The sequence below is a fragment of the Mustelus asterias genome, chromosome 12 (assembly GCF_964213995.1).
Source record: "Mustelus asterias chromosome 12, sMusAst1.hap1.1, whole genome shotgun sequence".
Lineage (NCBI taxonomy): Eukaryota > Metazoa > Chordata > Chondrichthyes > Carcharhiniformes > Triakidae > Mustelus > Mustelus asterias.
In genome coordinates this window covers 64,600,608-64,888,965 of record NC_135812.1, presented here as the reverse complement: position 1 = coordinate 64,888,965, position 288,358 = coordinate 64,600,608, and positions in this window count along the sequence as shown.

Below are 288,358 nucleotides of genomic sequence, written 5' to 3'. Positions count from 1 at the left end.
GGGATGTGGGCATCGCTGGCTAGGCCAGCATTTATTGCCCATCCCTCGTTGCCCTCGAGAATCACTCACTTTAAATCTACGCCCAGCTGTTCATTTTTAAAAAAACAGCACTTACACGATGAAACTGGGGTTTTAAATATTTATATTGTTGATACTGCATGCAGAGTTTAAGCTGATTTGTAAAGAAAGTGAATTTTTTGACCGTAATCTCCAGAGAACCCAAAATAAATCAACAGTGATCATTAAATACTGGAGCTCTTTTCTTCCTATTGAGCGGGTCTGTGGGAGATCAGAATCCGGCCGGCAGCCTCATATTGTGTAAATATCCAGGACTGAAGCACGAGTCAATCGATTACAAAATTGAATATCAACAGGACTTTTACACAGTGTGAGATTCTTCATCAATTCCTGGTGAAATTGTACAAATTGTCCAAACGCTGGAGACAATAGACACAACAGGGGCAATGAGCCCGCACTCTCCATACACAGGATCGGAGGAACACGCACTAAATCTGGAGAGACTCAGAAAATGCAATTCATGTCAGCGAGTTTCCGAGCTCCGATCTTCACAGCCCCATCACCGGCGGAGGGGTGTGTAACACAGTGGGACCCCAGTAAGCTTTAAACACATTAGCATGTCATTAGGTGCTCCACATCTCCTCAGATGAGGAGGATGTCCTGGAGGGTGGTGAGGGTGACCACGGAGAGGAGGTGGCAGAAGAACCCCGGGCAATTGACAGGGCTTGACGGGGCTGACAAGGTAGGGGTTGCCTCATAACGCCTCGCTTCGGGGATGGGCAGGATTAGGGAGTGAATATCTCTTCCACCATGGGGACTAACATCTCATCAGTTATGTGGTGCCAGCAGTATGCCCCCATGCTGTTGCCAGGCATCATGGACAGGGAACTGAAGCCATTGGCTGAACTCTGAGGGCGAACGAGAATGACTTGTATTGAGGACAGAGCGATGCTCCTCTCATCCTCAGCGATATGTCTGAATCCTACCTGACAGGGAGCTTCAAGCATCCTGCCATCGTATGAGCTTATCACAGGGCTCAGAAGCATGGGAGCATCAACTTCTATAGGTCCATTTACGTCAGGGGTCCTAGTGTTCACATCCATCTTGCAGCCGAGGTGGGCAGCCTGTCAGCACCTTGACAGCCCTTGGCTTCGTGATCACCAGAGAACATTGTTAGACATAAAGGGATGGGCTTTGATGGACGGGCGCGAAGGCATTCACCTAGAGCAGAGCAGAGGCTGGGAGAATCACCCCGGTATTTTTTATGATTGAAGATTAATATTATTCAATGTATAAATGATCACAGGTTTTGTTATTTGTTCTAAATCTGTGAAACTACTATTTAAATCTGCATTATATTGTTATATAACTTTACGTGTGACATGCTTATAAGTGTTTGTATGTTTTAATTTAGAATATGGAAATTGAAAATGTAATTGGGAAGAAGGGAGGTCAGGACTTCTGGGACCATGATTTGTGAACCTGCAGGAAGCTGTGCAAAGGAGAGTTCACATATTGGGCCATGGAAAATCTAAATGTGTTTGTCATTAGTATTCTTCTATCTTGCTTACTCCATGTGTAATTATCTCATATTTAACTTCTGTTTTGATGTTTCACTAAAGCATTTGTGTAACTTCATATTTAAATGCTTTGTTTTAATGTTTCAATAAAGCATTAGTAGAATCTTGTAAAGTTTAATGGAAAACATTTATTAACAAAAAACGTGATAAATACAAAAGTTTGATACCTTGTAAACATTTAACTAATCATTCTTGACTAACATTTAACAATTGGGTGGCACGGTAGCACAGTGGTTAGCACTGCTGCCTCACTGTGCCAGGGAACTGTGTTTGATTCCCGGCTTGGGTCACTATCTGTGTGGAGTTTGCACATTCTCCCCATGTCTGCGTGGGTTTCCTCCGGGTGCTCCGGTTTCCTCCCACAGTCCAAAGATGTGCGGGTTAGGTTGATTGGACATGCTAAACTAACCCTTAGTGTCCGGGATGCGATAGGTTAGGGGGATGGTTAGGGTAACTAAGCGGGGGTAGGGTCTGGGTGGGATTGTTGTCGGTGCAGACTCGATGGGCTGAATGGCCTCTTTCTGCACTGTAGGGATTCTATGATTTTACTTTAGCAGCTGCACGGCGAGATTTTGTTTCATTGCCTCATCTTCTTAAATTTCTTACAAAATATATTTTTCTCTAACACAATGATCAATTAAATATTTTTATACATTAGCACAGCAGCTCTGTTGTCTCTAAGCAAGGAGGTGAGGGAGGGATATGAGGAGGGGTAATGAGGGTAAGGAGAGGGAGTGAGAGGGAGGAAAGGGGTGGAAAGGGGGAAAAGGGGGAAGTGGGAAGGGAAAAGGGAAGAGGGAGGGAGAAAGGAAGAGGGGAGATGGGGAGGGAGGGAAGGGGATGGAGGGAGGAGAGGAGGGTTTGGACATAATAACTGTACATTTTACATGTACCCTGACTCTTCTGCGCCTACGTCGAAGCCTCAAAACGGACTTCAGTTAAGAATCTGAGCTAAAAGTGTGCTCAACCAGTGGTGGTGGAGTGTGACTCCAGATTTTCAATCCGTACTGGATTCTGCAAGAACTATCAAAGAGGTGGTTCACATCAGCTTACAAAAGACTTAAATATGTCAGCTAAAGGGATACACTTTCCTAAAATACATTCCCTCTGAAAATCGAGAGGGCGGCAGCATAATGCTGAGCGGGCCACTATGCACGTGCCAATCTCCGCTCTGACAGATTGGCGCATGCACAGTGGCCCCGTATTGCTGGCCTCCAGATCGCTGCCAGCCGCACAACCCCCCCCGATCGCTGGCCTCCCAGACCTCCCCGGGCAAACCCCGATGTCCCCCACACTGGGCCAACCCCGATCTCCACTTGCAGAGTGGCAGCGGAATCCCGCAACCCCACTGATCGTACCCAATAAACCCTGTCCTAATCGGCCCCACCCCCTCTAGCCCTGCCCTCTTGGCACTGCCTGATGCTCGATGGGTAGTGCCAAGGTGCCTCTTGTGCATTGCCAGTTTGGCCCTTGGGCTGTGTCAGTGTGGCACCCCCTTACTCCTGACATCCCGGGGGGGCCTCAATGGCCCCTCTTTCCTCCTGCAGGGTCGGCCCCCTGTTTCCCGCCAGTAGGGAGCTGTTGTAAACCCTGCTGGAGTGAAGTACTCCTGGCAGGAGGTAGGGGGGAGGAGACGCTATCGGGCCTGGAAACTTCAGCCCTGGGCTCACAATTGAAATTTAAATCCAGATTTCCATATGGTAATCAGCTCCATGCCAATTTCCAATGCGGAGCTGATAACCCCAGAAATCTTAGCTGTGGAGCCTCATGGAGGCTGTGGCGCCCAGTGGGATGTCCGCGAAATGGCCTCTGCTGATGTCTCCCTGCCCGCTGCGCTGCTCCAGCCCCCAATACATTTCACTGTATACTAATACATCTGACAATAATAAATCAAATCAACTTCTCCAGTGTTGACTTATTCCACACGGATTCTAACTGAAGTTCCACCCAGGATTCCAGGTATTTCCAAGATGCTCCTCAGACTGCTGTTCACACTGCATTCTGAGGTCAGTGTCATGTGTCTCCACAGGTACACACTCGCTCTCTCTCAAGGCTGTCCCGATCCACAGTTTCATTTTCATCCACTGCCTCACCTGAAGCTTTAATGGTAAGCTTTTTTCCTTCCTTTCAGGTGTCAAGGAATGCAGAAGAACCATGTTTGACTCGAAACGTTAACCTGTTGAGTTATTTTCAGCAAACTGATTATGCTTTGTCCCTGAGAACTCTGTCCTCCCCTTGTGACATGACCTTGCCATATTGGAGTGACAAAGCAGTGGCAAATTAGCAGCAAAAGCCTTTAATATTCTCACTGTTTGATTTGGATTCTCCACTCTTCGTTCAGGGCAGCTGCCTCCTGTGATCTTTCCAGGTAAGTGCAGCACTGCTGTCATCGATGTAGAATGTGCATCCATTCACATATTGCTCTATGACCTCAGCACCCATAGCGATTGGTAAAGTGGGGGAAGGCACTGGAAGTTGCACGACAGCATATAACAGCAGTCGAGGACCCCTAAAATAAACTGGAGAGAATACAGAATGTAGTGGTAGTCATAGCTAGGGTGTAGAGAAAGATCAACTTAGTGTGAGGTTGGTCCATTCAAAAGTCTAATGGCAGCAGGGAAGAAGCTATTCTTGAGTCGGTTGGTACGTGACCTCAGACTTTTATATCTTTTTCCCAATGGAAAAAGGTGGAAGAGAGAATGTCCAGGGTGCATGGGGTCCTTAATTATGCAGGCTGCTTTGTCGAGGCAGCGGGAAGTGTAGACATGGGACAGAATTTTTTCATCCTGCCCGCCACTGGAATTGTAGCAGGCAGGACACGGACCATGCAAAGTTCCATTGTCTTTGAGTGGGATTTCTCAGTTTTGGGGTGAGCACGGTCGGAAAATCCCACCCGTGGTGTTTGGAGCTGGCTGAGATGGTACAAAGACTCCAGCACGTTGACCCACTCACTTTTGACAAGAATGTCACCGACAATTGGAAAGAGGGTGAAGAAGGAATGGCAGGTATACAGCTATGCCCGTCTATCTGACATGTCAAAGAAAGTCCAAGCCTACATGCTGCTGAATCTGGCTGGCCCAGAAGTTGTGGAGAATTCAGAGTCCTTTGCATCCCTGAAGGAGAAAAACCAAGAGGACCTTACAGCACTGGTAAAGACATTTGAAGAAATCTGTGTCTGTAAAAAAATATCATCATGGGTAGACATGCTTTTAACACTGTTCATCAGAAACGCCTGATTAATCAATGCCGCCATATGCCTCAGAACTGAAAATTCTGGCCAAAATAGTGCGAATTCGGTGCTCACACTGATGAACTTGTGAGAGACCGTATAGAGTGTAGAAAACACAAAAACAGTGTGTGCTGCTCTGTGAAAACAATTAACGTTGGAAGCCGCCATCGATATTTGCAGGAACAGTCTGAGGGGAACACAAAAGTAGTAAGAGGGGAAGCTGAGGTATTTTCAGTACAAAACAAACCTTGCTCAAACTGCAATGGCCAGCGCTTACCAAAAACAAGCATATGCTTTGCATTTAACAAGCGGCGCATCAACTGTGGTAAATGGAATCACTTTGCCAAGTGTGGCAGGTCAAAGCCACATCAACCAACTACCATTGCAAGACAGGTTGCAGGCAGCTGCCTCCCCAAAGCTCAGCAAATAAACAAAGTGAATGAGCTGGAGATGAATCAAACACTTGAGGCTCTGAAAACGTTCTGCTGCTAAAGTGTTGACCTCATCACAGAAAAGGATGAAAAATTCATGACTCTCAACGTCGTTCATAACAATGCCAAAATTGACATAGGGGCCAAATGCAATGTTTTGTCAAAGTCAGCACTGAGTAAAATCGAGCCCTGTGCTGCAGATGATTCCACCTATAAAGAAAATCTAGCTACATATGGTGGACGGACATATGCACAGAAGGCACAGTCACCTTAGACTGCATACAGGACAAGCTTTAATTCCAATTATTCGCCCAGGATGTTAAATGACTGCTGGGTCTCCAGGACAGTATTGCCCTGGGATTAATCCACCTGGGGCCAGACAGGCACACCTTACAGCAACAAGCACCAGAGATATTAGAATGTTTGACTGCGATGTTACTGGGAAACTGCCTGCTATCTATCACATGAGGCTGGATGGCTCAGTGCCACTCATTGTCTGTGCTCCAAGAAGAATACCTCTTGCCAAGGAACAGAAGGTGACAGACAAACCAGACAGAATGACAAGACTGGGTATCATAGCCCTGGCAGATGAGGCCACAGAATGGGTCTCCACGATGGTAGCTGCAGTATAGAAAGATGGGACAGTTCACCGACTGCTGCAACATGTTCACAGCAGCTGCCATCTCCCTGGCCCTGCACTCAACCGTGGAACACGTAGATAACAAAGACATCTATGTCAGACTCCTATTTATTGACTACAGCTCAGCCTTCAACACCATTATTCCTACGAAAATCATCTCCAAACTCCGTGGCCTGGGCCTCGGTTCCTCCTTTTGCGTCTGGATCCTGAATTTGCCAACCCACAGACCGCAATCAGTAAGGATAGGCAACAGCACCTCCTCCACGATCATCTTCAACACTGGTGCCCCACAAGGCTGTGTTCTCAGCCCCCTACTATATTTATTATACACTGATGACTGTGCGGTCAAACTCCCCTCCAACTCGATTTTCAAGTTTGCTGATAACTCTCCCGTAGTGGGTCAGATCTCAAACAATGACGAGACAGAGTGCCGGAATGAGATAGAGAATCTGGTGAACTCTTTCACGGCAACAATAATCTCTCCCTCAATGTTAGCAAAATGAAGGAGATTGTCATCAACTTCAGGAAGCGTAGTGGAGAACATGCCCCTGTCTACATCAATGGGGATGAAGTAGAAATGGTCGAAAGCTTCAGGTTTCAGGTGTCCTGTCCTGGGCCAACAATCCAACACTATAGTTAAGAAAGCCCACCGACGCCTCTACTTTCTCAGAAGACAAAGGAAATTTGGCATGTCAGCTATGACTCTCAACAACTTTTACAGTTGCACCAGAAAAAGCATTCTTTCTGGTTGTATCAGAGCTTGGTATGGCTCCTGCTCTGCCCAAGACCGCAAGAAACTACAAAAGGTCATGAATGTAGCCCAATCCATCATGCAAACCAGCCTCCCATCCATTGACTCTGTCTTCCACCTTCTTCCATCGGGAAAAAGATATAAATGTCTGAGGTCATGTACCAACCGACTCAAGAACAGCTTCTTCCCTGCTGCCATCAGACTTTTGAATGGACCTACCTTGCATTAAGTTGATCTTTCTCGACACCCTAGCTATGACTATAACACTACATTCTGCACTCTCTCATTTCCTTCTCAATGAACGGTATGCTTTGTCTGTATAGCGCACAAGAAATAATACTTTTCAATTTATGTTAATACATGGGACAATAATAAATCAAATCAAATCAAGACAGTCAGAATCTGTATCGACCATCTATGATCGGACTGTTCCATCTTTCTTTACTGCAGCACAGAATCTCTGCAGTGCCGAAAGAGACCATATGGCCCATCAGATCTGCACCGACTCTCCAAAAGAGCATCTTACTCAGGCCTATCACTCACCCTCTTGCCCTATCTCCATAACCCTGACATTTACCATGGCCAATTCACCTAATCTGCACATCTTTGGACACTAAAGGCCAATTTACAATGGCCAATCCACCTAACTGTACATCTTTGGACATCACCATCCTTATAAAGCCGCTCCTCCATATTGCAGTGAATGATGGTCAAGCTCCCACAGTACAACCTCAGTGTGATTGACAAGGATGATAAGGAGCTGCGCTGAGCAGATGCCCTTTTCAGGGAATCACCTTCCTACCACTGAGCATGTTGAGTGTGAGGAGAACATCATCATTCTGACAATTCAAGTGCTGGTGTCATGCAGAACTGAAAAGGTAAGTGTGGTTCCTTCTGTTCTTGGCTATTTACAGAACAGCTAAGACAGTTAGAAATCATTTCTTCTATGCAGTGGGTAATGGCAGGCTACCAGACTAAATGATGTACACTTGCACCACATTTTGCTACTCCTCGATGAACTTGGTGAAATTTTTGAAGAATATCAAGTGGAAGTGCTCATGGTATGAATATTTTCTCATTGAAGACTGGTGAATCATCAATGACTGTAAGGTTTTGCACTATTCAAAGTACTGCCACAGTGTTGGATTAGTGGGGATATAGTCTGGTCACCCTTGTACTCGCTATTCTCAGACTTGGAGACATTCTTCATCTCATTGCTGAGCTTCTTTTATCTCCTGCAATTTCCTTGCAGTAGCTGGTAAGTGCTGAGTGATTTTCGGCATACCTGTTCTGTTCAGTCGGGAACATTCTTGACTGACATAGAGAAGTTCAAGGATTTTTCAGTCTTTATATTGTAGCTTTGCCATGATTTGGCCTCTTACTTATAAAGCTGTCCCACCAGGACCGTGTAATTTGATTGATAAGGGTTTCAATGTAATCTGTTTTATTTTAGGTAGAAAATCAAATTAGCTATCTTTGATTCTCAGTACCTTTCATCTGGGAAGTAAATGGGCAGTTTACATTACAACTGTTTATAGCCTCGAACAAATTTCTGAGATTTTGGAAGACTCATGGTGTACTCAGAAACTGCTGCCACTGTCTCCAAGCACCTTCTTGACGGGGCAACACAGTGACACAGTGGTTGGCACTGCTGCCTCTCAGCACCAGGGACCTGGGTTTGATTCCTGGCTTGGGTCACTGTCTGTGTGGAGTCTGCACCTTCTCCCCGTGTCTGCATGGGTTTCCTCCGGGTGCTCTGGTTTCCACCCACAGTCTGAAAGACGTGTTGGTTAAGTGCATTGGCCATGCTAAATTCTCCCTCAGTGTACCCAAACAGACACCAGAGTGTGGCGACTAGGGGAATTTCACAGTAACTTAATCACAGTGTTAATGTAAGTCTACTTGTGACACTCATAAATAAACTTTAAACTTTAAAACAATCTGAGCCTTCCTTTGATCTCCAACAATCAAACCACCCAGGCTTACTATCAGGCACACATCAGAACTGGTCACATTAAACCCCCCCTTCATTTACCTCAAATGTAAAGCCATATTCCCAAATTATATAATTCTTATAAATCTCATAATTGTAATTAAGAACAAAAAAAATTCAGTGCCTGGATATTTCTGTTAAATGTGACAAAGTGCATAACACTGTTTTTCCAGAATAAATTATTAATTAAAAGTGGATTAAGTGCAACCCTTGAAAGACACAGACATCAATTACCTCTGCTATTAGCTGCAGTAGCGGAACCTATTACCAATAATGAAAGCATTAATGCTAGCAGAATATATTGCAAGATTAAAGATTTGATTCAGAGCATACGCTAGATGGCCCAGGATTTCCAGTCTGACTTGTAAAGGCACAACTAATTTTTTTTTTCACTGGCTCAGGGCATTGCTTGTTTGGCCAGCATGTACTGCCCAACCCTAATTGCCCTTGTCAAGGTGGTGGTGAGTTGCCTTCTTGAACTGCCGCAATCATGTGGTGTAGGTACACTCACAGTGCTGTTAGAAAGTGAATTCCAGGGTGTTGACTCAGTGACAGTAAAGGAACGGCGATATGGTGTGTGGCATGAAGCGGAGCCGACAGGGGGCGGTGTTCCCATCCCCTTTTCGATCTCAGTGGTAGAGTCATGGGGTTTGGAAGGCGCTGTCGAAGGAGCCATGGGTGAGTTGCTGTAGTGCATCTTGTAGATGGTACACACTGCTGCCACTGTGGGTTGGCAGTGGAGGAAGTGAATGTTGGACATGGTGGAAGGGGTACCAAAGAAATGAGCTGGTTTGTCTTGGATGGTGTTGAGTTTCTTCAGATTTGTTGCACTTGTACCAATCCAGGCAAGTGGAGAGTATTCCATTACACCCCTGATTTGTGCCTTGTAGATGGTGGACAGGCTTTGCGGTGGTGAGTCTCTTGCTGCAGAATTCCCAGCCTTGGACCTGCTCCTGTACCACAGTATTTATGTGAGTGGTTCAGTTCAGGTTCAGTGATGGTGATGCCATTAAAAGTTAATGCTAAGATTCTCTCTTGTTGGCGCTGGTCATTGCCTGACGATTGTTGGAGGCTAGAGCCAAGAGAAGAATTCTCTACACCGTGAAGAAACAACTGCATTTATACCTTTACTGAATTTCAGACATCACAATGTACTTCACAGTCAATGAAATACTTTGTGAAGTGCAGTTATACTTAATACAAATATATATATTGTGGTTAGTATAGACATTGTGTGCACAGTGGTTAGCATTGCCGCCTCAGACATCAAGGACCCGAGTTTGATTCCAGTCTCTGTCTATGTGGAGTTTGCACATTCTCCTTGTGTCTATGTAGGCTTCCTTTGGGTGTTCCAGTTTCCTCACACAGTGCAAAGATGTGCAGGTTAAGTGGATTAGCCATGCTAAATTGCCCCTTAGTGTCCCAAGATGTGGAGGTTAGGTGGATTGGCCATGCTAAGTTGCCCCTTAGTGTCCCAAGATGTATAGGTTAGAGGGATTAGTGGGGTAAATACATGGGGTCACGGGGATAGGCCCTGGGTGAGATGCTCTGTTGGAGAGTGCAGACTCAATGGGCCGAATGGCCTCCTTCTGCACTGTTGGGGTTCTATGATTCTATGAATTACATCTTTCATTCTTCTAAACTCCAGTGAATACAGGCCCAGTTGACCCAATCTCTCCTCGTAGACAATCCTGCCATCTAAGCAATCTGTCTGCTGAACCTTCGCTGCACTCCCTGTGTGTCAACTATATCCTTTCTTAGATAAGGAGATCAAAACTGTGCACAGTGTTCCAGTTGTGGTCTCACCAAGGCCCTCGACAGCTCCAATAAAATATCCTTGCTCCTGTGCTCAAGGTCTCTTGAAATGAAGACCAACTTACCATTTACCTCCCCAAATGCTTGCTGCACTTGCATGCTTGCTTTCAGTGACTGGTTTATCAGGACATCCGAGTCCCTTTGTACATCAACATTTCCCAATCTATCAACAGTTAAATAAAACTCTGTCATTCTGTTTCTCCATCCAAAGTGGATGTCAGAGTCAGAGAGAGTTTAAAGTGAAACTTCGAACAATTAAAGCTCCCCAATCAATGACTTTCTCTGATGCTTTGTTAGGCTAAGTGTACCAGTGTTTATATAACCCAGAATTGAGACCAACCAATGTCCAACTACATCTAAAGTTTCAAGAATTACTGGATAAATCACATATATCATCACCCACAGTCACATTACAAATGGAAACTCCACTGTTTCATGAGAAATTATGCAGACATTTGTGTAAGAGAGCTGGCCTCAAATTAAATTACACAGCCCAAGTGTAACATAAAGTCATTGGGGACAATCTTACGAAAAACATTCGAAGTGCTGAACGAGTGCGAAAACAGCAGAGAATCGCACCCAATTTTTGAAAGAGCTCCCAAATGCAATCTTATGGCACTTAGAAAAATAAGATCCCAAATGCAATTCTCGCCAGTAGGGGGAGTGAACAGAGCCTATTCATGCCAAGAATCCGGCTGTAGACTGCTAGGAACGCTGTTGCAAATGTACCCTGATCTCCCAGTGTACTGTGTACAAATGTAATGGGAGATCTCTCACTTCCCCCTGGAAATCAACCTCACCCCCCCACCCCCCTGATTACCCCCACCCCCGAATGCTGGCCCTAATCGTCGCCCCTCCCTGGCCGATCACTGGCCTTGATCCACCTGTCTGCCTCTCCCCCCCTCCCCCCCACCCCGCTGAATACTGGCCCCATTCCTCCAATCTGGCCCTGATCCCACCCCCATGGCCAATCGCTGGCCCTGTTCCCCATGTGCAATGGTCAATTGCTGGCCCTGATTCCACCCCCGCCCCCCGGACAATCGCTGCCCCGGCCGATCCCAATGCAGAATATACCCCTCCCCACCTCCCTGTCGTGGCTCCACCCCTTCAGGCCCCACCCATTCAAGCCCCGCCCCACTACCCAGTGCCTGGGTGGCTTCAATGGCCTCCAGTCACACCGCTGAAGCCACCACATCAGGTCCCCATGTGGTGAGGACCTCACCGGTGACTTTGTTAAGGCAAGTGAGCCCAGACAGCCGGGGCTCGCTAATAAGATTTAAATGATCTAATAAATATTTAAATCAGCCTCTTTTTCAAACTTGGCCCAGTTGTCCGGACTGCTTTTGTCGTACATGAGTGGGTCAACGCGGCGAATTCCTTGTGCCATTCTGCCTATTCTTAACACCATGTAGTAGTGCTGGCTTCCAATGACTGGCAACCAAGGGTTGATAACAATAGTTTATTCAGCAGTCTGAGCAACTCTTATATGCTTCCACTCTGCCTGCGTTACGGAGGTCTCCCACGCTTCAATCACTCGGCATTTAAAGATGCCACGTCATCATGTGACCACTCCGTCTACAATCCTGAGTCACAAGTTGCACATTCTGAAATACACCCCGAGAGTTGCAAGCCACAAAACAATGCATAAAATGTGACGCTCGGGTGTAATGTCTGGCCAGGGCTTTGAGGGAGGGAACAATTCATTTCCTAATTGATTGTCAGCCGTGACTCAGTTGGTTCTGGTTCTGACTCTTGACTTTGAGTCATAGATTATGGGTTCAAAGGGAACATCAGCGGAAAAAGGGAACATTAGCAGCATTCCAGCGCAGTAGTGGGAGTGCTGATAGCGAGGATGCTGTCTTTCAAAAGAGATATTAAACCACAGCCCCATCAGTCCTCTCTGATGGATGAAGAAGATCCCGTATGGCATTATTTCAAAAAGCAGAAGTTATTCCTGGTGTCCTGGCCAGTATTTATCCTTCAATCAAAATCATAAAAACAGATTATCCGCCACGTTCGGCAGATCTGGCAGCAGCTGCAGGAAGAGAAAGCAGAGTTAACGTTTCGAGTCTTTTTGACTCTTCAGATGCCAGCATCCGCTATATTTTCATAGAATCATAGAATCCCTACAGTGCAAAAGGTGGCCATTCAGCCCATCGAATCTGTACCAACCAGGCCCTCTTTCCAAAACCCCTCATATTTACCCTGCTAATTCCCTGACACTAAGAGTCAATTTATCATGGCCAATCAACCTAACCCGCACATCTTTGGACTGTGGGAGGGAACCGGAGCACCCGGAGGAAACCCATGCAGACACGGGGAGACAGTGACCTGAGGCTGGAATTGAATCTGGGTCCCTGGCGCTGTGAGGCAGCAGTGCTAACCACTGTTCCATCGTGCTGCCCAATTTTGTTTATTTATCCATCACATTTCAGTTTGTGGGAGTTTGCTGTGTTTTTTATTATTCTTTCATGGGATGCAGGCATCACCTGCTAGGCTGGCATTGCTGCCAGTCACTAATTGCCCTGGAACTGAGCTGCTTGCTGGTCAGTTCAGAGGGCAGTTAAGGGTCAACGCCATTGCTGTGGGACTGGACTCAGATGCAGGCCCGGATGGCAGACTTCCTTCCCTGAAGGGGATTGGGAGAACAAATGGGTTTTTAATGAAGATCAATGATAGCTTCACGGACACCGTTAACTTCCAGAATTCTGAATTAATTTCAATTCCAGCAGCTACCTTTGTGGGAGTTGAACCTGTGTCCTCAGAGCACGAGGATCTGTGGGTTACTAATCCACTACACCATGGTCTCAGCCACAACTGGGCAGCTGTGCTTCCTACATTGTTCAAGAACTGAAGAATTAGAAGCAGAAGGAGGCCAACCAAGCCCTTCAAGCCTGCCCCGCCATTCAATACCATCATGGCTGATCTATGCAGGCCTCAACTCCTTTTCTGTTTCATTTCCCCATTGCCCTCTATTCATTGATCTATCAAATATTTATCCACCTCCACTTTAAATATTTCTAATGATCCAGCCTCCACCACCCTTTGTGGCAGAGAATTCCAGAGATTCACCATCCTCTGCAAGAAGAAATTTCTCTGCACCTCAGTTTTAAATGACCGGCCCTCTATCTTGTAGCTGTATCCCCTTGTTCGAGACCTCCCACTGGTGAAAACATCTTACCATCTACCCTGTCAAGCCCCTTTAGGGTCTTATATGGTTGAATAAGGTCACCCCTCAGTCTTCTAAACTCCAAGGAATACAGACCCAGACTATTTAGTCTCTCTTGATAGGACAACCCTCTCATCCCAGGAATTAGCCTGGTGAATCTCCTTTGGACTGCCTCCAATGTTACTATATCCTTCTTTAGGTCAGGGGACCAAAACTGTATGCAGTATTCCAGGTTTAGGCCTGTACAACTGCAACAAAACCTCCCTATTAAACTCCAACCCCTTTTGCAATAAAGGCCAAAATGCCGTTTGTCTTCTTAACTACTTGTTGGGCCTGCCTGTTAGCTTTTTATGATTCATGCACTGGAACATCTAGGTCCCTCTGCACTTCATTCACCTGCAGCCTCTCTCCATTTAGATAAGATGAGAGGTCACATGACACCAGGTTATAGTGCAACAGGTTTGAAATCACAGGCTTTCGGAGCGCTGCTCCTTTGTCAGGTTAAGTGGAGAGAGACGTGCAGGCACAGAATATATAGGCGGAGTGATGATAGCCTGACACTCACAGGTAATCAAGAGTGTCAATGGATAAATACAGACAGTGTAGTGCAGTGTAGGCCGGGTGAATAACAAGTCTTTACAGGTAATCACGAGTACTAATAGATAAGTGCAAGAAATTACGTATAATCTAGTGTTGACAGGCTGCGTAACAAGTGAAGGGATGACCCAAGAACTGATAATTTAAGGCAGAGACATACTTTGAATTTACTGTGGCCAGGTTATCATCCGAGGATACTTGACAAAGGGTCCTTGAATGTCAAATGTATAAACCAACAAGAAGACCAAGATCACTCACATTGCAACAAACTATGGGTAATGCAGATTCCATTTATGAGAGGAGACATTGGGCCAAGTATTCCATGGAATGGTATTCACCATTGGATTAAATCTGCTCCTCAATTCCCACCTTATTCTGGAGCTCCACATTTCCTGTCCAGACTATTAACCTGGACCGGCTGAGAAATGTGGAGTGGAGCTGCCTCTGGAGTCCTTCCTTCAGGGTGTAGGAGCATCGGGGAAGGGAATCAAAGCAACACCCAGCTGCTGTACACTAGAATGTTTAAATGTCCCAGCCACATTGGCAAGCTAGGAGAGAAGGTGAGATAAATAGGTGAGTAGATCGGGTGGGTCGGATGGTCAAGGGGGCAGGGGGGGAAGGGGTTGCGGTGGGGATGAATCAGATGGTTGGGGAGGATACAGGCAGGTGGTCAGGGAGATGGGAGGCTCTTGTGGGGCCAGGGTGGTCGGAGGTAGTCATGGGGTTGGGAGGGGAATAGTTGGGGAATGGGATGGGGGGTGTACTGTGTGGTTACACAGGAGCTGGAAGTGGTTTTGATCCTTCTAACTTTTCCTGGGTAATTGTTCTGCTACGAGAATTGAAACCATTCAAAATCTACAACTTTAAAATCAGAGTTTCAGAGAATTACACCATAAGACTAAGGTGCAGATGTAGACCATTCGGTCTATCGAGTCTGCTCTGTCTTTTAATGAGATCATGGCTTCTGATGTGATAATCCTCAACTCTACTTTTCCATGTTATCCCCATAACCCTTGATTTCCTTACTGGTTAAAAATCTGTCTGTCTCAGCTTTGACCATTTTTAGTAACCCAGCCTCTATAGCTCTCTGCGATAAAGAATTTCACAGATTCACTACGCTCTGAGAGAAGAAATTTCTCCGCATCTCTGCCTCAAATGGGTGACCTCTTACTCTGAGATTATGCCTTCTGGTGCTAGACTCTCCCACAAGGGGAAACAACCTCTCAGCATCTACTCTGTCAAACCCCCTGAGAATCCTATATGTCTCAATAAGGTCATCTATCATTCTTCTAAACTCCAACGAAAACAGGCCCAACCTAAGCGACCTTTCTCATACCCAGGATCAATGTAATGAACCTCCGCTGGACTGCCTCCAATGTGAGTATATATTTTCTTAGATAAGGGGACCAAAGCTGTTCACAGCATTCCTGTGTGTCTAACAAGTGGCTTGAATAGTTTTAGCAAGACTTTCCTACTTGTATACCCATCAAAATAAAGGCCAAATTCCATTTCTATTCTCATCAGTAAAGTGATGGAAGGGGTCATCAACGGTGCTACCAAACAGCACTTACAGCATTAACCTGCTCAAGGATGCTCAGTTTAGGTTACAGCAGGGTCATTCAAATCCTGACCTCATCAAACATGCAGAAAAGAGCTGAATGCCAGAGGTGAGGTTAGAGTGAGGACCCTTGACATCAACACAACATTTGGCTGAATATGGTATCACGGAGCCCTAGCAAAACTGGAGATAATGGGATTCAGGGGGAAAGCTCTCCACTGATTAGAGTCATACATGGCACAAAAGAAGATTGTTGTGGTAGTTGGATGTCAATCATCTCAGCTCCAGGGTATCTCTGTAGGAGTTCCTCAGGGTAGTGTCCTAGGCACAACCATCTTCAGCTGCTTCATCAATGACCTCCCTTCCTTCATAAGATCAGAAGTGGGGATATCCACAGATGATTACACGATGTTCAGCACCATTTACAACTCCTCAGACACAGAAGCAGGTCATGTCTGAATGCAACAAGACCTGGATGATATCCAGGCTTGGACTGACAAGTGGCAAGTAACATTCATGCCATACAAGTGCCATACAGTGACCATCTCCAACAAGAGGGGATCTAACCATTACCCCTTGACATTCAAAGGCATTACCATCGCTGAATTCCCCACTATCAACATCCTGGAGATTAACATTGACTCGAAACTGAACTGGACTAGCCACATAAATGCTGTGGCTACCAGGGCAAATCAAAGGCCAGGAATCCTAAGACAGGTAACTAGCTCCTGACTCCCCAAAGCCTGTCCACCATCTACAAGGCACAAGTCAGGAGTGTGATGGAATACTCTCCACTTGCCTGGATGAGTGCAACTCCAATAACATTCAAGAAGCTCCACACCATTCAAAGCAGCCGGTTTGATTGCTACCCATAGAGCCATAGAATAGAACCATAGAACTATAGAATCCCTACAGGGCAGAAAGTGGCCATTCAGCCCATCAATTCTGCACCTGCTCTCTGAAAGAGCATCACACCCAGGCCTCCTCTCTACCCTATCCCCCTAACCCTGTGCATTTACTATGGCCAATCCATCTAACCTACACATCTTTGGACTGTGGGTCGAAACTGGAGCACCCGGAGGAAACCCACGCAGATATGGGGAAAAAAGTGTAAACTCCACACAGTCACCCTAGACCAGAATTGAACCCGGGTCCCTGGCACTGTGAGGCAGCAGTGCTGACCACTGTGCCACTGTGCCACCCATACCTCTTCCACACATATCAAATCCCACCTCCACTGCTGAACAGTGGCAACCATATGTACCATCTGCAAGGTTCACTGCAGGAACTCACTAAGGTTCCTTAGGTATCACCTTCCAAACCCACGACCACTACCATCTAGAAGGACTAGAGCAGCAGATACCTAGGAATACCACCATTTGGAAGTTCCCTCCAAGTCACTCACCATTCTGACTTGGAAATATATTGCCATTCCTTCACTGTCACTGGATCCAAATACTGGGAATCCCCCCCCCCCAAAAGCACTGTGGGCATACCTACACCACTGTGGCTGCAGGGGTTCAAGAAGACTACTCACCACCACCTTCTGAAGGACAACTCGGGATGGGCAATAAATGCTGGCCTTGCCAGCGACGCCCACATCCTGTAAAACAAATAATAAAAAAATTGCCTTCCATATTACCTGCTGACCTTTCATGCTAGCTTTCTGAGATTTATGCATGAGGACCCCAAATCTCTCTCTCTGGTGCAGTCTTTTTTCATTTAGATAATTTTCAGCTCCTTTATGCTTCCGATCAAAGTGCATAACTTCACATTTTCCGACATTATATTCCATCTGTCAAGTTTTTGCCCACACACTTAGCCTGCCTATTTCCCTCTGTAGTCTCTTTGTGGCATCCTCATCACTTGCCTTCCCACCTATTTTTGCGTCATCCGCAAACTTGGCAATAGTATATTCACTTCCCTCGTCCAAGTCATTAATATAAACTGTAAATAATTGCGGCCCCCGTATTGATCCTTGTAGCAGACTGCCACCCTAAAAATGCCCCTCTGATCCCGACTGTCTGTCTTCTATCAGTTAGCCAATCCTCTATCCATGCTAATATACTACTCCCAACATCCGAGCTCTAACCCTAACCCTCATCTTATTAAGTAACCTTTTGTACGGTACCTTATCAAACGCTTTTCCAGACGCAGATAAATTGTCCAATGGAAGGTGAAACTTGCTAGGCAATTCTTGCACAGTCCTTGCATGGGGACTTCAAAGGGAGCCCCCAATGCATTTTCCAGGCTGCCTCTGGGATACGACCCTTAGGGAAATGTAAGATCTGGACCCATTTACACTCACTTGCCGGAATTTTACTGTCTCGCCCGAGTCTCGTAAGATCCCACCTGAGGCCAACGGAGAATGCTATTCTGCGAGCCTCACCCGCCCCGGCATGCCGGCAAAATTCCAACAACTGTGTTCCATTTAGTTTACACTTGTGCAGAACTGGAAAACAAATTGTATCATTGCATCTGTTGTAATGATCCGTCTGCAAAATAATTTTCACCTTTCAGCATGAAAACAAAATATCTGCCCCAAAAATCCCCATTGCTGGGGAATCACATTAGAAAATTTAAAAAGAAGAAAAGCTTGGCACAGCGAAAAGCCCACAGGTGATATGCAATTTTTGTTACCATGGAAACCAGTCCATCAGTTTAATATCCAGATTGAAAATATTACAAAAAGAAAATTACAGAAAGACTTGCCAGATATCTCTGGACTTGTTCCTTTAATGATTAAACTATTGAGGTGAGGGATAGAAAAAATACTTTCTTTTCCAAGGCATTTTTCAGAACGGCAGCAGATACCAAAACATTACCCGATTAACTAATCTGAAACAGAAACAGAAAATGCTGGAAAATCTCAGCAGGTCTGACAGCATCTGTGGAGAGGGAATAGAGTCAATAAGTGGGGATTTTCCAGCCGCACTTGCCCTGAAACTGGAAAATCCCACCCGAGGTCAACGGACCTATCCATGGTCCGCCCCTCACCCGCTCTGATTCCTGTGGCGGGCGGGACAGTAAAATTAGCCCCAATGTTTCGAGTCTAGATAACCTTCGTCAGGGTAACCTTAAAGTGCAGGCACAGTTGTCATGTAGAAAACTTGTCAGCACAACAAGTTCCCACAAGTGTAATAATGACGAGGTAATTTGTACAAGTCACTCTGACTGAGGGGTAAATATTGACTAGCGCATGAGGGAGAACTCCAAAATAAATGACAGGAATACCTGAGTCACAGTCATCCCTTCCCCATGCTTCTTTAGAATTGTACCCTGACATTGTTTCCTGTAATAAGTCAATGAGGCTAAAGAACGAAAGGCTTTATTGGCTATGAACTATACTTACAACAGGGTCAGACAGAAAAGCTATGCGACTGTACTCCTTCCTGCCTCCAACAATGATCCTCTCCTGGCACGGGATACGCATCCTCGCACTCTCTCATCTCGACATTCCATAGGGTCCGGCTCTTACGGAATGCCCCCTTAAAGGGGCGACACTGCCACATTTACATCCACCTGAGAGGGTTTAGTGTCTCTCTCAAATGTTTTCCTCATCTGGGTTTAGGCTAAGTCTCTGGAGTTGGACTTGAACCTAGAACATTCTGACCCAGAGGTCAGCATGGTAGCACCCAGCCGCGGCTGACACCAAGGGTGGGATTCTCCCCAAAAAATTCTAAGTATCGAATTCGCGTAAAAACTGGAGCTGGAGCTGTTTTTTTCAGTGGGGTTTTCAAGATGAATCTCCCACACACTGTGCACTGCAGCGTGCACTAGCATGAATCACGCTGAAAATCAGTGGGTGGGGTTTATTCCCGCTGGAGAGGCTGGCAGCATAGCGCTGAGCAGGTCACTGCGCATGCGCCGATCTGTCAGAGCAGAGATTGGCACATGTGCAGTAGCCCCGCACTGCCAGCCTCCCAATCACTGGCCAGCCCCGTGACCCCATATGGCTCGCTCACTGGCACCTCCCCGGCCCAATTGCTGGCCTTCTGGACGTGCCTGGGCCAGCCTCACGCCCATGTTTGCCTCGATCTCCCCCCCCCCCCCCCACCCCATCTGCACCCCATAGCCCCGACCTCCCCCCGGCAGGCCAACCCCCAGTCCCCCGTCCCCACCAGAATGGCCAGCCCCGATCACTGGCCTCCCTCCCTCCGATCACTGATCCTATCTGCAGAGTGGCAGCAGGACCCCCCCACCCCCACCGATCTCTCCCCCAGAGCCCCGCACACTAAGCCCACTGGGCTCCACCTCCTTGGCACTGCCCAATGCACAGTGGGCAGTGCCAAGGTGCCCCCTTGCGCATTGCCACTTTGCCCCCTGGCACTGCCAAGCTGGCAATGCCCGAGGGGCACCCCTTACCCCAGCCTTGATGGCCCCCCCCTTCACTCCAGCAGGGTGGGGCCGCAAGTTCACCGCAAGTAGGGAGCTATTGTAAACCCCACTGGAGTGATACACTCCTGGTGGAGACTTTAGCGGGCCTGGAGACTTCAGATTTTAGATGCAAATCCTAATTTAAATAAATTATACAGCTCTGCGCTGATTTCTGGCACGGAGCTGACAGCCCCGGAAATCCAGTGCCCGCAGACTCGTGGGGGCTGTGGCTCCCAGTGAGGAGGCTGCTAAAAGGCCTCTGCTTGAGTCTCCCGGTCCCTGCTAAAGCAGCACAGAGTGCTGGGAGAATCGCCCCCTTCCCCCAAGCCTTTACTGAATTGAAGTACGCCATCTCTGTCGATAGATGTGAGTACATAGCACTCCGGGTGTGACTGGTGTCTTCTGGCTGGTCCTCAGCTCACATTTAGCAGATTCTTCCTGGAAAACGTGCTGATGTCAGACCTGCTGCGTATTTCCAACATGTTCTGGTTTTCGTCCAGATTTCCCGCACTTCCAGTATTTTACTATTGTGCAATATCGAATTTGTTTTTAAAATAGGTCATGTTTAATTATAGACTTAGAATAATAGAAAATAGGTGCAGGAGTAGGCCATTCGGCCCCTTGAGCCTGCAACACCATTCAATATGATCATGGTTGATCATGCACTCTCAGTATCCCACTCCCACTTTCTCTCCATACCCCTTGATCCCTTTAGCCACAAGTGCCACATCCAGCTCCCTCTTGAACATATCTGACGAATTGGCCCCAACAGCTTTCTGTGGTAGAGAATTCCATAGGTTCACAACTCTCTGAGTGAAGAAGTTCTTCCTCATCTCAATCCTGAATGGCTTACCTCTTATTCTTAGAGTGTGACCCCTTGTTCAGGACATTCCCAACATTGGGAACATTCTTCCTGCATCTAGCCTGTCCAGTCCCATCAGGATTTTATGTGCTTCTATGAGATCCCCTCTCATTCTTCTAAATTCCAGTGAGTACACTGGAACGGTGGCACAGTGGTTAGCACTGCTGTATTAGAGCACCAGGGTTCAATTCCCGGCTTGGGTCACTATCTGTGTGGAGTTTTCACGTTCTCCCCATGTCTGCGTGGGTCTCTTCTGGGTGCTCTCACACTTCAAAGATGTGCGGGTTAGGTGGATTGGCTATGCTAAACTGTCCCTTAGTGTCAGGGGGACTAGCTAGAGTAAATGCATGGTGTTATGGAGATAGGGCCTGGGTGGGATTGTGGTCAGTGCAGTCTCGATGGGCCAAATGACCTCCTTCTGCACTGTATGATTCTATGATACAAGTCCAGTTGATCCAGTCTTTCTTCATATGTCTTCCCATTCCAGGAATCAGTCTGGTGTACCTATTAGGAACATCATGATGTACATATTAAAACCATTTATATTTTGCCACAAACTGCATTGAGCTATTTAGCTACCCATTGGCCGTGATTTTCCGGCTGCGTTGCCCCCAACGCAGAACGCATCAGAGTGGAGCCGGGCCAGAGAATTGCAGGTGAGTGGTTCAGTGCGTTCTGCATCAGCGCCAAATCTCGTCGGTACCTTCCCACCCTGCGCTCTCCGAGGTAATCTGCTTCCCGCCCTGCAAGGGCAGGAACCAGGACAACATATTTAAATGCGCATTTAATTCCGAAAATTTTGGAAAATTCCGCCATTGTTTCGTCTGCATTGGAAAAGGTTGGATGGGACTCTCCATTGTCCAAAGATGTCCAAATATCCAAAGTTGTGCAGGTTAGATGGATTGGCCATGCTAAATTGCCCCTTAGGGCCCTATTTTACCATTGCGTCGCGCACGTTTTTCGGCATGAAAACGTGGTAAATTCGGGTGAGAGACCATTAAAGCGATCCACACCCAGATCCGTGCAGATTGCCACTTTACCAAAACCCGTGAATGGCGGCGATTTGATTCGCGCCCAAAACGGGCGCAACGACGATTTAAATGTATCTGCATGCATTTAAATTGAATTAATGAACTGCCCGCACAACTTAATCAGCATTTCCCCCTTTATCACCGCGTTTGCCAATCCGGAACCGCACCGTAATGGACCTGCTAAATAAAAGTCTGAAATGGACGCTCCAGCTTCTGAAGAGCACGTTCAGTGTTTCCAACGGCTCCCTGACTCAGATCAGTGGTGGGGGGGAGGAGGGAGGCGGGTCAGATCATTCTCTGGTTTGGGGGGGGAGGAGGGGAGTGAGGCCAGCTCATTGTCTGGTTGGGGGGGGGAGGAGAAGGTGGTTGGTCAGATGATCTCTCGGGGGGGGGGGGGGTCGGTGGGTGGGGGGCGGGGGGGCAGGAGAGCCGACCGTTGTCTGGTGGTGGGGGGGAGGGCTGATCATTGTCTGGTGGAGAGGGAGGTGGAGGCGGGTCAGATGTTCCTCTGGACGGGAGGGGGAGTGAGGCCAGACCATTCTCTGGCGGGGGGGGGAGTGAAGTCTGTTCATTTTCGGCGGGGGGGGGAGGTGGGGAGTGAGGCCAGATAATTGTATGGTGGGGAGTAGGGGGGTGAGGCCAGACCATTCTCTTGGGGGGAGGGGAGTGAGGCCAGATTGTTGTCTGTGGGGGGCGGAGGGAGGCAGGTAATATGTATCTCGGGGGGCGCGGGGGGGGGGGGGAAGGCCCGATTGCTCACTGGTGGGGGGAGGCAGATGGATCTCTGGTGGGGGGGCAGATGGATCTCTGGTAGTGGGGGGCAGATGGATCTCTGGTGGTGGGGGGGCAGATGGATCTCTGGTGGTGGGGGGCAGATGGATCTCTGGTGGTGGGGGGGAGCAGATGGATCTCCAGTGGTGGGGGGGGGGGCAGATGGATCTCTGGTGGGGGGGCTGGGGGGTCTGCTGCCACTCTGCGGGCGATCAGTGGGGAGGGGAGGGGGGCAGGGGTGGTGATCAGTCTGGGTAGTGGGGGGGTGGATAAGGGGGACAGTGATGTGTGTGGGTAGTGGGGGGGTGGATAACGGGGACAGTGATGTGTGTGGGTAGTGGGGGAGTAGGTAGTGGGGGTGGTGGGTAAGGGGGACAGTGATGTGTGTGTGCACCATCGCTCACGCTTGTCGCTCCCGGGCCGCTTTCTCTGCTTTCTACGGCCCGGGAGCGATCTGACACGGGCGCGCTTTTTCAAATTTTTTTCAAACTGCGCATGCGCACTTCAGAGCTCCGTTCGTTTCGGCCGCGCTAAGCCCTGCCCACAGCGCGAATGGAACTGGAGATGGCTGAGAGCATATTGGGGCGCCTGAAAGCAGATTTCTCAGTCGGATCCGCACTACGCCCAGATTAGGCACTTAGAATGGAAATGGTAAAATCAGGCCCTTAGTGTCAGGGTGATTAGCAGGGTAAATACATGGGGTTATGGAGTTAGGGCCTGGGTGGGACTGTTGTCAGTGCAGGCTTGATGTGGCCAAATGGCCTCCTCCTGCACTCTAGGGATTCCATGATACTATGGGCCTCAGACGCTCCTGTGATTTATTAATTTTTTTTGTTTAAATGTGGTCGATCCATTGTGTGAGTTCAGTATCCTTCCAGAATAATGTCTTGCAGAATGCTCCCATTGTTCCTCGATTGGGTGTCCATTGAACAGGCGGAAATTTGCCTTGATGCTAAACTAAATTTCAATTAACTTCAAAAGCTTTGCAATCTGTCTCAATGTAAATCTGTTCGCAACAGTCAACCATCGCTGCATATGGAAATGAGGGCCTGTGAATCTTCTCATGTATCAATCATAATTAACTGGTAGCGCCTGGGCTGATCGTTCAATCTTGAACCATATAATTGCAGTTTAAGTTGGGCAGGTAATTTGTGAACTGAGAAGGTTGCTTGACGGCACGCAGTAACCCAAACTGATGCCTGCAATAGTTTTAAATAACTTGCAGTGGAAGTCTTTTGTTTATCCCCCAGGTGAAAATTCTTTGCCAGCTACACAATAACAGAATGACGCAGAACCTACAGCTTGGAAAATAGGCCATTCAGTCCAACAGGTCCATGCCAGGATTTGTATTCACTCTAAGCACCTTACTCTGGCTCAAAAATGTCCTCGTGAACCGATGCCGCATTTTCTTCAGTGTTTCCATATCTTACTGAGAACTTGGAGCTCAAACACTGGACAGATGCCAAGACTGACCTCAACAGCTTTGGCCGATGGAGGGGGAAAATCAATCATGATTTTTAATAAGACAAACACTGCCTCAGAGATACCTCCCTTCCCATCCCACCATATCACCAACAACCTGTTCTGGTTCCCCCATGCCGACACTATAGCTAAGAAAGTCCACCAACACATCTACTTTCTCAGAAGACTAAGGAGATTTGGCATGTCCGCTATAACTCTCACCAACTTTTACAGATGCACCAGAGAAAGCATTCTTTCTGGCTCTATCACAGCTTGGTATGGCTCCTGCTCTGCCCAAGACCTCAAGAAACTACAAAGGGTCGGGAACAGAGCCCAGTCCATCACTCAAACCAGCCTCCCATCCATTGACTCTGTCTATACTTCCTGCTGCCTTGGCAAAGCAGCCAGCATAATTGAGTACCCCACACACCCCAGACATTCTCTCTTCCACTTTCTTCCATTGGGAAAAAATACAAAAGTCTGAGGACACATACCAACCGACTCAAGAACAGCTTCTTCCCTGCTGCCATCAGACTTTTGAATGGGCCTACCTTGCATTAAGTTGATCTTTCTCTACACCCTAGCTATGACTGTAAAACTACATTCTGCACTCGTTCCTTTCTCGATGAACGGTCTGCTTTATCTGTATAGCGCACAAGAAACAATACTTTTCACTATATGTTAATACATGTGACAATAATAAATCAAATCAAATCAAGACAGGACGCTGTGGGTACTGGATGAGGGAAGTTCACACCCATTTTGAAATGGCCTCCATGTACTCATTAGCGAGACTCACAATACAAGGAATGGCAGGACAGGCTTTGTCCACTGATCTAAATTTGAATCCGAACTGATACCTTCAGGAGAAGAGTGAAGAAATAGAACAACATATTTTCTGATCAATATTACAAAAGGTTGTCTATGTCCAATAGCTGAGCTATCAGGGCACACCCACATTTATATCACAGGGCACAGTATATCACTTCAGTTACTGGTTGAAGACATCCAGGGGAATTCTCCCAGTGCCCTGGTCAAAATCTATCCTAAAACCAATACCTGAAACAGACTTGTGTTTTATTACCTGACATCTCTGCCAAGGTTGTTGCCCATTCATAATTGCCCTTGAACTGAGTGGTTTGCTCTGCCATTTTAGGGGCAGTTAAGGGTCAGCCGCATTGCTGTGGATCTGGAGTCTTTGGAGTCATGTAGGCCAGACCAAGTAAGGATAGCAGATTTCCTTCCCTGAAGGACATTGATGAACCAGATGGGTTTTTACAACAATCAATGATAGTTTCATAGTCACCATTACTGAGACCAGCCTTACATTCTAAATGTATTAGTTGCACCAGCGGTGGTGGTAGGATTTGTACCCATGTTCCCAGAGAATTACCTGGGTCTCTGGATAGCTCAGTTGGCTGGACAGCTGCTTTGTGATGCAGAGCGATGCCAACCGTGTGAATTCAAATCCCGGACTGGCTGAGGTCGTGCATGACTGCCCTGCCTTCTCAACCTTGCCCCTCACCTGAGGTGTGGTGATCCTTAAGTTAAAATCATGGGATGGCTGCATGGGCTGTTGAATGAGGCCCATGACATACGTTTGAATCAGAATGCCCCTTTTTGCTGTTCTCCCCTCCATTCAACAGGGTAAGGACTGCCACCCATTCGATTTTAAGTTAGGCAGTGGAATAAAGCACAGTACCAGATGTTGAATGCTGTTTTTTTAAACCTGAAGTGCATGTGTAAATTCTGGTCATCATGCCACAGTGCAGAGAGAAGCAAAAAAAAAATGGTTCCAAGAGTAATGGGGATGGAAAATGAAAGAAGGTTAGACAAAACCAATGTGGTCGAGGAGGTAAGTGGTTAAGGGAAGCACTTGCCAAGCTAGATAAATTATTACCTGGTATGGATAAACTAATCCAGAATATTGTTTCAATGTAAAAATTTAAAAAGGGTTGGATATTTTTATTTAGGGATGAACCTTTAAAGGCTTTGCAACCTTTTACATATGAATGTAGAAAATCAACAGACATGAAAGAAAATCTCCACATAGACAGGTAAAAAACCCCCCACACTGTCTATATTCAGAGTGTAGCAACATCCAGGGGCGAGTTTGCCCATTCCGCCCGCCACAGGGATCGGAAGGGGTGAGGGGCCGACCATGGAAAGGTCCGTTGACCTCGGGTGGGGTTTTCTGGTTTTGGGGCGAGTGCGGCTGGAAAGTCCCGTCCACAGTTCATCAAGGGCTCATGTTCAACTCTTGATTTTTATTAATTAAACTCAGCTTCTCTCATTCATCATTTTCAGAATGTAGTTATTTAATATTTTTTCCAATTTGAAAAGGTTATCAGATCTAAAAATATCCTTGATAATGGATATTTTAATGGATATATTTTCCAGCTGGAACTTGGGAAATGTTTAATCACAAAAGTTGAAATTCTATCAAAAACTTGATCAAAAGTCAGAATACGTTACAATTTCACCAAGCAACATTATGTCATTGGGTTATCATTGGGTTGATAATCTCCATGTTGTCTATTAGACCATCACATGATGCGCTCACAGATATTTATATCAATAAAGAAGCTACTATTTTGAGGCTGTTTTGGTCAAAAAAATGTTTATTACAGGAAGCAGAACGTTGCAATTTTTATCAGTTGTATTGCATGGATTATTAAGGTTGACAGACATTGGAGGAGAAGACTCCACAGATATCCCCGTCCTCAATGATGGGGGCATCATGCAAAAGACAAAGCTGAAGCATTTGCAACAACCTTCAGCCAGAAGTGTCGAGTGGATGATCTATCTCGGCCTCCTCTGGAGGCCCCAATATCACGGATGCCAGTCTTCAGCCAATTCAATTCACTCCATGTGATATCAAGAAATGGCTGAAGGAACTGGATAATGAAAAGGTTATGGCCCTGACAATATTCTGGCAATAGTAGTGAAGACTTATGCTCCAGAAGTTGCTGCAGCCTTAGCCAAGCTGTTCCAGTATAGCTACAACATTGGCACCAACCTGGCAAAGTAGAAAATTGCCCAGGTATGTGCTGTACACAAGAAACAAGGCAATCCAGTCTGGCCAATTGCTGCCCAATCAGTCTACTCTCGATTATCAGTAAAGTGATGGAAGGGGTCATTAGCAGTGCTGGCAAGCTACACTTACTCAGCTGATGCTCAGTTTGGGTTCCACCAAGGTCACTCAGCTCCTGCCTCAAACATGGACAAAGGAGCTGAACTCCAGAGATGGGGTAAAAGTGACTACCTTTGACATCAATGTCACAAAGGCACCAAAGAACCCAAGCAAAACTGTAGTAATTGGGAATCGAGGGAACACTCTGCTGGTTGGAGTCATAATCGGCACAACGGAAGATGGTTGTGGTTGTTGGAGGCCAATCATCTCAGTTCCATGACATCACTGCAGGAGTTCCTCAGGTTAGTATTCGACCTTCCTTCTGTATAAGGTCAGAGGTGGGGACGGTCACTGATGGTGGAACAATTTGCGATTCTTCAGATACTGAAGCAATCCATATCCAATTATAGTAAGACCTGGACGATATCTTGACTTGGGCTGACAAGTGGCAAGTGCCAGGCAATGACCACTGCCCCTCGAAATTCAATTACATGACCATGGATGAATTCCCCACTATCAACATCCTCGGGGTTACCATTGTGCAAAAACTGAACTGGACGAGCCATATAAATATCATGGTGACATGAGAGGGTCAAAGGCTAGGAATACTGCAGTGAGTAACTCACTCCTGACTCCCCAAAGCCTATCCACCATCTACAAGGCTCAAGTCAGGAGTGTGATGAAATACTCTCCACTTGCCTGGAATGGTGCAGCTCCAGCAACACTCAAGAAGCTTGACACCATCCAGGACAAAGCATCCCACTTGATTGACACCACATCTACAACCATTCACTCCCTCCACCACTGGCTCTCAGTAGCAGCAGTGTGTACGATCTACAAGATGCACTGTAGCAATTCTCCAAAGATCCTTAGGCAGCACCTTCCAAACCCACGACCACTTCCATCTATAAGGACAAGGGCAGCAGATGCCTGGGAACACCACCACTTGCAAGTTCCCAACCAAGCCACTCACCGACCTGACTTGGAAATATATCACCGTTCCTTCACAGTTGCTAGGTCAAAATCCTAGAACTCCCTCCCTAACAGCACGGTGGGTGTTCCATGGACTGCAGCGGTTCAAGAAGGCTCACCACCACCTTCTCCTGGGCAATTAAAGATGGAGAATGAATGCTGGCCTAGCCAGCAACGCCCACATCCCATGGGTGAATAAAAGCACAATTGAGCTGATTAATATTTGAAATTGGTAAAATTGAGGATAGTGGAGCAAAGCAGAAACAAAGGAAATCCACCAACATCAAAGAAATCATATTTTGAGAGGTAATTTATTAAAAAGTTGCTGAAAAATATCCAGTTGGAATTTCCAGAAAGAAAGTTGTGGAGCAACTGGAGACAAAACAGTCAATAAAAACGTACTGCATTAACATTCATAAATGAATCTGTCTGCTTTTTTAATTTTTATTGGAATTTGAGTAACAGCTTTGCTGCTCTTAAGATATTACCGACTGGATTCTGCAGCCTCATCCTGTCGCCCTGCTGAATAGGGCACCACCCAAAACCCGGGATTCCCGATGGGCATCAAGGCAATCGGGATTCATCTAACCCATCCCGCCGGCCTTGATCGGGTTTCCAAGGATAGCAGACAGCAACTTAAACATTATGCAAGGCTGCTAATGTAATACAATCAGTGGGTTTGACTGCCCATTCACCTGCCCCCTTCCATTCACCAACCTCCCCCCCCTCCACTTCCCCAGGCCCCCAACCCCAATGGGAATGGCACCAGGCTGACTTTGGTGTTGCAATTCACAAGAGGAGACATGGCGTGCTGGACCCCGAGGGTCACGGGGAGCATCACCAGCCCCTCAGAAAAGGGGGGGGCATCCTCCCCCCCACCACTCAAAACACGAGTCAAGCCCCCCCCACCTCCATGCCATGAAAATGTGAAGGTGACCCGAGCTGATCCCCGCTCAGCCCCCTCCCCCCTCACATCCTCCACTCAGGCCCCCTCCCCCTCAGACACCACCACGCAGGCCCCCTTCCCCCCTCAGGCCCCCGTTCCCTTCAAGCCTCCTGTTCAGTCCCACTTTTCCCTCAGAACTCCCACCCCCTGCACTGCTGCTAGCACCTTGGCACTAACACCCTGGCTTGGTGCCTTTGGTCCCAAGAAAGGTCAAGGAAGTAGATCCTGTGGACATTTGTCCCTCTGCCTCAACCAGGGTGCAGAGGAAGAGTCCCTCGGGGTCCCGCGTTTGGGTGTGCTTGGGCTGGGGGCAAGGAGTTGATCTTGCCACTGGGATGGGAGTCTAGTGGCTGGACTGGCCCTTCTAACCCTGGCAAATATGAAGATCACCCTGGCCTTGTGATATCAAGGAATCCCGTGATCAAGATCTGCATACCTTCCTGTGAAACCTTTGAAGTGGCCGGGTCACTTTTGTCTCCATGCCCCCTGCTCACCCAGCAGGATTTCCCTTTCTCCCTGTCAGAAGATGTAAGTGTGAGCAGATCCCTTGAAGTCCTTTTACAGAGAGGTAATGTCAATTTCACCCTCTCCATTCTATTGGAACCCTTTGATCTCTGTCAATTTCAATGTGCAGAGCTTTGAAAGAGGCCTCAATTATCAGCTTAATGGATTTCTACACATGCTCCAGTCAGCTTTACATTTCCCTTCATGCTTGAATGTATCTCAAGTACCTCCATTGATCTTAACCACAAAAAGAGTCTAAGCCTGATTGACAGCTGTGGTTTCTTCAAAAGGAATAAGTGGTGTGCAAAAGAGGAAGGTGCTGAGTAGGGGGGGGGAGGGGTCTGAGGGGGAATGTGGCAGCCACAAAAATAAGTAGCTCTATGGTTCAGCATAATAATAAAAATGAAAGGTGAATTGCACAAGATGAGATGTCTATATTCTATAGGTCCCAACCAATTAGAGTCAAAATCACCAGCTCAGGAGGTTGGGGCATGGGGGTCGGGAGAGTGGGGTGTTGCCTGATGTTTATTTGAAGATGGGAATAAGTGTGGAGCCAAGCACTTTTATAACAGAGTACCATAAATGTGCAGGTCATCATTTATAATGATGTTAAAAGGCATAAATCAGCTAGATAGTCAATATCTTTTCCCAAAGGTAGGGGAGTCTAAAACTAGAGGGCATAGGTTTAAGGTGAGAGGAGAGAGATACAAAAGTGTCCAGAGGGGCAATTTTTTCACACAGAGGGTGGTGAGTGTCTGGAACAAGCTGCCAGAGGTAGTAGTAGAAGTGGGTACAATTTTGTCTTTTAAAAAGCACTTGGATAGTTACATGGGTAAAGTGGGCATAGAGGGAAATGAGCCAAATGCAGGCAATTGGGATGAGCTTAGTGGTTAAAAGAAAAGGGGTGGCATGGACAAGTTGGGCCGAAGGACCTGTTTCCATGCTGTAAACCTCTATGACTCTAAGTTAGCAAAATGGCTGCCCGTCTTCAAGGAGTGAACTGGCATAACTTCTGGACTAATATTCTCAAATATGGCTCCCTTTCAGTGCTATTTTATTATAGATACCCGCAGGGGATTTCCTGTCAGAACTCCGACAGGAGACTTCTAACAGAAAACCCAATAACGTTTTCATCAAACATGCAAGAGCTGGATTATAATCCAGCCTTATACATGCCTGGTGATACAGTGCCACAGGGCTCTCTACAATAAGGCTTCACCTTCAGAGTTCTTAGGGCTCAGATAGTTCATAATGTTTTGGTAGAAGAAAGAAATAGAGAATAAGTTATGCAGTTAAATTACCTTGAGATCCACTGGCAATGGACTGCGGGATAATGTAAGTTTGGGCATAATATCTCATGCTCAAATTTGGTTTAATTGTGACTAGGATATTCTTGGCATAAAGGAATATCAAGTTTTGGGCATTACAAATTAGTCTGCATCGATATATCACAGTTTCAGTGCCATGATAAAAACAAACAATGTCGGAAAGGCTGAGATTTTGCATATGTGAGTTCTATAACTTCAAATTCGTATTTGCTCCAGGCAGTGAAACAAGTTATAAAAAATGTAATACCCTAAAATACAATATCCCATCATCACAATCAATCAGATCTGCCTAACGCTGTTACATTTGTTTGTATGCTCTTATCCTTAAGTAGTTTGCTTCTCAGTTGGGTTTCATGGTTGTTTTTTTATTTATGACTGCTTGTTGGTTCCATTAGTGAACAGCTAAAAGAATCAACCATCCTCAACAAAATTCCTAAGCTTCAAATTTATATTTTATTGCTTGCTGCACCAAAGTTTTAATGATTTTCTTTTTTGCTTATCCTCTTTTTCTCTGAAGGAGCAGATTCATGTCGGATCAACTAATCAAACTCTTCACAACTTCAGAATCCTATTCAACTCCAAACTACATTTCCATCGCTATGTCTCCCCCATCACCAAACTTCTTAAAGTGGTCTGCCTTCACTCCTACCGAAGCCTCTTCCACCATGCAAACAAGTGTAGTCCAAAGTCCAAAGATGCGCGGGTTAGGTGGATTGGCCATGCTAAATTGCTCCTTAGCGTCAGTGTATTAGAAGGGTAAATACGTGGGGTTATGAGGATTGGGCCTGGGTGGGATTGTGGTTGGTGCAGACACGATGGACCGAATGGTCTCCTTCTGCACTGCAGGGATTCTATGTGTACGTAAGAATGAGGGGCAGAAATCGGCCACTCGGCCCCTCGAGCCTGCTCTAGCCATTCAATAAGGTCACAGCTGATCTGATTGTAACTTCAACTCCACATCCCTGCCTACCCCAATAACATTTCACCCCTTTGTTGACCAAGAATCCATCCAGCTCTGCCTTAAAAATATTCAAAGTCTCTGCTTCCACTACCTTTTGAGGAAGAGAGTTCCAGAGACTCATAAACCTCTGAGAGAAAATATTTCTCCCCATCTTGGTCTTAAATGAGTGACCACTTATTTTTAAACAGTAACCCCCAGTTCTATGCACTCCAACAAGAGGAAACATCCTCTCCACATCCACCCTGTCAAGACCCCTTAGGATGTTAAAGATTTTGATCGAGTGGCCACTTACAAACCTAACCTCTCCAACCTTTCCTCAGAAGACAACCCATTTATTCCTGATATGACATTGGGTGGGATTTACCAGCCGCGCTTACCTCAATGCCAGAAGATCCCATCCAAGGTCAACAAACCTTTACATGGTCTATGTCCTGGTCGCTACGGTTCCCGTTGTGGACGGGATGGGAAAATTCAGCCCATTGTCTTTCACCGCTGGTCACCATCAAATTCGAGTACTTCATTCGTGGGCTATGGGCGTCACTGGCTGACCAGCATTTATTGCCCATCCTTATTGCCTTGAAGGGCAATAGTCAACCACACTGCTGTGGCTCTGGAGTCACATGTAGGCCAGACCAGGTAAGGACGGCAGATTTCCTTCCCTAAAGGGACATTAGTGAACCAGATGGGGTTTTCTGACAATCGACAATGGTTTCATGGTCAGCGGTAGATTCTTAATTCCAGATTTCTTTTATTGAATTTAAATTCCACCATCTGCCATGGTGGGATTCGAACCCAGGTCCACGGAACATGAGCTGAGTTTCTGGATTAACACTCTAGTGATAATGCCACTCAGCCATTTCCTCCCATCTTACTAGTCTCCCATCTTCCACCCTTCCATGAAATGCAGCTCATTCACACTCTGCTTGTTGTATCCCATCTTCCACCAACTCCCAAATGCCAAGCTACTCCCTTCCTTGTCCCTGATTCACCAACATCTCAAACATAACATTTTCACCCTCACCTTAATTCCTCTCCAGGATTCTCTCACCTTTTACCATTTGTCCATGAACATGATTTTGGCATGATTTATATTTAAATTGCTCCGTCAAGTGGAATTCGCCTCTCAAGAGATTAAAATAATCACAACTGCTGGATGGACAGCAGGAGGGTGTTGAAGATAGACTGACCACCACAGGCAATTTAACTCTGCGGCACAGTGGCACAGTGATTAGCACTGCTGCCTCACAGCGCCAGGGACCCAGGTTCGACTCCGGCCTCGGGTCACTGTCTGCGTGGAGTTTGCATGTTCTCCCCATATCTGTGTGGGTTTGCTCCGGGTGCTCAGGTTTCCTCCCACAGTCCAAAGATGTGCGGGTTAGGTTGATTGGCCATGCTAAATTGCCCTTAGTGTCAGGACGTTAGCAGGGTAAATATGTGGGGTTACAGGAATATGGCCTGGGTGGGATTGTGGTCAGTGCAGACTCGATGGGCCGAATGGCCTCCTTCTGCACTGTAGCAATTCTATGATACCCCCATTTTGAATGAATAAAAGATAAACTAACTGACAGATCTTTATCGTATGGCGTTAAGATGGTCCCATTTATTTTGAGAAGATGAAGATTTCCCGACATTTTGTTGGGACCTACTATCAGAATGCGTGACCAATGGCCAGCTAAATTGGCAGCAATGATGCCAATCGCTGGTTGGGGAGAAAGTCAGAGGGCAATTGCTATTTTCTGTCAGTACAGAAAGGACTGTGCAGGTTAGTTGGTTGTGAAGTTCGGTAAAGTAGATGAGGCGTGGATGGGGTTCCTTAGATAAGAAAGAACCAGTTAGAGCTAGGGTGGAATTCTCCCATTTTGAGACTGTGCTGTGGCGAGTGGGGTTCTGGCAGTGTCCATCCCGCTGGCCAGAATGGTGGATCCCGCGCCAGACTCAGAACTTGGACCCTCATTAATTATGCACAGGCAAGTTGCCCTCCGACTCTCCTGGCAGGCAAAACAGTCCAGCACACTTCCATCACTCTCTGCAGCCCACCTGTCCTCACCAAACTGTGCAAGATGTCAGCAACCCAGAGGGAAAAGGTTAGCAGAATTCAAGAAGACTTCTCAATTCAACCACACTCCACCTCCACCTCCCCCCTTCCCGCCCCCTGAGCCCATCACCTGAGAGGCACCCATGCCCCACTTGGACCTCTACCCACTCCAACTGGAGTCTTTGTGCACCCCCTTCTAGTAAACAATGTGGCATCCCTTTGACCCCTTTGTTTGTGATCTTTTCCTGCAGCACTGCTGGGGATCTGCTTCCCTCTCCTCAGTCTTCCATCCATCGTTTATCTTTCTTATCCAGTTCCTTGCCTCTCTATCTGCCATTGTGAGCCCTTGCCCATCACCTCTTCCTAGCACGGCCCTCCTTCTACATTGCCCCCCCCTGTCTTTGCAAGGCCACCCTCCCCCCATGTCCCCCACCCCAGACTTACCTCGCACTCCACCCCCGAATGAACTTCAGACTTTTGTTGGGATGGCAGCATGAATCCCATAGCACATTGCTGTTCAAATAGACACTGGTGTGCGGCACTCGGGGGAGGAGACCCCTGTACTCCCCAACCCCAGGCGCAGTGCTGATCAGTGACACAGGAGGGCCCATGGGTCCAGCAGCACTGTGCTGTCTCTGAAGACCAGCTGGGCATGGAGATGGATGGCAAGAACCGGTCTGCCCCAGCAGAGTGGTGAACAGCGCATCTGGAGCAGCGCAGTACTATGGCAGCATCGCACTTGCTTCAATGTCTCTTGCCAGCTGAGGGCAGCTTTGTACACGCCATTCGTGAGCAATCAGGTTTGATGCCAATGTGGATTCCCATTGGTGTGAGGCAGGATGGGAAAGCCTGATGGGGTATCAGCGGGCAACTGTTCTAATGAGCATTCACGAGATGCAAATGAATACAAATGGTATTCACACCACCAGCCAGCGGGTAGACTGAACCGCCATCAACCTGCCATTGGGAGAATTGCAAAGGGAGTTTCATTGGCGGGTTTCCAACTTTTTGGCTCCCGCTGGATTCTCCATTCTCACCCGCCTTCCAAACCCGCCATGTTTGGGTTGGCAGAGTTCCTGAGAGTCAGCCATAGCTACAAGGCTGGTTAGAAAGGGTTAAGTGGGCTCACCTAATAGGGATAGAATGGTGCATTTTCTTTTAATCATCTTGCTTGTTCACTGTCAGCAGTTAAATGAATGTGCAATTTTATTGTAACTGATATCCCTGAGCATTCGCTTGCTGCCTGCAAGATAAAACAGTTCAATGACTCGCACCTGGCTCATTTCATTAAATATTATCAGTCTGACTAATAAAATTGAAAGAAATGTGCGTGGAAGCAAATGGAAAAGGCACAGTTTCTGGCTTCATAAAATGAATGAGGACTAATACAAAACCCTCAGTTTACTCTGTAAGATATTGACGAATATGGGCTGAACCCTGAAAACGGGATTGCTTATGGGGGGGAAACCAGCACCAAATGAATCCAAGAGATCCAATATCTGTAGCAATTGATGGTAGCTGGTAACAGGAGTGACTGACAATAATGGGGACAGTAGGGCAGAGTTAATGTCACTGGACTAGTAATCCAGAGGTCCAGGTTAATGTTCTGTATTGACAGAAGCTAATATGACCATTGGTTTGGAAAGAAATGGTGCGATTGTTTGGAAACATATGAAAAGAAGTGAATAGAAGTGAAAACAAATCTAACAATAGTCATCGCAGAAACAAGACAGGACTTTCCACCTATAATAACTGTTCCTAGAACATGTTCAATGCCAAACCTGTGGATTTTTGTTTGTTGAATTCAATGATATTTTTAGAGGAACATCATAGATAGATACCCTGCAGTGCAGAAAGAGGCCATTTGGCCCATCGAGTCTGCACCGACCACAATCCCACCCAGGCCCTACCCCCATATCCCTATGTATTTACCCACTAATCCCTCTAACCTACACATCTCAGGACACTAAGGGGCAATTTTAGCATGGCCAATCAACCTAACCCGCACATCTTTGGAGTGTGGGAGGAAACCGGAGCACCCGGAGGAAACCCATGCAGACACGAGGAGAATGTGCAAACTCCACACAGACAGTGACCCAAGCCGGGAATCGAACCCAGGTCCCTGGAGCTGTGAAGCAGCAGTGCTAACCACTGTGCTACCGTGCTGCCCACATCATTTTATGCATTACCTATTATTTGCATAGAAAGTGCTCTTCACACTCATTTCATCTTGCTTTCTTTTCTAATTGTTTATCATCACTATACAGTCTCTTGGTCCATTGAACAACAATCATAATCTGAATTAATTTGACAGGTTGTACAGTGAGGTGTCAAATCAGGAAACAATCTAAAGAAAAGTAGAATTATTACACAGTCCACATCTGAGTTTGTTCTCGGCTAAAGACCAATATTGCTCCAAACCCCAAGGCTGAGTAACTGCACTTGGGGGATTAATTGTCCGTTCACTTCAGTAGAATTTGTTGCATTGCAAATCCTCCTTTAAATGTCTGCAGCCCCCTAACGTAATTGACTGAGGGGAGGGGGGCGACATCTTTAATGTGCCAACCTACAAAGATCTTCCGTCTGTTAACAAATACATAAAGAGTTTCCAACACATCGACGGGTACATGCACAGCTAACTTATTCTCAGCCTGGGCAACTGATGGAGTCCTGTTAGTGCTTGCATCCACATAATTTTACTGAAGGAGACATGTTTGTGTGAATTAAAGAGAATCAGAGACAAGAAATTTGCACGAGGGAGTAAGTGAATGTTTCTGTCAAATCTTATTAACAGCTCTTGAACCAATTGATACTGTTGGTTGAGTTTAGGCACCAGAGAGCTATTAGTAACTTAGAAACGTATTTCAGCATGAGTTAACACCTTCAAGCGGCAGAAATAATGGAAGAAAATCATGAGGAAATATTGATATAGAAGCAAGTAATGTTCTAAATAAATATCATGCTTGTAACATGAGACCAGATGTCCTACAATGGAGGACACTGGCCCTTTGCTCATTAATCCTCACAGCCCCTCCTATGTGAGTTTAAGTTTCATTTTCCTGGAGGCTGATTATCAGGAGAGGTAACAGGTTTATCTCATTGACAAATTCCCTCCTAAGTATTAGAGTGCCAGTGTAATGGTCCACAGGAAGCCGAATGGCATGAGTATTTGCTTAACAAGGCAATGCCCAGCGTCCTGTTAAAGTAGCTATACATCTAAATCTAATAAGCTTCCAAATTGGACAAATTCACAAAGAACAAAGAAAAGGACAGCACAGGAACAGGCCCTGCGGCCCTCTAAGCCTGTGTCGATCACAATGCCCTAACTAATCTAAACAAAAAGATCTGCCCTTATTCAGTCCCTATCCCTCTATTCCCTCCCTATTCATGTACCCATCCAGATGCCTCTTAAATGTTGTTAATGTCCCTACTTCCACCACCTCCTTTGGCAGCGCGTTCCAGACACCCACCACTCTCTGTGTGAAAAACTTCCCATGTGCATCTCCCTTAAACTTTCCCCCTCTCACCTTGACCCTGTGCCCTCTTGTAATTGACACTCCCACCCTGGGAAAAAGCCTCTGACTATCCATCCTGTCTATGCTTTTAAGGATTCTGCCATTTACAGTATAATTCACACCTAAATTTGGTCCTCCAAAAAGCATCATCCCTCATTTGTCCAGATTAAACTCCATCTGTCATTACTGTGCCCAAGGCTCCAATCTATCTATATCCTGTTGTATTCTCTTATCCAAATAAAATATAAAAGTTCTTTTCTAAAATGAATTAAAGAAACAACGGACACAAAAGTCTGGATTTCCATCCTCAGGGTGGGTGGGAGAATTGGACCACCCACCATGGGAACAAGTGCCTGCAAGAATGGGATTTTCATTGTGTGGGGGGAATGGATACGGGCTGCAGTAGGGCCTGCCAACCTGGGAAAGAGTTTGAAGGCAGCCTTAGGCACTGCCGGATGTTGAGATGCGGTGATTAATAGGATTCCTTCGTGCTGTTCAAATAAAAGCAGAAAAGCCCTCACCTCTTTCCCCCATATACTCCCCATGTCCCATCCATGTCACCTCATGCAGCCTCCCCCAACTCGTCCATGGCCACTCATGCCTCCATGGCAAGGCATGCCTCCCTAGACAACCCCATGGCCCATCATACAGTGCCAGGGAGTCGGGTTCAATTCCAGCCTCAGGTCACTGTCTGTGTGGAATTTGCACATTCTCCCCATGTCTGTATGGGTTTCCTCCGGGTGCTCCGGTTTCCTCCCACAGTCCAAAGATGTGCAGGTTAGGTGGATTGGCCATGCTAAATTGACCCTTAGTATGCAAAGATGTGTAGGTTAGGTGGACTAACCATACTAAATTGCCTTAGTGTCCAAAGATATGTAGGTTAGATGGATTAGCCATGCTAAATGCGTGGGGTTATGGGGATAGGGCCTTAGTAAGATGTTTTTTCGGGGAGTTGGTGCAGACTCGATGGGCCAAATGGTCTCCTTCTGCACTGTAGGGATTCTATGGTTCATACCTGCCGTGCCCACCAAAGCATGGTCCCCACTCAATTTCAGATCCCTGTATTCCTCCCATGCTGAGATATGTTCCCCAAACAACCCCCATTGCCCTTCATGTCCCAATACCAAGATACTCTCCTCACCCAGCCCCTCTGGCCCTTCATGACCCTATGCAAAGCTATAGTATTCCCACGTCCATTCACACACCATACACTGCAAAAGGACCAATGAAACGTATAGTGACAATAGGATGTGTAAAAAAAACTTCAAAAAACAGTAGTTCATTGATAATTTTCTACTTTCTCAGAAGAAATTCTTTTAACTACTGGGCAATAAAAATGTCAATCATCCAGACCTTTTAAAGTTTAAATAGCTGGACTGCAAACACTTGAAACCTCTTAATCTTATGTAATTAAACATCCTGTAACTGACATAATATTTGCGACAAAAAGCATCAGAACACTATTGAACAATCAAAGGTTCAGAGTTCATCTTGGACCAGCAAAAAGTACATGGAAAAGATAAGCTAATGGATTCCCCCAAGGCTCAGAACTGGCTCCAACCCGATTCAACTTGTGCACAGCTCACCCTCCATAAACCAGCTCCCGGAAATGCATATATGCTGATGACATCTGCCTCAAAACTCAAGCTCCCAACTTCGACACCTTGGGGAACTGAACCCTAAACAAGGACGTGTCAAAACTTGAACAATACGGCAACACACAGCAACTCAAACCAAGCCCAGTAAAAACTGTACCCAATTTATTCCATCTACACAATGCCAATAAAGAGCTCAACATCCAAATGCATGGCTACAAGTTGAAGCACCACCCAACTCCAACATACCTCAGAATGACCCAGGATAGGACTTTGACCTTCCAGGAACACCTTTCTACAATAGCAAGCATTCTTTCTGGTTGTATCACAGCTTGGTGTGGCTCCTGCTCTGCCCAAGATCGCAAGAAACTACAAAGGGTCATGAATGAAGCCCAATCCATCATGCAAACCAGCCTCCCATCCATTGACTCTGTCTACACTTCCCCCTGCCTTGGAAAAGCAGCCAGCATAATTAAGGACCCCACACACCCCAGACTCTCTTCCACCTTCTTCCATCGGGAAAAAGATACAAAAGTCTGAGGTCACAAACCAATCGACTCAAGAACAGCTTCTTCCCTGCTGTCATCAGACTTTTGAAAGGATCTATCTCGCATTAAGCGGATCTTTCTCTATACCCCAGCTATGACTGTAACACTACATTCAGCACTCTCTCATTTCCTTCTCTATGAATGGTATGCTTTGTCTGTATAGCAAGCAAGAAACAATACTTTTCACTGTATACTAATACATGTGATAATAATAAATCAAATCAAATCAAAATAAAAATTACTTTTTGATGCTACTTTTCCTTCATCTGAACTTTCTCCAGTTTTAAAATGCATGAGCAGTATTTATAGAATAATATAGGTTCACTGTGTCTCTGAGGAGGCAGCGGGTGGGCGTACTGAGCAAAGGAGTACTGACATGATGGGCTAGATGCAGTGCAGAGACATCATTAATTATCCACACAGGCCCAGGTGGGTATCAGCAGCCACCCTGCGTTAGCAGGTATTATAAATGGTTTCAGATCATAGAATAGAATCATAGAATCATACAGCGCAGAAGAGGCCCTTCAGCCCATTGAGTCCACATTGACACATTAGAAACACCTGAACTCCCACCCAATCCTATCTGCCAATACTTGGCCCATAGCCCTTAATATTGTGAATAAGCATGATGTGGAGATGCTGGCATTGATCTGGGGTAAGCACAGTAAGAAGTCCCACAACACCAGATTAAAGTCCAACAGATTTATTTGGAATCACAAGCTTTCGGAGCGCTGCTCCTTCATCGGTGAGTCACCTGATATGGAGCAGCATTCCAAAAGCTCATGATTCCAAATAAATCTGTTGGACTTTAACCTGGTGTTGTGAGACTTCTTATTGTGAATAGAACTCCAGTTTTTGGACAGCGAGATTTGTACTGTATTAGGGCAAGTTTTTTTCAAGGACGTTTGTAAGGAGTGTCAGAAAGAGGGCATTCGGCCCATCTTGCATGCACTGATCCCTCTGAGAAAGCGACCACCCAGTCCCTGTTCCTTCTCCGTAGCCCTGTCAATCCTTTCCTTTCAGAATTAAATTTAAAGCATTGTGATCACATTCCCACTCCGTTTTTGCCTCTCCTTTGCCGCAAAAAATAAATTGCAGCAATCTTAACACAATAAGCCTGTAATTCCCTGGTCACTGCCATCCACTGAAGGCATCATATCACGGCAAATAGACTTACAATATCATGAATGAGCGAGCACGATTGAATGTGATGGGGCCACATCTTCAAAGTTCTGAATAATTGCGAAACTCCGGCAGAAAATGGTTTCAGCTGCTAAAAAACAGAACGTGCCCATGCAGTATTGCACTGGATGTTTGAGTCAAGGTGCCGTGGACCCTTCATCAGTGCAGACAACTGACTCCTGAAAATCTTTTCATTCACTTCTGGGTGAAGTTATTAGTTACAGACTGATGTAAGTTGAATTCAAATGACTAAGAAATATCCTGGGAATTGAAACATCGGAATTCCAAATGGAGATGCTTGGTATATAGTTTGCTATTCGAGCTCCATCCCATTTCTATTAGTTCATGTTTGCAACAAAGTGTAGTTTCTACAGTCGGACAACAATCCCAAACTCTTATTAGGGGAGGTGATGACCTACTGGTATTATCACCAGACTATTAATCCAGAAACTCAGCTACTGCTCTGGGGACCCAAGTTTGAATCCCACCATGGCAGCTGGTGGAATTTGAATTCGATAAAAAATATCTGGAATTAAGAATCTACAGATGACCATGAAACCATTGTCGATTGTCAGAAAATCTGGTTCACTACTGTCCTTTAGGGAAGGAAATCTGCTGTCCTTGCCTGGTCTGGCCTACATGTGACTCCAGAGCCACAGCAAGGTGGTTAACTCTCAACTGCCCTCGGGGAACTGGGGATGGGCAATAAATGCTGGCCAGCCAGCGATGTCCATGTCCCATGAATGAATAATAAAAAAAAAATTGTGTGTTGTGAATTGAAACAACACGACAACCTATACCTTTGCTGAGGCCATTTGTACCAGGGATAGAGGGGACAATTTTCCAACCATACCATACCTGGCACAGGTTGAGCCAATCCCATAAAATTGCACATGGGCCAAAAAGTGGGTTTTGCGCCCAGCGCCAAACAGTTTGCAATCGTCCCCATCCTGTTCGATAGGTACAAACTGGATCATGCCCAGAAAGGCTGCAAGCCTGATTAGCATGAGATGGGCTGGATTTCAATCTCATCAGTGATTGATCCCACCACCGCCCCCCAACCCTTAAATGTTCCCACCTCTCTGGCGGGAAGTCACCCGGTGCAAATCACTACTTAGGGCCCAAGGTTAAGAGAGTGATGAGATTGCCATTCTAAGCTCTTGGTCCATGTGGATCTCCATGGCCCTCACTGTGGGATTTCTTGGAGGGGACTGATCGGAGATTCTGAGTACAGATAAGCTAAGAAACTCCCTGTGGGAAATGGGTCAAAGACAGGGGAGTTGCAGCTTTGCGATGCGATATTCTTTAATGCTGCTTATTTACTGTGCCAATAACCCTACCCCTAACTACAGTGTCTGCCTTCACCCATGCCCTCTTGGTGCCCTTACATCTTAATCTTACATGGGCTACCGCTAGGTGACCCCCCACAGGATGCACATCGGAGGTGGAGGTGGCATGCTGTGTTTTGTATCCCATGATCTGTCATGCCCTTGGCGGACGTCCTCTGGAGCGCCGGGAACTGGGGGGCCCCGGCTGACTTTCAGGTCATAGAGACATAGAGAAACAGGTCCTTCGGCCCAATTTGTCCATGCCGCCCTTTCTTTTTTAAAACCTCTAAGCTAATCCCAATCGCCCGCATTTGGCCCATATCCCTCTATACCTATCTTACCCATTTAACTATCTAAATGTTTTTTAAAAGACAAAATTGTATCCGCCTCTATTACAACCTCTGGCAGCTTGTTCCAGACACTCACCACCCTTTGTGTGAAAAAATTGCCCCTCTGGACACTTTTGTATCTCTCCCCTCTCACCTTAAACCGATGCCCTCTAGTTTTAGACTCCCCTACCTTTGGGATAAGATATTGACTATCTCGCAGATCTGTGCCCCTCATTATTTTATAGACCTCTATAAGATCACCCCTCAGCCGCCTACGCTCCAGAGAAAAAAGTCCCAGTCTATCCAGCCTCTCCTTATAACTCAATCCATCAAGTCCCGGTAGCATCCTAGTAAATCTTTTCTGCACTCTTTCTAGTTTAATAATATCCTTTCTATAATAGGATGCCCAGAATTGCACACAGTATTCCAAGTGTGGCCTTACCAATGTCTTGTACAACTTCAACAAGACGTCCCAACTCCTGTATTCAATGTTCTGACCGATGAAACCAAGCATGCCTAATGCCTTCTTCACCACTCTGTCCACCTGTGATTCCACTTTCAAGGAGCTATGAACATGTATCCCTAGAAATCTTTGTTCTAAAACTCTTCCCAACGCCCTACCATTAACTGAGTAAGTCCTGCCCTGGTTCAATCTACCAAAATGCATCACCTCGCATTTGTCTAAATTAAACTCCATCTGCCATTCATCAGCCCACTGGCCCAATTGATCAAGATCCCGCTGCAATTGGAGATAACTTTCTTCACTGTCCACTATGCCACCAATCTTAGTGTCATCTGCAAACTTACTAACCATGCTTCCTATATTCTCATCCAAATCATTAATATAAATGACAAATAACAGTGGACCCAGCACTGATCCCTGAGGCACACCGCTGGTCACAGGCCTCCAGTTTGAAAAATAACCGTCTACAACCACCCTCTGGCTTCTGTCAAGAAGTGGAGATGCCGGCGTTGGACTGGGGTGAACACAGTAAGAGTTTTACAAGAGTTTTACACTTGGAATACTGTGTGCAATTCTGGTCATCCTATTATAGAAAGGATATTATTAAACTAGAAAATGTGCAGCAAAGATTTACTAGGATGCTACCGGGACTTGATAGATTGAGTTATAAGGAGAGGCTGGATAGACTGGGACTTTTTTCTCTGGGGCGTAGGAGGCTGAGGGGTGATCTTATAGAGGTCTATAAACCTGGTGTTGTTAAAACTCTTATTCTGTCAAGAAGCCAATTTTGTTTCCATTTAGATACCTCATTCTGGATCCTGTGAGAGTTAACCTTATGCAACAACCTACCGTGCGGTACCTTGTCAAAGACCTTGCTAAAGTCCATGTAGACAACATCAACTGTACTGCCATCATCTACTTTCTTGGTTACCCCTTCAAAAAATTTGTGAGACATGATTTTCCACTCACAAAGCCATGCTGACTGTCCCTAATCAGTCCTTGCGTCTCTAAATGCCTGTAGATCCTGTCTCTCAAAATACCTTCCAACAGGTGTCACAGATGCAGCTGTGCCATCCAGTTCAGCCTGCGAGATGCACCCGTGTCAGGAAGGGTAGTTTCAGAAGGGCTGGTGACTGACGGAGTCTCCTGGCTGGGAGGTCCTGGGATGGCCTCCAGCACTTTCTTCTCCCTCGAGGTGTCCGGAGGCCCCTTTGACACTTTGTGGGATGGAGGGGCAGCTGGAGAGAGCTCCAGATGTCTCTGCGTCAGCTGGCTCTGCCAGTCCTGGAGGCACACCATGGTATGCGAACCCTCAGTGAGAGCCCTCTGAATCTAGTCGGGCAGCACGGTGGCTGTGGTTAGCACTGCTGCCTCACAGCGCCAGGGACCTGGGTTCAATTCCTGGCTTGGGTCACGGTCTGAGCGGAGTCAGCACGTTCTCCCCATGTCTGTGTGGGTTTCCTCCGGGTGCTTCGGTTTTCTCCCACAGTCTGAAAGACGTGCTGGTTAGGTGCATTAGCCATGCTAAATTCTCCCTCAGTGTACCCGAACAGACGCCGGAGTGTGGCGACTAAGGGATTTTCACAGCAACTTCATTGCAGTGTTAATGTAAAGCTACATGCGACGCAAATAAATAAACTAAAAATTTAAGCTCTGCAGCTCCTCTGCAATTGCCTGCTGTATCTGGAGCATGCTCCCAAGGCCCTGAGGGAATTGGCCATGTCTTGCACCCTGCCATCCATGATTACCATTTCCTGCCCCAGGCTTTCCACTGCAGTTGCCACCCTTGTAGTATTGCCCTGGGTGCCACGCAATGCCAGCACCATCTCCATGCCTGAAGGCTGTGGGACTCCTCCAAGCAGCCTTGCAGGTGTCAGAATGTCACTGACACCTCCTCCTGCAGTCCCCGGCTCTGCCTCTGCATCTCCAGCAGCTTAGGGAGAACCTTTTCCAGAGGCTCGGCATCTGGCTGGAGGCCAGCTGTTTCCTGGGATCCAGCAGAATTCCTCCTCAGACATTCCTGCCTTCACTGGATGTGCACAAGCAGTTGTGTTGTGCTCACCAGATAGTGACCCTGAAGCCTGTCTGCTAATTCCAACCAGCGTCTCTGTGCTGGTGGATGGTGCGGATGATGCCTGCGAAGGCTGGTTGGTGTTTCCCCAGAGCTTTCCACCAAGGTGCTGGCGGCGGTCATGTAGTGGGGGACGGGGGTCGTGGGGCAGGGGGCAGGCGGGCACAGGGTCCTGATGTCCCGGGTTCATCAGGTGTTGACCCTGTAAGACAAGAAAATGATTCAGTGCAAGGAAAGGACAGGTTCCCGGGCACCTTGGAGCTTGCTTGCGACTGGTGATATGGATGAATATCCTGGGAATCTTCACTTCTGTGGCACAGGCCAACTTCACAGGCACTCACAGCTCTCTCCTGTGCCTCCCCTGAGAGCTCCATCGCTCACCTCTCATAAGTGGTGAGAGGACGCAACTCAGGAATTCTCCCCTACTGCCGCAACCCCCGCATCCCAGGCTGCATTCACTTCCCTTCTCCTGAGCCCTCTGCCCTTGTGGGATACAGGGTGGACCCCCTCTCCTCCACTGCATCCAAAAGTCCTCCAAGAGCTGCCTCCATGAAGTGTTGATGTGGAGATGCCGGCGTTGGACTGGGGTAAACACAGTAAGAAGTTTAACAACACCAGGTTAAAGTCCAACAGGTTTATTTGGTAGCAAAAGCCACACAAGCTTTCGGAGCTCCAAGCCCCTTCTTCAGGTGAGTGGGAATTCTGTTCACAAACAGGGCATATAAAGACACAGACTCAATTTACATGAATAATGGTTGGAATGCGAATACTTACAGCTAATCAAGTCTTTAAGATACAAAGAACGTGAGTGGAGAGAGCATCAAGACAGGCTAAAAAGATGTGTATTGTCTCCAGACAAGACAGCCAGTGAAACTTTGCAGGTCCAGGCAAGCTGTGGGGGTTACAAATAGTGTGACATGAACCCAATATCCCGGTTGAGGCCGTCCTCGTGTGTGCGGAACTTGGCTATCAGTTTCTGCTCAGCGACTCTGTGCTGTCGTGACACACGGCATCTTTTTAGCCTGTCTTGATGCTCTCTCCACTCACGTTCTTTGTATCTTAAAGACTTGATTAGCTGTAAGTATTCGCATTCCAACCATTATTCATGTAAATTGAGTCTGTGTCTTTATATGCCCTGTTTGTGAACAGAATTCCCACTCACCTGAAGAAGGGGCTTGGAGCTCCGAAAGCTTGTGTGGCTTTTGCTACCAAATAAACCTGTTGGACTTTAACCTGGTGTTGTTAAACTTCTTTCCATGAAGTGTGGCAGTGCTCTCCACACTGCCATTCTCCTGGCGTAACTGGCTGTGAGTGCAGAGGGAGCATTTAAATGCAGTTCCCTCTTGTTAACTGCACACAGCTGTGGCCAGTTCGGGTGAGCTACATGCCTGAGAGTTCCATACTGGTGTGCTTCATGTGGGGGTTCCTTCATTGATGTGATGGCACTTAAGTTATTTTTTGGGAAAATTCCACCCATGATGTCTCAGCCAACAGCCAGAAAATCTTGTGTTATCGACGCATATTGATCAGGCTAAAACTAGATGTTGAATTTATTCACTTGACATAAAATTACACAAGAGTAAATGTTGTCCTGAAGAACAATTAGCACGTGCAATGCTTGACATTCACACTAATTTAAAATGTCTTAAAAATACCAGGAGGGCCAGTTTTATCTCCAGGTGGCGTCTTTAATGGAGCCCTGGTAGATTTTATCTTTTGGGCTGTTGTGAGGTAATTGAGATGCCTGGTATTGTCTTTAATTATAGACAATACAAAACTCACAAGGCAGATATCTCTGTATAAAGACGTAACATTTAGTTAACAAAAACACAACAAGCAGCTGCTCGGAGATCATCAAAAGGGTTAAGTAGCTCTGAAATAGAGCGTCAGAACCTCTCTGATGAATCTGACGTTTACAATCAAAAACAGATCAATTATAGTCTTTTTTATCAATTATTCTGCCTTACATTAGTTTAAAATCAATTACATTTAGTATACACACATCAATAATAATCTCTAACCTTCACCTCAGCCAAATTGCATTTTACCATCCAGTATAATGATATTTTATTTGTCCATTTAATCTGGACGCTAACTCCCACCTTGTCTAAAATCACTTCCTGGTTGCCTGGTTACCCTAGATGTTTGTTACAAGGGTCAAAGTGGACGTTCCCACCAGATCATTGCCAACCTGGATGAACACATAGTCCTGCGCCCAGGCATGCCCTTATCCTGAGTGTAGACAATGAATTGAGCCTATTCATAATGTTGCAAAATCTGTTCCCTCACCAGAAATTTCCTGAGAAGAAAGTTTATGGGTGGCATCATGGCACAGTGGTTAGCGCTGCTGCCTCACAGCACTAGAGACCTGGGTTCAATTTCCAGCTTGGGTCACTGTCTGTGCGGAGTCTGCACATTCTCCCCATGTCTGCGTGGGTTTCCTCAGGGTGGTCCGGTTTCCTCCCACAGTCCAAAGATGTGTGAGCTAGGTGGATGGACACTAAATTGCCCCTTAGTGTTAGGGGGACTAGCTAGGGTAAATGCATGGGGTCATGGGAATAGGTGGGATTGTGGTCAGTGCAGATTCGATGGGCCAAATGGCCTCCTTCTACACTGCAGGATTCTTTGAAGAATTTCGCTAACTATGGGGTTCCCAGGCCTTTGGCTCTGACCTCTTCGCCTTTGCCATCATCCCTTTCGGTAACCTGCTTTCAGCTAAAGTGACTAATGATTCATACATTTAAAATACATTTATAAATATCAATACATATGTTTTAAAATCATAAGGGTTTATTCAATTCCCTTATTGCATCCACATATGTGTAAGCTATTAGTCTCATTGGCTTACTCACTTTGTTTCAAGGATGATTTAACTCTTTATTGGTAGTTTTGTCAGTGTCTAAATTCTATTCTGTTATGTACCTTATTAACTAATTAGCAATTTCCCAGTTCATGGGGCTCTTACAGGTCAGCTACTTCCCAGTTTCAAGTGGAAAGCAGACTCTAGTTCCTGCTGAGTGGGAAGGGCCCCTTAGAAATTATTAGCACCAAGAGACGGTTGCCATCATGAAGGTATTTTGCAGGAGGGGGATGATGAGGGGCATGTTAGCGTCAAAAAGATCCGAAATCTCATTGGGCTCTCGAAGGAGCATGCATGTTCCTCCTGGCTCCATGAAGGGAGATCTGCTAATTGCATTACGGAGTTTCACTTGCATTCTGACATTTTTAACCTGATGTTTTGGGAGCTCGTTAAAATTCAAAGAACCTAGAATTGCTTTTATTAATGAAATTCTCACCAGAGTTTGGTGTGGGCCACACCCACCAGGAAAAGTGCAACATTAAATGGGGCAACACACACCGAAGCAAAATACTGCAGATGCTGGAAGTCTGAAGTAAAATCAGGACACATAGCAAAATACTTAGCAGGTCTGGCAGTATCCATGGAGATAGAAACAGGGTTAACTTTTCAGGTCGCAACCTTCCATAAGAAACCCATTAAATGGAGAATCAGTGGGAATGAAACAGGAATTGAAGCTTTTCTTTCTGAACTCCTGCCTCTGATTGGAGAAGGATTAAAATTCAGCCTAAAGGATTAAAACTTCCTTATCAGAATCTTTTAACCAAGTCTTTGACAAATTTTTGCATCAAGATCCCACTCATCCATTAGCTCTGATCTCTTTGATTTACATGGACTCCTTACAACAAAAGAAAAATATCTGGAATTAAGAATCTACTGATGACCGTGAAACCATTGTCGATTGTCAGAAAAGCCCATCTGGTTCACTAATGTCCTTTAGGGAAGGAAATCTGCCGTCCTTACCTGGTCTGGCCTACATGTGACTCCAGAGCCACAGCAATGTGGTTGACTCTCAACTGCCCTCTGAACAAGGGCAACTAGGGATTGGCAATAAATGCCGGCCAGTCAACGATGCCCATGTCCCATGAATGAATAAAAATAAAATCCTCCTGTGCATCACAAAATTGTTATTCTCTTGTTTAAGCCCATGGGGGAATTCTCCCGTCCCACCTGCCACGGGAATCGTAGCAAGGGCGGGGAGAGGGGGGCGGGGGCAGACCACACAAAGGTGGTCTGGCAGGATTCTCCTGTTTTGGGGTGAGTGCGGCCAGAGAATTCCATCCCATATCTTTGGTTCACCCTGTGTCTGAAAGCTCTTCCAGTGTAACATTCCTCTACCTCACAAGCACCACCTTGTGCTTTGGTTCACCATCAACATGGTGGCACAGTGGTTAGCACTGTTGCCTCAGAGTGCCAAGGATCCAGTTTCAATTCCAGCCTCAGGTACTGTGTGTTTGGAGTTTGCATTCTCTCCCCGTGTCTGCATGGGTTTCCTCCAGATGCTCCGGTTTCCTCCCACAGTCTAAAGATGTGCGGCTTAGGTTGATTGGCCATGCTAAATTGACCCTAGTGTCGGGATAATGAGCAGGGTAAATGTGTAGGGTTATGGGAATAGGGCCTGGGTGGGATTGTGGTCAGTGGAGACTCGATGGGCCGAATGGCCTCCTTCTGTACTGTAGAGATTCTATGATTCTATTCCTACTGATGCCTGACACTCTGCAATTCCTTTTCCAAATCCCTCCACCTCCCCTCTCTACCGAGAAAACCCATTTCTGCTGTCTGGCTTTTTGTCACCTTTCCTAATGTCACCTTCTTTCCCTCAACCCTCTGTGAAGTACCTTGGGATGGGTTCTCTGCATTAAAGGAACAATGTCAATTGGTAATAGAGGTGATTCGCCATTACTTCATGGGGGTTGATCTCAATGTTACGACATGAAAAGAAATGGTTGACATGTAAAAACATAAGAAGTAAGAGCAAGAGTTGATCACTTAGCTCTTCCAGCCTGCTAACTGATCAATAAGATCACTTCTACATGAAGAGCAAGAGAGAACAGAGAATTTGATGCTCCAGCCAAAACTCCATTCACTTCAGCGGCACCGGACAATCCCAACCACCAATGAGGATGCAGGTTTTCGGTGCACATCTTTTATGGGGGGAACCATCCCAAGGTACTTCCCAGAGGATTGAGGGAAAGATATAAACAGCTAGCTGAAGGAGGCGGCATTAGGATGGCTGACAAAAAACTGGGCAAAAGAAATGATCTTTTAGATTGTGATAAAACCCCCAAGAAAGACTTGCATTTACATAGTGCCACTTACTGAATGGTTTACTAAAAGTGCTTTACTACCAATGAAGTATTTTTGAAATGTAGTGTTGTCTGTAAAATATTTTATACAGACACTTTAACCAGTTTATTACATTTATTTCAAATGTCTTTCATTTGTGAGGCAGGCAAAGGACTGATTCAAACTTAGCTTTATGAAAACACTCATGGATTAACGAAACAACTTTCCCCAAACTCGGCTAATTACCTGAGAAATAGATACTACCCGGCCTGGTGAAATCGATTGGGCTGTTGGGCTCAATTCACTGAGCTCACGGCGACAGATGAACTCAGGGTCCTCTGAGCATGAAGGTGGATCTCACACGCCCTTTGGCATTGTCCCAGGCCACAGTAGGTTTGTTGGAGTCTTCACTGGAGTTTATGTTGAAAATAGCTGTTTTTATCCTTCTTTGAATGTCTACTGGTTTTCGACCAATGGGGTGATGAGTGGGGAATGAGGTTAGGCTAGATCATTCTAGTTGTAGCAGTGAGTTTGGCTGAAACTAGGGAATACACAACCTCCCGATGTGTTTCGGCCAAGAATGACTCTTCTATTGTAAAGTTTGAGCCCCTCTATTCAATATGTAAAAGGTCTGGGCCCTGGTTTCAGGTCATGATGTCTTCCCTATTGTTAAGGTGAAGTACCCATGTTGAACATGTGAGACTGTTCTGTTATGTGTCTCTGTTGGCTAACTTCATAGAAGCAGTTTTTAGCTGTATTAATTTAAAATGTCCAGTTTTATGTTGGGCCTAGTTCTCAGGCCTTGTTCTTTTGAATATATTAGTCATAGAATCATAGAGGCCTTTGGTCCAACTTGTCCATGGCGTCCTTTTTTTTAACCACTAAGCTAGTCCCAATTGCCTGTGTTTGGCCCACATCCCTCTATATGGCGGTATTCACAGACATCTTCAACCTCTCTTTACAACAATCTGAGGTCCCTGTCTGCTTCAAGAAGACGACCATCATCCCGGTACCTAAGAAAAACCAAGCAGCGTGCCTTAATGACTGTCAGCCGGTGGCTCTGACATCCATCTTTATGAAGTGCTTCGAAAGGTTAGTCATGGCACAAATCAATTCCAGCCTCCCGGACTACCTGGATCCACTACAGTTTGCCTACCGCCACAACAGGTCCACAGCAGACGCCATCTCCCTGGCCCTGCACTCAACCCTGGAACACTTAGATAACAAGGACACCTATGTCAGACTCCTATTTATTGACTATAGCTCAGCCTTCAACACTATTATTCCCACGAAACTGATCTCCAAACTCCGTTGCCTGGGCCTCAGCACCTCCCTCTGTGACTGGATCCTGAACTTCCTAGCTCACAGACCACAATCAGTAAGGTTAGGCAACAACACCTCCTCCATGATCATCCTCAACACCGGTGCCCCACAAGGCTGTGTTCTCAGCCTTCTACTATACTCCTTACACATCTCTGACTGTGTGGCCAAATTCCCCTTCAATTCGATTTTCAAGTTTGCTGACGACACCACCGTAGTGGGACGGATCTCAAACAATGATGAGACAGATTACAGGAATGAAATGGAGAATCTGGTGAATTGGTGCAGCAACAATAATCTCTCCCTCAATGTCACCAAAATGAAGGAGATTGTCATCGACTTCAGGAAGCATAAAGGAGAATATGCTCCTCTCTACATCAACGGGGATGAAGTAGAAAGGGTCGAGAGCTTCAAGTTTTTAGATGTCCAGATCACCAAGAATCTATCCTGGTCCCCCCATGCCTACACTATAATTAAGAAAGACCACCAACACCTCTACTTTCTCAGAAGACTAAGGAAATTTGTCATGTCAGCTACGACTCTCACCAACGTTTATAGATGCACCATAGAAAGCATTCTTCCTGGTTGTATTACAGCTTGATATGGCTCCTGCTCTGCCCAAGACTGCAAGAAACTACAAATGATCGTGAATGTAGCCCAATTCATCACGCAAACCAGCTTCCCATTCATTGACTCTGTCCACACTTCCTGCTGCCTCGGCAAAGCAGCCAGCATAATTAAGGACTCCACGCACTCCGGATATTCTCTCTTCCACCTTCTTCCTTTGGGAAAAAGATACAAAAGTCTGAAGTCATATATCAACCGACTCAAGAACAGCTTCTTCCCTGCTGCTATCAGACTTTTGAATGGACTTACCTTGCATTAAGTTGATCTTTCTCTACACCCTAGCTATGACTGTAACACTACATTCTGCACTCTCTCATTTCCTTCTTTATGATTGGTATATTTTGTCTGTATAGCCTGCAAGAAACAATACTTTTCACTGTTTGTTAATACATGTGACAATAATTAAATCAAAATCAAATCAAATACCCATCTTACCCATGTAACTGTCTAAATGCTTTTTAAAAGACAAATTGTACCCGCCTCTACTTCTACCAGCTTGCTCCAGGCACTCACCACCCTCAGTGTAAAAGATTGCCCCTCTGGACCCTTTTGTATCTCTCGCCTCTCATCTTAAACCTATACCCTCTAGTTTTAGACTCCCCTATTTGAGAAAAGATGTTGACTATCTAACTGATCTAGACATTGTGGTAATGTAGGAAGTGTGGCAGTCAATCTGCCTACAGCATCTCCCTCAGCCAGCAAGGTGAGACAGGACCAGGTATTCTGTTTTTGTGATGTTGATTGAGGATTGAACAGGTCACCAGGGATAACCCTTTTCCTCTTTAAAGTAGAGCGATGAGATCGATTACAACTACCTTTAAGAGCAGAAGGCACCCTGGCTTAACATCTGATTTGGAAGACAGTGCCTTCAGCAGGACAACAGTCCCAGTGCTGCACTCTCAGCATTGCTTTTTACCTTCAAGCCCTGGAGTGCGACTTAAACCCAGGATTTTCTGACTCAGACTGCCACAAACCGAGCCACAGCTGATAGGCATTCCATGATCCCCTTCGTATGTAGAAATCTGTGGATCCTAAAGGCACCAAAAAAAAATGCAGAAGGCAAACTCACACCGCAATTGTAGATCTCACCATTCCAGAACAAACGAGCGCTTCACTCCAGGCAATTCATTATTAATCAATGTTCCTTTTGAGGTCACAGCATGTGAATTGGAGCATTCCAACTTTGTTGTCAAATTTCATTTTGACACAGATCGCATATCAAATAGCGCGATACTTAGACTGAGGGCTTCACTTTCATCAAACATTGGAAAGCCAAGAGAGAATTCTTGATGCCATTAATAGGTAATGAGTGTAGCTCAGAAAACCAGCTGGTTTAATGGGGCTAAGCATTTGTGTGAGGTTATCTATGTATCGTCTAAACCCACTTCCCCCTTCACAAAGATAAAGAACAATTTGCTTTGGAAAGTATCTAATAGTTTCATTTTAGATTTGCAATATTTAAAACTTCATTCCAAAGGAGATAATACAAATTTTATGGTTTGCAACATGATGGGGTGTATTTCTGTTCCCATCAACATAGTACGCAAGGTTGTAAGCCATAATGTATTAAAGGAATCACTTTGCAAGAAGAATGCAATTTGGTTCCTTTAATATTCCTTGCAGGCATTCAGGTCCACCTTATTGTTCTCCCCTACATCATCGAAAGAACGGCATGGTGGCACAGTGGTTGGCACTGCTGCCTCACAGCGCCACCTGGGTTCGTTTCCCAGCTTGGGTCAATGTCTGTGTGGAGTCTGCACGTTCTCCCCGTGTCTGTGTGGGTTTCCTCCGGGTGCTCCAGTTTCCTTCCACAGTCTGAAAGACATGTTGGTTAGGCGCATTGGCCATGCTAAATTCTCCCTCAGTGTACCCGAACAGACGCCGGAGTGTGGCGACTCGGGGATTTTCACAGTAACTTCATTGCAGTGTTAATGTATCCGTGATAGCCATGGTGTAGAGATGTCGGCGTTGAATTGGGGCAGGCACAGTAAGAAGTCTCGCAAGACCAGGTTAAAGTCCAACAGGTTTACTGGAATCGTGAGCTTTTGGATCGCTGCTCCTTCATCAGGTGAGAGCAGTGCTCCGAAAGCTCGTGGTTCCAAATAAACCTGTTGGACTTTAACCTGGTGTCGTGAGACTTCTTAGTGTTAATGTAAGGCTATTGTGACACTAATAGTAAATAAACTTTAAATCTTTGGAAAGTGGAGCACCTGGAGGAAGCCCATGCAGACACAGGGAGAACGTACAAATTCCACACAGACAGTAACCCAAGGCCAGAATTGAACCCGGGTATCTGGCACTATGAGGCAGCAGTGCTAACCACTGTGCCACTGTGCCACTGTGCCATCCTTATTGGTTTTAACTCTGCTCTGCTGCTCAATGAGCTGCGGAAAATCGATAGTTAAGAAAGAAGTGGATGATTGAAAAAGTGTGAAATGAAAAGTGCTTGGATAATTGACATCAAAATAAGGGGTTATCTGTAGCAATAATGTTTATGAACTCTTCACTTGTTCTCAGGGTTGAGAAATCTGATGGAATTCAGTCACTTGAGTAGATTGGTTTTGTCTCAGTGAAGTAACGATCCACATCTATTCTCAGTAACGCACTATCTGCTTTGTTCGGAGTTTGTGTTTTTGTACGGAGTCCAAGCATCTCCCCGGCTAGATCATTGCTATGTGTGCAAGTTGTACAAATTGCTTCCCTTTTTAATCGCAAATGGCAAAGGAACTGCACGCCGAGCAAAAAATAAATAAACAAACAACGGGATTTATCCAGGACGGCACTGCTGCCTCATAGTGACAGGGTCCCAGGTTCGATTCCAGCCTTGGGTCACTGTCTGTGTGGAGTTAGCACTTTCTTCCCCTGTCTGCGTGGGTTTCCTCCCACAGTCCAAAGTTGTGTGGGTTAGGTTGTTTGGCCATGCCGAATTGACACTAGTGTCAGGGAGATTAGCAGGGTAAATGTGTGGGGTTACGGGAATAGGGCCTGGGTGGGATTGTGGTCAGTGCAGGCTCGATGGGCTGAATGGCCTTCTTCTGTACTGTAAGGATTCTATGATCCTAAGTGGAAATGACAACAATCTTCCCACTTTTGCTTCATAATTTGTAACATTTCTGCTGTAACGTCAGCCTTCTCATGTTTGATTTGATTAAATTCATAGCATTGCGTTCTTGAACACAGTGCTTTAAAAAATACATTTTTATATTGGCTGCCGCTTATTCCTTGACCTGTGACAGGGCAAGCAAGAGTTTTGTCCTCCCTCTCTTTCACAGTCTCACATATGGAACTTAATCATATTGAACCACATCTGCTGCAGCTCTGATCTCATTTCCACTGTGGCTTTCATCTCCAAACTGGTAAAATGGATCCTTCTTCATTGGGCCATTTCACTCAAATCAAATTAAGTCAAACGTCTCTGAAAAGGGACCTGACTCTGCACGATGCTTGGCACTGTCAAATTCTTTCCATTCATTCATACCACGATGCAACAGAATGTGCTGCAGGGAGGAATGTGATGTCCTTTGTGGAGCTACGGAGGTAAGACAGAAATTAGTCAATATTATGCACATATTCCCATCCTCTCCCAAATACCCTTTGACGGTATTTCCGCAGAATGTCTGCAGGCTGCACATCTTTTCATACCCACCTGAATTTCAGATTTTGTCAAATGAAAATGATGCAAATTATTTGCAAAAATGTTGCGGTATTACAAAATTTCAGTATTGCTCATTCAAATGCTTCACAAACAATCACCCTGGATTCCTTAATATCCTGCCTTGTTTCCTCTTTAATGCATTTGTAACCTCGCCGTGGTTGGAAAACACCAGTCGTACAGAAATCTCTTGGGCAGACCCAAGCAAATCATGGCGTCATTCTAGTAAGGTACCTCAGTAGTGGAAACATGGAATATAGAGCGAGATTCCCAGCTGCGGGTTTCTTGGCAATGGGAGGAAGCCTGTCGTTTGCTGGCAGCAGGATCCTCTAGTCCCGTCGCTGTCAATGGGATTTCCCATTGCTGACACCCCCACACTGCCGGGAAATCCGCGGGTGGGGGTGTTCTACCGGCAAGACCGGAGAATCCCGCCGGCATGAACGGCCAGAGAATTTTGGGCATAGTATTGTGATAAGTAAAATTGTTATTGTTTTATAATATTTTATTACTGTTTCATGGTTCGGGTAAATAAGACCACAAGACATAGTAGCAGAAGTAGGCCATTCAGCCCATCTAATCTGCTCCCCCATTCAATGAGACTGTGGCTGATCTGACATGATAATCTTCAATTCCACTTTCCCACCTTATCGCTCGATTCCCTTTGGCCATTCACACACTTTATTCTCTCTATGGACTGCCTTTTCCTCTGGTTTCTGTGGCTATGACTCATCTTTCCTTCTCTCACCCTGCAGTATATATATCTCCTACTTTCTATGCCTTTTAGCTTTGACAAAGGGTCGTCTGGACTTGAAACGTCAGCTCTTTTCTCTCCTTACAGATGCTGCCAGACCTGCTGAGATTTTCCAGCATTTTCTCTTTTGGCCCTCGATTCCCTTACTGATTAAAAATCTATCTCAGCCTTGGACATACTTAATGACCCAGCCTCCAAAGTTAATGATTCCAAAGATTCACTACCATCTGAGAGAAGAAATTCCTCCTCACCTCAGTCTTAAATGGGCGACCCCTTGTACTGAGATTATGCCCTTCGGTCATAGACTGTCCCACAAATTAAATAATTATATCTATCATGTTTTTGGTGCACACATTGAAGTTCAACTTAATGTGGACTATTTGGGAACCAATCAAAAGGGCAAAGAAGAATCAATGTGAGGACAGTTGCCAGGCCGAAGGATAAGCTGGTGATAGCCCTTATTGACATGGCGTGATTGAGGAGCGAGTCCATCAAAGAAGTCCCCCTGAAAAGTGTATCAGTCTAAATCTGTTCAGATCCAATGGAGCTGCAGTCAACGTAGACTGACTATTAATGGGGCAACTGTATGTTTTCTAAAATTGCTTAATTGTAACTCTTTAAGCTTTTTCTTGTTAATAAAATTTGTTGGATTTGCAGTGAAACTGTGTCAGTTGTAATTCTCAATCTCTTGGCCAGTTATACAACCCTCTCCACATTGGTACGATGCATTGGGAATTAACCTCTCAACATCACATGACAACTAATTGGATTTGATAACATTGTAAGTCTTAAAATTACACTTTGCAATGTCGTCCATATCCATATCCTAGTCTGGTCGTATTCTTCTAGATTAATGGCCTTTGTCCCTTTTAACTCAAGTGAAAATAAAAGGACTTTAATAACAGCACATTATTCCCTAGACTAAAATACAAAAACCAAAGGGAGAATTCAAACCTCTGAAATTGAGAATAACTTCTACTGTGGAAATAGAACACTGTGCGATTGAGATATAGTGCTTCTGCGTTATCGTAACACAGTAAGTAGGACAACGTGCCTCTTTTCTGACAATGAGGAAGATACATAATGCATTGAATGGTCCATTTTACATGTGGCAATGTCTCATCTCAACAGGGTTCCACAATGGCATGTTGCATAATGCAGAGAATGTTCATGTCTGCAAGTGATACACCACTGTTTTAAATCCTATGTTTATGGTGTATGGTTATGGGTTTAGTGTCTGTCACATACCCTCTCATTAGACAAAGAAGGGTGGGAGGAGGTTCGTGTGTAGCACAAACACTGGTATATACTGTTGGGGACGAATGACCTATTTCTGTGCTGTGATTTCTATGAAGTCTATATCTAACCTTTTTAATATATCCATGTATTCCTTTCTCCCTAATGTATTTACCACATTTTCTTTAAATAATCCATGCTATTCACCTGAGCTACTTTATGTTGCAATGGTTTTAAACATTTTAACCATTATCTGAGTAAAGACGTTTCTCCTAAATTCCTGATTAGATTTATTAATGACTATCTTATGTTTAGAAATCCTAGTTTTGGGGGGGAATTTTCCTGTCCCGCCCACCACAGGAATCGTAGCGGGCGGGGGGTGCGGAACATCCAAAGGCCCGTTGACCTCGGGCGGGATTTTCTGGTTTTGGGGCGAGCGCGGCCGAAAAATCCTGCCCTTGGTTTCCCTCGCAAGTGGAAACATCTAATATACATGGTGGCACTGCTGCCACACAGCGCCAGGAGCCTGGGTTCAATTCCCAGCTCAGGTCACTGTCTGTGCAGAGTCTGCACGTTCTCCCCATGTCTGTGTGGGTTTCCTCCGGGTGCTCCGGTTTCCTCCCACAATCTGAAAGACGTGCTGGTTAGGTGCATTGGCCATGCTAAATTCTCCCTCAATGTACCCAAACAGGCGCCAGTGTGTGGCAACTCGGGGATTTTCACAGTAACTTAATTGCAATGTTAATGTAAGCCTACTTGTGATTAATAAATAAACTTTACATCTACAATGATCTGCATTCTAATGTTGCAACATTACACTTCATTAGTTCCACGATCAATTGTCTTACTTTATACCTATGTGCAACACTGCACTAAAAATCTACCACAAAAAAAACATCGCTTCAGCAGGAATTCAGTCATCAGTGGCTCATATTCCTGTAAAATATTTGCAGTCAGCTTGTTCATCTAATGTTATGAATAGCGCCAAGGGTAGTTAACAGAAATGGAATAGTATTGAAATGGGGACACAGAACATTCTGGAAAGAACTCAGCTACGAGTGGGTTTGTCTATTGTGCAGAGAATATCACAACACTCATTCTCTCTTGCCTTTGAATTTTAATAGGATTTGAATATGCTGGTTCTGTCTCTGAACCAGCCTTCAGAATGCAGAAACCACACTTGAGGCGAGGGTCTTCAGGGAGAATGCCTTGGTAAGAATCAAGCGATGAGAAAAGTGTTCTCTGAGTTTTAAAACTCATTACCACTTTTCAAGCTCTCAATTACTTTCAGCTCCATCACTGTGCATCCACAGCGGCTGCTAATGAGTCATCTGTAGTTCACTTATGTGTAGCTTCTGTAAAAGGTGAGATGCCTGAAGCACCTATTACATACACAGTAGAAGTATTCATTTGATTCACTATGCCTTGTTTAACTGAATACAGCCTTGAGCCTGCTGAAACAGCCTCCATAGACTGTGCTTGATGTGATTCATCAGAGTGATAGGAAAGGTGACGTCTGCTGTAGGGTGCTTTTCTTCAGCTGCCTATATCGTATGTTACTCAAGGCTGTGTCCTCAGCCCCTTACTAGACTCCTTATACACCTATGATTGCGTGGCCAAATTCCCCTCCAACTCGATTCTCAGATTTGCTGATGACACCACTGTAGGGGGTCGAATCTCAAACAATGATGAGACGGAGTACAGGAAAGAGATAGAGAATCTGGTGAACTGGTGTGATGACAATAATCTCTCCCTCAATGTCAACAAAACGAAGAGATAGTTATCGACATCCAGCATAGTAGATGTAGTGGAGTTGAAGCACCAACCAGCATGGACTCGTTGACTGAATGGCTTGTATATTCAACACCATTTTACCAACACATTTTGCCAGAGAGCAACATCAAAAATGTAGGGAACAGACTTGAATTTTGACTTATTTTTTTCTCAGCCAGGTTGATTGCATCAATTCAGTTCATGCTGCCTGAATAATTTCTTGGGAACGCTCAGTCCTCTGTGAATCTGTTCTGTGCCTGTGTCACTACGCCTCAGCTTCACCAACCATCCTGGCTCTCATTATGATAGAGATGCCGGCCAAATGAACAGATCATCGGCAGAATAAAACGACACTCTCATGGAATATATAATAAAAGTAACAGAACATTGGAATATGAGCAGGCCATTCAGCCCCTTAAGCCTAAAGTGAAGACCCACCATGAGTTCCCTGGTGGCAGGGGTGCATGCAATGGGAAACCCCATTGACAGTGACAGGACTGGAAGATCCTGTCACCGGCTAAAGATGGTCCTCCTCCATCACCGTGGGGACAGAAAACCCCAACCCATATCTTTCAATAACCCTATTAAAACCCTGGCAAGAAACACTATCAATCTTAGTTCTTGTGTTTTGCTGAAAACTCAAGACATATTGAAACTATTTCTCTTGCACTCATCAAGGCACTGCTTGGGAATACTGAGATAAGGGAAAAAAACAACTTATAACATCTGAGAAGAAGGTTCTGATTGGTTGGCAAGTAGGCGCTGATTGGTAGAGGTTTTGTCATGGAGAATGCACCAGGTGACGTTTAACTGCCAATAATTTTTAAAACTTTAAACCAGTCATTTTGACTATGATTGGTCAAAGCATTGCCCTGAGGAATGAGGCAGTAAATAGCTGTCACTTAATCTGTTTAGATGAAACAGGCACAATGTGTGTACCTGTTCTTTCTGTCTGTAAAGAACAGGTTCCTGTATATTAATATATATAGCTTCCCGGACAAGCAAATGCACCACACTGCAAGTCCGACTGATAATCTTAAATTGGTTGTCAGCATATTTCTTAGCACATTGGGGATTATTTAGCAAATGTTATCCAATTGCAGGACCACATTGAATGTTAGACACTGTGGGCAGGATTTTCCTCCCCCTCTGCGATGTGTTTCGTGGCAGTGGGAAGCAATGCATTGCTCATTGGTGGCTGGATCTTATGGCCCTGCCGTTGTCAGCAGGGTTTCCTGTTGAACGCAGCCCTCACCATCGGGAAACCCGCAGTGGGTGTGCATTGTTAACGGGACTGTAAGATCCCACCGGTGTAAACGCCAGCCAGACTTTGGTGTGTGTTTTGAGTTTTGCATGCGCAGGTTGTTTAATACAGTTTGCTCTTTGTGAACAGCGGCTGGGACATGTCGTTTGATACAATCCACCAGTCACTGGGATGGGTCTACATACCTGGCATCACACTGGCACTGAAATTCAAATATCACATTGTCAATTTGTGTGATAGGCAGAATGTCCTTTCGTCTCCACAGCAGGATCCTATTAGCAGGGAACATTATCAGGCCATGTTGCTACAGCCTGACAACAGCGCGAAAGGGCTGGCTTCACCTGTTGCTTAATTTTTTAAAGAAACCTTACCCTTCCAGGATTGCCTGAGGTGGACTAGATTCCTGACACCACCCCTGACTTTTGAGTTTGAATCTGAAATGCATGCCCCTTGTCCTGGACTACGTTGTAAGAAGTTTAACAACACCAGGTTAAAGACTTTAACCTGGTGTTGTTAAACTTCTTACTGTGTTTACCCCAGTCCAACGCCGGCATCTCCACATCTGGACTACATTACCAGAGGAAATAGTTTCTCTCCAACTATCCTATCAATTCCGTTTATCATCATTAACATTCAATTAGATCACCCCTTAACCTTCTATACTGAAAGAAACTTTAGCCTATTCTATGCAACCTATCTACACTATCAGGCGGACGTGGAAGCTTTGGAGCGAGTGCAAAGAAGGTTCACCAGGATGTTGCCTGGTTTCGAGGGCGTTGGCTAAGGGGAGAGGTTGAATAAACTAGGATTGTTTTCACTGGAAAGACGGAGGATGAGGGGAGACGTGACGAGGTCTACAAAACTTTTGAGAAACATAGACAGGATGGATAGTCAGAGGTATTTTCCCAGGGTGGAAGTGTCAATTACAAGGGGGCACAGGTTCAAGGTGAGAGGGAATAAGTTTAAGGGAGATGTGCGGGAAAAGTTTTTCATGCAGAGAGTGGTGGGTGCCTGGAATGCGCTGCCAGAGGAGATGGTGGAAGGAAGCACATTAGCAACATTTAAGATGAATCTAAATGGGTACATAAATGAGGAGGGAATAGAAGGATATGGACTGAGTAAGGGCAGAGATTTTTTTAGATTAGTTAGGGCATCATGATCGGCACAGACTTGGAGGGCTGAAGGGCCTGTTCATGTGCTGTACTTTTATTTATTCTATCCTCATAATTTGGCCCTTTTAGCCCCTATGAGCTCCTACATAGAAGATTATGATGTCAGCCAGACTACTCAAGTAATTTTTGCTATTAAGATATTACATTGCCAGCATCCCTCGGCTGGCATTTGGAAATGTAAATGTATCCATTTGCCATGAAGGTTAAATCTGGATGATTTTGTTTTTTGCCTGACCAGAAATGTTTTCGCTCTGAACTTTGTTCACTCTGTCCTGCCTTCCGAGGCTCTGGAATGTTTAAGCCAAGACTTTCCATGTGTTTTTATATCTGCAGCATTCTAGCAAGAGCTGAACTCCCTTCCTGCTCAGAATGTTTTGGGTTTGTTCTTCTTTACCCCTGTCACGTTTCTCCTCATAATGACATTCCTAATGAAATCAATTATTCATCCACCCCTCTATTATAAATGTATATTTTTACTCGCAAATTCTGACGTGTTGTCTGCTGCAATTCTGGTTATGTAATGGCATCACAGGATATAGCTCAAAGGTGGAGAAATGGAGTTCAGGTACATCGAGTATCTTAACTCGTTTTTTCTAACCACATAGATAGTGAACAACAGCTAAAAAATAAAATCATATCAAATCTCAGTTTGAGCACTTTTGGCGGCACGGTGGCACAATGGTTAGCACTGCTGCCTCAGAGTGCCAGGGACCTGAGTTTGATTCCTGGCTTGGGTCACTGTCTGTGTGGAGTTTGCACATTCTCCCTGTGTTTGCGTGGGTTTCCTCCGGGTGCTCCGGTTTCCTCCCACGGTCCGAAGATGTGCGGGTTAGGTGGATTGGCCACGCTAAATTGCCCCTTAGTGTCAGGGGGACTAGCTGGGGTAAATACATGGGGTTATGGGGATAGAGCCTGGGTGGGATTGTGTTTGGTGCAGACTCAATGGGCCGAATGGCCTCCTTCTGTACTGTAGCATTCTATGATTCTATGATTCTACATTGCTGGAAATGCCAGTATTTATGGCCCACCTTGAGTTGCTCTTTACAAAGTGGTGATTAGCTACCTTCCTTACAACTATAATGCTGTTAGGTACAGCGTTCCAGGATTTTGACCCAGTGACCATGGCAGTACATGTTTAAGTCAGGATGGTGTGCAGCATGGAGGTGAATCCATTGTCCTTATCTTTCTAGGTAGTAGACATCAGGGTTTGAGACATGAGTTATGTTCTTGTTGCTATACTCTAAGGCCAGGATGAAATGACGATAAAGGCCAGAATTCTCCGGTCTCATATGTCCCTCTACTAGCGTCGGCAAGAATGGAGAACATGGCACTCAGCCAAATTCCCACTCACTGCAGTGGGACAGGAGGATTCCAGCCGCAGGCACGGTCGGAGAATTCCAGCCAAAAACTATCTGTAATACGTCCCTTCACCAAATCCCTTTATTTACAAGTCTGACAACAGCACACAAAGTGCTTTCAGTTCGCAGTCTACACTGGGAGTCCCAGAGGAACTGACACGCCTGGTTAAGGACAAAGCAAGGGGCTCCCTGATTGGCCATCAATTTGGCCCTTAATCAGGGAGATCATATTCTAACAGGCCCACCTCAATTGCCTGATTAAAGTCGTTACACTATCAGAATTGTTGGAGTTGCTACAGTGCATCTTGTAGCAGGAACAATCTGCTGCTATTGTGCACCTATGGTGGGGGCAATGAATGCTTAAGGTAATGGATGGGCTACCGGACAAGTGGCTGCTTTGCCAAAGTCGGGATTCTTGCTTGTTGCATCTGTGCTCATTCATGTTAATTGTATGTTAATTATAATATCAAGGTTAAGAGGTGAAGAGCATTGTTTGATGAAGTACCTTGAGCACAAATAAAGAGAAATTTTCCTTTGACATATTGTTAAAGCTACAGCGCACTATTCGGGGCTGGGACCCCTTCTCTTTTTTTTGCTTTTTGTTTACTTTATTGATTTTTTTCAACTAAAAATATATAAGGAGAGATTTCCGGATGGCACTATTTCCCTCTACCCCACCACCACTCACCCCCTCCCCCATGTGATTTATTTTAATTTGTTAAGCTTCTTTAGAGCTTTTTTTTGTTACAGTGCCACTTAAATGAGTGGTTCATTAGTTAGTTAGTTTGTTCAACTGTTGTACGTAAAGGAATATTAAGAGATACTTGTGGGACATGTTGGCTAGGGAGGAGGCAGGCATTTTTAATGTTGCATTCTGTAAATAAATCTAGTATTAAGTAAAAGATTGGTATCTGTTTTCTTACTTTACCATCTGGTTTCAGAATGATTGAACATGGTAGCAGATGTTGGAATCTAAGATTTTTTCTCAGACAGAAGATTGTAAATGGAGTTATTCTAGTGAAGAATGGCTGAAAGCAACAGTTGATTGTCAGTTTATGATTGCCCACTGATGTTTTCTGAACCTGAACACTACAGCCAGTGGAAAAGAGAATTGAATATCTGGTCGTGGTTTACATCGTTACCAAAGAGAAAACAAGATATGGGCTTGACATTGTCACCTCCTCAGCAAAGTAAAGTCAGACGAAAAGTATTTTGTGAGCTAGATGCATGTCAGTACAATGCTGATGAAGATTTCAATCTTCTATTAAGCTTTACAGATGAAATTTACAGATAGATGATCTATTAGATGTACAGTGTTATGATCCCAGCTGGCCGGGCTTAATAGATCCTAACTTTTTTATTATGAGAAACCATGGAGGAAAGTTACTGTACAAATTCACAAGAGTCTGCTCTTGATTTTTTGATGAACAATCAAATATTTATTAATCAAGAAAAGTTGACTGTATTACACCAGATAGGTTGGAAAGAGCTCAATATAAGCACAAGAACATGATTCAAATTCGCATTACTCCTTCACCCCAGAAATATCTTTACATGCATGTAAACAAGTGAAGAGTTACCACTAGCTTGGCACAAATGCTTCTCGCTTGGGGCTAGCGCAGGTTTTATCCCAGTGAATTCTTGAGCATGCACTGAATGCTTCTCACCCATCTCGCATCTTCCCCAAGAGACCTAAAAACCTTACTCGAAACTCACTGTTTCTTCAACTGCAAAGTTAACAAATGAGTTTCCTAAAGTTAGTCCTCCAGTGGCACCTCCACTAAACTGGTCACTTTACTCAGTTCCACAGCTGATTATTCAGTTAACTACTATCCCACCAGCCTTACAGTTTTTCTTCAAATCCCTGTCTTCTCTTTCTGGCACACACTGAACACTCCCTTTCTACAGCTATCATTTTTGTGTGTCTGTGTCACTGGACCACTGTCACTGGGTAACAATGAAGCGTTTCTATTTATTCCCCTTTCTGTTCACTGAACGTTCAATCCCTTTTAACCCATCTCTTTAGCTTCAGGGTTGTAAAACCTCATTAAAAAATAATATATACAAACAAATTCAAAAGACCTGAAACCTTTCAATCACAAGTCCATCCAGGCACCCAGGAGCCAAAATTCATAAACAAAGCCTAAATCATAGAATCCCTACAGTGCAGAAGGAGGCCATTCGGCCCATCGAGTCTGCACCGACCACAATCCCACCCAGGCCCTACCCCCACATATTTTACCCGCTAATCCCTCTAACCTATGCATCTCAGGACTCTAAGGGGCAATTTTTAACCTGGCCAATCAACCTAACCCGCACATCTTTGGACTGTGGGAGGAAACCGGAGCACCCGGAGGAAACCCACGCAGACACAAGGAGAATGTGCAAACTCCACACAGACAGTGACCCGAGCCGGGAATCGAACCCGGGACCCTGGAGCTGTGAAGCAGCAGTGCTAACCACTGTGAAACTGAAACAATTTCAGAGGCAGCACAGTGAGAGTAAAGTTTATTTATTAGTCACAGGTAGGCTTACATTAACACTGCAATGAAGTTACTGTGAAAATCCCCCAATCGCCACACTCCAGCATCTATTCGGCGACACTGAGGGAGAATTTAGCATGGCCAATGCACCTAACCAGCACGTCTTTCAGACTGTGGGAGGAAACCGGAGCACCCGGAGGAAACCCACGCAGCCACACGGAGAAGATGCAGACTCCATGCAGACAGCAACCCAATCTGAGAATTGAACCCGGATCCCTGGTGCTGTGAGACAGCAGTGCTAACCACTGTGCCACCGTGTCACCCCAGTGGCACAGTGGTTAGCACTGCTGCCTCACAGCAACAAGCACCCAAGTGTGATTCCTGACTTGGGTGACTGTTCATACTTAAATTATAGGATCTTGTTTAGGTGTTGCATATGAACAAGTTGCAGGTCATTTCTTTTGGATCGGCTAACTGCTGCTTTAAAATAAATCCTGGGAAAGCAGCCATCTCCAGCAGCCTTGATAGGGCAAATGGAACATTCTGCCGTGTCACAAAGGATGGAGGACCCTATTGATTATGGTAGTTTGAGATTGTTTGGCTGTGGGGCATAGGCATCAGTACAATGGAAGAATGCATCAGAAGGAATGGGGGATGAAGGCAATTTTCAGATGACAGGATTGGAGTGGGAATGATAGGCGAACAAAATCCAGGAATGCGCGGGCTCCAGTTAATGGATGCTTCAGATTTGGCTCAAAATATGAGCTGCCCAAAGTGGAATAGACACCCTACTCCATGTTGCTGGATAATGGATGAGACAGTAGCTGCAATCCACTGGCAGAATGGCAATGAACCCAGAGCAATATTAAGGGTTTTGTGTTATTTGAGGATCAGATCATGTTTTCAGGTGTGTCTTGATTTCTATGGGGGAGTACTGTCCGAGTTCCAACTCTCAATGTTGCATGCATAGCTCGAGGCTGCAATGCCTTGTTGCGTGGGATTCTCAGGAACAATACAATCAGGCATCTGTTTCATAGAATTCCTACAGTTCAGAAGGAGGCCTTTTGGCCCATCGAGGCTCCAGGATGGGTGTGTTGCCTCCCTGGTGCCAGGGTCAAGGAAGTCTCTGAGCGATTGCAGGACATTTTTAAGGGGGAGGGTGAGCAGCTAGAGGTTGTTGTACATATTGGTACCAACGACATAGGTGGGAAAAGGGATGAGGTCCTGAAATGTGAATATAGAGAGTTAGGCAGAAGGCTAACATGCAGGACCTCAAAGGTAGTAATTTCAGGACTACTACCGGTACCACATGCTAGTGAGAGTAGGAATAGGAGAATTAGGCAGATGAATGCCCGGCTTGAGAACTGGTGCAGGGGGCAGGGATTTAGATTTTTGGATCATTGGGATCTTTTCTGGGGAAGGGCTGATCTATAGAACATAGAACATAGAAAGCCACAGCACAAACAGGCCCTTCGGCCCACAAGTTGCGCCGATCACATCCCCACCTCTAGGCCTATCTATAGCCCTCAATCCCATTAAATCCCATGTACTCATCCAGAAGTCTCTTAAAAGACCCCAACGAGTTTGCCTCCACCACCACCGACGTCAGCCGATTCCACTCACCCACCACCCTCTGAGTGAAAAACTTACCCCTGACATCTCCTCTGTACCTACCCCCCAGCACCTTAAACCTGTGTCCTCTCGTAGCAACCATTTCAGCCCTTGGAAATAGCCTCTGGGAGTCTACCCTATCCAGACCTCTCAACATCTTGTAAACCTCTATCAGGTCACCTCTCATCCTTCGTCTCTCCAGGGAGAAGAGACCAAGCTCCCTCAACCTATCCTCATAAGGCATGCCCCCCAATCCAGGCAACATCCTTGTAAATCTCCTCTGCACCCTTTCAATGGCTTCAACATCTTTCCTGTAATGAGGTGACCAGAACTGCGCGCAGTACTCCAAGTGGGGTCTAACCAGGGTCCTATAAAGCTGCAGCATTATCTCCCGACTCCTAAACTCAATCCCTCGATTAATGAAGGCCAGTACGCCGTACGCCTTCTTGACCGCATCCTCCACTTGCGAGGCCGAAGAGGGATGTTCAAGAGGGATGGGTTACATTTGAACTGGAGGGGGACTAACATCCTGGTGGGGAGATTCGCGAGAGCCACTTGAGAGGGTTTAAACTAGTTTGGCAGGGGGGTGGGATCCAAAGCAGTAGGGAGACAGAAGAGAAGTTTGAGGACAGCACGGAAGTTAAAGAGAGCACATTAATTAGTAAAGGCAGTGTCAGTAATCCTAGTACCAGACAGATCAGACAGAAGCAAGACAGAGAGCAAGGGAAGTCCAGATTAAACTGCATTTATTTCAATGCAAGAGGCCTGACGGGCAAGGCAGATGAACTCAGGGCATTGATGCGTACGTGGGACTGGGATATTATAGCAATAACTGAAACATGGCTAAGAGAGGGACAGGACTGGCAGCTTAATGTTCCAGGTTACAGATGCTATAGGAAAGATAGAACAGGAGGTAAGAGAGGAGGGGGAGTTGCATTTTTGATTAGGGAAAGCATCACGGCCGTACTGAGAGGGGAAATATCCGAGGGTTCGGCCACTGAGTCTATATGGGTAGAACTGAGAAATAAGAAGGGGGAAACAACTTTGATAGGTATTATAAGGGATAGGATTTATAGTTATTTGGAGAGTAATGAATTGATAGGTGATAGTCAGCATGGTTTTGTGGCAGGTAGGTCGTGCCTTACTAACCTTATTGAGTTTTTTGAGAAAGTGACCAAGGAGGTGGATGGGGGCAAGGCAGTGGACGTGGTATATATGGATTTTAGTAAGGCGTTTGATAAGGTTCACCATGGTAGGCTTCTGCAGAAAATGCAGATGTATGGGATTGGGGGTGATCTAGGAAATTGGATCAGGAATTGGCTAGCGGATAGGAAACAGAGGGTGGTGGTTGATAGTAAATATTCATCATGGAGTGCGGTTACAAGTGGTGTACCTCAGGGATCTGTTTTGGGGCCACTGCTGTTTGTAATATTTATTAATGATCTGGATGAGGGTATAGTTGGGTGGATTAGCAAATTTGCTGATGACACCAAAGTCGGTGGTGTGGTAGACAGTGAGGAAGGGTGTCGTAGTTTGCAGGAAGACTTAGACAGGTTGCAAAGTTGGGCCGAGAGGTGGCGGATGGAGTTTAATGCGGAGAAGTGTGAGGTAATTCACTTTGGTAGGAATAACAGATGTGTTGAGTATAGGGCTAACGGGAGGACTTTGAATAGTGTGGAGGAGCAGAGGGATCTAGGTGTATGTGTGCATAGATCCCTGAAAGTTGGGAATCAAGTAGATAAGGTTGTTAAGAAGGCATATGGTGTCTTGGCGTTTATTGGTAGGGGGATTGAATTTAGGAGTCGTAGCGTTATGTTGCAACTGTACACAACTCTGGTGCGGCCGCACTTGGAGTACTGTGTGCAGTTCTGGTCCCCACATTACAGGAAGGATGTGGAGGCTTTGGAGAGGGTGCAGAGGAGGTTTACCAGGATGTTGCCTGGTATGGAGGGGAGATCCTATGAGGAGAGGCTGAGGGATTTGGGATTGTTTTCGCTGGAAAGGCGGCGGCTAAGAGGGGATCTTATTGAAACATATAAGATGATTAGAGGTTTAGATAGGGTGGATAGTGATAGCCTTTTTCCTCTGATGGAGAAATCCAGCACGAGGAGGCATGGCTTTAAATTGAGGGGGGGTAGTTATAGAACCGATGTCAGGGGTAGGTTCTTTACCCAGAGGGTGGTGAGGGATTGGAATGCCCTGCCAGCATCAGTAGTAAATGTGCCTAGTTTGGGGGCGTTTAAGAGATCCGTAGATAGGTTCATGGACGAAAAGAAATTGGTTTAGGTTGGAGGGTCACAGTTTTTTTTTTAACTGGTCGGTGCAACATCGTGGGCCGAAGGGCCTGTTCTGCGCTGTAATGTTCTATGTTCTATGTTCTAGGGTTGTATTATAGGCCCCCAAATAGTCAGCGGGAAATTGAGGAGCAAATATGTAAGGAGATTACTGATAGCTCCAAGAAAAATAGGGTGGTAATAGTCGGAGATTTTAATTTTCCCAACATTGACTGGGACAGCTATAGTATTAGAGGGTTGGATGGAGAGAAATTTGTTGTGTATTCAGGAGGAATTTCTCATTCAGTATGTGGATGGCCCGACTAAAGAGGGGGCAAAACTTGACCTCCTCTTGGGAAATAAGGAAGGGCAGGTGACAGAAGTGTTAGTGAGGGATCACTTTGGGACCAGTGACCATAACTCTATTAGTTTTAAGATAGCTATGGAGAATGATAGGTCTGTCCTAAAAGTTAATATTCTAAATTGGGGCAAAGCCAATTTTGATGGCATCAGGCAGGAACTTTCAAAAGTTAATTGGAGGAGTCTGTGGGAAGGAAAAGCAATGTCTGGTAAGTGGCATGCTTTCAAAAGTATGTTAACCAGGGTTCAAGGTAAACACATTCCTCTTAGAGTGAAGGGCAAGGCTGGCAGAAGTCGGGAACCCTGGATGACTCGGGATATTGAAGCCCTGGTCAGAAGAAGAAAGAGGCACATGACATGCATAGGCAGCTGGGATCAAGTTAACCTCTTGAAGAGTATAGGGGGTGTAGGAGTAGAGTTAAGAGAGAAATCAGGAGGGCAAAAAGGGGACACGAAATTGTTTTGGCAGATAAGGCAAAGGAGAATCCAAAGAGCTTCTACAAATACATAAAGGGCAAAAGAGTAACAAGGGAGAGAGTAGGGCCTCTTAAGGATCAACAAGATCATCTATGTACGGGATCCACAAGAGATGGGTGAGATCCTAAATGAATATTTCTCATCAGTATTTACTGTTGAGAAAAGCATGGATGTCAGGGAACTTGGGGAATTAAATATTGATGTCTTGAGGAGTGTCAATATTACAGCGTAGGAGGTGCTGGAAGTCTTAACGCGCATCAAGGTAGATAAATCTGCGGGACCTGATGAGGCATATCCCAGGACGTTGTGAGAGGCTAGGGAAGAAATTGCGGGTCCCCTAGCCGAGATATCTGAATCATCGATAGTCACAGGTGAGGTGCCTGAAGATTGGAGAGTGGCAAATATTGTGCCTTTGTTTAAAAAGGGCTGCAGGGAAAAGCCTGGGAACTACAGGCCAGTGAGCCTCACATCTGTGGTGGGTAAATTGTTGGAAGGTATTTTGAGAGACAGGATCTACAGGCATTTAGAGATGCAAGGACTGATTGGGCACAGTCAGCATGGCTTTGTGAGTGGAAAATCATGCCTCACAAATTTGATTGAGTTTTTTGAAGGGGTAACCAAGAAGGTAAATGAGGGCAGTGCAGTTGATGTTATCTACATGGACTTTAGCAAGGCCTTTGACAAGGTACCGCATGGTAGGTTGTTGCATAAAGTTAAATCTCACAGGATCCAGGGTGAGGTATCTAAATGGATGCAAAATTGGCTTCTTGACAGAAGCCAGAGGGTGGTTGTAGAGAGTTGTTTTTCAAACTGGAGGCCTGTGACCAGCGGTGTGCCTCAGGGATCAGTGCTGGGCCCACTGTTATATGTCATTTATATTAATGATTTGGATGAGAATATAGGGGGCATGGTTAGTAAGTTTGCAGATGACACCACGATTGGTGGCATGGTGGACAGTGAGGAAGGTTATCTCCAATTGCAGCGGGATGTTGATCAATTGGGCCAGTGGGCTGACGAATGGCACTTGGAGTTTAATTTAGACAAATGCGAGGTAATGCATTTTGGTCGATTGAACCAGGGCAGGACTTACTCAGTTAATGGTAGGGCGTTGGGGAGAGTTACAGAACAAAGAGATCTCGGGGTACATGTTCATAGCTCCTTGAAAGTGGAGTCACAGGTGGACAGAGTGGTGATGAAGGCATTCAGCATGCTTGGTTTCATCGGTCAGTACGTTGAATACAGGAGTTGGGATGTCTTGTTGAAGTTGTACAAGACATTGGTAAGGCCACACTTGGAATACTGTGTGCAATTCTGGTCACCCTATTATAGAAAGGATATTATTAAACTAGAAAGAGTGCAGAAGACATTTACTTGGATGCTACCGGGACTTGATGGATTGAGTTATAAGGAGAGGCTGAATAGACTGGGACTTTTTTCTCTGGAGCGTAGGAGACTGAGGGGTGACCTTATAGAGGTCTATAAAATATTGAGGGACATAGACAAAGTAGATAGTCAATATCTTTTCCCAAAGATAGGGGAGTCTAAAATTCGAGGGCATAGGTTTAAGGTGAGAGGGAAGAGATACAAAAGTGTCCAGAGGGGCAATTTTTTCACACAGAGGGTGGTGAGTGTCCGGACCAAGCTGCCAGGGGTAGTAGTAGAGGCGGGTACAATTTTATCTTTTAAAAAGCATTTAGATAGTTACATGAGTACGATCGGTATAGAGGGATATGGGCCAAATGCAGGCAATTGGGATTAGCTTCGGGGCTTTAAAAAAAAAGGGCGGCATGGACAAGGTGGGCCAAAGGGCTAGTTTCCATGCTGTAAACCTCTATGACTCTATGAGTCTGCACCGACACTCTGACAGAGCATCTTACCAGGCCTATCCCCATAATCCCATGCAGATATCCCTAATTTTACTAATCTGTCTACAAGGGTTCACCCTTCCTACAAAGAGCAGCATCGGTGATCGACTAAGGTGATGTGTAAATAGTTTATAAATAGTTGCAAAATGCTTATTCTGTTTTATCATTTTGGTATCATGTTACTCCCTTATTACTGCAATTTCTCTACTGGTGCTAATTACACTTCTAAAATATTCTTGGATCACAACAAGTTACAGTACGGATACAGACCTTTCCGGACTGTGGCAGTCCATTGCCCATCAATTCACACCTTCCCTTGTTCACCTTCTGATGTCTTTCATTTTCAAGTCCAGGCATTTTATCATTATAGGCTCCTATCCCAACTAATATTTTGATATTCTAAAATAACCACTTTATTGCTCAGCAAGATTGCAACTAACTTGCAAGGAAACAATCTCGGTTGACACCCAGCCTCCAGGGGTGAAATGCTCCACTGTCTCCTGCAATTTAAAATTCAATTTTTTCCTTTAAAATAAATTTATTGCTGTGTCCCCCACTTCCTTTCAATGCTATTTCTCTACCTTCCAACTTCTTGCTGTGCTATGGTTTCACAAACGCCCTATGAAACCTCATATTTCTGCTTTCTTTGATTTTGATTTTGCACACAGCTGTCATTTTGCTTCACACTTAAAAAATTCCAAGTTCATACGTGGAGCCAGACAGCGATTGTCAGATGTTTTTTCGACCGTGGAGGGATTATTACAAATTCTGAGTTTTCCTCAGAGATCCTCTCACATTCAGTTGTGCCAGTCATTTCTGTAAGTTGATACCTCAACTCTCAAACTCTCCCTACTGCTCAGTTTAGTTAAGAGATGGCATGATGGGAGAGACGGTGTAGCAATGAGACTCCTGTATTTTCTGAACTCGATATCAGCCCAAATCTTCCAGTCTCCAGACTGTCGGAACCCGGATGTAAACCATCAGGACCCTGTGAAAGTCCCAATGCATGGACCGACATGAAAATCTCCCACGAAGCTTCAATTTCTGATCAGCAATTACCCAGGAAATATTAGACAGGTTAATAGTCCAACATATTAGTAACTCCACAACTGACCCGCCAACACTCCGACTAGAACACCCCCCCCACCACCCAAACTACCCCGCCAATAACCTGACTTCCTACTCACCCACCTCACCTACCTCACTGCAATGTCCTAACTATGTGAGGGGGTTGTGGGTTTTAAACAAAAAGGAAAAGATGTGATTTGCACTCATGGATTCAAACTAAGAACGGATTTATTGTAGGAGATGTTCACAGCACAGAGTAGAAAATGAAACTAAACAGGAGCCTGTGAAACACCCCAATGATGTCACCATCAAGTCATGTGACCGATTCTTGAAGCAATCATGTAACAACTTAAATATATACCAGTCACCCACTTACCTATGCTACCCACCTATCCATTCACCCATACGCACACACCCATTCAGCCACTCGCCCATCTACTCCTCCTCACTGACATTCAGGCTAATTACTTATTTCTAGCACAGTGGCAATCCAGCCATCAATGCCACTGCTCGGAAGTTCCAGGCCATCATGTCTTTCCATATGCGTGACACGCACTTCTCCAACCTTCCAGCATCTGGCTGATTTATACCTTAAAGAAATGAGGTTGAATTCAAACTGTTGCCTTGATTTGTTTTACAGTTACCAAGTGAGCGAACAGCACAAATCTGACATATTAGCCTTGATTCTTGATCAGAGCTAAGGAATAAACCACACCACCTTCTCCAAGTTATCAGGATAAACATTGTTCCTTTCCATGGGAAAATAGATAGCTTCCTTTAACATGGAAGGGAGAATCAGGGACCTGGGGAAGAGGTTGACATCTCTAACAAGCCTGATCTAGCCTTGTACTGTATAGCTAGACATACTCACATTGCAGGATAATGATCAGGAACAGTAACGCAGACCCAGGATTGGTAGCTCACCTACCAATATCCTGCTGGGTTCTGGAAAGATAACCCCTGGGACCTTCTTTTCCTGAATAGTTGAAATAGTCATTGCCGTCAGCAAACTAACCTGAAATGTGGAGTTTAAGAAAGGAAAGAAAATCTTGTGTTAATTGAGAAGGTGGCAAGACTTCTTTTTGAAGTGTCAGGAGTTTCCCTTCTTCAATTTTGGGTCTAGCTGGGGTTTATTTACCATTTGCCTGTTCCATAATAGGTTCACGGAATCCCTATAGTGGGGAAGAGATCATTTGGCCCATTGGGTCTGCATCGACTCTCTGATAGCGTATTTTACCCCTCCCCTCCCTCATCCCTGTAACCCTACACATTTCCCATGGCTAATCCACCTAACCTACACATCTTGGGACACTAAGGGGCAATTTAGCATGGCCGATCCATTTAACCTGCACATCTTTGGACTGTGGGAGGAAACCAGAGCACCCGGAGGAAACGCACGCAGACATTGGAGCTGTGAGGCAGCAGTGCTAACCACGGTGCCTCCCACTGTTTTGTTTACCTAGGGGAAGTGTGCGTCGCTGACATTTATTGCCCATCCCTAGTTGCCCTTTGAGAGGGTGGTGGTGAGCTGCCTTCTTGAAATACTGCAGTCCATCTGATGTAGGTACACCCATAGTGCTGTTAGGGGGCAAGTTCCAGGATTTTGACCCAGTGATAGTGAAGGAACGACGATATATTTCCAAGTCAGGATGGTGCGGGTCTTGGAGGGGAAAATCCAGGTGGTGGTGTTCCCATATATCTGCTGCCCTTGTCTTTCTAGAGGATAGTGGTTGTGTGTCTGGTAGGTCCTAAGAATGGTACAGACTGTTATTCATAAAAAACATTCTTGTTTATTTACAGGTCTAAGTACATCTCAGTTCTCTACATAAGGTTGTACTTCTTCCTATCAGATCCCAGTTCCTTAGTCATCTGACCTTGCATCAATAGTTGCATCAGTATCAGGTGCCTCTGATGTTAACCCTTTATTCCACAAGGAATAAACTATCTGCTTATAAGACTATAGCCTCACTCCAATGTTCAGTTAACTCTTTGGGCGGAAATGTCCCGTCCCACCTGGCTCTGGAATCATAGCGGGTGGGGCCGGACCACACACAGGTCTGTTGACCACAGACGGAATTTTCCAGCCTTGGGGGCGAGCATGGCTGGAAAATCCCTCCCTTTAAGTTAAAAATTAGCTGATATATCTGGAGGAGCACCAGCGTCTTTCACTCTTTGTAACTCAAGACAACTAACTGTTGTCAAGAAGTCTGAACTCAGACAAAACAATTACGCAGATTAACAAGACCTTGGCCTCCTCTGGGCAAAATCTTTCTCAGCACAGCTGGAGGCTGCCATCTCAAGACAGGAAGATGCAGCAGAGCAAGTGCAGCTTTAAGAGGCATTTCATGTTGGCAGCTTTACACAATGTTACTGACCGATTCCTGCATTTATCAGGAAGCTGGGCCACTTGAACTGCAGGTGCTCATAAATCATCGGCGTAAGACATACACCATGGTCACTGGTATGGCATGGATCCAACTGTAGACAGCTACTGCATGCACACAATACATTATCAGGGACTTCATGAGTGATACATCATATCTTCTGGACTACATTCAAGTTTACAAAAAATGTCACCAATAAGATTTCTAATAGTTTGTCGTGTTCAGCCTTCATTTATTTATAAGGTCACTCTTATGTCGTTTTTGTCTTTACTGATCCAGTGTTATGATTTTATCACATAAATCTTCAAACCTTTTCTCACAAGTTTTTCATTTCTACGTGTCGTTGGCTTAGAAGGTAAAACTAATCTTACAATGAGAGAACAGCAGCCTGATGTGTCCGCTGTACCCACTCGCTGCTTTGCAAGGGTCAGGGACAAGGGCAGGCATGATGATGATGAGCTTATTGTGTCTGTCCCTGTCTGCATGCGACTCAGATGGGGAGGAGTAGGGAGCAGCAGGCAGCCGCAGCTCTCGGCACTGGCTCCGATCCAAGATGGCGCATCATTCACCTAATGAGAATTGAATCTTGGCAGGGCAGCTTCATCAGGCTTTTACAAGAATCCGCGACCTTCACGGAGAAAGAAATGAAAACTGATGCTATATTATACAAAATTGTGGCGTATAGGATTTGGTAGAAGCATTTAATATCCGAGTTAAATGGACACCTGATACAAGAACAAGATACAAGAACAAGTAAAGTGTAAAATTAAAACTTCAACAATTTTCAATTTTTCTGCACAACTTTCACTTCCGTGAAGATCTATCAAAGTAAATCGAACATTCCTCAGCATCTTATGTATTTCCTATACTGATGGAAAAATTAGCTTTCACTGTGTTTTGAACAGTATTCATTCATTCACCCCCTTGGAGCTGTTCTCCCATTCTACCATGGATAATCTGTATCTCAATTCCATCTACCCATCTCAGTTGTGTAACCCCTAATCTAGCAATCCAAATTCTGAAATGTTCGATTTGCCTATCCTTAATAACTGTTCGGGTAAAGTTGGTTGTAAAGGGCTTTGGACTGTCCAGAGGATGTGAAAGGTGCTATTTAAATGCTATAATTCAATGTTTTCTTTCATTATCCTCAATACAGATTGAAGAAATAAGAAGCCTGGAGGATTCTGATTAATAATTTCCATTTGTGGTGGCACGGTGACACAGTGGTTAACACTGCTGCCTCAGAACTCCAGGGACCCGTGTTCAATTCCGGCCTCGGGTCACTGTCTGTGTGGAGTTTGCATGTTCTCACCGTGTCTGCGTGGGTTTCCTCCGGGTGCTCCGGTTTCCTCCCACACTCCAAAGATATGCAGATTAGGTGGATTGGCCATGGGAAATGTGTGAGGTTACAGGGATAGGGCAGGGGAGAGGGCCTGTGTAAGATACTCTGTCACAGGATCAGTGCAGACTCGATGGTCCGAATGGCCACTTCTGCATTGTAGGGATTCTACGATTCTATGATTTCATAAATGCTTTCATGAATTCAGCTTTGAAAGAGTAAAATTAGACTTGACTTTAAGTTGCTATTTGTTCCCAAGGGAGTATTGGGCCATTGGAAGGTGTTGTAGGCTGGTGTGGTGGATATTGGCTTTTTGTGTTGCCTTTAAGATGGAGCTGGGCTGGGTTTTGGCTGGGACAGGGATTGTATCATATAGATATATTCTTCATAGATAACGCTTGGTCCATGCCAGCCATGTTGAAGTGTCAACCCTTACACACCTGGTAGTACCGTCATCTTTGGGTCAAAAGATTGCGGGTTCCAAAATCCACTCCAGGACTTGAGCACAAACAGCAAGGCTGATGCTTCATTGCTGTACTGAGGGAGAACTGCACTGTCAGAGTTGCCAACCTTTGAAAGAGGCATTAAATCAAGGCCTCATCTGGCTTCTCATGCGGACGCAATAGATCACAAGCCACTATTACCTTGAAGTAGAGCATGGCAGTTATCCCTGGTGTCCTGATCAATATATAACCGCAGTCAACGTCACAAAAACTAGCCAGATCATTACCGCTATTTGTGGGAGCTTCATGAGTGTAAATTAGCTGCTGTGTATCCTACAACACAACAGTGATTGCATTTCCAAAGTAACTCATTGGTTGTAAAGTGCTTTGGGACATTATAAACGACACCATGTAAATGTAATTTTTTAAAAATGTGATCTCCTGGATTAGTCTTGATCACTTCAATGGGTTGGAGAGACGTTGGGGGAGTGAGGACGTCGTAGCTGGCCCCTTTAAGGGTGTAAACCAGGAGGGTCATGTGACCTGACCACCCAATGGGGAATGAGAGAGGGCATCTTGGAGCAGACTTTTCTCTTTGTGCTCAAGTCCTGGAGTGGATTTTGGAACCCGCAACCTTTTGACCCAGAGATGACAGTACTACCAGCTGTGTAAGGGTTGAGACTTCGACATGGCTGGCATGGGCCAAGCACTGTCTATGAAGAATATATCTATATGATGCAGTCCCTGTCCCAGCCAAGACCCAGCACAGCATCTTTTGGAGCAAAGTAGATCCTAGAGTTGGAAATGTTAACATCGTAAAAGAGTCAACCACATTGCTGTAGCTCTGGAACCACATGTAGGCCAGACCAGGTAAGGATGGCAGATTTCCTTCCCTAAAGGACATCAGTGAACCAGGTGGGTTTTTCCAACAATTGACAATGGTTTCATGGTCATCATTAGATTTTTAATTCCAGATATTTTTATTGAATTCCACCAAAGTATCACGAGGCCATCACCTCCCCTACAAGGAGTGAACAGGACTATCATTCCTACCAATGCCATCAAGGATAAATGTATCCATGACAGGTAGATTGGTGACAGTGAAGTCAAATAGGTTGAACTCTTGTCTTAGTTCTCTCCCTGTCTGCTGCTCAGTGTGGCAGCTATGAAGATTGAGGATTCATCTGCTCAGTCAGCGATAGCATGACTGAGCCAGTCTTGTTGATGGACATCAAAGCCCCAAACAAGAATTTATTCTGTGTGCTCACTATTGTTAAGAGAGCTCAACATGGGGAGGCATTGATTCATCAGTTGAGGGATATAACTCCCATGTGGAACGTGTGGTATTCTCATGCAGAAGTCTGGTTGTTCAGGGTCACTGCAGAAAAAGGAGCTTCCTCTTAAACCAATCATGGGCTGATCTTCAATCATACGTTGGCTGCATTTGGATTGATCTGTGGAAGCCTTAATCAAGAATTAGGGTGGCACAGTGGTTAGCACTGCTGCCTCACAGTGCCAGGGACCCAGGTTTGAGTCTAGCTTTAGGTGCCTGTCTGTGTGGAGTTTGCACTTTCTTCCCACGTCTGTGTGGGTTTCCTCCGGGTGCTCTGGTTTCCTCCTACAGTCCAAAGATATGCAGATTAGTTGGATCGGCTATGCTAAATTGGCCCTGGGTGTCCCAAAATATGGAGGGAGGATTAGCGGGGTAAATGCATGGGATTACAGGGATAGGGTCTGGGTGGGATGCTCCATCAGAGTTGGTGTAGACTCGAAGGGCCAAGTGGCCTGCTTCTGCACTGTAGGGATTCTGTAATTTTATAATACTCCAGGCTCTTCAAAATACAGCGAGGCAGTTAATGTTATATGTTCTCTTTAGTTGCTGTCTCTTACAGGGGAAAAGATAAAACAAGTTTCTTCTGGCTCCCTCGTTTACAGTTACGAACTCCAAACTAGTTTATCTGCCAGGCTTTCCCTGTCATGGGCTGGATGCACTCTTCTCCAAAGAAGCTTGAAACTAGTCGAAGAGACGTTGCTGTCCTTGAGGCCATCTACAAGTCAGTCCAAAGCAGCTGGTACGGTGTGGTCACTGAAGCAAAGTGCTCTGAAAGTCCAAGACTAAAATGCTACCGTTTGTAAGCACTCAGCTTAGGCATTGATTGCAGCCAATGCACTGCCTGAGGGAACAAAAACAGAAAAGCGGGAAGCACTCAGCATGGAGAGGATAAATAAACTGACATTACAGGTGTGAACCACTCTGGAAACATTGGTCCATCCGTGAGTTTTCAGACACCCCTTTCCAAATGCCCACCACACACACTGAGGTAGAACCTCATTGCTGTGATATCATGGAATGGGGCAATAGCGTGTAGGCAGTCTGTTTTACATCTCTCCCAATTGTTATTCCCAGCCAAATCAATTGTGTACATATAAAGTGGTGAAGGGGTAAGCCCTGACAGGCCCCCTTTCTCCAGCAATTTATCCACCTTATATAGTGAATCAGCCAAAGGCTTTGTCATTCCTGGACCTAGTTGCAAGTTGCTCCGTGGCAATAACCAATTCTGCAAGAAAATGTTGTGAGGTATACCTTACTGAAAGCTTTAACAAACTCACAAATATATATGCATAGGGCAAGAGGACACTAGATGTTCAATTCAGTGAGATTTGAATATCCGAACATGTATACAACCAATTCTATTCCATCCTATGTCTATTCCTTCATTTTTAAAGAAGGGACACACCAGACATAGAGGAGGTGATGGCCTAGTGTTATTATCGCTAGACTAGTAATCCAGAAACTCAGCTAATGTTCTGGGGACTCGGGTTCGAATCCCACCACGGCAGATGATAGAATTTGAATTCAATAAAGAATATCTGGAATTAAGAATCTACTGATGACCATGAAACCATTGTCGGAAAAACCCATCTGATTCACTAATGTTCTTTAGGGAAGGAAATCTGCCATCCTTACTTGGTCTGGTCTACGTGGGCAATAAATGCTGGCCAGCCAGCGGCGCCCATGTCCGAATAAAAAAAACCATCTGGTAATGTTCATTGTTGGACCGAAGAATTGTTCTGATCACAGATTCAAAATAGTTACCACCAGCAATTTATTTAAAATAATACAGAGGACCAGGCATTTACATTCAGGTCACATTGTTAAGATCATAGTTGGCTCAGTAGAGCCTCCCACCAAGCCTAATCAACCACAGTTCTAAATAAAGATATGATGTGGGCACTGCAGTAGGTGGGACAATCAGATTTAGTGTCACTGTCCACAGGTCTTCAGCCTTAAAAAATTCTAAGCATAGATTCTGGTGCAGCTGAAGTTCTTGTATTTCTGCGACTATTTCTTACCGAGCTTTTTGGGCATTTTCCAAGCTTGCCTCTCTGATTTTGGGCCTCTCCAACCACGTGGGAAGTAGTGGGAAAATGGTCTTTAATTATTGTCTCCATTAAAATGAAATAAAATGGGATGGCTAACCCTAAACCCCCACTGCCCCTCATCCTCCTCCTTGCTCTAATTAACCATCCCACGTGCCCCCACTGCTAATTGGCTGGCTGTCAGAATCTCTCAGGCAGCAATAAGGCCGCCCCCTGCTGGCACTTCCTATACTGTTGTCAAGAGCTGCGGCCTAGCCGCAAAACTCAGACCTTTGCGTTTCCAAGGGTTAGATGCCTTAAGGTTTAACTGAAGGGTTAACTAAGATATTTAAAATGATCAAATGTTTCAATCGACCAGATAGAGCATTTATAGCATTTTCTTTTCTCTTTCCAGAGTTTAAAATTGATTGATTACACCAGGTAAATGGTTTTGACTCTAATTTTAAGATTATGCCCTCTTGTTCAGCACTCCCCACCAGAGCAAGTTGCTTCTCTCTCTCTACCCTTAATCATTTTAAAAGCCAAATTAAATAATCCCTGACCCTTTAAACTCAAGTAGAATATAACCCACATTCCTGCAGCACTTCCTCATCATTTGGTCTTCTTACCATTCTGGTGAGGCTGCACTGTAACCCCTCCAAAGTTCTCAGATCTTTCCTGAGGTTTAACATCCAAAATTGAATGCAATGCTTCAGATGGTGCCTGGCTAAGGCTCTGCAAAAACTGACACTTCACCTCCTCACTTGTGAATCTTATTTTAGATAAAGGCTAGCATTCCCATTAGCCTTTTAAATAAGTTTTGTACCTGTGCGCTAGCTTATAATGATTCGACAGCATCTCTAAAAAGAGAGAAGGACTTGATGCCCTGAATTTTACTAATTGGGCAGATGGCCTAATGTCAGCTGGAAACACAGTCTGGTCACACACATGGGCAGGTGGTGGACATCCCTGTGGGATTTTACCAGCAAGAGCCAATTAAGGGAGCTGGCCAATTAAAGGTGGTGAGCAGGTCCTGCTGTATATGTTATATTCAGATCAACGCAGAGATGACACTGCAAGTTATATGAGTGCAGGAAATTTATTTACAAGAGTTTTAAAACATTTCAGCAAGCAAAAAGCTCCGTGCTGAGGAAACATCCAAGGCCAGAATTGAACCCAGGACCCTGGTGCTGTGAGGCAGCAGTGCTAACCACTGTGCCATCATGTATCCATCCAATATTTAAAGTAGAATTGATCTTAATAACCCAAGCAGAAAGCTACCAAGTTTCACAAGATACTTTAATCCCAATTAAGGGGAGAACTATCACCACAACACTACAGCAGCTACCCTTATCTTGAAAGGTGCGAGAGTGAATCCAACAAATTTAAAAATCCTACTGTGTAGTTCCCATATTCATAGGCTAACAGAGCTAAATCTGCAGGAAGCCTGTTGAGCACTCATGCTGGAAAACATCCTTTGTTTTGTGGCAACGTCCTTTGAGCAAACAGGATATTGAGAGATGCAAACACTTCCTTGCAAGAACTAATTTCCAGGTTTCAGCTTGACGAATTATTTAGAGTCATCCTTAAAGTTTCCATTGTTAGATTGCTGGTGGCACAGTGGTTAGCACTGTTGCCTCACAGTGCCAGGGACCCGGGTTTGATTCCTGGCCTGGACGACTGTCTGAGTGGAGTCTGCACGTTCTCCCCGTGTCTGCGTGGGTTTTCTCCGGGTGCTCTGGTTTCCTCCCACACTGCAAAGATGTGCAAGTTAGGTTGATTGGCCATGCTAAATTGCCCCTTAGTGTCAGGAGGACTAGCAGTGCAAATATGTGGCGTTACGGGGATAGGGCCTGGATGGGATTGTTATTGGCAGTTTTGACAGGCTGAAAGGCCTCCTTCTGCGCTGCATGGATTCTATTCTTTGATTCTATGATTTATCAATGCCTTGTTGAGGTGCTGTAAAGGCCAGTTCCTGTGTTTGCTGAACTGCTTTCTGTTGAAGGACATACCACATTCTGTGCTACAGGATGCTGTTGCTGGAACACAGAATTGTGCCCAGGCATGTTTATGAACTTTGTAGTGCTTGGTCCTTGTCTAGCAGATGAACTCTGCTTTTAACTTTTTATTCATACATCACTCATTGAATCTTAGATCTCTATTTATATCTGCATTCCTTCACAGGTTGGCAAGCGAACTGTGATTGACCGAGCCTTTGCTATGGGGAAAGCACTATAGGCTCCCCAAGTTCCCAGATAATTCAAAAAAAGAGCAAGACTTGAAAATGTTCCTTTTGTTTGCAGGGAATGGATTCCTGTGAATGAATGTAGGTTGTGTCTAGCAAGTATAGATGAGCTTGAATGATTACCTTGGATCTGTTGTGAGTGTTGACATTAACACAGTCAGGATTGGATAGCACTTACTGAACAATTGAGGAATCACATCTAACATTCAAGGTTTTGCTTTGGATTTTGCAAGCGCAGACCGTTTGAGTATAAGGTCTGTATTTTGCCTGTTATGACAAACTGAAGACTATGCCATTTGATTCAATCGGTTAATTACTGGGGCGGACAGCCTTTGTAGTCGACGCCTTACTTGGCACTGAAACAAATGCACAAAGTAATTAAATTGTATGGTGGGCAGAACGTCTTTTTGCACTGATGGCAGCATCTTGTTAGTGGAAAACATCACTCGTGTCACCACTGCATAGCAGCAAGGTGGAATGACTTGCTTAACCTGTTGATCAAATGTTTGAGATACTTTGCCTTTCTGCGATAAGTTGAGAGAGACTAGGCACTTTTCAGGCCCAGGAATGGAATACTTATTTGCGAGTTTGCAAAATCCCGATCAGGACATAGACCCGGGGGATAACTTTGATAGATTTTGGCCGGAATTTTACCGGCACGCCCGTCCCCGGAATCGGGGTGGACGAGGCTCGCAGAACGGCATCCTCCATTGGCCTTGGACGGGATCTTATGAGCCTCGGGCGAGGTGGTAAAATTCCGATATTTGCTTCTGAATCAAGATTTTTGAGGTGAACAGAGGGTTAGGGCCCTATTCAGTAGATTGTTCTTAAGGCCAATCCTATAGCACGTAGAGCTTTATGAATCGCAACATGTGTACTGACCGGTGAAGGTGAGCTTACGGTAGGTAGACAGTGGTGGAATAATAGTGTGTAACAGTGCTCCCAAGGAGCTTGGGCTGCAGCAAGATAGGAAAGAGCGGAAAGGGTTACCAGGAAGCCTGGCTGTAGTATCAAAACTTACTGCAGGTAGACACATGACAAATTACAAATAACTACCTCCCAGACTGCACTAGACAGTCACAGCCCAGGTAATACCCTTTGGAGATTACAGCAACAATAAAGAATCAATACCACTTATCATGACCCCACAATGCCTAGAGAGGACGTATAAGATCCATTGTGCCTCCAGAAAACTAATCAAGTGTCGGGGAGATGGTGACAATTGACTTACACAGTTGAGATTTGCATTTTAGAAGGAAACTGCAGTGCATTGAGATTACAACAAGGTAGACAGGATATGTGCAAAAGAACGATTAAAGATGAAAACACAAAAGACAATGGAGCAGCACGATGTGATAAAAACAGAACTTTAACAAGTTTAAGGTAACAAGATGATGACCCAATCAAAATCTCACATGTAACACATTATAACGCGAAAAAGTATAAGAATGTGCAAGAACCTATGATTAGCAGAGTAGCTCAGGAACAAGCTAGAATTACAGCTCTGAGTGCTGCTCTCCCTCATGCATGTTGGATAAAGCTGTTTGTGCTGAAGCTCTATACAGCTTCGGAAGACTCAGTTCATTCACTCCCGCCAACAAGTGGATTTCATAACAACATAGGTACATAGGTCGTAAGTCCCAGCAGATCCTTGAGCTTCTGGTGGTGACACCAAGGCTACACGGTGGTCTGATTACTGAGGCAGCTGCGGCACAAACACAGGCTCCCTTATATATATATTTATAGTGGTACTCAGGTATCCAGGGGACACAGATCGCAACCATTTAGTTCACTAGAGTGAGAAATACAGCAGGCTGCCTCCACAGCAACTCCAGGTGCAAGGGGAGTACCCTGTAGAAGTGACCTTAAGTGTAGTGGGTCGAGGGTGACTCGACGTGGCTTGATCAACAATAGGCTTTATTGTCAAATAAAGAATAATATACATACAACAATGTCAGACTAGATTACAGTACGACTGTTCTACTCAACTCCCTGGCTCCAACTGCGAGTCCGTCCTCCACCCTTGGTATGTGCCCACTTGGCGATTGGTTCAGCTTCCTGCAGGATGATGCATAGCGTCCTCGTTGATAATATGGCCCTTGGGAAATGCCCTCCCCCCCATAAAAGACCACGCTGTACAGTAAGAAAACGCATAATTGCCTGGATCAGCGTTTGGAGTCTCACTCGATGATAATTTATTAATTGCAGAAGCGTCTAGAGTTTAATAACAGTTAAAGGTCTTGGCATTCAACAGTCAATGAACGATATGACATTTAGAAGTTCTGTGGAACAAAGGGACTTTGGTGTGTTTGTCCATAGATCCCTGAAAACGGTAGGAAATGTTAGTAGAGTGGTGAAAAAGGCATATGGAACACTTGCCTTTATCAACCGAGGTATAGATTACAAAACCATGGGTGTCATGTTGGAATTGTGTCGAACTTTGGTGAGTACTGTGTGCAGTTCTGGTCGCCAAATTATAGGAAGGATGTGAATGCATTGGAGGAGGTGCCGAGGAGATTCACCAGGATGCTGCCTGGGATGGAACATTTAAGTCATGAAGAGAGGTTGGATAGGCTTGGGTTGTTTTGGTTGGAGCAGAGAAGACTGAGGGGTGATCTGATCGAGGTGTACAAGATTATGAGGGGCATGGACTGCGTGCATAAGGAGCAGCTGTTCCCCTTAGTTGAAGAATGAAGATAGATGGGTGACGGTGAGAGGGGCTGGGAGGAAGCAGTCAGTACAGGGATCCCCTGTGGTCGTTCCCCTCGGCAACAAGTATATCGCTTTGGATACTGTTGAGGGGGACGGCCTACCAGTGGTAAGCCACAGTGACCGGATCTCCAGCACTGAGTCCATCCCTGTGGCTCAGAAGGGAAGGGGGCAATAGTTATTGGGGACTCAATAGTTAGAGGGACAGATAGGAGGTTCTGTGGCAGCGAAAGAGACTCACGGATGGTATGTTGCCTCCCGGGTGCCAGGGTCTGTGACGTCTCGGACCGTGTTTTCAGGATCCTTAAGTGTGAGGGGGAACAGTCACAAATCGTGGTACACATCGGTACCAACGACATAGGTAAGAGAAGGGACGGGGATTTAAAACAGGAATTTAGGGAGCTCGGGTGGAAGCTGAGAGCCAGGACAAACCATGTTGTCATCTCTGGTTTGTTGCCGGCGCCATGTGCCAGCGAGTTGAGGAACAGGGAGAGAGTGCAGATAAACACGTGGCTGCAGGGATGGTGTAGGAGGGAGGGTTTCAGTTACATGGATAATTGGAGCACATTCTGGGGAAGGTGGGACCTGTACAAACAGGACGGTTTGCACCTGAACCAGAGGGGCACCAATATCCTGGGAGGAAAATTTGCTACGGCTCTTTGGGCGGTTTTAAACTAATTTGTCAGGGGGAATGGGAAAATGAGCTGTAATCCAGAAGCCAGTGTTGAGTGTAGTGAGGTACTGAGGAGGGTATCAAGGTCGCAGGAATGTACCGGCAGACAGGAAGGTGGGTTGAAGTGTGTCTACTTCAATGCAAGGAGCATCCGAAATAAGGTAGGTGAACTTGGAGCGTGGATTGGTACTTGGGACTACGATGTTGTAGCCATTACGGAGACATGGTTAGAACAGGGACAGGAATGGTTGTTGGAAGTTCCGGGGTATAGATGTTTCAGTAAGAGTAGGGAAGGTGGTAAAAGGGGTGGAGGAGTAGCATTGTTAATCAAGGATAGTTTAACGGCTGCAGAAAGGCAGTTCGAGGGGGATCTGCCTACTGAGGTAATATGGGCTGAAGTTAGAAATAGGAAAGGAGCAGTCACATTGTTAGGAGTTTTCTATAGGCCCCCAAATAGTAATAGATATGTGGAGGAAGAAATTGCAAAGCAGATTATGGATAGGTGTGGAGATCACAGGCTAGTTGTCATGGGAAACTTTAACAGAAAGTGGAGCTTGTTCAAGGAACAAATACTGCGTGTCCTTGATAGGTATATCCCTGTCAGGCAGGGAGGAAATGGCCGAGTGAGGGAACCATGGTTCACAAAAGAGGTTGAATGTCTTGTCAAGAGGAAAAAGGAAGTGTATGTAAGGATGAGAAAACAAGGTTCAGTTGGGTCACTTGAGGGTTACAAGGTAGCAAGGAATGAGGTAAAAAAAAGGGCTTAGGAGAGCTAGGAGGGGGCATGAGAAGTCCTTGGCGGGTCAGCTCAAGGAAAACCCCAAGGCTTTTTACTCCTATGTGATAAATAAAAGAATGACCAGGGTGAGGTTAGGGCCGGTCAAGGATAGTAGTGGGAACTTGTGCATGGAGTCAGAAGAGATAGGAGAGGTGTTGAATGAATACTTTTCTTCAGTGTTCACCAAGGAGAGGGGCCATGTTTTTGAGGATGAGAGTGTGATACAGACTGATAGGCTGGAGGAGGTAGATGTTCTGAGGAAAGATGTATTATCAATTTTGAAAAACCTGAGGGTCGATAAGTCCCCTGGGCCAGATGGGATATATCCTAGGATTCTTTGGGAGGCAAGGGATGAGATTGCAGAGTCTTTGGCTTTGATCTTTGGGTCCTCACTGTCCACAGGGATAGTGCCAGAGGACTGGAGAGTGGCGAATGTTGTTCCTCTGTTCAAGAAAGGAAATAGGAATGACCTTGGTAATTATAGGCTGGTTAGTCTTACTTCGGTGGTCGGTAAGTTAATGGAAAAGGCCCTGAGGGATAGGATTTATGACCATTTGGAAAGATGCAGCTTAATCCGGGATAGTCAACACGGATTTGTGAAGGGTAAGTCTTGCCTCACAAATTTGATTGAACTCTTTGAGGAGGTAACTAAGTGTGTAGATGAAGGTAGAGCAGTTGATGTTGTATACATGGATTTTAATAAGTTGCTTGATAAGGTTCCCCATGGTCGGCTCATGAAGAAAGTAAGGAGGTGTGGGATAGAGGGAAATTTGGCCAATTGGATAAGTAACTGGCTATCTCATAGAACACAGTAAGAAGTCTAACAACACCAGGTTAAAGTCCAACAGGTTTATTTGGTAGCAAAAGCCACTAGCTTTAATCTGTTGGACTTTAACCTGGTGTTGTCAGACTTCTTACTGTGTTTACCCCAGTCCAACGCCAGCATCTCCACATCATATCTCATAGAAGACAGAGGGTGGTGGCGAATGGAAAATTTTCAGACTGGAGACCATTTACCAGCGGTGTACCACAGGGATTAGTGCTGTGTCCTCTGCTATTTGTGATTTTTATCAATGACTTGGAGGAGGGGGCTGAAGGGTGGGTCAATAAATTTGCTGATGACACCAAGATTGGTGGAGTAGTGGATGAGGTGGAGGGCTATTGTAGGCTGCAAAGAGACATTGATAGGATGCAGAGCTGGGCCGAAAAATGGCAGATGGAGTTTAACCCTGATAAGTGCGAGGTGATTCATTTTGGTAGGACAAATTTGAATGCAGATTAAAGGGTCAACAGCAGGGTTCTAAGGAATGTGGAGGAACAGAGAGATATTGGGGTTCATATCCACAGATCTCTGAAGGTTGCCACTCAAGTGGATAGAGCCGTGAAGAAGGCCTATAGTGTGTTAGCGTTTATTAACAGGGGGTTTGAGTTAAAGAGCCGTGGGGTTATGCTGCAACTGTACAGGACCTTGGTGAGACCACATTTGGAATATTGTGTGCAGTTCTGGTCACCTCACTATAAGAAGGATGTGGAAGCATTGGAGAGAGTGCAGAGGAGATTTAGCAGGATGCTGCCTGGTTTGGAGGGTGGGTCTTATGAGGAAAGGTTGAGGGAGCTAGAGCTTTTCTCTTTAGGGTGGAGGAGAGGCAACCTAATAGAGGTTTATAAAATGATGAGGGGGATAGATAGAGTGGACGTTCAGAGATTATTTCCTCGGGTGGATGTAGCTGTTACTAGGGGGCATAACTATAAGGTTCATGGTGGGAGATATAGGAGGGATGTCCGAGGTAGGTTCTTTACTCAGAGAGTGGTTGGGGTGTGGAATGGGCTGCCTGCTGTGATAGTGGAGTCGGACACTTTAGGAACTTTCAAGCGGTTATTGAATAGGCACATGGAGCACACCAGAATGATAGGGAGTGGGATAGCTTGATCTTGGTTTCGGACAAAGCTCGGCACAACATCGAGGGCCGAAGGGCCTGTACTGTGCTGTACTGTTCTACGTTCTATGTTTAAGGGTCAGCCATGAGGGGACATAAGTTCAAGATGAGGAGCAGGAGGTCTGGGGGGGATTTGCGCCGAAACCTTTATACCCAGAGGGTGGTGACGGTCTGGAATGCACTGTCTAGAGCGGCAAGTTGTCGCACAAACTTTAAAAAGTACCTGGACGAGCAATTGGCACGTCAGAACATTCAAGAGTATGGGTCAAGGCTGGTAAATGGGATTAGAGGAGAGTTCAGGTGTTTCACTTCTGTCGGTGCAGACTCAATGGGCCGAAGTCTTCTCTACAGTATGATTCTATGATATAATGATAGATGTCTTTACTTTTATGCAACAGTTGATAGTGAGCAGATGTGGAATCAAATTGATGGATGGTCTAAGTGAGGGCCTCTTGAGTACCTGTGCTGACAGACACAGATACTAAGGGTCTCTTGTGAAAAGTCAGCAAAGCTGGCTTTGGGTTGGGTGGGCTTTCATATCGCCCTCAATGGTTTGTTTATCCTCTGATCTTTGTAACTGCACTTGATTGCTTAATGCTGTAGGTGGAGCTAGACAGCTAAGAAATCTGAGAAGATTCTAGAAAAGATTTGAATTCTGGTTGAAACCATGGGCTAGATTAGTTGGGGAGGGGAAGGGCTGGTGGGTTGATGGAGGTGGGGGGTGGGAGGTAGAATTTCTTTCCCCTGAAAGGAACTTTGGCCAGCAGTCGACTCAAAGGAAAGTAGGGTCTCAACAGGTTTGTCCAATGAGATAGTTAATGAATTGGTTTTTAACTTTCCAGAACTCTCTAGATTTGGGAGAAGTCCCATTAGAATATAGCAAATGTAACTCCTTTATTCAAATTGGAATATAGCAAATGTAACTCCTTTATTCAAACAGGGACAGAGACAGAAAGCAAGAAACTACAGGCCACTTAGTTTAACATCTGTCATAAGGAAATTGTTAGATGCTACCATTGAAGAAGCTATAGTGGGGCACTTGGATAAGCTGAAAGTAATCAGGCAGAGCCCACATGGTTTTGTGAAAGGGAAATCATGTTTAATCCAATTTATTGCAGTTCTTTGAGGAACTCACATGTGCTGTGGATACACTGTACTTCGTGGATGTACTGTACTTAGATTTCCAGAAGGCATTTGATAAGGTGCCACATCAAAGATTATTGAGGAAAATAAAAGCTTATGGGCCCTGATTTTACTGGCACTCCCGCCCTGAAATTGGGGCAGGCGAGGCTTGCAGAACGGCATTCTCCATTGGCCTCGGGCAAGATCTTACGAGCCTCGGGCGGGCGTCCCGTTAAAATTCCAGCCATGGTGTAGAGGGTAACATATTGGCATGAACAGAAGATTGGCTCGCTAGCAGGAGGCAGAGGGTAGGCATAAATGAATGGTGTGCCACAGGGATCAGTGCTGGGCCCTCAACAGTTTACAATCTCTGTAAAGACTTGGATGCAGGGCTGGATGGGATGCTTGCCAAATTTGCTGATGACACAAAGACAGGTAAGAAAGTAAGTGGTGAAGAGGACACAATGAGGCTACAAAAAGATACAGATAGGTTCAGAGAGGGGGCAAAGATCTGACAAATGGAGTATAATGTGGAAAAATGTGAAATTGTCCATTTTGACATTAAGGAAAAAAAGTACATTATCTAAATGGTGAGAGATTGCAGAGCTCTGAGATGCAGAGGGACCTGGGTGTTCTAGTGCATGCATCACAGAAGGCTGGTATAGCAAATACTTTGGAAAGCGAATAGACTGTTATCATTTATTGTGAAGTGAATTGAATCCAAAAGTAGCGAGGTTATGCTTCAGTTTTATAGGACACTGGTGAGACCATATTTGCCAACTTATTTAAGGAAGAATGTAAGTGCATTGGAAGCAGTTCAGAGGTGGTTTATGAGACTAATACCTGGAACATACCTGGGTTGACCTATGAGGAAAGATTGGACAGGCTAGGTTTCTATTCACTGGAGTTTAGAAAAGTAAGGGGTGATTTAAGGATCCTGAGGACTATTGACAGAGTGGATGTGGAGAGGATGCTTCTTCTTGTGGGAGAATCTAGAATCTAGAACTAGGGGTCATTGGCTAAAAATAAGGGGTCACCCATTTAAAATGCAAATGAGGTGAATTTTTTTCACTCAGAGAGTTGTGAGACTTTGGAACTCTCTTCCTGAAAAGGTGGAGGAAGTGAAGTCTTTGAATATATTTAAGACTGAGGTGGATAGACTCTTGGTAAGCAAAGGGCTGACACTAACCCACACATCTTTGGACTGTGGGAGGAAACCAGAGCCCCTGGACTGCCGCCCAAGACTGGAATTGAACCCGGGTCCCTGGCACTGTGAGCCACTGTGCTGCCTTAAGGGAAAGCTGAACAAATTCAAGAGGGAGAAGGGAATAGGAGTAATGTTGATAGATGAAGTACTGAGATTGGGTAAGTGAAAGAAGGCTCATGTGGAGCCTCAACAGCAACACCCAGCAGTTCAATTGAAAAGCCCATTTTCATAGGTTATAATTTCAATGTAGGCTGTCAGATGATTAACTACGCAGTATTTTATAGAGAATAATGTGTAAAATGAACTTGCATTTATAACTGTTTGAAGACACTTTGGAGAACATGACAGGACTTTTGTCATTCAGAGTTGCCATGAGGTCAAATATCTGTTGCTAGTTGGAAAACACAACAGCTATTCCACCCCCCCCCCCCCCCCCCCCGCCCCCAACTCCCCGCCCCCCACTCCCCGATTCCAATTGACCAGTTAATTTGGTTTTGGTTGAGGAAGGAATGTTGGCCAAAATAACTCCCGATTCTTTAATGATTTATTTTTTTATTTGTCCATGTGAACTGGCAGATATGGTCTTAGTCTATTCCCTTTTCCAGATATTAGCACCGATGACAATGCTTCAGTGCTGGAGTGTCAACCTACTCTGTTTGGTTCCTTCCTGGAACAAGAATTTATACCCATGTTGTTCTGACTCAGAGGGAAGAGCCCTGCCACATGACACCTGAAACAGACTCAGCGAGGAAACTGCTCATTTAATTACATGTTGACTTTTCCAATCGAATGTGAGAGTGTTATTTACTGAGTCAAGTTGACACTCTCACAATGTATATATTTATATAATATAAACCACACTGTTCTATAAAGATCCAACTCTCCTGTGTGCATATTATATAATAAACCACTGTTTTTCAAAGCTATTTTGATCATTTGTACCCTCAAACATCCAGTGCCACTCGGGTAATGCTGGATAAATAGTCCAGGATTGTTGAACATCAGAAAGTGTTCTGAACATAGTGCACTGTTCAGGCTTGTCTAATCTCTGCTGCATTGATCAACAGCTGATGAAATTGGGATAATTTATTTCTTGTACAATATGAAGGAGATGTAGGCGTCGCTGGCTGGGCCAACATTTATTGCCCATCCCTATTGCCTTTGAACTGAGTGGCTTGATAGTTCATTTCAGAGGGCAGTTGAGAGTCAACCGCATTGCTGTGGCTCTGGAGTCACATGTAGGCCAGACCAGGTAAGGACAGCAAATTTCCTTCCCTCAAGGATATTAGTGAACCAGATGGGTTTTCCCGACAATCATTTCATGGTCATTAATAGACTTTTAATTCCAGATTTTTTTCATTGAATTCAAATTCTACCATCTGCTGTGGCGGAATTCGAACCCGGGTCTCCAGAATATTAGCGGAGTTTCTGGATTAATGGTCTAGCGATAATACCACGAGGCTGTCACCTCCCCCGTTAGATCAAAGAAACATAATAATGGAATCCCTACTGTGCAAAAGGAGGCCATTTGGCCCATCGAGTCTGCACCGACACAATCCCACCCAGACTCCATACCTGTTACCCTGCTAATTCCCTGATATTAAGGGGCAATTTATCATGGCCAATCCACCCAACCCGCACATCGTTGGACTGTGGAAGGAAACCGGAGCACCCGGAGGAAACCCACGCAGACACGGGGATAACGTGCAAACTCCACATGGACCTGAGGCCGGAATTGAACCCGGGTTCCTGGCGCTGTGAGGCAGCAGTGCTAACCGCTGTTCCACCGTGCTGCCCTGATGAGGCAACCATTATTCCCCTTTGCAGTAGCTTGACATTTTGTTTCTAGAAAGTTAAATTATCAGAAAGTGGGCTTTCCTGGACCCCCACCTTCTGATCTGGCATGGGCTAGTGAACATCCAAAGACTGCAGGTTGCCCTGGTTCGCTGGTGAACTTTTGGCAGTATTATAGTCAGTCATCATGAACACAATAAACATAAGAATTTGGAGTGGGAAGAGGCCATTCAGCCCTTCAATACTATCATGGTTGATCTTCTACCTCAGCTCTCTACTTTCCCCGTATCATTTTATACTCAAATATATGTTGACATCTGCCTTAAATATATCTGAGCATCCATGGCTCCTTGGGGTAGAAGATTCCAGAGATTCACAATTGTTTGAGTGAATAAATGACCCTTCATCTCAGTGCTAACTGGTCAACCGCCTATTCTGAGTCTTGCCTATCCTACATTTTATAGCCAGGGGACACATTATCTCAGCATACGCCCTGTCAGAACCCTAAAGAATTTTAAATTTCAATTAGATCACCTCTCATTCAATATAGGCCTATTCTACTCCATTTCTCGTCAAGGGATAATCCCCATATCCCAGGATATGCTCCAACAAGCAACCATGAAACAACGGTGAATAAAAACAGAAAATGCTGAATAAACTCAGCAGGTCTGGCAGCATCTGTGGAGAGAGAAACAGAATGAGAGCGGGGTTTTCCAGCCACACTTGCCCCAAAGCCGGAAATTCCCACCCGACATCAATGGACATTTGCATGGTCCGCCAAATTTTCTGTCCCCGCCCCCCCCCCTCCCCGACTAAGATTTCGCCCTTAATGTTTCAAGTCCATTGTCCTATCCACAGAACCATAACTGTAAAAGCCAGTTAACTGAGATCCAAGTAGATCACAAAATATCATGTTTACTTGCAGTGAAATGTTGCCAGAATCGAAGTAAACATCTAAACATCGGCAGTGAGTCTTGATGGAGTCACTGACAATGACCGCCAATTTTTGGCATATGGATCTAGCTATAGTGTATGCGTTTTGCGTGAAATCTTCCAATGTCCAAATCGGAAGTGTTATGTATCTGTTTCTATTGCATGTTGGGGTTTGGGGCGCAGACTACCCCTTTAAGAATGTGGGTCAGGTGATCCCTGGCCAATTAGCTCTTTCCAGCCTGGGACCCTGTTGGGCAGTCTTAAACCTGACTGTGATTCAGTGCACACCTCAATAATGTTTAGTTTAGTTTAGTTTATTTATTAGTATCACAAGTAGTTTACAATAACATTGCTATGAAGTTACTATGAAAATCCCCGAGTCACCACACTCCGGCGCTTGTTCAGGTACACTGAGGGAGAATTTAGCATGGCCAATGGAACTAACCAGCACGTCTTTTGGACTGTGGGAGGAAACTGGAGCACCTGGAGGAAACACACACAGACACGGGGAGAACATAAAGAACTCCCAGTGTTCGAGTTACCAAGCCTAAATTGTGATTCTTTATGCAACCTTAGTCCATAGGGACATACATAACATGAAGCACCACTCCTAACAGCTGAACTGAAGAACAGAAATAGTCCGCACCACCATCTTGCCCAACACCAGCCATTCTGCAGCCAGTTAGCATTGATATTCACATAACCTCTGAGTGCCAAGATTGTTCTAAATTCACTCATGTGAGACCTAGAGAGTAAACTTGTGGCATTTTGAATCAACATTCCTGACAACATCCAGCTGGGGATGATCGATTGATTGATTATTGCCACATGTATGAGTATACAGTGAAAAGTACTGTTTCTTGCTCTCTAGACAAAGCATACCATTCATAGGATACATAGAGAAGGAAAGGAGAGGGTGCAGAATGTAGTGTTACAGTAATAGCTAGGGTGGAGAGAAAGATCAACTTAATATAAGGTAGGTCCATTCAAAAGTCTGAAAACAGCAGGGAAGAAGCTGCTCTTGAGTCGGTTGGCATGTAACCTTAGACTTTTGGATCCTTTTCCTAACGGAAGAAAGTGGAAGAGAAGGTTGGGTGCGTGATTATGCTGGCTGCTTTTCCGAGGCAGCAGGAAGTGCAGGTGGAGAGAATGGGTGGGATTTTATGGCCTCGCTTGAGCGAGACTGGAAATTCTCGCCTAAGGTCAAGGACATTTCCGTGGTCCGCCTCTTGCCCGCTCCGATTCTGTGGCAGGCGAGGCAGTAGTATTCCGACAAATGGATGTGGGGCTTGGTTTGCATGATGTTTGTTGGGTAGGAGCTTATACAATCTAGAGTATTTCCAATTCACGACACTAAATTTCACCCTCCTGGATGCTTCTGTAGCTTCCATGAGTCGCGTGTAACAAAAACCTCAGTGCGTTAGTGGGCTGCAATAATTGCATTGTTAGCAACAATCGAAGGCACTGATTCAATCCTGGATTACTAACAGGTTGCTCATAAATGTCTTTCTGGGTGGATGGATGCCTCCAGCATCGTTTAAATGGAAATTATATCAGGTCACCCACAGATGTGATATTTATGCCTGCCCACATCATCTCTATGTCAAAGCTGTCAAGACGAACGCCCATTATCCTCATTAACATTAAGCCCTCTCGCTTGGTGAAGTTACAGTCAGAACCCATTTAAGGGAAGGAAATGATTGCCTCCATTTCGAAATGAGAAACAAGCACCATGCAATGCCCTGAGCATCAATCACATTCACCAACACCTCACATGTTCACTAGTCACAATGATTAGATTACATCCAGATTGGTGCCACTCCAGTCAACACACTCAGAGAGCTAAATCCAGCAAAAACCTCTTCAGCTGAGATCCAAAATCCAGCTGCTGTGACACAAGACAGCACTGATACTCATGTTCAAGAGTGGATAACAAGAATGCATATTAAAATCAAATAAAGCCTTTTAAAAATATTTTTGGTTATCCGATTTTTAGAAACATAGAAACCCTACAGTGCAGAAGGAGGCCATTCGGCCCATCGAGTCTGCACCGACCACAATCCCACCCAGGCCCTACCCCCACGTATTTTACCCACTAATCTACGCATCTCAGGATTCTAAGGGGCAATTTTTAACCTGGCCAATCAACCTAACCTGCACATCTTTGGACTGTGGGAGGAAACCGGAGGAAACCCACGCAGACACGAGGAGAATGTGCAAACTCCACACAGACAGTGACCCGAGCTGGGAATCAAACCCGGGACCCTGGAGCTGTGAAGCAGCAGTGCTAACCACTGTGCTACTGTGCCGCCCACGGTTTAATTCATTTGATTTGATTTGATTTATTATTATCACATGTATTAACATACAGTGAAAAGTATTGTTTCTTACGTGCTATGCAGACAAAGCATACCGTACATAGAGAAGGAAAGGAGGGAGTGCAGAATGTGGTGTTACAGTCAAAGCTAGGGTGTAGAGAAAAATCAATTTAATATAAGGCAGGTGATGCACCATCAATTATGCAAAGACTCGTTGTTGCAAAATAACAGGCTTTTATTTACGAAAGAATTGGAGCACACCCGAACAGATAACTAATCCGAACAGAGGCAAAAGGGGCGGAGAGCAGTCACCTTTATACCCAGAGAAGGGCGGAGTCCCGGATTGAGGCAGCAGGGGCGTGTCCAGGCATATCACACAAACAGACAATACTACAGTGGTTCACCACATTCACCCCCCTGTTCAAAAAAAAGTTCAGCGGGGACGAGGTGGTGGAACGACAGTCACAGAGTTACAAGTTCAGTCTCTCGGGGGACTTGATCTGCCGCTGCGACCGCCGCAGTGTCAGCCGTGGTGCCGGTTCAGGAGGCCGCGGTGGTGAGTCAGACGCCAGTCCGTAATCGGTGAAGCCGTCCGTAGCACCTTCAGACTGCCGGGTGTGTGGAGGCTGCTCCTGGGGCTCAGGCGTGCCGTACACAGGGGCTAGATGAGCGTGCTGCGACCCTGGTGCATTATGGGCAACGTTGGGAGCTGGGGGTGAGGGGCCGTGGGACGTAGTACCCGCGGGTGCCAGGTCGCGAATGGAGACCGTGTCCTCCCGCCCGTCGGGGTATGCCACATAGGCGTATTGAGGGTTGGCGTGGAGGAGTTGGACCATTTCGAACAGGGGGTCCGATTTATGGGTCCGCACGTGCTTCTGGAGCAAGACAGGGCCTGGGGACATCAGCCACGACGGTAGTGAGGTCCCCGAGGAGGACTTCCTGGGGAAAACAAACATTCGTTCATGAGGGGTGGCGTTGGTAGCCGTGCACAGTAGTGACCTAATTGAGTGTAGCGCATCAGGGAGGACCTCTTGCCAGCGGGAGACTGGAAGACCCTTAGACCAGAGAGCTAATAAAACGGCCTTCCAGACTGTTGCATTCTCCCTCTCCACCTGTCCGTTCCCCCTTGGGTTGTAGCTGGTGGTCCTACTCGAAGCTATACCTTTGGAGAGCAGGTACTGGCGCAGCTCATCACTCATAATAGAGGACCCCCGGTCGCTATGAATATAGCTGGGGAAACCAAACAGAGTGAAGAGACTGTGCAGGGCCCTGACGACCGTGGCCGAGATCATATCCGGGCAGGGAATAGCGAAGGGGAACCGCGAATACTCATCGATGACGTTGGGGAAGTATATGTTGCGGTCAGAAGAGGGGAGGGGGCCTTTGAAGTCAACGCTTAGGCGTTCGAAAGGGCGGGTGGCTTTGATGAGGTGCGCTCTGTCTGGCTGATAGAAGTGCAGCTTGCACTCCGCGCAGACTTGGCAGTGCCTGGTTATAGACCTGACTTCCTCGATGGAATGGGGCAGGTTCCGGGCCTTGATGAAGTGGAAGAACCTGGTCACCCCCAGGTGGCAGAGGTCGTCGTGGAGAGTCTGTAATCGGTCTAGGTTCACGCTGGCACAGGTCCCCTGGGACAGGGCGTCTGGGGGCTCAATGAGCTTCCCAGGCTGGTATAAGATGTCGTAATTGTAGGTGGAGAGCTCGATCCTCCACCTCAAAATCTTATCATTCTTGATTTTGCCCCACTGTGTGTTACTGAACATAAAGGCAACGGACCATTGGTCCATGAGCAGGGTGAACCGTTTGCCAGCTAAGTAGTGACGCCAGTGCTGTACAGCCTTCACGATGGCTTGTGCCTCTTTTTCGACAGAGGAGTGTCGAATTTTAGGGCCTTGGAGGGTGCGCGAGAAGAAGGCCACGGGTCTGCCCGCCTGGTTAAGAGTGGCGGCTAGGGCAAAGTCAGATGCATCGCTCTCTACCTGGAACGGGATGGATTTGTCTACAGCGTACATCGTGGCATTCGCGATATCAGCTTTGATGCGGTCAAAGGCCAGCCGAGCCTCCGCCGCCAGGGGAAAAGATGTGGATTTGATGAGCGGATGGGCTTTGTCTGCATAATTGGGGACCCACTGGGTGTAGTACGAGAAGAAGCCCAGGCATCGCCGCAGTGCTTTGAGGGTGGTGGGGAGGGCAAGTTCCAGGAGGGGAAGCATGCGGTCAGGATCGGGGCCGATAACCCCGTTCTCCACAACACAACCAAGGATGGCGAGGCGGCGTGTGCGGAATACGCACTTCTCCTTATTATAGGTCAGATTGAGGAGTGCCGCGGTGTGGAGGAATTTTTGGAGGTTGGCGTCGTGGTCCTGCTGATCGTGGCCGCAGATGGTGACGTTATCCAGGTACAGGAAGGTGGCCCGCAGCCCGTTCTGGTCCACCATTCGGTCCATCTCACGCTGGAAAACCGACACCCCGTTGGTGACGCCGAAGGGGACCTCAAAGGTAGTGTATTGGCGATCCTCCGGGCGGATAGGGAGCTGGTGGTATGCAGACTTCAAGTCAATGGTGGAGAACACCTGATATTGTGCAATCTGATTGACCATGTCAGAGATGCGGGGAAGGGGGTACGCGTCCAGCTGCGTGTATCGGTTAATGGTCTGACTGTAGTCGATGACCATGCGATGTTTCTCCCCAGTCTTAACAACCACCACTTGGGCTCTCCAGGGGCTGGTACTGGCCTCAATGATCCCCTCCCCAAGGAGGCTTCGCACCTCGGACTTAATAAACGCTCTGTCTCCAGCACTGTACTGTCTGCTTTTGGTGGCAATGGGCTTGCAGTCGGGGGTGAGGTGTTCAAAGAGCGAGGGAGGGGCGACTTTAAGGGTCGAGAGACCACAGGTGGTGCACGGTGGCTGGTCTAATAGCTGCGGATTGCGGACGGAGATTGGGGGAAAAGGCCCATTATACACCATAGTGACGCTCCCAAGGTGACACAGGAAATCTAGCCCCAGTAGTACGGCAGCGCAGAGCTGTGGCAGCACAAGGAGCTTGCACTTCTCGTACACCATGCCCCGTACAGTCAGAGTTGCCACACAGTAGCCGAGGACATTCACCGACTGGGACGTCGAAGCCATGGAGATTGATTGCTGCATTGGGTGGATAAAACTCTCCGTACTCCCACTGTCAAATAAACAGTTTGTAGTGTGACCATTTATCTTGATGTCCATCATAGACCAGGTGAGTTGGTGAGGCCTGGACTGGTCCAACGTGACCGAGGCCACCGTCAGATTAGGCGAGGAGCCGCACGCGGTTGACGGTTCCCAAAATGGCGGCCCGCGTGGCTCACACGCGGCTGACATCATCCAAGATGGCGGCCCCCGTGGCTTGCACGCGGCTGATGGCGTTCAAGATGGCGGCTCCTGTGGATCGCATGCAGCCGATGGCGTCGAAGACGGTGCCTCCCGCGGATCGCACGCGGCGCTGCTGGGCCTGGAGGCCGATTTTGCCCTGCAGACTTTCAAGTAATAGCCCTTCTGACCACAGCCGGAGCAGATCGCGTCTTTTGCCGGGCAGCGTCGTCGTGGGTGCGTCTCCAGGCCGCAGAAGTAGCACCTCGGGCCTCCGGAGACTGCCGCAGTGGTCAGTTCGGTGTCGGGATGGGGCGTGGCGTAGGTTTGCGGCCCTCCCGGGTACAGAGGTGGTGGCGGTCGCGGTGTCCATGGTGCACCCTCGTGGTCGGGGGTGTGGGCCTCGAGATTCTGAAAAGCCACCTCCAGTGAGCCGGCAAGTGCCACAGTCTTCTGCAGGTCCAGCCCACCTTGTTCCAGTAGATGCTGCCGGATATGGGTCGACCTGATGCCCGCGACAAAGGCATCTCTGATCAGGTCGTCGGCGTTCTGGGTGGCTGAAACGGCCTTGCAGTTGCAGGCTCTGCCGAGTGCACGCAGTTCGCGCAGGAATTGTTCAGTCGATTCCCCCGGCTGCTGTCTGCGAGTGGCCAGCAGATGTCTGGCGTAGACCTCATTCGGCTGCCGGTTGTACTGGCCTTTTCGGAGATCGATTGCCTCCTGGTAAGTTTCCGCATCTCGGATCATCGCGAAGACGTGAGCGCTGACGCGGGCGTGGAGCACGTGTAGTTTGTCGATGTCGGTTACGACGACGGCGGAGGAGGTGATGAAGGTCTTGAAGCAGCGCAGCCAGTGATCAAAACAGTTTGAGGCCCCAACAGCCTGAGGGTCCAAGTCAAGTTTATCAGGTTTTAGGAGTTGCTCCATCCCAAAACTTTCATAAATAAAATTGATGCACCATCAATTATGCAAAGACTCGTTGTTGCAAAATAACAGGCTTTTATTTACGAAAGAATTGGAGCACACCCGAACCGATAGCTAATCCGAACTGAGGCAAAAGGGGCGGAGAGCAGTCACCTTTATACCCAGAGAAGGGCGGAGTCCTGGACTGAGGCAGCAGGGGCGTGTCCAGGCATATCACACAAACAGACAATACTACAGTGGTTCACCACCGCAGGTCCATTCAAAGGTCTGACAGCAGCAGGGAAGAAGCTGTTCTTGAGTCGGTTGGTACGTGACCTCAGACTTTTGTATCTTTTTCCCGATGGAAGAAGATGGAAGAGAGAATGTCCAGGATGCGTTGGATTCTTAATTCTGCTGGCTGCTTTGCCGAGGCAGCGAGAAGTGTAGACAGAGCCAATGAGAGGGAGGCTGGTTTGCGATGGACTGGGCTTCATTCACAACTCTTTGTAGTTTTTTGTAGTCTTGAACAGAGCAAGAGCGATACCAAGCTGTGATATAACCAGAAAGAATGCTTTCTATGGTGCATCTGTAAATGTTGGTGAGAGTTGTAGCTAATGTGACAAATTTCCTCAGTTTGCTATTCTCTACAATCTGCACATACAGGTCCAGTTTGACCGCACTCTTGACTCAAAGTCCATCTGGGATTGAAGTCTTCCATATGTGAAGAATTGTGTGTACTAGATCAGTCAGTAACTTTATTGTCATTCCACGACCGACAGAATGAGTCACTTAACTCCTAGCCTGTCAGGGTTAAAATAGCAATGACCAATTAGAACTACATTTAACCGTAGTCGAGGAGAAAATCGCTTACTGTTGCAAGCTGATGGTGACACAGTGGTTAGCACTGTTGCCTCACAGCGCCAGGGACTCAGGTCAATTCCTAGCTTGGGTTACTGTCTGTACGGAGTCTGCACGTTTTCCCTGTGTGTGTGTGTGTGGGTTTCCTCCGGATGCTCCAGTTTCCTCCCACAATCTGAAAGACATGCTGGTTAGGTGCATTGGCCATGCTAAATCTCCCCCAGTGTACCCGAACAGGCAGCAGGAGTGTGGCAACTAGGGGAATTTTCACATCAACTTCATTGCGGTGTCTTTGTAAGTCTACTTGTCACTAATAAATGAAATAAACATAATGATGCAGCCAAGGACATGAACCTCCAGATGTAAAAGGACAAAATCAAAGATGGCTACTTCCTTCTCAGTTACACCGTATGCACGAGACTGGGAGTAAAAGCATCTTCCTGGAATCGCCGTCATTGCCGGTGAGAACAGAGAATTCGGCGCAAAGCCAAATCTCCATTCACAGCAGCGGGACCGGAGAATCCCAGCCGCGGTCGAGGTCTGGGAATTCCGGCCTTCGTTTTCCCCGCTCCAAGTAAACTTCCATGCCCCTTTTCGTATCACGATGTGAGGTTGTGCCTGTGAGTGACGCAAACACCAGACATCTAGGCCAAAGCTGTTCCCGATTGTGGGGGAATCAAAAATTAGGGGTCATAGTCTGAGGATAAGGGGCAAACCTTTTAGGACTGAGGTGAGGAGAGATTTCTTCACCCAGAGAGTGGTAAGTCTGTGGAATTCAATACCACAGAATGTAGTTGAGGCCAAAACGTTGTCTGATTTCAAGAAGAAACTAGATACAGCTCTTGGGGTTAAATGGATCAAGTGATATGGGGAGGAAGGCGGAATTAGGATATTAAATTTGATGATCAGCCATAATCAAAATGAAGGCAGACTCAAAGGGCCAAATGGCATCTCCTGCATCCATTTTCTATGTTTCTATTTTAACTTTCGAACTGAGGTTTATTTTGCCAACAAATGTGTTTGACTTTCCTTCTTACAATGCAGTCAGCCTACCCAGCAAATGGCAGTTAAATACTTTTGAAGAACTCACTGTTGCAATGTAAGGAAACATGGGGAACAAAATAGATAATGACCAGAGATTTTAGTGAAATGGTTGAGGGATAAACATTGATCAGGATTCCGGGGAGAACTCCCCAGCTCTTCCTGCTGTGGTAGCGTTTACATGAGAGGGCAGCTGGAACCTTTGGTTTAATGTCTTACTTGAAAGACTGCACCTCTGACAGTGCAGCACTCCCTCAGCGCTACACTGCAGTGATCCAGGATTGTGCATTCAAGTCACTGAGAAAGCTTTAATACATTAGAAGCATAGCATTAGATGTACTTAGATACTTACTATTCGTCCAATATTCATCAGTGATTATCAAATGTTCTGTGCTTGGGATTCCTCCATGCCATTTTAACCCGCAGATGTCTGTCTGAATTACCCAAAGGAAAAGGGTACCACCATCAGGAAAACCCATTCAACTAATGTTCCGCAACAAAGCAAGTGTGAAAGGAACTCACCAAGTCGGAGAATAGCACAGTACAATGGATTTCTCAGTCGTGAAATATCCTCAGCCTGAAAAGAAAGACGTTTCTTAAGTTTATTCATTAAAGTTAAAGTAAAAGTTTATTTATCAGTGTCACAAGTAAGGCTTACATTAACACTGCAATGAAGTTACTGTGAAAATCCCCTAGTTGCCATACTCGTTGCCTGTTCGGGTACACTGAGGGAGAAAGGAGACTGAAATCTAATGGCCTCCTATTCCCCAATTTGCAAAGCTATGGTTTAAGGTTTCTTTTTATTTATTCTTTTGTGGGATGTGGGCGTCTCTGGCTAGGCCAGCATTTGTTGCCCAACTCCAATTGCCCTTCAGAAGGTGATGGTGAACTGCCAAGGTGCATGTGGTGTATGTGCACCCATAGTGCTGTTAGGAAAGGAGTTGCAGGATTTTGATGAAGGAACAGCAATATAGTTCCAGGTAAGGATGGTGTGTGACCTGGAGGGGAACATACAGGTGGTGGTGTTCTGCTGCCCTTGTCAATGCTTTGCCTAATACAAAAATGCTTTGCTAAATGGAGAAGATTTAGATCTGCCTTAATGTTCCATTAAGAGGCATTATCTCTCTTGGTTAAATTATATTACATGTGACAAGGGAAAATGATTTTTTTCCTCTATCAATCTGGGTTGTATCCAGACTCTGGTGCTGAAATTACGGTACAACAAAGCCATTGCACTCCTCTCTGCCCTGTCAGGTTGATTTGCGCTGTTGTAAAAAGCATATACACTTATTGAGAATCTGTAACAACATTCTGCAGCTTTTACCTTATCAGCTCAAGAAGGCCTGACAAAGCATCCATCAGGATTTGCCAGGGAGATCTGAGGGGTAGATCTGCAGCCTCACGCTCTTAATGCTGTTTAGAATCAATGGACCGGTCAGTATTTAAAAACCCTGCGACCAGCCTGAACGAGTACACCACTACAGTAACTGACTTCATTAGTAAGTGTGTGCCAAAGAAGCAAATCCACGTGTTTCCCAACTGGAAACCATGGATGAACAGGGATATCCACTGCTTGCTGAAGTCCAGGTCTGAGGCGTTCAAGTCAGGCGACACTGACCTATACAAGAAAGCCAGATATGATCCAAGGAGATCCATCAAAAATGCCAAAAGACCGTAGCGGACCAGGCTAGAGTCCCAGGCTAGCCACATGGACCCCTGCTGACTGTGGCAAGGTTTGCAAAACATAACAGGCTACAAGAAGGCATGTAAATCGCCGGCTCCAACGCACCCCTCCCTGATGAGCTCAATGCATTCTATTCCTTGAGCAAGAGATTAGCGAGAGCACGCCCTCCACCCTGGAAGCCTCGGATGAACCTGTATCTGGGGTCACCATTGCAGATGTCAGAGCAGCTTTCTCGAAGGTCAACCCACAGAAAGCGATTAGCCGGATGGGGTACTCGGACGAGCACTTAGATCCTGCGCAGATCAGTTGACAGGGTATCTGCAGACATCTTCAACCTCTCTTTACAACAATCTGAGGTCCCTATCTGCTTCAAGAAGATGACCATCATCCCGGTACCTAAGAAAAACCAAGCAGCGTGCCTCAATGACTATCGGCTGGTGGCTCTGACATCATTCATTATGAAGTGCTTCGAAAGGTCAGTCATGGCACGAATCAATTCCAGCCTCCCCGACTGTCTGGATCCACGACAGTTCACCTATCGCTGCAACAGGTCCACAGCAGATACCATCTCCCTGGCCCTGCACTCAGCCCTAGAATATCTAGATAACAAGGACATCTATGTCAGACTCCTATTTATTGACTGCAGCTCAGCCTTCAGCACCATTATTCCTATGAAACTCATCTCCAAACTCCGTGGCCTGGGCCTCAGCACCTCCCTCTGTGACTAGATCCTGAACCTCCTAACTCACAGACTACAATCAGTAAGGATAGGCAACAACACCTCCTGCACGATCATCCTCAACACCAGTGCCCCACAAGGCTGTGTTCTCAGCCCCCTACTATACTCCTTATACATCTTTTACTGTGTGGCCAAATTCCCCTCCAACTCGATTTTCAAGTTTGCTGACGACACCACCGTAGTGGGTCGGATCTCAAACAATGATGGGACAGAGTACAGGAATGAGATAGAGAATCTGGTGAACTGGTGCGGCAACAATAATCTCTCCCTCAATGTCAACAAAACGAAGGAGATTGTCATTGAATTCAGGAAGTGTAGTGGAGAACATGCCCCTGTTACATCAACGGGGATGAAGTAGAAATGGTCGAAAGCTTCAAGTTTTTAGGTGTCCAGATCAACAACTTGTCCTGGTCCCCCCATGCCAACACTATAGTTAAGAAAGCCCACCAACGCCTCTACTTTCCCAGAAGACTAAGGAAATTTGGCATGTCTGCTATGACTCTCACCAACTTTTACAGATGCAATGTAGAAAGCATTCTTTCTGGTTGTATCACAGTTTGGTGTGGCTCCTGCTCTGCCCAAGACCATAAGAAACTACAAAAGTAGTGAATGCAGACCAATCCATCACACAATCCAGCCTCCCATTCATTGCCTCTGTCTTCACTTGCCGCTGCCTCGGTGATGCGCGATTGATTCACACGGGAGGCTAGGACGTACCCGGGAATAAAGGCTTTTATTCACAACAAGATTGGAGCACACTACTTAACAATACTATCCCAGACTAAGGGCCACTAGGAAGTAGCAGTGACCTTTATACTCCTGTAAGAAGGCGGAGCCGAACGGAGTGTACCACATAACTAATGATAACAGGTGGAACACCCCAACCCTAACCCCAACAGTAACAAGAGTAACATATGTACAAGTACCCATAGTGGTAACCATCTATGGTTCACCACATTCACCCCTCCTTTAAAAACAAAGGCCGGTGGGGTAAGGAGACAATACGAACTGTCCACATGTTCACAAGTTCAGCCGTATCGGGGGTCCGCACCGTCTCTGCGACCTCCGCAGCTCTGGCTCCAGTGCCGGTTCTGGTGACCGTGGTGACGACCCTCTCTCCGAGGTGGTGTCCACTGACTCCTCCAGTTCCTCACACGCCTGTGGACCTCGAGGTGGCGACAATCTCCTGGACTCAGGCAAGCTGTACACGGGAGTAAGAGGATTAAGTTGAGGTCCCGATGCTGCCCGCGCCGTGTCAGGAGGGGAGAGAATGGGCAAAGGAATCCTAACCAGGGGTGCTGGAGTGACGGGGGTTTCCAGGTCCTCTGCAGGTGCCAGATCTCTGATAGCGACCATGTCCTCTCGCCCGTCAGGATATGCCACATAGGCATATTGAGGGTTGGCATGGAGGAGATGGACCTGTTCAACCAAAGGGTCGGACTTGCGGGCCCTAACATGCCGACGCAGGAGGACAGGTCCTGAGTACGTCAACCAAGACGGCAGTGAGGTTCCAGAGGAAGACCTCCTAGGGAAGGTAAACATCCGCTCATGTGGGGTAGCGTTGGTTGCCGTACACAGGAGGGACCGGATTGAATGGAGCGCATCAGAAAGTACTTCTTGCCAACGGGAGACTGGAAGACCCCTAGACCTTTGCGCCAGTAAAACAGCCTTCCAGACTGTAGCGTTTTCTCTCTTGACCTGTCCGTTACCCCTGGGGTTATAACTCGTAGTCCTACTTGAGGCAATTCCCTTAGAGAGCAGGTATTGCCTCAAGTCATCGCTCATAAATGACGAAGCCCTATCACTGTGGATATAACTGGGGTAGCCGAACAGGGTAAAAAGACTCCGCAGGGCTTTGATGACCGTGGCAGCGGACATGTCAGAACAGGGGATGGCAAAGGGGAATCGGGAGTATTCATCAACCATGTTGAGGAAACACACGTTCCGATCTGTCGAAGGAAGGGGCCCCTTGAAGTCGACACTCAGTCGTTCAAAAGGGCGAGTGGCCTTAATGAGGTGTGCCCTGTCAGGCCGGTAGAAGTGCGGCTTGCACTCTGCACATACCTGGCAGCTTCGAGTTATCGACCTGACATCCTCTATGGAGTAGGGCAGATTCCAAGCCTTTACAAAATGGAAAAACCGAGTGATCCCCGGATAGCAGAGATCATTGTGGAGGGCCTGTAACCGGTCCTCCTGCACACTGGCACATGTTCCACGCAACAGGGCATCTGAGGGCTCATTGAGCTTCCCCGGACGGTACATGATATCATAGTTGTAGGTGGAGAGTTCGATTCTCCACCTCAAGATTTTATCATTCTTAATTTTTCCCTTTAACGTGTTGTTGAACATGAAGGCCACGGACCGCTGGTCCGTGAGCAGGGTAAACCGTTTGCCAGCCAAATAATGGCGCCAATGCCGTACGGCCTCCACAATGGCCTGAGCCTCTTTCTCCACAGAGGAGTGCCGAATTTCGGGGCCTTGGAGGGTGCGAGAGAAAAAGGCGACGGGCCTGCCCGCCTGGTTAAGTGTGGCGGCCAGGGCGAAATCAGATGCATCACTCTCCACTTGAAAAAGGATGGACTCATCAACAGTGTGCATCGTGGCTTTCGCGATGTCGGCTTTTACCCCTGCAGAGGCTAGGCGAGCCTCTGCTGTCAGGGGAAAAGAGGTAGATTTTATGAGCGGACGGGCTTTATCCGCGTAATTGGGGACCCACTGTGCATAGTACGAGAAGAAGCCTAAACATCTTCTCAGTGCTTTGATGCTAGTGGGTAGGGGAAGTTCAAGGAGGGGACGCATACGGTCTGGATCGGGGCCGATGACCCCGTTTTCCACCACGTATCCGAGGATTGCTAGGCGGTGCTTGCTAAATACGCACTTCTCCTTGTTACAGGTCAGGTTCAGGAGAGACGCAGTGCGTAAAAACTTCTGGAGGTTTGCGTCGTGGTCCTGCTGGTCTTGGCCGCAGATAGTGACGTTGTCCAGGTATGGGAAGGTAGCCCGTAGCCCGTTTTGGTCCACCATTCGGTCCATCTCACTCTGGGAGACCGAGACCCCATTAGTGACGCCGAAAGGGACTCTTAAAAAGTGGTAGAGACGGCCATCCGCCTCAAAGGCCGTGTATTTGCGGTCCTCTGGGCGAATGGGGAGCTGGTGGTAGGCTGACTTCAAGTCGATGGTGGAGAACACCCGGTACTGCGCAATCTGGTTGACCATGTCAGATATGCGCAGGAGAGGGTACGCGTCCAGCTGCGTGTACCTATTAATGGTCTGACTATAGTCTATGACCATCCGGGGCTTGTCTCCAGTCTTAACCACCACGACTTGTGCTCTCCATGGGCTAGTGCTAGGTTGAATGACCCCTTCCCTGAGGAGCCGCTGAACCTCAGATCGAATAAAGATCCGATCCTCAGAGCTGTAACGCCTGCTCTTAGTCGCAATGGGCTTGCAGCCTGGCACGAGATTTTTGAATAGGGAAGGCGGGGTAATTTTGAGTGTTGAGAGGCCGCATGTGGAGCGCGCTGGACAATTTGGAGGCTGCTGTTCTCCCACTGAAAGTGGAGGGAGTGGCCCATCGTACCGCAGGGTTACACTCTTCAGGTGGACCATAAAGTCTAGCCCCAGGAGTACCAGAGCGCAAAGGTGCGGTAACACGAGGAGCCTGAAGTTCTCATAGACTGTGCCCCGCACCGTTAAGGTTACCACACAGCTCCCAAGAACGAGGACAGATCAGGACCTCGACGCCATAGAGATTGTCTGCCTGACAGTTTGCACACGGAGAGCGTACCGTTTTACTGTATCCGGATGGATGAAGCTTTCCGTGCTCCCGCTGTCAAACAGGCAATGCGCCAGGCGCCCGTTTACCTCTATGTCCATCATGGACTTGTCGAGTCTGTGAGGCTTGGCCTGGTCCAGGATGATTGACGCCACTGTTGGATCCCGAGCGTAACTGCAGGCAGCTGAGATAGCCGACGATGAGGACCCCTGCTGGTCTTCTGCGGCCGGTGTCGACCAAAATGGCTGCGCCCATGAATCGCACGTGGTCGAAGATGTTGAAAACAGCGGCACCCGCAGATTGCACGTGGCTTGCGTCGTCATCATAGGAAATGGCGGCGCCCATGGATCGCACGTGGCTGAAGACATCGTCGAGGCCGGAGACGAGGAGATGGATCCTGGGGAGTCGCACGCAGCACTGCTGGGCTTGGAAGGGGGTCTTTGCTCGGCACACTTTTGCATAGTGCCCTTTCTTTCCACAGGCGGAGCAAAACACCGTCCTGGCCGGACATCTCTGGCAAGGATGCTTCGCCAATCCGCAGAAATAGCACCGTGGGCCTCCAGGAGCTGCCGCAGCCGTCAGGTCTGAAGTTGAGAGCATTATCGCGCAGTTCCGAGGAGCCGCCGAGTACAGTTGAGGCAGTGGCTGTACTTGCCACGCTGTTCCCACATGGTCGGTGGGGTAGGTTTCGAGACTTCTGGAGGCCGTTTCCATTGCATCGGCCAATTCTACCATCTTAGCCAGGTCCAAGTTACCCTGCTCTAGCAGCCGCAGGCGAATATAGGATGAGCCGATTCCCGCCACGAACGCGTCCCGAATAAGATCGTTGGTGTATTGAGTCGCCGACACCTCCTTGCAGTTGCAGGCTCTGGCTAGCTGTTGAAGTTCGCGCAGGTACTGTCCCGTAGTTTCGCCGGGCTGCCGCCGTCGAGTGGCTAATAGGTGACGAGCATGAATTTCGTTCGGCTGTTTATTATACAGCTTCTTGAGTAATTCGATAGCATCTTTGTAATTTTGGGAATCGCGAATTGTTGCATACACAGTGTCGCTCACCCTGGCGTGGAGGACCCGCAATCTGTCGGCGTCGGACTGGACTGCTGTCGAGGCCTCAACGTAATCCTCGAAGCACTTCAACCAATGGTCGAAAGTATTCGATGCCCCAGTGGCACGCGGATCCAAGGTTAGTCGATCAGGCTTTAGCATCTGCTCCATTTTTTTTCCCTCGAACAAAATTTTCAGTATTTTGTTGTGAATAAAATTGATGCGCGATTGATTCACACGGGAGGCTAGGACGTACCCGGGAATAAAGGCTTTTATTCACAACAAGATTGGAGCACACTACTTAACAGTACTATCCCAGACTAAGGGCTACTAGGAAGTAGCAGTGACCTTTATACTCCTGTAAGAAGGCGGAGCCGAACGCAGTGTACCACATAAACAATAATAACAGGTGGAACACCCAAACCCTAACCCCAACAGTAACAAGAGTAACATATGTACAAGTACCCATAGTGGTAACCATCTATGGTTCACCACACTCGGCAAAGCAGCCAGCATAATTAAGGTCCCCACGCACCCCAGACTCTCTCTCTTCCACCTTCTTCCTTCAGGAAAAAGATACAAAAGTCTGAGGTCACCTACCAAATGACTCAAGGACAGTTTCTTCCCTGCTGCCATCAGACTTTTGAATGGAGCTACCTCGCATTAAGTTGATCTTTCTCTACACCATAGCTATGACTGTAACTCTACATTCTGCACTCCCTCGTTTCCTTCTCTATGAATGGTATGCTTTGTCTGTATAGCACGCAAGAAACAATACTTTTCACTGTATGTTAATACATGTGACGATAATAAATCAAATCAAATCAAGCAGCTGTGGGACGAGAAGTCCGACACTCTGCTCCGGATGACACCTTCGTCGATGGGTAATATTCTTCCTTCTGAGTTGGTAGGTTGTGAGTTAAAGTCCCACTCCATGAAATCTCATGTTGACATTCAGTACAGTGCTGAGGGAGAGCTGCACTGCCGAAGGTGCTGTCTTTTGGATGAGACATTAAACAGCGGCCTTCAAAAGATCCCGTGCTGCTTTTCAAAGGAGAGCAAAGGAGTTGTCCCTGGTTTCCTGGCTGATCTTTATCCCACAACAGAAATTCTGAAACCAGATTACTGGCTGAGTGTATAATTGATATTTGTGGCATCTTGCTGTGAGCAGTTCGAGAGTTGCATTTTCTACATTACAACAGTAACTGCACTTTATCCTACTTCAATGGTTGTAAAACACTTGAGGGTGTCCTAATGTCCCAATGGCCTAATGGTAGCATTGCTCGAATATTAATCCAGAAACTCAACTAATGTTCTGGGTTCGAATCCCACCATGGCATATGGTGGAGTTTGATATGCAATAAAAAATATCTGGATTTAAGGATCTACTGATGACCATGAAACCATTGTCGATTGTCAGAAAAACTCATCTGGTTCACTAATGTCCTTTAGGGAAGGAAATCTGCTGTCCTTACCTGGCCTGGCCTAACGTGACTTCAGAGCCACAGCATTGTGGTTGACTCTCAACTGCCCTTGGGCAACTCACGATGGGCAATAAATGCTGACCAGCCAGCGAAACCCATGTCCCACGAATGAATAACAAAAAATGTGATGAAAGGCGCAATGTAAAGGCAATTCTTTGGAGATTTTTTTTTAATCTGCCAAAATTGCTTCTTTCGGCAGTTCTGATGAATCCCACCCAAAGTTTTATTTATTTAAAATCTGATGGGATTGTTCAAAACCATGGGCGGGGGTAGGGGGGCGGGGGGGGGTCACTTGGACAGAGTAGAAACCGTTTCTATTGCAGAAAGGATCGAAAGTGGGAGGACACAGATTTAAAGTAATTGCCAAAAGAACCAGAGGCAACAGATGGAAAAACCATTTTACACCTTACCAGTGGTTAGGGTGTGGAATGCACTGCTTGAGAGTGTGGCCGAAGTGTGGCTTTCAAAAGTGATTTGAATAACTACCTGAATAAAAGGAAAATTGAGAGGCTGATGGAAAAGGCAGGGGATGGGCTGAGTAATTCATTCATAGAGAGAGAGGGAGCACAGGACACAATGGGCTGAAAGATCTCGTTGTTCGATGACCTTATGATTCTATGGTTTTATTTGATCAGATCTTACACAAACTATTGTGCTTTTCAAGAACATTATGCTTTATTTCAAATGCTGTGGCAATCATCCTGAGAGCCAATTCTGCCCCTTGTGTAATCACGTCAATAACTGCAGAGTTACCACAAGGACATCCCTGGAAATTGGATATTACTCATGCGGGTGAAGGAGAGTGATGTGTTGGGGAGAAGGGGGGGGATCAGGATATTGAATTCAATGATCAGCCATGATAAAAATGAGCCCGTTCAAAGGGCCAAATGGCCTACTCCTGCTTCTAGTTTCTATGTTTCTATGCTGGATTGGTTTTTTAGATGGCACGGTGGCACAGTGGTCAGCACTGCTGCCTCACAGCGCCAAGGATCCGGGTTCAATTCCGGCCTTGGGTCACCGTCTGTGTGGAATTTGCACATTCTCCTTTTGTCTGTGTGGGTTTCCTCCGGGTGCTCTGGTTTCCTCCCACGTTACAAAGATGTGCGGGTTATGTTGCTTGGCCAAGGTAAGTTGACCCAAGTGTCAGGGGGATTAGCAGGGTAAATATGTGGGGTTACGGGGATAGGGTTGGGGTGAGACTGTGGTTGGTGCAGACTTGATGGGCTGAATGGCCTCCTTCTGCACTGTAGGATTCTATGACTGCAAGATGCTTCTTTATTCACTGCTGCGTAGGGTTGAAATAGAGAACAGGAGAAGAAATTGCAGGTTGTCACAGCGCTAGTAAATGTACACTGTAGAGCACTGTGTTTATTGATCAGGTATCGATAGCCTTGACAGGGTGTAATGTAATGATGATGATGAAAAATGGGTTTCTGCTATAAAGCTATCAGTGTGATGAGTGGGTAGCAGGTGGTTTGGTGATGGGACTGCGATCTTGTCGATGTTTGCTTCTATCTTTGTGGTGAAAAGGTTTGGTTTATTTTGTTTGATGATGATGCTGCTTTTGTTGCCATAAACGGAAAAAACATAAACTTCTACAATTGAACACTGTCATTCTGCAGAACATTCTGCAAACCCACTCATCAAAACATACTGGGGTTAAATTGGACAACCTCAAAACACAGGTGCAATGACAGTACATGGTTAACCCATTCCTCTTCATTGTGCCGCAGTATTAAATACTGTTCTGAACGATTGCTGCACAAGGCCAGTGCTACCCCTGCCGTTTATTAGCTACAGGGAACCCGATATCACAAGTGGCCAGCACTCCTTAAAGACACCTGCTGGGAGGCACATTGCGATTGCAAAGAGCGGTGGATGTTTTTTCTTCAAGGCAACCTGTGCAATGGAAGAAGAGAAAAGAAAGACAGGAATTTATATTGTACCTTTCATCAACTCCGGGCATCTCAAAGCGTTTCACAGTCAATGAAGTACTTTTGAAGTGTAGTCACTGTTGTGAGGCACCAGGACAGGCATTAATTCGTGCAAGCCAGCAGCTTGTGTGGCTTTTGCTACCAAATAAACCTGTTGGACTTTAACCTGGTGTTGTTAAACTTCTTACTGTGAGGGAGGAAAATGCAGCAGACAATTTGTGCACAGCAAGCTTGCACAAATAGCATTATGACAGAGACTAAATAATCTGCTCTGGTGACGTTAATGGAAAGATAAACTTTTACCAGGATACTGGGGCTCACTCTCCTGCTCCTCCGTGAAATAGTGCCACAGGGTCTTTTACACTCACCTATGAGGTCAGACAGGTCCTCAATTTAACATCTTGTCTGAAAGACAATGGGGGCGAATGTTCCCGCTCTGTCTCCCAGGGGAATCGGAGCGGACGTGGAAAAACCAATGTCCATTGATCTCGGGCGGGATTTTCCGGTTTAAGGAGAGCCCAGCTGGAAACTCCTGCTCAATGGGTGTGCCTTTCTGCGCATCCCATCGGCTAATATGCAACGACCCACCATTGTCAACAGGGTTTCCCGTTGATACACCCCTCACGTCGCTGGGAAACCTGCAGCCGGCAGGACCAGAAGATGCTGTTGGCATGAACAGTCAGAAAATTATGGCCAACACCTTTGGCAGTCGAGCACCCCATCCTTCCTACGCTGGAGTGTCAGGCTTGATTTTATGCTCAAACCCTGGAGTGTTCGTGCAAGACTATTGGCGATGGAGAATAAAGTGACTGACAGTTCCACTTGGGGGCTGGTCAGCCGGCTATGCCCTCCCACATGGCAGCCAGCCAATGAGCAATTCATCATCAAGGAGCGTGCCGAATCAGGGAATCGGCACTCCACCATCATTCCCTCATGTGGTCGAATGTCCAAGCACCATATCTTAAGGGCACCAGGGCAGGCATTCATTCGTGCAAGCCAGCAGCATCAGTTGGTCTGTCTGTCTGCTGAGTCTACCTGCAGCGAAACTTATGGATCTTACCAACCGCGCCCACACCCCCCTCCCCTCCCCCGGATATGTCTCAGAGAAGACCATAAGATATAGGAGCAGAATTAGGCCATTCGGCCCATCGAGTCTGCTCCGCCATTCAAATATGGCTGATATGATTCTCATCGTCATTCTCCTGCCTTCTCCCCGTTACCCTTGATCCCCTTATTGATCAAGAAACTATCTATCTCTGTCTTAAAGACACTCAATGACCTGGCCTCCACAGCCCTCTGTGGCAAAGAGTTCCACTGATTCACCACCTTCTGGCTGAAGAAATTCCTCCTCATCTCAGTTTTAAAGGAGCGTCCCTTCACTCTGAGGTTGTGCCCTCGAGTTCTAGTCTCTAGTCTAGAGAAGGTAAAGAGTGACGCCATGCTCCAGCGATGTCTCATTGCTGGGTCTTCTCAAGCATCTCTGAGAAAGGTGGCAAGTCCTGTTTTACAGGAATGGCAGCAGGAACCCCCACACAACCCTCTCCCCACATCTGACCAAGGTGGTCTGGATAGAGGTCTCACCAGTGGGGCCCACTCCAGAGTCTGGGTGCATTGCCAGAAGGGGATGAACAATTTCTGCCAGGGTAAGTGGCACTGTGTAGTCACTGCACAGTGGTGTTTACACATCCAGGACTAAAGCCTTGCGAACATGGGATTGTGCATAACCACCAGCTAATTCTGTTTGTTCTTCACTGGAGGTATTCGCAGCCAGTCAAAGAAGAAAAGAGGAGACAGCCTTCTCTCAGTTCCGCCTCCATCACCTTCTCAAGCACTGGTTGTAAGGCTGCCTCAGCATGGTCACAGGATGCATCCCCTGCATCCTCCAATAGCTAAGAGACATTCAACTCAAGTGGCACTCATCCTAGGTGATGTTCAGGGTCACAATCTGGTCAGCACATCACTGATACCTGTCTCTAGCTGATGGAGGGTTTAACAGCTGAGGCCTACTTGGAGGGGTAGAGGAGTGGACACTCAGAGGACTGCTGGATAACAGGCACCTTCTGAGCCCCATGTAGATGATGGAGATCTGATGGAGATATAGAGACAGGCATGGGAACATGACTAATCTTAGAATCATAGAATCCCTACAGTGCAGGAGAAGGCCATTCGGTCCATCAAGTCTGCACCAACTCACCGAAAGAGCATTTTACCCATCTTCCCCTCCCTGTAACCCCACGCTTCCACCATGGCAAATCCACCTAACCCGCATATCTTTGGAGTGTGAGAGGAAACCAGAGCACTCAGAGGAAACCCACGCAGTCATGGGGAGAACATGCAGACTCCACACAGACACAGGGAGAATGTACAAACTCCACATGGACAGTCGCCCAAGGCTGGAATTGAACCCAGGTCCCTGGCGCTGTGAGGCAGCAGTGCTAACTACTGTGCCACCATGCCAGAAGCCATGCATACTTGAATTAAGGCTGGGGGCATTCATCCATATCCTCATTACTGTCATGACTCCGGCAAGCGAGCACTTGGCTTTCTCCATGGGGCGGGTGGCAACCAGGAGGGTCTGTTCTGGAAAAGTACTCAGTGGCTCCATCATGTTAGGTATGAGTGAGGGCAGCAATGGCTAAAGGAGAGGGGGACAATACATTTCTACTTCACTGCAAGTGCCCCTTGTCCTCAAGGAGATGCCATCTCACACTGACACGGAGGAGAAACGCCAGCGGGGGCATCGTTCCTGATCCACCTTCTGCCCATCCTGCCCTGTGCCAGTCACCTCATCGCCTCCAGCAGGTCAGGCACCTGTGCAGAAGGCCCCTGGTGGGCCAGAACCCTCTAGGCCTCAAACTACCAGAGGTTGCTCGCCTAGGTCATCTCAGGAAACAGGGCACGGTCAGCAGGCTGCCTCCACCTCAACTTCAGGCACTGGGGCTGCAGTTCGACAGATTCATAGAAAAAGAGGGATGAAGACACTGCAGGGGTTCAAAGGTGGTAGGGGTGCTGTGTATATGCAACGTACTTGTTAACATATGTCTCAGAGCACTTGATTCAGGAAGGTTATATTTTATTTTGAGCAAGAGATCAGCGAGAACATGCCCTCCACCCTGGAAGCCCTGGATGAACCTGTATCTGAGGTCACCACTGCAGATGTCAGGGCAGCTTTCTCGAAGGTCAACCCACAGAAAGCGACTGGCCTGGATGGGTACCCGGACAAGCACTCAAATCCTGCGTGGATCAGCTGGCGGGTGTATTCACAAACGTCTTCAACCTCTCTTTACAACAATCTGAGGTCCCTATCTGCTTCAAAGAAGATGACCATCATCCTGGTACCTAAGAAAGGACAAGCAGCGTGCCTCAATGACTATTGTCCGGTGGCTCTGACATCCACTATTATGAAGTGCTTTGAAAGGTTAGTCATGGCACAAATCTATTACAACCGCCCGGACTACCTGGATCCACTACAGTTTGCCTACTGCCGCAACAGGTCCACAGCAGACGTCATCTTCCTGGCCCTGCACTCAAACCTGGAACACCTAGATTTCAAAGACACCTATGTCAGACTCCTATTTATTGACTACAGCTCAGCCTTCAACACCATCATTTCCACGAAACTCATCTCTAAACTCCATGGCCTGGGCTTCGACTCCTCCCTCCGTGACTGGATCCTGAACTTCCTGACTCACAGACCACAATCAGTAAGGATAGGCAACAATATCTCCTCCACCATCATCCTCAACACTGGTGCCCCACAAGGCTGTGTTCTCAGCCCCCTACTATACTCCTTATATACCCATGACTGTGTGGCCAATTTCCCCTCCAATTCGATTTTCAAGTTTGCTGATGACACCACCATAGTGGGACAGAGCTCAAACAATGACGAGACAGAGTACAAGAATGAGATAAAGAATCTGGTGAACTGGTGCGGTGATAATCACTTCCTCAATGTCAACAAAATGAAGGAGATTGTCATCGACTTCAGGAAGCGTAAAGGAGAACATGCCCCTGTCTACATCAACGGAGACAAAGTAGAAAGAGTTGAGAGCTTCAGGTTTTTAAGTGTCCAGATCACCAACAACCTGTCCTGGTCCCCCCAGGCCAACACGATAGTTAAGAAAGCCCACCAATGCCTCTATTTTCTCAGAAGACTAAGGAAATTTGTCACGACAGCTACAACCATCACCAATGTTTACAGATGCACCATAGAAAGCATTCTTTCTGATTGTATCACAGCTTGGTATGACTCTTGCTCTGCTCAAGACCACAAGAAACTACAAAGGATCATGAATGTCGCCCAATCCATCACGCAAACCAGCCTCCCATCCATCGACTCTGTCTACACTTCCCACTACCACAGAAAAGCAGCCAGCATAATTAAGGACCCCATGCACCCCAGACATTCTCTCTTCCACCTTCTTCCGTCGGGAAAAGGATACAAAAGTCTGAGGTCACGTACCAACCGACTCAAGAACAGCTTCTTCCCTGCTGCGGTCAGACTTTTGAATGGACTTACCTTGCATTAAGTTGATCTTTCTCTACACCCTAGCTATGACTCTTAACACTACATTCTGCACTCTCTCGTTTCCTTCTCTATGCATGGGATGCTTTGTCTGTATAGCTCACAAGAAATAATACTTTTCACACTTTATGCTAATACATGTGACAATAATAAATCAAATCATTATGCTGTTAATCACTGCAATAGTCATGTGCTTTGTTCCAGATCAGTCTCGAATGATAAGGGCCTATGGATGGAACACTTATTTTGCCATATCCTCAGTAGTGGCATGTCTGCATATACAGCATTGAAACTTGGACATCATTTGTGAAGTCATGTCCTTGGAGCTCATCTGGCAGCCCATTAGTTGGTCTTCACCCAGTTTCCACATCCCTGAAGCTGCTGTCTGTGCAATGTCCGCAGCCGGGGTCTCACTGATCCCCACGTGCCAGAATTCTTTGCAAGGCATTGTCCCCATTTCAGACAAGAGTTTACCCCGGCCAGATATAGAGTGGATGTGGCTTCCAATGAAGCAGACAAAAGGATTTGCTCGTGTCAAGGGCCTGCCACATTTCTCATTTCAGACGTCACAGCAATACGCAACGTTACTGAGATAGTGCCACATTCCTGCTGGCAATGAGTGTGGCTGGATTGTGGAATTGTGGAACAGAGATTTTTGTACAAGTGGGATGTGTTTTATTTAAGGTTGGCCCATACACAGGATCATAATACAAGTAGCTTTAATGTGAAAAGATGAAATTTATTGCAGAGTAATGAAATGAAACAAGAACCTTCATGTCCACTACGATTTGATTTGATTTATTATTGTCACATGTATTAGTTTACAGTGAAAAGTATTGTTTCTTGCATGCTATAAGGACAAAGCATACCGTTCATAGAGAAGGAAAGGAGAGAGGAAACTCTGGCCTCCCAGCCAACAGGGAATTAGAACCAATGGGGAATTTGAGATAAACCCAAACCTCCCTCAGCCTGGAATCTGGTGGCAGTAAGATTGTGCCAGGCTGGTAGCACCATTGCCCTGGTTTCTGTCACTGCACCCACAATGTTCACTCCCACATCAACAACATTGGCATCCCCTTCCTCCTCGCTATAGGACACTTCTGACTCCTCCATTTCTCCCTCTGTGGAATCTGCCCTTTGCCAAACAAGGTTTTGCAGGGAGCAGCAGACCACAATGATCCTCAATACTCTTCCTGGTGAGTACTCTCCTGAACACTCGCAGCCCTGTTATCCACTCTGTTGTTGCTCTTTTTGAAGCAAGGGCAACTTTGTATCTCTCGTGCCTCTTGAGTTCTTGCACGGGTGTCATCAACCAGGTCCACTGTGGGATCCCCCTCCCATCGCCAATGAGACACCCCCACGCTGGATGAGGTCGAGTAAATACTTGTGGAACCTCCAGGTTGGAGGGGATGTAGGCATTGAGAGAGCTCCCTGGGTACCTCACACAACACCTGAAGCATTGTTTTCTGTGATCACATCCCAGCTGCATACTCATAGAGCGAAACACCTTTCTGTCAATGATTGCAGTGGTCTGGTCCCAGGGAGCTCACAGTGTCACATGTGTACAGTCAAATACCCTAGGCACTTGTGGAAATCTTGCAGCAAATCCCATTGCTCTGGCTGCCTGGCTCTTGGGGTCTTTAGCAGCATCATGTGCTCTTCTGAGGAGGTCACTTGTCACTTCTCCCATAGATTTGTGCATGGCAGGCTGGGCTATTCCACACAGGTGCCCTGTGCAGCCCCAGAAACAGACACTGGTGAAGCCTTTCAAAGCTGCTGACTTTGGATTGCCTCACCATATGATTGCACACCAATGCTTGCTGTTGTACTGGTCCCTGCTTACTGGCACCTTGTGCTGCTTGAGCTTCTGCTAGCTCTCCTGGCTGTTTCCCCAGCTATTTCTCCTCTTGGCCCACTCTTTTTATCATTCATTCATAGGATGTGGGCGGCGCTGGCTGACCCAGCATTTATTGCCCATTCCGAATTGCCCTTAAAATGAGAGGCTTGCTAGACCATTTCAGAGGGAAGTTAAGAGTCAATCACATTGCTGTGGCTCTGGAATCACATGCAGGCCAGACCAGGTAAGGATGGCAGATTTCCTTCCCCAAAAGGACATTCGTGAACCAGATGGGTTTTTACAACAATTGACAATGGTTTCATGGTCATCAGTAGCCTTTTAATACAAGATTTTTATTGAATTCAAATTTCACCATCTGCCGGTTCCCCAGTGCATTACTCTGGGTCTCTGGATCACTAGTCCAGTGACAATAACATTACATCACCTTCCCATTGGCGGTTCCTTAACAGAGGCAACACCGTTATCAGAAGTTTTGGGTTGACTTATTCCATCGTTATGTCTACCAGATGTGATCTGTGTATGAATTGTAGGGATACTCACTGAGGCCCTCCATCCTGTCCTGCCCAATCCTGCCCAAAACAAAGCTTTATACATGGAATTGGACACACTCTGGTGTCCACCCACCCCGCTTTGATCAATTGCATTGTGGAGGATTAATGCTGAGATCTCTCCTTGTTGATATAGCTAGGGACATGGAGGCCAGAGCATTGACGCTCATATTGGAAGCCATGACTGTGCACCTTCCTGAGCCTCTCTCCATCACCCTCGAGCCACAGTCCAACGCCCTTGCCTTGACCACAGCTAAGCTCCACCCACCCACTTATCAGCCATAACCAGCTTTCAGGGACCCTCAATGTTCTCAATTAGCACTCTGCATCCCCCTTTACCCTCAATCTGCCATCCACCACTCTATGAATTCCTTCTAGCATCCTGAAGCTAGAATCCGAATATGTCCTTTGCTCCTCCCACAATCATTCTGGACTTGCAGACATCTGGCATCAAGATGGTCAATCTCTTTTCCTCTAAGACCCTAGAAATACAATGCAAAAACCCACCACTGCCACCAACAGGCCAAATGCTTCTCTTCCTGCCCGCTATCGCACTTTGCCATTTTCTGGGTAAATTCTGCCCACAGTTAATGATCTAGGGTGGGATTTCCCAAGACCAGAAAATCCTGCCTAACGTCAACAGACTTTGCATGGTCCGTGTCTCACCCACTCTGATTCCCGTGGCGGGCAGAAAGGGAAAATTCTCCCCCCAATAGAGAATCTGGTGAAAAAGACTTTAAAACACAATGCCACAGCTAAAATTAGTTATTGATATCCATCAAATGTCCAAAGTAATGTTTTACCTTATTTTCTTGTATAATAACTCCAGCAGTCGGCAGTGAAGGAACTGTGCTTCTATTGCAGAGATGAAAATGAACAATAACCACAAGCCTGTGGTAAATACAGCAGGCTCCAACCGGGACTAAAAGGTTTTCAAGGTGAGGGGGCAAGGTTCAACACAGATGTCAGGGTATTTTACACAGGTATTTTACACAGAGGGTGGTGGGGGCCTGGAATGCACTGCCAAGCAAGGTGATTGAGGCGGACATGTTGGGATCGTTTAAGACTTTCCTAGATAACCACATGAACAGACTGGGAATAGAGGGATACAAAAGAATGGTCTAGTGGGCACATGAGCGGCTCAGGCTTGGAGGACCGAAGGGTCTGTTCCTGTGCTGTATTGTTCTTTGTTCTTTGTTCTTTAATGGACCCTCTTAGTGTCTTGCTTTATGCTCGGTATATGAGCTTCACCTAGTTGGCTAATTACCAAGCCCCAGGGAGTTCGTATTCAACAACCCCAACTGGGAGGTAAATTAGTGATTCCCCATGCAGATCATGGGGGTTGTCACACCCCAAGTGTTTCAGTTGCTGGGCAGCAGAGCACAAAATACTGTCTAATTTAAGATATCAAACTCCTCAACAACCGGAGAATAATAGAGGATTCAAAACACATTTGAACTTTTCTACAATAGCTCTGATTTCTTAGAGAAAAACCAATACTTTTATACCCTTCTGAACTAGATTACATCATCTTCAGCAACTATGGGTGCTGCCGCTTTGACTAAATCCCTCCTTCTTAATCAGTCCTTATAATTGATTTATTATCTAATTGTGAAATATGTTCTTGTTTTATCTATACTGGAAGTCGATAGCAGCTCAATGCATGCTTATAATGTGTTCTAATATCATTCCAGAATTCTTGCTTCTATGCATGCATAAAATGATTTGAAACTTTTGATCGAGGGAAATCAGAATGTTTTAAAATGTTTCTTTCTTCTCCTGCTTACAATAGAGCTGAATTCCTGCAATATATTCCATTCTGATTCGCTGAGCTAAATTCTAGGGATGTCTTCTTAGACAATGGCAACAGTACCAGGTTCTGTCATCATTCATCTTCTTTAGAATGCCCTTACTCATGAATAAAGCAATTAAACTTACTCTTATTTCCATTCAAAGAAATGCCTGTTGGATAGTAATGTTTAGTTCTAAAGCTAATACTGTCCATTCTGTGTATAAAGGCTTCTGGGTAAAAATGCTGACCTGTTAACCTGTATCAATTTTCTCAATTCTGAAATAGAATCCAGTGCCATAGTAATATCATTGTATCCTCATAACCTGCCAATCTCCACACAGTGAAGAAGATAGGGGTTTGATTAAAAAAAAGAAATCCTAGGGGGCAAATGAAAGTACATGTGATCCATTTGTAATACAATTCTTCCCAAATGTAGATCATAGAATTATAGAATCAAATAGAGTCAGTATGGCTTCATAAAGGGGAAATCATGTCTGGCAAATTCTTTGAGCTGGTAAGAGCAGGATAGATAAAGGGGAGTCAGTGGATGTAATATATCTGTACTTCCAAAAAATTGTTTGATAAGATAGCACTCAAAAGTCTAATAGATAAGAGCCTATGGTTCCAGGGGTAGTAGATTAGCATGGATAGAGGATTGGTTAACTGATAGAAGACAGGGGGGTGGGATTTTCTGACCGCACTCGCCCCGAGGACAACGGATCTTTGCATGGTCTGTTTCCCACCCGCTACAGTTCCCGTGGTGGGTGGGACAGTAAAATTCCACCCAGAGAGTTCAGATGAGAGGAGCATTTTCAGGATGGCAGCCTGTAACTAGTGGAGTGGCACATGGATCAGTGCGGAGCCATAATTATTTACAATTTCTATTAATGATTTGGACAAAGGAAGTGAATGTACAATTGCCAAGTTTGTAGATGACACAAAAATAGGTGGGAAGGCAAGTGATGATGATGACACAAAGAGACTATAGAGGGATATAGACAGGCTAAGTGAGTGGGCAAAAAACTTGGCAGATGGAATATAATGGAGGAAAATGTGAAGTTATGCACTTTGATAAGAAGAATAAAGGAGCTGAATATTATTTAAATAGAGAAGGACTGCAGAAAGCTGCAGCACAGAGGGAGTTGGGGTCCTCATGCATGAATCACAAAAAACTAGCATGCAAGTTCAGCAGATAATAGGGAAGGCAAACTGAATGTTGGCCTTAATTTCAAAGGGAATAGAATGTAAAAATAGGAAAGTCTTGCTAAAACTATGTAAGGCACCAGCTAGCCCACACCTCGAATACTGTGAGCAGTTTTGGTCAGCTTATCTAAGGAAAGATATACTGGCATTGGAGGCAGTCCAGGGAAGGTTCACTAGGTTGATCCTGGGTATGGGGGGATTTTCTTATGAGGAGAGGTCGCTTAGGTTGGGCCTGTACTCATTGGAGTTTAGAAGAATGAGAGGCGACCTTATTGAGACATCTAGGATTCTCAAGGGCTTGTCAGTTGGATGCTGAGAGGTTGTTTTCCCTTGTGAGAGAGTCTAAGGTCAGAGGGCATAATCTCAGAGTAAGACAGAAATGAGGGGGAATTTCTTCTCTCAGAGGGGAGTGAATCTGTGAAATTCTTCATCGCAGAGAGCTGTGTTATTAAGTATGTTCAAGACTGAGATAGATGGAATGGTAAATGCAATAATTGATGACAACCAGTTAGCTAACAACGGGTTTGTTACTATTAACATTTATGTGCAGGGTGCTGCGATCAATGTGCTCATCCTCAGCTCTCAGATCAATCTGGCTGCAAAAACCTTCACTTTGCTTTGAGATCCCCACGCTCGTTCCCCAATGGCCCATCGAGTCACATGACACTTCCAATGCGCACTCCTTAAAGGGGCCAACTACTACAGACAGATTTTTAATCTGTAAGGGAATCATGGGTTATGGGGATAAGGTGGGAAAGTGGAGATGAGGAATATCACATCAGATCAGTCATGATCTCATTGAATAGCAGAGCAAACTCGATGGGCTGAATGGCCTACTTCTACTCCTGTAAATTATGGTCTTAACAGTTCTTGCTGACGTTGAGGCTTGAGAATTGCTCGCTAAAGACCCATGGTAGATATGGATTCCTGCTGACTGTTATTCTCCGCACCCACCTCCCTCCCCCACCTTCTAGCAGCTTGTCCTGCTCTGTGTGACCTCTTTTCATTCCCACAGTCAATTCCCAGAGGAAGCCCTACCAGGCCATCCAAGTCTGGAAGCAACTTGTTTCAACACAAGCTTTTAAATCAACAGTAAATCAACAGTAGGGGGTAGCATGGTAGCACAGTGGTTAGCACTGTTGCCTCACAGCTCCAGGGACCTGGGTTCGATTCCCGGCTTGGGTCACTGTCTGTGTGGAGTTTGCACATTCTCCCCGTGTCTGCATGGGTTTTCTCTGGGTGCCCCAGTTTTCTCCCACAGTCCAAAGATGTGCAGGTTAGGCGCATTGGCCTTACTAAATTGCCCCTTAGTCTCCCGGGATGAATAGGTTCGAGGGATAAGCGGGATTATGGGGATAAGGCCGAGGTAAGATTGTTGTCGATGCAGGCTCAATGGCCTATTTATGTACTGTAGGGTTTCTATGATACTACAGCTTTCGTTTTGTTTATTCCATGTGTGTCATTAAGTCAAAGTGTAGACATGAATCATGATGCTCCAAAATGGAAGCGTTGGCATCAAATCAGCTTTGGACACCATTTATTATCATAACCATCTTGCTCTGCATATTGCCAGCTCGACTGGTACACACGCACAAACACCTTCAACAAGTGGGAAGTGTGGATGGGCAGCTCAGGCCATATTTCTGAGCATGTGGAGGTGATGTAACACTTCAAACATGGGCCCTTAACATATCCCAATTTCACCCCAATGTATTAGCATTTCTTAGACTGTTATTTATAATCCACACTACAATTACGTATGACAGCTTTGGTGTACAGTGTACATTTATGCCATGTGGCTAATTATATGTGTGATTTTCCAGTGATGTGTTTTACTCTTGTGAAGGGAGGTAACATTGCTGATAAGGTTTGCCAAACATAGATGTAGTAATTAGCGATGACAATTTCACCCACAGTAGAAATCTTTGTACTGACTCAGATCTGGGATTGATGCCAAGTGACCACATTGGTAAGTTCCACATTGAATGAGTAATAAAAGCCAGGCAGTATGGTAGCTTAGTGGTTGGCATTGCTGCCTCACAGCGCCAGGGACCACGGTTCGATTCCCGGCTTGGGTCACTGTGTGGAATTTGCACATTCTCCCTGTTGTCTGCGTGGGTTTCCTCTAAGTGCTCCGGTCTCCTCCCACAGCTAAATTCTCCCTCAGTGTACCCGAACAGGCGCAGGAGTGCTGCACCTAGGGGATTTTAGCAGTTACTTCATTGCAGTGTTAATGTAAGCCTACTGTGACACTAATAAATACACTTTAAACTTAAACTCTCAGTAGGCTAAAGAGTGAAAAATATATCAATGGGGGGGAGGGGGAATAACTATAAAAAAGCATGGACGGGATTTGAAATAATTTTGCCGATATCGCCAGGACACCATCGTCACACTCAGGTCTGAGTCGAAAATCTGGAAGTAGCCACAGGGTTAGATCTTCCTGGTCACCTCTGGGAGCACTGTCCAATGAAGGACAGTGGCCGGGGTGGACTAAGAACCAGCAGGCCCAACCAGAAAAGGTGAGTATTTTGAGATTTGTGGGGAAGTGTCTCAAGATGATGGCAACCTCTGAAGAGTTAACAAAGTGTGAAAAGTAAATATTGCCATGGCTGCCATGTCATCAACGTTTAAATGATAATGTTTACTTATGAGTGTCATAAGTAGGCTTACACTTACACTGCAATCAATCCCCTAGTCGCCACACTGCAGTGCTGTTCGGGGACACTGAGGGAGAATTTAGCATGGTCAATGCTCCAAACCAGTATGTCTTTAGGACTCTGGGAGGAAACAGAGCACCTGGAGGAAACTCACGCAGACATGGGGAGAACTTTCAGACTCCACACAGACAATGACCCAAGCCGGGATTCGAATCCAGGTCCCTGATGCTGTGAGGCAGCAGTGCTAACCACTGTGCCACCATGAGGGGGAACTTCAAGAGAAAAGCCCTTGGACACATATGGTACCAGGAGGAAGGGAGTTAAAAGAGGGCAACTCCAATAGCACACAGGAACACAAGAACACCAAAGAAGTAGAAGCAGGAATAGGCCACTAGGCCCTTCAAGCCTGCCCTGCCATTCGACACCGATCTATGCCGGTCTTAACTCTTTTCCAGTGCCATTTCCCCATAGCTCTCTGTTCCTCGATCTATCAAATATTTATCCACCTCCACTTTGAATACTTGCAATGATCCAGCCTCCACCACCCTTTGGTGCAGAGATTTCCAGAGATTTGCCATGCTCTGCGAGAAAATAATTCTCCACACCACGGTTTTGAATGACCGGATCTTTATCTTGTAGCCATGGCCCCCTGGTCAAGACTCTCACACTAGTGAAAGCATCTCACATCCATCCTGTCAAGCCACGAGGTTTCAGCCTCAGAACGGGGCCCTTCGACCATCAGCAAGCTTCCAGCATCACCAATTTCATAGAATCATAGATTCCCTACAGTGAGGAGGTGGCCATTCAGCCCATCGAGTCTGCACCGATCACAATCCCACCCAGCCCCTATCCCCGTAATCCCAGGTATTTACCCTGCTATTCCCCCGACACTAAGGGGCAATTTAGCATGTCCAATGCACCTAACCTGCACACCTTTGGAATGTGGGAGGAAACCAGAGCACCCGGAGGAAACCCATGCAGACACGGGGAGAATATGCAAACTCCACACAGACAGTGACCCAAGCCGGGAATCGAACCTGGGTTCCTGACACTGTGAGGCAGCAGTGCTAACCACTGTGCCACCAGTGGGGATTTATTTGAATCTACCCATCAATGCCGGGCAGTTGATGGGTGTTGGACAGAGCCTGCCTCAAGTAAGAATGCTCAGGGGTGGGGTCATGCTGGGTGTTGCCCTGACAATAAGATTTTCCAATTCTGTACCTGGTCCCACCCTGACATTATTTGCATGGGACTGAGTAGACTCATCCCAGGGTTCGGACAAAATCAAAAAGGAAATCTCGAAGGAGAATGAGACTGGTGCAGGGATAGCCAGTCCTTAAAAAACAATCAATCAGTCATCTGACTTGCCTGTGCTGGCTCTTGGGGTTCTTTGCAGAATTCAATTCGGCTAGTTAACTCAGCTAAGATACTAATGGCCGTGGGCTCACTGCAAAAAACAGTTTCGTAGCAAAATAGAGTGATCCTGTGCTTGGTGGATGCCATGCTCACAGAATCAGGACCACGATGCATTCTGTTTAAGTTTATTTATTAGTGTCACAAGTAGGCTTACATTAACACTGCAATGAAGTTATTGTGAAAATCCCCTCGTCACCACATTCCGGCGTCTGTTCGGGTACACTGAGGGAGAATTTAGCATGACCAATGCACCTAATCAACACGTCGTTCAGACTGTGGGAGGAAACGTGGGGTGGCACGGTGGCACAGTGGTTAGCACCGCTGCCTCACAGCACCAGGAACCTGATTCGTGTTTGATTCCTGGCTTCGGTGACTGTCTGTGTGGAGTTTGCACATTCTCCCTGTGTCAGCGTGGGTTTCCTCCGGTTTCCTCCCACACTCCAGAGGTGTGCAGGTTAGGTGGATTGGCCATGCTAAATTGCCCCTTAGTGTCAGGGGGATTGGGTAGGATAAATGCATGGGGTTATGGGGATAGGGCAGACTCGATGAGCTGAATGGCCTTCTTCTGCGCTGTCGAATTCTATGATTCTATGAAACTGGAGGACCGAGAGGAAACCCACGCAGGCGCAGGGTGAACGGGCAGTGACCCAAGCCAGGAATCAAATCTGGGTCCCTGGCGCTGTGAGACAGCAGTGTAGTCACTGTGCCACCAATTATTTCCCACACACAGACTGCACAGGAGTGCAGAACCTTTATTGATTGTCTAGTTGCGAGATTGCTGTCGGATGTCTTTTAAGTGGGCATGTCCATAACCTGTATATGTCATTGGACAGGATATGATGTCATCTGTTACATCACACAGGGTTGGAATGTGTTCAGTGACCTAAGCAAGATGCACCAGCAAGAGTTCTCCACCATTGTGTATATCCTGCACTCTTCAAATACAGAACACACAATATGGTTCACCAGTCCTTCCTGAGTGATTAGTGAGTTTGTGTTTATTAAGAAACATATCAGAAATCTCACTGTATGTCTATAGGGAGCGGATTTTAAAATGTCACCCCCATGGCACTATAGTGTCTACCGGTGAAACACATTGCTGAGCCGAAACACTTTAAGACTGGAGGGGGTGCAGAGGAGATTCACTCGGTTGATTCCGGAGTTGAGAGGGTTGGCTTATGAGGAGAGACTGAGTAGACTGGGGCTATACTCATTGGAATTCAGAAGAATGAGGGGAGATCTTATGGAAACATATAAGATTATGAAGGGAATAGATAAGATAGAAACAGGGAAGTTGTTTCCACTGGCAGGTGAAACTAGAACTAGGGGGCATAGCCTCAAAATAAGGGGAAGCAGATTTAGGACTGAGTTGAGGAGGAACTTCTTCACACAAAGGGTTGTGAATCTGTGGAATTCCCTGCCCAGTGAAGCAGTTGAGGCTACCTCATCGAATGTTTTTAAGGCGAGGATAGATACATTTTTGAACATTAAAGGAATTAAGGGTTATGGTGAGCGGGCGGGTAAGTGGAGCTGAGTCCACAAAAAGATTAGCCATGATCTTATTGAATGGCGGAGCAGGCTCGAGGGGCCAGATGGCCTACTCCTGCTCCTAGTTCTTATGTTCTTATTAAGACTTAGGAGCAGAACAGGCCATTCAGCCCATCAAGTCTGCTCCACCATTCAATGAAATCATGACTGATCTGAAATGAGAATTGTTGTGAAGTTGAGTTTCTAAAGATGTAAAAGAATTGTAAAAACTGCTAGAGGGGAAATTCGTGCGTGGTCCCTTTGGTGCTGGTTTGGTGCTCAATACTGAGATGTTTAAAATGCAGAGGCACACAGGGTATAAAGATTGCAACATCTGTTGCAGAGACCAAAACATCAGGGTTGCCTTGGTAACAGACTTTGCGGGTTTTTTGCATTCTGACAGCCTACCAGTTTAAAGAAAACATTCAGCTAACAGGAACCTAACAAATTTGAATTTGCTGTTATTGTTAACCTCAGACCAACCCGGGTACAGGGAATGGATAGGTCATCAGGATTATAAACAGAAACGCAACTGCCTGTTGGAAGTTCAGTTGAGTTCAACTGAGAGCCAGCCAGAACAGAAGGATATCTCTCGAGCAGCTCTCCACTCTGCCAGCTAAAGAACTATCTCCAAAGAGAATTCTCCATCTATCTAACAAAAGGGTATCAAATCAGAAAGACCTTACAGACAGAGAAATCAACGGGAAAACTCCAAAAGCTTCTGAAAGCCATCAGTCATAGTTGCATATTTTCTCTGACAGTGACTAAAATTCTGTTATTACTGTTTTGGTAATGAATGGTCCTTGTATTTATTTGAACAGCATTACAGTCAAGCCTTGCTTTAATTAATAGGTTTCTTGTTTAGTTAAAGTTCCGTTTGGTTAAATAAAATAACTTGTTAATTCTTCACTTCAAGCGATTATTCACGGAAGGGTGGCACGGTGGCACAGTGGTTAGCACTGCTGTCTCACAGCACCAGAGACCTGGATTCAATTCCAGCCTCGGGTAATTGTGTGAAGTTTGCACATTCTCCCCGTGTCTGTGTGGGTTTCTTCTGAGTGCTCCAGTTTCCTCCCACAGTCCAAAGGTGTGCGGGTTAGGCTGGTTGGCCATGCTAAATTGACCCTAGTGTCAGGAGATTAGCAGACTAAATATGTGGGTTTATGGGAATATGGCCTGGGTGGGATTGTGGTCGGTGCAAACTCGATGGGCCAAATGGCCTCCTTCTGCACTGTAGAGATTCTATGATTCTATGAGTGTCAGGTCTTTATATTGACGAAGCTCTAAACATTAATGTAGAACAGTTAACACCTTCTCAAATACTTTTACCAGATTATGAAGTGAGGTAAAGGGGATTAGCCTCTGTGTCATAACAGAATCCTCAACTCCACATTCCCGCCTTATCCCCATTACCTTTGATTCCCTCACCATTTAAATGAGACCATGTCGTGGACATGGGATACTCAGAACTGAAAGTACTGTTACTGGGTGTTGGCGTTTCCTCTTGTTGAACACAGAATTCCTCTGGCTGGTAGCTTTTCAGTGGCTGCAACCGACTGACGGGACAATTAATAAAAAGCAGCATTTAGCAGCTGCTAGCAACACCGCTAATCAGCACTGAGCAATCTTGTCAGTCCTTCCGCATTAAGTGCAAAAGGTTTGCTTGTTGAGTTTCTCCTGTGTGTGGAATTTAAAACGGACCTCGGTCACTGCTTAGAAAAGCAGCATCCACTCAATAGTCATGCAGCCATATTAATGGTGCGATGAGAAAGAAAGCACAGCTTGCATTTATTCAGCACTGTGTTCACGACTTAGGGCCACCACCCTATCCTGTCTGATGATGTATACACAATATGGACATACCCACTTAAAAGACATCATTCAACAATCTCGCAACCAGTACTGTGCAGCCAATTAAGCACTTCTGAAATGTAGTCACTTCTGTAATGCTGGAAACAAAACCTGCGCCAATCAAGCAATGAAACATATGATTAGCTCACTTTGGGTGTCAGATAACAGGATTCTAACAGGGTTAAACAGGGTAGATTGAGAAAGAATGTTCCCGATGGTGGGGGAATCCAGAACTAGGGGTCACAATTTGAGGATTAGGGGTTGTGGTGAACCATCGTTGGTTCCCACTGGATAGTACTGAGCCAGGGTCTGGCCAGTACTACAAGGATGTACATATGTTACTGTTGGGTTGTGCTACTTGTTGCTGTTGGGGTTAGGGTGGGGTTGTTACACCTTTGTACTGTAGTGTTGTGGTACATCCCAGTCGGGCTCCGCCTCCTGGGAGAGGTATAAAAGTCCCTGCTCTGGCTGGGACCCCTCAGTCTGGGATCGTGTATATAATTATTGGCTGCTTCATTACAGTGAATAAAAGCCTTTATTTCCCGAGCATCTAGCCTCGTGTTTGATAACGCACATCAGGGATAAACCTTTTAGAACTGAGGTGAGGAGAAATTTCTTCACCCAGAGGGTGGAGAATGTGTGGAATTCACTACCACAGAAAGTAGTTGAGGCCAAAACTCTGCGTGAGTTCAGGAAGAGATTAGATTTAGCTCTTGGGGCTAAAGGGATCAAGGGATATTGGAGGAAGGCAGGCAAAGGATATTGATTTTGATGATCAGCCATGATCAAAATGAATGGTGGAGCAGGCTCGAAGAGCTGAATAACCTCCTCCTGCTTCTATTTTCTGTGTTTCTATAAATGTCGGTCAGGACCCAGAGAGAAGTCCCCAATCTTTGAACTGTGCTGTGAGGCCTTTATCTCCACTGAGAGGACAGACTTATCAGCATATATCTCTCTGCCTCATCCAAAAACTGATTCTGTGGAGGAGGGATAGTCTTTGATTATCTGTATACGTTAGTGCTAGGGTAAACAATAATACCAACCTCACCATATCATAAATCATAAGATAAACTCTCAAACAATTGAGGGATTTGGTATAAGAATGCGTTTCTCTCTTTCAAATGTATACTAATACAGATTGACTCTTGGTTTATAATACCCATTATCGGCAAATTTAATCTCTCTCAGTGCTTTACAAAAACTATTGTATTACCGCATGACAAAATGATTTACGGAAATCTTTTCTTAACATCCTACCTGTGATCCCGGAATGTATTAATAAAGAATCATCAGTCCCACCATCATCGACTGATACAGCAGAGAAAGAAGCCATTTGGTCCACTGTGCCTTTGGCAGTGTCACCCAATTTGTTGCACTGCCCTGCGCTTGCCCTATAATCTTGTAATTTTTTCCCTTCAAAAATTTATCCAATTCCTCATTTTTCACCTCGCACCCCCCCCCCCCCCCCCCCCCCCCCCCACAACCCGCAACTCTAGTTTTGTTCACCACCTTTGGCTGAGGTTACAATTCAACTAAGTGATCCACCTTGAATGACGACAGAGTTGAACACAATCCCATTCTTACCAAGTGACCAAATACACACACTCACGTAAACACACTTGTGTGTACACACACAAACTCATGTCTCTAGGCACTTCCGAAAAGAGATCACTGGACAGCAATTCAGCAGCTGAAACTTTGTTTCTCCGCTTTAGTGCCATAGACAATGAAATTAATTGGGATCTCATAATTGCACCTAGACCCAGGAAACTGAGCCCAGGCACAGGAAAGGAATTCAGGGCATTCCTCGTTCTGCCAAGTGAATAATCCATCAACAGCTCATAGAATCCTACAGTGCAGAAGGAGGTCATTCGGCCCATCGAGTCTGCACCAACCACAATCCCACCCAGACCCTATCCCCACAATCCCATGCATCTGCCCTAGTTAGTCCCCCTGACACGAAGGGGCAAACTCCACACAGACAGTGACCCAAGCTGGAATCAAACCCGGGTCCCTGGCACTGTGAGGCAGCAGTGCTAACCACTGTGCCACCCATAAAGCACATAGTATCTTATAGAATCATAGAATCCCTACAGTGCAGAAGGAGGCCACTCAGCCCATCGAGTCTGCACCGATCACAATCTTATCCAGGCCCTATCCCCATAACCCCATGCATTTACCCTCGCTAGTCCCCCTGACACTAAGGGGCAATTTACCATGGCCAATCCACCTAACAGCTCAATGGATTTAGAAACCAGATTTGCAGAAATATTGATCGTGACTCTTCAATCATGTCCTCAGGACATGTGACTACTTCAGACCAAAACATGAGCACTGGCCTGGCCCTTCTCCATTCTCCCCTACCCACTGCCGAGATCTCTGGCAGCCCACTTTCTCTCTCTGTCTCTCTCACTCTTTCCAGGGGTTCCATCTGACAGTATCATGCTCTCATTGCGATCACTGTCAGCTTTCTCTCTCCGTCACTGGCCCCACCTCTAACCGTGCAGCAACAGAATAAAACAACGTGTTCACTTTCGTATATGAAGCATGTGAAATTCTTAAGGGGCTTGCTTGACACAGTAGATGCTGAGAAAATGTTTCTGATCAATGGACAGTCTAGAACTGGGAGTTTGTGTGTGTAGACACATGTGTGTTTGTGTGGGTGTGTGTATATGGCCACTTGGTGAGAAGCGGGCTATGTTCAACTCTGTCGCCATTCAAGGTGGGTCACTTGGTTGAACTGTAACCTTAGCAAAAGGCGGTGAACAAAACTGGAGGTGTGGGGGTGGGGAAGGGGGAGGTGAAAAATGAGGAATTGGATAAATATTTGAAGGGAAAACATTTACAAGACTATGGGACAAGGGCAGGACAGTGCAATGAATTGGGAAACTCTACCACAGGCACAATGGACCGAATGGCTCCTTTCTGTGCTCTCTCAGAATAATGGGTCAGCGAATTTGGACCGAGACTGAATAAAAGTTCTTCACTTGAAGTGTTGTGAACCTTTGGAATTCTCAACTGTGGAGAGCTGCCAATGCTCAGTCATTGAGTCCAGTGAAACAGAGGTCCATACGTGTTTTGGGTACAAGGGGAATATGGAAGAGTGCAGGAAGAGTGCAGTTGAAGCATTCATTATGTTGTTGAATGGGGGGTAGGTTGAACAGCTAGATGGCTGAATCCAGCTCCTACATCTTATGTTGCTACGTTCTTTGCCCAAAGTTTGGAAAACTTTGGGCCTCGGCACCTCCCTCTGCGACTGGATCCTTAACTTCCTAACACACAGACCACAATCAGTAAGGATAGGCAACAACACCTCCTCCACGATCATTCTCAACACTGGTGCCCCACAAGGCTGTGTTCTCAGCCCCTTATTATACTTCTAATATACCTATGACTGTGTGGCCAAATTCCCCTCCAATTCGATCTTCATGTTTGCTGACAACACCACCGTAGTGGGTCGAATCACAAACAATGACGAGACGGAGTATAGGAATGAGATAGAGAATCTGGTGAACTGGTGCAGCGACAATAATCTCTCCCTCAATGTCAACAAAATGAAGGAAATTGTCATCGGCTTCAGGAAGCGTAAAGGAGAACATGTCCCTGTCTACATCAATGTGGACAAAGTAGAAAGGGTCGAGGGCTTCAGGTTTTTAGGTGTCCAGATCACCAACAACCTGTCCTGGTCCCCCCATGCTGACACTATAGTTAAGAAAGCCCACCAATGCCTTTACTTTCTCAGAAGACTAAGGAAATTTGTCATGTCAGCTACGACTCTCACCAACTTTTACAGATGCACCATAGAAAGCATTCTTTCTGGTTGTATCACAGCTTGGTATGGCTCCTGCTCTGCCCAAGACCATAAGGAACTACAAAAGGTCGTGAATGTAGCCCAATCCATCACGCAAACCAGCCTCCCATCCATTGACTCTGTCTATACTTCCCGCTGCCTCGGCAAAGCAGCCAGCATAATTAAGGACCCCACGCACCCTGGACATTCTCTCTTCCACCTTCTTCCTTCGGGAAGACGATACAAAAATCTGAGGTCACCTACCAACCGACTCAAGAACAGCTTCTTCCCTCCCAACCGACTCAAGAACAGCTTCTTCCCTGCTGCTGTCAGAATTTTGAATGGACTTACCGTGCTTTAAGTTGATCTTTCTCTACACCCTAGCTATGATTGTAACACTACATTCTGCACTCTCTCATTTGCTTCTTTATGAACGGTATGAACACGCAAGAAACAATACTTTTCACTGTATGTTAATACATGTGACAATAATAAATCAAATCAAATCAAATTAAATCAAATCAATACTGAGATTTTGGAGCCTCTCTGCAAGACCGCATCATTGTACCAAGAAGTCACACCCTTCGTGATCGATTCAGAAAAGATGGTGTGTCATTATACACCACCAAATACAGGTTAATCTTAATCCTCAGAGTGAATCTAGACTGAGTTGACAGTCGGCGATCACAGAAACAGTTTGATTCACACAAACGCAAAGATTTTTTTCTTCTCTACTCATGTCACATTATTACTGATAACTACAAGACATTTCTCCATGTTGTAATTAAAAAAACATGTATATGTGGGGTGCACTGACAAATTAAATGGCTGAATATTTTGTTTGCAGCGCTCTCTTCCTTGTTAACTCCTTCATGGATCAACAGCAGAACAAAGATAAACTAGGAAATTGGGAGACTGACTGACCTCCATACTCAGCGTACTTTGTTTCTGGAGGATGTGCTTTATTTCCTGACTTACGTTGCAGCATTTCTAATCATCCTGCCAACCACACTAAAAGTGGAGGGTGGACAGACTCCTGAGGTGGGCGGGTTATTGGGGAGGTATGGGGGAGTGAGGGGGGAGAGGCAGAGTTGCAGAGCAGGAGGGAATCCCTTTCAGAGAGTTCAGAATCAAGCCTAAGGCCATTTTTATTCCAAGACGTCCTCTAAGTAAATACAGAACTGTCTCCTTCCCCAAACCAGTGCGGCAACACCCGTTTTGGCAGCAGCAGTGGAGGTCATTTTGGGAATCTGCGGAAACAAGAACACAGGCAGATAGGCCAACATCAAACTAGAACCAGGCAGGGGCTACTGGGAGGATAGGGAAAGACAAGGCCAGAGTAGAGCCTGACTTCCCTTGGACTTTCTGGTCAGTTTGGAACTCCTGCCATGCCTTCTTGACTGTCATTGTTGGCCTTGCACACAGGTCTTCTATATCTGGACGTTAAAATGACATTGAGTCACGAATGAATAATTACTGAAGTAGGAACCGTTTTCCAAGGCTGGTGATATTATTGCGTTTCAATTGAAGGAAGTAAAAATGGTGGGGGAATGAGGTGTGGGGATTGTGGGGGTTTGGGGTGCATGCGAAATATGAATTGCTTAATTTCTGTGACAACTATATATCTTGACTGGTAACAGTAATTAATGTTGATTAAAAAAAGACCAGCTGAGGTCATCCTATGTATCTGTGACTCCTCCAAACTCTCAACTCAGTTACAATTGACACCTTCCTGTCAGATATCAAGATTGATGGGATACCAGAATGCATCAGGAATCCTTGGGATGATAATGCAACATGTCCCATCACTTTCATGAAAAAAGATGCAGGAAAGAAATGCATAAAGTTAATAAGCAACAGTTTACAGAGGATGACTTAAGCTGTCTTTTTCTTGATCTATGTCATATTGAATGGTAATTGCCGTTAACAACATAGTCATCATAGCAATATTAAGCAACTAACAGTAATGCAAGACTGAATATCCCGACTTCCTCAAGCATCTCGGCACGGTGGCACAGTGCTTAGCACTACTGCCCTACAGTGCCAGGGACCCTTCTTCGATTCCAACCTTGGGTGACTGTGTGGAATTTGCACGTTCTCCCCATGTCTGCATGGGTTTCCTCTGGGTGCTCCGGTTTCCTCCCACAGTCCAAAGATGTGCAGGTTAGGTTGATTGGCCAAGCCAAATTGTCCCAAGATGCGCAGGTTAGGGGAATTAGCGGGATAAATGCATGAGTTTAAGGGAATGAAGCATGGGGTTAAGGGAATGAGGTGTGGGGTTAAGGGAATGAGGTGTGGGGTTAAGGGAATGAGGTGTGGGGTTAAGGGAATGAGGTGTGGGGTTAAGGGAATGAGGTGTGGGGTTAAGGGAATGAGGCATGGGGTTAAAGGAATGAGGCGTGGGGTTAAGGAAATGAGGCATGGGGTTAAGGGAATAAGGCGTGGGGTTAAGGGAATGAAGCGTGGGGTTAAGGGAATGAGGCATGGGGTTAAGGGAATGAGGCATGGGGTTAAGGGAATGAGACATGGGGTTAAGGGAATAAGGCATGGGGTTAAGGGAATGGGCAGAGGGTGGGCCTGGGTAAGATGCTCTGTCAGAGGGTTGGTGCAGACTCGATGGACTGAATGGCCTCCTTCTGCACTGTAGGGATTCTATGATCTTTCTGATCCGCAATGGGCTTTACAGATACTGCCCATACAGATCTTGTAGCTCTGCTCTGCAGGACCAACTTATCCAGGGGCAAATCAACAAACCATGAGGTCACATTTTGAATTTGAACTAGCTTATGCAGGTTTAATAAATATGTTCAAAAATAATCAGGGGATTTAATAGAACCACTACAATGATAGAAACCTAGGGCACAGAATGAGGCCATTCAGCCCCTCAAGCATGTGCCAATCCCTTGGATAACCTGCCCAACTCAGTCCCACATATCCAGCTTTCTCTCTAAAACCTTCTAAATCTGCCCTTTTCAAGTTAATGTCCAAATGCCTTTTGAAAATTCCTGTAGAATCTGATGGTGCAATCCTTACTGGTAATACATGCTAGGTAATATCAACCCTCTTGGTGTGACTATCTCTCATTTTAAGTTTTAAGGTTAAGTTTTAAGTTGATTTATTAGTCACAAATAGGCTTACATTAACACTGCAATGAAGTTACTGTGAAAATCCCCTAGCCGCCACACTCCGGTACCTGTTCGGGTACACTGAGGGAGAATTTAGCATGGACCATGCCGCTAACCAGCACATCTTTCAGACTCATTCTTTTGCTAATTATTTTAAATCGATGACCTCTGCTTACTGACCAACTTAGAATCACAGGGAAGAATTTTACCAGATAGCCCCACCCATTGATGGATGGAGCAAATTGGTAAAACCACACGAGAGCCGGGAAGTCAGCAGCACCCCCGATTTCTCGGCTCTTGCGATTTAATGAGAGCCGCATCCCGGCGAGGTCAGCCTCTCGCAGGATATGAATATTTTATTTAAATATTTTTAAATGTAAATTTCCATGTGTTTAGTGAGCCTGGTGCTCAATCGTCCGGGCTCGCTTACCTTTATGGCATCGCTGGGGGAGGTTCTCTCTGGTGAGGAAAAGATCTGCTCTCCATGAACGGGGAACAGTCGTGATGGCCTCACTGCTGGAATCAAAGGCCATTGAAGCCCCCCAGGAGACCTTTGCACTGCTACCCAGGCACCTTGGCACTGCCAGCCTGGCACCTAGGCAGTGCTGGGGGTGAGGTCTATGAGGGCAGGACCTATGGAGTTGGGGCATATTGGGGGTGGGCCGCTTGGGAGTGGGGCATATGGGGGTGGGGCACATGGGGTGGGGCATATTGGGGGTGGGGCATATTGGGGGTGGGGCATGTAGGTGGCAGCCCGATTTCAGGGGGGGGTGCCCGCTGTGCATTTTGCAATGGGATCAGATCGGGGGTGGAAGGGGGGCCCCCTGCCGCTCTGCAGATCAGATCAGGGGAAGGGGGGCCTGATCAGTCTGGATGGTGGGGGTCAGAGTGGCAGGGGCTAGATGCCCATGTGTTGTGAGGCTCGTGATTGGCCATGGGGCCCCGCAATTGCGGGGATGGGGAGCTGGTTGAGTCTGCCTGCAGTAGCAGGGGCCTGACAACTCTCTGTCTGTCAGACCCTTGCAGTTGCTATTGAGCATGGGCAGAATCAGAAGTTGGCACATGTGCAGTAGCTCCCTCTACAGGCTGGCTGGAGAACTTAGTAAGAAGTCTCACAACACCAGGTTAAAGTCCAACAGGTTTATTTGGTAGCAAATACCATAAGCTTTCAGAGCGCTGCCCCTTCGTCAGATGGAGTGGTTATCTGTTCTCAAACAGTGCAAACAGACACAGAAATCAAATTACAAATACTGATTAGAATGCAAATCTCTACAGCCAGCCAGGTCTTATCTCACGTGAGATGATGGCATCCGTGTCGATGATCCGGCACGTCTTGCAGAGGTTGCTGTGGCAGGGTTGTGTGGTGTCATGGTCACTGTTCTCCTGAAGGCTGGGTAGTTTGCTGCGGACAATGGTCTGTTTGAGGTTGCGTGGTTGTTTGAAGGCAAGAAGTGGGGGTGTGGGGATGGCCTTGGTGAGATGTTCGTCTTCATCAATGACATGTTGAAGGCTCCGGAGGAGATGCCGTAGGAGAACTTAGCCCAGTGCATCAAGTCTGCACTGACTCTCCAACAGAGTATTTAACCCAGGCCAACCCTCCGCTGCCCTAACCCCGTAACCCCATATGTCTACCCCGCTAATCCCCTAACCTACACATCTTGGGACACTAAATTTAGCATGGCCAATCCACCTAACCTGCACATCTTTGGGAGGAACTGGAACAGGCACAGGGAGAACATGCAAACTCCATACAGACTGTGACCCAAGGCCAGAATTGAACCTGGGTTTCTGGCACTGTGAGGCAGCAGTGCTAACCATTCTGTCACCGTGCTACCCCTTGTCAGAGGAAACAATTTCTCCTTAGTTGTTCTATCAACACCTCTCAACAGTTTGACAATGTCTATTTTGTTACCTCTTAGTCTTCTCTACCCAACGGAGGACAATCAATCTGGGACTTGACAATGGTAATGATAAAGAATCTATAAACACTAGTGGCTGTCAATCAAACTGATAGGCTGCCTATTATGATAATGGATGCTTGTGAAATCAATCATGAAGCACTAATACACTAAAGGAAACCTTCAGGTTTATGTGAACAGATACAGTGAAATAGGAAGCAATCATTTCTATGAACACTCCAACCATTTTTTTCATAGATTTAAAGAGCAGGACTTTTAAATGCCTTGAAAGCTCAACAGCTCAGTTTGATAGGTGCTTTTGACAGATCCTCTTGACACTTTTGACAGGTGGTTTGACAGGTTCCTCTGGCAGTTCTGACAATTGATATTGACAGGTCAGTTGACAGTTCCAATTAGCTTGACAGTAATGTGTTTCTGCACTTTTATGCGCACTTTTAACAATTCCAAATGTCACCTGACTTACCTACCCCAAAGGTGTCAGGCACCTTACCTCTCCAAAGCATCCCTAGCTATTCAAATGAATTCACAAAGTTTAGACCTGCTCTCACCATGTCTAATCTGCACATTTCATGTTTCACACTCCAAGGCTACCAAATATCAATGGAAGTCGGCTGATGATTTAAATGGCCAACTGCCTGTGTAAAATGTGCATGCGTGAAACATCCCCCATTCCCATTCCTGTCCCTGCAAAAATTGGAATTGCTGTGTTCGGGAACAGGAATTACAATTTTTGGAATGTTCTGTTATTTTTCCCACAACAGACTGGCTCTCCACTGATGTAAAAATCCAGATCTTATTGGCTGTTCCTAACTTTAACCAAATTTGGTCCTCTGGTAGGTATACTACCATCTTATTCAACGTTAATATTATCCTTCATCAATACTGCACTTGTCCTTTTTTTCTTCCCTGTCACTCCTCAGGGGCAGCCATTAATACTTCATTTCTATTCTTGTCTATGCTTTAACTAGGACTACAAAATAACCAGGGAGTCATAACCCCATGTAGCAACCTGTGCCTGTAACTTGTCACATTTATTTATATTATTCCTTGCTTTAACATACATACATACCAACATTTAGTAAACTTTGTATTTTTCCTTCCATTTCATTCTGGTTTTTTCTACACAGCTCTTTATTTTGCTGCCGTTTGTCCTTCCTAACGTTCTATCCACCTTGTCTTTCCTCTCTGTTGCTGATCCGGATACCCATTTAGAATTATAGAATCATACAATCCCTATAGTGCAGAAGGAGGCCATTCGGCCCATCCAATCTGTACCGACCAGGCCCTGTTCCTGTAACCCCGCACATTTACCCTGTTATTCCCCCTGACACTAGGGTCAGTTTACTGTGGCCGATCAACCTAGCCTGCACATCTTTGGATTGTGGGAGGAAACTGGAGCACTGGGAGGAAACCCACGCAAATATGGGGAGAATGTGCAAATTCCACACCGACTGTGACCTGAGGTGGGAATTGAACCCGGGTCCCTGGCACTGAGGCAGCAATGCTAACCACTGTACCACTTTCCCTGCCAAATTAGTTGAAACCCTCCCCACTGTATTGGTTAATTTTCCCATGAGGATATTAATCCTAGCCGAGTTCAGGTGAAAGGCTTGTACAGGTCCCGCCTGCTCCAAAATTGGTCCCAATGCCCCAGGAATCCGAAACACTCCCTCCTGCACCACTTCTTCAGCCATGTATTCTCCTGTAAAATATTTATGGTTCTCTTGTGGCTAGCATGTGACACTGGGAGGAAAACCATCCTTTGAGGTTAAGAAACATAGAAACTAGAAGCAGGAGTAGACCATTTGGCCCTTCGAGCCTGCTCCGCCATTCGTTTTGATTATGGTTGATCATCGAATTCAATATCCTGATCCCCCTTCCTCCCATACCTCTTGATTCCTTTAGCCCCAAGAGCTTTATCTAATCTTGTCTTGAAATCAGAGAACATTTGGCCTCAACTACATGTTGTGCTACTTAATTTTAAATACACTCTTGAAACTCTGTCTGAAAGACCTCAACCCTTGCTCTACATATGTCATTGATTCAGAGGTGGATTCTGACTCTGCCTCTCAGAATAGATAGCGAGAAACAGCATCTACTGGTGAGAGGATCAGTAACCATATGATACAGGCAGAGAAGTGAGAGGAGGGGGAATAAGGAGAAATGTTTTTACTTGGCAACTTGTCCCAATTTGCAATGCATTGACTGAATCAATGGTGGAAGTGGATTCAATGGTAACTTTCCAAAGGAAATTGGATCTCTACTTAAAAAGAAAAGAAATAGGGACGCGGGGAAAGAAAGAGGGAGTGGGACTAATTGGGAAATTATTCAGAGGGTCAGTACAGACATGAGGAGCTGATTGGCCTCCTTCGGTGCTGTACAACTCTACAATTCCAAAAACGTCATGGGCTTCAATTAGAGCTTATGTGGATTCCACAAATGCAAAGAATGTGCAGAGAATCTTAAAGTGTTGGCATAGATTTTGCAAATTGTTGCCATCACTGGAACAACCTTGTCATTGTTTGACTAGTTTTCTGGAACACTTGAAGGTTGGGTTGCAGACTACAGGAATTCAACAATACATAATGGGCATTGTTAAAAGAGAGATGAGTCACAGAAGAATCTGAAATATTCTTTGCGTGTCACAGTCTTGTGTGATTTCCAGAAGATGCCCAAGGTTGAAAATAAATAATCAGGAAACGCATTATGTCCTGTGTCATTGAATTATCTCAAAACCATTTTCCACAATGGATAATGGTGTGAAGCATTATGATTGCTATATGGGCTGATGTGGTAGGCTCTCTGTGCCCAAACTATGCCACAAACGGCAATCGGACAAGTCACCAGCTAACCTGTGCTAAAGTGACATTTTTGGAAGGAAAATGCCAGCCAGGAAGCCAGGGAACTCCTCTTTTCTACAGTTGCTTCGAAAGTCGTAAGACAGTGGTGTGAAGTTAATCTCATTCGACTTGTAACCCAGAGACCCAGGCTAATGCTCTGGGACATCACAGCTGGTAGAAAATAAATTCAATTAATACATCTGGAATTGGAAGCTAATCTCAGAAATGGTGACCATGACAACTTTCAATGATTGTGGAGAAAAAACCATCTTGTTCACTAATGTCCTTTAGGGAAGGAAATCTGCCATGGAATCATAGAGTCCGACAGTGCAGAAGGAGGCTATTCGGCTCATTGGGTCTGCAACGACCACAATCCCACCCAGGCCCTACCCCATTACCCATGCATTTATCCTAACTAGTCCCCCTGACACTACAGGGCAATTTAGCATGGCCAATCCACCTAACCCACGCATCTTTGGACTGTCGGAGGAAACCGGAGCATCTGGAGGAAACCCACACAGACACGGGGAGAATGAGCAAACTCCTCACTGACAGTGAGTGACCCAAGCCGGGAATCGAACCCAGGTCCCTGGCGGTGTGAGACAGCAGTGCTAACCACTGTGCCACCATCTTTATCTGGTCTGGCATACACGCGACTCCAGATCCACAGCAAAGTGGCTGACTCTTAACTGCCCTCTGAAATGGTCTAGCAAGCCACTCAGTTCAAGAGCAATTGGAGATGGACATTAAATCTTGGTTTTGCCAGCAATGTTCGCATCCCATGAAAAAAATTGCAAAAATGGAGATTTGAGAAGTCTTCAATTTATGAAAGGTTGTATAGGAACGCAAGACCTTCATTCACAAAAAATAAAATACCAAAGATGCTGGAAACATGAAACAAAGACTGAAAATGCTGGAAATACTCAGCAGGTCAGGTGGCCTTGGTGGAGAGAGAAACTGAGTTAACGTTCCAGCTTATAGAATCATAGAATCCCAACAGTACAGAAGGAGGCCATTCAGCCCATCGGGTCTGCACTGATTCTCCAAGAGAGCAACTTACCCAGAGCCTATCCCTGTAACCCCACATATTTACCCCACTAATCCCCCTAACCTACAGATCTTGGGACACTAAGGGGCAATTTATCTTGGCCAGTCCACCAAACCCACACCACTTTGGACTGTGGGAGGAAACCAGAGCACCCAAAGGAAACCCATGCAGACACGGGGAGAATGTGCAAACTCCACACAGACAGTGTGGAATTGAACCCGGGTCCCTGGCACTGTGAGGCAACAGTGCTAACCACTGTGCCACCGTGCTGCCCAATAGTGAGGGAAGAAGGCAGATTGAGAGATAAAGTACTGGACAAGCATTTGTGAGCAGAGGTCGCGCAAATAGACAATCAAAGGAAGAACAATTTTTGACCAACAGCACCTTCTGAGATCAATTAGCTTTTGACTAATTGTTTATTTTTGTCCTTTAGCCTATTCCTGATTTGGAGTTGATATTTTTTCTGTCATACCAAGCACAATACCATATGAAGCAGAAATATACAGAACTGGTTTCTCCATGGGGAAAGAGTTTCTCTGAAACTACTCTCAGACCAGGAGTTAAAGATGAGCATTTTTGCCGGGATTCTGCAATCACCAAGTCAAGGGTTTTGAGAAATAAAAGCCTTTTCCCACTTTTATCCACCCAAGTGTCACACATCCAGAAATGGACTTGGTAATGAAGCAATCTCTCCTTACACTGCATGAGGGCGATTCTCCCAGCCTGCTTCACTGCTCTAGCAGCGCAAGGGCTGGAAAACATCAGCAGAGGCTGTTTAACATGCTCCCCGCTGGGCACCACAGCCTACGCGGATCTCTGGGGTGAATTTATTTTTGAGTAATCAGCTCCGCGCCAAGCTGATCACAATATATAAATTTGAATTTACATTCCATTAGCAAGCCCAGGACTGACGTCTCTGAGCTCTCTAACATCTCCCCCACCCCCCTCCCCACTATCACCATGAGTGGTTCCCTCCAGCGGGGTTTATTTCTGCTCCCCATTCATAGATAATAAGCAGTCGGCCCTGCTGGAGGGAAGAGAGGCCATTGGGGCCCCCCCAGGAGGTCGGGGTTTAGGGGAGGATGACTCCCTGGGCAGTGCCAGCCTGGCAATGCCAGCCTGGCCCCCTGGCACTGCCCAAGGGGCAAACTGGCAATGCCCAAGAGGCACCTTGGCACTGCCCACTGGGCATCAGGCAATGCCAAGGGGAGGCAGAGTGGGTGGGGCCTATTGGGTGGGTGGGGCCTCGAAGGACGATTGGTGGAATTGGGAGTCTCGCTGCCACTCTGCAAAAGGATTGTGGGCAGAGGGAAGGAAGGGGGTGTTTGGGATCGGCCATCTGGGTTGGGGGGGGGTAGGAGTCAGGGCTGCCGAGTGGAGGTCGGGACTGCCAGATGGGGGGATCGCCGCTGGCCGAGGTGAGGGGGGTGTGTGGTGTGGTGAGTAGGTGGGGGAAGACATCGGGGCTTGCCCGGAGACTTCTAGGAGGCCAGTCATGGGGGGTGTGGTGGGGGTGGGAGGGGCAGAACGTGGGCATGATCGCTGGCCAGCGATCGGGAGGCTGGCAGTGCAGGGCTACTGGCACAGGCGTCAATCTCCTCACTGACAGATCAGCACATGCGCAAGTGGCCCACTCAGCGCTATGCTGCCGGCCTCTCCAGCAGGAATAGGCCCATTGGTTTTCAGGGTGAATCACTCTCGGATACTCTGCAGTGCCCAGGGTGTGGGAGATTGATCCTGAAAATCCCACTGAAAAAACCAACAGGATTTGCTCCAGTTTTCACACAAATTCGGCACTAAGAATCCTTTGGGGATGATCACCCCCTATGTCTCAACATTCCTCAAGCAAAGAGAACAACTTACTTGCTTAGAATTTTAATGGGAGATATTTCACTCTGTGGTTTTGCAGTTCAATGGTAGACCTGAGGGAAATTAGGGAAGATCATTTGATATGCAACTGAACAGATAGGTTTCTGTGGGGGGGGGGGATTTTAGAGATTGAGAGCGAATGATATTTTAAAATTTATTATTGAGAATGTATCATTATTCATCAAGATAGTACGAGAGGAATTTTAAAAAGCTTGTGCGTGCTGATCCTCACATCATTGCCAACTCCAGAACAGATATGATTGGTTCTGATCAAACTGAATTATTAATTCATCTGAGGATAGGACTCAAGTGCGTTCTTGTGATATAACACGCTAATCCTCATCAAGCCTAACTGATACTTGCATCTGAATCCTGGATTTGGCGTTGATTGAGAAACTTCACATGAACCAGTTTGGTGACATGCAAGAGAAAGTTCAATGAATTTTAAATCCCTTTTCAGATTTCTCCCACTGTCCCTCAGCACATCGTTGACGGTCGAGTGATGGGGGATTACAGGCTATCAATGCCTGTATGGCGGTCTGGAACAGGTCTGAATTTCCATATCCAGTCAGAGTGAGTCAGCTAGAATATGTGCACCAGTCACCAAATGGAGAGGCCATACGAGGTTTAGTAACACATAATGAGCCAGACTCAGTTAATGATCCAGCAGTAATGGAATATTTATAAAACAATGATGGTAATACGGTCAAATTCAACGCTAGGCTTGAAAAGGAGAAACTTAACACAGTTATTACATTTCTAAATTTTGGTGAGGCTTGCTTTGACAGAGTAGAGACTGACTGCAAGTTGGTTATAACTATCATCAGGTAAAGTGTGGGTGGCAGGGTGGCACAGTGGTTAGCACTGCTGCCTCACAGCGCCAGGACCCGAGTTCGATTCCGGACTTGGGTCACTGTCTGTGTGGAGTTTGCACATTCTCCTCGTGTCTGCGTGGGTTTCCTCCGGGTGCTCCGTTTTTCTCCCACAGTCCAAAGATGTGCAGGTTGGGAGGATTAGCAATGCTAAATTGCCCCTTAGTGTCCCAAGATGTGTAGGTTAGGGGGATTAGTGGGGTAAATATGTGGAATTACAGGGATAGGGCCTGGGTAAATTACTCTATTGGAGAATCAGTGCACATTCAATGGGCCAAATGGCCTCTTTCTGCACTGTAGGGATTCTAGTTTATGAAACTGCCCAGAAAGTTTAAACTTGTATTGCACTGGAGCGTGTGTGTGTGTGTGTGTACATGTGCGTGTATGTGTGTGTGTACATGTGTGTGTGTGTGTGTGTGTATGTGTGTGCGTGTGTGTGTGCGTGTGTGTGTGTATCTTGCGAGGGAGGGGAGGTTGGGGCATGGAGAAAGGGGCTTCGATGTGTCTTCTATCACTGGAGAGCGAGCAGATGTTGGTTGAAACCATGGTGGACAGCAGCAGACACATGCTGTGTTCTGTGCCTGTACAGAAGCACTTCACTTTTCACATTCCACTTTCCCTGCATTGGGAGGAACACGGAACCATGCTCACAAAAGTTATTTACCTTGTGAATTAATTCAATTACATTTTAAAGCTGCATTGTGTGTCGCAGAATCTGCAGTGAAACTGCCACCCTGGATCATAAATATTAATTTATGTCATTCCTCGGCAGAAAATTAAAAGTTTATTGGGCTCATCTCATATTAAAATCAATTTTGTTAAGATGGCCTTTAGGGAGCCTTGGTGTGATGTTACTATAGATCAGTGGTGCTGAATGAAAATGCGAATATCAATAGTACCCATTGCTTTCTGGCCAAAATTCATGAGCTGGACTGGCTCAGATTCATGTAACAGAATGGCAAGTCCATAAAATAATAACATTTGTTTACAAAGTACTTTAAAAAGATGGATTTCCATATATGTTTATCCGCAACACTTAAACTTTAATAATTACATACTGAGTGATATGATGCTGTGTCATTGCTGTTTTGTTTTTGCTGGTGTTTTAGGATTGCATTAATTTTCAAGTCTTAAAATGGGATCATATGAGAAAATAGTATGAGAGCACTGGTGTAGCTAATATTATGGGGCCTATAAACTAGTTTTATGCCCCTTATGTAGATGGAATACAATCTGGTGAAGTGCGGAGCTGTGCACTTTGATAGAAAAAATAAAAACGCAAACTGTTTTTTGAATGGCGAGAGAGTTGGAAATGTTTACACACAGAAGAACCTAGTAATCCTTGTACATGAATGAAAAAGGTGATAGGTACAGCAAGCAATTTGGAAGGCAAATATTATGTTAGCTTTAGTTACAAGGGGATTGAAGTATAAGCGTAAAGGGCATTGCTGAGGCCGTAACTGGAATACTATGTGCACTTTGTGTTTCCTCATCTGAGAAAGGATATACATAACCAAGAGGATGGGCATGGAAGGGTCATTAGACTGGTTCCTCGGATGCGGGGATTGTCTTATGTGGAGAGATTGAGTAGATTAGTCCCATACTCCCTCGAGTTTAGAAGAATAAGAGGTGAACTAATTGAAACATTTCAAATCCTTAAGGGACTGGCAAGATAGATGCTGAGAAAAGTCTTTCCCCGGGATGAGAAATCTAGAACATGGGGCCACCGTCTCAGAGTAAGAGGGTGACTATTGACGACAGAGATGAGGGGGAATGTCTTCATTCAACGAGTTGCAATTTTTTAGAATTCTCTAAAGTAAAGTTTAAAGTTTATTTATCAGCTGTAAGTAAGGCTTACTGCAATGAAGTTACTGTGAAAATCCCCTAGTCGCCACACTGTGGCGCCTGTTTGGGTCAATGCACCTAACCAGCCATCTTTCAGACTGTGGGAGGAAACTGGAGCACCCGGAGGAAATCCACGTAGACACAGGGAGAACGTGCAAACTCCACACAGACAGTGACCCAAGCCGGGAATCGAACCCGGGTCTCTGGCACTGTGAGGCAGCAGTGCTAGCCACTGTGCCACTGTGCCGCCCAACTACTTCAGAGACCTGTGGATTCTCAGCCATTGAGTATATTCAAGACAGAGGTTGATGGATTTTTCAATATTATGATCCCATCGAGACAAAAAATTTTCAGAGAGAGATGAATTTCCAAATCACCAATGGAGATAACTGAAGGATAAGATATGACATTTTAACAAAAAAACGAACACAAACAATAAACCAAACATTGCTTGATATATTACTATTGCTTAATATTAACAGCTAATACATTGAACTAACTAAAAGGTAGCTTTGTATTTTCTAACTAATGCAACATCTTATAATTTACTTCATTGTGCATAGCACTTCTGTCAGATACATAACATTGTAAGGTCCAGCACAAGATCCTCCAGGATTTACAGAAGGCCCACTTCTTCATGCCATGCAAAGTTGAATCTGCCTGTGCCCTTCAAAAATTATCCCACTAAGCCTGAGTATTCTCTAACTCACTTTCACCACCAGTGACCCCTTGTTCCTTAAATATCCAAAAGTCTAATCTGTTCTGTCTTCTTCTTTTCAAACTGAAAAAACATAGCTCTCACCAGCATCCTGCTTGGCTGCTAACACAAACACAGCCTCTGTTATTCACAACAGCTGCATTCTCTCTCACTTTTTATCTTAGCGCATGTGTCTCCAAAAACCAACTGTCTCTTTTCCGACGAAGGCTCATCTAGACTTGAAATATTAGCTCTACTCTCTCTCCACAGATGCCTTCAGACCTGCTGAGATTTTCCAGCATTTTTCTGTTTTCGTCTCTTTTCTGTGTCAGGATGTGAAACTTGTCATTTGATTTTCAATAGGTTTCAGTGTCCTTTTCCCATGACAACCAGATCACATGGGCTTGTTTCCATGCAGAGGCTTAGTATGACCACCATTCTCCTATCTAGAACATCCAGTTTCACATTAAGGGAGACCATTTAAAAGAGACACTTTAAAATGTAGCCATTTTGTAACATCTCCCCACATAATGAAAAAGCATTGCTGTAGCAATGATGTTTTCCCCCATAGAATACAACAAGCTCCAATATTGTAAACATCACAATAACTAACTTATTACACACAGGACAAGTAACATTTTCTCCCCTTTCTGTCGCATTTCACCATTGAACATCCTGTCTTGGCAATACAATAAGGTGTAATTGGTTGTAAAAAGCCTTTTGTGGCTATTAAGATTTACAAGTTCCAACTCTCTTGTAAGTAAGAGAGACGAACAGAAGGATGGAGACTGCGTACAGACAATAAGTAGTGGGTCTAAATAAGGATTAGGAATCAGTACAGGCTTGGTGGGCCGAATGGGCTGTTCCTGTGCTGTATTGTTCTTTGTTCTTGTTCTTTGTTGTATCAGTCATGTGATGCTGGATTGGATTGTGAACCAGCATTTAGGATAGTGCCAAAGACTGGTTAATTTAAGGGGAGATTTGATTGCATTTTTGTGGATTTTGTGGATTTTTATTTCAAGCGTAGAGACTGGGGACGAGCATGGGGCCAGGACAAGGCTACCTAAGAGGAAGAGCAATCTGGGGGAAGATGAACTCAGTGGGCCTGGAGATCTGGAGTGCATCTGCTTCAATGCAAGGAGCGTAACGGGCAAGACAGATGAACTTAGAGCCTTAATGCATGCGCGGAACTTGGATGTGGTTGCAGTGACAGAGACTTGGTTAAAAGAAGGACAGGACTGGCAGCTGAATATTCCGGGGTATAAGTGTTTTAGGCGAGACAGAGGAGGGGCTAGAAGAGGTGGGGGAGTAGCAATACTGGTTAGGGAGCATATTACAGCGGTACAGAGGGTGGACAATTTGGAAGGATCATGTAATGAGACATTGTGGGTAGAGCTCAGAAACAGGAGGGGCGCAGTCACTATGCTGGGGGTATACTACAGGCCTCCCAACAGCGCATGGGAAGTTGAGGAACGGATATGTAAGGAGATTCTGGACAGGTGTAGAAAAAATAGGGATTGTTGTAGTGGGAGACTTCAATTTTCCTCATATAGACTGGAAATCCCTTAGGGCTGGGGGTACGGACGGGGAGGAATTTGTAAAATGTGTCCAGGAAGGTTCTTTGGAACAATATGTTGATCGTTCAACTAGAGAGGGGGCTATACTGGACCCAGTACTGGGGAATGAGCCTGATCAGGTCATCAAAGTTTCAGTGGGGGAACATGTGGTGAACAGTGACCACAATTCTGTAAACTTTCGGATAGTCATGGAAAAGGATGAGTGTTGTCCTATGCGTAAGGTGCTGAATTGGGGGAAGGCTAACTACAGCCGGATTAGGCAGGATTTGGTGGCTGTTGATTGGGAGAGGCTGTTCGAGGGTAAATCCATATCTGGCAAGTGGGAGTCTTTTAAGGAGCAGTTGATAGGAGTGCAGGACAGGCATGTGCCTGTAAAAAGGAAGGACAGGAAAGGTAGGATTCGAGAGCCGTGGATAACCAGGGAAATTGTGGATCTAATCAAAAAGAAAAAAGAGGCATACATAAGGTCCAGGCAGCTAAAAACAGATGAAGCACTGGAGGAATACAGAGAAAGTAGAAAAGAACTCAAACAGGGAGTTAGAAGGGCAAAAAGGGGTCACGAAATGTCCTTGGCAGACAGGATTAAGGAGGATCCCAAGGCATTTTATACATACGTTAGGAACAAGGGGGTTGTCAGAGAAAGAGTCGGACCTCTCAAGAAAAAAGGAGGGGAATTATGCTTAGAACCCGAGGAAGTAGGTGAGATCCTAAATGAATACTTTGCAGCAGTATTCACAAAGGAGAGGGACACGTTGATTGGTAGTGTCTCAGAGGGATGAGTAGACCCGTTAGAACAAATCGCAATTACAAGGGAGGAAGTGTTAGGTGTTTTAAAAAGCATTAAGGTAGACAAATCCCCAGGGCCAGATGACATCTGTCCTAGGTTACTGAGAGAGGCAAGAGATGAAATTGCTGGGCCTCTAACAGAAATCTTTGTTTCTTCATTGGTCCCAGAGGATTGGAGGATAGCAAATGTGGTCCTGTTATTTAAGAAGGGTAGCAAGGATAACCTGGGTAATTATAGGCCAGTGAGCTTGACGTCCATAGTAGGGAAATTGTTGAAGAAGATTCTTAGAGATAGGATCTATACACATTTAGAACTGAATAGTCTCATTAGCGATAGACAACATGGTTTTGTACGAGGGAGGTCATGCCTCACAAATTTGGTTGAGTTTTTTGAGGAGGTGACAAAAATGATCGAGGAGGGAAGGGCCGTGGATGTCGTCTACGTGGATTTTAGTAAAGCATTTGACAAGGTCCCTCATGGCAGGCTGGTGCAAAAGGTTAAATCTCACGGGATCAAAGGTGAACTAGCTAGATGGGTACAGAACTGGCTTGGCCATAGAAGACAGAGGGTAGCAGTGGAAGGGTCTTTTTCTGATTGGAGGTCTGTGACTAGTGGTGTCCCGCATGGCTCTGTACTGGGACCTCTGCTGTTTGTGATATATATAAAATGATTTGGGAGAAGATGTAGCTGGTCTGATTAGTAAGTTTGCGGACGACACAAAAATTGCTGGAGTTGCGGATAGTGATGAACATTGTCAGAGAATATTGCAGGATATAGATAGGCTGGAAAATTGGGTGGAGAAATGGCAGATGGAATTTAATCCAGATAAATGCGAAGTGATGCATTTTAGTAGATCTAATGCAGTGGGGAGCTATACAATAAATGGCAGAACCATCAGGAGTATAGACACACAGAGGGATCTGGGTGTGCAAGTTCACAGATCCTTAAAGGTGGCAGCGCAGGTGGAAAAGGTGGTGAAGAAGGCATATGGCATGCTTGCCTTTATTGGACGGGGCATAGAGTACAAAAGTTGGCATATGATGTTACAGTTATATAGAACGTTGGTTAGGCCACATCTGGAATACTGCGTCCAGTTCTGGTCGCCACACTACCAGAAGGACGTTGAGGCTTTGGAGAGAGTGCAGAAAAGGTTTACCAGGAAGTTGCCTGTATGGAGGGTATTAGCTATGAGGTGAGATTGAGTAAACTAGGGTTGTTCTCCCTGGAAAGACGGAGGTTGAGGGGCGACCCAATAAAAGTTTATAAAATTATGAAGGGCATAGATAGGGTGAACAGTTGGAAGCTTTTTCCCAGGTCAGAAATGACAAACACAAGGGGTCACAAGTTCAAGGTAAGGGGGGCAAGCTTCAATACAGATATGCGGGGGACGTATTTTACACAGAGGGTGATGGGGGCCTGGAATGCACTACCAAGCAAGGTGGTTGAGGCAGACACACTAGGATCATTTAAGACTTATCTAGATAGCCACATGAACAGATTGGGAATAGAGGGATACAAACGGATGGTCTAGTTAGGAACACATGATCGGTGCAGGCTTGGATGGCCAAAGGGCCTGTTCCTGTGCTGTATTGTTCTTTGTTCTTTTGAAGGGAACAGATAGGGAAGAGAGAGAGAAAGGTTTGCTGGAGGGCGCTGTGGGGGAGGGTAGTCTAGGACAAGGCAACATATCTGGTGGGTCACTCTCACCAACCGAGAACTCTCAGGTGTCCCTCTCAACAGCAGGTTCGGAGCATTTGGCACAAAAAGAAACTGATTCCTCATTCAGCTCCTTCGCACAGCTAATCTCCTGCAGGACTGTTGGCAGGTGGACACCATGCAGAGTTGGCAAGGCTACGGGACCCAGCTTTCATATCAATGTACCAATTACAAAGAACCAGAATCATATTTCCAATTTAAACACAGAATCACTGTCCAAATACTGGCTCCGTTTCAATCACCATGAGGAATCTAAACAAAATGTATGAGGAACTACGTTGAGTTTTCCTGATGGCTTAGTCGGTTGAGCAGTTAAATTACAAAGAGCAGGGAGATTCTTGGTCCAATCCCCAGCCTGTACTAAACGGGCTAATCTCAACTGTAGATAACTACAGTTCACCTCTGTGCAGCTGACTTAGCGAAGGATTTTTTTTTCATTAATTGGCGAGTGTTTCAATTCCTGACTTTTATCCAGTAAGCTCTATGAAGTGAGGGCAAGATCAAGTTCGGCTGTGATGCCACTTAGAGAAACATAGAAACTAGAAGCAGGAGTAGGCCATTCAGCCCTTCGAGCCTGTTCCACCAATCATTTTGATCATGGCTGATCATCAAATTCAATATCCTGATCCCGCCTTTCCTCCATATCTCTTGATCCCTTTAACCCCAAGAGCAATATCTAATTTCTTCTTGAAATTTTTCAAGGTTTTGGCCTCAACTACTTTCTGTGGTAGTGAATTCCACACATTCACCATTCTCTGGGTGAAGAAATTTCTCGTCATCTTACTTTGAAAAAGTTTACCCCTTATCCTCGAACTATGACCCCTAGTTCTGGACTCCCCCACCATTGGGAACATTCTTTCTGAATCTACCCTATCTAACCCTGTTAGAATTTTATAAGTTTCAATGAGATCCTCTCTCACTCCTCTAAACTCCAGTGAATATAATCCAAACCGACTTAGTCTCTCCTCATATGTCAGGCCTGCCATCCCAGGAATCAGCCTGATAAACCTTCGCTGTACTCTCCCTACATCAAGGACATCTTTCCTCAGATAAGGACACCAAAACTGCACACAATACTCCAGGTGTGGTATCAGGTGAGGTATCATGGGATATCTCAGGGCAGGAGGTAAAATAAAATGTCAGTCAGTGGGAAAAAGATCTACCCAAGCCCTGCTTCTTTTGTCACTTAAAATTTAGGAATGCTGTCCATCATTTGGGAACTACTTTGCTATCAGAAACAGCATGACCTCTTCAAAGTGACTACAATTCAATCCAATTTAGTTCTGGGTCATTTGATTTCTGTCGACTGTGGAGATGAATGGATTTGTTCTAGAATGAGAGAGCTTTGTTAATAGTGAGACAATCCATTAAAATGTTCTATTCATTATTTGACTTGATTTATCATTGTCACATGTATTAGTATACGGTGAAAAGTATTGTTTCTTGCGCGCTATATAGACAAAGCATACCGTACATAGAGAAGGAAAGGAGAGAGTGCAGAATGTAGTGTTACAGTCATAGCTAGGGTATAGAGAAAGATCAACTTAGTGCGAAGAAGGTCCATTCTAAAGTCTGATGGCAGCAGGGAAGAAGCTGTTCTTGAGTCAATTGGTAAGGGGACCAAAATTGTACGAAGTATTCCAGGTGAGACCTCACCAACACCCTGTACAATGGCAACAAAACCTCCCTATTTCTAAACTCCAACCCCTTTGCAATAGAGGTCAAAATGCTGTTTGCCTTCTTAACTACTTGTTGGACCAACTTGTTAGCTTCTTGTAATTCATGCGCTCAAACACCAAGGTCCCTTTACACTTCACTCACCAGCAGTCCCCCTCCATTTAGATAAAAATCTGCCTTGATTCCTGCTACCAAAGTGCATGACCGCCCACTTCCCCACATTAAACTCCATTTGACGGGTTTTCACCCAGTCACCCAATCTATCTGTATCCCTTAGCAAAATCACAATATCCTCATCACAACGCACCCTTCCACCTATCTTCGTATCATTGGCAGATTTGGAAACCTTACATTCTGTTCCTTCCTCCATGTCAGAAAACTATGTTGACTAAGTTTGATTATATTCAGCTTTCTTGAATGATTAGCTAAATGAGGAAATTGTAATTTTAGTTAACCATCTTCCAAGACTCTCTTCATTCAGAAATCATCCCCCTTGAGTAAAATTGCAAATGTCACTCCACTATTTAAGAAGAGTAAGGTAAGCAAACAAAGGAATTATAAGCCTAATGAAGGATTTGTAAGCCTAATTATATGTCTAACAGTTTTTGCGGAAAAGTTACCACAGTTTAATGGACAAAATGGCTGAAAAATTGTACAAGCTCTCACAGATTTATTTGGAATGATGAGCTTTCGGAGCGCTGCTCCTTTATCAGGTTTGCAAAGAATAAGTCATGTCCAAAAAATCTTGTTGAAAATTTTGAGGAGTAGCTAACTAGGGGTCGAGAATGGAGTGACAATGCATGTTATTTCTATGGACTTCCAGAAGGTTTCACATAAGAGATTGCTAACAAAAGTAAGAGCACATGGAATTGGAGACAACCTAATTACATGAGTAGAGAGTTGGTTAGGAGGTGGGTGGCAAGAAGAGGGATAACGTGTGTGTGTGTGATTCTTTTGGGAGGATGTTCTTTTGGGATGTGTTCACCAAAGATTTGTATTCAGGCCTCAACATTTCTCTATGTCTATGAATGACATAAATGAAGGAAGATGGAGCACTTGTCCATGGCTGATGATAAGATCTAGTTAGGTGGCACATTATATAGTGTAGTTGGGAACAGACAGCTGCAAAGAGGCATTGATAGATTAGGAGAGTGGATAAAACTATGATGAATGAGGTTCATTGTGAGGAAGTGTAAGGTCATCCATTTGGAAACTAAGAAAGGTAAATCAAAGTACATTCTAAATGGCAAGAAGCTGGGAACTTTGAAGGATTAGGGAGATTTAGGGTCAAACAACAGAAATCATTCAAAGCTAGTGGACAGGCACAATAATTTCAAAAGCTAAAATATGTTGGTATTTATCTCAAGAATACAAATGAGTGGAAGTTGTGTTGCAGTTATATAATGCTCCACTTCAGTTCTGTGTACTGCAACACAGGACCTTATAAAGGATACGGTGCAGATTCACTGGAATGATACTGGGTTGAAAGGTTTAGATTATGAGGAACACTTGCGCTTAGTATTCTCTTGAGTATAGAAGATTCTACTTATTGATTCCCCTCCCACGTCTGGAGATGCATGAAGCAGACAAAGCGCATGCTTACACCTGTTTCCATAGCTGGGGTTGCTAGCCTGTTGTGATAAATCAAGGCCGACTCGATGAGGGGAAGGAACAAAAGGCTTTATTGACAATAAACAGTTCACCAGGGTCAGACGGAATAACTATGTGACTGTGAAATGAAAAGAAGGATTCAAATCTCAGCCGTTTTGCTGACATTTTGAAGTCATTGTCGTATCCAATGATTTGGTTTGTATACATGAACAATTCCTGATACCAGATGATGCCTAATCAGAAAATCGTACAACGTTACAACAAAAGAAAAGACTAACAGTTCTCATAAAATTTGTGGAGCCCCTCCCAGATCAGGGACATCTCCACACCACAGAATGATCGCTCTTCCAAGTTATGGTTCTGAAAATGAAGAAAGAAGATCCCATTGGACTGAATCCAGACCTTCCGTCTCCTTCATAATGCTTTCACTGAGGGTCACAATATTTTATATGAAAACCATCCTGCAATAACAATTACGACATACAATTTCTCTAGAAATTAACTGGAACTTAATTGCTTTAAATGCAAAACTAACGTTCCGAGATTGATGAATTGGTTCTTTATAAAATATAACTGGGATTTTGGGAATAACTATTTTCAACGGAAATCTAATCATGGGGTAAAAATAGGTTCAAAGTTTAAGTTTAATTTATTTATTAGTGTCACAAGTAGGCTTACATTAACACTGCAATGAAGTTACTGTGAAAATCCCCTAGTCGCCACACTCCTGCGCCTGTTCAGGTACACCGAGGGAGAATTTAGCATGGCCAATGCACCTAACCAGCACGTCATTCGGCCTGTGGGAGGAAACCGGAGCACCTGGAGAAAACCCACGCAGACACGGGGAGAACGTGCAAACTCCACACAGACAGTGACCCAAGCTGGGAATCGAACCGGGTCCCTGGCGCTGTGAGGCAGCAGTGCTAACCACTGTGCCAATACTATTATATTTGTCAAATTTTGTAGAATAAACAAGTCTATTTTAGAATTTTCATCTACATTATGAACAAAGAAATTTTCACATTTTCCGGGTATTACAGCAAGCCGAGGAATTTTATGCCTTTGAGGCCAAACTTTATGATCTTATTTAATTAACCTTTCCAATTTTTAAATTCTCATTCTCAGCCTTTACATCTTTCAATATATACTAATGTAATTTTGAAGCTATGTAAGACATTACAAATGTATGCTTTGCCAGCCTCCACCTCAGTGCAGACACAGGAGACTCCCTTATATGAGTTGAGACTTATTATGAATCACAGCAGAAATCCTCTTCAAACAGAGGCATGACATTAGAGAAAAAAAGCTGTCAATCATGTTGTTATCAGGAGGTCCCAAAGAAGGAAGCCGTTCGGCCCATCAAACCTGCACCATCAGCAATCCCACCAGGCCCTATCCCCGTAACCCCAAGTATTTATCCTGCTCGTATCCATGACACAAAGGGTGTCCCCTCAGCCTAACCTCCACATCTTTGGACTGTGGAGGGAAAGCGGAGCACCCGGAGGAAACCCACACAGACACGGGGAGAAAATTCAAACTCAACACAGACCTGAGGCCAGGATTGAACCCAGGTCCCCAGCACTGTGATGCAGCAGCGCTAACCACTGTGCCACTGTGCCATGTTACAATGTGTCTGGATGATGTGTCTGTCTATCATGATTGAATAACTGGCAGCATCTGGAATCTTGGAAACACAGCTGTCAGCCTTACAAGATTGACAAGTCTTTGGTAAGGTGGAGCATCTGAATGTTAGACATGAGTGATGATTCTTGATGGGTCTGTGGATTGAAAGTCTATGAGGTTGGTGGTGTGGTGGGTAGGGGATGGCACTTGAGGACGCATTCACTGACATTGACTGCTGAGGTGTGGGTCGTTGAACGTTTTCTGTTACGTCATCAGGTCCATGGGCACACACCAAATGTCCTCTCTGGTAATCTTTTTTACATTCATTCGTGGGACATGGGCGTCACTGCCTGGCCAGTATTAATTGCCCATCCCTAGTTGCCCTGGAGAAGATGGTGGTGAGCTGCTTTCTTGAATTGCTGCAGTCCATGTTCTGTGGGTTGACCCTCAATGCCATTAGGGAGGGAATGCCAGGATTTTGACCCAGCGGCTATGAAGGAACGGCGATATATTTCCAAGTCAAGATGGTGAGTGGCTTGGAGGGGAACTTGCAGGTGGTTGTGTTCCCATATATCTGCTGTTCTTATCCTACGAGGTACAATCTGCCATATTCCATTCCAATTGTATGTCTAGAGGGCCTCCTGGACCCTGGAGAATGATGACCCCATTCCCCCTTTCCAACTCCTCCACTACAGCCTCCAATGCTGAATCTGAGGAGCTGGGAGCCCTGGCTCTGGCCTGCGGCTCCCACTGCTGAGATTTCTTCCCAATCACAAAGTCTCCCCCTGCCACTTCCAGCACGTGCTCCAGCCACAATGCACCTCCTTTCTAATAGGTGCAGACTGCCTTTCAGAAGCACAGGCCAACTTTAATTGGTGCCAGCCTTGTACAAAGTTGGCTTCACTGCAGAGACTGCAGCCCAGTCAGACATGCATTCAGCACTGGGCGACAGCCCACAGCCATTGAGATGTACAAGCAGAACAAGGATTGGGTGCTGCCTCATTCACTTCAATTGGGTGAGGATGATTGTGTACAGCCCTCTCAGTGCCCAATTAGCTAATATTAGTTCATGTTTAGCCTAATGTTTCTTCATCGAGAGTTAGCAGAAAAATGGACACAATGGTCCGGTTTTCTCCTACAGTCCAAAGATGTGCGGGTTAGGTGGATTGGCCATGCTAAATTGCCCCTTAGTGTCAGGGGGACTAGCTGGAGTAAATTCATGGGGTTACGGGAATAGGGCTTAGGTAGGATGGTTGTCGGTGCAGACTCAATGGGCCAAATGGCCTCCTTCTGCACCGTAGAATTCTATGATTCTATGGTCATTTGGAAGAAATGTCCCTTCTCCCTTTAATTAGGGAGAAGGGAAAGGGAGAGAGGGGAAATCATCTGCTCTCCATATGACCTCTTGTGTAATTGGACAGAGAGAACCATATTTTTGGAGATTTGAATGTACTCCCTCAGCGACGCTGGGTCAGAATCTTGAAACTCTCCATCTGGATGTACTTTCAAAAAATGGACTGCTGTGGTTCAAGAAGGCGGTTCACCACCACCTTCTCAAGAGCAATTAGGATGAGCAATAAAATCAAAGCAAAATGCTGTGGATGATGGAGATCTGAAATAAAAACAATAGATGCTGGAAGAACCCCGGCAGCATTCTGTGGGGAGGGAAACAGAGTTAATGTTTTGGGTTTAATATGACCCTGCAACAGTTCTGAAGAAGAATCATGTTGGACTTGAAATGTTTATCCTGTTTCTTACACATTCTCCCCGTGTCTGCGTGGGTTTCCTCTGGGTGCTCTGGTCTCCTCCCACAGTCCAAAGATGTGGGGGTTAGTTCGACTGGCCATGCTAAATTGTCCCTTAGTGTCAGGGGGATTAGCTAGGGTAAATGCATGGGGGTTTATGGGGATAGGGCCTGGGTGGGATTGTGGTCAGTGCAGACTCGATGGGCCGAATGGCCTCCTTCTGCACTGTAGGATTCTATGATTCCAGGTGCTGCCAGACAGCCTGAGTTTTTCCACCAGTCTCTATTTTTATGGGCACTGAGATGTTTGCCTTGGCCGGCACTGTCCAGGGAGAGAGGCCAGAATTCTCCAGTCTCGCATGGCTTTCCACCACTGCCAGCGAGAACAGGGAAATTGGCGCCAAGCCAAACCTCCATTCACTGCAGTGGGACCGGAGAATCCCAGCTGCAGGCAAGGTCAGAGAATCTGGTCCAGAAAACAAACTCTTAAAAAAAAATAATAATTTTTTCTCCAACCCTTCACCTTTCACCTGGAAATGTTGGAAACACAGGTGGGGAGGGGGTGGAGGGGGGTGGGGAGGGGGTGGGGGATGGTGCACGGTTGAGAGTGGAGGAGAAAGTGGCTATTGGAACAAGATAGGAACTCTCAGATTCAGAAAAATAGCAAGCACGCAACTGAAGAGTAGTGGAGCGAGGCAGACAATTGAGTGACGGGTGAGACTGTACGCTTCTCTGGCCAGGTTATTGCACCAAAGAGAAACTGGCTGTGAGAGCAAATATTTCAGTGAATAGTTTGTGGAGACTGGAGACATTGAGCTGGACAACTGACAGCAGCAGGTTGTTGAAGTCAGGCCGCCCAAGGAGCCATGACCTCCTCTGGCTCTGGGCAATAAATAAGTAAAAAAAGATTTTGAAAAATGTTCTGCTAACTGGAGTGAGTGGGAGTGTCACCTGACTTGCCCTCTCGCACTGCGGGTAAGTGGGCACAGATAGGAACTGGAATGATAACGGTAACTTGGGGCTTACAGGCTTACTTGCAGCATTTTAGTCATTGGCTGGATTCTAAAACATCTGCAGCATAAAGATATGGCAGCATTTGGTCACAGAACCCACACAAACACGATAAGGAGACTTTACAGGGAAACACTCTGGGATTAATTTTACAGGCTACTACGATAACACGGACAACACGGTGGCAGAGTGGTTAGCATTGCTGCCTCATAGCGCCAGGGACCACGGTTCGATTCCGGCCTCGGGTCACTGTCTGTGTGGAGTTTGCACACTCTCTCCATGTCTGCGTGGGTTTCTTCCAGGTGCTCCGGTTTTCTCCCACACTCCAAAGATGTGCGGGTTAGGTTGATTGGTCATGCTAACACTGACAGGGTAAATACATGGGTTTACAAGAATAGGGCCTGGGTAGGATTGTTGTTGGTGTAGTCTCGATGGGCTGAAGGGCCTCCTGCACTGTAGGGATTCTATGATTATTTTGATAGGAGGGAACTTGGGGTCAGGGTGTAAAATTGGATGCCACTCCAGCGCCCATTCCCACTGCTACTTTACTAGTATGGCAGGTGCTGGGAAGCCCATTAATGGCCATGTAAGTGTCTCTTCCAACCATTGAGATTTTTTGCAAATCAGGCTACTTTGGTACAAAGTGTCCATCCCGCTCTGTAAAACATGGTAGGTTGGTAGCCAAACAAGAAACTGCACCTCCTTTTTGTTTTCACTGTGTCAATTGGAGGCCCTCCTCAAGTTATCCTCCTTATATTTCCTTCCCCCATTTCCTGTCCACCCTTGATCCCCACCTCCTTCCCCAATGGGGCCTGCCAGACTTGGTCTCAACAGGACTCTGGACTTACTTTTAAGTCAGGCTTCATCTCAGCTCACTTTCCTTGCTGGCTGTTGCAGTCCAGGCTGTGGTTACTGCACCTGGTGATGTTACTGGGACCGGACAGTTTTGATGGGTGGGTGGCCCTTGCAAATGGAACCTCATCCCCAATTGGGGTCGAAGTCTTGCTTCAAGTCAATTAGTGGCTCACTGACTGTTAAATGGCAAACTATTAGAGACAATAGAAGGGTAAGAGAGCACTGAAGCCCCTGTTCCCATTCCCTTACTTTACAAACCAGCAGCAAGCTTTCGTGGGTTTAATTAAAGAGGATTACTTATACACACATTGACCTTGGAAGTCTAAGTCCAAACTTGGCACATATGTCTCCACACACAAATACACACATACACAAATACACACACGTACACACACAGGCAAGGAAATACTGGTGTATATTTTTACTCTCATTTACTCAGTCAAGCCAACAGGCACAGTCTCAGAGAGTACTGACATTTTTTCCTGCATATTTATTCCTCATGGCATGAAGTTGGGAGGGATCATGCCACCTGGTTGTTGAGTTTGATGTTCCATTGCTGTCATCTGACCTACCCAATGGTTCCAGTTTCTACAAGTCTTGCATTAACGTGCGATTTACCAGCCAATCTTCCTTAGGCACTGGTATCACACTTGCGACCAAGAACAGAGACCGAATATCTCTGGCAACTGCTTCCAAGATCGGCATAGTGCAAAAACCAAGAGAGAAAATAAATCTTTCAAAGCAAAAACCTCAGCCTCTCTTTCTTCTTCACCCTGTTTCCTTCCCTGGTGTTCTGCCAGCACCAACTTAACAGAAGGCTATTATGTTTGAGGTTTGATATTGAGATTAATAATAAACCACGAGGTCAGTGATAGTAAACTAACTGTATCAGTTTATTTACATGTCTTTACCCGAGCACAGGCAGCATAAGGCTGGCTAGTCAAGCTCTACCCAGGGTGGTCACCTGACCTGTTCTCTTAAAGGGGACGCCCCAATATACATAGCAAGGGCTTTCCCTCAGCTTTGCATTCTTTATGCATGCACCCTCTAAATGCCAATCCACAGTTGGAATAGTATGTCAAAACAATGGGCAACTTTTTATGAGAAAAATCTGTAATGACTTCAATCAGGTCTTTGAGATTGGCCTATTGGAATATAAACTCCCTGATTAAGGAGTGGCCCATCACTCGGACACACCTTGGCGGGCCTTGTTGCCGCCGGGCGGTCCCTTCTATGGAGGGTCCCCTCTATGGAGGGATCTCCCCCCACTATTTTGGGGACCTGGGGTGGAGGGTGCTGCATGCAGCAGTACCGTACAAACGTAGGTTGCACCGGTCCATGGGCTCCCAAGCGTGCCCTACTTTGCAACCTTGTGGAGTCTGTGGACCATGTCTATGTTACATGTTATAGGCTGCACAACCTTTTCAGTTTTCTCAAAAATCTTTTATTGATGTTTTGTTTGCACTTCAGCCCCACGTTCCTGAACTATGGATACCCAGTGCAGAGGTGGGGGGGGCGAGTCGGGAGGAGGACCTCCTTGTGAACCTGCTCCTGGGCCTGGCAAGGCATATCAGCTACAGGTCCAGGCAGCGGGCGACTGAGGGGGTCATCCGACCTGACTGTCTCCCCCTCTACTGCGGCTACATTTGCAGTCAGGTATCTCTGGAGAGGAGGCATGCAGTGTCTGAGGGCACTGTTAATGCCTTCCGTGCCCACTGGGCACCGCAGGGACTGGGGTGTATTATTGACCTCTTTAATCACATTTTAATTTGATGTTATAAGTTTCCTTCCCGCTTTCTCTTTTGTTTCGGGCGGTTCTCCTCCTTTTAGGGAGCCGGCCCTTTTGAGTTGTCCCGAAGTTAATTTGATTTTGTTTATTTGGTTGGCATCAAAAGATGTCCCTGATTAAGGAGTCAATTGATGGGCCAATCAGGGAGTCTTTTCCTTGTATTTAACCGGGAATGTCAGTTATACTGGCACTCCGGAAGGTAGCCTGCTGACTGATAGCACTTGGTGTACTGCTGTTGGAATTCTAAATAAAGGGATTTTGGAGAAGGGACTTCTACCTCCGAAGACTTATAAAAGAATCATCTTTCACCCACCGCTCCCACACCAGCACTTGGACTGAAGCCTATGAGTGTAAACCAGGAAGTTTATCCATTAAAACAACACAAACAGGGGAACGTTCTGTGAACATTTTACATTTTCATCTTTTATTTCCAGCAGTAATCTGTTATTTTGTGTTTCGAGATTTCATGAGCAGAACATGCTTGTTAAGTGCAGCAAATGAATTAGAATCTAAGTCAGTAAAGCTTTGCTCATGGTCGAAGTGTGACTCACATCAGAATTTGTATCTTTGGTCTGGTTTGATGACTGATCATTCTCCTTCCTAAAGCAACTGAAAAATATAAATTAATCTCACATAGTTAAGTCAGTACATTGTCATTCTTGGTGGGCCCTTACCACATCCGGACTTCTTCTTGAGTTCGCTGCCCAAAAAACAGCCCAACCCACCACAAGTGGGGCAAGAACATAGATCCCAAATTCACACCAGTTGGAAGAGGGATGCTGTGCTGTTGGCACCAGTCTGATCCACACCAACCGTAGAGCCAACTGGACAACCCACCTCTGCTGACCATCAAGTTCTGGAGTGCAATTTGAACCCACGGCTACTGGCTCAGAGACAGAGGCACAACTCACTGTGTCACGGGACCTCCACCTCTTTTATCCGCTACGACTCTCACCAATTTTTGCAGATGCACCATAGGAAGCATCCTTTACGAATGTATCACAGTTTGTTATGGCTCCTGCTCTGACCAAGTCTGCAAGAAACTACAAAGGGTTGTGAACGTAGCCCAGTCCATCATGCAAAGCAGCCTCCCATCCATTGACTCCATCTACACTTCCCGCTGCTTCGGAAAAGCAGCCAGCATAATTAAGGATGTTATGCACCCTGGACATACTCTATTCCACCTTCTTCTGTTGGGAAAAAGTTACAAAGGTCTGAGGTCACGTACCAACTGACTCAAGAACAATTTCTTCCCCGTTGTCATCATACTTTTGAATGGACCTACCATATATTAAGTTGATCTTTCTCTACACCCAAGCTATGACTTTGACACTACATTCTGCACCCTCTCCTTTCCTTCTCTATGAACAGTATGCTTTGTCTGTATAGCACGCAAGAAACAATACTTTTCACTGTATCCCAGTACATGTGACAATAATAAATCAAATCAAATCAAACCTGAACTACCAAGGAGAGAATGAGCCAGTTTTGAGAGTGTAAAGTGTGCTGTCGAGTGGGATTATTGCACGCCTGCGTTGGGTCTGCGTAGCAAGCTTTTAGGATTTGTGTCGGTGCCTGATGGTTTTATGTAGTTATCAATTGTAAAAGGCTTCAATGCAAAAAATGGTACGTCTAATGTTAAAATATCAATGAAAGTTCAAGTCTGTTCAAGTACTTATATATTTAGGTTTAAAAGATGTGTACCCCTGCCAAGAGAACGTATTTTTGGTTTGATCGGCAGAATCACAATCGACTGCTGTTAGGAAATGTAAATAGTCAAGTAAGTTGTATTTGTGGGTTTTAGGAATAAGCTAGCTTTAAGATTAAGTTTAAGTTTAATTTATATTTCTGTATTTATGTGATAAAAAAGGGGGAGCCGAGCTTTGGTTACACTTTTTAAAATTTGCCGATAAGTCTGTGGGTTTGTTTGTATACCTGCATTTTAATGAGGTTTTATTGACTCTTATTGTATAGAGGTGGGTTACCAAGGGGTGACTAATATAGGGAAGTTAAAACAAAGTGAAAAAACTAGGCTGTTTCCTCCTGACAGGGCACCCACATAGACAAAGGGTTTAAGTTTATTTATAAGTGTTACAAGTAGATTTACACTAACACTGAAATGAAGTTACTGTGAAAATCCTCTAGTCGCCACACTCCAGCGCCTGTTCGGGTACACTGAGGGAGAATTTAGTATGGCCAATGCACCAAACCAGCATGTCTTTTGGACTGTGGGAGGAAACTGGAGCATCTGGAGGAAATCCACGCAGATACAGGGAGAATGTGCAAACTCTGCAAAGATAGTGACCCAAGCCGGGAATTGAACTGGGTCCCTGGCACTGTGAGGCAGCAGTGCTAACCACTGTGCCACCGTGCCACCAAAGAAACAGAAATCAGTTTGAGGTTAATTGGTGATAATGATGTAAGGTGAAGGGAGCAGGTCTCTCTCTAGCTGGTCATACTCACAGAAAAGTAAGGCCACGATTTTCTCGAACTAAGTGTCCATGCCAGAGGGGAAACCGGAGTGTTTTCCGCCATTGCTAGCTGTGATCTGCACGCCCTACTCAGCGTATGCCAATGAGCTGGCTCTCCCCCAACATGTTTCCCCGACTTGCCCAATGCCTGATTCGTTGCAGTCGGGAATCAGCTGTTATTCCGTGACAAGCGATCCAATCACATCACCTTCTAACATACCCACACATATCACTTGCTATCAACCCCCAATCCTAGTCAGGTCACCCTCTCACTCTGTCATCATTATGTCCCGATAGGCGGAGATTGCCATCAACAAGAGGAAGCGGGCGAAGACAGGCAGGAGCATCCCCGCGATTCGAGTCCTCACCCACTCTGAGGAGAGGGCCCTGGAACTAGTGGGTGAGGCCCAAGAGTGAGCTGTTGCTGACCATGAGGTTCCAAGCTAGTAAGAGCCTAAAGCACCATGATCCTGATGGCCTATCTCAAGTGAGCCTATCATCCCCTACAACCCTTGGCATCTCCACCAGCTGACCCCATGCCCTTTGTCTTGGAGGATCTCCATTGGATGAGGCCACGCCATCCGGGGTTGCATCCTGCTGTGCCACCCCTCAGAGCACCCCAGGCCACAACTCCAGGGAGGACACAGACACACTGTTACTGCATTCACCAGCACCCAGCACCAAGCGGAGACACTCACCTCAGTGGGAAATGTTCATGGACAGGGTTCTGGAACACTCTCTGGTGAGCACCGGCCCATTGTGATTCATGCCGGCAGTTAGCGGGCCCAGAGAATCCTCCCCCTCCCCAAATCAAAGAATCTTAGATAAGTTGCTTTAGAATTAAAGTGAGAGTGAATGTTAAGTGAGTTATAGGTCTTAAAGGAGATACCAAGTTGTTAGCCACTTCCTGAGAGAGAGAGAGAGAGCTGTATGTAAGGGGCAGGACCTAAAGGAAAAAGAGAAAGGTCCTAAGAAGATCTTTGAATTCAAATCAAAGGTTAGGGACAGGGAATCTGGAACAGATCCTGTTGAGTGAAGTTAAAGGAAGAGCGGGAAACAGCTCCAAGTTATAGAGAGGACGTTGCAGGGAGCAAGCCTCAAGCAAAATAAACTTGTCAGAAGCCAGAAAATCCAAGGAGACAGCCCGAGGTTTATTACTCATCGCTAGGTTGGCCTGTGAAGCAGTGATGTTCTGTTTGCATGGTTATATATTAGAGAGTGTGTGTGGTCGCACAGCTTGAATGACGTGGTGATCCAGGGAAGAGGAACACTGGGGAGTCACGGGGAGAACGTGTGTTGGAGCTGAAAAGATATTCTCACACAGCGTTCGTGAGTGATGGATCCTTTATTGCCCCATTATCGATAAGGAGAGAACTGAAGAATTCCGAAGGTTTCTTCAGTCTGCCTTCCCCAATTGTGTACAGTCAGCTTTTTTACAGGGCGCAACTTCTAATAAAGATAATTGTTTCTAGTCACGCACACCATAAATTATTTACATCTGATACAAAAAGGTAGGCCCAAGACAATAGCTTTTTACTCGTGTCCTATGGGTAATGTCATAATCTTTAGTGGTAGATGGATGGAATGTCCATTCAGACAATGGTCACTTAATCATGTCTCAATCACAGTTTCAGTGCTCTTAGCAAGGACATTCCGCTGTGTCCTGTTGATGGATATAGTGAAACATCCCCTTTGCCTGCGCTGACTATTTTATGTATAAGCAGAGGCAGTCAGTTTACATTGAGGGAGCTGCTAATTTTCCTGGCCTCCTGCTGAGCTCAGTTCTCCTCTCCCACACGTGCAAACTCCACACAGTCACCCAAGGCCAGAGTTGGACCGGGGTCCCTGGTGCTGCAAGGCAGCAGTGGTAGCCGTCCTCACTTGACACTTTGTCAATAAGAAGGCCAAGATGTGAGTCGCAACTTTGAAGGGTGCCCCGATGTAAGAAAAATAGAAAACTCAACACTCCGTAGAAATGGAACGCCCCCCCCCCCCCCCGAACCACTACACAAAACACACTCTGCCCCACCCAGCGGACACAAACCCCCACCACACAAACCACCCCCACCACGGACCTTCATGCACCCCCCCCCCCCAACCACAGAACTCCTTCTGCCCCTTCTCCCTCACCCCACCCCCTCTCACCACATAACCTTCAGTACCTCCCTCACAGAATTCCCTGCCCCAGCAGGACAGTGCTGGGAGCAGTGTTAAGGTACTACCTGAGCATGCCCCTCCCCCCCTTGGGGCTGTACTCACCATTGTGCCTCTGGTGGATTCTGCTCACCAGGTGGGGGACCTGTCGCAACTCATGTTGGCGTGCCCTCGTGCTTCACTTCTAACGTGGGGTGACAATCAACGCCTGATCCAAATTGGCATTTCGATGAGATCTAAATTGGCGTCATTGGTGGGGGTGGGCGGGGACAATTGAGCGGGGTAATCCCACGGTGTAAAAACTGCTTTGGGTTTCCTCTCTCAATTCTCCATCCATTGTTTCCCGCCCCCCTGAAAATGGGGTGAAAAATCCCCTTCCCACATAGGGTTAACAGACCCACTCCAGAAACTTGAGCATAAAATGTGACAATCAAATGCAGTACTGAGGGAGTGCTACACTGTTGGCAGTGTAGACTTTAAGATGAGACATTAAACCCAATTAGTAATAGACCCCACTGCACTACTTGAAGAAGAAAAATAGTTCTCTAATGCACTCTGGCCAATATTTATTCTTCAACTAACATCAGTAAAATAAAATTATCTGATCATTTATTTCATTGCTGACATGGGGACCTTGCCAGTACTTTGCCAGTTAATTAATGAACAATCTGGAATTAAAAGCTGGTTTCAGTAATGGTGCCATGCAGCTATCACCCGTTGTCGGAAAAACCCATCTGGTTCACTAATGTCCTTTAGGGAAGGAAATCTGCCATCTTTATCTGGTCTGGCCTACATGTGATTCCAGAGCCACCGCAATGTGGTTGACTCTCAACTGCCCTCTGAAATGGTCAAACAAGACCCTCAGTTGAAGGGATGGGCAATAAATTCTCGTGGTCTTGCTGGTGATGCCCACATCGCCAGAAGGAATAAAAAACGAACACCTCAAAAATATTTCATTGTCTTGAAAGCACCTTGGGATATCTTGAGTCATAGGATCATAGAATCCCTTCAGTGCAGAAAGAGGCCATTTGATCTATTGTGTCTGCACTGACCACAATCCCACACAGGCCCTACCCCCACTTATTTAGTCTGCTAACCCCCTGACACTAAGGGACAATTTAACATGGCCAATCAACCTAACCTGCACATCTTTGAAGATGGGTAAGGTATTGTAAAAGTGAAAGATCTTACATAGGTATTCCTACCAGTGACTTTCTACTCTGACCCAAATTACTTACCAATTAGAGGGCTAACATAGCTCCTGTTCAACATTAGTCAAATTCCACTGATCTTCCCTTTTGATTTCTTAACAGGATCACAACCAATGATTTCAAAGCAGGAGTTCAAAGCCAATTTACTCTCAAATAATGCTGGTTTCATTGGCAGTCACATGCACCACCATCATCTTTATAGCCACAGGGCAAAGGTCAATCTATGACGGAGGTGCAGAGCAAGCTTGCGTTCTTTTTGGACGTGAGTCTTTATCAGGTTTCTGATTAAGGTCAGAGAGTGTAATTATACAGGAGAGGTGGAATGATTACACATAGGGATTTGATTTCCAGAAACCCGGAACCTTGAACTGAAATAGATATTTTGCCAGTCTTCGCAATAGGAAGGCTGAGCTATGATTACAGCCTTTAGTGCAATGTAAATAATTGAATGCTTAGTAAATTGAGGGATAATCTGAGGTCGAGCAGAATTCAATATGAGCTCTGCCACATTAGTTCCCTGCAGTTCTTATGTAATGTAGAATAAATGCCAGGTAAATTATTGATGTGGCAATGTAAAATATGCCATGATATAATATCTGTATATGCCCCTTAATTATAACCATTCTTATTTAGATTGTTCCCCGTGCTGTTCTTCATAATTTTGTTTCAAGCCGGAAAGTGTTATTAAATACAAAGCAGAATTGTATTCGAAAAGAAATAGCTAAATGTGGTGAAAGAAATCCTTTTATCACTACTTTTCCTTTTTGTTCACTCCCTACCTCAGTTCATATCTTTACATATTGACTAAAGTTTAAAGTTAGTCACAAGTAAGGCTTACATTAACACTACAATGAAGTTACTGTGAAATTCCTGTGACTAGCCAGGAATGTTTATTTATTAATTTATTTATCCATGTCACAAATAGGCTTACCTTAACACTGCAACAAAGTTACTATGAAAATCCCCGGGTTGCCCCAGTCCAGCGCCTATTTGGGTACTCTGAGGAGCAATTTAGCATGGCCAATGCACCTATTATCACAGTAACTTCATTGCAGTGTTAATGTGAGCCTACTTGTGACACTAATAAATAAACTTTACTCCGAACCAGCATGCCTTTCGGATTGTGGGAGGAAACCGGAGGACCCGGAGGAAACCCACGCAGACACAGGGAGAACGTGCAGACTCTGCACAGACAGTGACCCAAGGCTGGAATCAAACCCGTGGTCCTTGGCGGTGTGAGGCGGTAGGGCTAACCATTGTGCCACCGTGCAGCCACGTTTTTCCACAGCTTCATCATTACTTATGATGAAATTATTTGAACTCCATTGATCAGCTTCCAGTTAACAAGTTTAAGACAATGGTCGGAGAATACACCGCCCCCCCTCCACAACCCCCCACCCCCACCAATCCCCCACCCCCACCACTGCAAGTGAGGATGGAGAATTTGGTGCTCAGCCAAATCTCTGCTCACATCAGCGGGACCAGAGAATCACGCTGATGTGAATGGCTGGAGAATTCTGGCCGATATCAATGTACAGGGAATAGCCCCCAATAGTTTTTCGGGACAGTTTTCCATGTCTTCCTCATGCAAAGCACTCCACCGCCCCCCCCCCCCTCCCCTCCCCCAACCAGGGGTTCCGTTCCCATGGAATCTTCTGAACAGTGAGCAGCGTTTATAATGGAACTGAGTTCCTAACATGCCCCCAGGAACAGTCGGAATAAAAGTGAAAATTTAGCTTTATTATAATTATCATTCTTTATCATCAATAACATCAACAAATTAATGAGCAGCATCTGCAATGCCTGCTGAATCTACAGTTATCATCGTCTCTGATCCCATGAACGCAGAGCTAGAGGTGGATTCATGGAGTGATCCTAGTCAGGCTGAATGCTTGCAACTCGATAGATCCAAATTAACTTGTATTTTCTTTGGCTTCTTTGGCCAGTGCATGGTCATTGACACTGAGTGACATTTATGGTTCCTTTAAAATTTCAGAAGCTGCTGTGGTTTTGGAGGTAATGGTGATATGTGGTTATGGTGCTCAGAATGTGGTGGAGGAGGGACAAGTTCAATAATGGCTTCCTGATTTGCAGCTGAATATCTAGCCGTCCAGCAGTTTATAATTGCGGGAGCACCTCAGGTGAGCCTCAAAGCAGGTGTCAGGGTACACTGTCTAAATTTGGAGTCCTATGATTCCTAGGGACAATTTTAGGTACCAACAGATAAAGCATACACCAACACTGCCTGTATATTCATACCCAATATTGAATGTCCCAATCAATGTTTCCTCTGAGCTGCAATTGGTGTAAAGCAATCCAGAACGTACCATGGAGGGCACAAGTCACGCTCCCTCAAGAGATCGGGCAGTATGGTAAGCAGTGCAACTGACAGAAGTTGGGGAGAAGGTTAGGCTGAAACCAGATGAGGTTTAATTGTTATGAATTGTGTAGAGGCCCTTCCGAGGACTACAAAAATAACTCTGGCTTGGTGCTGATCCATTCAAGAGCCCACCGCAGATTGTCTCTCAAACTCCCTCTCACTAAAGCTGTCCCCAGGCTTGACATAGATTCTGACTAGTTTCCCGCTCTTCCACAACCAGTGAGCTGTGGTGTTTTGCCTGTTTGGCACCGATAACTTGCCGATGGCATTGAAGAAAGGTTTTCCGAATCCCAGCTTGGCTTGTGTCTTACACCAGCATGAGTTGGTGGCTGGAGCAGTTGAATTTCTGGACTGAGGAATTTGGATGTTTCTATGGGCATCAAATCCCTACAGTGCAGAAGGAGACCACTTGGCCCATCAGGTCTGCACCAACTCTCCAACAGAACATCATACCCTGGCCCACCCCCCTGTCCTATCCCTGTAACCCACGCATTTACCCCTAACCTACACATCTTTGGACACTAAGGCCAACTTAGCATGGCCAATCCACCTAATCTGCACATCAGAATAGTCAGAAGCTTTTTCCCAGGGTGGAAGAGTCAATTACTAGGGGGGGCACAGGTTTAAGGTGCGAGGGGCAAGATTTAAAGGTGATGTACGAGGCAGATTTTGTACACAGAAGTAGTGGGTGCCTGGAACTCGTTGCCGGGGGAGGTAATGGAAATGCATACGATAGTGACTTTTAAGGGGCGTCTTGACAAATACATGAATAGGATGGGAATAGAGGGATATGGTCTCCGGAAGGGTAGGGGGTTTTAGTTCAGTCGGGCAGCATGGTCGGTGCAGGCTTGGAGGGCTGAAGGGCCTGTTCCTGTGCTGTAATTTTCTTTGTTCTTTGTTCTTTGTCTTTGGACTGTGGGAGGAAACCGGAGCATCCAGAGGAAATCCCTGCAGATACAGGGAGAATGAGAATCTCCGTTCACAGCAGCGGGACCAGAAAATCCCGTCGGCGTGAACAGAGGTAAGATTCGGCCATGAACTAAACTTGCCACAGAAAGTTAAGTATTGTCCATTTCAGTCTAAGCAATCTTTTAAAAGCCTGGTAAATCCTACTCTCGGCACATCAACCTCTCTGGCACTGAAAGTGAATTATTTATTGCGCAGTCTGAGTTTTTTCAGGTTGTAATCATTATTGGAAATGCTGGAGATATCGAATGCAGGATTAAAAATTGTTTTACTTTTCCTTTTGGCTTTCTTTATTCTTTATTCTTTCTGAATCCAACCTTTCTTGCCCTCTCTTTACTTTTCTTTCTGTGCCTGATTTGACATTGACTCCATCCACTTTAACCAACATTTCTCTGTGCATGCACTGTCTCTTTCACAATCCTTCAATCCAATTGGTTACAGTCACTTGCCCTGTTCAGTCTAGTCGATATGCCCAGCTTCCTCTCATCAGCTCACAATTTCAGTAACTTGTCAAGCAAAAAAGATTTGAAACAGAGATGTGCAGTGGCAAGTCTAACTAATGGCAAAGGCTATTAGATTCCTTGCTGCAGCAAATAGTGGCCCAGTGGAAAAATACTGCCAGTCCATGACGATTCACAGTACTCCAGCTGCACCAACAATCAAAAGACGATAATGTACTTATGAATATCATTAGTCAAACCAGTTTTCCCTCAATAATTATAGCCTGTCAGCCATTGATGTATTTTTAAAAATTCTTTTATGGGACATAGGCATCGCTGGCTGGGCCAACATTTATTGCCCATCCCTAGTTGCCCTTGATGGGTCATTTAAGAGTCAACCACATTGCTATGGCTCTGTCACATGTAGGCCAGACCAGGAAAGGACGGCAGATTTCCTTCCCGAAAGGACATTAGTGAACCAGGTGGATTTTTCCAACAATTGTCAATGAATCAGTAGATGCTTAATTCCAGATATTTTTTATTGAATTCAAATTCCACCACTTATACCATAACCACACACATTTACCCCACTAACCTCCTAACCTACACATTTTGGGACACTAAGGGGCAATTTAGATGGTCAACCAACCTAACCCACACATCTTTGGAGCGTGGGAGGAAACCGGAGCATCTGGAGGAAACCCACGCAGACACGGGGAGAACGTGCAAACTCCACACAGTCACCAAAGGTTGGAATTGAACCTGGGTCCCTGGGGCTGTGAGGCAGCAGTGCTAACCACTGTGCCATCGTGCCGCACTAAAATAGAAATTGGTGAACCAGATGTGTTTTTACAACAATCGACAATGATGTCATGGTCATCTTTCAATTCCAGACTTTTTACTCAATTTGAATTTCACCATCTGCCGTGGGGAGATTCGGGCCGGGGTCCCCAGAGCGTTACCCAGGGTCTCTGGAATACTAGTCCAGTAACAATACCACTACACCACTGCTTCCCTGTACGTATGGTTCATTTGTGCCGAGGAGCTGCACGTGTTGTGCCATCTCATTTCTTATGCAATAACTCAACGTTGGATGACGATTTCAAATGAATAATCCACTACAATACATCCCATGCAAGTGTAATAAAATGGAAAAACATTCTTACTAACTTTGTACCCATTTCCCACTTCAGTCACTCAGTCTTGCAAAATTGAGCAATCCTTGCTTTATTTTTAAGGGACCTTAATTAAAATCCTGCTTTTAACAATGCAGTTGGGGCAAAACAACTTTGAGCTTTTCTTGAAAGTTGGCCAAAAATTACAATGGCTGAATATTCAATTGCCACTTAAAAATCCAAATGGGATTCTCAACTTAAATAATTGCCTTGCACGACTGCCTTTTAGCTGGACGTAATGAATCCACAACAAGAGTACATTATATGTATTGCACAGCGTGTACTTATAGCATGACTGAGTTATATAGAGTGAAGAGTCTTAATGGAATATTAATACAACCAATGAGATTCAGAAAGAGAATGCTATTGAATATATGCAGGATCCATCGTTTCTCTACCTTTTTATTCATCCACAGCAAGTGAAAGGCTACAAAACCCGTGAGCTGTTTTTCTACAGTGTCCCATTTTGCCAACATGCCTATGATCCGGGAGACTCCTACTCAGAAGACTCACAAACATCAGCCCCTTTAAATATCACGATGCAAAAAGAAAATTAAAGGGGCAAAGCACTAAATCACCCACACACTCACAAAAACATGAGAAGGAGCATTGCTCTCTCCCTTCCTAAATCACTATTCTGGATGAAGGAGCCGGATAGCTGGTTTCATGTATGTCAATGGTACAAGAATATTGTGTATGAGTTGGGATGTTCATAGAATAGAATTATAGAATCCCTACAGTATGGAAGGAGGCCATTAGGCCTATTGAGTCTGTACCGACCACAATCCCACCCAGGTCCTATTCCCGTAGCCCTCATTTGCCGTGCTAATCCCTCTGACACTAGGGTCAATTTAGTATGGCCAATCAACCTAACCCACCCATCTTTGGACTGTGGGAGGAAACCACACGTTGTTTTGTTTCTTAAAGACTTGATTAGTTGTAAGTATTTGCATTCCAACCATTATTCATGTAAATTGAGTTTGTGTCTTTATATGCTCTGTTTGTGAACAAAATTCCCACTCACCTGAAGAAGGGGCTTGGAGCTCCGAAAGCTTGTGTGGCTTTTGCTACCAAATAAACCTGTTGGACTTTAACCTGGTGTTGTTAAACTTCTTACGGAGGAAATCCACACAGACACACGGAGAAAGTGCAAACTCCACACAGACAGTGACCCAAGGCTGGAATTGAACCCGGGTCTCTGGTGCTGTGAGGCAGCAGTGCTAACCACTGTGCCACCGTGCCATTAAATGAGAAAAATGGATTACAGATAGATGTACATAGAATAGGAGTTGAGCCTGCACTTGATCGATGCTATCGAGTGGCATGGTGACACAGTGGTCAGCACTGCTGCCTCACAGCGCAGGGACCTGGGTTCAATTCCAGCCTTGGGTGACTGCCTGTTCTCCCTGTATCTGCGTGGGTTTCCTCCGGGTGCTCCGGCTCTCTCCCACAGTCCAAAGATGTGCAGGTTAGGTGGACTGGCCATGCTAAAAATTGCCCCTTAGTGTCCCATGATGTGTGGGTTAGGGGGATTAATGGAGTAAATACATGGTGTTAGGGGGATAGGGCCTGGGTAGGATGTTCTGTTAGAGAGTCGGTGCAGTCCCAATGGGCTGAATGGCCTCCTTCTACACTGCAGGGATTCATGATTCAAGATTCTATTTAATACAGATGAATGTATGTTTCTGCATTGTTGTTGGGCCAACATCCTCCTTGTGTATACCATGCAGAGTTGTGAACTGCGGGCAAGATTGTAGCCTTTTATTAAAGTACTCCAGCTTCTGAATTTGAATCATAATCTGTGATTTGGCAGTTGGTTGTCCTCTTCGGTTTGGTCAAGTGTATAATAGGAAGTGATGGTCTAGTGGTATTATCGCTAGACTATTAATCCAGAAAATCAGCTAATATTCTGGGGACCTGCATTCAAATCCTACCACGGCAGATGGTGGAATTTGAATTCAACAAAAGAAAATCTGGAATTAAGAATCTACTGATGACCATGAAACCATTGTCAATTGTCAGAAAAACCCATCTGGTTCACTAATGTCCTTTAGGGGAGGAAATCTGCCGTCCTTACCTGGTCTGGCCTAAATGTGACTCCAGAGCCACAGCAATGTAGTTGACTCTCAACTGCTCTCCAAGGGCAACTAGGGATGGGCAATAAATGCTGGTCAGCCAGTGACGCCCATGTCCAACAAATGAATATAAATAAAACTTCAAGGGGTGAGGAAGAGGCTCTGCCTGTTCCTCCGCATCATACCTTCTCGTCCATGGATGAGCTGGTCATCATCTCTTCAGACAATGACACCCTCTCTGTCAAGATCCCTGATCCACGCTCTGTCCCCTTTGTGCAACTGTGTCAAGTTTCCAGTGTAGTAACTTCTCTTGTAGGGAAAGCTTGACTCTGCCCGTTGAGCGGTTTTCGATCCTGAATGTTTCAGTAATCCTTGAGTGCCAACCCTGGGATTAATTTCTTTGGCAACCTTGGGAGTTGAGGGTAGAGCTTTCTGCTCATTGGGAGCTCTAATGGGACTAACCCACATTGCAATAGTGTAAGCTCGAGGTATTATTTGAACTTAAATTCGAATCGCCTCATGTAACTTCTGCCATTAACGGTTTCACACAGGCAGGGAATGATCAGCTTATCTGTGAGGCTGCTTAATTGCTTCTCTTCAAGCTCCACTGGTGTCACACAGTTCCCGTTGGGGCCACTCAGTTGTCCTGTCACTGTGAGTTCCTGCCTGAGTTGCTGTACCACAACCAAGTCAGCTTCTGAATGCAAACTAGATCTTCTCTGCTGTTGAAATGTTGTAGCTGACTGCTCAGCTCCTCACCAGAAAGTACAAACCTTGCTGTCCAAACCATCTACTTCCTGATAAGCCAAAAGACCCATTGCCTTTACATTGTCTTTGGGATGGCACGGTGGCACAGTGGTTAGCACTGCTGCCTCACAGTGCTAGGAACCCGGATTCGATTCCTGGTTTGGGTCATTGTCTGTGTGGAGTCCTCACGCTATCCTCGTGTCTGTGTGGGTTTCCTCCGGGTGCTCCAGTTTCCTTCCACAGTCCGAAAGACGTGCTGGTTAGGTGCATTGTCTATGCTAAATTCTCCCTCAGTGTACCCGAACAGGTGCTGGAGTGTGGCGTCTCGGGGATTTTCACAGTAACTTCATTGCAGTGTTAATGCAAGCCTACTTGTGACACTAATAAATAAACTAAAAGTTAAACTTAGCCCTTAACTTCTTGTCCAACCACTTCTGGATGAGCACACCGATCACTTCAATAGGGACGCTATCCCAAATCTCCAAACACACTGAAGCAATGTTTGGACACCTTTGCTGGACAACTGTTCTAGCCTCTCAGTGGAGAGGGGAGACTGTTTAAACTGACACCTTGTCAGTAGTCACCAGCAGATTCACAACGATCCCACAACCTCAGGCCTTCTCCTTCCCGATTTGCCTGGCAGACTCACCAAGATTCTTTGTCACAAAACCAAGCACTGCCATTCTGTCTCAAACATCCAAGGTCACCAGATTGAAAACTCTAAGCATAATTTGAACTTAAATTTGAATCGTATTTATTTGAGACTTTGACTATTTAGGCAACAGGAAACAGTTTAGGAAATCTTTAATAAGTTATGGATACGTATTAAAGACAGGGTGGAATTTGACTCGTGTACTACTGCTCTTGCTTTCCTAGGGCACAGGTTGACACAGGGCGGAATTTTCCCGTCCCACACGCCATGGGATTTGTGGTGGGTGGGGCAGGACCATGCAAAATTCCGTTGACCTTTGGAGGGATTTTCCGGTCTTGGAGTGAGCGCGGCCGGAAAATTCTGCTTCCCTCAAGACAACAGTCACTTGCTTGCGCAACTTGCTCAGTGAAAGCTTCTGCTTATTAACTCATTCCATACCACAACCCACACTGTGATCAGTGATGTTATTGCATTCCAATTGGTCTAAATGAGGCGAGGCTAATTCTTAATTGGCTTATGGTGTGGGTGATCATTCTGTGATTGGTCTAGGTGTGCATGATCAGTTTCCAATTGGTTTCTCGAGGGTGATGATTGTCTGTTGATGCCATTTCCCATTGTCCCCTGACTGGCCCTCTAAAGTCTCAATTTTTGTGGGACCTCATCTCAAAACCTCATTGAATTGGTATTAAATTGGAGCCCTATCAGTGACTCTATGTTTTGGATAGGGTATTTGAAGGTTGCTGTTACCTCTCTCTCTATTGTTACTTGAAATGAGTTACCTTACTTTTAAAACAAGGAATAGAGTGGTAAAGTTGCTTAGAACCTTAAAACTAATAAAGACATTTACAAATGTTAGGAATTGAGAAGTTAACAAGGTTAACAGTTGAACCTGAGGTGAACACTAAAAAAAAAGACAAGTAACAAGATTAGCAGGCGTCTAGAGAAATTTAAGTGCGAATTCCCATATAAACCCATCTGGTTCGCTAATGACTTTAGGGAAGGAAATTTGCCATCTTTACCTGGTTTGGCCTATATGTGACTCCAGAGCCACAGCAATGTGGTTGACTGTCAACTGCCCTCAGGCAGTTGACATGTCCCAAGAATGATTTAAAATAAAATTCCATGCTTGCTTCTACACAGGTCTCTGTCCTGTCCACAATTGACTTGTGTCTCAGGTCATGTGTCTCTTTATATCACACTGTTTCCCAATCCTACATTAACCCCTGTTATGCCAGATGCCCTTATACTGCAAGGGGAATGATGGTTTGACACATACGCTATTTTGCAGCAATTCTCAGAGTCTGATTCCAAAACACTAGCAACCCTTCAGGTGCCCCAGGCCTGTCACATTAGTTTTTGTTTGCAGGCCATCTCTTCAGCTGACCTTCATAACACACTTGAACTTTAGTTCAGCTGGAAAGCATGATGGGTAAATTGGTCAAATTTTGTGTTGTCAAACAGAAATCTCTCAGCCTCTCCTGGGAAAATACTCCATAAACATGTGCAGCACATAAGCTTCTGGTTTACGAGCAGCAGTAACTTAATTATTGAGTTATGAAATATAATCCCCCTTTTCTCAGCAATGAACTAGATTGGACTAGTTAGCCTATCTTTCCTCCCACAGGCAGCTTTATATTTTTAGTTTATTTTGGTTGTTGTGCGTGTACTTGCTAATGATGATGCATATTGAAAATTCAAAATACTGGTATTAGTAATAAAGTTTATCTTCAAACCAATCTCTTATTAGTCTAAGAATAATCTCTGCATGATTAAACTGCTTGGCTTCATGTACCATCATTAAATTTGCCATGAGAACTAGGTTAAGCAAACCACATCGGGAGAATGGGGAGAGATAGGAGGAAAGTTTGAAAAACCAAAGGAAAAAATATGAAAGTGAAAAGTGAGAGTGGAAATATTAAAAAAAGGGAAGGGAACATAAAGGAATTAAACAAATACAAAGGAGACTACTGTTCCAGATTGGGGCAATGAGATGTGTGTTTGTTCTTTAGATCCCTGATCTCAATTATGTTAATTTTTAAAATATTTGTTCATGGGGTGTGGGCATCATGAGCAAAACCAAACTTTTATCACCGTCCCCAGTTGCCCTTGAGAAGGTGATGGTGAGTCCTCCTTCTTCAACCGCTGCAGTCCACTTGGTTACCAGGGAAGTGAAACGTGAAACATAAGCAGAAAATGCTGGGTAACCTCAGCAGGTCTGGCTGTACCTTCCTCAGTCCTTAATGCCACCATTTACACCCGTCGAAAAGACTCCCTTTGTCTTGTGTCCATGTCATCTTTGCCAATCTCTCCTTAGCCCCGACCTATCCCTGACCTTCGATTCTCTTCTACCTTCTCCATTTCCCCCTCTCGAACTATATAATTCGTCACATTTCTCCCTCTCTTTATCTCCGAAGAAGAGTCATACGGATTCAAAACATTCACCGGAATTCTCCCGTCCCGCCCACCACGGGAATTGTAGCAGGCGGACCATGCAAAGGTCCATTGACCTTGGGCGGGATTCTCCGGTTTTGAGGCGAGTGCGGCCGGAGAATCCCGCCTATTAACTCTGTTTCTCTCTCCACAGAACTGCTGAGTTTTTCCGGCATTTTCTGTTTTTATTTCAGATTTCCAGCATCTGCGTTAATTTGCTTTTATTTAAGTCACGGCTGAAGGTTGCTCGTGTACTCAAATAGGGAGGTAACTTGCACCTCAGTTATTGAACATCAGCATGAGGTAGCTTCAAACACAGTGTTATCATATGTTTCTGTTTCACCTGGAATGGGCAGGTTATCGTACGAGGAAAGGTTGGACAGGCTTAGTTTGTATCCACTGGAGATTAGAAGAGTAAGAGGTGACTTGATTAAAACATATAAGATCCTGAGGGATGTTGACAGGGTGAATGTGGAAAGGATGTTTCCCTTTGTGGGAAAATTTATAATTCGGTGTCACTGAGAGAATTGTTTTCCCTCAGAGGGTTGTGAATCTTTGGAAATCTCTTGCCCAAAAGGCAGGGGAAGCAGAGGCTTTGGGGTGATCCTACTGGCTCGGCATGCCGGTCGATCAGTGTGGTGAGCTTATAAGATCGTGAGAGAGGTGACAATCCGGGTTCGAGCCCGGTTTCTCACCTCATACGATATTACTGGAGCCGGGGAAGGGTGCGAGGCTGATTTTAATATTCGTAAACTTATTTTACTATTATTAGTGAGCCTAGGATGCAATTGTCTGGGCTCACTTGCCTTAACGGCCTTGCAGTGGAGGTCCTCACCAGCGAGGATCGTGTACAGTCCCCAGCAATCTGCTAGCCTCGCCGGTGGGGCTGGAGGCCATTGAAGCCCCCCCCCCCCCCGCCCCCCGCCCCCCCAATGGTCAGAGATCTGTACCAGCCCAGCACTGTCAGCCTGGCACTCTGGTAATGCCAGCCTGGCACCACCAGCCTGGTACCCTGGCACTGCCCAGGACGCACCCTGGCATGTCCATTGGGCACCAGTATATTGCCAAGGGGCGGGGCCTATGGTGAATGGGCGGGGCATGACAGGGCTGGGGCCTAAAGGGGAGGCAGGGCATGGAGAGCTGTGTGCTCTGCATGGGGAGCACCGGGATGCCATTTGGCCAGGGAGTGGTGGAGAATGGGGGCTTCGACTGGCCTGTGGGGTGGCGGGGGGGTGGGGGGCGGTGTAATCGGGGGCGGAAATAAGCTGGGTGGGGAATCAAGTGGTCTACTCTTGCTCCTAGTTTGCATGTATGCTTCTATATGACAAATTACATCTTATATCACTACCTTAAAGTACCTGACTGCCCTAAAGCACTTCACAGAGAGGCAGAGTGGAAGAGGAACAGGAGTAGGACGATGTGGTAACAAAAAGGCCAAAGTTATAGGTTTTGAAGAGATGTTTGAACATAGACAGAGAGACAGCAAGGCAGATGAGTCTGGAGTTAGGACTTCATTGGATGGCACTGATAGCAGCAAGTGCAGAGGTAAAGGAGATGGGAGAATGCAATACATTTGGACTCAGAAAAGCGCCTGATGTGTATTGGTGCACCAAGCTCGAACAGGTAAGGTAGAAGTGAACAGATGGAGGCATGAACTGTTTGTAGCTTTGTAACTGGAGAGAAGGCAATTAAGCTACACTCAATCCAAAACATAAGGGAAGATTTTCCTGGGTCTATGCCTTTACTTTAATGGAGGAAAATCAGGCATATTCCTCTAACCTGCTCAATTCTCCAACATCTGTTCTTGTCTCGCAACCCTGCATAAAAGTACAAGATACAGTTTTCTTAACATGAAATAATAATACCTTTCTCAAGAAGAACAAGTAACGTACATACCATCAAATGAGCAAAGTAATCTATTGAGTTAGAAAATGGAGTTCCTCATGAAATCAGCCACTGGAAAGTTAAGAAATTATTGAACTAATGTGCAACTTTCATTTTTGACCAATGTTGTGTTGTGGGAAAAATCCACTAGTAGTCAGACTTCGAGATTCAAAAAACACAATTTATTCAACGGAGCTCCGTGGAGACAAGGCACATGCCAGTCGTAAACCTTCTCTCCGTAAAATGTTGGGAGCGGTCCATCTTTATACTCTTTACACAATAGATGGACCGGTGATTTGAACATTATCACATCATTTTAGGCAGATACAAACAGATACAGACATTTAACATAGTATTGTTCTTATGAATGGGTACATTTCCTATGTCTGTATCTATCAATGGTTGGTTTCGGCTCATTCAGGTGTTAATTGGTTTCCCCGCATTCATATTTTCCCGCTCTTCCTATGGCTAATCTATTCCCTTTGTCTCGGGTTTTCCTTATCTAAAAGATGTCTTGATCCTTGGCTTGGCTTCCTGAGGTGTTTGTTTACTTTAAGTCACTGTCTGTGATTTAGAAATGGCTTGTCTGTTAGTTTTGATTTAAAGTGATCTTTGGATAAGTGGAAGCCGGTGTCTACTTTATGGCTCCTTTCCCAGTTAACTCTTTATGTGCCAGGCAGCCATTTTAAAGTGTGCTTACATTTTCCCCTTACAGTTGTTATCCAGTCTCAGTGTGGGGCTGGCTGTCCATACAGTTGTTCAATACTTGAATGATTATGCAGTCCTTCCAAAATCTGCCACTTTCAAGCCAACCCTTTGTTTACTGCTTTTGGATTCTCTCCCAGATCAATAAAATACACCAATAAAATACACGTTCATTAAACATGTAACAAAATAAACAAACAATCTCAAATTTTCCCTTCGTATCTCAAAAAATATAAAAGCTTGGAGCTTCTGACGCTTGAAGTGTTTTATCTTTCGAGAAATTTGCTCAAAATCAGGACGGCTGCCACAAAACAAAACGCAGAATTCAATTAAACTTATGTCACAAATAGGCTTACATTAACACAGCAATGAAGTTACTATGAAAATCCCCTAGTCGCCACACTCCGGCGCCTGTTCAGGTACACGGAGGGAGAATTTATCATGGCCAATGCACCTAACCAGCACGTCTTTTGGACTGTGGGAGGAAACCGCAGCACCCGGAGGAAACCCACACAGACACGGGAAGAATGTGCAGACTCTGCACAGACAATGACCCAAGCCGGGAATCGAACCAGGGTCCCTGGTGCTGTGAGGCAGCAGTGCTAACCACTGTGTCACCATACCGCCCAATGTGAATTTTCTATGCTTTTTAAAGAAAGGTTCTGTTCACAAAATTGGCTGTAATTTACGTTGTATTAATCACCATTTGGAGTTTCCACCAATAATGCTTTGATAGCTTTTGAGAAAGTTCTAAATAAAAAATAAGCTGGTAAGATAGGGCTCAAGAATGCTACAAAGGCACATCTTAAAGGATTTTGATTCTTTTTAGTTTCATAAGAAGCTGATTCTGTAAATAATACAACTAGGAAACGGTTCTGTATATTTCTTAAAATTCATTTTTGCCAATTTTTAACAGTCGGGGGCCAGGCTGGCACTGCCAAGGTGGCAAAGCCCAGAGGACACCCGCATGCTCCGACCCTCTGGGGGGCCTCGATTGCCCCCCCTTCACTCCTGCTAGTGGGGAGCTAAAGTAATCTCCGCTGGCGTGTACCACTCCTGGCAGTGGTGGGGGGAGACACAAGCGGGCCCGGAGATTTCAGCCCCGGGCCTGCTAATGACACTTAAAACTTTTTCAAATGAGGACCTGCATACGATTACTGGCACGGACCTGACGGTGCTGGAATTCTGGTTGCCGGAGATACACGGAGGCCGTGGCGCCCAGCGGGGAGCCTGCGAAACGGCCCCTCCACTGGATTCTCCCTGCCTGTTGTGCTGCAAAGCAGTGCACCAGGCTGGGAGAATTGCCCCTCTATTATTTACACAGAGATGTCCCTGAAAGGAGGTGTGAAAAGGCAGAATTAAATAAATGCAAATAGAATCCTTTATGCTGATGGATGCAGCAATTAGCATTGCATGCACAACAATTACGTACACTTTGAAATACAGTCAACAAATTATGCTCAGGGGAGAGAAAAGTAAGGGTTTTTTTTAGACAGAAAGGACTTCCATTTATACATACAATACATTCTCTACAGTGCAGAAGGAGGCCATTCAGCCCAACGAGTCTGCACCGACCACAATCCCACTCAGGCCCTATTCCCGTAACCCCACATATTTACCCTGCTAATCCCTCTAAGCTATGCTTCCCGGGACACTAAGGGGCAATTTAGCATGCCCAATGCACCTAACCCACATATCTTTGGACTGTGGGAGGAAACCGGAGCACTCGGAGGAAACCCACGCAGACATGGGGAGAATGTGCAAACTCCACACAGACAGTGACCCAAGCTGGGAATCGAACCCGGGTCCCTGGCACTAGGGTCAATTTTGCATGGCCAATCCGTCTAATCTGCACATCTTTGGACTGTGGGAGGAAACCGGAGCACCCAGAGGAAACCCACACAGACACGGAGAGAATGTGCAATCTCCACTCCAGGACAGTGACCCGAGGCCAGAATCGAACCCAGGTCCCTGGTGCTGTGAGGCAGCAGTGCTAACCACTGTGCCACCGTGCCACCCATTATATAGAGCCGTCATGGCCTTAAGGTGTCCCAAAGTACCTAAGAGCCAACAACATGCTTTATGAAATAAAGGCAGGAATTTTCCAGCTCTTCTTGCCGGCAAGATCTTCTGGTCCGGCAACAGGAGGTGCATAGAACGGGAAACCCCGTTGATGGTGGTGGGATACGGCCACATTCTGTCCAGAATTTCTTTATTCAATCATGGGATTTTTAGAATGTAACCGGTGACAACTTTGTATTGGATGCAATGTGACCAATGGGAACAAGATGTAAGGGTCAGCTGACCCAGTAAACCATGGAACCAATCACAGCGTGATGTAATAGTCAGCTGACCAGCTGATTCACTATAAATGAGGAACTATGCAGAATTATGGGAAGTTTGGAGTGGCCAGGGCGAGGTCCCAAGTTTGGAATAATGATGTTTCTTTATAAAGCCCTTTGATTTTTAAGTTGGAGTAAGTTTTGTTGTATTTTCATTAGCTGCATTTTGAAGAGTTCCTTCTGAAGAAACAGGGATGTGGGCATCGCTCACCGGCCAGTGTTTATTACCCACACATATTCACCCTTGAGAAGGCTGTGGTGAGCTGCCTTCTTGAATCGCTGCAGTCCACGTGCTGTGGGTTGACCCACAATGCCGTTAGGGAGGGAATTCCAGGATTTTGACCCAGCGACTGCGAAGGAATGGCGATATATTTCCAAGTTAGGGTGGTGAGTGGCTTGGAGGGAAACTTGCAGTGGTGGTGCACCCAGGTCGCTGCTGCCCTTGTCCTTCTATGATGTGGAGATGCCGGCATGGGACTGAGGTAGGCGTAGTAAGAAGTCTGACAACACCAGGTTAAAGACCAACACGCACTCATCTGATGAAGGAGCAATGCTCTGAAAGCTCGTGATTCCAAATAAACCTGTTGGACTTTAACCTGGTGTTGTGAGACTTCTCCTTCTAGATGGAAATGGTCATGAGTTTGGAAGGTGCTGTGTAAGGAACCTTGGAGAGTTCCTGCAATGCATCTTGTAGATAGTACACTGCTGCTACCGCTGTGATGTAAGAAACATGCAGGCCAATTTGCACACAGCAAGATCCCACAAACAGCAATGAGATAATGACCGGATGATCTGTTTCAATATTGGTGGTTGAGTAATAAATAATGTCTTGGGCACTGAGCGGGGAGAACTCCCTTGCTCTTCCTTGCAAAAGGGTCACAGGGTCATTCTCTAGCCACCTGTGGTTAAAATCTCACCTCACCTGAAAGGAACACTGCCCACAACCTTCTCACTCAGAGGCAAGAATGCTCATACCCAGTTACAGCTGACAGCCTAACAGGAAATAAACACAGCAAACAAATGGTGATGTCAGCTCTGAATACTTCAGGGAATTACTAAATTTAAATAATCAAATGAAATGTCCAATTTTCAAGCCATTTTGTGGAAGAATTGGGATATGATCACGTTAGGATGGAAGAAATGGAGAAAAAAATATATCAAGTGACTAAAACAATGAACCAGGTGCAGAAGCAGTTATTTTGGGCTGAAGATAAATGCATTACAGGAGAGTGTGACAACACGATTCAGATAAAGAGAATATTATCTTTACTAATAAACACCAGTCACTCACGCTTTCAGAAAATGGAATTACACTGGGATCTGATTAGCACTTGTGATAAAAGCAAAATATTGCAGGTGCTGGAATCTGAAACAAAAGGTGTGGCATTGTGGCACAATGGTTAGCACTGCTGCCTCACAGTGCCAGGGACCCAGGTTCAATTCCTGGCTTGGGTCACTGTCTGTGCGGAGTTTACACGTTCTCCCTGTGTCTGCGTGTGTCTCCTCTGGGTGCTCTGGTTTCCCCCCACAGTCTGAAAGACCTACTGGTTTGGTGAATTGGTCATGCTACATTCTCCCTCCATGTACCCAGACAGGCGCCGGAGTGTGGCGTCTCAGGGATTTTCACAATAACTTCATTGCAGCATTCATGTAAGCCTTCTTGTGACACTAATAACTAAATAAACTTTGAAAACAGTAAATCTCAGCAGGTCTGACAGTATCTGTGGAGAGAGAATGGAGCCAACATTTCGAGTCAGGATGACCCTTCGTCAGAGCACTTGTGACACAGTTGTAAGTATATGTAAAATAAGCTAAGAAGGAGCCTAGCAGTTTTTACACCCTCTTGTTTGAAGTATTTACCATGAACCAACTGTTGATCAGTGCATAGAACCATAGAAAAATTACCGCACAGAAGGAGGCCATTCGGCCCACCTTGTCCATGCCAGCCCAAGGACACCCAGGTGCCCTTGCTCCAATCAGTGGAGTTCCAGCAATAAACTCCTTCAATCAAACATTGAGCTCCCTTCATTGACTGAACATATGGAAAATATGCCATTTGTAAAGTAGTCTTGTTTCGGATCTTAACTAAACAGTTACGTTTGTCACCAGTGGGTTCCCAGCATCAGTGAAATTGCCCTAGAGCAAAGCAGGATGGAAGTGGAAGAATCAGAAGAGTGACAAACTCTCCTACATAAACACAATCACTGAATGCTGGACAAGAGCAGGGTCAGTGATTGCACCCTCAAACAACCCTCCATTACTCACTGTCAATGCTTACACTTAAATAATGACCAGTCAGGTGGGGAATTGGTACGGGCCTTATATTAGTGGGGCTTTATCCCAGTAAAGAGTAACCAGGGATGTTCTTCCAATTCTCTGTATCTAGGGAGCTTGCGGTGTTGATGGTAGCCATGATGTGGAGAGCTTGGCAGGCGTGTAGGGAGCTTGGCAGGCATTTCCAAGCGCAGTAGATAGAAAATGGGGCTGCAGAGGAAAGTGTAACTTCTTCATCGTGCGTCTGACCCTCCTGGTAACTTGGAATCGCCACGGCCCCACCAGTTCAGCCTGCAGTTGCTGTCCACCGAGCATAAAGATGCGACAGAAGCAGAACAAGTACTCCCAGCTTCCTGCCACACTCTCCTTTCCTCTTTGCGTATTGAGTACCAGGGCATCATTTCTATTATGTCTCTGAACTTGTGAAGCTGTCACATGATTTACTGGCGGAAAATAAGTGATATTAGCAAAACCAGTTGGTGGCATCTCAATAGATAAAGGTAAACATGACAATGCATCGGCATTAGCATGACACCCTGATTGGCAATACTTTATATCGTAAGAATGTGCAGATAAGATCAATGACCATCTTTGCAATTGGCTAGCAACTAGCGACGGTATGCATTGATACAACCTAAAAACCATAGTTAAGGGTCAGTCAATAATGTAAAATGATGGCCATATAAATAATGATGAAACTTTTGCATGCCAGAAATTATACTCAATGCTTCTTTTTGTAGCTGAGCTTAGTTAGATTCAGTACTAGTCAGAGTACGCAAAGCAAACACAATTGGTTGTTCTTCTCCCGAAGGCATAATATGTGAAATGACTACCCCTACTCCATAAGGTGAAGCATTGCAAACAAGCAGTAATGGTAACTTTGGATTAAAATAAACTAATATTTCAGATTTCTACAAAGCATCTTTGACATCCTTGTATGCTTTCTCACATATTATTGTCTAGTCCCATGACTGTTTCACATATGACAAATTATGTAATGGCTTCAATAATGTAGCTAAGGTAGGAACAAATTTGTCATAATAATTTACTCAACCAAGAAAAGATCTTAATTGTGTCGCATTTGTTTTACATGGTGTTTCTAAAATAGCGTAAATCCTCTTAGGTATTTTATACTAACCTTTACTATCAATAATGTGACCCAAATACTGCACAGATGTCTGGAATAAGTCATACTTCTCTTTCTTGATACATAGACCGTGTGTTTGAAGACATTTCAATGTTGCTTCTAAATTATCCAAGTGTTCTTGTTCACTGGCTTCACAAAGGAAGGAGATGGTATCTAGGTTGAGGTAGGAGAGGAGGTAACTAACTGGTACACTTGAAAAACCCAGAATTAAGAAGGAGGAGGTGTTAAAAAGGCTATACTTACTTAAAATAGGCAAGATACCAAGACCAGATGCAATGTGTCTAAGAGTACTGAGGGAAGTGGGAGAGGAAATTGCAGAGGCACCAATGATAATCTTCCTGTTTGGCTTAGTCTCTGGTGTGGTGCCAGAGCACTGGGGAATGGCAAATTTTACCTCCCTGTTCAAAAAGGGGTGCAAGGATAAAGCCAGCAAGGACAGACCAGTCAGTTTGACATCAGTGGTAGGGAAAGTATTGGAAAGTATAGTTCGAGATAAAACCAATCGTCACTCAGGCAAATGCAGGATAATTAAGAAAAGCCAACATGGATTCATTAAGGGAAAATCATGTACAACTAACTTGCTGGAGCTTTTTAATGGGGTAACAGAGAAGGTTCATAAAGGCAACACTATTGATGTGGCGCATATGAATTTTCGAAAGACATTTGAACCGGTGTCACACACAGACCTGTGAGCAAAATTCTAACTCCTGGAATAAAAGGAAAAGTTGACAGACACTTGGATAAGAAGTCGGCTGAGTGATAGGAAACTAAGAATAGTGATAAATAGTTGTTTTTCAAATTGGAGGAAGGTTTGTAGTGGAGTTCCCCAGGGGTCAGTGTTGCTCTTCCCGATATATATTAATGGCCTAAACTTTGGTGTGCAGGGAATGGTTTCACAATTTGCAGCTGATACGAAGATGGAAATGTTATCAATGATCATGAGGATAGTCTTGAACTTCAGAAGGATATAGACACTCTGTTGGATTAGGAAGACAAATGGCAGACAAGGTTCAATGCAGAGAAGTGTGAGGTGATAAATTTGGCAAGAAGAATATGGAGAGACAGTAGAAAATAATGAGAAACTTTAAAGGAGGTGCAGGAACAGAGGGACCTCGATGTATATGTGCATAAGTGACTGAAGATGGCAGAGTATGTGGAGAGAGCACTTTAATAAAGTTTAAAATTTATTTATTAGTGTCACAAGTAGGCTTACATTAACACTGCAATGAAGTTATTGTGAAAATCTCCCAGTCATCACACTCCGGCACCTATTCGGGTACACTGAGGGAGAATTTAGCATGGCCAATGCACCTAACCAGCACATCTTTCAGACTGTGGAAGGAAAATGCAACAGACACGGGAAAACCCATGCAGACACGGGAAGAACGTGCAAACTCCACACAGACATTGACCCAAGCAAGAATCAAACCCGGTTCCCTGGCACTGTGAGGCAACAATGCTAGCCAATGTGCCAACGTGCCGCCCTTAAAGCATGTAGTATCTTAGGCTTTATAGAATCATAAAATCAGAGAACCATAGAATCCCTACAGTGCAGAAAGAGGCCATTCGGCCAATCGAGTCTGCACCAATCACAATCCCGCCCAGGCCCTATCCTCATAACCCGACTTATTTATCCTGCTAACCCCCTGACACTGAGGGCCAATTTAGCAGAGCCAATCAACCTAACCTGCACATCTTTGGACTGTGGGAGGAAACCGGAGCACCCGGAAGAAACCCACACAGACACAGGGAGAATATGCAAACTCCACACAGACAGTGACCCAAGCCGGGAATCGAACCCGAGTCTCTGTGAGGCAGCAATGCTAACCACTGTGCCACCGTACCACCCCTCAATAGGGGCACTGAGTAGAAAAGTAAGGATGTTATGTTAAACTTGTAAACGACACTAGTTAGACCTCACTTTGCACACTGCATTCAGCTCTCAGTGCCCTACTTGCTGAAGGTAAAATATAAGCTGCTGCTATTCCTCCATCACACAGTATTATTAATCTTAACAAGAATGCTCTTTCAGAGAGCGAGTGCAGGTTCAATGGGCTGAATGGTTCATTGTAAAGATTCTGTAATTAGTGCACCTTAGGAGTGGCAATAAACCGTACTTAAAAATAAAACACAAGACCCACTAGTTACTCACCTGGTGCTTGTTATCAATACTTAACATTTTTAACATTTACTAATCTCCCACTTATTTATGTTCAGTCCCGAAGTAGCAATACTCACCAACCAATCACCTTATGACATTCCTGTGTGGAATCACTGTTCACTTTTCCTTCCAAATCAGAGCACGGCTGGATCTCGCTCCCTGGAGTAAGTTAAGATAGAATCGGATTTACTCTAACTGCAGTATTTCAAAAATAATCTCTCCCTGGTGACTGTCTTTGGAAATTTGAATGGTTTGAGGAGTTCAGGTGAAGCAGTATCAGAGGGAGCTTAAAAAAAAATCCATTGAACCAAAAGATGAGTGCCATTTGATAATGAAATGGAAATGACGCGCTGCCAAAGAAACTTATGAAGTGTAATCTCTGAAAGGTGAGGTCAGCCAAAGATGTGAAAATGGAAACTGAAGAACTTTGAAATGAAATGTGCAACATTAAACAGTGAATAGAATTTAAATAAAGCACTAAAATTGTAATTGGCTTCTGGCAACAGAGAGCGTGATTCAGATCTGTACAATGCAAGGCAGCAGCAGAATTATCACAAGAAGATATTGATGGGCTCTCTGAGGCAGCTGATAGAACAAGGATCAAAGCACACAACCATACTTTAAAAAAGAACAAGGCTTTTGAACCTAACAGAATAAAAAGGTAGGAAATTAATGAGTTTGCAACCACACAAAAATGTCTGAATCATAATAATGAGAAGGTCACCATTAAAAAGTAGTTAGTACATTTCTGCAAGTTTTCATTATTTCTACTCCTTGCTTTTTGGCCTCAAGGATAGAGGTTACCTCCTCACCCACCAACTCTCTTCATCTAGTTGTCTTTCCCTACCCCAGCTTTAGTTCTTGTTGAATTCTTGTCAATTGCTGAACATGCCAGAGTGAGCTTTCCTTCAGTCAACATCAATTTGGTGTTCCAAAAGCCACTGCCACTTGCCACGATGGCATTGCCAACCCACTGGGCATGATTTTCCCAGCCCGCTGCACTGCTCAAGTAGCGCAGCGGGTCAGGAAATGTCACCGGGGAGGGGGCCTGTAGTGGGAGCCGATTGTGACTTTCCCAGGCCACTTCTTACAACGCAATCAGCCCCCCACCGGAAATCAGTATGAAGATGATTACAATTTGGAAATTCACATTTCTATGTCATTAGTGAGCCCGGAACGGTATTCTCTGGGCTCGCCAGTGTTTCCACCCCTACCGGGGGGGTTCCCATCAGCCAGGATTAAAGCTGGTCCCCATCAATGGAGACCGGGTGTGATCACCCCACTGGTGGGGGCACAGGCCATTGAGGCCCCCCCCGGGAGGTCGGAGGCAGGGGGGTGCCCCTTGGGCGGTGCCAGCCTGGCACCCTGGCACTGCACACCAGGCACCCTAGTACTGTCCACCGGGCACTGGGATGTGCCAAGGGGGTGGGGCTTGAGGGGGGTCTACGAGGGGCTAGGCCAATCGGTGATGTTATGGGGGAACCTGCTGTGCACTCTGCATGCGGGATCAGTGGGGTTGGGAGGGAGGAAGGCAATCAGAGCCAGCCGTCATGTTGGCGGGGGGGATAATCAGGCTGGCCATGGGGAGGGGGGGTTAAGGTGGCCATGGGGCATGCCGGTGGGTGGGGGGGGGGGAGGTCAGGCTGGCTGGCTGGGAGTGGGGGCTGGCCTCAATGGGTGGGGGGAGGATCAGGGAAGTTGGCGATCAGTGTGGGGGGGCGGCGGCGGTCCATGGAGGCCAGTGATCAGGGAGGTGGGTCATGGAGGCTGCCAATTGGTGGGGGGGGGGGGAGGGGGGGGGAGAGGTATGACATCGGGAGGCCAGTGAGCGGGAAGCCGGCGATCGGGAGGCCGTTGATGGGGGGAGGGCTGTGAGCATGTGGCGAACTCCCCACTGACAGATCAACGCATGCGCAGTGGCCACTCAGCGCGCTGATTCCGGCCTCTCGGGCGGAATTCGGCCCCCCACCCTCCCCTCCCCCACTTACTGGAGCGAATCCCTCAGCGGACTTTGTGAAGCACAGAGTGCCAGAAATCCATCCCACTAAGTACGCCCAAAAAACATGCGTTTTCCTGCCTGTTGGGCACTTTAACTTTTAGGGGGAATTCACTCCTGCTATCTTCATATCCAATGCCCATGTGTTGGTGATTGTTCCAGGCGGATCTGTGCCACAATGGAATGCTGGGCACAACATCCTCAGACCTGCAGCTTGTGGTCACTCAACAACACCAAGAAAAGCACACAGAGAAGGAGCCTTTTAACAATATCAGAAACTGCACTCATTGTAAAAAATGTGATTTTCCAACACTTACCATACTAGGTTTTGTTGCGATTTACATGACAACATTTGACCCGGAAACAGTTTTGTAAGGAACATTTGTAATTTCTTCAAAATGTCTGTGGAACCTGTATTTTTTTAAGAATGTTTGAAAAGGACCTATAAGAGTTTACATCAATTATAAAAAGATCAATTGTAAATTTTCTTGGATAATAAGAAAATTTGGTCCATTTGAACTGGCACTCCTTAACCTGGGGGCAGTACTAAAAAAACAAAATTAAGAAAGGCAGACACAAAGAGAAAGCCAAGAGACAAAAAGGGGAACATTCCAAATTGTTTAATTCTTTAGTACCGAGGAGTGCCTTCATCCACTCACTCCACAGCCAGATGTCAGGGAACACAGATCTTTCCTGTAGTCTTACTCGCTCTACACTCCAAACTACAACTGCCCTCTCAGGGTGGTCCCTGGGCAGATCATCCCACACTCCAGATCATTCCCTTAAAGGGGCTATGCCCCAACATACATAACACAACTCCTCGTGAGGAGAAGAAGCAAGTGGCCCTCAGGAGAGGTCAGTTGTTCTGTTTGGCAGAAATGGAGACTGAGCACGGTATTTTATCATTTTTTGTCTAAGTGCTGGGCGGACTTGAAACTGGGAGAGTTTCAGATCCATTTTTGGAGACAATGTGCAGGCTGATTAATAAACAACTGAAACCTGGAATAGCTCAGAGGTACTAAAGAGTTGGTGTTTTCCCAGAAGAAGCCAAACCAAACCAGTGTTACTGGTTGGCCAATGGAAGAGTTATTCTGGAACATGACGCCATCAGGACTGTCATGACCTGAGGGAGGGAGAGTTCATAGATATTTGTCTTGCTGATGATAATCATACCTGTGAAACTCAATAGTAAAAACAGTTGTTGGAGAGGTGCCCTGATCTACTCTGTATAAATAAAGAACTCAGGGTGGATGTAAAGAGGATGTTTCCTCCTGTGGGAGAATCTAGAATTAGGGTGTCACTGTTTAAACGTAAGGGGTGGCCCCTTTAAAACTGAGATGATACCATTTTTTTTCTCTCCAAGTGTTGAGAGTCTCTGGAACTTTCTTCCTGAAAAGGCGGTGGAAGCAGAGTCTTTGAACATTTGTAAGGTTGAGGTGGATAGATTCCTAGTAAGCAGGATGGTGATAGGTTATGGGGGGGTAAGTGGGATGCAGATTTGAGGTCACTATCAGATTAGCCATGATCTTATTAAATGGTGGAGCAGGTTCGAGGGGCTGAATGGCCTACTCCTGCACCTTGTTCATATGATCGGATATAATGGAACTGTGTATGTAATTAGGGCAACATTTGTGTCGGGAACATTGTGCGTGGTTGTGTAAGATGTGTCTTTGTTGTAGCAACTATTTAATTACCTTTTTTATTTGAAGCGTTACTCACTTGTTTGCATTGCTTCTGATTCCTGTTAAAGTAAAAGCTGCTAAAAGTGGAATCTTATTTGCAATTTGTTCATTTGGAACTCATTCAGTAAATTTGGATATTTTGGTTTATGGTTTTCCTACGGGGATCGTGGTCATTGACATTATGGAGAGCATTCTCTGACTTTGCCACACTGTTAGTAATTGGTGCCAGTCCCGAATATTAGCATGAGGCCTAATAAGCCAAAGAGTTTGTGAGTCTCCCGTCCTTTCCTAATGGCGTGAACCAGATCACATGAGTCTGATTAGCATATATAAATTAGTCTTTAAATATGCATAACCTGTTCGAATCCCAGCGCAAGGAATTCGCTGGCCTTCGGGTGCGGCGCAATAATGGTGGGAATCACTACTGATCTCCACCAGCGGAGACCTGGAGCAGTGGCCACACTGCAGGAATCGGAGGCCATTGTAACCCTCAGGTGGTCAGGGACATGGCTGGGCGATGCCCATCTGGCAGTGGCCATCAGGCACCCCTGCAGTGCCAGTTGGGCACTGATAGTGCCAGTCTGGCACCAGTGTGCCAGGGGCAGTGCCAAGGGGGTATAGCCTGAGTGGGGGCTATGATGGTGAGGCTATGCACGGGGGGTGGTCTGACACGGGGGGATCGTACAGGGGTGATTCCCGAAGGTCGTCATGATGGGGGAGCATGTTGGGGGTCAGGCAGGGTGACCTATCGAGAGGGCCCTGATGGCCTAATGCTGGCAACCCATGTTGTGAGAACATGCCACCGATGAGAGGGGCTCCTGATGTCCTTGGAGTGCAGGAGGGTGTCTCCCCATGCACTGTGAGATCAGGGTGCCCTTGCGCAATGGCATCCGAGTGCTCACAAACCCAATGTGTTTAAGCCTCTCCCCCCCTCCCCTCAGTACTGACGTGAAACTCCCAACTATCTGAATAAGTGTCTGAGTGTCGGAAGGTTGGGGTCCGGGTGCGCCTGAGAGACCGGCGCGTAATATTCCATTATTCTTGCCATTATGACACTTAAACATTTTTGGTAGAAGTCCCTCCCATGCCATTGTCTTTGGTCAGCCGTTTCCAAACTTGTGCCTTGTGAAAATAAAGGAGTTCCTCTAACCAGCAGCTGCAGCCTTGAGAAGTGACTGTTGTACATTATAATCCACCCACCTTTGCTAACAGCCTTCTCCCATGGGGATCAGGATCACTTTGTATAATTCAGCAACTGGACTGATAGGAGGCGATGATCCTTATATGTTGACATCCTTGATAGCGACAACTCAATGTTGCGATGATAATCTCAGATATTTGTGCTCCTCGAATTCTGGCCTCTTCTAGCCTTGGGAATTATTGATTTGAATCACTTCACTGTTACTAACTGTATCTTCTGCTGTCACAACCTCAGGATAAGGGGCTGGTCACTTCGGACTGAGAGGAGAAGTTACTTCACTCTAAGAGTTACGAGTCTTTGGAATTCACTGCCCCAAAGGGTTGTGGATTCTCAATCATTGAATACATTTAAGGTTGGGATAGACAGACTTTTGGACTCTCTGGGAATCAAGGGATATGGGGAGTGAGCAGGAAAGCAGTTGAAGCCCAAGATTATCTATGATTGTACTGAATGGTGGAGCAGGCTCGATGGGCCATTGGGCCTACTCCTGCTCCTATTCCTTGGGTTTCAGTATTAAAATAGAATAGAATAGAATCCCTACGGTGCAGAAAGAGGCCATTCAGCCCATCAAGTCTGCACAGACTACAATCCCACCCAGGCCCTATCCCCTTAACCCCACATATTTCCCCTGCTATTCCCCTGACACTAAGAGGCAATTTAGCATGATCAATCAATCTAACCTGCACATCTTTGGGCTGTGGGAGGAAACCGGAGCACCCGGAGGAAACCCACGCAGACATGGGGAGAATGTGCAAACTCCACACAGACAATCATCCGAGGCCAGAATCGAACCCGGGTCCCTGGCGCTGTGAAGCAGCAGTGCTAACTACTGTGTCGCCCTGCATGTGCCACCTAATAGTTACACTTTTCCTCCATTCATCCTTGCACAGAGGACAAAGTAAAATAAGTTTTTTTTCTCCCCTAAATTGACAAGAACTAATAACGATGGGTCATCAGCAAACTAAAGGCATCACTCAACATTCATCAGAAACAAACAGCTGGGCAGTGCTATCGATGAGATGAGAAATAGCCTCCTCATTGCATTGAATGGTAGAGGCTTGAGGGACCATTAGGTCTACACTTGCTCCTATTTCTTGTGTTCTTGCTGAGGCCCTAAGCTCTGGAAATTCCTCTTGAATCCTTTTGGTACTAAGCCTCTGTCTCCTCCTTTACGGCACTCTTCAGGCCAATCCTTAGGTTGTGTGCCCTACTATCCTCTTATGTGACTGTGCTAATGCCCCTGTGAAGCACCTTGGAAAGTTTTACTATATCTCTCTTCTTCCTCATTCTTTTCATTGTAAGCACTTGCTACAATTAACACCAGTAGAGAGTTGATGAGGATCATGAAATTCATAATAAAAGGATAATTAGGTTCCAACCATTAAAAGGGCAAACTGGACAGAAAGACACTTTTTATTTCAATTATCATGTTATTAACATTTAATTTTTCTCCAGCATTTAAGTCGAACAGAATAATAAACACAAAGATTCTGCCTGAGCTATTCAATTAAGTTTAATATTTTGCCTCATGTTTTTTTGTTTTATTCATTCAGGGGATGTGGGCATCAATGGCTGGACCAACATTTATCGCCCACCTCGAATTGCCCTTGAACTGAATGATTTGCGAGATCATGTTATAAAGTTTATTTATCAGTGACAAGTAGGCTTACATTAACAGTGCAATGAAGTTAATGTGAAAACCCCCTAGTCGCCACACTCCAGCACCTGTTCAGGTACACTGAGGGAGAATTTAGCATGGGCAGTGCACCTAACCAGCACGTCTTTCAGACTGTGGGAGGAGCACTCGGAGGAAACCCACGCAGACACGGAGAGAACGTGCAAACTCCACACAGACAGTGACCCAAGTCAGGAATCGAACCCGGGTCCCTGGCGCTATGAGGCAGCAGTGCTAACCACTGTGCCACCATGCTGCCCTATGTCACAGGGTGTTTAAGAGTGAACCCCATTGCTGTGAATCTGGAGTCACATGTAGGCCAGATCAGGTAACGACGCCTGAGTTCCTTCCTTAAAGGGACAATAGTGAATCAGATGGGCTTTTACAGCAATTGGCAATGGTTTCATAGCCATCGTTGGACTTCTAATTTTAATTGAATTCAAATGTTATCATCTGCCTTGGTGGGATTTGAACCCGGGTCTCTGGTTTACTAGTCCAGTGACAATACCACTGCACCACCACGATCTTCTGAAATGTCAGATTGCTGATCAATGCAAATGTAAATGACCACTTGTCTTGAAAATGTATACACCATCTGCTTCGTCTGTCTTCATGAAATGACTTGAACTTTTATCTCTGAAAACCATTGAATAATACCATTGCATTATTTTGTGGGTGCTTGTCATAAATATATATGCTGGTTCCTGTTACTTGCTGGCTATTCCTGGGACAGCTTTAAAGCAGTAGGGTGGTATTGCTGGGCCAATTCTGAATCAGGATTGTATCCACTGCGCCAGTAATTTGTATGACTAGAAAGAGAAATTGCTGAAAAAAATATACAAGCTGTGGAAGCTTTTCATCTTAGAATCATAGAATCCCTACAGCGCAGAAGGAGACCATTCGGCCCATCGAGTCTGCACCGACCACGATCCCACCCAGCCCCTATTCCCACATATTTACCCTGCTCGTCCACCTGACACTAAGGGGCAATTTAGCATGAGCAATCAACCTAACCCACACATCTTTGGACAGTGGGAGGAAACCGGAGCACCCGGAGGAAACCCACGCAGACACGGGGAGAATGTGCAAACTCTACCCAGACAGTGACCCAAGCCAGGAATCGAACCCGGGTCTCTGGCGCTGTGAAGCGGCAGTGCTAATCACTGTGCCACCGTGCCGCCCCTTTTGCATTCATCAGGACAGATTCACAATAATACCAAATCTCAAAGGTGTACGACAATTTATGCTGCATGGAAAGGGGGGGGGGGGGGCTGATTGAAGGCAAATGGACTCTGATTGGTAGAGGCGATTCCATGGAGAATGCACCAGGGAACAATTAACTGCCAAGCTTTCTCCCTCTCTCTCACGCTCTCTGTATGTCCTTCTTTTCAGCTTTAAGTTTTTTTCAAGTTTTGTACGACCAAGCGACTACAGAAAGAGAAACAAAATCTTCTTATTGGATTTTAAATCCCGCTTCATCCACTTCACTGTTTTGTAGTTCAACCATTGAAGTAAGAAGAGCACATTAAAACACAGAATCCCCACAATGCAGATGGAGGCCATTCGGCCCATCGAGTCTGCACAGACCCTCCAACAGAGCATCCCATCCAGGCCCCATCCCCATAACCCCTTGAATTTACCCCACTAATCCCCCGAACCTATACATCTTTGGAACTAAGGGACAATCGAGCATAGCCAATCAACCTAATCTGCACATATTTGGAGTGTGGGAGCAAACTGTAGCACCTGGAGGAAACCCATGCAGACATGGGGAGAACGTACAAACTCCACACAGTCACCCAAAGCCGGAATTGAACCCAGGTTCCTGGAATTGTGAGGCAGCAATTCTAACCACTATGCCACCGTGCTGCCCCATCACTGCATGGTATAACCAAGGGTATTCAAACTGCACAGAATGAACAGAAGTAACAACTGAGCTGGAAAATGATTATAATATATGAGTATCATAATTCTTGACATTTACAAAGATCCCTCATAAAAGATTTGTGACAAAATTGAAAGACATTCGAAATTAGTTAATTAGTGATATAAAATTAAGAACATGAAATAAGTGCTGGCTATTAATGCTAGTAATTTTAATAATGAGCTACTGTCAGATGTATTGCCAGAGATAGCTCCTACATATATAAATGTAAATGATTTTATGATGGCATTTCATATAAAATATTTACATTTTGTAGATTAAGATCATGTTACGTTCCCATTGAGAAAGAAAAGGGCAAAGAAGATACAGGTTTGATTGGCAGGGAGATGAGGAGGGAGAAGAAGGTGGCTGTTAATCCCAGGGCTGGCAGGGGAAAGGTTGGGATCTCGTGGAGAGGGGTGATGGAAGGCTGGGGGAGGAAGGTCAATGGGGAGGTTAGTGCCTAAATTCTTACCTTCTCAGGAATGCAGCAGAATCCAGAAAGTAAATGTACCAATGTCCTGAATCCAGCCAATCCTCACCTTTGGAAAATGGCTGATGTTTGGGTGAGACCTGGCCCACCAGGGTTAAAATTGAAAAACTGAATGACATATGGCTCACACCTTATTATCATATTTGACATTCTGAACCACTTCCGTGGATCATTTGCTTAGCTGGCCACCATCCAGGCTCAGTTAAAGCTGTGAATGGGTGAGAAAGGGAAGAGTTTGGGTTGGGAAACAGATTTCTCAAGACCTCATTCACCCAAAACCTGCCCAATCTTTAGGTTACAATTGTTTGTTTTAGTTTGACAACACATGCGGTGCTTATTTGTTCATGGGGTGACACAATGGTTGGCAACAGGGACACTGGTTTGATTTCAGCCTTGGGTAACTGACTGGAGTTTGCACATTCTCCCAGGGTCTGCATGGGTTTCTTCCGGGTGTTCTGGTTTCCTCCACATTCCAAAGATGTGGGGTTAGATTGATTAGCCATGGTAAATGCGCAGAGTTATGGGGATCGGGAACGGGGGGAGGAGGGGGGTGGAATGTGGGGGTGGGCCTGGATAAGTTGCTTTGTCAGGGAATCAGTGCAGACCTGAAGGGCTGAATGGCCGCCTTCTGCATTGTAGGGGTTCTATAGGAGATTACAAGACTCTATTTGTTATTCATTTCTATTTGCCTTAATTGGTAACGTAGCGATGGGCCCCCTCCTCGAACCACGCCAGCCCCTTGTGATAACGAGGCTTCCACAGCAGTATTAGATAGGGACTACTGGGATAATGATTCAGAAATAATGAAGGAACAGCAATGTAGGCTCAAGTCGGGATGCTGAGTGACTTGCAGGGGAACTTGAAGGTGCTGCTTTTGTATGATGTTACAAACCTTTGTTCTTGGTAGAAGTAATGGTGCTGGAAGGTGCCAATCTAATGTGGTGTCAAATATTGTTTAGAAAATGTTTATGGAGTTGGTTGGGCCTTTTAGATGCTTTAGAAGCACCCCTTTCCTCCATTTAAATGGTTAGAAAACAGGCCTTCTGTGATTGTCCCTTTAAGGGCAACACGGCAGAAAAGGGTCGCATGGCTTGGGCGACAAATTGGAACTCGGTGGGGAATCACTGCAGGAGGTGGAGGCCTCTTAGGCAGGAGACATGCAGGGAGCTAGGTGAGGCTGCTGTTTTTTCATTAATAAGTTATTTTTGTATTCACAAATGAAGTCTGGTGAAAGTGCATCATTACACCTTCCCTGCTCCCAGCTTTTTAAACATTTACTTTTTGATTGTTGATGATGAACATTACCCACTCCGATATTCAGCTATGAAAACAGCTGTCCTGAACAAGACTATTATAGTTTCAGTCAAGCTGTAGCCAGGCAATTTGAACATATGATGTGCTTTGCAGGAACTAGCTGCAGTTTGAATACACACCATGAGACTTTGATCTGTTCTCAATGGATACAGAAGATTAGAAGGTGGCAATAGAAAAAATACTATGAGACATAAAAATGAAATACAAGAGGATACTTTGTTGGGGTGGTGTCATTATGGGAAGTTTTGTTAAGGTAAGAATACCTTTTATTTTTATTTATATTTTATTTATTAGTGTCACAAATAGGCTTACATTAACACTGCAGTGAAGTTACTGTGAAAATCCCCTAGTTGCCACACTCCGGCACCTGTTCGGGTACACTGAGGGAGAATTTAGCATGGCCAATGCACTTAACCGGCACGTCTTTTGGACTGTGGGAGGAAACCCATGCAGACACGGGGAGAACGTGCAAACTCTGCACAGACAGTGACCCCAGACAAGAATCGAACCTGGGTCCTTTGTGCTGTGAGGCAGCAGTGCTAACTACCCCTCAGTAAAGGTGAATTTATACTTACCTGAAATGTTTGGATGCCTGATTGCAGAAAGCGATGGAAGGAACTAACAAAGAACATCAAAGAGTGATGCATTGAATGTCTTTGAGCTGAATTTTCCTGTCGCGCTCACCACGGGAATCATAGCAGGCGGGACAAGGACACGTAAAGGTCCATTGACCTTGGGGGGATTTTCTGGTTTTGGTGCGAGTGTGGCCGAAAAATCCCACCCTTTGTCTTGCTTTACATTCTTATGTTGCATTAATTCTAATTTGCATTCATTACAATGTAATAACCAGCACACTGAACTATTTCCAGGACCACTTGTGTGACTCAATTGTGATGACACATGTGCTTTGGGCAATATCCCTTCAAGAATGCAGTGGGCTTGAGGAGTATTTCTGAAAAAGGATTAATTGGTTGTCTGATTATGACAAAAGATCAGCCAAAATAGTTCAGCTGGGAGAGCATTGGACTGAATATCTAAAGGTCCTTGGTTCAATCCTAGGTTTGAAAATGCAGCTACATACTGGCTCACTTCACTATCTCCTGATTATAACGTAAGAAGACATCCTGTCGCACAGTGGCTAATGTCTCTGCCTCTGACCCATAATCTCCAGGTTTTAGTCCCACTCCAGGGTGTGGATGACTGTGGAGGGTATGTTCATAATGGGGCGGCAAGGTGGTACAGTGGTTAGCACTGCTGCCTCACAGCACCAGGGACCTGGGTTCAATTCCCGGCGTCACTGTCTGGGTGGAGCTTGTACATTCTCCTTGTGTCTGTGTGGGTTTCCTCTGGGTGCTCGGTTCACTCCCACAGTCCAAAGGTGTGCAAGTTAGGTGAATTGGCCATGTTAAATTCTCCCTCAGTGTACCCGAACAGGCGTCGGAGTGTGGCGACTAGGGGATTTTCACAGTAACTCCATTGCAGTGTTAATGAAAGCCTACTTGTGACACTAATAAATAAACTTTAATATGGCCAAACAGGTTGAGCATCAACATACACATTGCAATGGCTGGCGACAAATGCGGGATAGATTCCTGGTCAGTCATGTGATGGAAAGAAATTGGAGCCCTACCATCAGTATCCATAGCTCCAGACTACAGGCAACATGCATGTAAAGTTGTATGTTGCCACAGCAATTTAAAACACGTGAAAGAGGTTGGTTAGCTCAGTTGACTGGATGACACTTGTGGATCAGAGTGGTGCCAGCAGCATGGGGTTCAATCCCCATTTATGTTTGGAGTGGAATTGGGTCCTTGCCCTCTTACCCCAGTTATGGTGGAGGTCATGATGCTGTGATTTGGACCAGTCTTCGGACAGTGAGCCGAAGAGGTTTATGACGTCATTAGGTTCCAAGAGATTTCCATCTGACCTAGGGTTGCCAGAAGGATGAACAGTTAAGGAGCAAAGGGCAAATATAAAGTTAATTGCAATGGGTTTGGTCAGTGTGTTCTAAATGGCAGTTCAGAAGACAAAGCGAGCAATGTTCATTCTGAATGGAACAAGTTTCTGTTTGGCCGTTCAGAACAGATGGAGAATTTGGATGAGAAAATAAAACAAACGATGGAGGAGTTTTCTGTTTTGCAGTTTTGGAACAGAATATGGTTTTGAAGCAGGAGTCTGAGAATATAACAGAGACTGTGTTACTGTGTGGGTTCTACCATTGTAAAGGGTAGGACACTGAAGCCAGGAAGAGTGAGGGGTTGTGAATTGGACAGGATCCATTGCTGCTGTTTCAATGTCCCAGAGCCCACCAAACTATTTAAAGGGATTGAAGAATGGAGTCTCTCAGGATACTGTGTCAACAGGACTATAGGGAGCCAAGTGAGTGAGAGTTCATAGACATGCACCTTGTGCTTGGGGATTTCAGATGGAATACGCCTCCTTGTGAGTGCGACGCAAGGATTGAAGTGGTTAAATGGGAATTGAGAAATTCTACAAAATGGAGGCTGAGTTGGAAAGACTGTAAGGTTGCAATGTGTGCAAAAGAATGCTTGTAACTATGTGAGGCGTATTCTTGGTATATTAAATATCTTAAGTGAAATTTATCTTTTTATTTGAAATATCCTTTGCTTGTTAATATTTGGGTTTTGTTGATTTGTTCTAGGGAAAATTTTTAAAAGTGAATCTTGTCCATTGGCTTTCTTTTGGTTGGTTTCAGGAAGGATTCCTTTCTTTTCAAAGTTATTGGCTTCGATGGGGATTGCAACACAGTGAGAAGTGGAAATATTCAATAGGTACCTGATCTGACAATCTCTCTTCCAGCATCAGTGTCTCTCTTGTTAAAAGCATCTACACCTTCTCCTCTTCCTCATTAGCTCTGTTTTTGACGGCAGTCATTTCTACTGGGACATTTGAATCACCATGGCACAGAAAGAGGCCAGTCTTCTGCACTTCTCATGAATATACAGTCTCCCAGAATGATTCTGCCAAGCCTATTGGGGGCATACTGCAAAATAACCTCAGCTTTATTTTATGTTTAAGGTAACCAAATGGCTCCGCAACAATTTGTGTGACACACGTCATTATACAATGAGATACCCATCAGCCAATAAGAAGACCAATCCGCTATTAACCCACCACTGGGAGAATGGCAACATCTTTTTAATGCCAGCAGATTACTGACTTTTTGGCTCCCGTTACTCAGGAACATAGGGTGGCACAATGGCCCCATGGTTAGCAGTGCTGCCTTACAGCGCCAGGACCTGGGTTCGATTCCCAACTTGGGTCACTCTGTGTGGAGTTTGCACGTTCTCCCCGTGTCTGTGTGGGTTTCCTCCGGGTGCTCCGGTTTCCTCCCACAGTCCAAAGATGTGCGGGTTAGGTTGATTGGCCAGGTTAGAAATTGCCCCTTAGAGTCCTGGGATGTGTAGGTTAGAGGGATTAGCGGGTAAATATGTGGGGGTATGGCCTGGGTGGGATTGTGGTCGGTGCAGACACGATGGGCCGAATGGCCTCCTTCTGCACTGTAGGGTTTCTATGGTTTCTATGATTTCTAGTGTACCTGAACAGGCGCCAGAGTGTGGTGACTGGCGAATTTTCACAGTAATTTCATTGCAGTGTTAATGTAAGCCTACTTGTGATACTAAGGAATAAACTTTAAACTTAAAAAAATTGAAAGGGGGAAGAGAGAAAACAGGAAATCATGGGTCTGACAACAGTTATTGGGGGGAAATGCTGGATTCTATTCTTAAGGAATCTATTATTAAGGATCATAGTGTGGTCAGACATGGTTTTACATAAGGGAAAACGCGTTTGACAAATTTATTAGAGACTTTTTCAGGATGCAACCAGTAGGATAGATAAAGGATGTAACACATTTGAATTTCCAATGATCTTTCGATAAGGTCCCACACGAAAGGTAAGTGTTGGAACTCTCCAGCTGTTCACACAGGCGGGTTTCTCCAGTCTTGTGGGTTTCCCAGCGGTGTGGGATAGTTTCAGTGGAAATTCCCATTGGCAGTGCCAGGACCAGAAGATCCCGCCACCAGGGAATGCCTCCTGCCACTGAGAAAAAAGCTGAGAGGAGGCCAGAGAATCTCACCCAAGGGCTCATAAAGTTGAGGTAATATGTTAACATGGATGGAGGATTGGTTAATAGACAGGAAGCAGAGAGCTGGGATGAATGGAGAATGTTCAATTTGGCAGGCTGTAACTAAAGGGATGTCATGATGATCAGTGTTAGTGCCTCAGCTGCTTCCAATCTAGACTAATGACTTAGATCTAACATTCAATTTTGATAATTATACAAAGCTGAATGGAAATATAGACTGTGTGGACACATGGAGGCTGCAAAGAGATGTAGACAGTTCAAATGAGTGGGCAATGTGGCAGACTGTGTAGAAATTAAGCTTATTCACATTGGCATAAAGAAGAGAAAAACAGAATTTCTTTTTGAAAAGTGGTGAAACTTTAAACTGTTGATGCTCAGAAAGACTTGGATGTCCTCACACAAGGAACACAGAAAGTTAACATGCAGGTGCATCAAGTAATTAGGGAGGCAACATGTTGGTTTTTATTACAATGGGAGGTGAGTACAAGAACAAGGAAGTCTCACTAGAATTGCATATGTATTTGTTGAGATCACACCTGTGCACAGTTATTACCTTCGTATCTCAACAAATTTAACTTTCCTTGGAGCTGGTGCAGTGATGGTTCTCCAGGATGACGGAGTGCGATATGGTGAGAGGCGGAGTAAATTAGGTCTATACTCTCTGTCACTTAGACCAGCGAATTTCATTGAAACACTCAAGATTCTGAAGGGTGACAGGGTGACACTGAGAAGTTGATTCCCCTAGTTACAGAATCTAGGACATGGGCAAAGCCTTAGAATAAGCGGCTGGTCAGGACTGAGAGTGGGATAAAATTCTTCACTCAGTAGGTTGTGAATCTTTGGAATTTTCTGACCCCGTGCCTTGTGGACGCTCCATCGTCTTATATATTCAAGGGTGGGATAGATTGTTGATCTCTCAGGGAAACAGGGAATATTGGAGTTAAGGCAGAAGATTAGCCATGGCGTATTGAATAGCAGAGCAGGTCCAAGGGGCATCTCAGCTACATCTTCTCCTATTTGTTATATTCTTATGTACTTATTTTCAAATTAGATGGACTTTGTCTTTCTTTGTCTAAGTCATTGGGCCAAATCTTCCAGTCTCTGGACCACCAAAGCCCAGAACACATGATGAAGATATGCACCAGGACTCTATGGAAGTCCTGTCGTGTGGACCTCCTTCTGAATTTCCCAGGAAGTTTCACCTCCTGATGGTTAGTTACCTTCTTCTCTGAGACTCTCCACCAATGTCTCTGAACCAGAATTAGAGTTGGAGACTTTGAACCGTTCCATGGTACTTACCCGAATAGTTACCTAGGAACTGTTAGAGTAAAGCCTAGTCTAACATTCTGGTATCTATACAATGGACCCCCCTGTATCACTGCTCCCTGACCACTCAACTACCCTTCTGACCTGAAACAGCCCAACCCGACAATCCCCTCTGACCAGACCACTCCTTGACCCCTGCACAATTAACACTGTAATCCCCCCACCAAATACTCCTCTGACCACCCGGTAAACCCCTCACCCCCCCGCCCCCCCCGCCAACCAAACCCAACAACCCCCTCAACCCGATTAGTCGCCTCCAGCACCTAACTTCATCCCGACCTGACTCGCCATCCTGAACACCCAACAAATGCCAACACAACTACGCCCCAATGCAACTATCCACCCAAAACCAGACTATCCCTGACCTGAGTGCCCCTCCCAACTGCTTGACTGCCCGACCCAACCCAACAAGTCTATCAACTCAACCAATTCACACACAGAACACCCCACCCACTTATCCAGTTAGCCACGCACCTATTACCCACACGCCCAGCCACCTATTGGTCCAGACATCCACTCAGCCCTCTGCTAACATTCAAAAATTGGATCTTTGAACTTACCATTCAGCACCTAGTGCCATAAAAAGGGGGCACATTCTGTCTTACCTGAACCCTTCTTCAGTCCGATGTAGTTCCCTGAATGATGCTGTGCTGCACATTTCTGTGAAAGTTAGGCTCGGAATGTCCCGGAAGAAGTGCGCAGCAGAGTCAAGTTCAAATTGGGGTGGCACAGTGGTTAGCACTGCTGCCTCACAGCGCCAGGGACTTCAGGAAATTACTCAATTTAAATAATCAAATGAAATGTCCAATTTTCAAGTCACTTTGTGGGAGAATTGAGATTTGATCATATTAGAATGGAAGAAATGGGGAAAAGTATATGTATCAAGTGACTAAAACAATGAACCAGGTGCAGAAGCAGTTATTTTGGGCTGAAGATAAATGCATTACAGGAGAGTGTGACAACACGATCCAGATAAAGAGAATATTATCTTTACTAATAAACACCAGTCACTCACGCTTTCAGAAAATTGAATTACACTGGGATCTGATTAGCACTTGTGATAAAGGCAAAATACTGCAGATGCTGGAATCTGAAACAAAAAGGTGTGGCATAGTGGTTAGCACTGCTGCCTCACAGTGCCACGGATCCGGGTTCAATTCCTGGCTTGGGTCACTGTTTGTGCGGAACCTGCACACTCTCCCTGTGTGTTTCCTCCAGGTGTTCCAGTTTCCTCCCACAGTCCGAATGACGTGCTGGTTAGGTGCACTGGCCATGCGAAGTTCTCCCTCAGTGTACCTGGACAAATGCTGGAGTGTGGCGACTCGGGGATTTTCACAGTAACTTCATTGCAGTGTTAATGTAAGCCTACTTGTGACACTAATAAATAAACTTTGAGGTTGGGAGAGTTTTCGAGTGCTGTGGCAATCTAACTATCATTGCCACAGCTCGAAAGATCTGGCTCATTGTTGATAGCAAAAACAAATTGGCTATCCTCTGTTAATACACCTGTTTCACCAGCTTTCTTGGCTGGCACAGTGCCTAATAACAGAACTTTGAAAAAATGAGAATAGCAGCATAAAACAACAATGAGAGTAACATGAGTGAACAATGTGTTACGAGTCATGCATCCTCCTGAAGGCACATGGGTAATCTGTGTGCAGTATATTATATCATATCTATGTAACATTTGTGTGTGTGTATGACTAGCTGATCATGGCTCTGTGTCAGAACAAGGCAAAATCAATCCAATTGTTGTGCCCGCGATTTAAAGATCATTCTAGAATCCTAGTCGCAGAACAGAATGAGGCCATGCAACCAATAGTGTTCATGCTATCTCTTTGACAGAGCTGTCCTATCAGTCCAGACCCCAACTGTTGCCCTAAAGCCTTGCAACTTTCAATTACATATCCATTTCCAATCTGAAAGTTACTATTGTTTCTGCTAGAAAGTAGTGCATTCAAGTTGATAAGAACCTGATGCATCTCCTCATTTCAGTACCCTTCCTTGACCTCTCCTTCACTACTGCCAGCGAGAACGGAGAATTTGGCACTCAGCCAAAACTTCATTCATTGCGGCGGGACCAGAAAATCCCAGCTGCAGACAAGGTCGGAGAATTCCAGTCATAGTCTCAGTATTTCTCTTCGGAATAGTTTCAATCCACTGCCACGTTCCTTTGGCTGATTTTGTTTCCATACTAAAGAACTTCTCCTCTGATTCCTCTCACTTCCACCATTTAGAAGCTGTTGCTATGGAAAGCTATATGGATCCTGACCAAGCATTTCATGGGAAAAGTGCATGGAACAATCATTGTTCCTGTACTACTCAGGTCCCTGTCCTCACCTCTCTTGCCAGAATGTTGATGACTGTATCAGTGCCACTTTCCTGCTCTCACCCCGAGCTGGAAAACTTCAACAACTTTGTTTCAAATTTCCTCCCATGCATCATATTCCCATGGTCCACCTCTGACTCTTCCCGATTATTTTCTGAGACTTCGCTAACTCTATCCTCTGGGATGGGCTGTCAACCAGTGTTACCGGCTGTAGATTAAACTTCCTTCCATTCAACTTCCTGTAAGGACTGTATCCTATTCTTTGTCTCCTGGCTCTACAACTCTACTGCAACACTTACCGTTTTACCTTCTCTCTTCTTACTGTCCAGGGCCCAAACACTCCTTCACAGTGAAACAGAGATCTAGCTGAATTTCTCTCACTTTGTATTGCTGCTCATGATGCAGTCAGTCTTCATTACACTGGGGAAGGCGTTAGCACAGTTCTCACTAGGTACCTTCACAACAAAGACGCAGTTAGTTTGACAGCAATAACTCTGATTATGATTCACCCATGAATATAATAACAAGCTTTACTATGGTGACTGACTTGGTCATCCAGATATATTGAATGGAATGCAAATAATAAAACCTGGTTCCCATACTGCGAGTATGCCCAATGATATTTGAGAAAAGCTCAAGTTCTCCAAGCCTCCTGCAGCACTCCTCGAGGACTCCCTGAAGTTATATGAGACCCTTTTCTATTCTATTTAATAACATAACCTTGGCCTGTGTTTGTCTATGTTACTAAGACTGCAGAGTATAATCTTTTCAGCCTTTGCCTCTGCACTACATGTTTCCTGAGAGTACAGTGTGTAGCCCAAATGTTTATCCAAGTCCCTACAACTGTTGTTCATTCTTCGAGATACAATTACCTTCTTTTCTCTCACATATACTTTAGAAAAAATGCAATAAGAAAGCTGAAAATGCTGCGATGGATTGACTTTTTGAATCATCTTAAAATGTTCCAACAGACACTAAGGGCAGAATTTTCCCGTCTCACCTGTTGGGTGGGACAGAAAATTTGGTGGACCATGCAAAATTCCATTGACCGCAGGTGGGAATTTCTGGTCTTGGGGCAAGCTGGAAAATCCCGCCCCAAATTCCACTTCGGATATGGTTTTGTGGAACACCCCTGTTCAGTCCACAAGCATGACCCTCAATCTTGACTTAAATTCTTCCTTCCATTCCCACTCTGACCCCTCTGTGTTTAGCCACTCCAGTAGTTTAAGAAGTTGTGGCGAACCATAGTTGGTTATCACTATGAGTACTGAACCATAGATGGTCAGCACTATGGGTACTTGTAGATATGTTGCTGTTGTCACTGTTGGGGTTAGGGTTGGGGTTTTCTACCTGTTGATATTGTTCTGTGGTACACTCCAGTTGGCTCCGCCTACCTGGAGGAGTATAAAGGTCACTGCACTGCCTGGTGACCCTTTAGTCTGGGATTGTATTGTATATAGTATGCTCCATTCTTGTTAGTAATAAAAGCCTTTATTTCCCGGGTACGATCCAGCCTCCCGAGTGATTTAATCGCGCATCAGAAGTTTAAGAAAGGGTACCTAATCTTTCAACTAAGTGTGGAGTCTGCACGTTCTCCCCATGTCTGCATGGGTTTCTTCCGGGTGCTCTGGCTTCCTCCCAAAGTCCAAAGCTGTGTAGATCAGGTGAACTGGCCATGATAAATGCATGGAGTTATGGGAATAGGGCAGAGGGGTGGGCCTGGGTAAGATGCTCTTTCAGAGAGTTGGTGCACAGTTCGATAGGCTGAATGGCCTCCTTCTGCACTCTATGGATTCTATTGTCAGTCTTAATTCTTGGCTAAGAGAGATTTTAAATCATTATAAAAGCTTAGTTAGCTTTACTAGCTATAGACTTAGTCTTAAGATAAAATGCCCTCCTCCACAAGAGTATTTAGGCTAAACAAAGATATTCCAAAATAAGACAAACTTAATGGGGATATTATATCAGGAATGACTCATCTGAATTAACCACTCTCAGTACATAGAATTCCCCATTGAAAAATAAAATCCTAAAGAATCCTGAGGCATAAAGATTGGGCAATGATTATTTAATGATATTTTACTCGAATGTTGAATACTGAATTACATTATAGTCATGGTTGCAAAATTACAAGAGGAAAGTAAGCAAAATAAAGTGATTCACCTATGAGATCTAAAAGCAAATGTAGGATATTTGAACAAATAACATACTAAATTCATACTCCAAATCAAACTATAAAGTGTAGTTTTTGTCTTGTTCCAGCGATGAGCAGATGTTATTTATAAAACCTCTACTCTCAGTGGCAGATCAGGCCAAGTGCTTACCTAAGAGCCGAATTTAAAGAACATCTTTTGCTTTAGGGACAAAGTAAGCATTGATTGTTGTTCTCAGTTTTCTTAGAGTCTATTGTGAATTTTCGAGGGTGGGTTAATGAATGTATGTGTGATGCAGGTGTTTTCAGCTTGTTGCAAACAGTCTCAAGGTCTCATCTGACAAAGCGGTATCAAGGCTTTTTGAATTTTGTGTAAACCGTTGGCTTTCTCTGCTCTTGGCAAAGCTTCCAATTTTTCATTGTCTGGGCTTAAAGTCCTAGAATAGAATCACAGCATCTCTACAGAGCAGAAGGAGGCCATTCGGCCCATCATGTCTGCACCGACAACAATCCCACCCAGGCTCTATCCCCATAACCCCACGTATTGATCCTTCTAATCCTCTTGACACTAAGGGGCAATTTAGCATGGCCAATCAAACATTATCAGTAACCCCCACAGCTTGCCTCCTGGACTTGCAGAATTTCACTAGCTGTTCTGTCTGGAGACAATACACATCTCTTTAACCTGTGTTGAATGCTCCCTCCACCCACATTGTCTGTACATTTAAGACCTGGCTGGCTGTAGAGATTTGCATTCTAATCAGTATTCTGTAATTTGATTTCTGTGTCTGTTTGCACTGTTTGAGAACAGATATCCACTCCATCTGACGATGGAGCTGTGCTCCGAAAGCTTATGGTATTTGCTACCAAATAAACCTGTTGGACTTTAACCTGGTGTTGTGAGACTTCTTACAATCAAACTAACCCATACATCTTTGGACCTTAGCACCACTTTTTTCTCTACTTATTCCATTACCGCCCTCTTTTGCCTGCACCATCATCCCTTTTGCCTTTTGTTACAGACAAGAGAGAGGCAATCTGAACTTCTTTGTCCTCTCACCATAAGCAGAAGATTTTTTGAATTATTTTTAAAGTAGGCTGTTTCCCTAACCCTCAGTTTATGTGGTCCCAATCTATAATGAACACACAGCAAGCGCACTTTATGAGAAGATTTGCTTATTTCCCATTCAAAGCTGGGGAGAACGGTGGGAGGGAGGAGGAGTTGCAGGGGCAGTGGGATGATGTTCAGAACCTCAAATACGCAGAGACACATGTACAGATACAGATACATAAACACACACACACATATATATATATATATATATATATATACATACACACACACATATATATATATATATATATATATATATATATGTATATACAATAAATTAGGATAGAAAAGATGGAGATTTAAAACTATGGATGACAATTGTAAAAGAATCACAGAAAGGAATATTAGTTTATGTGATTTCCAGAGTGCAGAAGGTATTCGCTTCATGGTGGAATTCAGTTCAGATGAGTTTCTGGCTGGGGACAACCACATGAATGTCCTTGAAAGCAAATGAAGATGCAGCTGGTTAGCAGATAGGAAGCAAAGAGTTGGCATAAATGGATCTTTTTCTGATTGGCAGTCAGTGACCAGTGGGGTTCCACCGGGAGAAGAGAGAGAGGGCAGCTCATAGAAACTTATAAAATTCTACCAGGGTTAGACAGGGTCGATTCAGAAAGAATGTTCCCGATGGTGGGGGATCCAGAACCAGGGGTCATAGTTTGAGGATAAGGGGTAAACCTTTTAGAACTGAGGTGAGGGGAAGTTTCTTCACCCAGGCAGTGATGAATGTGTGGAGTTCACTACCACAGAATGTAGTTGAGGCCAAAATGTTGTGTGGTTTCAAGAAGAAATTAAATATAGCTCTTGGGGCTAAAGGGATCAAGGGATATGGAGGGAAGGGGGAAATCAGGATATTGAATTTGATGATCAGCCATGATCAAAATGAATGGCGAAGCAGGCTCGAAAGGCCAAATGGCCTACTCCCGCTTCTAGTTTCTATGTTTCTACAATGATGTTTGTAGACTAGATTGGCAGGCGATGGTTGGAGGCTTTTAAAATAAAGCAGGCTTTAAGGAGTTGAGAGATGCTAGCCAATTGCTTGGTCATCCAGGAGGCGTGCTATTGTTTCTTTCAAGTCAGAATTAATCAGCAGACTGATCTGCGAAGCTAGAAATATAATATTAACACTGTCCCAGAGGCTAGAGGCATGGGGCCATGTGATGAGGCACATTAATTTGTTAACTGTAACTTCACAAACAGTTTCCCTTAGGAGTGAAATGTTGGCTGTTAACACAAGTACAGGTATAACGAGTTTTGATGTCTCTCTACTTGTTATCACTCTGACACAAAGACAAATTCATCTTATAGCCTTCTGGTTTTCTGATTATAATGTGACTGCAATCATATTAGAATCTACAAGAATGAGAATGGAACTCTTTCATCCTTGTTAATCCCTGTTGTTAGCTTCGAGGATGTGGAGATGCCGGCGTTGGACTGGGGCATGCACAGTAAGAAGTCTCACAACACCAGATTGTGAGACTTCTTAGTTAGCTTCCAGAACAGCTAGTCATTCTTGTGAGTCATGTGACCACTGGCAAACATCTTTTGGTTCCGTAGAAGTCCACTTAAAAATGGCAAAAAAGAATAAAGTACAGTGTTTTATCGAGATGGCACTCTATTCTCTGTTATGTTCTGCCCTATCACACAATTTCCCTTTTGGTTTTTTTCTCTGCCCATTTCCTCTTTCCGTTCCTTAGCGCCTATTTCATCTGTAATATGTTCCAGTCCTGGCAAAGGGTCATGATCCGGAACAGTAACTCTGATTAACTTTCCATCGATACTGCCTGACCTCCTGAGAATTTCCAGCATTTTCGGCTTGTATTCGAAAAGCAGTTGACATCCATTTTGCAGTATTCGTGTGCGATGCCAGAAAAGAACGCTGCAGATTGACTTCGAACTTTCTCACACAGAGCGAGCACAGGAGGCCGACTGATCATTTTGCTCACTCAATGCTTGTGAGCAGTCATCTGATGACTGTTATTTTGCTTGCAGCTGTTTTGATAATAATGGGGGGAGAAAAAACTGCTCCATAAATCCAGCTAACAATATGACAGATAAAAATCCCACATATTGTTTGCTCCTGTTGTTTTTAATGGTCTGATCTGTCAGCTTCTCCTCAGCCTTGCTCTTAGCCTGTCCATCTTTTCACTTCCCCCATCCCTCCTTATCCTGCTAAAGAACAGTATCAATCCTTAGGAGATCAACATTCTTCCACCCTCACCTAATAATGTCAGTGTGAAGCATTCCCAGGCCAAGATCAGTGTTTGATCCAAGGAAGTAAAAACTAATTTCCTAGAGTGCACATAACCAAGCTCACTTACAGCAATGTACCATTGCAACCCCTTCAGAAAAGCACCCCCCCTCCCGTTGCTCAATCGCAACCTTTGCACCTCTCGCATAGGGGGATTAGCCTCGAAGATTATTTTTCCATCTACCTGAATCTAGATTGAGACATTCCAGACCCATTTCACATGGGACCAATGGTGACGTGAATTCCTGCCAATCACCCTCTTCCCAGGTCTCTTCCGATTCCCCACACTCCACCACCCCCCCATCCACCCTACCCCTCACACACACACACCAAATAACTTTGGGCAGAATTGGAGAATTGGAAACTGGATGCCAGAGGTGCAAGGATGGCAAGTCCCCTGAATCCCTCAGTTTAACGACACAAAATGGGTGTTCAGCCTATCAAACCTGTGCTGGTGTTTTCATCCATGTGAACCATCTTGAGTGATTAAAATGTCCTGCACATTCCCCCGTACCTTGAAACATTCCTCTTTTTAAAGCAGTGGTATCAAGCCTTCATTGATTATGCTCAATAATGCAGAAGTCTGCAGGATGATCATCCTCGCTGAAAAGAATCCATAGAATCGTAGAATGGTTACAGCACAGAAGGAGGCCATTCGACCCATTGATTCCATGTTGACTCTCTGCAAGAGCAATTTAACTAGTCCCCCTCTCCCACCCATTCACTGTAGCCCTGCATTTTCTTCTGCCTCTTCAGCAGCAGATCTAATACTTCCTTTTGGAAACAACCATTGAATCTGCCTCCAACATGCACTCAGTCAGTACATCCCAGATCCTAATCACCTGCTGCATTAAGAAGCTTCATCCTATGCCAGCAAGGCTTCTTTTGGCGATCACATTAAATCTGTGTCCTCTAGTTCACGATTCTTCTGCCAGTGGGAACACAATTTCTCCATCTATTCTGTCTAGATACCTCATTATCTAGTCCAAAGATGTGCGGGTTAGGTGGATTGGCCATGCTAAATTGCCCCTTAGTGTCAGGGGGACTAGCTAGAGTAAATACATGGGGTTATGGGGATGGGGCCTGGGTGGGATTGTGGTTGGTGCAGACTCAATGGGCTGAATGGCCTCCTTCTGCATTGTAGGATTCTATGATTACTTTGAACACTTTCATCACTCCTCCCCTTCTCTAAGAACAACCCGAGCTTCTGCGACTTATCCATGTAACTGAAGTCCCAGAAACGATTCTCATCAGTCTTTTCTTCATCCTTTCTGCAACGTTCATATTCTTCCGAAAGTGCATTTCCCAGATTTGCACACATTCCTCTGTTCAGGACAAAAAAGTGTTTTGTAAGAGTTCATCATTTTTGGGTGGCACAGTGGTCAGTGCTGCTATCTCATTGCACCAGGGACCTGGGTTCAATTCAGGCCTCCGGTCACTATCTGAGTGGAGTCTGTACATTCTCCCTGTGTCTGCGTGGGTTTCCTCTGGGTGCTCCGGTTTCCTCCCACAATCTCAAGATGCGCCATGCTAAATTGCCCCCTAGTGTCAAGGGGATTAGTAGGATTAATATGTGGGATAGGGCCTGGGTGGGATTGTTGTTGGTGCAGGCTCCTTGGGCCGAATGGCCTCATTCTGCACTGTTGGGATTCTATGATCAATTTCTTGCTTTCGTTCTCGTAACCCCAGGCCTTCTGTTCCTGCAGCCCTTTTGCTATTGAACCCTTTAGTTTATATTGCCCCTACTATTCTTCTACCCAAATTGTATCACTTCACACTTCTCTGCATTGAATTTCATCTGTCACATGTCTGTCCATTCTACCAGTTTGTCTGTATCCTCTTTCACTAACCTCCTCACATAAAAATTCTATTCCATGATTCTATGATTCTAAGAATATAAGAAATAGGAGCATGATTAGGCCATTCAGGCCTTTGAGCCTGCTTCACCATTCAATGAGATCATGGCTGACCTTCAACACCATTTCCCTGCACTATCTACCCCATAACCCTTGATGTTTTAACTATGTAGAAATCTATCAATCTCAATCTTGAACACACTCAATGACTGAGCCTTCACAGCTCTTTGAGGCATGTGATGTTACGTGCCTACATGCAATATAATGTAAGGGTGCTCAGCAGAGCGAGGGTTAACATGGGACTGGAGAGTGGCACCACCCACAGTATAACTTATATCATCACATGGTCAGATAACAGTCCAGGAAGAACTCTGTAAGCAGAACACCTCCATGCTAGACCACAGTTGGAACTGTAAATCGTTAAAGTCTGCCAATAAAATATGTTTATGTTTTAACACAAAAGCCTCAAGATTTCATCAATGAGTTACCACAACTGCAACATAAAGAACTCATATTACGTACATAATGTGACAAGGCATAGAACTCCAGGCAGGTGGAGATTATTCCATTGCACTCCTGACTTATGCCTTATAAATGATGGATAGGCTTTGGAGAGTCTGGAGGAGGTGAATTACTTGGCACAAGATTCCTAGCCTCTGGTCTGCACTTCTAGCCACAGTATCTATATAGCTGGTTCAGTTTCTGGTTCACCAGGATGTTGATAGTGGGGGAGTTCAGTGATGGTAATCCCACTGAATGTCAAGGCATGTCTTTTTTTTTAACCTCCATTCTCTCTAGTGTTGTTTGTGATTGTCTTAAGTATGTTCCTCCTTGTTACATCACCAGCCAACTGACTGATGGAAAGCTTCTTTGTCTGAACTCTCTCTGGTCTCCCTCTTCCACTTTAATTCCAATAGAGTGTGACTACTCCTGAGTTCATGCTCTGAAGTTGTTGAACTCAATGTTCAGTCTGGAAGGCTGTAAAGTGCCCAATCGGAAGATGAGGTGCTGTTCCTATAGTTTGCGTTGTGGTTCGATAGAACATTGCAAAAGGCCAAGGCCAAGGACAGACATGTGGACAGAAGAGCAGGGTGGGGTGTTTTCTTATACATATAATTCTAATGCGTTTCCTAATTTCTCAAGTACTTCTACATAAGTGCAATCATTAATTACTAGAAATATCCAATTGATTCCATTCTGCACATTTTCCCATTGTTTTTACATCATTCCTCTTTTGGGGCTCCCAAGACTGCATCAAATGCTTCCATCTGCAGTCTAATTCTTTTACCTCCTCGTTCCTATAGTTCATGTCTCCAGATACAAAACTGAGAATCCACTGTTCCCAGGACTGCTCACTCCCAGTGACTGAGCAAGTCTCATCCCCCAGTAGCGGGAGAGAGGAAAAGGTAGATGAGAACTTCCATCCTAGGATCAGCAGAAGTTCTGCCAAAGGAGTAAAGCCAGGCTTGGGCCTAGACCTACAATAGGACCTGGCCCAGTCAGCATGTGGTTCTGAGGAGAAAAGGATGTTACAGTGGGGTATGCTTATTTTCAGTGGTATCTCACAAAGCTGTTGTTGGGCCTTACCCTGTTCTTATAATGATATGAAGGCACCAGTTCCTCATTAAGGGTTGGGCTAACAGATACTGGGCTCAATTTCTTTAAGTTTAGGCACAGATGAACAGATATATGTGGATATAAAGACACGAGAAGTAAAGTTAGCTCCTCTATGCTCGGCTGAAAAGCAAAAGGATTACAGGGTCAAAGGTAGGGTTCTGAAGACTGTGGAGGAACAGAGAGATCTTGGGGTCCATATCCACAGATCTCTAAAGGTTGCCACTCAAGTGGATAGAGCTGTGAAGAAGGCCTATAGTGTATTAGCTTTTATTAACAGGGGATTGGAGTTTAAGAGCCATGGGGTTATGCTGCAACTGTACAGGACCTTGGTGAGACCACATTTGGAATATTATGTGCAGTTCTGGTCACCTCACTATAAGAAGGATGTGGAAGCACTGGAAAGAGTGCAGAGGAGATTTACCAGGATGCTGCCTGGTTTGGAGGGTAGGTCTTATGAGGAAAGGTTGAGGGAGCTAGGGCTGTTCTCTCTGGAGCGGAGGAGGCTGAGGGGAGACTTAATAGAGGTTTATAAAATGATGAAGGGGATAGATAGAGTGAACGTTCAAAGACTATTTCCTCGGGTGGATGGAGCTATTACAAGGGGGCATAACTATAGGGTTCGTGGTGGAGATATAGGAAGGATATCAGAGGTAGGTTCTTTACGCAGAGAGTGGTTGAGGTGTGGAATGGACTGCCTGCAGTGATAGTGGAGTCAAACACTTAAGCGGTTATTGGATAGGCACATGGAGCACACCAGGATGATAGGGAGTGGGATAGCTTGATCTTGGTTTCAGATAAAGCTCGGCACAACATTGTGGGCCGAAGGGCCTGTTCTGTGCTGTACTGTTCTATGTTCTAAAACTAAAACTGGATTGCCTGACACACATCCTTTTTATTGATGTCATGCTGCATTCTCTGAAAGACATGGTACAACAGGCCTTTTCAAATCGGAGATATCTGAAAGGGGATTTAGGCCTACTCAAGACAGCCAACACATTCAGTGGCTGGCTGATTTTTGTCATTTAGCCCGGGAGGCTATCTGGTCACTGCTCTCTCAGCCTGCTGTACGTGCCCCCATTTTTCACATCTGTGGGTGGCACGGTGGCACAGTGGTTAGCACTGCTGCCTCACAGCACCAGCGACCCGGGTTCAATTCCGGCCTCAGGTCACTGTCTGTGTAGAGTTTGCACATTCTCCCCGTGTCTGCGTGGGTTTCTTCCCCCCCACCACCTCCCCCCCCCATGTCCAAAGTTGGATTGGCCATGCTAAATTGACCTTAGCGTCAGAAGGAATAGCAGGGTAAATATGTGGGGCAATGGAAGTGGGGCCTGGGGTGGAATTGTGGTCAGTGCAGACTGGGTGAGCTGAGTGGCCTCCTTCTGCACTGTAGGGATGCTATGATCTGCTTTCTGCGTTCACAAGTGGTGTGAACTACTACACTGGTTTGTGATTGGACCATACATAATGCCTTGGTTGACAAAACGCAGATGGTCACACGCTCGGTCTCTGACAAAGTGTGGGGGGGGGGGGGGGCACAGTAATGAGATCAGTGTGTCATCGGATCAGCCTCTCAAAACAAAAGTCAGCTTAAATCTGGCAAAACCTCATCTTTCTAACCTCAGAACAATATTTCCTTGTGAGCTAAGCCCAGATAAATGGTGACGCTGGAGGTCACAGTGGGGAATCATATTCGCCAGTCACCACACTCTGGCGCCTGTTCAGGTACACTAGAAATCATAGAAACCATAGAAACCCTACAGTGCAGAAGGAGACCATTTGGCCCATTGAATCTGCACTGACCACAATCCCACCCTATCCCTGTAACCTCCAGATATTTACCCTGCTAATCCCCCTGAAACTAGGGTCAATTTAGCATGGCCAATCAACCTAACCCGCACATCTTTGAACTGTGGGAGGAAACCGGAGTACCCGGAGGAAAACCACGCAGACATGGGGAGAATGTGCAAACTCCACACAGACAGTGACCCAAGCCGGGAATCGAACCTGGGACCCTGGCGCTGTGAGGCAGCAGTGCTAACCACTGTGCCATCGTGCCGCCCCAAAATTGGAACCATTCAATCCTTGGTGAGGGATATATCCAATCAGTTAATGGGATCATTCCAGTGAATCTTTCTTGCAGTGATGTCAGCCAGCCCCCATCTTTTTATTAGAATCCCTACAGTGCAGGACAAGGCCCATCGAGCCTGCACTGACACCAATCCCACCCAGGGCCTATCCCTGTATTTTACCCCTCATATTTACGCTGCTAATCCCACTGACACTAAGCGGCAATTTATCATGGCCAATCAACCTAACCCGCACATCTTTCCGACTGTGGGAGGAAACTGGAGCACCCGGAGGAAAACCACGCAGACACGGGGAGAACGTGCAAACCGGGAAGCTGGAAACTATTAGGTGAAAGAGTAGTTAAATCATCAAGAGATGTGTTGAAGGATATTTACATACGATGTTGATTCAATCCGAGACAAAGGGCGGGATTTTCCGGCGCGCTCACCCCAAGACCGGAAAATCCCACCCGATGTCAATGGTCTGTGTCCCACCCACTAGGGTTCCCGGGGAGGGCGGGACAGGAGAATTCTGCAGCATCAGTGAAAAAAGATCTTCAGGGGCAGATTTAATTACATTAACTCTCACTTTGCCATGAGGTTTTAGTATTTTGAGTGTGTTTTATATAGAAAGGGGAATGAGCAACATTATTCAACCAACGCTGTGAGCAAGACCCACAAGAGTGAACACCATGAAACCCTGTGCTGAGTTGGCAAGCCCCCACTTAATGAATAAACTGGTACTGCAGTTTTTTAATGGCACTAATATTGACATATCTACTCTGTTTACTTGGCATTTTTTCAGAGCCTGTCCTGTTTAATAAATGGGGTATGAGTCATGTCGGGGCATTGCTATTTATGTACCAATAAAGTTTTAATGGGCTCAGCATCAAAACCAATAATTTATTGTTCTATTAAGAAGCACTAACGGATTATTTTTGTGCTTATGGTTAACTGCAATTTCAACCAAAACTAATTACAATTCAACTTATAAATCTCAACTAGTTTTGAAGCTTTCTCAATGTGAAAATGGTTCCCATTATAGAGACAGATGAACCAAGAAAATTGTTCTTCTCCTAACAATCTATCAGCTGTAGATACTTTAACAGATTGGTCTGACCCGTGTTTTGTTCAACTTTACAAATGGACGCCTTATGGCCTCATTATGGAACTGAAAGAACATTGTGCCTGCATGTTCCTTGAATTATTCTCTGCTAATGCGACTGAAGGTGACTTCAGTACCATTTCATTGTTACACTTCAGAACCTGTGACTGAGGATTAATCAGGTAGTGATGGCATGATTGGTTTACAGTCCCTTATCCTTCTCATTCTCTTCCGCCTCTCCTGAATGCATTGGTTCTTGTTGGGAGATGTTCCTTCTGACATCTTGATTAACTGGCCGTACTCTATGTATGCGCGCAGGCACTGAGAGTCAGGAGACCAATGATCCATGCGTTCAGGCACCTACTTCATAGAATCTACACTGCAGAAGGAGGCCATTTGGCCCATCGAGCCTGCTCCAACAACAATCCCACCCAGGTCCTATCCCCGTAACCCCATATATTTACCCTCCTAATCCCCCTGACACTAGGGGGAATTTAACATGACCAATCCACCTAACCTGCACATCTTTGGAGTGTGGGAGGAAACCGGAGCACCCGGAGGAAATCCACGCAGACACAGGAAGAACGTGCAGACTCCACACAGATAGTGACCCAAGCCGGGAATCGAACCCGGGTCTCTGGCAATGTGAGGCAGCAGTGCTATGAAAGGAATTTGATTCCCAAGCAATTGGGTGAGCACCACCTTCCCTGTCATGGCTCTGGGGCCAATTAAGTCCTGATTGTTTTCTTGGTGAAGATCAACTATGATGTGGAGATGCTGGCGTTGGACTGGGGTAAACACAGTAAAAGTTTTAACAACACCAGGTTAAAGTCCAACAGGTTTATTTGGTAGCAAATACCATTAGCTTTCGGAGCGCTGCTCCTTCGTCAGATGGAGTGGAAATCTGCTCTCAAACAGGGCACAGAGACACAAAATCAAGTTACAGAATACTGATTAGAATGCAAATCTCTACAGCCAGCCAGGTCTTAAAGATACAGACAATGTGAATGGAGGGAGCATTAAGCACAGGTTAAAGAGATGTGTATTGTCTCCAGACAGGACAGCCCAGCAAGTCCAGGAGGCAAGCTGTGGGGGTTACTGATAGTGTGACATAAATCCAACATCCCGGTTTAGGCCGTCCTCATGTGTGCGGAACTTGGCTATCAGTTTCTGCTCAGCGACTCTGCGCTGTCGTGTGTCGTGAAGGCAGCGCAGAGTTGCTGAGCAGAAACTGATAGCCAAGTTCCGCACACATGAGGACGGCCTAAACCGGGATGTTAGATTTATGTCACACTATCAGTAACTCCCACAGCTTGCCTCCTGGACTTGCTGGGCTGTCCTGTCTGGAGACAATACACATCTCTTTAACCTGTGCTTAATGCTCCCTCCACACACATTGTCTGTATCTTTAAGACCTGGCTGGCTGTAGAGATTTGCATTCTAATCAGTATTCTGTAACTTGATTTTGTGTCTCTGTGCCCTGTTTGAGAGCAGATTTCCACTCCAACTGACGAAAGGGGCAGCGCTCCGAAAGCTAATGGTATTTGCTACCAAATAAACCTGTTGGACTTTAACCTGGTGTTGTTAAAACTCTTACGAAGATTAACTAACCCAGCACAGTGGATAAATTAAACCTGGGAACTGTGCAATTGTGTTCAACACATACCACATAGCATCTGCACATGTCAATGATTTTCTTTGCTGTCCTTGTGTCAAGAAATGAGCTGCCTGAGCTACTTGGGTTTCATTAGTGGTGGGAATGATAAATTCCCAGAGCACGTTGCTCACTATTCTGTGGGATTTTCTGTTCTCCACTGAGCAGTGATGCAAAGTGTTGAAGAGGGACTAGGGTCGAGTTGGAACTTTCAGTGAAAAACCCAGTCATGTGGTACTGCTACCCCTGGTTAGGTAGAATGGACACTGACCCACATGTTGTGTCTATGTTTGTGCTGGAGGTGCAGATTCCTGAGCAGCAGCTCTCTGGTGACAGCCCCTACTCCTGAGGGAGAGAGCTCTGGCACAAGACAGCCATATTCCAGACTTTGATCAGTTCATGATAGAAGACAAGCAACTCATGCAAGGAGACATGGAGACATGCAGACATGAAACCCCCCCCCCCCCCTCCCACCCCCAAGATCTGTAGATAAGACCTGCAGGTCATAATTCAGGCCATGCACCCGACAGAGGAAATACATCAGTGCACAAGAGTAGGGAAATCATGTTGCAGCTATATAGAACCTTAGTTAGGCCGCATTTGGAGTATTGCATGCGGTTTTGGTCACCACACCATCAGAAGGACGTGGAAGCTTTGCAGAGAGTGCAAAGAAGGTTCACCAGGATGTTGCCTGGTCTCGAGGGTGTTGGCTATGAGGAGAGGTTGAATAAACTCGGATTGTTTTCACTGGAAAGACGGAGGCTGAGGGGAGACTGGAGAGAGATCTACAAAATTATGAATGGCATAGACAGGGTGGATAGTCAGAGGCTTTTTCCAAGGGTGGAAGTGCCAATTACAAGGGGGCGCAGGGTCAAGGTGAGAAGGGGAAAGTTTAAGGGAGATGTGCGAGGAAAGAACCCTACTGTATGGCTGTCTCCTGGAGCGGGGTGGGGTGGGGGGGGGTTATAGAGTGGGGTAGTTTCACCTCTGCTCCATGCCATCCAGCATCCTGGTGAGGGCTTCCTCTGAAAAGCTCAGTGCTGTCTTCTTGGGTGCCATCTCTTGCAGTTGTTGTGGAACAAGTGCTGAGGAGCTGTTTATATGGATCTCCCCAGTGCTTGCAGCAGTTAAGTTGTTATGGGGCAGGTGAAAGGGTTGGTGAATCAGAGGGAACACACTGCAGGTTTGGCATGATACTCGCAGGCATAAAAGTTATTACTAATGAGGCATAAGATTTGACCCAAAACACCGTGGAGTTGTCAGCCGGAAACTCTCCAGGCGTGATCTTTACGCCCCGCTCCCACTGCAGTATGGATAGTGAATTGGGTGCCCAGCCAAATCTCTGTTCACTGCAGCAGGATGGGGAAATCCCACCGGTGTAAGTGGTTGTAAGATTCCGGCCTCCGTTTTTCACACCGGAGCCAACACTCTGCCATTTTTGGTAAGATTTTGCCTGGTGTCTCACTTCCATAGTACAGGCTGCCTCCTCGTGGATACATGCCCCTCTGCACTAAAAGGAAAGGCTTGCAGAGGACATGCAAGAGGCTGCTGAGCTTCAGTTCTTGCTCCCAGATTGTGTAGGCACACTTGTGCTATGACTGAAAGACATACCCTTGCCAATTAGAGTCATAGCAGCTGCATGATGTATGGTTCATTCTGAAGGTGTTTTTGCACTGGAATACCACTCTTCATGTCGAATTTAGAAAGTGTTCAGACGATACTATTTCAGCTACTGTCCTCCAACAAGTAAGCTAAAATTAAACAAACAAACAGAGAAATGAAAGTGCTTGATCTACCCACGCAATCATTTAGTTGCAGTGTTAACAGAACCTGTTACCTCTGTTTTCACTTGAGTCATTTGATCCTACGCATGTGTTGCCAATGTGGAGGATTCTCCATCATCAAAGAACCAGCGAGTTATTAGCCAGCAGCGGGGGATAAAAAAAGAATTGGTTCACCAGAGCCAAAAGAAGCATTGGCATAGAATCCCTACAGTGCAGAAGGAGGCCATTCAGCCCATCAAGTCTGCACTGACCATACTCCCACACAGGCCCTATCCCCATAACCCCATGCATTTACCCAAATTAGTCCCCCTGACACTATCTGCACTGACCATACTCCCACACAGGCCCTATCCCCATAACCCCATGCATTTACCCAAATTAGTCCCCCTGACACTAAGGGGCAATTTAGCATAGCCAATCAACCTAACCTACATATCTTTGGACTGTGGGAGGAAACCAGAGCACCTGGAGGAAACCCACACAGACACGGGGAGAATGTGCAAACTCCACACAGACAGTGACCCAAGCCGGGAATCGAACCCGGGTCCCTGGCGCTGTGAAGCAGCAGTGCTAACCAGTGTGACACCATGCCGCCTGTTATCCCTCCATCTCTAATCTTTCAATCTATCATCCTATTTCTCTCACACATGTCCTTCTGTACCACTTGCAGCTCTTCCCCATACCCACAGCTTCTTGTCAAGACTGACCTCTTTATGATTCGCTTCTTTTGGTTGAATCGCATTTACAGATTTTGTAGAGGCGAACAGTCTAAATTTAAAAGGTTATTCCCTAATTAATGTGGTATAGATTTTCCATTCCACACAAGTAAGTGAACCGGCAATAATGGTGGTGCATCAAGAGAGGGATATGGAGTGGACATCATTCTCAGCAAAAATCTACTCCAAAACGTGACACACATCATCTAGTGGACGATTTTTACACCAATCTGTGGTGTTCTTACCCAAAAAAGTAAGGAGCCTCATTAAATAAACAGTAGTATTGATATTGAAATTGGTGCAGATGTGGTCCAATTCCTTACCTGTGTACCTACAAACCTCTCTCACGATGACCCATTGCATTCTTTGTTCCTTTAACTCTGACCTCTCGTGTTAAGCTCCCCTTCACAACGCTATTGTTGGCCATGCCTTCAATCACAGGCCTCAAACTCCAGAATCTCCACCCACCTCTCCCCCTCGGAGAACCGCCTGGAAAAAAAAACACCCACTTGATGAAACTTTTGTCTTCTTAATATCGACATCCTTGGGGATCCACTTTTTGACTAAGCCTTTTTGAAGTAATCTGAGATGTCATTCAACAAAAGCACGGCATAGTAAATGAGATATTGTTGAATGTTCTGTCTGCTCACAATGCTTCTATAAAACGAGAGGTCAGATCCAGCAGACTCTAACTGAGGAAGTGTCTGATTAAAGCAGCAACAACTTATTCGACCTTGAAAGTACACTTGTATTTTATCATTTGTGACAACTGAAGTGTACAAGACTTTTACTTAAGACATTGGACGGGATTTTAAGGCCGCGCTCGTCCCGAAACCAGAAAATCCCACCCGAGGTCAATGGACCTTTCCATGGTCCGCCCTTGTCTGCTACAATTCCCGTGGCTGGCGGGACGGGAAAATTCTACCCATTATGTTTCCATTTGGCCTTTTTTGTTTCCAATTTTTGGAAAGGTAGACCATTCCCAGAAGGCAAAAAACAACTTGGACCAATATTTGTATTTCCCTGTTTTTACTGGTGTTCCATGTTAAAGTATACACGACCAGTTCAGACCAGTATTTTTATTTCTTTACTGTTTTTTATCTTCTGGATTGCCATTATTAAAATTCTGGAAACGGGAGTTCAAGTGGGGATAATAACACCTTTCAGTGTTATTTAGAAGAGAATAAAGAATCTGAAAGGAGGTTCTGAACATGTTGAATAAGGCAGGTTCAGTGAAAGCAATGAAGGATGGTCTACCTTTTCCTTTACCGATGGAGATCTATTTAAGCCTTTGCATCACAAATTAGTAGAAAGATTAATTGTCTAAACAACTCAAGGCCGAGGCTGGAATTCTCTGACCTCTCCCTCCCACCACCACTTCCCCTCCCCCCACCACCCCCAGCTGGGATTCTCCAATCCCGCTGCAGTGAATGGAGATTTGGCTAAGCGCCAAATTCTCCATCCTCGCCGGCAGCGGCGGCGCAGTGAACGACATCGCAGAATCCCGCCCTTAGTTTCGAACACGTTGGGCGGGATTCCCCGCCCTCTCACCGTGAAGCTCTGCAGTGGAAAAGACAGCCTGGCATTGGCCAGCGGCGGGATCCAGTCCTGCCACTGTCAACGTGTTGCCTATTGTTTGCACCCTCGACACTGGGGAATCCACAGCAGGGGGGTTGCTGTCGGCGGGACTGGAAGATCTGACCAGCAGGAATGGCCGGAAAATTCCACCCACTGTGCGTCTCTGAAGCCAGGAGGAAATGCTTCAGTTCACACGCACTGATTGTTATTCATTATTCTGGGTTATTTTGCAGGTTCAGAAGTAAATCTGTATGGCAGTGAGCAGAGTGATCGATGGTGGGAATGAGTTACCAGACAGAACACTTGAAGCAAGGACCGAGAAATTATCTTGTGAAACATAGGAAAACTTAACCAAATTTATCATCATCATAACAGAGGTGCTAATGCATCTCAAATAATAGATCTAGAGCAGCATAGTGGCACAGTGGTTAGCACTGCTGCCTCACAGTGCCAGGGACCCAGGTTTGATTCCGGGCTTGGGTCACTGTGCAGAGTCTGCACATTCTCCCCGTGTCTGCATGGGTTTCCTCCAACACTCCGAAAGATGTGTTGGTTAGGTACATTGGCCATGCTAAATTATCCCTCAGTGTACCCAAATAGGCGCCGGAGTGTGGCAACTCGGGGATTTTCACAATAACTTCATTGCAGTGTTAATGTAAGCCTACTTGTGACACTAATGAATAAACCTTAGATTCATCTGATGAAGGGTCATCCAGACTCAAAACGTTGGCTCTATTCTCTCTCCTTAGATGCTATCCAACTTGCTGAGATTTTCCAGCATTTTCTGTTTTTGTTTGTGTTGTGTACGAATAGATTCATCCATCCAGTGAAACATTGAATAGAAATGTGTGAAGCTTTTATGGATACCGCATGCTGTAGTTGCAGCATTTACATTTCCTGATATTCCAATGCTTGTCCAAAGAACTGAAATACATTGACCTCAGAAGGAAGCTGCTACCTGTTATTTTTCCTCTCTGATCTACCAGCATGGCCTGGGTATACTTCATCCAGATCATCTCACAGGATTCCTCATTCAAATTTACACCCCACTGATCCAAAAGATTAATTCTTCTCTGCAACATCCCTTGCAGAAGCACCTGCCAAAAAAAACCCAGAATAATGATTCGCCGTTAGCGAGTTAGAATGGAAACAGTTCTTCGTGGCGAAAGGGATGCACAATGGCTGGGATTTTCTGGCCGTTCTCACAGGTGGGATCTTCCAATCCCACTAACGGCGACCCCCCCCGCTGTGGGTTCGCCAGTGGTGGAGGGTGCAAACAACAGGAGACAGTGGCAGGACTGGAAAATCCCTCTGACAGCCAATGCCGGGCTGTCTCTGCTGCCGCAGAACACTCCACGGTGGGGCTAGGGGGAGAACCTGTCCAAACTTGTGTGAAATTGAGGCTGCACGTTTGGGACCAGCTATGCAGTTGCCTAGCTTCTCTTCCCTTTTGACTTCTGGACTTGTTCAACGGCAACCAAAAACATCTTCCCCGATTTCTCCTTTTTAAATCTGAAGCACAGTTTTGTTCTAGCTGGGTACATCTTCCTTTATCTCAAACATTCCTGTCTTTTTTTCTCTTTTCCTCAAATTTCACTTTACTTGCTCTTGAAGACTAATCTCTTGTCACTTTAATTTTTATTGTATCTTGCCAATTCGCTTGACTTGTCAGCCACATTGGGTTCGGTACTTCGACTGCCCCTCAAGGTCTGACGCTAATGTAACAACTCTCTCTGAATCTGTTCGGCCAAGTGATATCCCTCTTTTCCAACTTCAAGATACTCACGCGTTAGGCCGTGCCATTCAGTCAATTCTATCTTGTTGCCAATAAGTTATCTTGTGGCTGTTATGGCATCACCAAGGGAATTCAGACTTTGTTAGGAACAGAAGATATTTATTGATAAGCGAAACTTAGGTACAGGGGAGTTGCATCTCTAGGCTTCTCTGGAGCAAAGCTCCAGCCCTTACATGCTTATAACATTATTTTTATTCACTTGTGGGACATGGGTGTCGCTGGCTGGGCCAGCATTTATTGCCCATCCATAGTTGCCCTTGAAACTGAGTGGCTTGCTCAGCCATTTCAGAGGGCAGTTGAGAGTCAACCACATTGCTGTGGGTCTGGAGCCACATAAAGTTTATTTATTTGTTGGTCACAAGTAGGCTTACATTAACACTGCAATGAAGTTACTGTTAAAATCCCCTACGTAGGCCAGACCAGGCTAAGGACGGCAGATTTCCTTCCCTAAAGGACATTAGTGAACCAGATGGGTTTTTCCAACAATCAACAATGGTTTCATGGTCATCAGTGGATTCTTAATTCCAGATATTTTTTATTGAATTCAAATTCCACCATCTGCTATTGGCGGGATTTGAACCCAGAACATTATCTGAGTTTCTGGATTAATAGTCTAGCGATATAACCACGAGGCCTTTGCCTCCGCACATGGCTTCTAGATGATTCTACCCGAGAGAGGACTCCACCCTCTGGGTGTGATCACTCACTCTCAGTTTCCATTGGTCCTTCAAGTCCGGTGACTCACTTCTGATGTAGTTCCTTCGAGAGACAGACACCGCATACACAACAGGAAGATCCAACAGGAAGGGCAGTCACTTCTCCGTGGAGAAGGGATAGATGGTTTTGTCGTGGTTGTGTGGTTACTCTTGCACAGACAATTGTTTATCGTTCTGCCTAAAACAATGCTGCATATTAAAATATCGCCAAGATTCTTGTTCATTTCAAATATTTTTTGCATCTTCCAACATGTCACCAATTATTCTTCAGCGAGCAATTTTCCCCGCAAGCTCTTTGTTCTGGATTACCTATTCCTCATTCTTTTGCATTTGGCATGGCTTTTGCTACTGTACATTTGTATTGATAGGGTTGAAATATTTTATATGCGCTTCCACTGGATTAATGCATGAACCGTCTATTTGATTTCTAGGTCAACTCACAGATTATTTGTAAATCTCACTGAGAAAACAAGCAGCCACTGAAATATTAGCATTCCTGTGTCACATTGTTTAAGCCCTTAAATATTTATTCGGCTGGTTATTCAAGTTATGTTGAAATGTTGCGGATATTTTGAAGTAAACTTTGGCAGTGTTTGAATGGATAATGTTAGAAATGGTTAGCCCTCGTATGAAGCACTATTGGCCTCTCTCAATGGTGTTTAAATAAAAGGTCAATGATCTACATCAGAATGTATTTTTCTCTCTCCCAAAATTGCTGAGTATTCCCAATATTTTACACTTTTGTTTCCGTTTTCCAGCATCCATAATACTTTGCATTAGGCTTGGATGTCATTTTGGTTTATTTGTTCAAGGGATGTGGGCATCACTTGCTGGGCCAAGCATTTATTGCCCATCCCTGAGGGCATTTAAGATCAATCACCTTGCTGTGGGTCTGGAGTTACATGTAGGCCAGACCAAGCAAAGTTGGCAGATTTGAGGGTGGCACAGTGGTTGGTACTGCTGCCCCACAGCGCCAGGGACCTGGGTTCAATTCCTGGCTTGGGTCACTGACTTATATTTTACCTTCAGCAAGTTGGGCAACGAGAGTTGAATGCAGTGCACAAGGTGAGGTCTAACTAGTGTCTTTTACATGTTTAACATAATCTCCTCACTTTTCTATTTAATGCGCTTATTAATAAAGCCTAAGATACTACGTGCTTTATGGGTCACACGGTGGCACAGTGGTTAGCACTGCTGCCTCACAGCGCCAGGGACTCGGGTTCGATTCCCAGTTTAGGTCACTGTCTGTGTGGAGTTTGCACGTTCTCCCCGTGTCTGTGTGGGTTTTCTCCGGGTTCTCCAGTTTCCTCCCACAGTCTGAAAAACGTGCTGGTTAGGAACATTGGCCATGCTAAATTCTCCCTCAGTGTACCCAAACAGGGGCCGGAGTGTGGCGACTAGGGGATTTTCACAGTAACTTCATTGCAGTGTTAATGTAAGCCTACTTGTGACACTAACAAATAAACTTAAAAAAAACTTGACAAAGCTATTCAATTAGTCTTCCAGACCTGGTCTTTCCCCATAAACTTTCTCATTTTCAATTATTTAACCAACTTCTTTTTGAAAGTTACTATTGAGTTTGCTCTCTGATCCAGTGCATTTCAAATCAGAACCACTCTTTGGTGTAAAATTATTTCACCTCATCTTGCCCCTGTTTCTTTTCTTCTCTATCAGGCATCTGGTTGCTCTGGGATAGTACCATTTGTACCTGTATATTCTGACAAAATTCTTCATCATTTTGAACGTCCCATTAAATCTCCTCTTAACCTGCTCTGCTATGAGAACAACACACCGCGGACAGAGTCTTCCATTCTGGAGTGGGGTGGCGGGAAAGGAAGTTGGAATGTCTTCCGCTGAAGAGTAGAGCAGCTGAACACACGTGAGCATCTGAAGACGCGTGACCTTGTGCTGTTCAGCTCATTAATTATAAGAAGAAAGAACATAAGAAATAGGAGCAGGAGTAGGCCATCTAGCCCCTCGAGCCTGCCCCGCCATTCAATAAGATCATGGCTGATCTGACGTGGATCAGTATCACTTACCCGCCTGATCCCCATAACCCTTAATTCCCTTACCGATCAGGAATCCATCCATCCGCGCTTTAAACATATTCAGCGAGGTAGCCTCCACCACCTCAGTGGGCAGAGAATTCCAGAGATTCACCACCCTCTGGGAGAAGAAGTTCCTCCTCAACTCTGTCTTAAACCGACCCCCCTTTATTTTGAGGCTGTGTCCTCTAGTTTTAACTTCCTTACTAAGTGGAAAGAATCTCTCCGCCTCCACCCTATCCAGCCCCCGCATTATCTTATAAGTCTCCATAAGATCCCCCCTCATCCTTCTAAACTCCAACGAGTACAAACCCAATCTCCTCAGCCTCTCCTCATAATCCAAACCCCTCATCTCCGGTATCAACCTGGTGAACCTTCTCTGCACTCCCTCCAATGCCAATATATCCTTCCTCATATAAGGGGACCAATACTGCACACAGTATTCCAGCTGCGGCCTCACCAATGCCCTGTACAGGTGCATCAAGACATCCCTGCTTTCATATTCTATCCCCTTCGCAATATAGGCCAACATCCCATTTGCCTTCTTGATCACCTGTTGTACCTGCAGACTGGGCTTTTGCGTCTCATGCACAAGGACCCCCAGGTCCCTTTGCACGGTAGCATGTTTTAATTTGTTTCCATTGAGATAGTAATCCCATTTGTTATTATTTCCTCCAAAGTGTATAACCTCGCATTTCTCAACGTTATACTCCATTTGCCATATCCTCGCCCACTCACTCAGCCTGTCCAAATCTCTCTGCAGATCTTCTCCGTCCTCCACACGATTCACTTTTCCACTTATCTTTGTGTCGTCTGCAAACTTCGTTACCCTACACTCCGTCCCCTCCTCCAGATCATCTATATAAATGGTAAACAGTTGCGGCCCGAGTACCGATCCCTGCGGCACGCCACTAGTTACCTTCCTCCAACCGGAAAAACACCCATTTATTCCGACTCTTTGCTTCCTGTCGGATAGCCAGTCCCCAATCCACTTTAACACACTACCCCCAACTCCGTGTGCCCTAATCTTCTTCAGTAGCCTTTTATGGGGCACCTTATCAAACGCCTTTTGGAAATCCAAAAACACCGCATCCACCGGTTCTCCTCCATCAACCGCCCTAGTCACATCTTCATAAAAATCCAACATGTTCGTCAAGCATGACTTTCCCCTCATGAATCCATGCTGCGTCTGATTGATCGAACCATTTCTATCCAGATGCCCTGCTATCTCCTCTTTAATAATGGATTCCAGCATTTTCCCTACTACAGACGTTAAGCTGACCGGCCTATAGTTACCCGCCTTTTGTCTCCTTCCTTTTTTAAACAGCGGCGTAACATTAGCCGTTTTCCAATCAACCGGCACTACCCCAGAATGCAACGAGTTTTGATAAATAATCACTAACGCATCCACTATTACCTCTGACATTTCTTTCAATACCCTGGGATGCATTCCATCCGGACCCGGGGACTTATCCACCTTCAGTCCCATTAGTCTACCCAGCACTGCCTCTCTGGTAACATTAATTGTATTAAGTATTTCTCCTGCTGCCAACCCTCTATCGTTAATATTTGGCAAACTATTTGTGTCCTCCACCGTGAAGACCGACACAAAAAACTTATTTAAAGACTCAGCCATATCCTCATTTCCCACTATTAACTCCCCCCTCTCGTCCTCCAAGGGTCCAACATTCACTCTAGCCACTCTATTCCTTTTTATATATTTATAAAAACTTTTACTATCATTTTTTATATTAATTGCTAGCCGAGCTTCATAGTCTATCCTTCCTTTCTTTATCGCTTTCTTAGTCTCTCTTTGTTGTTTCTTAAATTTTTCCCAATCACTTGTTTCTCCACTATTTTTGGCCACTCTGTACGCAGCTGTTTTTATTTTAATACTCTCCTTTATTTCCTTCGTTATCCACGGCTGGTTCTCCCTTTTCTTACAATCCTTGTTTTTTGCTGGAATATATTTTTGCTGAGAACTGAAAAGGATCTCCTTAAAAATCCTCCACTGTTCCTCAGCTATCCTACCTGCCAGCCTGCTCTCCCAGTCTACCTTAGCCAATTCATCCCTCATCCTATCATATTTCCCTCTGTTCAAACAGAGGACACTGGTTTGGGACCAAACTTTCTCCTCTTCCATCTGAATCAGAAATTCGACCATATTGTGGTCACTAGACCCAAGAGGGTCCTTCACAATAAGATCCTTAATTCTACCTACCTCGTTACACAATACCAGATCCAAAATAGCTCGTTCCCTCGTCGGTTCCGTAACATGCTGTTCAAGGAAACTATCCCGACAGCATTCTAAGAACTCTTCCTCCATTCCACCCTTACCGACTTGAGTCTGCCAGTCAATGTGCATGTTGAAGTCCCCCATGATTATTGCCGTTCCGTTTTTACACGCATCCCTTATCTGCTTGTTTATAGCCCTCCCTACCTCAACATTATTATTTGGGGGCCTATATACCACACCTACTAGTGTCTTTCTCCCTCTACTATTCCTCATCTCTACCCATAATGATTCCACGTTTTGTTCCTCAGAGCCTATGTCATCCCTCAGTACTACCCTGATATTATCTCTTATTAATAGCGCGACCCCACCACCTTTTCCTTCCTGTCTATTCTTCCTAAACGCCTGATACCCCTGGATATTCATCTCCCAGTCCTGGTCACCTTTCAGCCACGTTTCTGTAATGGCCACTAGATCGTACCCACTCGTGCTGATTTGCACCATCAACTCATTTACCTTGTTCCGAATGCTTCGTGCATTCAGGCAAAGTGTCCTTATTCCAGCTTTTATCTGGACCCGCTTTGATGAGTCGCGAACACCCTCTCCCTCTACTCCCTTATCTAAATTACCGCCTTCATTCACTTGCACCCTCTCCTCTACCATTAATTTTGTAATTCCCCTTACCCCTGCATCCTCCACCCCACCAATTAGTTCCTTGATCCTAGTCAACTCTTCTAGCTCCCCTCCCCCCAACCTATCTAGTTTAAATTCTCCCCAGTAACCTTAGCCAACCTACCGGCCAGGATATTGGTCCCCGTGTGATTCAAGTTCCACCCGTTTTTTGTATACAGATCACCCCTGCCCCTAAAGAGGTCCCAATGGTCCAGGAACCTGAATCCCTGCCCCCTGCACCAGTCCCTCAGCCACACATTCATCTTCCACCTCACTCCATTCCTGCCCTCACCTTCCCGTGGCACAGGCAGTAATCCTGAGATTACTACCTTTGCTTTCCTCTTTCTCAGCTGTCTCCCTAATTCCCTGTACTCCCTTTTCATGACCCCTTCTCCCTTCCTACCCACATCAGCGGTACCAATATGTACCGCTACCTCAGGCTCCTCTCCCTCCCACCTCAGGATTTCCGGGACGCGACTAGCGACATCCTGGATCCCGGCCCCAGGGAGGCAGACCACCATGCGAGAATCCCGCCTACCTCCGCAGAAACGCCTGTCTGTCCCCTTCACCATCGAGTCCCCGATTAATACCGCCTTCCTCCTCTTTTCCTTAGCCCTCTGAGTTACAGGGCTGGACTCCACTGCGGAGACACGGCCACTGCTGCTTCCCCCAGGCGGGCTGTCCCCCCCAGCAGTACTCAAGCAGGAGTACTTGTTGTGCAGGGGCAAATCCACTGGGGTGCTCTCAACCACCCTAGCCTTACCCTTCCTGGCCATCACCCACTTGGCCTCCTCCCGTTGCCCTGGTGTGACCACCTGATGATAGCTCTTGTCTATCACCTCCTCATTCTCCCTCATCAGCCTAAGATCCTCGAGCTGCAGTTCCAGCTCCCTAACACGGTCCCTCAGGAACCGCAGCTCGACACACCCCTCACAGATGTGGATGTCCGGGAGGCCAGATGTCTCCAGGACCTCCCACATCCTACACTGGGAACAACACACTGATTTCACACTCATACTGGACACTTTATGTCAAGTAAGACAGTGAAAAGTTAATAAGAGTGTAAGGAAACAAAAACTCACCCCTGCTCGTCCAAGCCCTGTGAGCCAAAGCCCTGACAGCTCACTCAACTTCCCACTCACTCTGCTGCCCGCTACGATGCTGCCCGCTGTATACTTTGGTGCGCTTTTAAACCCTCCAAAAACTTCCCCAGGCCTCTCCTGGCCCGACTTCCGGTTTTGAAAAAAACCTCCGATTTTAAACCCAAAATTAACTGAAAAAATAAATAATTAATTAAAGTCAGAAAACCCACTCTCTTACCCTCAGCCTGCTCCTGGGAACAAATCCCTGATATTAACAACTGATATTAAACCCAAACAACTGGGATTAAACCCAAACAACTGATATTAAACCCAGAACAACTGAGATTAAACCCAGAACAACTGATATTAAACCCAAACAACTGAGATTAAACCCAAAACAACTGAGATTAAACCTAAACAACTGATATTAAACCCAAACAACTGAGATTAAACCCAGAACAACTGATATTAAACCCAAACAACTGATATTAAACCCAAACAACTGAGATTAAATCCAAACAACTGATATTAAACCCAAACAACTGAGATTAAACCCAAACAACTGATATTAAATCCAAACAACTGAGATTAAACCCAAACAACTGAGATTAAACCCAAACAACTGAGATTAAACCCAAACAACTGAGATTAAATCCAAACAACTGAGATTAAATCCACAACAACTGGGATTAAACCCGAACAACTGAGATTAAACCCAAACAACTGAGATTAAACCCAAACAACTGAGATTAAATCCAAACAACAATTATGCACCCGTGAGGAGCATGTCGAATCCCGTGGTGGGACAGGCAGGATGTGGCCCGCCCCCAACCATGGCCCATGACCTCACAGGCTCCAACACCTGGGCACTATATTTAACTGGAACCTGGAGAGCCATTCATTGTTCCACTCTGCTTCTTTACCTTCCCCACCTCAGTCTCTACCCAGTCCTGGCTCGTTCTCACCCCTCCCCTGTGCTCTGCCTTAGTGTAGCTTATGTTCCAGGTAGCCGATTGTTCTGTGACGATGTGACAGGAAGGCAAAAGTCATGTCTACAGATCTCAATCCCCAGGGAGAGGTCTACCTCGCCAATAGCACACCCCTTACGTGCAATTATGAAAGTTAATATTCTGAATTCCCGCCGGTGGGGGGCATATTTTGATGAGGGAAACAACAGTCCAGCGTGTCAGCCTTTTAATGAGCAGTCATGAGGTCCAAATTATGTTCCCGACATAGGTCCATGGGATACACAACCCTCCTTTAAGCTGCCAAGAAAGTTGGGAGAACAATATTCCAAAATAACTTCCTGCCATCGGGAAACTGAATTTTGGCTTCCTGCCAAATCCTGGCTCTCAGCCAGCCATAATTCCCATTGCTGGCAGGTGTGGAACATTCCGCCTTATGCTGCACAATTCTCTGCCCAATCCAAAGGGAAAATGGAGATGAGGTCAAGTGAGCCAGTGGGGGAAATCTTGGGACCGTTAGGCCAGAAAGGAACATTGAGTTGTGAGGTTGTTTAAAAAAAGCTCAAACACTTCTGACTTAAAAGGAAGTAAATGAGAGGAGACTTTATAGAGATTTATAAGATGCTAAGTGATAAATGTAATGCTGAATGTAAATCCTAAGTATAATTTTATGTTAAATCTTGACTGTTGGACATAGGACAAGATGGAATAAGACAATTTCAGGACTGATAACTGCTCAGTAATAATTGGACTAGGTTTTTCAGTGGAGAGGTGATTTGATTTGATTTATTGTCACATGTATTAGCATATAGTGAAAAATATTGTTTCTTGCGCATTATGCAGACAAAGCATATCGTTCATAGAGAAGGAAACGAGAGAGTGCAGAATGTAGTGTTATAGTCATAGCTAGGGTGTAGAGAAAGATCAACTTAATGCAAGGTAAGTCCGTTCAAAAGTCTGACAGAAGCTGTTCTTGAATTGGTTGGTACGTGACCTCAGACTTTTGTATCTTTTTCCCAGCAGAAGAAGGTGGAAGAGAGAACGTCCGGGGTGCGTGGGGCCTTTAATTATGCTGGCTGCTTTGCCAAGGCAGCAGGAAGTGTAGGCACAGTCAATGGATGGGAGGCTGGTTTGCGTGATGGATTGGGCTACATTCACGACCTTTTGTAGCTCCTTGTGGTCTTGGGCAGAGCAGGAGCCATACCAAGCTGTGATACAGCCAGAAAGAATACTTTCTATGGTGCATCTGTAAAAGTTGGAGAGAGTCGTAACTGACATGCCAAATTTCCTTGGTCTTCTGAGAAAGTTGGTGGGCTTTCTTAACTATAGTGTTGGCATGGGGGGGACCAAGACAGGTTGTTGGTGATCTGGACACCTAAAAACTTGAAGTTCTCGAGGTGGAGGTAAAATCATTGGGATCGTTCAGAAGGCATTTGCATGCTGTATTGAGTGACTTGCAGTTTTCAAAATGAACACATGAATGTACAAATTAAGAGCAGGAGTGGGTCACTCAGCCCCTCGAGCCTGCTCCACCATTCAATAAGATCATGGCTGATCTGATTGTAACCTCAACTCAACATTCCTGACTACCCCCAATAACCTTTCACCTCCTTGTTAATCAAGAATCTATCTAGCTCTGCCTTAAAAATATTGGACGATTCTATTTCCGTTGCCTTTCGAGGAAGAGAGTTCTAGAAACTCACCACCCTGTGAGAGAAAAAAATGTCTCCTCTTCTCTGCCTTAAATGAGCAACGCTTTATTTTTAAGCAATGACCCTCATTCAATATTCTTAGACAAGATTAATCAGCCTCTCCACATCCACCCTATCAATACCCCTCAGGATCTTAAAGGCTTTGATCAAGTCGTCTCTTACTCTTCTAAATTCTAGTGGATGCAAACCAAACCTCTGCAATGCTTCCTCATAAGACAATCCAGCCATTCCTGGAATTAGTCTAGTAAACTTTCTCTGAACTGCTTCTAACGCATTTACCCTTGCTTAAATAAGGAGACCAATACTGTACACAACACTCCAGATGTGACCTCACTAGCACCCTGTATAACTGAAGCATAAACTCGCCACTTTTGTAATCAATTCCCCTCACAATCTCAGAGCTCTGCAATCTCTTAACATTTAAATAATAAGTTTCTTTTTTATTCTTCCTGCCACAATGGACAATTTCACACAATTTACTCAATTTGCCAGAGTTTTACCCACTCATCTGTGTTCCATTGTAGCCTCCTTACATCCTCTTCATAACTTACTTTCCGACCTATCTTTGTGTCATCAACAAATTTAGCAAATGTACCATTGGTCCCTTCATCCAAGTTATTTATATAAATTGTAAAAAGTTAAGACCCCAGCACTGATCCCTGTGACACACCACTTGTCACATCCTGCCATCCAGAAAGAGACCATTTATGCCAACTTTCTGTTTCCTGTCAGCTATCAATATTTCAATCCATGCCAATATGTCACCCCCTACACCATGAGCTTTTAGTTTATGCAATGACCTTTGATTTGACACCTTATCAATTGCCTTCTGGAAATCTAAGTACAGCACATCCTCTGGTTCCCCTTTATTCACTTGTGACTGCTTCAAAGACTTCCAATAAATTGGTTGAACATTATGTCCTTTTCACAAAACCATGCTGACTCTGTCTGGTTGGTTTACATTTTTCCAAGTGCTGTGCTATAACATCTTTGATAATGTCTTCTAACATTTTCCCTGTGATAGATGTTAGACTAACGGGCCTGTCATTTCCTGCTTTCCATCTCTCTCCCTTTTTTGAATAGTGGAGTTACATTTGCTTTCTTCCAATCTAAGGGAACCTTCCCTGAATCTAGAGCAATGAAATCGATGGCCTCCTTCATCTGTACATATTTTTTTGGATCTCATCTGCTGTAGCCGCCACTGCTAAAGGACACAAGAGAGAATCCGACCTTTAAATGTAAAAAGCCGTCAGGGAAAAGAATAATCTTTCTGAATAAACTTGTGGAATGGGCGTGCAGATTAATTTCAAATTGCATAAATGGTGGTGTTTGGTCAGAGGAATAAGTAGGTCACATAATAGTTGGAAAATGAGAATCTAAATGAGGTAAAGAAGGAAAAGGATCTGGAGGTACAGATGCACAAATTACTGAAGGTAGTGGTGCAAATTAATACTCAGAGCACTGGGCACACTGCTGATCTTCAAATTACATGAAGCAATAGTGGAGAAAGTGCAAACAAAAATCTTAAGGATGATACCGGTGTATCTGTAGAGGGTGGAGCTATAACAAAGGATTGAACAGACGTGGGTGGAGGGTGGGTGATCTGATAGAGATCATTGGGATTAAGAAAGGGTTTAGTAAGTTAGGCATGGAGAAGATGTTCCCACTTGCAGTGAGACCAAAACTAGGTAAAGCTATAAGATAGCCACCATTCAATTTGATCGGGAATTATGGAGACAGTTTAAAGTTTATTTTATAGTCTCTGGAGCAGCTATGAAATATGGTCACCTGGAACACTTGCAAATAACACATTTGGTCCTAGTTAAGTTGGAGGTGGTGGCACAGAGGTAATATCACTGCACCTAGTAATCTAGAGACTCAGGGTAATACTCTGGGGATCCTGGGTTCGAATCCCACCATTGCAGATGGTGACATTTGAATTCAATTGAAAAATCTGAGATTAAAAGTCTAACTATGAATCGATTGTTGTGAAAACCCAGCTGGTTCACTGAAATGCCCCTTTAGGGAAGAAAATCTGCCATCCTTATGTGGTCTGGCCTACATGTGACTCCAGAGCCTTGACTCTTAAAATATCCCCTGGACAAGAGCAACTAGGGATGGACAATAAATGCAGACCTAGCCAGTGACACCCACATCCCATGAGCATCTTTTAAAAAAGTTCCTAGATATTTGCAGATAATACAACAATATATAACTCGCTGGCTGGGGAATCTACAGCATGGAGGTGGACTTCCAGGATAAAGGAGTCAATCATTTTGAACTGCCATGTGGAGTCATTTCTTCACTCAGCAAGGTGTTAATTTTTGGGATCCTCTACCCATGGCATTGTGCCCCTAGTGACAGACTTTTCCACCAAAACCACTAAGTATTTTAAAGTTTATTTATTAGTGTCACAAGTCGACTTACATTAACACTGCAATGAAGTCACTGTGAAAATCCTCTAGTCGCCACACTCCAGTGCCTGTTTGGGTACACTGAGGGATAATTTAGCATGGCCAATGCACCTAACCAGCACATCTTTCGGACTATGGGAAGAAACCGGAGCACCCGGAGGAAACCGACACAGAGATGTGGAGAACATGCAGACTCCGCACAGACAGTGACCCAAGCCGGGAATTGAACCCAGGTCCCTGGCGCTGTGAGACAACAGTGCTACTGTGTCACCGTGCTGCCCAGGTGTAATGCTGTGTGGCTGCACCATGCTGACTCAGTGGTTCTCCATCTTCCCAATCTCACATTCCCTCCCACTCCTTCGAGACGTTCCCCCAGACGGCACATCAGAAGTGGAGATGGCCTTCTGCTTTCTGCGCTCTGTAGCCTGTGATGTGCTTGGCAAGCATCCTCTGGAGGGCCTGGAATTAGAGGGCCCCATCTGATTTTCGAGTGTCGCAGGTGATGCCATGTCACTCTGTTCTGCCCGCTTCCCAGGAGATGCTCCAGTGTCAAGAGGGGGAGAATCAGAAGGGCTGCAGACTGCCAGAGTCGCCCTGGTGGGAGGCCCCGGGATGGGTTCCAGTGCCCCCTGTTCCCTTGGGGCACTCACTGGCCCTCGGGACACTCCATTGGATGGAGGGGGAGCTGGAGAGAGCTCCAGATGACTAAACGTCATCTGGCGATGCCAGTTCTGGGGCCCGCTGTTGTCTGAGCCATGCTGTCAATGCCCTCAGCCATGGTCCTCGGTGAGTGGGCTAAGCTTTGGAGTGTCACAACAATGCTCACCTGAGCTTGCGCCATGTCAGTGTGTGACTGGGCCCTGCTCCTGGGCCTCAGCCAGGACATCACAGAGTGAGTCAAGCCTTGGAGATTGTCAGACATGGCTTGGATGTCTCCCACCCCCCCGGCTTTTTGTTGTGGACACCACCCTCGCAGTGTGGGCCTGGGTGCCACACAATGCTGGCACCATCTCCCGCTAAAAAAGTGTTCCAGACTACTGCAGGTGGCTCCGCAGCTACTGGAATGTAGCTGATAACCAGGGAGAATGTACAAACTGCACATAGACAGTGAGCCAAGGCTGGAATTGAACCCGGGTCCCTGGTACTGTGAGGCAGCAGTGCTAACCATTGTGCCACCGTGCCATGGGATGGTAGTTTAGGTGGTTGAAGGTTGTAAGGGTATAAAATGAGATGCCAGAAGTTAGAGATGGGAGTGGTGCCAGAGGCAGATAGGTGGGTACTCACCCTTGAAGCTCGGAGGAGGTCATTCATCTTCTTGTGGCGTTGAAGTGCGGTCCTCCTGGTGATGCTGCTGGAACTGACCGTTTCTGACACCGCATCCCAGACGTGTGCTACAACATGGGCTGGTAGCCTCCTGCCAACCCTGGGAAAGAGGGTGGCCCTCCTCCCCTCCACGGGGTCCAACATTCAGTCCACATCAGTGTCCAAGAATTTTGGGACAGCTCTTCTGGCAGCCACAGTGTTGGCTGAAGTGAGGTTGGGTTGCTCCAAGGAGCGCTTGAGTGCTGATTCAGAAGCTGGTGGAGCTGGGAAATCAGCGAGATTCCCCCGGGGGGGAAGGATGCTGATCACTGCTAATGCAGGGTTTTGAGGGAAACACTCCGGTATTCCCACTGCCACGAATGCAGACGGGTGAATCCCGGCCCCTGTCAGAAGTGTGTGTGCTCACACCTCAACCCACATTGCTACGAGGTCAGTTAGTGTCTTTATAATAGGCGCAGTATAACCTAATTTCTCCTCTGATTTGTACCAAGTTAACTTTTGAATTTAATTAAATGAAATGAGGAGAGAATAAAGTGTTGTGGCTGATTTCACATCTGTGACCTATATCTGAGTCAATCCTAGATGAATACGTGGGCTTTTGGGTCCTATTTAAAATGGTTCAACTCATTTTCTAATGAGCACCAGACTCACAAACACAAACTTTCCCACACTGGCTCATTAAGATTACATTTAAGTTACCTCTGAGGGGGTGGGGTGGAAAAAGCTTTGACAGCAAAGGTTCTATCTGGTGCTGTAGGGAGCAAACTTCATTACTGAGAGCCCGTACAAAGCCCAGGCTGTATCGAACTAAGGAAGGCTTCAAATTGCCTCCAGCAACTTGTCCTCCAACACACTCATCCTTCATCCTGATGGGCAAAAAATTAATTCACCAACAAAAATACCAATTTCAAACAATTGCGCATTAATCACTCTCAAGCAAGCCGGATCTCTATTACAATACAATCGTGCTTTGTACTAGCCTACTTTCCTAATCAAAAGATTGAAACTAAAACAATCTATTGTTGTTTTGCAATAAGGTGGGAAGGATGCATAATAGGTTCAAATTAAAATTAAAGTCTCAATAGCTCTCAAGAGGAGATGCATGCTTCCAATTCCATACTTAACACCAGTGCAAATGCATAAATTACAGTGGTGAAATTAAATTATAAGAACAAATATAAACCTGGATAAGTTTAAACACTCAAATAAAAGCAATTGATTAGAGCATTGCCACACGATTTTCCTCCAAGACCCAATAATGAGTTGAAATCTCAAAAGTAACAATCCCTGGATTACTCCCCATGCCACATTCTCGTGAAAGTGGGAATAGGAGGACAGGGCAGATGAATGCGTGGCTGAGGAGCTGATGCAAGGGGAAGGGTTTCAGATTTTTGGAACATTGGGAACTCTTCTGGGGTAGAGGTGACCTGTTCAAGAGTTATACCTGAACTGGAGGGGAGATTTGCTGCAGCTACTCGGGAGGGTTTAAACTAGTCTGGTGAGACCCTAAAGAATAGTGAGACAAAAGGAGACATTGAGGCTGATACAGAATTTAAAGAGAGCAAGTTAAATAGACAAAGCAGGCATGAGCAAGGCAAGGAATGAGGGAAGGCTGATGAAATAAATTTGCACTTATTTCAATGCAAGAGGCATGGATGGGTACATGAGACTGGGACATGATAGCAATTACAGAAACATGGCTGAGGGAAGGGCAGAACTGGCAGCTCAATGTTCTGGGGGATAGATGTTATCGGAAAGATAGAACAGGAGGCAAAAGAGAAGGGGGAGTTGCGTTTTTTATTAGGGAAAACGTCACAGCATTACTTAGAGAGGATATTCCTGATGGATCGTCCAGTCAGGCTATATGGGTAGAACTGAGAAATAAGAAAGAGGTGATCACTTTGATGGGATGCACTACAGACCGCCAATAGTCAGCGGGAAACTGAAGAGCAAATATGTAAGGAGATTGCAGATAGCTGCAAGAATAATAGGGTTGTAATTGTGCTCATGTAATTGTCCTATGTAAACATAATGTGGAGATGCCGGCGTTGGACTGAGGTGGCGGTAACACAGTAGGAAGTTTCCCAACACCAGGTTAAAATCCAACAGGTTTATTTGGACAACTCCACTCACCTGATGAAAGAGCAGCGCTCTGAAAGCTCATGATTCCAAATAAGCCTGTTGGATTTTAACCTGGTGTTGTGAGGCTTCTTAGTATGTAAACATAGGCTGGGACTGCCATTAGTGTTAAAGGATTGGATGGGGAGGAATTTGTTAAGTTGTTCAGGAAATTTGTTCAGGAAAAATTTCTCAATCAATATGTAGATGGCCCTACTAGGGATGGGGCGAAACTCAACCTCCTCTTGGGAAATAAGACAGGGCAAGTGACTGAAGTGTTAGTGGGGGAGCACTTAGGGACCAGTGACCATAATTCTATTAGTTTTATAATAGTTATGGAAAAGGATAGGTCTGGTCCATGAGTTAAAGCTCTAAATTGGGGCAAGGCCAATTTTGATGATATTGGAAAGGAACTTTCAAAAGTTGATTGGGGGGAGGCTGTTCGCGGCAAAGGAATGTCTGGCAAGTGAGAGGCTTTCAAAAGTGAGTTAATGAGAATTTAGGGCCAGCATGGTCCTGTTAGTATGAAGGGCAAGGCTGGCAGGTGTAGGGCACACTGGATAACTAGAGAGATTGATGCTCCGGTCAATAAAAAAAAGGAAGCATATGTCAAATGTAGGCAGCTGGGGTCAGGTGAACCCCTTGAAGAGTATAGTGGGTGTAGGAGTACACTTAAAAGGGAAATCAGGAAGGCAAAAGAAGGGTTTGTCATATGAGGAGCAATTGAGAATTCTGGGTCAATATTCAGTGGAGTTTAGAAGGATGAGGGGGGAATCTAATTGAAACTTACAGAATACTGAGAGGCCTAGATAGAGTGGACATGGAGAGGATGTTTCCACTAGTGGAGACTAGAACTTGAGGGCACAACCTCAGAGTGAAGGAACGCTCCTTTAAAACTGAGATGAGGAGGAATTTCTTCCGCCAGAGGAGTAGTGAATCTGTGAAACTCATTGCCACAGAAGGCTGTAGGAGCCAGGTCATTGAGTGCCTTTAAGACAGAGATAGGTTTTTGATCAATAAGGGGCTCAAGGGTTACGGGGAGAAGGCAGGAGAATGGGGATGAGAATCATAGCAGCCATGATTGAATGGTGGAGCAGACTCGATGGGCCGAATGGCCTAATTCTGCTCCTTTATTTTACGGTCCTATAGTCTAAAAAGGGGATATGGAATAGCTTGGCGGATAAGGCAAAGGAGAATCCAAAGAGATTCAACAAGTATATTACGGGGAAAAGAATAACTAGGGAGAGAATAGGGCAGCATAAAGATCAACGAGGTCACCTATGTGTGGAGCTAAACAAATATTTCATGTCAGTATTTACAATGGAGAAAGATATGGGAGCTAGGGGACTTGGGGAAGTAAATAGTGACGTCTTGAAAAGCATCCACATTACCGAAGAGGAGGTGCTGAAGGTCTTAAAACGCATAAATCCCCGGGACCTGATAAAGTGTACCCCAGGACATTGTGGGAAGCTAGGAAAGAAATTGCGGAGATATTTGAATCATCGACAGCCATGGATGTGGTGCCGGAAGACTGGAGGGAGGCAAATGGGCTGTTATTTAAGGAAGGTGGCAGGGAAAAGCAAGGGAACTACAGACTGGTGAGCCTAACATCAGTGGTGGGAAGTTGTTCGAAGGGATTCTGAGGGTCAGGGTCTACATGAATTTGGAAAGACAAGGACTGATTAGGGATAGTCAGCATGGCTTTGTGCATGAGAAATCGTGTCTTAGAAATTTGAGCCATGTGAGTATTTTGAAGGGGTGACCAAGAAAATAGATGAAAGCAACGCAGTAGACATTGTTTACATGGACTTTAGCAAGGCCTTCGACAAGGTACCGCATGGAAGACTGGTCAGTAAGGTTAGATTGCATGGAATCCTGGGAGAACTAGCCAATTGGATACAAAATTGATTCGCCAGTAGGAGACAAGGGTGATGGAAGGGGGTTGTTTTTCAGACTGGAGGCCTGTGAATAGTGGTGTGCCACAGTGCTGGGTCCACTGTTGCTTGCCATTTATACAAATGATTTGGATGAGAATATAGGATACATTTTGGTAAGTTTGTGGACGACACCAAAATTGGTGGTGTAGTGGACAGTGAAAAAGGTTATCCAAGACTACAACGGGATCTTGATCACCTGGACCAATGGGCTGAGGAATAGCAAATGGAGTTTAATTCAGATAAATGCGCAGTGTTGTATTTTGGTAAGACAAACCAGGGCAGGATTGCCACAATTAATGGCAGGGCCCTGGGGAGTGTTGTTAAACAGAGAGATCGAGGGGTACAGGTACATAGTTCCTTGAAAGTGTCACCATAGGTAGACACACTTACCTTCATTGGTCAGACCATTGAGTACAAGAGTTGGGATGTTATGTTACAACTGTACAAGACATTGTTGAGGCCACATTTGGAGTACTGCGTACAATTCTGGTCGCCCTGCAATAGGAACGATATTTTAAAACTGGAAAGGATGCAAAAAAGATTTACAGGATGTTACTGGGACTGGAAGGTTTGAATTATAAGGAGAGGCCAAATAGGCTGGGACTTTTTCTCTGGAGCATAACAGGATGAGGGGTGACCTTATTTAGGTCTATAAACTCATGAGGATCATAGATAAGGTGAATGGCTGAGGTCTTTTCCTCAGGGTAGGGGAGTCCAAAACTAGAGGGCACAGGTTTAAGGTGAGAGGGAGAGGCTTAAAAGGGACCTGAGGGGCAACCTTTTCACACAGAGGGTGGTGTGTATCTGGACTGAGCTGCCAGAGCAAATGGTAGAGCATTTAGAAGACATTTTTTACAGGACAGGTGCATGGATGGGATAAGTTTAGAAGGATATAGGCCAAACGCAGGTAAATGGGACTAGTTTAGTTTAGGAAACCTGGTTGACATGGACATGGACATATGATGAAAGTGAGGAGGTGTGGGATAGAGGGAAAGTTGGCCGATTGGATAGGTAACTGGCTGTCTGATCGAAGTCATGATGTGGAGATGCCGGCGTTGGACTGGGGTAAGCACGGTAAGAAGTCTCACAACACCAGGTTAAAGTCCAACAGGTTTATTTGGTAGCAAATACCATAAGCTTTCGGAGCAATGCTCCTTCGTCAGATGGCGTGGTCTCTGTTCTCAAACAGGGCACAGACACAGAAATCAAATTACAGAATACTGATTAGAATGCAAATCTCTACAGCCAGCCAGGTCTTAAATGTACAATGTGGGTGGAGGGAGCATTCAACACAGGTTAAAGAGATGTGTATTGTCTCCAGACAGAACAGCTTGTGAAATTCTGCAAGTCCAGGAGGCAAGCTGTGGGGGTTAATGATAATGTGACGTAAATCCAACATCCCGGTTTAGACCGTCCTCATGTGTGCGGAACTTGGCTATCAGTTTCTGCTCAGTGACTCTGCGCTGTCGTGTGTCGTGAAGACCGCCTTGGAGAACGCTTACCTGAAGATCCAAGGCTGAATGCCCGTGACTGCTGAAGTGCTCCCCAACAGGAAGAGAACAGTCTTGCCTGGTGATTGTCGAGCGGTGTTCATTCATCCGTTGTCGTAGTGTCTGCATGGTTTCCCCAATGTACCATGCCTCGGGACATCCTTTCTTGCAGCGTATCAGGTAGACAACGTTGGCCGAGTTGCAAGAGTAGGTACCATGTACCTGGTAGATGGTGTTCTCACGTGAGATGGTGGCATCCGTGTTGATGATCTGGCACGTCTTGCAGAGGTTGCTGTGGCAAGGTTGTGTGGTGTCGTGGTCACTGTTCTCCTGAAGGCTGGGTAGTTTGCTGCGGACAATGGTCTGTTTGAGGTTGCGTGATTGTTTGAAGGCAAGAAGTGGGGGTGTGGGGATGGCCTTGGCGAGATGTTCGTCTTCATCAATGACATGTTGAAGGCTCCGGAGGAGATGCCGTAGTTTCTCCGCTCCCAACGTTGTCTACCTGATACGCTACAAGAAAGGATGTCCCGAGGCATGGTACATTGAGGAAACCATGCAGACGCTATGACAACGGATGAATGAACACCGCTCGACAATCACCAGGCAAGACTGTTCTCTTCCTGTGGGGGAGCACTTCAGCAGTCATGGGCATTCAGCCTTGGATCTTCAGGTAAGCGTTCTCCAAGGCGGCCTACACGACAGCGCAGAGTCACTGAGCAGAAACTGATAGCCAAGTTCCGCACACATGAGGACGGTCTAAACCGGGATGTTGGATTTATGTCACATTATCAGTAACCCCCACAGCTTGCCTCCTGGACTTGCACAATTTCACAAGCTGTACTGTCTGGAGACAATACACATCTCTTTAACCTGTGTTGAATGCTCCCTCCACCCACATTGTCTGTACATTTAAGACCTGGCTGGCTGTAGAAATTTGCATTCTAATCAGTATTCTGTAATTTGATTTCTGTGTCTGTGCCCTGTTTGAGAACAGAGACCACTCCATCTGACGAAGGAGCATTGCTCCGAAAGGTTATGGTATTTGCTACCAAATAAACCTGTTGGACTTTAACCTGGTGTTGTGAGACTTCTTACTGTCTGATCGAAGACAGAGGGTGGTGGTGGATGGAAAATTTTCGGATTGGAGGCAGGTTGCTAGCGGAAGGCCGCAGGGATCAGTGCTTGGTCCTCTGCTCTTTGTGATTTTTATTAATGACTTCGAGGAGGGGGCTGAAGGGTGGATCAGTAAATTTGCTGATGACACCAAGATTGGTGGAGTAGTGGATGAGGTGGAGGGCTGTTGTAGGCTGCAAAGAGACATAGATAGGATGCAAAGCTGGGCTGAAAAATGGCAAATGGAGTTTAATCCTGATAAATGTGAGGTGATTCATTTTGGTAGGACTAATTTAAATGTGGATTACAGGGTCAAAGGTAGGGTTCTGAAGACTGTGGAGGAACAGAGAGATCTTGGGGTTCATATCCACAGATCTCTAAAGGTTGTCACTCAAGTGGATAGAGCTGTGAAGAAGGCCTATAGTGTGTTAGCTTTTATTAACAGGGGGTTGGAATTTAAGAGCCGTGGGGTTATGCTGCAACTGTACAGGACCTTGGTGAGACCACATTTGGAATATTGTGTGCAGTTCTGGTCACCTCACTATAAGAAGGATGTGGAAGCGCTGGAAAGAGTGCAGAGGAGATTTACCAGGATGCTGCCTGGTTTGGAGGGTAGGTCTTATGAGGAAAGGTTGAGGGAGCTAGGGCTGTTCTCTCTGGAGCGGAGGAGGCTGAGGGGAGACTTAATAGAGGTTTATAAAATGATGAAGGGGATAGATAGAGTGAACGTTCAAAGACTATTTCCTCGGGTGGATGGAGCTATTACAACGGGGCATAACTATAGGGTTCGTGGTGGGAGATACAGGAAGGATATCAGAGATAGGTTCTTTATGCAGAGAGTGGTTGGGGTGTGGAATGGACTGCCTGCAGTGATAGTGGAGTCAGACACTTTAGGAACATTTAAGCGGTTATTGGATAGGCACATGGAGCACACCAGGATGATAGGGAGTGGGATAGCTTGATCTTGGTTTCAGATAAAGCTCGGCACAACATCGTGGGCCGAAGAGCCTGTTTCTGTGCTGTATATCTTTATGACCCTATGGCCAATCTATATGCAGATTCAAATCACCCATAATTACAGATGTTCCTTCATTACATGCATCTCTAATTTCCTGTTTAATGTCATCACCAACATCACCACTACAATTTGGGGTCTATATACAACCTTTACTAATGTTAAAGTTTGGGAAAGGGTTGGGAGATGAGGGGAAATGTCCTTCTGACTCTCTGCTTGGCTTCCATCGATTCTGATTTACGGACCTTGATTTCAGCTGCTAAATCCCTGAACGAGAAACAGTCTGGGTCCTTGTAAATAATAGCCTCAGAACGATGGCCTCATGTCATAATTGCTAGACTATGAATCCACCAGAAACTCAGCTGATGTTCTGGGGACCTGAGTTCGAATCCTGATTTACTGATGACCATGAAACCGTTGTCGGAAAAACCCATCTGGTTCACTAATGTCCTTTAGGGAAGGAAATCTGCCGTCCTCACCTGGTCTGGCCTACATGTGACTCCAGAGCCACAGCAATGTGGTTGATTCTCAACTGCCCTCAGCAACTCGGGAAGGGCAATAAATGCTGGCCAGCCAGCGACATCCATGTCCCATGAATGAATTTTTTAAAATGCAAATCAGAGTTAAACGATGTTCTTCAGACCCTGATGCCTATTTCAAATTTACCAACATTAATCCCAATAATCCCTCAACCTGCCCACTAATTATGCATCAGGAAATGGCTATTTCCAGCCATATGAGGACCATGAGCTGAAATCATGGAAAGTGGGCAGCTCACTTCTATTTTCTGAAAACACTTAAATGTTTTGAGTCTTAAAGGCTTACAGGGTTTGATCTTGTTGCTGTAGGTGCAGTAAAGACGACTATTTGCTGCTGGAAGCCGCTCCTTCATTTCCCTTCTAATACTTCCACTTTTCAATGAGCTGCAACAAGTGAGCTGCCCCATCAATACAATACACTCAACCCTGCATGAAGTGTGATTAGTGCCTACAGCTAGACTGGTGTAGCTGAATGAGGTCTGACCAAGATTAATCTTTGGGCCTCGCACCAATGTTAGTGGGTAAGCAGGTTGGAAACTCTATTCCCACCCACTGCACAATGGAAACAAAAGCAGCTTCACTGTTCTTCTATACAAAAAAAATATTCCAACTTTTGTGCATGAACTTGATCAATTAACTACTGCTTGTAATTTTATGCTGCCATCTAAACTGCTTACAATTGTGTCTATCCTTGCGACATTGGCAAACTTAGATGTGTAGGCTTCTATCCCAACACCCAAGTGTTTAACGAATGGTTGATAATCAGCAATGAATAGATGAGGCCCCAGTACAAATCCCTGTGGGCACCCATTAATCCAATGGTGGGCAACCTGCAGCCTGGGTGCCACCTGCAGCCCACCAGGGATCTGGGTGCCACCCATGAGACATTTTGTTGACTGCTGCCCATGGTGCAGGGTTGCCACATTCTTCTGGTGTCCGCCCACATAGTTTGTTTCCTATGGGTATGACAGCAGTGATACGCACGTAAAGCAAGGACACGTAAGAGCTGTCTGCTCCCTCTGCACCCAGTCAAAGCATGAATACTTCTTTTGATTTTACCATTTGAGGTTGATGACAATTCTATTAATATAAGAATAATTAAGCATTTTCTATAGCTTGTTATGAAATATTTGGTGCGTATTAAATGTATTTAATCTTATTTGTGGGATGAACGTTAGTGAACTTGCCCAATTTCAATCTTGCATCCCATTGAGATGATGGAGGGCCACTCGCTAGTCTAGGTTGCCTATCCCTGCACTAATCACACCTTGCGTACTGCCAGTACCTGCTCATTATCCCTGCTCTCTGTCTCCTGTGACTTAGCCAATTTCTTCATCTAGGTCAATAATTTGTCTTCAGTTACAACTTTAACAAACAGTCTCTTACAAGGGACTTGATCAACTGTCTTCTGAAAATTAATATAAATTAAACATTAAAATATTAATATAAATCAAACATGACCCTAGCCACTACTTTAGTTGTGGGTGGCACTATAGCACAATGGTTAACACTGCTACCTCACAGCGCCAGGGACCCGGGTTCGATCCCGGCTTGGGTCACTGTCTGTGTGGACTGTGCATGTTCTCCGCATGTCTGCGTGGGTTTCCTCCGTTTCCTCCCACAGTCCAAAAGACATGCTGGTTCGGAGCATCGGCCATGCTAAATTCTCCCTCAGTGCACCCGAACAGGCGCCAGAGTGTGGCGACTAGGGGATTTTCACAGTAACTTCATTGCAGTGTTAATGTAAGCCTACTTGTGACACTAATGAATAAACTTTAAATTTAGTTACCTTTTGAAGAGGTAGTGCAAATTATGTATTTGCTGGAAAGGCATTGGGAAATGCGAAGCTGTAATGAAAAGTATCACACAGATCATAAAGTTGTCCAACAGGAGGAGGCAACTAATGAATCTTAAGGAAGCAAAATGTTTCAGAGAGAAGATTTGATGCTCAGGCTATATTATCATTGCCACTGAAGAGCAATTGGCACAATAAAGAGACAAATGTATTCTTTCAATTTGACATTGCATTCATTTCAATCTGCGGAAAAGAACATTATGAATCATTATGAATCATTCAATTAAAATATGTTTTACGATTCCCTGGTATTGAGCATACCCTTCTCATTTAATGTGGCTGGCTTGATGGACCTTTGGAAAGAAAAGCTAACAGAATTTCATTGTGTTTGTGAAAAAACCACGGTTCAACATTTCATTAACGAGGCAGAATGGGAAGATTCTAAAATGATTACATGCAAACATACAAATAAGGAGCAGGCCACTCAGCCCCTCGAGCCCACTCCGCCACTCAGTAAGATCAAGGGGGCACAGGCTCAAGGTGAGAGGGGGAAAGTTTACGGGAGATGTGCAGGGGAAGTTTTTCACGCAGAAAGTGGTGGGCACCTGGAACATGCTGCCAGAGGAGATGGCGGAAGCAGGCACATTAGCAACATTTTAGAGGCATCTGGATGGGTACGTGAAAAGGGAGGGAATAGAGGGAAATGGACCAATTAGGGCAGAAGGTTTTTTTTTTAGTTTAGTTAGGGCATCATGACTTGAATGGGCTTGGAGGGCCGAAGGGCCTGTCCCTGTGCTGTACTTTTCATTGTTCTTTGATCTGATTGTAACCGCAACGCCACATTCCCACTCACCCCCATAACCTTTCACCCCCCCTTGTTAATCAAGAATCGATCTAGCTCTGCCTTACAAACATTCTGCTTCTTCTTTGGAAGGGAGTTCCAAAGACTCGTGATCCTCTGAGAGAAACATTCTGCTCATCTCTGTCTTAAATTCGTGACTCCTTATTTTTAAACAGTGACCCCCAAGTGCTCGATTCTTCCATAAGTGGAAACGTCCTTTCCACATCCACCCTGTCAAATCCTCTCAGGATCTGATATGTTTCAATCAAGTCGCTTCCTACGCTTCTATTACTTCTCAGGTAGATTCACTTGATTCTTGAGATTTATGGCGACACACTTGGCATAAGAATTCAATCTGTAGGTAAATGCAGTGATTTTGCAAATACGAGGGAATTTCTAGCTAAATTCTAACCATGCTTTAAAGTATGCATTTAAGGTACCAGAAGAAATTTGCACAGACATATTTATAAAGTTGCCACAGATAGAAACTGAATAAATTCTTACTGCTTTCAAATCCAATCCATCACTTAACAAAGGACACTAAATATCTCTCAACAAATACTTTATGTTGTGAAGTTACTGATGTTGTTGCTAAATTTAAAGTCAGCAATTTCGACCAATCTAATTGCTTCAAACACTAAATCATAAAATCCCCACAGTGCAGAAGGAGGCCATTTGGCCCATCAAATCTGCACCGACTCTCTGACAGAATGTCTTACTCAAGCTCTCTCCCCCCCTGCCCTATTCCCACAACCCTGCACATGTGCCATGGCTAATCCATCTAACCCACACATCTTGGGACATTAAGGGGCAATTTAACATGGCCACTCCACCGGCACGGTGGCACAGTGGTTGGCACTGCTGCCACACAGCACCAGAGTTCGATTCCCAGCTTGGGTCACTGTCTGTGTGGAGTTTGCACATACTCCCCGTGTCTGCGTGGGTTTCCTCTGGGTGCTCCAGTTTCCTCCCACAGTCCAAAGATGTGTGGGTTAGGTGGATTGGCCCTTAGTGTCAGGGGGACTAGCTCGGGTAAATGCATGGGGTTATGGGGATAGGGCCTGCGGGGATTGTGGTTGGTGCAGAGTTGATGGGCCGAATGACCTCCTCCTGCACTGTGGGATTCTATGAACCGACACGTCTTTGGACATCTAAATGTCCACTGCACTCTCATTTACATTAACTATATCGGATAACTCGGAACCACTTTTGTTGCAAAGGTCGACTTTCAATTATCAAGAGGAGAGTCTATTCTTACATTCAATTCACCAATGTTTTGTTGCGTGTTCATTTCTTATCTATTGGTTTTACCAAAAGTTTAGATGGTTGAAGAGAGGCAACATTATATAATTATCCATACTGAATAAAGGCATTGTCCATTTCTGGCACCATTTATCAATGTGGTATTTACTAGGGGACTGTGACGACAGGTTGAATCCCTGATCTATGTTGACCTGGTGGATCTCAGTTAAGGTTCTGTTGCTGATTACCATTTGGTTACCCCTGCATGTGAAGCCAAGTGAATATTGAGCTTAGGATACATCGGACTGGGCTGTGTACTGAATGCACGGCACCCCCTGCCTGACCACACACTTGGAGAATACATACACATAAATACACATATGCTGAAGGACACAGCCTGTGAAGTAGCAGTCTGCACCTTTGGAACAGAAAACTGAAGCATTCAGAGATGAACGATTGTAAGTTCAAGTGGAACCAGCAATAGATGTGTTTAGTCAGCTGGTAATTGTGGAACCAGGGGGCGGCACGGTGGCACAATGCTAGCACTGCTGCCTCTCAGTGCCAGGGGCCCAGGTTCGATTCCCAGCTTGGGACACTGTCTGAGTGGAGTTTGCACATTCTCCCCATGTCTGTGTGGGTTTCCTCCGGGTTCTCCGGTTTCCTCCTACAGTCCGAAAGACGTGCTGGTTAGGTGCACTGGCCGTGCTAAATTCTCCCTCAGTGTAGCCAAACAGGTGCCGGAGTGTGGCGACTAGGGGATTTTCACAGTCACTTCATTGCAGTGTTAATGTAAGCCTACTTGTGACACTAATAAATAAACTTTAAACTTAAACTTTTAAATTGTTTACATGCAAACGAATTCGATTCATTGCGTTATTACACCCAACCTAAATTAGATGGGTGAAGGTGAGGGAATTGTTTTGCTCATCTCTTCCCAGCATGTCTGTCAGTTCCTCTCATTCTTATCTCGACCCTTTCTTCTCTCCCATTTCATTTTACAAGCAGCTGCGTGTGTTACAACTCCATGACCTGTTTATTTTTCTCACTCTCCCTAATTAGAAGGATTTACTGAGGTAGAGGGGGGTAATTTTTATTTGATCTTGGCTCCCTTCATCGAACTGCCGTGGTGAGTTAAGCTGGGAGGGGTTAACCTGGAAGAATGTTATGGTGTACTTGCATACTCTCTGAGCTGGAGAAACCATCCGCAGAGTGACATGCTGGCTGGCTTCTCATTTCTTCCACACAAAGCAAGCTGTTTAATTTCTAGGATGAAGGAGAAAGGGCAATGCGATTACTGGAAGCAGGTGACTTTTGGACAGGTTTTAAAAAGAAAAACAATTCTTGCAAGTTCAAATTACAGCTCCCTTGTTAAGCCAACTGGGGAGTAACAAGGTGTCAGCAAATTGCCACAGCTCAATATTCCTCTGCGTTATTGGCTGTCATAAAATAGCTCATGCAGCAGCACTAAGCACCCCAGTCCCATCAAAAAGCTCTTTGGAATTCACAGTTCTCGCTGTTCAATCAACCACGTTAAGCAAGTTGCAGCTTTTGAAATAATACTGACGGATGGCAGTGACACACAATTGGAGCATGTTTAAACAGCAGATCTGTAGAGTTTCTTTTTTCCCTGAGATCTGTAGAGTTCGGGAGAATTACATCTTACAAAGAAAAGGACAAGCGATCACAGAGTAAGATTCCATTGACAAAGGAGAAAGAAAATGCAACTGGACCTGAAGAAAACAAGGTTTACAAATGATAAAGGATGATAAACGGGAATATGGCAAGTTTGAAAAAAATAATAGTCACAAAGCCGACTAGGGAACAGAAGATAGGAGCAGGAGGAGGCCATTCGGCCCTTTGAGCCTGCTCCCCCGTTCATCACAATCATGGCTGATTGTCCAACTCAATCGCCTAATCCTGCTTTCTCCCCATAACTTTTGATCTCGTCCGCCCCAAGTGCTATATCCAGCTGCCTCTTGAATACAATCAATGTTTTGGCATCAACTACTTGCTGTGGTAATGAATTCCACAGGCTCACCACTCTTTGGGTAAAAAAAATGTCTCCTCATCTTCGTCCTAAATGGTCTACCCTGAATCCTCAGGAAGACAATCAGAAAACATGAAATGAGAATATCAAAGAGTAATTAAACAATTAAAGCTTTTGTCGGCAGTTATGGAACCAAAGGAGCTTTATGAAAGAGATAGGGCCAGTAAAGGGTGAGCAAGAGAGATTTACAAGGAGATATGACTGAAATGGCAGGGATACTGAAGAATATTGAAGGATATTAAAGAATACTAAATATTTCAGGATACTGAAGGCAGGGATACAAGGATGTAATGTAATGGGTTAAAAGAACAAAAATGCCAGTGATGTTGGCTAGTGGGTACTATGATGCCAGCAGTCTTGTGTGACAGACTCTTGTATTGTAGTCAAATAGCACTCAGAGGAGATGTGCCAACTCAATAGCTCACCTTGGACATATTGCACACTGTAAATAAACTTGTTTGAAGTAAATACCTGAGTCTAGCTCCAATATTTCTTCACAAGATGTAAGGCCTAGCACATTCATCAGACAAAAGAGCATAAGAAGTAGGAACAGGAATAGGCTGTGCACCTGTTCCACCATTCAATAGGATCATGGCTAATCCGCCATTCCTCACATCCACTTCCCTGTCACAGAATCACAGAACCCCTACAGTGCAGAAGGAGGCCATTCGGCCCATCGAGTCTGCACCGACCACAATCCCACCCAGGCCCTACCCCCACATATTTTACCTGCTAATCCCTCTAACCTACGCATCTCAGGACTCTAAGGGGCAATTTTTAACCTGGCCAATCAACCTAACCCGCACATCTTTGGACTGTGGGAGGAAACCGGAGCACCCGGAGGAAACCCACGCAGACACGAGGAGAATGTGCAAACTCCACACAGACAGTGACCCGAGCCGGGAATCGAACCCAGGACCCTGGAGCTGTGAAGCAGCAGTGCTAACCACTGTGCTACCGTGCCGTCCTTTCCCCACAACTCGTGATTCCCTTACTGATCAAGAATCTATCTCAGCCTTAAATATACACAAGGACTCTACCCACACAGCTCTCTGGGGCAAGGAGTTCCAAGGCCCCTCATCACTCAGAGAAGAAATTCCTCCTCATCTCAGTCTTAAATTGGAGCTCCTTTATTCTGAGACTATGCCGTCTGGTCCTAGACTCTCAGGTGGGATTTTGCTCTCTCTCTGCGGTGTGTTTCACGGTAGCAGTGTGCTTCTCGCTGGTGGCAGGGTATTATGGTCCTGCACCCCTTGCTGTTGAGATACCATAAGATTCCACCGGTGTAAATGGAGGCAAGAAATTGGTGATCCCCTCAGCATTTACCCTGTCAAGTCCCTTAAGAATCCAATATATTTCAATGAGAATCACCTCTCATTCTTCTAAAAAAAATAACCAAAGTAGACAGAAAGGAGATATTAGACAAACTAGTCAAACTTGAGGACAAGAAACTGAGATTAGATACATTGCACCCCCAGATGGTCAAAGAAACTTAAGGTGAAAATAGAACTGGTATCCATGTATAAAAAGGTATTAGATAAAGGAATAGTGCCAGAGGACTACCAGACAACCAATCTAATTCTTATCTATGGAATAGAGATAGAACTAACTTAGTAAACTATGAACAAGTTAGCTCAATGATAGAAGAGATCTTTACAAAAGATCAAATAGCAAAATATCTAAAAATGGAGAATGTAAAATAGCTTGGGATTTTAAAAGGAAGGCCGTGTTTAACCAATCTTATTGAATTGTTTTAATAACAGAATGAATAGACAAGGGCACTGCAGTAGATGCGGTATATAAATCATTTCTGAATATCATTAATAAAATGGTCAAATAAGAGGCTCATGGGAAAAGGCTCATTGTCTAGAGTCTGGGGTCAGGTGCAATGAGTTGAATAATGGCTACAAAGCAGACAACAGAAGACTGGAGTTAAGGAACGTTTTTCAGACTGGAACAGAGTGTGAAGTGATGTTCCACAGAGATCTGTGCCTCACTGCTTGCCTCATTCACCTATTCTCGTGCTCCTGGGAATTTTTTTTAAAATTTGATTTATTATTGTCATAAGTATTGGGATACAGTGAAAAGTATTGTTTCTGAGTCGAGCCTTGGAGGCCATGTCGAACATCAAGAAAAGTTTTTATTCTACATGTGTGAGGGAAAGCTGGACTCCGGACTGAAATCTTAGGTTGCCTGCGAGCCCTCTCTGAATCTGTTAGGTTGGTACAGGGTATTATACTTTTTCGAGTCACAAAGGTTTACATTAACATATTAATTCCTCGAGTTGGATACAAGATGGTTCTTCTAATCTCGTTATGCAGACTGCATTGTTCAGTACAACTTTGTTAATCAGTTCTTGGATAGTTCCGTTTACCCGATTATAATGTCAAAGCGTTGTATTGCCCAACCGATTTGCAATGATGTGTTAATCGTTCCCCCCTCTGCTAGATGGTCGTGTTTTACAGAAGACTATACCCTCCCTAGACTATATGGAGCCTGGCTGTCCTAATACTGGTTCTCCCATTGTCGTGATAATTCGGAACCATCTCCTGCACATCAGAAGTAGATAGCATGTGTTAATCGTTATCTGTCGGCTGTGCAGGCCTCTAGCTGTCTGCATTAACCCTTTCCTTCCCTCTGGTGAGGTCTGGCTCTCTGGGCTTGCTCTATGTAGCCCTGCATGTATTATACAGAAATTAAATAAAATATGAATGGACATATAAATTAAAATATAAAAGACACGATCCCTGATATTGCCCTACAACATCTTGCACGCAATGCAGACAAAGCATGCAGTTCATAAAGTACATTGGAGAGAAGGAAAGGAGAGAGTGCAGAATATAGTGTTACAATCATAGCTAGGGCATAGAGAAAGATCAACTTAATATAAGGTAGAAGCAAAATATTGTGGATGCTGGAATCTGAAACAAGAACAAAAAATGTTGGAAAATCTTAGCAGGTCTGGCAGCATCTGTGGAGAGAGAATGGAGCCAACATTTTGAGTCTGGATGACCCTTCCGCAGAGCTAAGAGGAAAGAAAATCAGAACAGATTTATACTAAGAGGGTCGGGGGGGCAAGATGAAGAGCGAGAATGGAAAAGTGGAAAAATTGAGGTGAAAAAGAAGGGTGATAAAAGTGGATGAATGAGATGAAAAGAAGAAATGAAATAAAATAAAGGAAGTGGGATGAAGATGGAGGGGAGAGTTCATGCTCCAAAGTTGTTGAACTCAATGTTCAATCTGGAAGGCTGTAAAAGGCCCAATCGGAAGATGAGGTTCTGTTCCTTCAGTTTGCATTGGGGTTCACTAGGACATTGCAAATGGCCAAGGACAGATATGTGGACAGGAGAGTAGGGTGGGGTGTTGAAGGTCTGGGTCCTGCTTGCGGATAGACCAAAGGTGTTCTGCCACTCACACCATTCACACATTCTGATCACTTAATGGACACTTTTAGCACCTCTCTCAGCTGACTTTATCCTCATTTACATTTCATTTGTCCAATTACAGCCCCCGGCCTCCTCCTCTCCCTCCCCCCCTCTGCCCCCCCACCCCTCTCCCCTCTTCTGCCCCCCACCTTTCCCCCTCCCCTCTCCCCTCCTCTGCCCCCCCCACCCTCCCCATCCCTGCCCCCCCACCCTCATTGTATGAATTGCTTCTGATTCTCTTTGCTCTTAGCTTTGACCAAGCGTCATCCAGACTCGAAATGTTGGCTCTATTCTCTCTCCACAGATGCTGTCAGACCTGCTGAGATTTTCCAGAATTTTCTGTTTGTGCTTAATATAAGGTAGGTCCATTCAAATGTCTGATGGCAGCACGGAAGCTGTTCTTGAGATGGTTCGTACGTGACCACAGACTTTTGCACCTTTTTCCCACCGGAAGAAGGTGGAAGAGAGAATGTCCGGGGTGCGTGGGGTCCTTAATTATGCTGGCTGCTTTGCCGAGGCAGCAAGAAATGTAGACAGTATCAATGGATGGGAGGCTGATTTTCGTGATGGACTGGGCTTCATTCACAACCCTTTGTAGTTTCTTGCAGTCTTGGTCAGAGCAGGCTCCATACCAAGCTGTGATACAACCAGAAAGAATGCTTTCTATGGTGCATCTGTAAAAGTTGGTGAGAGTCTTGGCGGATATGCCGAATTTCCTTAGCCTCCTGAGAGAGGTGTTGGTGGGCTTTCTTAACGATAGCATTGGCGCGGAGGGACCAGTACAGGTTGTTGGTGATCTGGACACCTAGAAACTTGAACCTCTCGACCATTTTCACTTCATCCATGTTGATGTAGACAGGGACATGTCCTCCATTACGCTTCCTGAAGTCGATGACTATCTCCTTCATTTTACTGACTTTGAGGGAGAGACTATTGCCATTGGACCATTTCACCAGATTCTCTGGGAGGTATTATACAGCCTCCCTTGTCCCAAAACCGTAAAATCCCACCTGAGATCAACGGACCTTCACATTGTCCGCCCCTCGCCCACTCCGATTCCTGTGGCGGGTGTTATGGTAAAATTCCCTCCTCTATCTCTTTCCTGTACTCTGTCTCATCATTGTTTGAGATCTGACCCACTCTGGTGGTGTCATCAGCAAACTTGAAAATCAAATTGGAGGGGAATTTGACCACAGTCATGGGTGTATAAGGAGTATAGTGGGGGGGGGGGGGGGGGGGGGGGGGGGGGGGAGAGAACACAGCATTTTGGGGCACCGGCGTTGAGGATGATCATGGAGGAGGTGTTGTTGCCTATCCTTACTGATTGTGGTCTCTGGGTTAGGAAGTCTAGGATCCAGTCACAGAGGAAGGAGCCAAGCCCCAGCCGATGGAGTTTGGAGATCAGTTTTGTAGGAATAATGGTGTTGAAGGCTGAGCTGTAGTCAATGAATAGGAGTCTGAGATAAGTGTCTTTGTTATCTAGGTGTTCCAGGGTTGAGTCCAGGGCCAGGGAGATGGTGGCTTCTGTGGACCTGTTGCAGCAATAGGCAAACTGTAGTGGATCCAAGCAATCTGGGGAGGCTGGAATTGATTTGTCCCATGACTAACCTTTCGAAGCACTTCATAATGATGGATGTCAGAGCCACCGGACGATAGTCATTAAGGCACGCTGCCTGGCTTTTTTTTGATACAGGGATGATGGTCATCTTCTTGAAGCAGGTAGGGACCTCAGATCGGAGTACGGAGAGGAAGTGTTCCTTCATCACGAGAGCCAATGATGTGGGAGACTACAGACTATTAACTAAGGGTGCAAGATGATCAAAAGGAGCTCCATACTTTGAGAGCCTGGCTGGAGACTCCTCTGTTGCCTATTCAGGGCAGTCTGGGCCAAGTCACTGTGTGGGTCAATAAAGACACTGGGCCAAAAGTTGGCAGAGGAGTAGGAATGCTGTCTCTTCCGTGGAGCTTTACTGACATGAGGCTGGGTTTCTGCACCTCCTTTGCTCTGTGTGAGTGAACAATGAAGTATTCACAACATTGTTATCCTTGGCTTTTCATGGATTGAAAAGAGGGACACAAATAGCAGCAGTCTGTTCTCCCATGAAAACTGTCCAAATTGTCACCAGAAGCTCCAATGTGGATGCCACTGCTGTGCTGATGGAGCTGGCCATCTCACCCCAGGGCTGACTGCATGGTCACAATGCCAAGCTGGACATCCTGTACGGGCTGAGGATATTCATGAAGGCCCCGCCTTCTCAACCTTACTCTTCGCCTGAGGTGTAGTGATCCTCAGGTTAAATCAGCACCAGTCAGCTCTCCCCCTCAAAGGGGAGAGCAGACAATGGTCATCTGGGGCTATGGTGACTTTACTTTTTACTGGACAACTCCAAACTGTTCTATACTCTGTGTTATTGTCAGTAAGCTCACTGGTGGGCTGTCCAGTGCATCTAAGAAACTTTGGTTTGTAGGGATCAATCTTTGAAATTAAACTACTCCTTCAAGATCTTCCTGTCTGTAACGGGATAAGAGAAACTGTGTTTCCCAACATTGTCCAATTGCTTCCTGGATCAGCCTAGTCCTGCCCTGGCCTCCAGTGCACTATTGCTCAATGGGTCTCCCATTGCAAGCCTCCATTAGCTTGTTCTGCTAAGATCTGTGTAAGGCCAGTGATGGGGGGTGGGGGTAGTACAGAATTCTTAGTATGAGACCCTTCATTTTAGTTTTACTATAATAAGTAGATTAGGTTAAGGTAATTATAAAGTGCCTTTTCTATGTGAGAATTCACAATCTGCCTGGAATGATATACGCAAAGTTATTATAAACTGTATAACCACAATTTAATCAAATATTTTGAAATTAAATTGTATTCTTAATGTGTTTGTGAACTTTGGCCAAATAACGATCTGTTTGTTCATCATGTTGGGAAACACAGTTTCTCTTATCCGTTTTGGATATGCGAAAGCAAGTTTAATCAGGGGCCTGGAATGTATGGGAGTGAATTTGCTCCTGGGTAGCAAGGCTGGTGCAGTCTCTCAAGCTGATAAAAGAGGCCCCGATTCAAATGAGAGAATGACTCCTTTCACCAATTAAAATTCGCAGATGTGAACTGTGGTCTTGGACACCAGATTCACGTGGGTTAGGTTTCCTAGATAATGGGGGAGGAACCTGGAGGGGCAATGAGCTAATGATCTCCTATTCCTGTTGACAGGTGGAATGTTATTGCCTAAGGTAATAATGTATAACATTGTAATTAGACCCTCCAGCATGTATGACAGGCTGGGCAGGATATTGAAATGTTCAGATCAGTATAACAATTTTACGATCATGATGTTATCTCAGTCAGCATTCAATGACTGCCCTCCTGATGCATGCATTACCAAATAAATTCCTTTTCATTCTTTAACTACATGCTGACTTTCATAGTCTATATATTGGTTGAGTGAAATCGACTGAGTGCAAGACACCCCAAGGGGACACCTCAGAAAATTCCTCTTACAATTTCTAAGATGAAGGGCCTCATACTACGAATTCTCTAATGCCCCCCCATCAGCCAGTCTCTGATTTGAGTTATAAGGAGAGGCTGGATAGACTGGAACATTTTTCTCTGGAGCATAGAAAGCTGAGGGGTGAACTTATAGAGGCCTATAAAATAATGAGGGGCATAGATCAGCTAGACAATATCTTTTCCCAAAGGTAGGGGAATCTAAAACTAGAGGACATAGGTTTAAGGTGAGAGGGGAGAGATACAAAAGGGTCCAGAGGGGCAATTTTTTCACACAGAGGGTGGTGAGTGTCTGGAACTAGCTGCCAGATGTAGTAGTAGAGGCGGGTACAATTTTGTCTTTTAAAAAGCATTTAGACAGTTACATGGGTAAGATGGATATAGAGGGATATGGGCCACATGCGGGCAATTGGGACTAGCTTAGGGGTTTAAAAAAAAAGGGCAGCATGGACAAGTTGGGCAGAAAGGCCTGTTTCTATGCTGTAAAATCTATGACTCTATGACTCTGAGTTGGTGCTTGGTAAAGTAAGGTTGAGGTTTGGAGTGCCACCCTCTCTGATGCTTTCTGTCAACTTCCATCCTCCGGGCACTCAACATCTGAGGCTAAGAGAGGGCCGGTGTGCAGCTACATAACCAGTCAGCCGCACCTGGTGTGACCAGTCCAACAGTTCTGCCAACTGGATAGTTTTTCATCCAGAAATTCCCAAAGATGGGCATCATCATAGAAATCATAAAAACCCTACAGTGCAGAAAGAGGTCATTCGGCCCATCGAGTCTGCACCGACAACAATCCCACCCCGGCCCTACCCCCATATCCCTACATATTTTACCCGCTAATCCCTCTAACCTATGCATCTCAGGACACTAAGGGGCAATTTTAGCATGGCAATCAACCTAACCCGCACATCTTTGGACTGTGGGAGGAAACCGGAGCACCTGGAGGAAACCCATGCAGACATGAGGAGAATGTGCAAACTCCACACAGATGAACTCAGGTCCCTGGAGCTGTGAAGCAGCAGTGCTAACCACTGTGCTACCGTGCCGCATTGGGTTGAACACACTGATCTCCGCACTGAAATTTCAACTTAATACATTCCCCTGCAGCATCACTCTCCATCTCGGGAACGGAACGTCTGAAAATGTCCCCTTTACATTCTCAGCTCCCTTCGGCAACCCAGAGATCTGCAATTACAGACCAACCGTCAACCGCTTTTCAAGTAATTAGTGCACTGAATTGAATGTGAGGGCTGTTTTTTGCACATCAACGTTCCCTGGCTGACAACTGTTTGCTCGCATTTTCTTAACCCAACAACATCATGCAAGAAATGAAACTTGAAATATGATCACTGTGTCCATCAACCCATGACTCGCTACCCAGTAACTCGATGCCATAGCCACCATTAACATCTCCATCGCTCCTGGGAAATTGAACCAAGCTGCTGACTGAGAGATGACAAATGAGTTTTCAGCAGCCTTGATTAGATAGGACATGTGTGTGCTTTTCTCTGAGATTGATAATGGAGTAAAGAGGCAGCTTTTGTGTGCAGGGTAATTTGAACCATTTCTTATAATAAAAAGAACAAACTTTCCTTATCGAGGCATCGTTGGATGAAGGTTGCAGTGATTAAATGATGTGGTAGCTGCTCAACACATATCTAACATTGCCCTTCAATGCATCGCTTTGTATTTATAATCCATCTGTAATAGCCAACAAGATTTCTTCAATGCTTAAATTTCTTTTAGGGGACATTTATGGTTTTATAATTCACTGACTTTGTGCATGTCCCTGAAGCAAGGCAAATATTCGACAGAATTTGTTGGACTTTGTCTCATATCTCACCTTTAAGAGTAAAGTTAACTTGCAACTGATACACTGGGCAGAATTTTAATTGCCAAGTTTGGGGGGGGGGGGGGGGGGCGGAGGAGACGGGGAGTTAAAACTTCAAAGATTTGCCTCAGATTAAAATTTCAACACAATTTCACCCTCTGGGCAATTTTGAAGGTGAGCGGAACACTCATAGAACCAAAAGACACTGGGGGTGATTTCTCAAGTCTTGTAATCTTACCGGCACCAGATATCCAGCAAGGTCAGCCTCGTGCCCATTCCTGGCGTAAGATTGAATAAATTACCTAAATCAGATTTAAATGTAATTTAAATCAAAGTAGCGAGTCCAGGATTCAATTGTCCAGGCTCACTTGCCTCTGTGGTCTCATCGGAAGAGGTTCACTCCGGTGAGGAAAACAGCTGGTCCCCATGAAAGGGGACCAATCGTGATAGCCTCACCGGTAGAACCGGAGGCAATTGAGGCCCCCCCCTCTCCGGGGAGGGTCGAGAGCAAGGAGCTGCCCCTTGGGCAGTGCCAAGTTGGCACTGCCAGCCTGGCACCTTAGCACTGCTCACCAGTGCAACCAGAATGGGGGCGAGCTGATTGGATAGGGAGGGGGGCCCACTGCCACTGTGCAGGGGATCGATTGGGTGGGGGGGCCCGTTGCCACTCTGCAGGCAATCAATGGGGGAGGGGGGTGATCGATCTGAGAGCAGGGGTTGGCAGGGGTGATACTTTTGGGTGGGATGGAGCTCACGATCAACTGCAGGCCCCCGCGATAGTTGCAGGGGGGTCTGGGTCGAGGCTGGCTACAGCAGCAGAGGCCTGACAGGTTCTCTCTCAGACCTGGCAGGCCTCTGCTGGTTGCCATTATGCAAGTGCAGCCACAGAGCTCTGACTATGCGCAAAGGCACCCTCTGCTGCTACAGCAGGCTGGCTGGCGAGTTAAGCCCTGCTCCTTCCCCTGCAGGCGAGGAATAGTTTGTGCTGATGTTGCATGCACTGAGTACATAAAATAGTAGCTTCGAACTCACCCAGAAAATGGGTGGGAAACTCTCCCATTTGCACACCCGTCCTGGACTTTGGAAATGTTTTGGTAAGATTCCCCCATAGGAGCGGAAATAAGCCATTTGGCCCATTGAGTCTGTGTCACCAGTCAATGAGATCATGACTGATCTGATATGATAATCCTCAACTCCGCTTTCCCGCCTTATCTCCATAACCCTTGATTCCCTTACTGATTAAAAATCTGTCCATCTCAAAATCTGTTTATCTCAGTCTTGAACATACTTAATGACCCAGCCTCTACAGTCATCTGTGGCAAAGAATTCCACAAATTCACTACTCTCTGACAGAAGAAATTCCTCCTCATCTCTGTCTTAAATAGGTGAACCTTTCCTCTGTGATTATGCCCTCTGGTTCGAGACCCTCCCACAAGGAGAAACAACCTCTCAGCATCCATCATGTCAAGGCCCCTTGAGAATCCCATATGTCTCAGTAAGGTCGCCTCTCAGTCTTCTGAACTCCAATGAGCACAGGCCCAACCTACTTAACCTCTCCACCGCTTTCCCATAGCCCCCTCCCCCACAGCTGTCAGCTAAGTTATGTAGGAATAGGCAATTGATTGTGAATTTTTCCCAGCATTCTGGCTTCAACAGTCAGTGTATGAGTTGCACAAGTTGTATGGAACTCACCATGGCCAACAAGGTGAGACCCTTTAAAACTAAAAGGCTTTAACTCAGGCTTCAACCGAGTTCACACTGGAACGACGGAGGATGAGGGGCGACCTGATAGAAGTCTACAAGGTTATGAGAGGCCTGAACAGAGTGGATAGTTAGAAGTTTTTTCCCAGGGTAGAAGAGTCAATTACTAGGGGGCATAGGTTTAAGGTGCGAGGGGCAAGGTTTAAAGGAGATGTACAAGGCAAGTGTTTTTTACACAGAGGGTGATGGGTGCCTGGAACTCGTTGCCGGGGGAGATAGTGGAAGCGAATACGATAATGACTTTTAAGGGACGTCTTAACAAATACATGAATAGGATGGGAATAGAGGGATATGGCCCCCGGAAGGATAGAGGGTTTTAGTTTAGGCAGACAACATGATTGGTGCAGGCTCAGAGGGCCGAAGGGCCTGTTCCTGTGCTGTAATTTTCTTTGTTCCTTGTTCTTGAACATAAGGCTGCCTATGTGAAAAGCTTATGCTCAGAGCACCTATTCAGGGAACCTGGAAATGTGGGAGCATTTCCAACTCCTAACATGCGCTGAGGCAGCTGCTCTTTCTGCCCTCTTTTAGCAATACTGCCCTTTAACCAGATACAGCCTTTTCTAGCCGGGTTGGATGTTCCTCTCTCCTGGAGGTGGGAAGCCAATGAAGAACTTCTCTAAATTGTGTATGACTCTGCATGGTTAATGCCAGTTGTGGGAGCTGATTGCAACAGGGTTAGCAATGGTTTAACGTTAATGTGAATTCTGACTATCCCAGTGCAAACCCACCAATGGTGCTCAAATTCAAGCCATATTCCTGAGGATGGCACAGATACCACCGCTGTCTCACTCACCCGGGACCAGGATTTGAATTCTGGCCTCGGGTGATTGTGCAGAGTCTGCACGTTCTCCCCGTGTCTGCGTGGGTTTCCTTCGGGTGCTCCTGTTTCCTCCCACAGTCCAAAGATGTGCAGGTTAAGTGGAATGGCCATGGTAAGTTGCCCCTTAGTGTCCCAAGATGCATAAGTTAGATGAATTAGCCATGGTAGATGTGTGGAGTTACACGGATAGGGCGGGGAAGAGGGCCTGGGTAAGATACTCTGTCAGAGAGTCAATTTAGACTCAATGGGCCAAATGGCCTCCTTCTGCACTGTAAGGATTCTATGATTCTTTTCTTCCTTTACGTCCCATGGTAGATTTATCATTCGTGCTAAAGCTGGCATTGATATTGTGCTGCAGCTAGTTGTCTATCCTAACAGCAAGTTCCAGCGACCAGCACTTTGAGTCGTTGGTCATTTATTATGGTTGATGGATTGACCCAGTCTCATTGTACAAGCTCAGTATCAAAGCACATCATATACATCTCCCACCTAGAACCCAGTGTAAATATAGGCTATCTTTGCAAGTGTATTTACTACTTTTTCAGAATAATGTTTTCTTAAATATATTATTGTTAAGGATCAGATCAGAAACTCCAAGGTATATTATGAAGTTATCCTGGACCCTATTCTTTACATTTGATTTTGGCATTAGAGTGAGCATAAGGTGTTTCACTCCAGTTATGATTCAAGTGACCAACCAGGAAGCTTTTAAGAAAACAAACTTTATTTAAGAACTAAGTTAAAATATAACAGAAAGAATTCGCTTCTCGGCCTTTTGGCTAAGATCAGGTGTAGTGTGGATTGGATGCTGCGCTTGGTTGAGGTCATTGGGTTGCATTTAAGCTTCATTTTCGTATGAAGCAATTTTTAAAAGCGGCATCTCGGCCTTTTGGCTAAGATGCAAATGAGCTCAAGCCTTGGAGGAGGAACCTCCCTCTCCTCCAATCAGCTTGGCTCATGTAGATCAGGCCCAAGACAGGTGTGTAGGCCCTGTCTTGTCAGCTTGGATCGGAAATGTCTCAACTTGTTGAGACTCTGAATTGGACTTGATTTGATTGAATTGGAAAAGTATAAAAAATTTAAAAAACAGAAAGAATTAGCATAAATTAAAATTAAAATACTTAAACATGACAAAACATAATTCTTAACAGCTAGCTATCTCTATTGTTCCAAAGCAGCATACCCCATAGGCATGAATTCCTTCTTTAGAACCAGTTGCACAGAAACAAAAGATGCTTACTGGGGTACTAGATTTCCTGCTTTTTGACACTTCTAGAGAGTGATTCATACAGACATCTTCCTCCAATCCTCATGCAGCAACTTCCAGAGAAAGTCTCACCTCAAACAGTAGAATCTCAGAGAAAAGGGCTTATTTCTTGACAGATTCCAGTCTCCACTTCAGACAGAACAAGAGATACAAAGAAAGCAACCTCTCTCTAGGGCGGCACAGGGGCACACTGGTTAGCACTGCTGCCTCACAGCTCCAGGGATCTGGGTTCAATTCCAGCTTGGGTCACTGTCTGTGTGCAATTTGCATGCTCTCCCCGTGTCTGCATGGGTTTCCTCCGGGTGCTCCAGTCTCCTCCCACAGTCCAAAGATGTGCAGGTTAGGTGCATTGGCCATGCAAAATTGCCCATTAGTGTCCCAGGATGCATAGGTTAGACAGATTAGTGGAGTAAATATGCGGGGTTACGGGGATAAAGCCTAGATGGAATTGTTGTTGGTGCAGACTCAATGGGTTGAATGGCTTCTCTCAGCACTGTAAGGATTCTATGCTTCTAAAGATCCCAAAAAGCAAACTGCCTTGAGTTCTATGTGAAAGCTTAGCTATACCCAGTTATATGATCTTCTCTGTCAATCAACCTCCTGGTCTGCATTATCCCAGGGGAAAACACAAAATAACAGAAACTTGCATTAGTTCAAATCAAAACAAAGATTGTAGCAATTAAGATGAATTATGCTTCCACAGTAACAATAGAGTGCTGCTCGATCCAGACAAAAAGGATTCGATAATAGAAACAAATTGCTACAACAGATCCTGCACAAGAGACATGACCAAAATACATCTCTTAAAGGCACAGTATCATCACATTTTGAAAAAAATAATAATTTCTTGTTGAGTGTATGGAGGAGTGCAAGAAAACTCCAAAATTGTGCGGGTTAGGTTGATTGGCCATGCTAAATTAACCCTTAGTGTCAGGGAGACTAGTATGGGTAAATATGTGGGGTTACGGGGATAGGGGCTTGGGTGGGATTGTTGTTAGTGCAGCTTCAATGGGCTGAATGGCCTCCTTCTGCACTGTAGAAATTCGATGAAATATACTTATTGGAAGGACATTGACCAATTTGCATACTTTTGTAATAATCACTGAGATATAGGTCAAATGTTATTGCTCCGCCCACCATGCGAATTGGAATGGACGAGGGGTTAGGATCTCATCCTCACCAATCTACCTGTCGTGGATACAAATGTCCATGATAGTATTGGTTGGAGTCCAATCCCTGTGGAGATAAACTTTCATCTTCACATTGAGGATATCTGCCACGGTGCTAAATGGGATGGATTTTGAATAGATCTAGCAACTTAAAACTAGTCACCCAAGAGGTGCCCTGGGTCATCAGCAGCTGAAGAATTGCATTCAACCACAATCTATAATCTTATGGCCCAGCATATCCCCCACTCTACCATTACCATCAGGCCAGTAGGTCAACCCTGGTACTGAAAATTTGTGCTCCAAAACTAGTCATACTCCAAGCCAAGCTGTTCCAATCCAGGAGTTCAGGAGTTTGCCAAGAGCAGCACCAGGCATATCTAAGAATGAGGTGTTAACCTGGAAAAAGCACAGGACTATTGGCATGCTAAACACATAAGCAGCAAGTGATAGAGCTAAGCAACTCTACAACCAATGTATCAGATCCAAGCTCTGCAGTCCTGCCACATCCAGTCGTGATTGGTGGTGAGCAATTAAACAACTCACTGGAGGAGGAGACTCCACAAATATCCTCAATGATGGGAGAGCCAAGTACGTTAGTGCAAAAGATAAGGCTAAAGCATTCGCAATCACCTTTAGTCAGATGTTTTTGATTTGATTGGATTTTAATTTGATTTATTATTGCCGCATGTGCACAGTGAAAAGTTTTGTTTTTTGTGTGCTATATAGACAAAGCAAACCATTCATAGAGAAGGAAAGGAGAGAGTGCTGAATGTAGTGTTATAGTCATAGCTAGGGTGTAGAGAAAGATCAACTTAGTGCAAGGTAGGTCCATTCAAAAGGCTGAAGGCAGCAGGGAAGAAGCTGTTCTTGAGTCAGTTGGTGCGTGACGTCAGATTTTTGTGCCAGATGGGATGATCCACCATGGCCTCCTCCAGACGTCCCGAGCATCACAGATGCCAGTCTCCAGCCAATTCAATTCACTTTGTGAGATGTCAAGAAATGGCTGAAGGCACTGGATACTGCAAAGGCTAATGGTCCTGACAACATTTCAACAATGGTACTGAAAATTTGTGCTCCAAAACTAGTCATACTCCAAGCCAAGCTGTTCCAATCCAGCTACACCACCAACATCTACAATGTGGAAAATTGCCCAGGTATGTCCTGTACACAAAAAGCAGGACAAATCCAACCCAGCCAATTACTAGCCCATCAATCTATTCTCCATCATCAGTAAAGTAATGGAAGGTGCCATTTACAATGCTACCACTTACCCAGCGATAATCTGCTTACTGCTGCACGGTTTGAGTTCTGCCAGTGCAACTCAGATCCTGACTTTGTTACAGCCTTGGTTTAAACATGGACAAAAGAGCTGAATGCCAGAGGTGAGGAGAGAGTGGCATTGACATCAAGGCTGCATTTGAATGAGTCTGGCATCAAGGAGCTCAAGCAAAACGCAAGCCAATAGAAGTCAAGGAATCTCTCCACTGGAAGGAGTCATACCTTGCACAAAGGAAGAGCACGGGTCAATGATCTCAACTCCAGGACATCACTGCAAGCATCACTCAGGGTAATATCCTAGGTGCAGCCATCAGTTGCTTTATCAATGGCCTTCTGTCCATCATAAGGTCAGAAGTGAGGTTGTTCATTGATGATTGCATAATGTTCAGCACCATTCACAGCTCCTCAGATACTGAAGCAGTCTGTGTCCACTTGCAGCAAAACCTGAAGAAGATTCAGGCTTGGGCTGATAAGTGCAAGTTTGTGCCATACATGTGCCGAGGCAATAACCATCTCCAATACGAGAGAACCCAGCCATTTCCCCTTGACATTCAATGGTATTACCATGCTGAATCCCCACTATCAATATCCTGGGGGTTACCATTGACCCAAACCTGAACTGGACCAATGACATAAATACTATGGCTACAAACACAGTCGGGAGACTGGAAATGTTGTGGTAATTAATTCATCTTATGTCTCCCCAGAAAGTCTGTCCATCATCTACAAGTCAGGAGTGTGATGAATACTCTTCATTTGCCTGGGTGAGTGCAGCTCCGACAACACTCAAGAAGCTTGACACCATCCAGGCCAAAGCAGCCCGCTTGATTGTCACCCAATTAATTACCTTAAATAATCGTTCCCTCCACGCCATCCACAAACATTCACTCCCTCCACCACTGATGCACAGTAGCAGCAGTGTGTACCATCTACAAGATGCATTGCAGCAACGCACCAAGGCTCCTTCTAAACCTATGACTTTTACCACCTGGAATGACAAGGTCAGCAGATACATGGGAACACCACCACCTCCAAGCCCCAGACCATACTGAGGTGGAATTATATTGCCATTCCTTCACTGTCAGAGTCAAAATCCTGGAACTTCCTTCATATCAACACTTGGGGATATACCTACACCCCATAGGTGTAGTGGTTCGAGAAGACGGCTCATCACTACCATCTCAATGGCAATTTGGGACGGTCAATAAATGCTGGCCTAGCCAGCAATGCACACATTCCATGAAATAATAAATTGTTAAAAAGTATCATATTTTCTTGTCTGCTCAATGTTTAATTAATGTGTTGCAGTGCAAAATCTTGTGTATAATAAACATCTGACTCCACTTTAGGTTATTCGAATATGAAAGTTGGCACACTGGCTTCCCATGAACAATGTACACTCTTGGGAAAATATTTATAGTTCCTTAGAAGTAGAAATTGCACTATGTCTTGGCGGTATAAGTCTCCCTATATGGCTGGCACAGTGGTTAGCACTGCTACCTCACAGTGCCAGGGACCTGGGTTTGATTCCCAGATGAGTTACTGTCTGTGCGGAGTCTGTATTTTCTCCCCATGTCTGCATGCGTTTTCTCCGGGTGCTCCGGTTTCCTCCACAATCCAAAGATGTGCTGGCCATGCTAAAAAATGTCCCTCAGTGTACCCGAACAGGTGCCGGAATGTGGCGATTAGGGGATTTTCACAGTAATTTCATTGCAGTGTTAATGTAAGCCTAAATAAACGTTAAACTTTACTTCAACTCATGTTGATATGTCGTTTGCAGAGGAAGGACGTAGTGTCTCTTGAAGGCATGAGCACACGTGTGTGCTCTGCTCAAACCAGAAGTAAAACTAAAACTGGATCACATGACACATTTCCCTTCTGGTGATGTGATGCTGATATTCCTTAATGTTACATTACAACACAAGGTTATGCTGCAAAGTGAACATAAAATGCTGTTCCTAATTCTGACCACATACCACCAAAGGAACTTTGAGGTTTTTCAACTCATTTGATCAGGTGTTACCATAAAAGGGAAGCATTGAAAATAGACATTAGGAGTTAGGAATATGGATAATTAGATATTAAAATTTGAAAGTGGGATATTTATCTCAATGATTGGTAAGTGATTGGAATGATCCAGCAGGCAAGATTGTATAGATAAGTCATTGGGGACATTTCCGGTTTCCTCCCTCAGTCCAAAGATGTGCAAATTAGGTTGATTGGCCGTGGTAAATTGCCCCTCAGTGTCAGGGAGACTAGCTAGGGTAAATAGGTGGGGTCACAGGGATAGGGCCTGGGTGGGATTGTTGTTGGTGCAGATTTGATAGGCCGAATGGCCTCCTTCTGCACTGTTGGGATTCTCTGATTCTATGATCCACATCTGATAAAATGTTGATTTTGGTGAATTAGGGAATTAGAAGAATGGGTTCCAATGAGTCTTGCCTTAATAAACTGCAATTCAGAAGACATAACACTCAGGAATAAATGTGTTTCAAAGCAGCGAATGTGGAGGGATTGAGATAATATCGTAAACTACAAGAGTCAATGTCAAATCATTGATTAATATTACCTCAGCCACAAGATGGATTATGCCCTTGAAGCCCACTCTAGCCATTTTCATTCCTCACAAAGTATATAGTTATTCATAAGGGCCGCTCTCTTCAGCTTTTGGTAGCTGTGTCTTTGGCACCATTGATGACAATCGGCGATGCTTTTGCAATCAAGTCACATTTTGGATCATCAGTCTCAATTCCAATGTTTATAGCTCTGTATGTATTTGACAAATGAATGTGGCAGACAAATTACTAACATCAACATCAGGGCTAGGTACAGAATATAATCAAAAATCAGGCAGAATACAGAGTGTGGGAGGAAATTGAAGAAAAAGGACATAAGTAAGGTAAAGGCAGCAAAGTAGAAAAGATTAGTTGGTAACATAAAAAGGAATTCAAGAATCTTTTATAAATAGAAAAAGAAGTAAAATGATGGCTAAAGGTGGTGATGCATGTGGACAAAATCGGAAATATTCTTGTGGAAGAAGAGAATGTGACTGAGTTACAAAATGTTGACATTTTGGCCGGAATCTTACCGCCCCACCCGCCACGGGAATCGGAGCAGGCGAGAGGAGAACCACGGAAAGGTTCATTGATCTCGGCGGATGTTCCGGTTTCGGGGTGAGCGAGGCAGGAAAATGCCACCTTTCATCTATCTCACACACAAAGAGGGTGAAGTTAATGTTGCAGTTGAATAGAATAGAATTGCTACAGCGCAGGAGGAGGCCATTCGACCCATCGAGTCTGCATCATCCACAATTCCACCCAGGCCCTAATCCTGTAACCCCACATATTTACCCTGACAATCCCCTTGACACTAGGGCTAATATAGCATGGCCAATCAACCTAATCCGTACGTCTTTGGATTGTGGGAGGAAACTGGAGCACCCGGAGAAAACCCAGCACAGACACGGGGAGAATGTGCAGACTCCACACTGACAGAGACCGAAGACCAGAATTGAACCCGGGTCCCTGGCGCTGTGAGGCAGCAGTGCTAACCACTGTGCCACCCTAGTAGTGAAATGGGGGGTGATGGTATGGGTGGGGTAGTAGAGATTGTGGATAGGATAAAAGTAGATGGAGAGGAAATGCAAAGTAGGTTGCCATCAATCGAGGTTAACATGTCAGCCAGATCAAATGGGAAACATCTGCCGCGATTCTCCCATCCGCGCCCGCCACTTTCCTGGCGGGTCTGGCCGGGAGATGTACATCTCCCAACCAGAGAAAAATGGCGCCGCCGGTAGCCCGCTGAAAATTGGCGGGCCACTGTTTAACATAAGTTTACATACCTTTCCATGCCATTATCGGGATCATGATGTGAAGATGCCGGCGTTGGACAGGGGTAAACACAGTAAGAGTTTTAACAACACCAGGTTAAAGTCCAACAGGTTTATTTGGTAGCAAATACCATTAGCTTTCGGAGCGCTGCTCCTTCGTCAGATGGAATGGAAATCTGCTCTCAAACAGGGCACAGAGACACAAAATCAAGTTACAGAATACTGATTAGAAGGCGAGTCTCTACAGCCAACCAGGTCTTAAAGATACAGACAATGTGAGTGGAGGGAGCATTAAGCACAGGTTAAAGAGAGATGTGTATTGTCTCCAGACAGGACAGCCAGTGAGATTCTGCAAGTCCAGAAGGCAAGCTGTGGGGGTTACTGATAGTGTGACATAAACCCAACATCCCGGTTTAGGCCATCCTCATGTGTGCGGAACTTGGCTATCAGTTCCTGCTCAGCGACTCTGTGCCGTGGGAGATCACAGCACTGTGCAGTGGCATTGTCCTGCCGTGGGGTGTGGTCAGGGACTTGACTGAGTGCTGGTGTTCCGGGGTGGGGGAGGAATGCACCCTGTGCTGACTGAGGCCTAACCACTTGAAGCAGCTGGAGATTATCGGGATCCACATGGCAATCTCCGCCCACGTCTGTGTCTCCCACTTCTTTGGCATGATGTAATTTTGGCGCGAATCAGAACAGGTATTTAAGAGTCGCAACATGGCATGGCAGCCTTGAACTGGCGTGAGGAGGTAAGTGTTGCTAGCGGAGCGCAGGGGATGTTGCAGGCAGGCCCTGGAGATGCCTGGTGGCCTTCCTCCTGCTGCCTTCAGGTGTTGGCCCATGGACAAGTGATATCTGGGGTGGGGGAGGGGGCTACTACTTCTTCACAGCTCTCTGGGTGAGGTTCCGTCAGTGAGTCTCACTTCCCCCCCCACCCCCAATTCCCCCTCTCGAAGCAGCGGTGAGGTGGTCTGTGGGAAGCAGCCTCGAGGGCTCCCACTCCCCCCACCCCCCACAGCACTGTGCAGTGGCATTGTCCTGCCGTGGGGTGTGGTCAGGGACTCGATTGAGTGCTGGTGTTCCGGGGTGGGGAAGAGTGCACCATGTGCTGACTGAGGCCTAACCAGATGAAGCAGCTGCTGCTCCAGGTCAGGGTGCAGAGGTTCAGACATGGACTGCATGGAATCTGCTGTCACTGGGCACCCATCTGGTGCTGCTTTGCAGTCTGTCCCTGCCCTGTGACACGGACCAGCAACACATGCCTGTAACGGATGCTGCAGTTACACACACAGCAATGGCTCAAGGGTGCGCATTGCCCACGGCTGCACACCGACTGCATAATCTGTGCCAGCATTTGTCATGATGGGAATTTCACACAACCCTAATCGGGCCACGCATGGCACCATGGGTTGTGTGGGGTTGCCAGCTCTCACAAGTGGGGGTTCTGGCCCAAGTGAGGGATTGGGGTGTTGCTGGGTCTATGTAGCCAATGAGAATAATCCATCATTCTATGCTCTTTGCAAACCCCACTGTACAGATGGATCTCGGTTTGCTCGATCTGGAGCTGGCCATGTTGGTGGCAGCAGGGGTGGAGGAGGAGGAGCAGGCGACGTCTCAGGAGATGGCAGGCGTGGAGAGACCACCGCAAGAGGAGCCACCACCAGACCCTCAGGAAGGAGGGCAGGGGGCTGCTGCTGAGGGCTAGGAAGTTGGTGAGCAGGCTCCCGAGAAGGTGCACAGAAGGCGGAGGGTGCCAAGGTCAAGTTGATACAGGCCCCACAATTCCTTCGAGGCCTTCTTGGAAGAGATGTGCCGTCGCAGGCTGCGTCTGTCCAAGACCATGGTGTGTCACATTTGTGAGGTGCTCTCACACCTGGCACCTTAGGGGAAGGGCGGCCACCCGCTCCCTGTGGACGTGAAGGTGACAGCTGCCATCAATTTCTATATATCGGAACATCCCAGGCACCCAGTGGTGACCTAGCTGGGATCTCCCAGGCCTCCGTGCACAGATGGGTGCGGCAGGTCACAGGCGCCCTGTATGCCCGGGCAGGGCAGTTCATTAATTTCGATGTGGGCCGTGCACAGCAGGAGGCCTGGGCTCTTGGCTTCACTTCCATCGCCGGGATTCCCAATGTGCAGGACGCAGTGGATGGGACACACATCGCCTTGCGGGCCCCCCATGCAGGGCTGCAGCAATTTGTGAACCGGAAGGGGTTCAACTCCCTGAATGTTCAAATCGACTGCGACCATCGGCTCAGGATCATGCAGGTCGATGCACGCCACCCAGGGAGTGTCCGTGACAGCTTTGTGATCCGGCAGTCGGAAATCTAAAATTTTAATGCTTGTAAGATGTTACCAAGCTTGCCAAGGGTAGGAGCAGAGATCAGGAGTAGTGATCTGGGCAAATGCAGGTATTTGCAGGTCAACGTGAATGAGTGTGAATTGAGCCTCTGGGGGGGGGACAACATGAGCAGACAGTGCGATCTTAACTATATTATTTTGATGGATGTACAAGAACAGGTGGATCTGGGGGTGCATATTCAGAAATCATTGAAGGTGACGGCAAGTTGACAGCATGATTAAGAAAACATACGGGACAATTGATTTTGTAGGAAATTGACTACAAATCATTGAATACTAATCACTGAATAGAATCATTGAATAGAATCATAGAATCCAACAGTGCAGAAGGAGGCCATTCAGCCCATCGAGTCCGCACTGGCCACAATCCCACCCAGGCCCCATCCCCACAACCCCATGCATTCATCCTAGCTAGTCCCCTGACACTAAGGGGCAATCCAGTACGGCTAATCCACCTAACCTGCACATCTTTGGACTGTGGGAGGAAACCGGAGCACCTGGAGGAAACCCACACAGACACGGGGAGAACGTGCAAACACCACACAGACAGTGACCTGAGGCTGGAATTGAACCCGGGTCCCTGGCGCTGTGAGGCAGCAGTGTTAACCCATTGTGCCACCGTGCCGCCCAATAGAAATATCAACCTTTGCTAATTACTGTTTAACCCTTTAGGAAGGATGCCTCGAAGAGGATACAGCGAAGGTTCACCAGGACAATTCCAGGGCTCAGCGACTTCAGTTATGGGTAAAGATTGAAGAATCTTAAGGAACCAGCTGGGAGAAACTGTTTTCCCTGGTAAGTAACCAGAGGTCATCAGATTAAAATACTTGGTAAACTATCACTAGAGGAGAAATTAGAGAAAACATTCCTTCACATAGAAGGTTATTCAGATCAGGAAGGCACTAATGGTGGAATCAGATCTCTCAAGAACTCATTTGAAGTTTGAAATATTTTTGAAAAACACCAATTTACAAGATAAAAAAAGTGGTGTGCAACTAAATTAGATAGTTCAAAGGCACACCAGGGCTGAATAGCCTCTCTCAGTGCTTTATTCATCTGTTCTACAATTATAGAATGAGGCATATTATGCAGTTTGTCACAAAAGCTGTGGGGTTGATCACAAAATAACTCAGATGCAAGCAGCATTGTCAGCGTCTTTGATTTCAATCACAATTTAATGATGTCATATTATTGTTTGATTGTGTGCGATCCATCAGGGTGGAAGGCTAAAAAAAAAACTGGGCGCATTAAAATAATAATGCAGAATCAGATAATCCTTTCATGAATCTTGAGTGTTCACAACACGTTAAGTGAGCTGCCAGCTTTAGCTCAATTTATACCCTCTATAGAAACCAGCAGGAAAAAGAAAACATTTTAGATTGCCAACCCGAACAAAAGAGATGACAAATAAAAACTTCATTCCAAGACAGCTTTGCTTTTAGGAATAAGCATGGGGTAAATTAGTAATGGGTATTTTCTTTGACTGATCTGAACCTTGAAATGACACTGCCTGATAATATATGTTGGCTTAAGTCTTTCATATCAGATTTCTTTTTTGGCATTATTATGTATATGACAGCCTATTTAAAATAATTATTGTAATACTTCAGTCCCAGGAGGAGACAGGAGAACCTGGTAGAGAAGCATTAAGATGTAGCGTGATAATATTGCACATCATAATTCCCCGACTTCCCTTGGATAACTGATAGATTAATCCTGCACAACGCCACAGGTCTGTGATTAATTTGCCTTGGATGGAGGAATGAGTATTCACAAACCAGTGGAGATGTTGGCACTGGTCCCTGCTCACAGCAAACGCTGTGGGCATTGTTGTAATGCGGTGATCATACCCTTGGGCTTTTAACTCCCATGATGTTTTTAATAGAAACCAGCTTGACACCCCCTCCAGTGAATACTCCACGTGGATTGTTACACATCAGCCCATGCTGACCAATTTCATTATCAATAGACCTTGAATAGAAATAACATAATATTCAGCCTCATATTATTTTACTGGCCATGTCTCAATTATGATGTGGAGATGCCGGCGTTGGACTGGGGTAAGCACAGTAAGAAGTCTCACAACACCAGGTTAAAGTCTGACAGGTTTATTTGGTAGCACAAGCTTTTGGAGCGCTGCTCCTTCTTCAGGTGAGTGAACTGAAGAAGGTGGAACACTCCAAAAGTTAGTGCTACCTAATAAACCTGTTGGACTTGCGGTGAACCATCGTTGGTTCCCACTGGATAGTACTGAGCCAGGGTCTGGCCAGTACTACAAGTATGTACATATGTTGCTGTTGGGTTAGGGATGGGTTGTGCTACTTGTTGCTGTTGGGGTTAGGGTGGGGTTGTTACACCTTTGTATTGTAGTGTTGTGGTACATCCCAGTCGGGCCCCGCCTCCTGGGAGAGGTATAAAGGTCCCTGCTCTGGCTGGGACCCCTCAGTCTGGGATCGTGTATATAATTGTTAGCTGCTTTGTTACAGCAAATAAAAGCCTTTATTTCCTGAGCATCAAGCCTCGTGTATGATAACGCGCATCAATTTTATTTGCTGTAAATAAACTCTCGTCGAAGGAGAAAAAAAAGAGAGTATGGAGCAGATTCTGAAGCCGGAACGCCTTACACTAGATCCACGTGCGGTGGGCGCCTCTAACACCTTCGACCACTGGCTGAAGTGCTTCGAAGACTACCTGGCAGCCTCCGCAGCGGTCACCACAGATGATGACAGACTCCGGGTCCTCCATGCGAGGGTAAGCGACACTGTCTACCTCGCGATCCGTGCGGCCACCGATTACACTAAGGCCCTCGAGCTTCTGAGGAAGCGTTATATCAAACCGCCCAACGAAATACACGCTCGTTACCTCTTAGCCACTCGATGACGGCAGTCTGGTGAAACGTTGGAGGAATACGCGAACGAGCTCCTACAGCTAGCCAGGGGCTGTAACTGCAAAGCTGTGTCGGCTGAGCAGAGCATGAACGACCTCGCCCGAGATGCGTTTGTGGCGGGAGTCGGATCATCGTACATTCGACTTAAACTACTGGAGAAAGGTAACCTTGACCTTACCCAGGCAATAGAGCTAGCGGAGATGCTGGAGACGGCCTCCAAAAGCCTAGTATTGTATCCTGAAGACCACGTGGAGACAACGTGGCAGGAGCAGTCGTCAATCCCTCCTCGTCCCTCGGGTTCGAAATGCTGCGTAATGGCGTGCTCACACTCGGGCCAGACGACGGCAGCAGCTCCGGGTGGCCCGCGGTGTTACTTCTGTGGGGGAGCGAAGCATACTCGGCAACGGTGTCCCGCTAAAGCTGTGTTGTGCTCCGCCTGCGGTAAAAAGGGGCACTATTCGAAAGTGTGCCGATCTAAATCTAGGAACGGCAGTGCGGCCTGCGATTCCTCAGAGCCCGGTTCTTCGTCGTCGAAATCATCGAGGGTTTCGTCCACGTGCGAGGCCAGGACGACGCCATTACGGTCGACGGAGTCGGAGATGTGTGACCACCAGGGGTCGCTGAGTTTGGCGCCATCACCCATGTGCGACCTATGGGAGCGGCCATGTTGGTCGGCACCGACCGCGAACGACCAGCAGGGGTCATCCTCGTCGATTTCAGCTGCCTGCAGTGGCGCTCATGAACCAACGGTGGCGTCGATCATCCTGGACCAGGCCAAGCCTCATAGACTTGACAAATCTATGATGAACATCCAGGTAAATGACCACTTGATTTATTGTCTGTTTGACAGCGGGAGCACTGAGAGCTTTATCCACCCAGACACTGTGAAGCGGTGTGGACTCCGGATTCAACCTGTCAAACAGACAATTTCTATGGCATCGAGGTCCCGGTCTGTCACCGTGCTAGGGAGTTGCGTGGTAACTTTAACGGTGCAAGGCACAGTTTACGAGCGTTTCAAGCTCCGAGTGTTGCCGTACCTTTGCGCGCCAATACTTCTCGGACTTAACTTCATGGTCCACTTGAGGAGTGTAACCCTACAGTATGGTGGGCCACTCCCTTCACTTTCAGTGGGAGAACAGCAGCCTCCAAATTGCCGAACGCGCCCCACCTGTAGCCTCTCGACGCTGAAGATCACCACACCCTCCCTGTTCCAGAATCTTGTGCCAGGCTGCAAGCCCATTGCGACTAAGAGTAGGCATTACAGCGCTGAGGATCGGATCTTCATTCGATCTGAGGTTCAGCGGCTCCTCAAAGAAAGGATCATACAACCCAGCGCTAGTCCGTGGAGAGCGCAGGTCGTGGTGGTCAAGAGCGGGAACAAACCCCGGATGGTCATTGACTATAGTCAGACCATTAATCGATACACGCAGCTGGATGCGTATCCCCTCCCGTGCATATCTGATATGGTCAATCAGATTGCGCAGTACCGGGTGTTCTCCACCATAGACCTCAAGTCTGCCTACCACCAACTCCCCATTCGCCCAGAGGACCGACAATACACGGCTTTTGAGGCAGATGGTCGCTTGTATCACTTTCTCAGGGTTCCCTTTGGTGTCACCAATGGGGTCTCGGTCTTCCAGCGTGCTATGGACCGAATGGTGGACCAGAACGGACTGCGGGCTACCTTCCCGTACCTAGATAATGTCACTATCTGCGGCCATGACCAGCAGGACCACGACACGAATCTCCTGAATTTCCTACGCACTGCATCTCGCCTGAACTTGACCTACAACAGGGAGAAGTGTGTGTTTCGTACGCGCCGTTTAGCCATCCTAGGATACGTGGTGGAAAACGGGGTCATTGGCCCTGATCCAGACCGTATGCGCCCCCTTTCTGAACTTCCCTTGCCCACTAGTGCAAAAGCACTGAGAAGATGCTTAGGCTTCTTCTCTTATTATGCGCAGTGGGTTCCCAATTACGCGGACAAAGCCCGTCCGCTCATTAAGTCCACTACTTTTCCCTTAATGCCAGAGGCCCGATTGGCCTTCGATAAATTAAAAGCCGACATCGCGAAAGCTACAATGCACGCTGTTGATGAGTCCATCCCCTTTCAGGTGGGGAGCGATGCATCTGATTTCGCCCTGGCCGCCACACTTAACCAGGCGGGCAGGCCCGTCGATTTTTTTCCCGCACCCTCCAAGGCCCCGAAATCCGGCATTCAGCGGTGGAAAAGGAGGCCCAGGCCATTGTGGAGGCCGTCAGGCATTGGCGCCATTACTTGGCGGGAAAACGGTTCACCCTGATCATGGACCAGCGGTCCGCGGCGTTCATGTTTAATAACACGCAGAGGGGCAAGATCAAGAACGACAAGATCTTGCGGTGGAGAATCGAACTCTCCACCTATAACTATGACATCATGTATCGTCCAGGGAAACTCAATGTGCCCTCGGATGCCCTCTCGCGTGGAACATGCGCCAGTATACAGGAGGACCGTTTGCAGGCTCTCCATAATGACCTATGCCATCCTGGGGTCACTCGGCTCTACTACTTTATAAAAGCCCGCAATCTGCCCTACTCGGTGGAGGACGTCAGGTCCATAACAAGAAGCTGTCGGGTATGCACGGAATGCAAACCGCACTTTTACCGACCTGACCGGGCACAGTTAGTCAAGGCCTCTCGTCCCTTCGAGAGACTGAGTGTCGATTTTAAGGGCCCCCTTCCCTCAACAGATCGGAATGTGTACTTCCTCAACATCATTGACGAGTACTCTAGATTCCCTTTTGTTGTTCCCTGCTCTGATACATCCGCTGCCACGGTTATCAAGGCATTCCGTGATCTTTTTACCCTGTTTGGGTACCCCAGCTACATTCACAGCGACAGGGGCTCATCGTTCATGAGCGATGTCTTGAGGCAATACCTGCTCTCATACGGGATTGCCTCTAGTAGGACCACGAGCTGCAACCCTAGGGGTAACGGACAGGTGGAACGTGAGAATGCTACAGTCTGGAAGGCTGTCTTACTGGCGTTGAAGTCAAAAAGCCTTCCAGTCTCCCGTTGGCAAGAGGTGCTCCCTGATGCGCTCCATTCTATTCGCTCACTCCTGTGCACGGCAACCAACGCTACTCCCCACGAGAGGATGTTTTCATTCCCTCGGAAGTCTTCCTCGGGGACCTCATTACCGTCTTGGTTGACGTACTCAGGACCTGTCCTCCTGCGGCGACATGTAAGGGCCCGCAAGTCCGACCTGTTGGTCGAACAGGGCCATCTCCTCCACGCCAACCCTCAGTATGCCTATGTGGCATACCCTGATGGGCGAGAGGACACGGTCTCGATCCGAGACCTGGCGCCAGCAGGGGACGTAGCAACCCCTGTCGCTCCCATACCCCCTGTTACAAACCTCTTAGCTCTTGTTTCCCCCCCGGACACGGCGTGGGCAGCATCGGGACCATTGCTTAACCCTTTTACTCCCGTGCACAGCTTGCCTGAGTCCAGAGGATTGTCGCCACTTCAGGGCGTGTCGGGACTCCATGGATTACCGTCACCTCAGGGTCAACCGGCCTGTGAGTCTGTGGAGGAACAGCTGGACATCGCCTTGGGGAGAACGCCACCGCAAGTGCCTACTCCGGTGTCACCGCCGGTATTGAGGAGGTCACAACGACGGTGCGGTCCCCCTGACCGTCTGAACTTATAGACTGATGACAAATTATTCTGTTTTTGTACCCCGCCAGCCTTTGTTTTCAAAGGAGGGATGAATGTGGTGAACAATCGTTGGTTCCCACTGGATAGTACTGAGCCAGGGGGTACTACAAGTATGTACATATGTTGCTGTTGGGTTAGGGATGGGTTGTGCTACTTGTTGCTGTTGGGGTTAGGGTGGGGTTGTTACACCTTTGTATTGTAGTGTTGTGGTACATCCCAGTCGGGCCCCGCCTCCTGGGAGAGGTATAAAGGTCCCTGCTCTGGCTGGGACCCCTCAGTCTGGGATCGTGTATATAATTGTTAGCTGCTTTGTTACAGCAAATAAAAGCCTTTATTTCCTGAGCATCAAGCCTCGTGTATGATAACGTGCATCAGGACTAAAATCTGGTGTTGTGAGATTCTTACCATGTCTCAATTATACAAACTCACCTCTATATTAATGGGAATTGGAAACTTATATGGAGTCTGAATCATTGAATGGTTTCAAGAGGGAGATAGACTTATTTCTAATAAGAAAAGGGAAAGAGGGATATGGGGAACAGGTGGGGAGGTGGATTTGAGACCAAGGAGATATCAGATATGATCTGATTGAAAGGCAGAGCAGACTCGAAAGGCTAAATTTGCCCCTATTTGTTTGCCCTCATATTATTTTACTGGCCATGTCTAGATAAGACAACCTCACCTCTATGTTAATGGGAATTGGAACTTACATGGAGTCTGAATCATTGAATGCTTTCAAGAGGGAGATAGCCATATTTCTAATTAAAAAAAAGGGAAGAGGGATATGGGGAACAGGTGAGGAAGTGGATTTGAGACCAGGGAGAGATCAGCCACGGTCGGGTTGAAGGGCGGAGCAGGCTCGAAGGGCTGAATTTGCCGACTTCTGCTCCTAGTTCTTATTCCTATGTTCTTAACCAATTGTAAACAATGTTATGGAGATTTATTCAATTCTGCACCTTCTACAACATATGTAACTGTTACTTGCCAGAGGGACCCGATTAGAATAATAATACACCAGTTATTAGTTAATTAACATGTTGAGCAATAAAGGGGTTAATTTTATTCCCCATTAGCAGGCTAAAGTGTTTTCTGCTTTCCCCTTGATTTCCCCATTATCAGGTAAGTTGGCCAAAAGCAGCCAGTTCAGTGATACGAAATTGCCTCAGTTCCTGTGGGTGCACTCTTTAAACTAAATATCGGGATCTAGGTTTGAGTCCAGCGCACATGGGTAAAATTAAAGTCACCTCTTTCTGCTGGTCTGATCTTAACAACAATATATGAGAACAATTACATAACAGAACCTGCCAACGCATTCTATGGAGAAAAGGTGGCCATGCCAACAAAGGAAAGTACTGGACAAGAGACAACGCTCCAAACTATCTAGCTGGTTGTAAAGACATTTGCTAATTGCCCGTTCCCTATTTAATTCAACTTTAGATTTTTCTTTTATATTTTTCTTTTATATTCACTGCAGATTTATCCTTGGCACAGTGAGACACACAGGGCAGGATTTTCCAGCTGCACTCGCCCCAAGACCAGAAAATCTTGCCCGAGATCAACGGACCTTTGCATGATCCTGTCCCTCCGCTATGATTCCCGTGATAGACAGGACAGGAAAATTCCGCCCACAATGTCCATGTCAGTTTTCTCTGGCATCCTGGCCAATATTTATCCTTCAACCAACATTAATAAAATAGGTCATCTTGTCATGGTCACATTATTGTTTGTGTTCTAACTGTCTGCTGCATTTCCGACAACAAATCAGACATTACCCTTAAAAGAAGTCAGTTAGTTTAATTAAAAGGAAAATACTGCAGATGCTCCAGCTCTGTCAAAGTGCCATCTAGACTTGAAACGTTGGCTCTATTCTCTCCCCACAGATGCTGTCAGACCTGATGAGATTTTCCAGCATTTTCCAGTTAGTTTAGTTGGCTGGACAGCTGGTTTGTGATGCAAAGTGATGCCCACAGAATGGGCTCAGTTCCCATACCAGCTGAGTTTATTCATGAAGGTCCCACTTCTTAACCTTGCCCCTCGCCTGAGGTGTGGTGACCCTCAGGTTAAATCACCACCAGTCAGCTCTCCCCCTCAAAGGGGAGAGCAGCCCCTGGTCATTTGGGACTATGGCGACCTAAAAAAAAACATTTTGAATCCTGAGATTGTGAAAGGTGCTACATATCTATATATGTGTGTGTGTGTGTGTGTGTGTGTGTGTGTGTGTGTGTGTGTGTGTGTGTGTGTGTGTGTCTGTGTGTGTATATATAAATGCAAGTCTTTCTTTTATTTCTATTACCTCACTGGCTCCAAAATTACTATCAGCCGGTGGCTCTGACATCCATCATTATGAAGTGCTTTGAAAGGCTAGTCATGGCACAAATCAATTCCAGCCTCCCGGACTACTTGGATCCACTACAGTTTGCCTATTGCTGCAACAGGTCCACAGCAGATGCCATCTCCCTGGCCCTGCACTCAACCCTGGAACACCTAGATAACAAGGACACCTATGTCAAACTCTTATTTATTGACGACAGCTCAGCCTTCGACACCATTATTCCCACAAAACTCATCTCCAAACTCCGTGTCATGGGCCTTGGCATCTCCCTCTGCGACTGGATCCTGAACTTCCTAACTCATAGACCACAATCAGCAAGGGTAGGCAACAACACCTCCTTCACGATCATCCTCAACACCGGTGCCCCACAAGGCTGTGTTCTCAGCCCCCTACTATACTCCTTATACACCTATGACTGTGTGACCAAATTCCCCTCCAATTCGATTTTCAAGTTTGCTACGACACCACCATAGTGGGTCGGATCTCAAACAATAATGAGACAGAGTACAGGAAAGAGATAGAGAATCTGGTGAACTGGTGCGGCAACAATAATCTCTCCCTCAATGTTAACAAAACAAAGGAGATTGTCATCAACTTCAGGAAGCGTAAAGGAGAACATGCCCATCTACATCAACCGGGGACAAAGTAAAAAGGATCGAGAGCTTCAAGGTTTTAGGTGTCCAGATCACCAACAACCTGTCCTGGTCTCCCCATGCCAACACTATAGTTAAGAAAGCCCACCAATGCCTCTACTTTCTCAGAAGACTAAGAAAATTTGGCATGTCAGCCACAACTCTCACCAACCTTTACAGATGCACACATACAGAAAGCATTCTTTCCGGTTGTATCACAGCTTGGTATGGCTCCTGCTCTGCCCAAGACCGTAAGGGACTACAAAAGGTCGTGAATGTAGTCCAATCCATCACGCAAACCAGCCCCCCATCCATTGACTCTGTCTACACTTCCCGCTACCTCAGCCAAGCAGCCAGCATAATTAAGGACCCCACGCACCCTGGACATTCTCTCTTTCACTTTCTTCCATCAGGAAAATGATACAAAAATCTGAGGTCACGTACCAACCGACTCAAGAACAGCTTTTTCCCTGTTGCTGTCAGACTTTTGAATGGACTTACCTTGCATTAAGTTGATCTTTCTCTACACCTTAGCTATGACTGTAACACTACATTCTGCACACTCTTGTTTCTTTCTCTATGAACGGTATGCTTTGTCTGTATAGTGCAAAAAACAATACTTTTCACTGTGTGTTAATACATGTGACAATAATAAATCAAATCAAATCAAATCAATGCCGTTTGTTCACCAACTCTGTACAACATAATTAAATCTAAACATTCTGAGCGCGATTCTCTTTTTAACCTTGACCCTATTAGGGAAAAATATTATCATTAGATGTTAAATCTATTCCTCAAAAATCAATAGAATTCTTGAAACATTAATGTCAAGCGTTCATAGATTTATTAAGCACATAGTTCTTGCAGTTGTACACTTTCAACACTTGAGGACAACTTATCGTTGGGATTCTGAACACGGTACAGTTCTGAGCTCATTATGCAGGGTGCTCAAACCCTTCAAATCCAGGTCTTCATTAAAATCTTTTCATAGTTTCCTGAACAACAAGTTCCTTATCAAAATGTCAGCAAGGCATGCAGACGTAATCATATCTTGCTCACTTGAATAGCTTTACATCTTTCAGCTGTGTAGTGTTAGGAGGTAATTTTATAACACTTAAATTAATTGAGATGCATGGTGCTGCAAATACCTTGTATTCAGCTTTCTTAGGCTTTTTAATCTCTCAACTTGACCCTCAATATGTCCCTACCTTACACAGTTACAACAGAAGTTAAATTATAACGCCATCTAAAAATAATCTATTTAAATACCCATTCCTTACCAATTCTTTAGTTAATCAAACCTACAATGTTTATTCCCCTCAGCCATCCTCGGTTGAACAGGGATATATTGAATGAGTTAAAAGTTTAGTTTATTTATTATTGTCACAAAGAGGCTTACATTAACACTACAATGAAGTTACTGTGAAAATCTCCTATTCACCACACTCCAATGCCTGTTCGGGTACACTGAGGGAGAATTTAACACGGCCAATGCACCTAACCAGCACGTCTTTTGGACCGTGGGAGGAAATTGGAGCACCCAGAGGAAGCCCACACAAACACAGGGAGAACGTGCAGACTCCGCACAGACAGTGACCCAGGCCAGGAATCAAACCCGGGTCCCTGGCACTGTGAGGCAGCAGTGCTAACCACTGTGCCACTATGCTACCCAGTCACAAATATTTTCCATTCCAAGACCTCACCATAATGAAGATCGCCACAGAAGTGCACATCGTCTTTCCAATTCCAATTTCCGACATATCATAGAATCCCTATAGTGCAGAAGAGCCCATTCAGCCCATTGAGTCTGCACCGACTCTCCAACAGAGTATGGTTATTTCCTCTCAATTTGCAGCAGAAGGTCACATGGACC